The sequence below is a fragment of the Phycodurus eques genome, chromosome 7, assembly GCF_024500275.1.
Source record: "Phycodurus eques isolate BA_2022a chromosome 7, UOR_Pequ_1.1, whole genome shotgun sequence".
In the NCBI taxonomy this organism is placed as follows: domain Eukaryota; kingdom Metazoa; phylum Chordata; class Actinopteri; order Syngnathiformes; family Syngnathidae; genus Phycodurus; species Phycodurus eques.
This window is the reverse complement of record NC_084531.1, coordinates 4,905,813-5,187,395: the sequence shown is the minus strand read 5'-3', so window position 1 is coordinate 5,187,395 and position 281,583 is coordinate 4,905,813. Positions and strand designations below refer to the sequence as shown.

Here is a 281,583-nt window from a genome sequence, read left to right as displayed (position 1 = left end):
GTTGTTGCAATAATTAACGTCCTTATTGTTACATTAAATGTCGTAGTCATGTCTGTGTATGTTGTTCTTTGAAAGTATACATTTATTTAGCTGTCACATTTATTGTTGATTTATGTTGGAGGTTTTTTGTTTTTTTTGAATGAAACCACTTTAGGTAGTGTGTGAAAGAATGACCTCTTGGTCAATTCCTCTACCTGTTACAAGATAAGAATCAATTACGAGCAATATTGGCGTGGGACATTTTGACCTAATATTTAATCATTCAGATCTTCAACATTTTGTTGGCATTTATTATATTTTCCTAGAGTAAAGTTGTAAGCAGTAAATTGCACATACAGCTGTCGATAGAGAAAGCTACGAAGTATTGGTTTTTCTGTGCTTTGGTCAGAGTAGCAAGTCTTTTCAAGTCAATGGGTTCAAGTCCACGTTCAGTCACGAGTCACTGCTGTTCAAGTCCAAGTCGTGTTGCAACTCTTTTAACATATTGTCGAGTCAAAAGTCAATATCATGACTTGAGTCCAAGTCATGTGACTTGAACCCACACCTCTGAGGGCAGGCTATACAGTAAGTCTTCTCGGCTCTGTTTTGAGATTTTAAATAAAGTTAATATAATTTAATAACAATTATACACAAGCATACGTATGTGTGTGTATATGTACATACACATTCATATATTATCCCCCATCTTCCACTAGTCTAATTAGCATTATTACATACTATATTATTGCTGAGGTACCGGTAGGCTTTTTTGATACTTTTGTTTCTGTTTTCATGTTTACAATAATTGGCAAACTCCACCAAATATAACAAAGAGGACTCTCATTCACAATGCAGTAATTTCAGTGCATGTATACCACTCAAAGTAAAGCTGCGTCGCTCACGAATTACTGTGTATTATGGTCTGTGAACACATCGTCCTTCAGTAAGTGAGCGTGTTATACAGGATTCCCTCTTCAGCTGAGGGGTGAATCATGAAACAAATGACGAAACACCGGACCGGTACGTGAACGATTCTTATGAAAGAAACATTTTAATAAACTGATTCAATTGTCAAAATAACTTCCATTCCCATTACTGTGGTAATTTGTACCCACTGATTATGCACCGGCGGCACAGTGGACAACTGGTTAGCACATCTGCCTCAGAGTTCTGAGGACCGGGGTTCAAATCCCAGCCCCGCCTATGTGGAGTTTTCATGTTCTCCCCGTGCCTGCATGGGTTTTCTCCGGGTACTCCGGTTCCCTCCCACATCCCAAAAACATGTGTGGTAGGTTTATTGAAGACTCTAAATTGCCCGTAGGTGTGAATGTGAATGGTTGTTTGTTTATCTGTGCCATGCGATTGGCTGGGGACCAGTTCAGGTTATACCCCGCCCCTCGCCTGAAGATAGCTGGTATAGGCTCCTAGTGAGGATAAGCGGTGCAGAAAATAGATGGATGGATGATTATGCACCTGGACACCAAAATCGTATTTTTAATAAGCTACTTAGTGTATGATGAGGTTGAGATTTTCTAGTTATGGATAGTAATGTGTCTCTGCGGTTAAAAGTAAATGTACACTTCACAAGAGAAGCAGTGTTTCACCAGTCCAGATTTGATTATTATTATTGTTTTTATGGCTTAAAACCATTCAGTTCCCTTAAAATCATGGTATATGATGTTCAACGCTATCACTCAAAAATATCTTGCATTAAAATAAATAAATAAATAAATACAATTATATGCTAATCAAAGCACACTTGAACAACAAATCTAATTATCTGTGAATCTATTGAGCCTTAATGCTTACGCTTTATAACCCTCTGTCAACTACTTGATCATCAGCAAAGCACATGCAACAATTGCACCTTTAGTTTTAAATTCAGATGTGTCAAAATGTTCTGTGAGCTATTTGCTAGCTAAATTACTAAAATAAAATTTTTGTTTTGTTTGTTTGCAAACATCTGTGATAGACCCTTGCGATTTATTCACACTTCAGAAGAGATAATATACAAGTAGAGCTGGATGAATCATTTTGCAAAACAAGAACAGCCATGTTGTCCTTTGGTTACTTGATAAAAAAAATGTTGAACGCTTTTGATGCTTATCTACGCTTAGGGCCAGCGTAGTCACAGCTTAGCCTTGAACAAATATTACGCAAACAGCATTTCCTTCACACACTAGAAGCTAGAGTCAAGTAGTTGTCGAACTGTCCCCCCTTCCTCAAATAAACAAATAAATAAATAAGGCATGGTAGACTGATAGTATGTCCTATCTCCCTATCTGCCATCAGAAAAAACATTTTAAAAAAACAATCACCAGCCACCTATGGAAAGAGTGTAATAAAATTACCAGAGTGAGGTCAATAACAGTTACAGATGCCCTTGAGTCACATTAAGACACATAAACAGTCGTATGCACGCACACACAAGGCTTATTAATTATTAATTTGCCATTGTTCTTTGCTGCATATTTTCTTGTGACTGCTGTTTAGTTCAAGAATAAAGTAATGCAAAAGCCGTAACTTTTTTTTTTGTATGAGATTAATTAAAATGCAAATGCACAGCATAAACATTCCCAAAGTCAGAAAGACCAATGACCATGACAATAAGAACATTAAATGTTATGGTTATATGACTTAGCAAAGTTGTGAGGCCTGCTTGGAACTAATTGAGAGGTATGACAACCAACTCATCCGTCAACCGAAATAGAATGTGGCCGAGGGAGATGAGACAAAACAAAACCCAAGTCTAAGTGAATATATCAACCAAGACAAAACGAGACATTTTTACGTATCTACCAAATAGTTAATAGAAGGGTGCTGATTTTCCTATCAGCACTTGACCAAACAATCCAGGTTTCGTGTGGACATGGCTCCAACACATCTATAACCACATGAAACCTCCATTTTGGTTAGGTATGCAGTATATGCTAGGTAAATCAAATGCACCTATTGTACCACCTAGTCACAAGTAACCCACTTCTAGGTATGCAGACCATCTAAGCCACTGGTGTCCAAAGTTTGTATTTCGCTGCTCATTTTTATTAGTTCAGGGCATATTCTTAAAATAAAATCAAACAAGGTCTGCATCAGAACATTACGCTTGTCCTTGTCTGTGCATTATGATGACTTTTGAGACAGTATGTTGCTGCTCTGACAAGGAAGGTCAAGAGGAAGTGTGACCATGTAAGGATTTTTCTGAAGTAATTAAGACAATAATGTTCGAATACACAACAGTTCACCATTGGTGTCAAGCTCTCTGGAAAAAAGAAAACAATTTGCATTCAAATGTTTTAAAATCATATGATTTAAAAGGTACTGCCACCTCCTGCCATTTCATTATTTTTTTAAGCAGCAGTAGGTTAAACATTGCTGACATATCAATGAGTGACAAGGAAATGTTATTCCCAGCCCTTGTATAGTGTCAAAGTGTTTAAAGGCCAGAACCTTTTATTACATGCAAAGCCTCTACGTTAAATGACACACGTCAACATTTGCCTCTTTTACACTGGGCAGCAAAGACGGTATTTTCACAGACTTTTTACTGGCTCGTTGTCCGGTGTATTAGGTACCGATGCTGGATTGAGGGTTAAAGCAGACCTAGGATTTGCCGGTTTATGACACCACGCATCTAATTAAGGACAGTCTAAATTTCCTAATGTAAAAAAAGCTTAACATCGCCTAATATCCAAAAACTGTGATCAATCATTAACGAAACGTACGTGGACAGCTCTACTTATCAGAACGATCACCCCAATATTTTGAATTTCAAGGACATCAAGAATTTTACTCTCCATATGCCCTCACTATACAGAAAAAAAGCTTAATTAGCTGAGCTCGTTTAATGAGGAAAATGCTTAAGGTCCATAAAATCCATAATATTAGGTGTAATATTAAGAGGTGTAAGGGGCATAAATAGAGATGTCCACATACATTTTGGTCTTTTTCTCTATAGTGAGCGACTCTGGAGAGGAAAATGCTTAACGTCCATAAAATCCAAAATATTGGGGTGATCGTTCTGATATTTTCAAAAGTTGAAGGGGCCATACATAGAGATGTCCACGTAAATTTTGGTGACAAGTGATCGCAGTTTTCTGACATTAAACGACGTTGAGATTTTTTACGGTTATGTTACACATTTAAGACAGTTCCTCTCAGCAGCAACTGCTGCGTGAACACATTTATCTACTTGTTTTCACAGGCCATGGTTTTATTTCTACTATACTATTTATACATTTCTGCGATTGGCTGGCGACCAGTTCAGGGTGTATCCCGCCTCCATCCCGAAGATAGCTGTGATAGGCTATAGCATGCCCGCGACCCTTGTGAGGATAAGCGGTACAGAAAATTTATGGATGAATGGATGAACATTTATACATTGCTCGCTGCTACAAAACTTTAACTTTCATAATTTATTTTTATCAGGATGAAAACTGAAACCGGATTTGTCAGTTTCCTACAAATGAGAGCCCAGCAGAACAAGTTTGGCTTTTATTCACCAACACTATTCTATTCACTCAACAAAATGCACAACACTAAAAAAAACATATTCCTTGAAGCCATTTGCAAATGTTTTACCACTTATTTTGCCCTGAGTTATTTGTTTACTGTGTATTTATAACATGGATCACTCAGTGAATTACTCTGCCCTGAGTGATTCGGTCACTGTTTTGATGAAGGCTTGTGAATGTACACCAAATGCTTTGGTTCAGCAGCATCAAGCCTGCAGGCTTGTTTACGGAGAGGCAATGTGTAATGTAAATTGAACACACTGCCCATTATGTTTACCACAGTCACACTACAAGCTATGGGTGTCCCGATCAGATCTTTGAGATCGGAAATCGGGCCAATGTCAGCAAAAAAGAAACAAGGATTGGATCAGACTGGTTTTAAAATCTCCGGTTTTACCACTCTAAAACAAGCAGTCATTCCACGCTCTGCTCCAGCACCTCTATTCAACAGTGCTCAGAGCCCATGTGATCACAACAACAGGTTGCTAAGGTGCCAACTAGGCTTTACACAACCAAGATTTTGGGAGCCGATCACTGATCAGCAAGTTTAAAAAAAGTGATAACCGATCACCGATCCGATCACAAGATGGAGCAATGTGTCTATTTACATGACTTGTTCATTTATTGTATATACTTGTGTACTGTATACTGTATCCATCCATCTATCCATTTTCTGTACAGCTTATCCTCACAAGGGTTGCGGGTGTGCTGGAGCCGTCCCAGCACAAATTATTCTCTAGCATTTTAGACAAACGTTAACACACCAATGACCTCTAGGGGGCATTCAAGGATTGGCCACTGACATAAATTTAGGTCAAATCAACATTACAACTGACAGAAATAATGGGTGCTAACTTACTGTAATTAAATTACTTTCATTGTAATTAAATTACTTTAATAAAAACAGTTAATGACATGCTTACTCTAACTTTCTCACTGTCCCAGCTCTATGGACGGGTGTTGTCCAGAGTTTGAGTCCGTTTGACACTTTTCTCCGATCAGCATAAAATGCTAATTATCAGCCGATACCGATAACGCCGATCAGATCGGTGTAAAGTCTAGTGCCAACATAGTAACAAGGAGTAAGAGGAAATGTTTCTTGCTTAAAGTCGTTTATTGACACTCTAGTTGAAGTTCACTGTAAAACTAAAACAGACATAACAAAAGAATGACTGAATGTTCAAATACATCGCAGACTTTCTCTGTTTTGTTCACAAAAATCCATCCATGTTCTGTACCGCTTATCTTCACTAGGGTCGCGGGTGTGCTGAAGCCTATCCCAGCTATCTTCGGACGAGAGTCAGGGTACACCCTGAACTGGTTGCCAGCCAATCGCAGGGCACCATTTGCACTCACATTCATACATACGGGCAATTCTGCGGGTTCAATCAGTCTACCACGTATGAGATGTGGGAGGAAACCGGAGTACCCGGAGAAAACCCACGCAGGCACGGGGAGAACATGCAAACTCCACACAGGCGGGGCCGGATTTGAACCCCAGTCCTCAGAACTGTGAGGCAGATGTGCTAACCAGTCGCCCACCATTCCACTGTTTACAAAAATTGCTTGCTCAAAAGTAACACCATCGAAGAGCCAACGATAAATACATCGAACTTGAGGCACTTATCTCTCATAATAATGAATATTGATCCACAAGCGCTTTACAAACAGGCAATATAACAATACTCTCTGGCATATATTCCTCAAACTTTGTGAAAAACGATTTATATAATAATATTTGACTGTGACTTCTTCTACCTTCTTTGTGATTGAAAGTGTGTATCTCCTTGCATGCACCACACTGCCCCTCAGAGGTCAAGACGTGCACAGCAGTTATTTTATGTAACCCATTGGTTAATAATAAATGGGTCAGTATTTCCTCATACCTACTGTTGCTGATTATTGTTCTCTGAGTAACATCACTTGATTGAGCCTTTTCTAACATTCCATACTACAAATAAGTAAATTATGTATGATTATTGCCGAAATCCAGCACGGTGGACGACTGGTTAGGAGCGTCTGCCTCACAGTTCTGAGGACCAGGGTTCAATTCCCGGCCCCGCCTCTGTGGAATTTGCATGTTCTCCCCGTGCCTGCGTGGGTTTTCTCCGGGCACTCCGGTTTCCTCCTACATCCCAAAAACATGCATGCGAAGTTAATTGAAAACTCTAAATTGCCCGTAGGTGTGAATGTGAGTGCGAATGGTTGTTTGTTTCTATGTGCCCTACGATTGGTTGGCAACCGGTTCAGGGTGTACCCCGCCTCCTGCCCGACGATAGCTGGGATAGGCTCCGGCACTCCCGCGACCCTTGTGAGGATAAGCGGCTCAGAAAATGGATGGATGGATCGATATTGTCGAAATCAGATTGGACTGATATCGGTATCATGCCCAAACTCAAGGCTGCAATATCGGTATTGGATCAGAAGTGAAAAAGATGGATGGGGACATGCCTACTACAAGGTAAGAGTAATAGGATTGCTGGCCATTCTACTAACAACTCAACAATGTCCTCAGTGTATTGCTATAATAGCTTCCACTCTTTTGTAAAGAGCTTTAACAAGATTTTGTAGGGCATCTAAGAGATTTTTCTGTCCATTCAACCAGAACAACATTTGCGTGGCTCAAGGTCACTGATATTTGAACTGAAAGAAGCTTCATTCATCCTGAAGGTGTTTGATAGGGTTGACATCAGGGCTCTCACCCTCAACACCAAACTCCTCCAACCATGCCTTTCTGGACCTTGCTTTGTGCAGTGGGGCATACTTGACCATAAAATGGCCCACAAAGAACAGAATAGTCCAAAATGGCTTGGTTCAGTGGATAATTAAGATTTAGGTGTAACTAAGTGTGGTCTACCCCAACCTCTTTGGTTTAAAAAAATAAATAAAATAAAAGACTTGCCACCCGCATGCAAGTATTGTACTAAGTGCTTCAATCTTCAAAAGGTTGTCAATACCAACGTCTCAGCAGGCAACCATACAGTACTTCTCACAGTCTAACTACAGTGGATTCTTTGACTCAGCTGCCCACAACAAACCCATAAACTGACAGTTTCATACAAATAAACCATGTTACTACAACCCACAGGGAGCTGATGACAGGCCTAGAAAGAGCCCATTTATAGTAAGAGGCTAATCTAGCAATGTATTTGTTTCAATTTAGATGCTTTGTTTATCTTGAAATTAAACAGAAAGGCTATGCAGATATTTTTTTTTGTTTTGTTTTTTGTAAGAGAAAGTTGCTTGTGCATGTTTCTCTGGTCGGAGCATGAGACCCCGCCAGGGTGACAGAGTGTCCAGTGCTGAATCAGCAGGTAGCACGTTGTGTAATCTCTCAAACACACATACACAGATTAAATGACACGCAGGGTGTGCGTGTGTTAGAGGGGCTTTTTACAAGGAAAGTAGTTCAAGAAAATGAAACAGAGGCCATAGAAGTGTTACAGTGGTGTCTCTTCATTTAAAGGCTTGGCTTACTGTTGCTGAATGGGTCCCATTGACCCATAAAACAAGTCTACTCAAATAGAAGATTCTTCGAACTTGACAGAGGTTTTGTCACAAAAAGCTCTATGAGACATTTACATGCAAGTGCACACATGCACACAGTCAGTGGACTCAACTACACCCTCTACCATTCTGAGGGGCCAATCCCTAGATCTAAAATGAAGATAAAGGTTGCAGGAGGTCAAATATAAAAAGGTACCATGATAACTAGGCATATGAAGTTTTCTGTAAATAACATTAAAGAAGATGACAAATAAAAGAACAAACGTCTCTTAATACTGCTGTCCCAATATGTATACAAAATGGTTCACCACTGAGGAAAAAAAATTCTCATTTAACATATCTGAAGCAATAAATTGAATAATATGCCCAAAAAAAATTCATTTAAAAAAAATAACCATACATTCACAACCTGTACAATACACTGTACATTATTTACTTTTAACGAACCATAGGTTCCAAGGCAATGTATGAACTTTTGTAGCCATCAAACAGCTTAAACAATGATTGTATATTGAAATATTTTATATAAAGTATTGGTTTATTCTAGACATTAACATGTGTTGTAAAGTTCAAATTTGGCCTTGGATGTTATCTCTTTTCAAAAGGGATATTTGATAACAGCGTCATTTTTCATAATACAATCGATGTGAAGGGGTCAAATCCAGATGTTTGTATTTAGCTTGCTACCTGCACCGTTATGCTAGTTATGCTTGTGTTTGTATATTTTTTTTAGTCTAGCAAAGAGTCACATGCCAAACGCCAGGGTAGACACAATGAGAAAGTACTGCAGCTCAAACTTCATCGCTTTCAATTCTTTATTCATTTGAAGCACCAGCGACATGCACACGCCAGTGAGTGGCGAACCGCATAGAAAGACAGTTCGATATTTATGTCGCTACTTATTTTTGAACTTCAAACTACCTTGATTTCAATGTTGTTGTCACTCGCTAGATTTAACGGTGTGTTCGGCAAAGTTCGGCTTGCCTCAACAGTATGTAAAAAGCGGTATTCGTGTGTGACCGGCGAGCTCGAGTTGAGGTGACAGCGGTGCAACTTACCAGAGTTTGTTCATACTGCAGCGCCCGCTGGTCGGAGCCTTCCCCGGCCATGGTGACCTCAGTGCTGCCGCCCGACCGGGTGAAAGCTTGGTGCTTGGGATTGAGAGAAAACAGACAGCGACGTCTCACTGTGCGCGCAGCGATGAGAGCATTTGACAAGCTTTACACTCTTTATATGCTCCTCCAGCTCAGCAATGCCTCCCGCACAGAGTTCCTTTATTTTATACCCTCAAATCCCGGCCGGGGGAGAGTCACTTGTGAGGCGGGACCTTGGCTCTCTGAGGTGGTTTCGACACTCCCAGCTGGAGTCAGCGCCAATTACCTGCTGCTATGAATATTTCTTTAAGAAATACATATATTTACACTGTATTACGTTTATATTATTATTATTATTTTTATCATTATTATTGGAAGTTGTAGTAGTAGTAGTAGTACTTAAAGGGATGTGGTGTGCAATAAAAAAAATAAATTCATATTTATTTAATCTGTCAGTCTAACCTGACAGTGGCACATGAGTAAAATGATTCGTGAAAAAAAAAAAAAAATCAGCCTTCCTGCCCTATCTTTTGCCAATATGTTTTAATTTAGAGTCTTCAATCAAACTACCATGCATGTTTGTGGAATGTGGGAGGAAACCGGAGTGCCCGGAGAAAACCCACGCAGGCACGAGGAGAACATGCAAACTCCACACAGGCGGGGCCGGGATTTGAACCTCGGTTCTCAGAACTGTGAGGCAGATGTGCTAACCAGTTAATATTGTTGAGTATTGCTCGCGCTTGCTATCTTGCTGAAGCTTCATATGTGTTTCCCGTGACTAGTTACCACCGCTACGCATTTTCATAATCCCATGTGCCAATATAATTGGCCATGTTCGTGAGGGGTGTGTGGCTTTGGTCAGAGACTTGAGGGAGGGCATGAGTGAAGTGAGGCTACATTCAAATCTTGCCAGCAGTTTCAACACTGCAAAAACCCATTTAATGCCAGCTATTAAAAATGAACTAGCTGTGATCAGGTGGAACGTTATTTCAGGTGGTGAGCCATCCGTGCCAGCAAGGCCTTCTCAACTGGCCTAAACGGAAGCACTGACCTACATTTACTACCTAAATTCTAATATTGTTTTCCTTGAAAGTGTATTATCCAAGCCAATCCAACTTTATTTGTTAAGCACTTTAAAAGCAAGCACAGTGCACCAAAGTGATAAATCTCAACACGCTTGTGTGTGTGTGTCTGTGTTTGTGTGAGTGCGCGCGCTCATGTGTGTGCATGTGCCTTGAATGTCCCTCTGTTGAGCCCTTAAACTGAACCCGCCTTGGTGCTTTTTCAGTTTGAGAGAGGCTTCTGGAGTTGCAGCTCATAAATTGAACACTCAAGTCTTTTGTGATCATGTACTGTCTGTAGGGTACTAATAAGTGTGCCGCCCCCATGAATTTGATGTGCCCCCCTTAAGACTGAGGTCTGTGGACGGGTCTGAAAATAAAAGTATACACAAATAGCAATAAAATTATCCATCCATCCATTTTCTGTACCGCTTAGCCTCACGAGGGTTGTAGGCGTGCTGGAGCCTTTCCCAGCTATCTTTGGGCGAGAGGCAGGGTATACTTGCCAGCCAATCACAGGGCACGTAGAAACAAACAACCATTCACACTCACATTCATACCTACGGGCAATTTAGAGTCTTCAATCAACCTACCAGAACTGTGAGGCAGATGTGCTAACCAGTTGTCCACCTTGCCGCTGCAATAAAATCCATCCCTCCATCCATTTTCTGAGCCGCTTCTCCTCACTAGGGTCGCGGGCGTGCTGGAGCCTATCCCAGCTATCATCGGGCAGGAGGCAGGGTACACCCCGAACTGGTTGCCAGCCAATCGCACGCAATAAAATAAATAGGAATAAAAGTACTAAAATGAAGAAATAACAATAAATAATGATAAATGAGTCAACGTTTCAATGGGTGTCAAAGGCCAATGAGATGAGACGTGTTTTAAAAAAGTGATTTAAAAACAGGAAAAAAGGAGGTCTGTCGAATGTGCTGAGGCAGTTTGTTCTTTAGTTTTGGAGCGTCAACAGCAAAGGCTTGCTCCCCTCTGAGCTTCAGCCTAGATTTCGGCACAGTCAGGAGCAACTGACCAGCTGTAAGGGTGCAGAAACTCAGAGAAGTAGGGCAGGGCAAGAGTATTTCATGATTTAAAAGCAAATAAAATAAAATTTTAAAATGAATCCGGAAGTGCACTGACAGCCAGTGCAGTGAGGCTAATATAGGGGATATGTGCTCAAATTTACGTGTAACAGTTAAAAGACATGCAGTGGCATTCTGTACCATATACAACCCCAATTCCAATGAAGTTGGGACGTTGTGTTGAACATAAATAAAAACAGAATACAATGATTTGCAAATCATGTTCAATGTCCCATTGAAAATGTGTGGCGGATTATGAAGCGTAAAATATACGACAACGGAGACCCCGGACTGTTGAACAGCTGAAGCTGTCCATCAAGCAAGAATGGGAAAGAATTCTACCGACAAAGGTTCAACAATTAGTGGCCTCAGTTCCCAAACGTTTATTGAATGTTGTTAAAAGAAAAGATGATGTAACACAGTGGTAAACATGACCCTGTCCCAGCTTTTTTGAAATGTGTTGCAGCCATAAAATTCTAAGTTAATGATTATTTGCTAAAAGCAATAAAGTTTATCAGTTTGAACATTAAATATCTTGTCTTTGTAGTGTATTCAATTAAATCATTGTTTTCTGTTTTTATTTATGTTTAACACGACATCCCAACTTCATTGCAATTGGGGTTGTAATAAACTGATAACAAAACATGATGAAATTTAAATAGATTATAAAAAATGTGTTTGTCGTATTATATGCGAACATCATGTGGAAAGCTACCATAAAATACCATAACACGTTGACCTGATGAAAAATTTCCACAATTTCATAATAGTGTAAATATTGCTTCATATGATAAACCATATAATTGAATGCTACATAAAAAAAATCAAAAATTTAAAAAGATGAAACTGTTTAAAAGTCAATGTTTTTTTTATGTTCAAAAGAATAACTAAGTCTAACCAGTGGCATCACTAGGGTTTATAGACAGGGGGGCTTAGTCCTCAGGAGATGTACAGGATATGAGCGAACGTGGTACGTGAGCACAAACTTGACAAACAGCTAAATATAAGATGAAAAAAATGTTTTTCAATGATTTTAAAAAAGATACAATGTGTGTAGAAATTTTACGCCACCTTTACATCCATCAATCCATACATTCTTTGCCCCGCCTGATGGGTCGCGGTTGTTCTGGCCCTTATCTCAGCTGACTTTGGGCACCCTGAACTGGTCGGCAGCCAATTGCAGGGCACATATACACACACAATCATTTACACACTCACATTCACACCTACATATGACAACATTAATTATATTCTGGCCACCTTATATTGACTTTGTCAATACTTTTTTGGTTAAAAAGGTTTTATATATATATATATATATATATATATATATATATATATATATATATATATATAGATAGATAGATAGATAGATAGATAGATAGATAGATAGATAGATAGATAGGTAGGTAGGTAGGTAGGTAGGTAGATAGATAGATAGATAGATAGATAGATAGATAGATAGATAGATAGATAGATAGATAGATAGATAGATAAAAGATAGACAGATAAAATCGTTGTCAAAATCTCAGCCAAATTAATAGCTTTCACCACAAGGTGGCGCTTTTAGGTCATATTTGGAAAAATATAGTGTGAGACACTGGAGAATTGCACAGAGAGAGCCAATCACAAGAGCCGGCTTTCGAAGGAGGAAGTCAATCCATCCATCCATCCATCTTCTTCCGCTTATCCCAGGTCGGGGAGCGGGGGCAGTAGCTTTAGCAGGGAAGCCCAGACTTCCCTCTCCCCAGCCACTTCATCCAGCTCTTCCGAAGGGATCCCGAGGCGTTCACAGGCAAGCCGAGAGACGTAGCCTCTCCAGCGTATACTGGGTCGTCCCCAGGGTCTCCTCGCGCTGGGACCTGCCCGGAACACCTCACCGGGGAGGCATCCTGAAGGCATTTTAAATAGATGCCCGAGCCACCTCGTCTGGAGGAGCAGCGTCTCGACTCTGAGCCCCTCCCGGATGACCAAGCTTCTCACCCTATCTCTAAGGGAGAGCCCAGACACCCTGCGGAGGAAACTAATTTCGGCCGCTTGTATCCGGGATCTTTCGTAGGTGAGGATAGGAACGAAGGTCGACCGGTAAATTGAGAGCTTCGGTTTTCGGCTTTGCTCCTTCTTCACCACAACGGACTGATACAAAGTCCACATCACTGCAGACGCTCCACCGATCCGCCTGTCGATCTCTCGTTCCATTCTTTCCTCACTCGTGAACAAGACCCCAAATATTTGAACTCCTCCACTTGGGGTAAGATCTCATCCCCGACATGGAGAGGGCACTCTACCTTTTTCCGACTGAGGACCATGGTCTCAGATTCAGAGGGACTGATTCTCATCCCAGCCGCTTCACACTCGGCTGCGAACCGCTCCAGTGAGAGTTGGTGATTATGGCCTGATGAAACCAACAGAAGCACATCATCTGCAAAAAGCAGAGATGCAATTCTGAGGCCACCATACCGGACACCCTCTACGCCTTGGCTGCGCCTAGAAATTCTGTCCATAAAAGTTAGTAACAGAATCGGTGACAAAGGGCAGCCTTGGGGGAGTCCAACCCTCACCGGAAACGAGACCGACCGGTTCGGTACCCCGTACTCCCGAAGCAATGTGTCCACAAAACACATCTAGACTGGTTGGACGAACTCCCATGCACCCTCGAGGACCCTACTCAGGGTGTAGAGCTAGTCCACTGTTCCACAGCCAGGACGAAAACCACACTGCTCCTCCTGAAGTGACTTCCTGATGGACCCTCCTCTCCAGCACCCCTGAATAGACCTTACCAGGGAGGCTGAGTAGTGTGATCCCCCTGTATTTGGAACACACCCACCCATCACCCCAGTCTGCCAATACAGAGGCACTGTCTCCGATGTGCACGCGATGTTGCAGAGGCGTGTCGAACAGGACAGCCCTACAACATCCAGAGCCTTTAGGAACTCCGGCCGAATCTCATCCACCAAGGAGCTTTTTAACCACCTTGGTGACCTCATCTCCAGAGATAGGAGAGCCCGCCTCAGAGACCCCAGTCTGCTTCCTCATGGGAAAGCGTGTCAGTGGAATTGAGGAGGTCTTCAAACTATTCATCCCACCGACTCACAACGTCCCGAGTCGAGCGTCGTCAACGTCCCCATCCCCACTATACAGAGTGTTGATGGTGCATTGCTTCCCACCTCCTGAGACGCCAGATGGTGAACCAGAATTTCCACGAAGCCGTCCGGAAGTCTTTTTCCTTGGCATCACCGAACTCCTCCCATGCCCAAGTTTTTGCTTCAGCGACCACCAGATCTGCATTCCGCTTGACCAGCCGGTGTCCATCAGCTGCCTCAGGAGTCCCACAGGCCAAAAAGGCCCGATAGGACTCCTTCTTCAGCTTGACGGCATCCCTCACCGCTGGTGTCCACCAACGGGTTCAGGAATTGCTGCCACGACAGGCACCGACGACCTTATGGTCACAGCTACGGTCGGCCGCCTCGGCAATAGAGGCGTGGAACATGGTCCACTCGGATTCAATGTCCCCGCCTCAGACAATGTCCCCCGCTTCAGACATGGCTGAAGTTCTGCCGGAGGTGGGAGTTGAAACTCCTTCTGACAGGGGATTCTGCCAGACATTCCCAGCAGACCCTCACAATACCTTTGGGCCTGCCAGTTCGGACCGGCTTCTTCCCCCACCATCGGAGCTAACTCACCACCAGGTGGTGATCAGCTGACAGCTCCGCCCCTCTCTTCACCAGTGTGTCCAAGACATGCGGCCGCAAGTCCGATGACATGACCACAATGTCGATCATCGAACTACGACCTAGGGTGTCCTGGTGCCAAGTGGACGTGTGGACACCTTTCTTCTTGAACATGGTGTTTTTTATGGACAATCCATGGTCAGCACAGAAGTCCAATAACAGAACACCACTCGGGTTCTGAACGGGGGGGGCGTTCCTCCCAATCACGCCCTTCCAGGTCTCACTATCATTGCCCACGTGAGCATTGAAGTCTCACAGCAGAACAATGGAGTCCCCAGCACCTCTTCCAAGGACTCCAAAATGGCTGGGTACTCTGAACTGCTGTTTGGTGCATCGGCACAAACAACATTTAGGACCTGTCCCACCACCCGAAGGTGGAGGGAGGCTACCCTCTCGTCCACCGGGGTGAACCCCAACGTACAGGCGCCGAGCCCGGGGGCAATAAGTATACCCACACCTGTTCGACGCCTCTCACCATGGGCAACTCCAAAGTGGAAAAGAGTCCAACCCCTCTCAAGAGGACTGGTACAAGAGCCAAAGCAGTGTGTGGCGGTGAGCCCGATTATATTTAGTCGGAACTTTGTTGTTTAAATGAATCCCAATATTTTAACCGAATTGTCACTCTTTGAACTCTTTAATTAATGATAAAGTTAAGATGGTTGGCTATACTGTATTAGAGGTGTTCCCTCTGGTCTGTTCGGTATTTAAATTTTCAAAAGATAACTTTTACAACATTCCTAGGAAATTTAAACTTCCCACCACTGGTGAGCTATTTTAAGAAAAGGCTCGCAGGTTAATAATTTTATCCATGGGGGTGACCTAGTGCCCACGGGCAGCATTTTGATGACCCCTGTTCTACAGACATACTGATAACACTGTGGAAGAGTCGTCATCAGAAGTATACTACAACCTGTGTTTGTTCTGGACTGCACAGATGTGGCCACCATTTCACTAGCATTTGCCTTAGGACTCTGGGCTAAGCAAACAACTATCCATCCATCCAATTTCAACACCGCTTATCCTGGTTAGGGTCGCGGGGCGCCGGAGCCTATCCCAGCTGACTTCGGGCGAAAGGCGGACTACACTCTGAACTGGTCACCAGTCAGTCGTAGGGCACGTATAGACACGGACAACCATTCACACTCACATTCACATCGGCACTGAGTGGGAACTGATCCCATGCTCCCCGCACCAAAGTGGGGCGAGTGCACCACTACACCATCAGTGACCAAACAAACAACTACTACACTTAAAAAAAAAACAACAACAATAAACTCCAGGGAAAATAGCTAATGTGACTGGAACAATACAACAAAATAATAGTGATTGTTTATTTTGTGAACAAAACTGTCTTGAAGGTGAAAGAGCATACAAGTATCCAACTGGCGAACATTAATCAAGAATTATGCTAAAAAAAAGCCTTCTTCCATCCACCATAGTAAGTAAAATTTTGATATGCTTGGAATATTTTGACCCATAGTGTGGCATGAGCAAAGAAATAGACCCCTGGCGACAAGTAAGACTATTAATAATCTCTATCATCGGGTGTAACAAACTAAATTAAAGAGCTCAAACACATGATTTGTTTGACCTTAGTAAATGTGATACTGAGAAACTGAAGTGTTTGATGTTCTTTTGCTGATCAAGGATTTTAAAAAAAAACATATCTATTCATAGCTGTCAGCAGGAGTGTCAACACGGGTTGGAAGACATCAGAAATACACACTTGAGTCTGCAAAGGTATTTTCCACTTAAACAATGTGCCTTGTGTAGAGAAGGTTAATCATTATAACAAACCTGTGTTGTGTGAATTGCATTTGAACATGGCAGCCTTTGTAGTTTAACCATCTTAATGTGAATTGCCGTATTCAATGTAAGACAGAGGGTTGCTTTCTAGAAAGCCGTAATAGCTTCACTTCAACATACTGGAAAACGACTGGGCGGCACTAAGAGGAATTTGGTTAGCGTATCTGCCTCACAGTGCTATCTCAACTCAGACATTTTTGTGTAGAGTTTACTCTGGTTTCCAATAACGCATGTTAGGTTCACTGAATGCTTTAACCTTCCCAGAGGTGTAAATGTGACTTGAATGGTTGCCCAAAGTAAGGTGGGTTAAGGCTTTGGCTCAGAATATGGATAGACAGATGGAAAATGACTGGAGGTAAATATTCAGCAAAAACTCCAGTTGTCAATGAAAAAAATAATGCATCCATTTTCCACCCCTTCTTTGAATCAGCCACTTTCATTGACTGGGGTTCTGAGGTATCCCCAGGTTACAAATTATTGCAACATGCTAGTTGTTTTCATATTAGTAAGGGGGGAAATGTCTGCTTTACTTGAACTTGGCATGACAATCATGATAAATTATCAATAGTGGTTAATGTTTTCAAAAGCTATAGAACAGGGGTTCTCACTTTAATGTTAAAAAGGTCCAGTTCAGGAATCTTTCTTCAATCACTCAAGTCATATTGTATCTACATAAGATATTCAGTCACAAATATTTAGGTGTCACCAATTTACAGTTAATTGTCAATTTCTACACTGCACTGAAAGGACATTTCTAAATGTGAAATAAAATATGAATGACAATGGAATACTAACAATAACATTAAATGTTAAAATTGTTGAAGAAAGGGGTTTTGAGTGTTTTGAGTTGCAGCATTGGTTATTGATAAATCACATTTTATAAATGTGTCAAGATTTGGACTTTTAAACATACAGTAATTTGATTTTCGGCATTCCCCTGTTTGGAAAAGTACGTAGTCAAACAATCCGTTAAAAAGTGTCTTACAATCTCCATTTACTGCCAGAAATGTCTGTCAAACAGGCACTTTAATTTTAGGACATGCCTCCTTCATTCATTTTCTATTGAAGGAAAATGTTGACACACAATATACAGTACATAAGCTAAAAGCAAGTGTCAATAAACTTTGATTATGACTGTAATGTTTCAAGCAGATGCTTGACAATAAAGACATACTTCCAATGATCCAAGTCTGATTCATGTGTGCGGATAAAGATTAGGCGGCTAAATTTTCCATGAAACTGTAAAGTACACTGATTTTAATACAAAAATTAAATGCAGTTGTGTTTCGTTTACCAGCTAAACACTCTTACAACCTGAGATAACATAAAGGTTGTAATTATACACTAAAAATCACAATTTACATTTTGTACAGTTAGACAATAAAATGCAAAACTAAAGATTCTTATCTTTTGTGAAAACAAAAAAAATCAATTGAAAATGAATCTACAGTTACCGATAAATTATCCAATAAATGAAAGATTCTCAAATAGACAAAACAATGTATCCAAGAACATACAAATATTTAATACTATACAGTACTGTATAACATACTGAATGTTTTTGTTTTGGAAAGTGCAATTTCAATAGTTGTCTTCTTTTATGGAAACGAACAATGCAAGTACAACAGTAACTGTTTCAGTCTAAATTATTGTACAACAAAAAACATGACATTTGTTATTGCTTCGATAGGTTTATTCTGAAGTGCCTGGAACTGGCTGTTTAAAGTTGTGTTTTGCACAATGCATTTTTTTCCTCCGTGCTGCTGTTTGCGTAATGCTATTTAAAACCGGTTAACAAGTTCGAAACACAGCCAAAAGCATATCACTTTCCATAACGTCTGCTATCCAGAGGTTGAGCTGCACTGCATTTGTTTACAGGGTAGTGTGGAGTTAAGACTTTTTGTCCCTTAGCCAGTGCTGTATGTTCTCTCCAGCAACTGCCCCATGCCAAAGTTGCATAGTGAAAAATCTGAATATGAATGAGTGTATCATTAAACCCCTATTAAATATACAGTACATGTACAAAATAAGTATACTCTACATATACCATGGCTCTCAAAACATTAGATAGATTTGAGTTTCTACTATTAAATCTCTCCATTTGTTGTGTGTTTTCATGAAAGCCATACGGTGGAAAGCATCGCGAGCAGACCATTAAAAAACAACGTTCCCAAGCTGCAGGACACCAACACCAAGCACTGGAGACTAAGAAGAATTGTTCGCAACCCCAACTATCCCAATAACAGACTTTTTTCCTTGCTGTCATCAGGGAAACATCCGGCCAGGCCATGAGGCTGCAGAAAAAGGGCTAGTGCCTCGCCTCCTTCCCCGAATGCCCCCTCAACCCAAGCACACACAACCAGATTGAACTGCAATGGGTGATGTCTGTGTGGCTATTGTTTTAAATGGGTGATGTTGTAATTGTTTATACAACGGAATGGTACTTAAGCATTTCACTACTGGTTATACCTGTATAATTGAGTATGTGACAAATAAACTTCAAAATTGTGTCACATAGGAGGAGAGTCATTCACTTGGTTTGTCTAGCTCATACATGCATACATTTACTTAAAATGGCTAGAAAAGACCAAAAGAAATCCCCAAAATAAAATGGTAGAGTTAGAAACAATAAGAGGCGTAATTCCATAGACTAAAGAGAAGATATATACTGTTTTTTTAATGTTGACCAAATCAAGTGGGACTGCATAGTATTTCAGAGCAAGAAAGCTACGAATGAAAATGATAATCCATTCAATCATTCTTATATTCTTGGTTAATCATCACCGCTCGCATACTTCTTGTTGTGTTCACAAATAAAATATAATAAAACTGAGCAGTCACAGCTCATCTGTCATAATCTGTGTTTTGTATATTTTATGGTTATTACTTTGCCATTCGTACAGATCATTTCAGTTTCCTATGTTGTGATTTAGTTTTGGTTTGTTTTCCTGCATGTGTCTCCGTTTTATGCCTTCCTGTCTGCTCATTATGTCTTCGTCTTCACCTTTTCTCCCTTTGTCTCCACCAATCAGCTCTGACCACCCACTGTGACGTATCCAGGTGTGCCTTTTTGTCTCGTTAGTCTGTTTGTATTTTGTTCCTTGTTTTCTATGCACTCCTCTTCTGACCATTGTCATACAGTATATCACGTCGTGTCTTGTTGCCAATTGTCTGTAGTGGTGAATTTTGTTCTCTGTCTCATAGAATCAGTTTTTTGTCTTGTAATTTTGCATTTTTTAAATCATGTATTTCAATTCCTTTGTTTTGCCCTTTCTATTAATATATGTTGCTGTTTTTTTAAATTCCTGTGCATTCTTACTTTTCCTTGCTTGCTTCTCAGCACTTTGGTTCACCTGCCTTCTTGGCAAACCTCCACCATGACGAAACCCCCAATTGTGACAACATCTTGACAGTGATCTTAATCTTGCTATATACTAGGTTATAAAGGTATCTAATCAGTTAAGAGTGTTTCTCGTGGTTTCTACTCACAACGAATACCTCCTAAGAGGTGTCTGCAAACATTTGGGAGTTTTTTATTTATCTTAAATTGACAATGCAACAGCGACACGGTGACTGACTAATTAGTCACAGTTCTGAGGACCCAGGTTCAAATCCGGCCTCGCCTGTGTGGAGTTTGCATGTTCTCCCCGTGACTGTGTGGGGTTTCTCCGGGCACTCCGGTTTCCTCCCACATCCCAAAAACATGTGTGGTAGGTTGATTGAATACTCTAAAATGCCCGTAGGTGTGAATGTGAGTGCGAATGGTTGTTGACAGGTGAGTCAAAGCAACCTCTGCAAAACGTGTGCGGATTGTAAGCCTATAGCCCTGTGTCAAAAATGCGGATAAATCATTGCTTTTGTTATGAATCAATGGGCACACCATTTGAAAATTACTCTGCTCATGTTATCTGTGTTTAAGCAAGTATTAAACACGGTACTTGTGACCGAAATCACCAAGTTGGCAACGCTGACTGAGCTTTTATAAACTAGCTCCTCTCTGTTGGCAGCCCTGTTGTCTCCATGGAGTTGACAAACCCAGTCCATCCATCCATCCATTTTCTGAGCCACTTCTCCTCACTAGGGTCGCGGGCGTGCTGGAGCCCATCCCAGCTGTCATCGGGCAGGAGGCAGGGTGCACCCCGAACTGGCTGCCAGCCAATCGCAGGGCACATACAAACAAACAACCATTTGCACTCACAGTCATACCTACGGGCAATTTAGAGTCTCCAATTAATGCATGTTTTTGGGATGTGGGAGGAAACCGGAGTGCCCGGAGAAAACCAACGCAGGCACGGGGAGAACATGCAAACTCCACACAGGCGGGGCCGGGGATTGAACCCGGGTCCTCAGAACTGCGAGGCTGACGCTCTAACCAGTCGCCCACCGTGCCGCCCAAACCCAGTCCATTGATTATAATTCAATTGAATTGACTTCCCCTCCTTGAGCTGTCACCTTATCGTGGTGGAGGGGTTTGTGTGTCCCAATGATCCTAGGAGCTGTGGAGGAGGAGTTGTCTGGGGCTTTATGCCCCTGGCAGGGTCACCCATGGCAAACGGGTCCTAGGTGAGGGACCAGACAAAGCACAGCTCCAAAAACCCCTATGATGACAAACAATTCAGGAAGACGTTTTCCCTTGCCCGGACGCGGGTCACCGGGGGCCCCCTCTGGAGCCAGGTCTGGAGGTGGGGCTCGAAGGCGAGCGCCTGGTGGCCAGGCCTGCACCCATGGGGCCCGGCCAGGCACAGCCCGAAAGGGTAACGTCCCATGGGCTCACCACTTGTGGGAGGGGCCATAGGGATCGGGTGTAGTGTGAGCTGGGCGGTGGCCGAAGGCAGGGACCTTGGCGATCCGATCCCCGGCTACAGAAGCTGGCTCTAGGGACGTGGAATGTCACCTCTCTGGCAGGGAAGGAGCCCGAGGTGGTGTGTGAGGTCGAGAAGTTCCGACTACATATAGTCGGGATCGCCTCCACACACACAGCTTGGGCTCTGGTACCAGTCCTCTCGAGAGGGGTCAGACTCTCTTCCACTCTGGAGTTGCCCCCAGGCGCCGAGCAGGTGTGGGTATAATTATTGTCCATGAGCATGGGAGGAGAGGCCATGGAAAAAGACTTCCAGACGGCTTCGAGGAAATTCTGGTCCACCATCCGGCATCTCTGGAGGGGAAATCAGTGCACCACCAACACTGTATATAGTGGGGATGTGGCGCTGCTGACCTCGGGACGTTGTGAGTCGGTGGGGAGAATACTTTGAAGACCGCCTCAACTCCACCGACACACCTTCCCATGAGGAAGCAGAGTCTGGGTTCACTGAGGCGGGCTCTCATATCTCTGGGGTTGAGGTCACCGAGGTGGTTAAAAAGCTCCTTGGTGGCAAGGCCCCGGGGGTGGATGAGAGTCACCCAGATTTCCTTAAGAAGGGGGACCGCAGGGTGTGCTGGATAATAGAGTCCGTCAGGAAGTCGAATCTCAGATTCAGGAGGAGCAGTGTGGTTTTCGTCCTGGCCGTGGAACAGTGGACCAGCTCTACACCCTCGGCAGGGTCCACTAGGGTGCATGGGAGTTCGCCCAACCAGTCGACATGTATTTGTGTCCGTGTCCCTCATGGAGAACTGTGGGTGGTGCTTCAGGAGTATGGGTTACCAAACCCCCTGATACGGGCTGTTCGGTCCCTGTACGACCGGTGTAGGAGCTTGGTCCGCATAGCCGGCAGTAAGTCGGACTCGTTTCCGGTGATAGTTGGAGTATCTTGGGGTCTTGTTCACGAGTGAGGGAAGAATGGAACAGGAGATCGACAGGCAGATCGGTCCAGCGTCTGCAGTGATGCGGAGTTTGTATCGGTCCCTTGTGGTAAAGAAGGAGCTAAGTCGAAAGGCGAAGCTCTCGATTTACCGGTTGATCTACGTTCCTACCCTCACCTATGGTCACGAGCTGTGTGTCGTGACCAAAAGAACAAGATCCCAGATACAAGCGGCCGAAATGAGTTTCCTCCGCAGGGTGTCCGGGCTCTCCCTTAGAGATAGGGTGTGAAGCTTGGTCATCCGGGAGGATCTCAGAGTTGAGCCGCTGCTCCTCCACATCGAGAGGAGCCAGATGAGTTGGCTGGGGCATCTGATTCGGATGCCTCCCGGACGCCTCCCTGGTGAGGTGTTCCGGGCACATCCCACCAGGAGGAGACCTCTGGGACAACAGGACATGCTGGAGAGACTACGTCTCTCGGCTGGCCTGGGAACGCCTCGGGATCCCCTCGGAAGAGCTGGAGGAAGTGGCTGGGGAGAGGGAAGTCAGGGCGTCCCTGCTAAAGCTACTGCCCCCGCGACCCGACCTCGGATAAGCGGTAGAAAATGAATGGATGGATGAATTACTTTCCTTTCTATTGAACAGGTCATAAATACTTAGGTAGAAATATTCAAAATAACAAATAATTCCCATGGCATTTAGGGATGCACATCATCGTTATATTAAATTGTTGTTTTTATCATTTAGACTATTTGGAAAAGTTTCTCCCCTTCGGGTCCCTGGAGCCAAAGCGTTTCAGAACCCCTGGTGCATCTTTGAGTCCACTGAAGGTGCTATAATTCAGTTATTATTATAAGTGGTAGTAACCAGTAAATAGAGGAGTTTAACGTAATATTTAATTTAATTTTCATTCATTTATAGAATATATATTTGAGAATGAACCATATCAATTGTAGGAAATACAAACAAGTTCATATTTCTTGCTGGGGGTGTAATTGGAGACAATTTTTGTTACTCAAGGTAGAATTTGCAATATATCCAAAGACTGAGTTACAGGATTCCAGTGTAACTATTTGTACCTTTCCCAGGGCAAGGTAAAGGTATTTCTAATCTGAGAAATAGTACGGGTAAATAAAAAAAAATTAAAAGTTAAAACCTTATAAGAATCTATTGGAGACAAATAGTAAACTAAAATATTGATTGTGAAAGAGAATGAGAAGAAAACGCAATCAATCATCAGCAAAGGATTTCTTATTTACAACTTGTTTGAATAGTTAAATACAAACTTCGACAGCTGACACCAAAGAAGCAGGATTGACTGATGATCATCCCTTAAAAGCATGTTATCTGCACGTTTGCCAGCACACTCAATGAGGGCGCAGTGTGTGTGCCTTTGTTCTGCAAGTTTGATAGGAACCAACTGCACTCTGAGTAGAGCAAAAGTAATGTATTCATAAAGTAGTCATTCTGACCAAAATGAAACGTCTCCAATCTTTACACAGACTAAATCAAGACATTAATCTACACAAACACTGATCAGTGGATACTTTATACCATAGTCTTGGACCCCCTTTAAAATGAGATGACTCATCCCAAGGGGCAATTCCATAACAAAGGTTTATACACTACCAGAAACAATGCACATTTTTAATTAGATGTTTTTACTTTATTTATTGGATTTTTTTTCTATGTTGCTGCATTGATTGGATGAATAAGATTTCAGTTACCAAAACGAGGTATACATTATTAAATAAACGTAAAACTAAAAGTTTACATAAATTTACAGTGAGTCCTAGTATGATCTTCAAATTGAAGGCCAAGTTCTATTAAACGCTGGGTTTTTGGGATTGGTCGAACTGGACCTCCATGGACCCAACAGTTCAAGGATCCATGGAAAATGGATGGATAGATGGATCTACATGAGCAGCCTTTCCCAAACCTTTTAGGCCACGCATACCCTTTGCCATGCCGAAAAAGTATTCAGGTGCTGAGCAAGTATCCCTGAACAGGTCCCCTAAAGCAACATGAACACATAGAAAGGTTCGTACCTCTTTCTTTACTAAAAAACACTTTCATAGGAAGGTACTGAACTATTCTGAGGAGATGTAAGTAAAACCAATTCTCAAAGTTGTAAATTAAAAGCTCTTCAGCTCTCTTAAGTACCTAAGTATTGTACAGTATATAAGCAAAATATCAAGTACCTTTGTGCCTGTCTTTCCATAACAGACACGTACTTTCCATAATAGAGACATGTACGCTGTGAACGAATGAATGTCACCATCTGGTTTATTTTTAGAATTAAAACAGACATTTATAATAACCTTTCCAACAATGACATGTCTATGTTTTTATTGAATTGGAGGGTGTGCGGGTTAGCCAAAAGCCTGCAACTGACTGGAGACATTGTTCTGGTCTAGTGCTCACTCAGTATTTATGAATAAACAAAAGTCTTTGAGATACAGTATGTGGGAGGAGGCCAAAAGTCCTGGCTCTCCTGTTGTGGAGTTTGCTCTACAGAGTCACGCTGGCCTGCAAGTGTGATTGTATTTTCTATGTCAGGGATTTTGACAGTTGGAAGAAGTGTTTGGTGAACCAGAGGTCGGCGAGGGGCGATCTCCACAAAGAGCCCTTGGGTTTGTCAGCTCCATTGAGACAACTGTTCCTCACCAGCATATCCTTGACCGACATGCAATCATGCCGGTTGCATGTCTGGCATGTTGTGTGCTCTGTGTCCAGCCTTAGTTTTGGTCTCTTTTTTGGCATGTCATTTTCAGGTTATCCATATCAGTCCATCCTGGGTTGAGCTAGGATGGCATGATGGGAACAAGGGTTTTGATTTTTCCATGAGAAGCCCAGTGAGGCTGTGTCGATTTACTAATCAAACAGCACCGTAAGTCATCAGGGAGAGATAAGGGTTATTGGCCTTCTTGAAGACTCTTCATTGTCTTCACATCACATCACATCCAGCCTCCATGTTGCAGTGTAGAAAATGAGGAGTTGATGTCACATGGCTGAAACCCCTTTCCCGAGCAAATACTGTAATCATTGTAATGCAAACTAAGGTCTTGTGATCCAACGTACCACTTCTAGCATGCTTCATTGTACGAAGATCGAATTCAAGTGCTCAATTAAAATTAAGAATGCTATCTGTAACAGAATCCATGCCCCCCATCCTTGATGTGAATGCAGTAGGTAATAGTGCCTCATTGAAATATGTTTGCTTATACCAGAATGCAGCGGTGTTGCTAGGTTTTAACGTTTGGGTTGGCTTTGACTCCCCCAAAAAATTTCATGGAGGGCGTGGTGGGGAGTGTGGGGGTTTGAAACATTTCCAACGTGAAAAGTGGACTGTCTTATGCAGTGAAGAAAACTTCGCCATAAACACAAACTACCAAATACTTTTGTGGGGGCTTGACAATTTTTTTGTGAGGCTTCGGCCTAAAATAGGCCTAGCAATGCCACTGAGTGCACGTGTCACAACTTTCCACCAGCTTTGCTAAGTCTCTGCTGCAGGCGGGGCACTGCGCCTAGGCACTCTTTTGCACTCTAACTGCATTTCATAATACCAAGGTGGCTCTCAAGCACCTTGGATAGAATGGTGATGGAACCACAATACAGACAAAAAGTAACATACAATTAATTATACTGTATACCGTGAAATCACCCGAGAATGCCAGTAAGGGCTTGAACATTTGACAGAAAACTTATGAGCAGTCACCAGCCTTTCTTCACTCTTTTGGACTAAAGCTTCATGATCAGCTCATCTTTGATGCTGCTATCAAACCTCTAGTACCACACATTTTATGCCGATATTTATTTATATTATTTATGCTGTAAACCTTTGTCAATAACTGTACTGCTCTCTGTTCCCTTAATTGCCTCGCAGGGATAAACTTATCTGGATCTGTAAGGCCTATTGTTGTCACCCCCACATAAACATGTTTGACTTCATCCGAAGGGATCTGATAGGATGTTTTTTTAACGAGGTGACGCCATAGCATTCACTTGTCCGGGCCCCTGACGCTTCAATTACTTGTTTTTGAGAAGTCACAATTGTCACTGCCTGCAGTTTTGACAGAACCTGTCGTAACCTGTCATCGGGTTTGCTGTGTTGTCATCCATCTAGCAATCGTCATCTTCCAATTGCTCTAGTGCTGATGATGATACCAGTGTGTGAGCTGGAGCCTTTTGAGCCTATCCGAGTTGACTTGGGGTGAGAGGTGAGGTATTCCCTGGAATGGTCACCGGCCATTTGCAGGGCATATATAAGCAAAGAATCCTCGACACTCATTTTGTGGAAGTGATTTTTCACATACACTATATTGACAATTTTTTTTTTGCTCACCTGCCTTGACTCAGATATGAATTTAAGTGACATCCCATTTTTAATCCTTAGGGTCTAATATGACATCACACCACTCTCTGCAGTCACAACAGTTTAAACTCTTCTGGGAAGGTTTTCCACGAGGTTTAGGAGTGTGTTTATGGGAATTTATGACCATTTTTCCACAAGCGCATTTGTGTGGTTACACAATGATGTTGGACGAGAAGGCCCGGCTCTCAGTCTCCACTCTAATTCAGCCAAAAATGTTCAATAGGGTTGTGGTCAGGATTGTGCAGGCCAGTCAAGTTCATCCACATCAAACTCTCATCCATGTATTTATGAACCTTTTGTGCACTGATACACAGTCATGTTGGTACAGGAAGGGGCAATCTCCAAACTGTTCCCACAAATTTGGAAATGTCCAAAATATTAGCCTCTGAGCTCCAGTGAAAGGAACTCTGAATGCTCCAGCATACCAAAAGATTTTGGACTGTCAAACAGTTTGGGAATTACCCCTTCCTCTTCCAACATATCTGAGCACCAGTGCACAAAGCAAGGTTCGTAAAGACAGATGAGAGAATTTAGTATGGATGAACTTGACTGGCCTGCACAGAGTTCTGCCCTCAACCCAATAGTACACCTTTGGGTTGATTTTGAGTGGACAGTGTGGCAGGTCTTCTCGTCCAACATCAGTGTGTGACCACAAAAATACACTCCTGTAAGAATGGGCAAACATTTCCATAAACTCATGACTAACCCCTTTTTACAAAGCGGATGTAAAACTGGGTCAAACAGAAGTAGCTGTCAGAGGGGCCTTTTCTGTTTTTTTGTTTGTTAAAATGAAATTGACACTTTTATACTTAGTCCATGTTAGAGAGTCCCTCTATGGAGGTGTGAATAGCCAAAATATGGGACCAGTATTCATATACAGTAATTCCATTGTGATATTTTTCCAATTTGTTTGGCAATTCTGCATCTTTGTTGTGACAGTATTACTGCAGTCATTGTTGTAGCTTCGTCATTCTGCGTTATTTGCATAACTGTTGTTTATCGGTATTACAACACTATGGCACACTTTAAACTGCTTGAGGACTCTGCATCATTTGGACAATTGTTGTTGTATCAGAATTACCATATTACTTTCTTTTTTGTTGTTGTTTTTTTTTTTTTTTTTGTCCTGTTCGGCTCTTAGTTAAACCAGAATGGAAAATCTGTATCTCTTTTATGCCGAAACAGTTTTACTGTGTCAGAGTGGAGTTTTAAGCTTCCGCTGTGGTATTATAATTGAGGTTTTTTGAGAGTCAGACTTGATCAGTCGAACAGAACAAAGTTTCTTGAAGGGAGAAAGAAACAAAGACAAAAGACAAAGCACTAATTGTAAACAGGATGAGAGAAGTAAATCATTACATTATCTACAACAATGAAACGTTAAATGTGAGTGTTGCATGGGGCCGCAGTGCTTCACCCTGTGAGGGAAGGACAGGACAAGATAGAACAGGACAAGGACAGGAGAAGAAGCATGCAGGACCAGGGTCGTGAACCTGGCTGTACAACTGAAGTGTGGTGGCATTAATTATGTAAATTATAAAAGTGTACAGGACGAGAGTATAAGTGAGGGGATACACAAGCGATTTGCATATTCATGAGTTATTTGTTGCAGTAAGTGCGTGACCCCACACCCAGTGAAAGAGTCCTAGGGGTGTGTGCCTGCGGATACATGCGGCGGCTGAGGACCCCACCCTATCAATCGAGGGGCGAGATCAGGCCCAGGGGTCCACCGAGAGCAGCCCGGCACGACTGCCTAACAGCCAACCCCCCCCCTAAGATAGGTGTATGTGGTGCATTAAAACATGGGGCGTGTGTGTGATGCATTTAAACTCCAGGGGGGCAGGCAGGGCGCAGGGGCAGGGCGCACGGAGCGGGAAACAGCACAGACGTACTGAAACGCAATCCGACACCCACACCCTCCCGATCCTATACCAGTCCCCCTGGAACCCTTTGATATGTTTATGTGACCAGATGTGATTAGTGAGAAATATATACAGTGAATGGTGTGAGTATGTGCTAAGTGAGTTATTAAGAGGTATGGCTCCCGCAGGTCGGGCCCATTAGGCCGGACAACCACTGACGAAGAGGGCCATCCCACCCAGACCTGCAGCACCAACCCTGGCCCCCCCCCATCCCCACCAGCAACCACTACCCGCCCTTGAGCGTGGGAGGTGGACCCCCTCCGCGCCCCCAAACCAGGCAGGGAAAATAACCCCACAGCAGGCCCCACAGCCCGCAGGGGACCGCCCGGCTCTTCCACGGGAAGAGGACGAGGCGACCGCAGTGGGAAGCAAGTAACGGAGAGAAGAGGAGGAAGCAGGCCCGAGGAGCGCCCCCACCAGCAGCCAGAGCGGGGGACCCGGGCAGGTGCCAGCCGGCACCACCCCAGCACCCACGGAACATGGGCGAGTCACCATCACACCGCCATTACTCTCCAGGAGGTCACCACAGTGGTTCCCCCCACCCCGAGATCAGGAATGAGTGAAAAATAGTCCCGGCCCCGCAGACTCCGCAACAGCAAACACAGTGACAAGAGGAGAAGATCCCCACAGCATGCATGTGTCTTTTCACCATGCAAACCGATCTAAAATGTGTGAAAATAAAAAGAAGTAAATAGAATAATAATAAAACAGCAACAACCTCGACAACAAAGAATATAAAATTCCATTATTTACGTTCACACTTATGAAAATAGTCTTGCTATTGTCAAATGTCAGATGGCACCCTACTCAGGCAAAGGAATCAAGAGTCTAGATTTAGCATGTTGAGGAAAGGTGACCGTATTACTGGTACCCTTATATTGGTCAATGATTCTACCTACTGTACAGTAGGTGTTCATGTCCTAAATGTTTATTTTTCTTGGTGGCTTCTTTTTTGGAGTACTAGAATGGCTCCAACTACAGGAGACAAATTCCTTGTATTTTTAACATACTCGGACAATAAGGATGATTCTGATTGTGATGATTAAATGTGCTAATTAAATAAACAGGGGGGGGGGTAGTTTTTTTCATGTTGACTTCTTTCTATGAAATGAAATAGAAATGAATATTAAAAGGAAGGCAAATCCACGTCTGGCTCAAGTAGGCACCAGTTGTTGGACAAAGCACCTCATATCCGGGCTGTTCTGTGTAAAACAAGACATATGGCCCCTGGACTGACATGTGCAAGCCCTATTTTCCAAAAGGTTAGACAGTTTGGTTGAGTTTATTTTGGTGCTGTCTTGCCAATTATAATTTTGTTTTTGTATTTTCTGATATTTTATGTTTCATTCAGTTGAATGCTAACTCTACACTATTAGATTGTATCATTTCCTGTTTAGACAGGATGCAGGTAGAAAACAGGTATAAAACTAGTTGTGAGTCATAGTAGGTAGCGGGCATTCTCTTGATTGTCACGCTAAAGAATTGCTTGTCAGGAGTGGAGGAGAAACCGAAGCTTCTGGACCAAAAACCACTTTGAGACAATTGCCTTGAAAATAATTCACTGCTTAATGCATTGAATCCACTCAATACAGCGCTATCTGCTGGCTGTCCCTGTGCATTGCATTTCAAGGGAAGCATTAACAAAGCTTTTGATATTTCATGGCTGTCATGGGCCTCGATTTCGCTATACAGTTATTCTGTAGTTAATATAAATATTGGAAAGACACAACTAAAATACGTTACACTGTAGTGTCTTGTAAATTCCAAAGGTTTGAGCCTAAATCTAAAACATTTAATTTATTTACATACACCCTGGAACTCCAATCCACAACAACATTGTTCTCAAGTCATTCCATATGGATACATTCATAAATTAATAGTTAAGTTACAAATAATTAATAGTAAAACCTTTTGCAGTTATATCTACTTCTGTGTGCACAAAGCAGCTAACACAAAAATAGCAGTAAAGGCTAACAAAAAAAAATATTGGAAGACTAATGTAAAATCCATCCATTTTCTATATCGCTTATCCTATTCAGGCAGCAGAGAGCCTATCGAAGCTGACTTTGGGTGACTACACTTCAAACTGGTTGCTTGTCAATGGCAGGACACATACAGAGACAAACATTCTTACTCACATTTACACCATCACTCAGCGTGAACTGAACCTATGCTGCCTGCACTGAAGTCAGGTGTGTGTACCACTACACTGTCAGCAATTAAAATTATTTTGATGATGAAATAAAGTCAAAACTTTGGGTGAAGAATGCATGCTATAATAACCATAAAATGTATTTCTATTTTGTGTGGGGGGTTTTTTCTCCATATTTTCTCTTTTGGAATAAATGGAAATAAAAGGTGTTGGTTGGCAAATTCCTGACGCCTGTGTGTTCATTTGGGGTGGTGGTCCAGCTGAAAGTTTTACATCTCACAGCCAGGATAGTGCAGAAACCGAGCAGCCTTCACAAAAGGAACTGGGAGATGAAAAAGAACACAACAAAAGCGTGTGACAAATGAGGATTGTCAAGCAAGCAAGCAAACACGGGGAAAAAATGAACAGAAATTCAACAGTGAAATCAACAGTTACACTTCAGTGACAATTTTATCCCAAACATTTTTAAAAGATATTTATTTTGTCAGTACATTATTTTATTTTATTACCTTTTGCATGTGTATTAACCCAAAACGAATTTTTTTCACTGCTGGGTGTTTAAAGCAATTGATGCTGTGTGGCAAATATTGCATACACCACACCAGACACACCTGAATTTATGTTGTGTCTGTTCTGTGAAAGTGCACACGGATATTGCAATGTCCTGCTTTTTTGGGAACAATACTGACATACTGTACCATAGACTGCATTGGGTGGCTGAATTCTTGTATGGCAAGACAAATGTAAAATCGTATTTCTCACACAGACTTTCATTTACTCTGAACACGGCCAACAGGGTGGAACACAAAATCGAACCTCCCTGTGATAATCCATCAATGCACGTTCTGTCCCAACCATTGTCAAACTGTCTGTTGAATAGTGACCTGTGAGGTAAACTCCATCACATGCCCTGGTTGGGAAATCCTTTAACTTCCAGCAAGATAAAGACCCCAAACACACTGTTGAAACAACAAAGGCAATTATCAGGGGTAAGAAGTAGATTATTTTTTTTTAGACAGACCAAGTCAATCTCTGGACTTTAACCCTTTAGAGCATGTATTTTACCTGCTAAAGAGGAGATTAGAGAAAGTAACCTCGCAAAAATAAACAACAAATCAAGTTGTACTGTTTTATTTAGTTCGGAGTAGTCTGAGGCAGCAAAAAAATTTAAGGCTGCAGAGAAGAGGATCCCGCAGCATAATAATGTACTATTAGAATCCAAAGCAAAGGCACAATAAAAGGGTAAGCTCACAGTGCATTTTTTGTTTGTTTGTTTTTTGGTCAGTTCTAGCTGTGTATCCTCAAAGGTTACCTTTTTACAATCCAGTTAATTGAGTTCATTTATCCATCCATTTTCAATACTGCTTGTTCAGGGTCACAGGAAGGTGGCCAGTGTACTACTATGTCATCAGTGATTTATTATTATTTCTGTACAAGTTGAGTGGTACCTCAGCTCATGCCCAAAGTTAACTGGGATTGGCTTCAGAGCCTAGAGAGGATAAATTGCTATAGAAAACGGATGGATGGATATTTTAATACACAATTGATAAAGAATTACAGCATGCATAGTTTACACTTGCTTTCATTACCATGACGACTGAGGGTGGAGCTGTGTCATTGCAATAAAGTGGGGGCTACTCAGTGTTATCAATTTGCCGGTTATGCCATGATATTTAAAGACTTTTCCATCACTCTAACAATTTTTTTTAAGTGACTAACATCAAATTGAGTGACTGATTGTGTTGATTGTTTGTACAAGTCATTCACCACAATAAAAAAAAACTAACAGGGAGGCTGACATTGGCCCATGCTGTATCAATGACACAGTGCTGCTTAACACTCTAACGACAAAGTGTCATTGTCGAGAAATTATTAGTTATTGCTGGCTGGTGGGCATCTTTGCTGATATTGGGCCATATCAACACAAATCTAACCAGAAACTGCAATGACACAGGCTTGTCGAAAATACAGTTACAGTTGAATAAAACGAAGTGCATTAATTATTCAGGGCATGCAAAAAGGAAGAAAAAAACATAGCGTGAAGAAAAGGAAAAAATGAGAGAGCGGCACGTGTGAATGTGTATCTGTTACACGAGAAAAGCAGTGATGCCAGTTTGTCCGAGTCCTATTTAGCATCAAAGAAGTTTACTGCACATTATTAGCTAACATTAGTTAAGCAGAGGTTTCACTAAAAAACAAGCTGAGACAAAACAATAGAGTGTACCGTATTTATCTTTGAATTTGTTTACAAAGCACAGGTATATGACATGATTTGCTATGTTGCAATCAGTTAGTTCTGTTGCCAATGCTAATTTCTCCTGTTAGCAAAATAAAGCATTAATTCTCAAACTTATTCCAACCTCAATTCTGCTCTAAGTTTGGTGTGTCTAAAATAACTAACTATTTGTGTTTGGAATAATAAAAGATTAAATATCTCATAAAATTTTCTGCTATAGGCTAAAAGTTACAATAAACTAAATGTTACTATGAACTAGACTTTATCGGGCTGATCGGTATCAGCCGATATTTAGCATTTTATGCTATCGGCTTTAATGTCATAATTCGCCGATCCGATCAATGACGTCATTGATCGGATCGGTTTTACTCCACGTCGCCATCGTGCACAGTATAGTTGAATCCAAAAGAGAGTTTATTTTTAGCCTTGTCTGACGGCCAATAAAGTTATTAAAAAAATAAAACATGTCGGTGGTGTGGAACATACAACACGTCTGAGTCAGACAACACGTAACCCGGATCAGGCTTCAAGAAAAATGTGCTCTTTCACGATTTCACTATGTCAGACTACTGCAATACAACATTGTATTCCGATAACACCGCATCCCGTTTTTTACGATCATTGGGCTTTATCTTGTCAACTCAAATGCGACCGGATACACTTGTTACCGTGGCGCCGACAACAAGAGTGGATCGCGCCGACTGTATTATAAGGACAAAATGGAGAAAAACGTGTGTTGGTGGTGCTCAGGACAGGAGAGAACGTTCGTTTAAGGCTTGCTTGAGCAGGCAACAAAACGTTATGTAGCCTAGGAAGCTCGTGGTATCACGAACGGTTGGACGTAAACATGCCGCGATTCATGCTCTAAAGTTTCTGTGTGGGTGAAGTCATTTAATTAAAAATAAAGTAATTTCATTACAGTAAGTTAGCACCCATTATTTCTGTCATGTAATGTGGTTTGACCTGACTGATTAGAATACACGTTCTGACTAGAGGAGTGATTTCCAACCTTATGGAGGCAAGGAACATCCATCCATCCATCCATCTTCTGCGCCGCTTCTCCTCACTAGGGTCGCGGACGTGCTGGAGCCTATCCCAGCTGTCATCGGGCAGGAGGCGGGGTACACCCTGAACTGGTTGCCAGCCAATCGCAGGGCACATACAAACAAACAACCATTCACACTCACACCTACGGGCAATTTAGAGTCTCCAATTAATGCATGTTTTTGGGATGTGGGAGGAAACCGGAGTGCCCGGAGAAAACCCACGCAGGCACAGGGAGAACATGCAAACTCCACACAGGCGGGACCGGGGATTGAACCCGGGTCCTCAGAACTGTGAGGCTGACGCTCTAACCAGTCGCCCACCGTGCCGCGCAAGGAACATATTTTACAATTTAAAAATCTCACAGAACACCAACAAGCAAAAATGTCACAAAAAGTGGATACATTACTGTATTTACTTCCTGCCATCTAATAGAAGACTATTTATCATTTGTTCTGTCTGTCAATATGCCTCACTCGCATAAATAGATGAACAAAGATACATTATGTATTGTAAATATATCTTTTTGAGCAATTAAGTACACAAGTATATACAGTAAATGAACAGGTCATTTAAATAGACATCTTGTGATCGGATCGGTGATCGGTTATCGTTTTTTTAAACTCGCGGATCGGTGATCGGCTCCAAAAATCCTGATTGTGTAAAGCCTACTATGAACCACTTCAGCCACAGACAATTCTATAATTGCCTGAACATTTTAAACAAAGCTAACCCAATATAGTTTGCTTGTTTGCTTTTGGTAGTTAATTGTTAGTTTTTTGTTAGTTTACATGTCATTTAATGAAACGTAACTTTGTGTATGTATCTTCCAGGGCGACCTACATGGTCTTTCTCTTCTCGAGCCCCGAGGGGGGTCTACAAACGCCCCTGGTTTAAATTGTGGCATGTGACTTAGGACAAGCGCCACTGGAGTGTCCTGCCTGCAGAAAGATATTTGTTTTGTCAATTTCCGAAAAAAATAAAAATAATAAATAGATATAAAATCACCCATTAATCAAAACACAGATCACTGTAAGATCAAAGAGCTGGTCTTGTGATTTTCAAGCCCACATCTGATGTGCAAAAATCAATCTTGCACCGTGACCGTGGTGCCCTAGTTGGGACACTTCCACATTGCGCACACCCCCAGCTCCAAGTTGCGAGGTGAGGAAGTCGTGCTGAGAGGCGGGTTCTCCCGCACATGCACGTGGACGCGCAATTCGCTGTAGACTCACCACGGCAAAAGTCCAGCAGGGGGTCCCGAAGGCGCGATCGGTCACCTGCAGTCCTCCATGTGCAAATCCTGCAAGTTCAAAAACAAACTTTCATCCATGGCGACACTCCCACGTGTCATGACATGGACAGACCTCAGCCTACTAACCTAATGTAGGTCTTGATGCCTCACTTGGAGATCCGAGCAGGGCTGGATCGAATTCTGATTGGTTGCGACGTCAACTTCCAATTTATTAAACAACGACACGCCCTCTCTGCGATCATATCAAACAACGACCAGTGCGCGCGCGCACACACACACACGCAATAATGCCCTCGCCGCACATGCACGATGTTGCAATTACTCTAATATTCAAATATTAAACGGACAATATGAGAGAACTACTCGGCATCGCTCCCATGCTGCAATGCGGACTGCGGACATCTTTGGTCCTCGTTGTTGTTCCAGATGTGCACTGCCGGGCAATGCTAGACAGGAGTGCGATGCAGGTACGGTGTTGAGAGGTGGTGGAGCAGGGCACACCCGCCGCAGACGCTTGGATCTGGCTGGGTGGCAACAGGCTATGGGTGGGAGCAGAATGAGGATTTCCTGTAATCCTAGATGATCAGTATGACATTGTATGACATTCTTTGCAAGTACCTAAAACTTGGCATTTTATATTAAAAAAAAAAAAAAAGTTGGACTCCTACATACAGTACTAGGAAAACTGAGGTCCTTTTTTATTATTTAAAGATAATTGTATTTAATTGCCTTGACCATGACTGCACTAAAACACATTTTAGTTTTGCTGAAGCACAACAATGACCACTGATAAAAGTAGCTCTGTACTATTGTTAAGAACAAAGAGACTATAAGATTCATTTAGTTCTATATTTCTTTTTAAGTAAAAGTGATTTTTTTTTTTATTATTCCACTTGATTTTGCGAATGTTAGATGCAGTAATAATAGCAATGTCAACTCTATATACTTTATTTGATTAAACATGTAGTGTTCATTGACATATACAAGTCAGGGGCAGTTACAGGTTCTATTGATCAATAACCATTCCATTGTGGTGGGAAGATTGTATTATGTTGTAAAAGACAGTGGGGGTCAGAGTGTTTTTTTTCTTTTTTTTTTTTGCATGAGCAGAGGATTAGGAAGGACCACTCATACAGGATGTGATGACGTCACCGGAAGACATGCATGTATGAAGAAATGGGACAGGACAAAAGAGGAACGCAAGAAGATGGTCTGCGGCCGAAATGGCCGCAGACGGCGTTCTCGAGACCGTTACTTTTGAACTTTTGCCATACTTCAATAAAACTTTGTATTGTTGTGGGAGTTAATACATCAAGGATGATAAATCCGAAATCTGATTGGGCGCCGGAGACATTATTGGACAACATGGGAGGGTGGCGGCCCTTCTGATTTGTATAAATGGTTACCCCCGTTTTCAGCCCACAACATTATAAAAACAAGGTCAACTTAATTTGGTTCTGGGGCTAGAACAAACAGCAATTACTCCTCCCTCCCTTAGCTATGAGCCATTTCTGATGTGATTGTGACGTCAATGAATCTGACAATTCCAGCTCCCTCACATTCTTTTCTCCTGTGAGTATAGTGAGGCAAGGTGATCTCGGCAAAATATTTGCGACTTGGACGCACATATCTGGTCTGTAGTGTTATGTGGAAAAGACCAGGAAACGTCAACTCGCTCAACTTTATTGTAGCTCTCAACATAACACCTTGAGGCTGAACAACTGGCTCCCTCTCACCAAGGCTCTACGCATTCTGATGACATCATAAATCCTTCTGCCTTGTGCTATACACATAATATAGTCTTTGACAATGTTCGGCTTTATTGACTCCATGAATGCCTTCCATCAGGCTGAGAATGCTAGCGTGTCAATATGTGCCCTGTGTTTTGCTGCCCTCCAGTCGAAGTTAGCTGGGATACGCTCCTGCTCCCCTGTGACCATAATGAAGACAATAGAACATGGATGAATGGATGGATCTTTCTCAACAGTCCATTTTGTAAATGATCTGCACTCCGCAGAAGTACCAGAATTCAGACAACAAAAATAATTTCCATCCATCTTCTATACCGGTTTTCCTCACTCGGGTTGCAGATGTGCTGAAGCCTGTCCCAGCTAACTGCAGGTGAGTGGCTGGGGTGGACCCTGGACAGGTTGCCACTTGCCAGCCAATCACAGGGCACATACAGAACTGTGAGGCAGATGAGCTAACCCCTTGTTCACCAAGCCGCCCTAAAAATAACTTTTGATCCATCCATCCATCCATCCATTTACTTCCGCTCGGGCCAGCATCTTAAGCAGTTTAAGCAGGGAAGCCCAGACTTCCCTCTCTCCCAGACACTTCCTCCAGCTCTTCCGGGGGATCCCTACGCATTCCCAGGCCAGCCGAGACACAAAGTTTCTCCAGCCTTTCCTGGGTCATCCACGGATCGTCCTCGTGCTGGAAAACCTCATCTGGCTCCTATCAACTGGCATCTTCCCCCACCTCCCTTAGAGATAGGGTGAGGAGCTTCGTCATCCAGGAAGGGCTCAGAGTAGAGCCGCTGCTCCTCCGCATTGAGTGGAGTCAGCTGAGGTGGCTCGGGCATCTGGTTAGGATGCCTCCTGGACGACTCCCTGGTGCGGTGTTCCGGGCACGTCCCACTGGGAGGAAGCCTCGGGAAAGACACAGGACACGCTGGAAAGACTATGTCTTCCATTTGCCCTGGGAATACTCCGGGATCCCCCAGGAAGAGCTGGATGTAGTCGCTGGGGAGGTGGAAGTATTGGATTCCATGCTTAAACTGCTGCCCCCGCAACCTGACCCCGGATAAGCAGAAGAAAAAGTTTGACTCCCAGTTTAAGAGGTTAAGTGTGTTAAGTGTTTATTGGTTAATGTGTTTATCATTGTGGTCACTGATGGTGTAGTGGTACACTCGCCTGACTTTGGTGCGGGTAGCATGGGTTCAGTTCCCACTCAGTGACAGTGTGAATGTGAGTGTGAAAGGTTGTCCGTGTCTATATGTGCTCTGCGATTGACTGGCGACCAGTTCAGGGTGTAGTCTGCCTTTCGCCCAAAGTCAGCCGGCATAGGCTCCAGCGCCCCGCGACCCTGAACAGGATAAGCAGTGTTGAGAATGGGATGGATGGATGAATGTTTATCATCATAGTAGTTTGTGGTGGTGGCAATTATAACCTTCCAGTAGGATTAGCTGTATTAGAGGTAGCACAACTGGTCTTAGTTCACCAATCGCACAACACTATTATTATTATTATTATTATTATAGTAGTAGTAGTAGTAGTATTACCAATTAGGGAATATAAATACACTAACAAAGAGCTCTTCTGCGGCTTCTAAGCCTTGCTTGTAAAATAAATGTAACTGTTTTGCTACAAACAGACACATCAATTAGTTCTGTCTTATAAAAAGGCAACCATAACTACACAACGTTGCTATGAGGAAACTTTAAGAGGAATCATGTCAATGGAAACAAAGAGCTTCTATACTGATTTATGGGACTAAAGGGTGACAAATTAGTGAAACACAAGAGCACTATTTCTGCTTTAAGTGAAAATAACTGATAGACTATGTCTGGCTGAATACTGTTAAAACTGTTGTTCTTTCAAGAATTTTTAGTTGGACTTTTTATGTTTTTGTAGGAAAACGTCGAAATAAATAATGTAAATATGGTAGTGTAACAACAAAATGTGAACATTTTACCGAAGCAAGCCCCACAGATTCACTGACAAGCTGTTGTCTCCAGTAAGATTTGATAATACTCATTGTTTCCTCAATATTCTGCAGGCAGAGGAACTATGAACATCTGCTCTTAAGGTCTTTGAACATCAATACATTTGCCAACATTGATATCATGTATCCATTTGCACCACTTACGCTCTTAAGGGTCATGGGTGAGCTTGAATCTATTCCAGCTGACTTCAGGCAAGAAACAGGGTACTTAATGAACTTTTCACCCATCACTTACAGAATCATACAGACAGACAATCATTAACACTGAAAAATGGGCAATTCAGTGTCTCCAACTAACTTAGCATCCAATGGGACTGTGGGAGGAAGCTGGAGTACCCAGAGAAATCACATGGAGAAAATGACAACTCCACAAGAAGGAGTCAGAGCTGAGATTCTATCACAGAGTATTCTTTCTGACCACACGCACCACCACTCACAAGCTGCCTGGCCTTGATAACCATACATCCATACATTTTCGACTGCTTATTCTGTTTAGGGCCACATGTCTATCAAAGCTGGTTGTGGGCAAAAGGCAGCGTCCACCCTGGATTGATTATTTTTAGTCCAAAATGTTAATAAGCATTTGTCTACACAATACTGAGGCTTTGTGATACATCAATGATGATATTGAGTCGTTCCAATGTCAAGCAAGAGGCCAACATTTTGGCCCATGAGTGCAACGCAAAGGATGTAGGGAACAGACACACTTCACGAGGCGTCTCTGGTGAGAACACAGCCGTGGCCTTTAGCACTCAGCAGGAATGGGGCGGGGACTGAAGTGCAGAGAAAACTACTGACACCTCGAGGGCATCACTGGAGATTAGAGTCTAGGTGGCGGAACTGAAGACTTAAGCGATGACAAGGGAGCATTGGGAGTGTGACTGTAGACGCCATGGATACAGACACACTTGGCTACAGGCTTGCACACTAAGGGCTTTTCTGCCAGATCTTTGCCATTTGACTTCAAATCATATTTCAACAATTTCACCATTGGTTGGACACTGTTTTTATGTATTCTTGCTGTGATAAAAGGAGACTCATGAAAGTAGTAATGAATTGTATTCACATCAGCCATCACCCAGCCGCGCCACCGACCACTATCGCACTTCTGACTTCTGCGTTGACCATTCATGAACAGAATGCGAGATGCAGCTTCAAACTACAAAAGATCAACAAAGCAGCGGGCCCAGACTTTGTGTCCCCATCCTGCCTCAAAGTCTGCACGGAACAGCTCGCTCCAGTCTTCACACAGATCTTCAATAGATCTCTGGAACTTTGTGAAGCACCATCCTGTTTCAAACGCTTCATCATCCCGGTCCCCCAGAAACATGCAATATCGGGTCTGAATGACTACAGCCCTACCGCCCTGACATATGTGGTCAGGAAATCCTTTGAATGCATCGTGCTGAACTACCATAATATTGTCACAGGACCCCTGCTGCACCCCTGCAGTTTGCCTACCGTGCAAACAGGTCTGTGGATGACACAGTCAGCATGAGACTGCACTTCATCCTAGAAAGGCGCAAGGACCTACGCGAGGATCCTGTTTGTGGACTTCAGGTCTGTGTTCAACACCATCATCCCTGAACTCCTTTCCTCCGACCTTCTCCAGCTCAGCTTCTCGCCAGCCATCTGCCAGTGGATTCACAGCTTCTTGACGGGCAGGACACAGCAGGTGAGGCTGGGGGAGGCCACCTCATCCACATGCACCATCAGCATCGGGGCGCCCAAAGGATGTGTCCTGACTGTGTATAACCAAGGGCGTTGAACAGGGGACAAAAAAGGAGGACAACTTTCCCAGGACCCTGAGGTTTATTTTGGGGGGGGCCTGGCTGTCTTAATAATATTATTTGAAAATTGTTATTTGAAATTGCAAGAAAGTGACAACATGATATACTTCTGTGTCTAATGTATACAAGTGTGTTTAGTGTTTTGCAAATCACTGTGGGTGTTGTTTTATAAAAAGTGTGAGGCTTATTGTGGTGCAACTCTGAGGCGATGTTTTTCTCCTTGAGTGTAAGGTTTTGATAATGGATAATTGTAATACTTTTGATTTTAGTCTTTATGGAGTCGGAGAAAAAATAATATTAAAGTCAAAGTGGTAGTGACGAGCTAACTGACAGGATTCTCATTACAATTTTAACTAGTATTAGGATACATAGAGAAAATGTTATATATTAGTATTCAAAGTACAGTATCCACAAAAGTAAAAAAAAATTTATTGGGTTGTACATGTTGTGCATTACATTTCATATAAAAGTTCAAGGTCCATTGTTTGTCACAGTAGTGGGCTGGTTTACTCCAGAAAACACCGATACAAAATGTTTGTTTTATGAATCCTATCCATACTCTTTTGCTGTGGTTCAACATTTAAATAAACTTTGTCAAGTAAAATGGTTTAGTCACAGACTTTCCCAAATGTTGCTTTGTCAAATTAGCCCGCCTATGAGTCAGTTGGTTAAACACAGCCATCAGTTGCCCAAACACGATTGGTTAATTGTAGATGCACGAATCAGGTTTCAGCACTGTAAAAATACAACAGGTGAGGTCACCTGTCTTCAACAAAAATAGAAGATACAATGTCTGGTATTTTCTTTACTGTACTTTTCAGTCCCCCCCCCCCCCCCCCAGATTTCCATTTCTTTTTACTTTAATTTTAACCTGTGCTGGAAAATGTATTTTATGTTTGAGCTCACAGTATTATGCACACTACCATAGTAGGCATTAAAAATGGGACAGGGTTCTGTTGTGGTTCTCCATGTTGACTGATTTGGGTTAATGCAGAGAAACAAATTCTAAAGTATAAAGTCTAAACTTAGTTAAAACGTTAACTTAGAGTTAAAAAGACTAAAAGACAATAGGACAGCATAAAAAAATAAAGGGAAATAAGAAATACAATAAAATAGGATGTATGTATGTGTGATGAATGTATAAATGAATAAATAGATAATCCATAAATGTTTAAATAAATGATTAAGAAAGCAGTCAAAAGCTAAACCAAACAGGTGAGCCTTGAGCAACCTTTTAAAATCATCAACAGTCTCTATCACACCAAAAAGACATAACATTTTCATCTGGCTCTTATTTTCAAAGCTGTAAAAAGGTCTTTTTTTTTTAACCACTTACTATAATCAAAGTGGTTGTGTTGTTCTCAATACATGACAGAGACAGGACAGCACAGACATTTTCAGGTAACGCTATGACCAACCATTAAAATCGTAGGGCACGTTTGAGGAGAGCGACCCCAGGGATCATACAAGGGAAAGTGTAGATTCGTGAGTAAAAAGAATGATGTTAATTATCCATCCATCCCTTTTCTGAGCCGCTTCTTCTCACTAGGGCCGCGGGCGTGCTGGAGCCTATCCCAGCTATCATCGGGCAGGAGGCGTGGTTCACCCTGAACTGGTTGCCAGTCAATCGCAGGGCACATAGAAACAAACATCCATTCGCACTTACATTCACACCTACGGGCAATTTAGAGTTGTCAATTAACCTACCATGCATGTTTTTTTTTCATTGTTAGATTCCACTGGGTTACAGTTTTTTTTGTGTTTTTTTTGTGTAAATTGTCTATGTTATTTCAACGGATTTAGGACATATTTGCATTGCTGAATTAAAAAATTACACCGGTTTTTCTTATTCAGGTCAGGTCTATATGCTAAGTTGTTAACAGTTTATTAATTAAATTACCAACTTTTCTTATTGTAAAATTTAATCGTACATATTGATGAAAGTAAGTACTAGACCTGTAAATTAAATCTTACATCGTCATTGTTAAAAATTTAGGGAATGAATCTCTGTTTATTTGAACTTCTAAAGCAAAAATACCTGCATATGTAAACAAAAACATGTGGCCATAGTTCAAAACGTTGCCCCGATTGAGCAAAACTAATGTGATATTTGGATTCATCCATCCATCCATTTTCTGAGCCGCTTCTCCTCACTAGGGTCGTGGGCATGCTGGAGCCTATCCCAGCTGTCATCGGGCAGGAGGCGGGGTACACCCTGAACCGGTTGCCAGCCAATCGCAGGGCACATAGAAACAAACAACCATTCGCACTCACAGTCACACCTACGGGCAATTTAGAGTCTCCAATTAATGCATGTTTTTGGGATGTGGGAGGAAACCGGAGTGCCCGGAGAAAACCCACGCAGGCACGGGGAGAACATGCAAACTCCACACAGCCGGGGCCGGGGTTAGAACCCGGGTCCTCAGAACTGTGAGGCTGACGCTCTAACCAGTCGGCCACCGTGCCGCCATATTTGGATTCAGCACATCAAAATTGTCCCAAATCAGGGAAAAAATCTTTGACAATCAATTTGTTGTTGACCATCTTTCGGCATTCATAACTGGCTTGTCAACATTTTACAGTCAGCTGACTGGCGTTAATTAAAGCATGTTCCAAACAAGTGGTTAGCGAGTCTGCCTCACAGTTCTAAGGTTTGGGGTTCGTATCTTGGCTCTTGTGTGGTGTTTGCATGTTCTCCCATTGCTCGTGTAGGTTTTCTCTGAGTGTCCTTGCATGCTCCAAAAACATGCATGTTAGCTTGATTGAAAACTCAAAATTCCATAAATTTGAATGTAAGTGTTAATGTTTGTCTGTATGCCACATTGTTTATAGTATCATGGAAAATATTTTAGTTATTTAGTTATTAGTTAGTTAGTTATTTTCTTTAAGTAACAATAATCATGTCCCACCTGGCTCCAAAAATAGATACACATATAAGAGTAAACTACGTCTACATGTAACTAAACAACCAGCTGATGCTTTACATGATCTCTGCATAATGAGATGGATTCTTGCTGGATAAAACTGTCTCAGACATCAAAAGAATGCAATGCATCATTATCCAGCAGAGAGCGCTGTTTTACTAGGGGGAAAAACTCTACGGGACGACTGTACTGCAATTCAGCTAGATAGTTACTAATAGTTAGTACTACTATCCTATATCCTATATATTTCTGATTTCCCAAGAATATTGTCAATGGTATAATTTGAAAATAGAAACACGAGCAGAAGTTTATAAATACAAAGTATTGCATATAGATATTTATGTATTTCCTTTTTTAATTATTATTTTTTCTTTTCTTTTATAAAAAAGATAGTTATGTCTCCTACCGTCTTGATTTTATATGATTGCTTAAACAAGATTTTAAAAACAGGCCTCATTTTGTCGAAACACTACATACTTGTTTATTTAAAAAAAACAAAACTCATTTTGTTATCATATGAATCACATACGTCTCATATGACTTCATTTTGTTTGGACCATTTACACACTGCCGTTGATGACCTGAAACACTTTTTGCAATTCTACATCAGTGATTAGAGTACTGTAAGTGAAGTACACAAAGAAAGTGCAAATACTTTACACACAATGTAAATTCACCAAACCCTAGACAAGACCAGTGATGCAGACTAATGAATATATAATTTATTTCTCCATATACCCAAATCAGTCAACATAGAGAATCACAACAAATCTTTCACAGTCCCAGGTTTCATGCTACTACAGTAGTGTGCACACTGTTAGACATTTCATCTGGTTTTTATAGTAAGTTACTGGAAACACTGTTACCAGTAAGTTTAAAGTAAGCTACTGTAAACTTGACTGCCGTACTCATTGACAACAGAGTCAAATCAATGTTTCTATTCATTGTGGTGTTAATAAGTTACACAGGGTAAAAAAGAACTCCTTTTGCTTACAGCAGAAACAGGTCAGGTAACGCTTATCTTTGGTTCACTTAACCTATAGCAGAACTGATCGGGATGTCAGTCTATTGCACACAACCCACAATCGGGGCAACATACGAGTGCATGTAATGCAAGAGTTAAATATTACTCACATTCAAAGAGCTACGGGTAACATAAACACATGATCAATGTTATCCATCCATCCATTTTCTGAACCGCTTCTCCTCACTAGGGTCACGGGCGTGCTGGAGCCTATCCCAGCTATTATCGGGCAGGAGGCGGGGTACACCCTGAACTGGTTGCCAGCCAATCGCAAGGCACATATAAAGAACAACCATTCGCACTCACATTCACACCTACGGGCAATTTAGAGTCTCCAATTAATGCATGTTTTTGGGATGTGGGAGGAAACCGAAGTGCCCGGAGAAAACCCAGGCAGGCACAGGGAGAACATGCAAACTCCACACAGGCGGGGCTGGGGATTGAACCCCGGTCCTCAGAACTGTGAGGCTGACGCTCTAACCAGTCGGCCACCGTTATTATTTTATTACAATTATTACGGCAACAGTTCTACATTTTATGGCACAATGCATTATCTCTTCATCTCGCAGGATCTGGCCACAGATTTACAGATTTCATTGTTTATCATATTTTTTATTTGATTCTCTTGTTCTTGCGTGAATATGGGCCAACTTTTGCCTTGTTGTTGTCAATGTCACGATACAACGGTGTTCATTTTAACTGGACCCAGAAGCAGCCGGAGGCTGAAGAAGTTTGTGGAGAATGGTTTATTGAGAAGAGATTCGAAGGTGGATCCTTAAGGCGTACTGGCGGGTGGTCGAGACAAGGAGCGTGCGGCGGGTGGTGGCGTGAGCAGGTGGATGACTTGTGGTGGAAGACGTCATCAAGGCGGGGAACACGGAAGGAGCACTGAGGACAAGGAAAAACATGGAGGTCAGAAATATTGCGAGGACTGGCGTAGCTGACATGTAAGTTGTGAGCCAGTGTACCACGGGTGAACGTTAATACTCTGGCAGTGGAGTCTTGGATCTCGCAGGCTTAAATGCAGGTGATGATGAAGGCTGGTTGACAGCAGGTGCGTGGCCGAGGGGGTGCTGATTACTGGGAAGAGAGAGAGAGAGAGAGAGAGGGCGAGAGGGGTGCAAAGCGCCACCCAAGCTCCAACAAGGGAACTGCAGGGTACAGCTCATGTACCCTCAATCTTATTTAGAAAAAAAAATACATGTAACCTACTGTAAAATGTCATAGGAAGGGGTATCAAAAGTGCTGATATGGTGCGTACAACACTGTAAGCAGCTGATTACTGTAACTTTAGACAGATATTTTCTTTTAAACTGCAAATAATTTTTGATATACTGCATATTGTGTGAAATCATTCAAATTATGAATCTCCATAGATGAATATAATCAATTATTACTCATCACATAATTAAAGGCAATTTGAGCAAATGTGTTATTTTACAACAAAAGTGCATATCAAACTTGTAGCCCTTCACATTTATTTGTACCCGCGAACTAGCTCTCATTTTCAAAAAGATATTTTTGACTTCTGGTATAAACATCTTTTTCTGCCCAATCTAATGTAAACTGTTTATACTGATGATGGTGTTGATGTGTCAATATTTGTTTGTGAAACTTGGACTGAGTAACTTGTCAAGATTCACAACAGTCCTCATGTTAACCCACTTACATATTTATGCTTGTTATATTACTATAATCCTTGTAAAAGAAAAACAGGTTTTGGCCAAAGACGTTTTCTTCATATTCACTTGCACAATGTTCCGAATTTTTTTCCCTAATATTGTGACTATTGTAGTAATGTTGCGATTCTACTGTCAAATGTATTCTTCAGTGAGGCCCGAACACTCCTTTGTATGCTACAATGAAAGCTGAGATAAAAAAAAAATTAATCTGAAATATCCCGCATTAAAATGACAAATGAATGAAACATGATGATAAATTCAGGGATTAGGGGCATCAATAACAAAACAACTGATTAGCATTTTACCATCATCTCGGTTTTATTTTGTCACCACACCATTCAATAAATACAAATACAAACCGGCTTCATGTTCTTAAGCAACAGTATTAAAAACGTCATACAGTTAGACACGTGACAAAATAGAAACAAGTGAAGCAGAGTAAAACTGAGATCAACAAGATGCTCAAGGTTAGCACAGAAACGAAGCAGCTCAGCATCTTGGAGATTCTCTGTGTGGTCTCAAAAAAAAAGGGGAAAAAATGGACTTGATCACTTGTGGAAATAATCTCAAAGTGGACATGAATCCTTTTAGAAACTGGCTGAAACCCCCATAAAACAAACAAAAACAAAAGTTGTCCATTTCCCTTTTCTTTTTTTTTTTTTTTAAAAGTTGAACTTCACCTCGTCACCCAGTGGGTTTAATGTCACGTCCATCTGTACAGCTGTTTCGCTGTAATTTAAAACACAACACATGCACACACAAACATACACATCTGGACTCACACAGATTCACACATTCATGTGTCTTTACGGTGTCCAGTGAGAGCACTTTGAAATAGCTATAGTACAGTAGCTAAGGTTATGCTCCAAAATAGAAGACCTGTCAGTGAGATTCAACTGAAATGCAAAGCTTCCATTCGTAAGCTGCCTTGTTAAGCTGCTGAATAAGTTTTCTTTTTAAAGCAAGCAAATATTTCCAGGAAAATTTCATGAAAGGAAGCAGAAGTCTGCAGGTTTGTAGTAGCTGTTTGGTCATCTCCAAGGTCACTAATCACGAGGAAAATGCTCTCATTTATTCAAGTTTTCATCTTCTAATTTTCCACCTCTGCTCCTCTTTGTCCTTTACAATCTTGAAGCTGACGACAAGGTGGGTGGGAGATGGCGGGGTGGGGACTAGGGGTGGGATTTATTTGGCCCAGAATGCAGTCCTGGGTTTGGGTGAAGGGTCCTCTTAAAAAGGTCGTCATCAGGGTTATTTGAGTGTTCTGTATTAGGTCAGTGTCTCCGGCTTGGTGGTTTGTCTACAGCCTTCATCTTGAGATCAACTTCGTCTCCCAAATCTATTGGAAAAAGAAATGATGACATTAGATTTAATTTCCAATTCAAATATGACGATAAACTGCGTTTGGCTGGCGTTTTGAACGGCGTCATGCATGAGGTCAGCATATTGCATGGCTGTTTAGCTCAAGTGCAAGCATTTTGTTATTAACCTTGTGTGTATGTTTTGCTTTTGCTCATTTCAAAAGTAAAAACGGCAAAAAGTGACAAGGAGACAAGTGAGCAAACCATGTCTGTGGAGTCAGATGTTGCTCTTTCATCCTTCTGCTGTGGCTCTCTGGTGAATTCAAAATTAAATAATGTGGTGTTCGTTGCTGAATAAAAGAAGAAGCTCTTTTGACTCCCAGAGGTAGCACTTGCAGGAAGAACACTATTGCAGCTTCATCGGCTGATAAGTCGCCAGGTAATGCTTGGCTTAACTTTGCTTAGCTAACTGTGGAACTGACTGGAATTTCATTGTATTGCACACCAAAACAAAAACAAAGTGCAACATACAGTAATTGCAACCTGACAATTAAATAACACACATTCGACAAACTACAGATAACATAAAATCACAGACGATAAGGATTTAACGCCCTTAGTTAGTAAAAGTTTAGCATTGCATGGCACAATGCATGCTGGGAACCGCGCAGCTTCATCATCCCAATAATACTCCGTTTTTTCCTTCAATTTTAAAATTTTAATTAATTTGATGTTATTTGATGTTTTGGTGGTCTTGTAATTGGCCTCTCACAGGTCAGTCTATGACCACTGGTTTGGGGGAGGAGATTCACGATTGTTATGCGATTGGGCCACACAATTACACGCCTTTTTCTCATCATGTGTGGGGTCTCTTACATTTTAATAATCTGTTTTTAAAAATACATAACTATGCGTGTACCGGGCTTGAGAGGTGTGTTTAGCACTTACCGATGCAGTCAGGACAGCACGAGCCCTCTCTGCGAGTGATGCTGGAGCAGGTCTGCACTGGACATTGCTTACGCTGACATTTCGTCACACCATGCTGTGGGAAATAATAGAGAGATATTGGTTGGACCTGTTAGTAGGGAAACAAAAGTACATTGCTTCATTTTTCACTTTTATTAAGTTATACCCAGAGGAACTGGCCATGGTTCCCAAATAAAACACTGACACGTTGTTATTCATTAAAGTTAATATAGCAAACACAAGCAAACCTTATCGACACATCTGGCAGAAGCAAAGCAAAAATCTTCTACTTTGGATAGCTGAAGAATCTAAGTGCAATATTTACTTTCCGATTAGTTCACTTTTGATGCTTAACAACTCTCAAGAGAAATTTCTGCCTATTAGATTATCTCATGCACCACACGTCTCTACTTTTGTGAAACACATACAGTAGGTCTTCTTTCCTATGACAGTGCGCAGGAAGAAACTATAGTTGTAAATCCTGTGCACTAACCTGGCTGATGGTAGGTGTTCATTTTCATTTTTCATTCATTCATTTTCATTCGTTCATTTTCTACACCATGTAGTGCAAAGTTCAGTTCACCGTTCCAAAAATGAACTAGTTCAGTTTATAGTTCATAATTAAAGAAAATGGAACTAAGTTCACCATTCCAAGAATGAACTACTTCAGAGTTCTTTTTTTTCCTACATTTTGTTGAAGGGCGAGTACCCTAAAATTATTGGCATTTCATTTCCCCCATTGTTGCCATCCATTCAGTTCACACAAATTAGCCAGCTGCAGCTTTCACCCTACAATCTCAAAAACATGGAGAAACTTGTTGTCTTTTTTAAAATGAAGAATTAAAACAGAAACATGACTTTTGTCCTTAATGTGCAAACAAAAACATGCAACAGTATGACAGGAACGATGGTGAAAGGATATTGATAACTGCATTCCTCGCAGCTCTGGCTGACTATATTCATAAAATCCATCCATTTTCTGTACCGCTTTATCCTCACTAGGGTCGCGGGCGTGCTAGAGCCTATCCCAGCTATCCTCGGGCGAGAGGCGGGGTACACACTGAACTGGTCGCCAGCCAATCGCAGGGCACATATAAACAGACAACCATTCGCACTCACATTCACACCTACGGGCAATTTAGAGTCTTCAATCAACCTACCACGCATGTTTTTGGGATGTGGGAGGAAACCGGAGTGCCCAAAGAAAAGTGCCCAGCTCCACACGGGTGGGGCCGGGATTTGAACCCCGGTCCTCAGAACTGTGAGGCAGATGTGCTAACCAGTCGTCCACCGTGCCGCTCTTATAGAACATTCCAAAACAAAATTAATTCCATATTCTAACAGTGTGACCATTGTTTTAACTAAAGCATTCTGATTCAAATAATATTTTTTCTCGTAATCCATTTTTACAATACAATACAAATACAATACTGTTTTACAAAGGAACATATTCAATCCCATCTACGCAGTGTCCCTGAACGCACCTCGCGTTCTCACGCAGCTGCAACATGGCAGCCATGAATGGCGGCCTTGGGCGCACCAAATCGGTTGCCAAATACGGTGTTTATCCCCCGACACATGAAGGCTCGCATAGTGTGTTCAGCCGTGTTGTCCTGGAAGTCCCTAACAAAACCTGGCACTCTTGAATGAAAATGAATGAGCCAGAATGAGCGCATTCTCAATAACATTAATCAGGCAGAAATGAACTGAGTTCAGTTCACGTTCACCCAAAATATGAACTAGTTCATGAACTTTCGTTCATTGAACTCGTTCAGGTACAACACTGTTGATGGCCTGAGTTGGAATTGAGTTCCTTACAGAATAAACCAAATGAAGGAGCACACAATATTGTGCCAATATTGCTTCATCTTTCACCCAAACCCATAGGTAATGGGAAATGTAAGACAGAGGCAAGAGTTGGATCGTAAAATGCTTTAAATACATAAGCGGGTTTAATTGTCTGTGGGGATGAAAAACAAAAGATCATGAGCATAACTTTGACATGGTACGTAATCTAGATCTTGGACAAACGACACTTGGCCATTGCAACCACGGGAAGTAAAAAGTTGGTCTAATCGTTTGTAATGTTAACAGCTTCTGCTGAATCCTAGAAAATGATTAAAGTCCTTTTAATTGACTTAATTCGAACATGTATATCGGTTGCGCATGATTAAAATGTGGTAAACTGACTGATATTATTTCAGTATTTTCGAGGAGAAAATTATGTCAGTTTACCACATTTCAAATCATGTGCAACGGACTGATGTACATGATAAAATGAAGGACTTTTTTTTTCAGTGTAAGTAAATACTTTTTGGGACAAGCTGCTCTACTTCCATAGGTTGGTACCATTATTTTGGTTCGTTCGTTTTGTTGACCCAAACTCATCGAAGCATGTGTTTATGGAACTTGCCTTGTGCCCCAAAGTGTTCCTACAAAGTTGGAAGCATAAAATTGTCCAATTGAATCACGATTCAGCGGGATCTAGTCAAACATCTGATGAGAAATGAGCAATTAAGTCTCTAAACGTTTGTCCATATTAACTGGGTTCACGATCGCTTAGCTTTGACAATACTTACATCACACCAGCAGTTGATGCACTTCATTTCTCCCACCAGGGGTACCCACGGATGCCAGTTATCGCTGTTCTGGTAATAGTTCTTGCCGAATTTGCAGTGTCTCGGCCCATCTGCCTGCATCATGTCAGCGTGTTCCAGGTCCCCGGGGGTCTCCTCTTCCTCAGGACACTCTTTACAGCAGTCCGAGGGATTTCGTCTCACCGGATGACTGCATGTCAACACTGGACACGTCACCTTCTCACAGTGTACCTCACCGGTTGAACCCTGCGAGAAGTGACAGGAATTATGAGCCACTTCACTAAATGCTGTGAATGAATCAAAGCTTGATACTCATATCGTGCCTTAAAATAGTGAGCATATTTGTTGTAGTTACGAAATACTGCACATTATTTTGATAGACGATTCAATATAACAGAACAATCGACACAAGCGCAAGATGGTGATGATTGCATTTTAGGACAATCAGAGCAATTACAGGGGGCCCTTGGTTTACAACAGACTTCCGTTCCTATGGCTGCAGCGTAAAGCAAATCAGAACAGTCAGAACACATCACATCTATCGCAAACCTACGCTAACGCAATCGTTATCTATATACTTTTGCCCTTCTGAAATGTATTCGATGTTAGTTATAACTCGCCTAAGGAGAAATAGCCAGACACTTGTTAGAAAGCAGCCATCAAGTTGCATTTGAACTGCCTCCTTGCGTGCAAGTTTTTACCACATTGCATCTCTCATTATTGCCAATGCGCTTGTCCTGTCTCTTGTCTTCGAATGAGTTAACGTTTTCCCCTTGACAGTTACAATTACTGTAAACATTTGCATGAAAAACACTTCTAGGCCATTAATATAAAACATTCAAATGAAACAGTATGTATGACGGTTACCGAGTGTGCCGCTGCGCAAAATAGTTCATTGCGTGTCGTTTGTCACCTCCAAACATCGTATAGCGGGACCTTCATAAAACGAGGAACTCCTATATTGAGCATACAATCGCAGCCCCACTGTGCATATTTTCTTGATATCTGGGCTTTACTATGATATGGCGCGTATTAACCGTAATTATAGTCCCCAGTTAATTTCTTTCTTCTGCATTTCAGCTCTCAGTCAGCCATTTCTGAGAAAATGTTCATTGTAATTCCACATTTGACTCAAATGAACGAGTGAGACATATTCATGCCTGTTTTTTTCGGAGCTAACGCAAGTTAAATGACCCATTAGGGGCCTTGCAAAGTAAAGCCAGATGTGAGTGCTGGTGCATGTATACCTTGCAAGTGCAAACGGCACATTTAATGTAACCAAAGGGAGGTACAAAAGGATGCCATGTCGTTCCTGGGGCGTGCATCTGCTGGTCTCCCTCAAAATAACAACCTAAGAGAAAGACATTGCATTGTTACGTTGCGTATTGCTGGCAGGAAAATCCCCAAATAATTTGCAGTGTACTTGCAAACAGACCAATGACACAAACAGATTCTAGACGAGAGAAAGAAAAACACCCACCTTCAGGATTTTCTTCCACTTTTTCTGGAACTTTTGTGTCCTTTGCTTCCTTCTTCTCTGAAAGGAACAAAGAAATGGAGACGTAATATATGATTGTTTAACAAAAGTGGCACACATAAAAACTAGAAATGCATGGACTAAGGTGACCACAGTGTAAACTGCATCTACTATAAGAGCGGTAAAACAAAACAATCCCGTTCCACAAACAAGGTTGACTCAATTTAAACTGTTAACAGTCTTTTAAATGGCATTGAATCGATGAGGAAATGTAATCCAAATTGAATTAAAAGATGCGATTTTTGCCCTTCTCAAGTACTGTCACTAACACATTTGAATGTGATCCAGCATGATAAAAAAGGTGACCTGTTTACGACCCCAAAAAAAACTATACATGGGATCTTTGAGTTTACGGCGAAACAAACATATCGCCATTTTGAGCTTAAGAATGGCGCACAATTAAATTGTTTGCACATGGCAAAAGACGACTTAAAGTATGGACAAATTTGAGTTACATCGCCCCGGTAGAAACGGAAGCCTGTTGTAAACAGAGGACGCACTGAATTAATGATGTAGTGAAAAAAAAAAAAAAAGTCTCACCATCACAGACTGGGCAGCATTTGTCGTCAGGCTGGATAGTTTGGGAACAGGTCAACACCGGGCAGATTATTGGATCACAGATCACAGTTCGCTTCTACAATGAAAGAAAAATAGGATTTCCCAATTAGAGACTTGAGTAAGAAGAAGAAACATTCTTCCTTATAGACTCAACTTTCAAAGTCACATCTCACTGTGTTGCTTTTCATTTACCTGGCAGCTGCAGGAGAAACATTTATCATAATTGGGAGTCCAGCGGGATGCGTGAGCGTGGTACTGGTTCTCAAAGAAGCAGGTATGAGGGTCTTTCTTCAGCGCCTCGGGATCTTTGACAAAAAGGTCGTCAAACTCGGCCTCGTCTAAGCCCCCTGTAGTCCCAAACTCGCAGTTGTTGGGCACATGGACCTGAACAAATGACATAATCGGAAAATGGAAAGAAAGGAAAGCGAGATGTTGACGGAAAAGTGCGAATTGTTTCTAAATAGAGTTTCTCCGCTCACAGATGGCGAGCTATTGTTGCACCTGTTTGATATTAAAACAGCTGGACTCAACTGGCGCCCTTATTAACAGGAGAAATCATTAAAGCTGCCAGTGGGCTTACAGTCAAAAGAGGTGTGTTTTTGTGTGTGTGTGTGTGTGTGTGTGCATACGTGCATGTGTGTGCATGTAGCCCCAATAATAACACTTTCCTACATCACCTGCTGTCAGTGAAGGTGTGTGTGTGTTGTGTGTGTGTGTGTGTGTGTGCGGGCTTGTGAGTGCTAAGTTAACGATCACACAGACACATAAACTTTTACAAGAGCCCACTAAGGACTACCACATCCGGGTCTTTTCTGGTGCTAAGACATTACACTTGTGAGGTATAAAATTTAGTAAATATTTATTTCGGTTTTATAGTAGATACTTGTCTCCCCCACCCATTTCATTAGGAACTATCATGTCAATTTCATTCATCAATGTATTATGTAGCAGTGGTTTAATGCAATTTGTTTTTTTTTTACAATGGTGCTTCTATGGTTCATTAACTACTGTGCATCCATAAACATAATAAACACAGTTGTGAAATAATGCCTCTAATAGTGTCAAGAAAAACTAAGATAACTACCATCTTTGTACTGTACGTGCTCATTTCTTTAGATGCTGTTGTAGAGAATGTCATTGGATTGTTCTGGTGAAAATTCCTTCCAATATTTTATCCATTCATACATCCATCCATCCCTTTTCTACATCTTTTGCCGTCATTAGGTTAGCTGGTGAGCTGGGGCCTATCCCAGCTGACTTTGGGCGAGATGTCAGGGTACACCCAGGACAGGTTGCCAAGTAACATTTCCTCAAGACGTTTATTGCAGTCAAAGGTTATCCATTGGCTCTTTGCTATGTTGTGTTGTGATCTAGGATGAGCTTGCGAGCATACATAACTGTAAAATATATAAAATAGTTGTTACAAGAGAACGTGCGTGGCTAAGGTCAACATACTGCAGCTATGCTTGTAGTAAAAAATAAAGGTGTCATGCTTTTCCAGTAGACTGTTTTACATTTCAATATACTTATGTATCCATGAGGCAAACACGGAGCATAAATGTTTGAGAAAATACAAAAAAATAATTCAATTCATATGTCAAGCTGACTAAGTAAGAAAACTTTTCTTCACATACCCGTCCACGAATTTCTCCCCTTGGATTGAGCTTGGTGCTGACCTGGATAAAGGCTGTTCCTCGGTCCAAGTGCTGCAGTAATTCAGCACTGATGTCCTTCAACACTCCATGAGCCTGGAGGAGACGAGAGCGAGGGGTTAAAACAGACTGAGATTGTGTTCTGGCTCTGCGTGTGCTTGTGGGCCTGTCGACCCAATGCTGCGTTTATCGACAGTGTTCGTGGTGATGTACCTGCGAGCCGTAGAAGCCAGTCAGCAGTCTCTTGTGATTGACACTGCTGTCATCCAGCTCCCCGATTTCAGCGAGGCCGTGCAGGTGGGCATTTACTGTAAGGTCGTCTGCCTTGTTGAGGCCCGCCACAACGATCTCATAATGAAGGTGACAATATTTGTCCACGGACACCCAGGCGTGGCCAGAAGCGCCGGTTCTAATTGGGGGCGACACAAAGTGGCCGGCAAGAGGGATGGGCAACTCTGGAGGAGGAAGTAAACAATTGAATGAGATGTATAGATGGATTTGTAAATGTGGAATGGCTAAAATTGCATCAACCAAGGATTCTTACCATGCCTTGGAGCCTCAAGGCCACTATAGGGCAGTGCTTTGATCTGGCCCCTCAATTCCCCATCCTGGTTTTGAGCTGTTGCCACATTGATGAAGAGTTCGTTCTGCAGCAGCATGTGAATGTTCCGGGCCTCCAAGCGACTCCAGCTGCCCACTGCCCTGCCTGTGGCCTTGTTGTACTCCGGCGTCAAGTCATAAAGTACTGAGCGCTTGTTTCGTCGCCGCGGCTTCAGCTCAATAGTGAGCCCGACCATGTCACCGGTGAGACCCGCAACTTGAAACTGAATTTGGGGAACAGGGTTGCAAATTTTGTTGAAATGCAGATATTGCTTCATTTTCAGTATCCATTAAACTAATTTATATTACTTCAGTACTGTGCGAAAATCTAAAGTTTTTAATGGGAACCGACTGATATGAATTTTTTGAGGCTGAAGCTTATTCCGATATTTGGCAGAGTAAAATTTGGATAACTTATTAATCGCCTGATTAATTAAAAATATATGTAATCAATACATCTTTTTTTTTGGACTCTTAACACTTTAAACAATAAAGATATGAATTACAGGCAGAAACTTTGACTGTTTAACAATACTTTGTATACATACATAGTATTTGTTTAACTTTAAAACAGGGAGAACTATCAGCATATTTGTTTGAATGAGTTTGTCTATGTTGTAATGTGGTAATGTGTAAAAATAAATAAATAAATAAATAAATAAAACATTTTTAAAAATTGCCGATTTGAAAAGGGCTGATATTGGCCGATTAAATAGGCTGGCCGATTAGTGGGTCTGGCCCTACTTTTTAAAATATTATTGTATCCAAAAGCTGTTGAAAATGTCATTGAAATAACCAATTTAGCGGTAGACTTTTTAAAATTGGCAATATGATAAATGTCTAATCTGAAAAATAACATTATTCATTAAAATCCCAGACATATCCATACCTGATAATCCAGTGTGCCGTTATCATGGAGGTTAAAGATAGCGGAGCCCATGCCTCCAGTCTTCCCAGGAGTCAGTGCATCACCGCTGGACAGCACACTTTGGATGGCTGAACCAGACACAAAGTGACGTTCATCAAAATCTTTTTAAGAGCATTTTTCCTCTCACATTACTGAGGTTCAACACACTCTCCCCACAGAGTAATCCTCACTTAAAACTGCTGCAGAGTCTGACAGCATGCAAAATGAGGCAATGATTACTGTCAAATTTATTTCTTAGTTGAGGGTAAAGAGGGTGTGCGATACTCAACATCGTGCTCGCACGAACATATCCAATGAAAAGTCAATCAGGGCACATATTCCTTTACATATGACCTACAACATCTGATTGTATGTGAAACGTTGCAGACCCATATGACGATAGAATATGTGGTCGCACAGTCTGGCGCATTCACAAAAACACACCCAAGGTAAAGTCTTGGTATGAGGTAACCCTTGCTGAATACAGCGAGTTTAAAAGGATTGAGAGGAATTAGGAGCAGAGGAGGGATAACACTGTATGAAAATGAAAAAAAAGGGGCAGAAAAATGTTGAAAGAAGAGGAACAAGAAAGACGAAGAAGAGGAGGAAAAGAGAAAAGTGGTGAAAAGACTGCGCTGGGTTCAAATTCTTCACACATTACATCACAGCACTAACATTAACAACCGACGCGGACCGTCAGGTGCAGCAGACTGTAACCTTAAGGAGCGGGAGTCAACTTTAGGTGTGCGTCTCTGTCTATTTTATGGGGGGTTGGGGTTTAAGGGGGCAAAGCACCGTTGCAAGTGCAACGTTCATATTGCATGTTATGATATGACCGTGTGTGTGCTTTAACAGTGACAGACAATCATGCTGTCCAAAATATTCTTGAAACTTTCGACCGTTCTGTCGATCTCTTCACACAAAATTTTGGTGGGACAGAAATTCGAGCATAACGTCGAAAATTATGTAACTGGAGAATGAATAGAGGAAGTCACCAATAGCAATGGCGAAAATTTCCATCCATTTTCTGGATTCAATTAACCGAACAAGAATGTTTTTTTTTAATGTGGGAGGAAACTCAACCATGTGGAAAACAAAACACACAAGCGTGGGGAGAATATGCAAATTCCAGGGATTCAAACCTTGCACCTCAGAACTGTGAGGAAGGCTAACTGCTAGACACGGAAGGCTAACTGCTAGACACGTGCTACCATCAAAACCTTTTTTTTTTTTTTTTTTATAAGCCAACAGTAGAATGGCACACTGAAGATCTTCACCGCAAAGACGACAAAGCATAGTTTTTGCAGGGTTTTTTTTTGGTTCAAAGCAGGGGTGACAAATGTGCAGCCCGGACAGTCAGGGGGTCCAATCAGGCCAGTGGGGACACAACACATTATCTGCAATTTTTCCATAAAATTAACTGTTGTCTCTAAATCTGTACACTGGAGGGCGCAGTGACGACCACTTACTGTAAATGACATTCTGCAATTGGCTGTTAATCAGAATTGTACACCTGATACTGATGCACTTGTGAAGGATACAAAAAATGCCAAGTTTCAGGAGCAAAGTAAGCCTTTTTTTAACTTTTTTTTTTCATGCACTGTCGCAACTTGTATGTATGTTTATGTATACATTTACAAGGCAGAGGGGCATTTGCATCCTCAGTCTGAAAAGTTGCCACTTTAATTTGTATGATGCGATAAGTCAGTTGAGGTTGCGAGATTTCTGGACGGATATGAAAATGTATGATAATTTAAAATGATTTCTAAATAAGTTGTTTTATAAAAGGTCCATACAATACTGTATGTGATCGGTAAGTTGTACAAGTGTAAATAAAAACACTGCTTCATAATATTGTTGAAATTGCACTAATTTCTGTTGAGAAATTTCAGATTGCTTATATGATTTGAAAAAAGACAACATTTTCGAAATGTACTTCTAATTCCAATTTGTAGGTATTTGCACTAAAAAAAGAGAAACAATTTGAATTCATTAAGTATAGCTTATTCGTCCACGAATAAACCGGTCCGGCCCACTTGAGATCAAATTGGGGTGAATGCGGGCCCTGATCGAAAATGGAATTGACACCTCTGGTTTAAACATGAGACATTTTCCAGAACCAAGTCTAGTTTCAACAGTAGCCATACAGTACATGCACTGTATCTTTGGTTACACTTACTGTCACATGATTTTCTGCCCGTAATGAATCCAGAGATCTGCAGGGGATTGTGACCCTGTGTTGCTACGGCGATCTCTAGCTGCCCAGCGAGACAGCCAGAAGAGTTCGCGGCTATTCAGGTCTGTCAGCACCTCTGCAAAGTCTGGATCCTGCACAGATTGGAACGGTAGGGCAGAAGCTAAGATGCTGATTCAACAAACAGTTGAAGTCATTCCTCCTGTTATACAACCACAGTCATCACTTACTTAATCAAAATATCAAATATCGACCAACTGTTTCCAACTTCAAAATGTTTCATAAAGATGAGCTGAGAACAGCCAAGCCAAGCAAAAGAGTGAGTGGACAACAAAATCTCTCGTGCAGAAATTCGGTAAACACCTGTGCTTTAATGCTTCAATAATATTGCTTGCATTGCAGTTGCATGTTCAGACAAATTGCTCACAGACGGACTACGCTCGAGGGTGAGAATGGGTGCGAACATTAATACGAAATGCTAGATTAAAATGGCAGATGTACATCGAAGTGTTGAAGAAATGTTAGTTTTATGACCCCGGGGCCTCAGTTCCGCATAAATATGCTGCAGTATAAATATACGTGTAGCATAAAGCCGTGCAGGGGGGAGCCAAAAGAATGTAATATGTACTGGACGGAATGGGCACCATAAGCATGACAGAAAATGGAGTGAATTATTGTTGTTCTTTCACGCACTTCACAAAGAACTATGGTGTCAACACTCATTGCAGCAGAAAGAAGGCTTGTGAGCAACATGTTTTTGGATTCCTTAGGTATTCAACTTGAGCCACAATGAGTCAGTGAATTGCATTTATGGCTGGAGCTCCAGGACACTAAAAAGAAGTCATGTGGCAGTGGCAGAACGCAAGCTTTTCACATGGTCACGCTCGCTGACAGGCCTGAAAGAGACACGTCTCTCCTTCACGCCATTCCAGGCACAATTCAAACCAGGCCCTCCTTTCATCGATTCTCCTCCCCCCTTTTCCTCTCTCCATCCATCTCTGCCCACAGACCACTAACCACTGGCATGTGTGAGAAGTGTGGATGCAGTCCATCGTCCGTCTTCCGTCTCTCATCCCGGCGTCGCATCTGTCTCCAGCAAAGAGACACTCTCCTTCACAAAAACACTTTCTCTTCTTTCCTGTTTCCCCTCACTCTTCCATCCATTTTCTTTCTCTTATCATGTCTCGGAGTAGTTAGCTTAGATCAGAGCGATGACGAGAAGAGCACTCGGATGTGGTGGTCAGACCACATCCATCTCGGAGGGAAAGGGAGGGCGTCTCACTGTATCTTTTGCTCTTTAACTACTCCACCCCCCCCTAATTTTAAAGCTGAGACTAAACCCTCAAACTACACCACTTCTTACATACTGCCAAGGAGGTTTATGTTTTGTGTCGGTGTTTATTTGTTAGTTGCGACTAGTATGCAAAATGTTGGTGGAACTGTAAGGCATAAGTCAAGGAAAGATCCATTACATTACAAAAATATGGATAAATTAATCTTTGTCCATCTGGAAGCAACCTTTAATTTACAGTGCATGAATACCAATGAGAAAAGCTCGGCACAAGCGGGAATCATGGCAGTCACGAAGGTGTGCAATGTTGGATTGGGATAGTTCTGCATTGCCTTTATGAAGCACCCTTGTAGTTTATTTATTTTTTGTGTTGTTTATTTGTCAAATGACTCATCATCAGCTGCTTTGACTATTACTCACATGAGATGTGATGTTGGCCTGGATCTCTCTCAGGGTGTGTTGCCTGTAAAGAAGTTGGACTCGAATGGGAACCAAAAGGGGTTCTGTGGAGGGAAAAAAACAGCTCAACTCACTTAGAAACGAAAATCGAGTAAGTGCGGTGACAGAATGAGTGATGGAGTGAAAATAACTACAGAAAAGTCTTTATTTTTCCAAACAAAATGAACAGGGTTTTCTCTTTAGTTATATACCGTATAGAGTATTTTAAACTCGATCGTCTTCCCCTACCTTTGTCTTTGTTTTTGATGAGGCCTTGAAGGATGAGGATGAAGTGGAGGTTGTTCTCAGTGTCACTTAGCGTCAACATGGCAATACCGCCCATGCCTGCGTTCTCCACCTCTGACGTCAGTGTGGAGCTAAATGTCTCTGTTCACAATGAATGAGAAACATAAACTCGCTATTTGTACTCTTTTACAGACCTTTGAAAATGTACAAACAATTCTGCCTTTTTCTAAATACTGAGATGACTGAGAACTACAGCGCAGAAACAAAAACAGCATGCTAACCCACGCATTGGTCACGTCGTTATGTACATTTGCAGAACGCAATGAGATCCAGTACAGCTCAATACAATACACTACTTAGAAATTCTGCTTATGAAGACATTAATTGTCCATTTTAATTGACATGTCAATTTAACAATCCAAGTATGTTTATTAGTGTGTTTGTAGTTTGCTGTGTTGTGGAACTATACTGTATCACACTGAGAAGCAGTTTGATTATTTTTGCTTTGATTGCTATGCAAACGTAGCCCACTGCAAACTACAATATATAATAAAAAAAACTTGCCATGCTCTGCGATGACAAAGATAGATGGCATAGGCCAAAAAAGCTTGCAATTTGACATTTGCCCTTTGATACCGGAGTCTGATCGGGGCGGATTTGGGCAAATTCGCTAGCCAGAATTCGACAACATACATATACACCCAAAATAGTAGCATCAAATCAAAACAGATAACTTTCTGTTCAATTTCAGGAATGTTTCCTTGAGACTTTTTGTGCGTTCTGTTATGATAAACATGTTCAGCAAATTTCAGAAATGGAGGTCTACTAATGTTGAGGCTGGTAAGTGTAAATCAACAATGAAATGATGTCCCAAAATGGCTCACCGGCGAACAGAGCCCTGTGTTTGATGATCTTCCCTTCCACTTCCTCTTGTCGGCCGCTTGACGTGCTCATGCTGATGCGCAACTGCTCATTGTGCAGCTGTCGCAGAAGAGGCTTGGCTACATTTTTCCATACACCACAAATCTATGCACCCAAAACAAGAACAAAACCAAAAAAAAGGAAAAGGTTAAAACTGGGATTATTCATTCTCTACACGGTACAGATTCAGGCCTACAGAGATGCATACAGTACAGACCCTTTCCAAAAAATTTCAATATCAGGGAAAGGTTTATTTATTTCCATAATTTAATTGAAAAAGTTAGACTTTCATAGTTTATAGATTCAGGGCTCACAATTTAAACAATTTCAAGTATTTATTTGTTTATATTTTACATAATTTGGGCTTCGAGCTCATAAAACCCACAAAATCAAGAATTCAAAAAACTTTAATACTGTGAAGAAATTACAATTCTCGGTTTTTGTAGAAAAAAAAGAAAGAAATTAGGGTCGCATTAAATCAATCAAAATATGGTACTTTCAAAACTTTTCAATACTTGGTTGGAATCCCTTTGCTTTAAATCACTGCCTCGATGCGCCGTGGCACTGAAGCAATCAGCCTGTGGCATTACCCGAGTTATGAAAGCCCAGATTTCCTTGATGCTTCCTGTCAGTTCTTCTTTGTTTTTGGGTCTGGTGCCCTTCATTTTCCTCTTGATAACACCCCATAGATTCTCAATGGGGTTTAGAGTTAGCTGGCCAGTCAAGTGCTATGATGGCATAGGCATCAAACCAGGTTTTGGTGCTTCTGGCGGTATGGGCAGGGGCCAGGTCCTGCTGGAAGATGAAATCTCCATCTCCATACAGATCCTCAGCAGAAGGAATTATGAAGTCCTCTAACACATTCTGGTAAACTGTTGCGGAGACCTTGGATTTAAGAAAGAGTTTACCAACACCTGCACTGGACATTGCACCCCAAATCATGACTGACTGGATATTTCACACTGGACATCAAGCAGCTTGGGTTCTGTTCTTCAGCCGTCTTCCTCCAAACCCTTGGACCTTGATTCCCGAATGAAAGGCACAGTTTACTTTCATCGGAAAAGAGGACCTGGGACAGTCCAGTCCTTCTTCTCCTTGGCCCAGTTGAGACCCTTTCTATGTTGATGTCTATGTCTTTTCTATGCAGAAGTGGCTTGACCCGAGTAACCCGACAGTTGTAGCCCATCTTCCGGATGCGTCGGAACATGGTGTTTTTTGAAGCTGTGACTCCCGCCTCATTGCACACTTTCTGGATCTCTGCTAGATTCTTGAATCTTCTCTGTCTGATAATCCGCTGAAGCCCACGGTCATCTCTTTTGCTGGTCCATCTTCTCCTGCCACATTTTGTCCTTCCACTAGACTTTCCATTGATATGCTTGGACACAGCACTCTGTGAACAGCCAGCCTCCTTAGCTATGAACTTTTGTGGCTTACACATCCTATGGAGGGTATCAATGATGGGCTTCTGGCCAGTTGTCAAGTCTGCAGTCTTCGCCATATTGAACCCAACTGAGACAACTGAACCAAACTGAAGCAATTGAATGACACCTGGGGAAACTTGTGCAGGTGCTTTGAGTTTAGTAGATGATTAGTGTGTGACACTCAGTTTAAAACATTTATGGCCTGCAAAATTTTGGGCTGATTTCTTCACAGTATTCTAAGTTTTTGAATTCCTGATTTCGTGGGTTGTATGAGCTGGGAGCCCAAATTATGTAAAAATAAACAAATAAATACTTGAAATTGTTAAAATTGTGGGCCCTTCATCTATAATCTATGCAAGTAACATTTTTGAATGGAATTATGGAAATAAATAAACTTTTCCATGATATTCAACATTTTTGGAAAGGGTCTGTATATCCAGTGTTGGGGAGTAATTAATTATAAATCATGAGATTATGTGCTTTAATTACAAAAAGTATGTAATTGTAATCCATTCAATTACTGGGAGAAAATGTGCGATTAAATTACATTTGGAAATGTGCATGATTCCAACTTTAGTTAAATTTGAACAATAGCCGCAAAAGCTTGGATTTCTTTTTCATATCACTTCCTCCTTCTAAAGGCGCTCAGTGGCAGTGCTGGCTTTAACGGTCCCGTGCAAAGCCCCAAGCTGCCGCCCCCTGATGAAATTTCTTCCCCGTTCAAATCCCTTGTGACTGGCTCTCTCTGGTCATGTGCTATTCTGCTGTCGTCTCAAACGTGACATATTTTTTTCAAATATTGCCTTGAAGCGTCACCTTATGGTGCAATATATTAGTTTGTCTGAGATTTTGAAAAGCTTAGACTCATAGTTGCACTTTTGAACATAAAAGAACATTGACATTTGAACAGTTTCATTTTTATAAACATAGACTTGGATTTAATTATCTGGTTTGTCACATGAAGCAATATTATCGAAATGATGCACATTTGTCATGAGGTCAACATAGTATGTGGTACACAAACATATATTGCAACAAACTAATTTTTTTGTGATGTATTTCCATTTCATCATGTTTTGTTTTCAGTTTATTATTTGTGGAAAGAATAAATATGCGGTTAATTCCAACATAATTATCTATGGTTTTAATCCACTATTATAAGAAGGGTCCTGTTGATGCATTCATTCAAATTTAAGAAAAGTCATCAAAATCTAGACAAATGTAATTAGTTATATTACTTTGAGAAAGTAATTGAAATAGTTACACTACTATTACTTACTCTCAACAGGATAACTTGTAATTGTAAACAACTACTTTTCCAAAGGAATCATCCCAACACTAAGCATATCCAATGAGACATGAATACAACGTATCAAACGAGTGACTCTTCTTTCAACCCCAGACTGCAAGTGAAGAAATGTGCGCGCGTGCCGGCGCCTCATAACTCAAGAGTTCAGGGGTAATCTCCATTTTGATTAGCGAAGGTGTTTGTCCCCTTCCTAGGCGGTGATGTAACATGTGAAAAATCCTCTGCTTCCCAAAAGTTTTGCCCTGGCGAACTCCCTCATCCCCTTTTACGCACCGGAGTGTTTTCTCTACGGCTGTCTGGTGTTTGACACTGACATTTATCTAAAAATAATAATAGGCCAATTTCTGGGACCTGTGTTTAAGGGGCTCCTGCCTTATGGAGCTGTGTGTTTAGCCTGAAATGTTACACGTATATAACAGTTGACTGATTTATGAGGATAGTCTCAGTCTTTTGAATACAACTCAATGTCAGACACTTGAGGCAGTTTCCCTGAGATGTTCCATTATCCACGTTTGTGCAAGTAATTGTTGATTGCAAACAAAATGGTTCATGTTGGAGGGATGTCATGAAACCAGAGACTATGTGTGCATGCTGCTGTTTATTGCTGCAGCGTGAGTTATGGCAGAAGAAGTCATGGAGTCAATGCACACACATCATGGGGGAACTACTTCTCTCTCTCAGGAAACACATAGACATCCATGCATACGTCACAAAAAAACACTGCTAAGATGATCTGCTTTTTCCAGATGAAGTCTTACCATGTCTGATTGTCCCATGGAGACTTTGTACTCAAAAGCAGTGGCACCATCTGTACCCAGGAAGATGATTTTACTGGGCTGGGCCATTCTGGAATCACAACGGATATTCATTATACAAGTGAAATTATTGCAATCATTTACGGTCTTGTTTTGCCGATTCTTAGCAACTGTTTACTTTTGGTATGTGATGGAGAAGGCCAGGCTGCTCCTGGTCAGAGAGAAACGAGCTCTGGCAACTGCACTGGAACTCGGCAGCCATGATTCCGTCGCTCCTGTCAACAGTGCTACAAAGTCTGCAGAGAGTGTGAGTAATTTAGTCAACGACACATGCTTGCTTAAATCGTCATACTGTTTTGTTTTGCTTCTCATAATGAATATGCCATGAGTGATGTCAGTTTTTAAGTAGTTTTTGTGTGAACCGGTGATCCGTTTCTGGGTATTCCTGCTCACCAGTGCGGCTCTCCTCCGGGCCCATGTCCTCTGAGCTCAGGTAGGATCTGTCATTGTAAGACTTGTGCAAGTCGTCCTCTTTCCCTTTGGCTTTCTCATGGAAATACTCAAAGCTGTCCAGCATTTGGCCGGTCTGTTTTTTCTCTTTCTCACCTGCACATAGAGAAGAAACAAATGCTGCATGAATTCATCTGAATTTCCCACAAGTCAAATTTCAAACAATTACAGTATACTTATGTCTCATTTGGGAATGGGAACACTGTTATTCTCTCTCTATTATCTGGCAAGCCCAAATAAACTTTTCAGAGCACATCCTGCTACATGTTCCCCAAAGTCTGGTGGACAGATGAGACTACAGTGTCAGCTGTGTGCCTTTGTTTCTAAATTTGCATTTGAGGATGAAATATGTGAACATGGGCAGCTAGAGAGGAAGTGTGGCAACACGTGAGAAAGAAGAAAAGCAAGCTATATTAAAACAATGTGCATCAAGAGAGTGAGGACATCAGACACCGCTTCTTTTACTTTTGCAAAGAGGATTAAGAATATAAGGCACCATGCATCCTGATGCCAGCTCACAACTTCATGACAATTTTCTCGCATCAAAACAGGAGTTCAGAACTTTCGGAAAGAGTCTCCAACCCCATTAAAAATACATCGGGTACTCTGGCTTCCTCACACATTTCAAACACATGCAGGACCCTATGTGAATGTATGACTGTGAGTGTGAATTGTTTGGCTGCATGTCCCCTGCGATTGGCTGACAAACAAGTCCAGGCACTTGGATCCTTAGTTTTAGTTTGGTTTATTTATTTAGCACAAATTAAAAAAACAGTGCAGAGGGAAAGAAGCCGAGAGGGCTTGTACAGGCTGATGTGCTAGCCAGTCGCCCACCGTGCCGCCTCAAGAAATCGTATCAAATGTAATTTACTGGTACCCCAGGAACAAGTAGAAAAACTAAAGAAAACAAATTAAAGAATGAAAAATCATATGAAGAACACATGAATGCAGAATATAGATTTCATGACAATGAGGGGGGGTGGGGGGTGGGGGGGGGTCAACCAATGTGAAGACTCAATGACAAGATTAGATGTGTTTTTAAAGACTTTTTAAAAGGCTAGGTAAAATGGGATAGATTTCAATGATACAGCCATGACATTCGGGTTTTGGACCTCTAAATGTAATATTAAACGAGTGCCAAGATGTCCGGCAGAAACTTAGATTAAAATTGGTACAATGTCTAGTTGGGTACAAATGAAAGTCAGATGAGAATGCAAAGAAACTTTGAAAAGGGTCAGGTAGATTATGCTGATTGTTGATATACTTACAGTATGCATGAAACGGCAGGAATGGAGTGTATTGAGCTTATGACAAGGTAACATTGAGTATTGTCTTAAAAGAGGTGCAGACGGTTCATGTCTGCCAAACTGAGAAATTGTTCTTAAGAATCTCTTCTGGCATATCAGTAATTTGTTCAGATTCGTTGGATACGTTGTAGCCCAGAAAATGTTACAATAGTTCATGAATGAAAAAAAAAAAAAAAAAATTACAATACATAATTAAGTGAGCAGAAGGATGGATCAGGGGACAAACCTTTTTCAGAGTATTTTCATTTATCTTTTTGTTACTAGATTAACATAATTATTCTAATTTAGACTTTCCTCCAAAACAACACCAAAAAACTTAGTATGAGACACTTGAGAAATTTCAGCTCCAGTAATTAATATTTTAATTTTTACCACAGAATATCATGTAATTACATTTTTTTACATTAAGAGTTACCTTATTAATCTGAAGCCAGTTAAAGACAGCTGAGAAGTCACTGTTTACACGTTATATAAGAGATTTAATATAATCACTAATAGCGAGTAGACAGGTATCATCAGCAAATAATAAGAGGAGAAGATTATTGCAAGACATAGGCAGGTCATTAATGGAAATTAAAAATAATAAAGGACTCAGAATTGATCCCAGTGGCACCCTTGAAAAAAATACTATTTTTGAGGTACCTGATTAACCACTTAAAGGCAATATCCTGTATTCCGTATCTATTAGGTTTAGAAATTAGAATTGCATGGTCAGCAGAATCAAATGCTTTACTTAGGTTATGAAAAACAACGAGGGCATGTTTTTCCCTATCTAATACTGAAGAGATGTGATTAACCAGTTGCAGTAAAGCATGCTTGGTGGAATATTTTGGAAGCCATATTGATGACCGTACAGGATGTTACAAGTAGCGTAGTGCTGTAAGAGTCTTACATAGACAAGTTTTCTAGGATCTTGGATAAACAGGAGAAAAAAAAAGATATTGGACGATAGTTGTCAAAGATCCTAATATTGCCAAATTTGAAAATGGGAACGACTTTAGCAATTTTGAGTTATTGAGGGACAATACCAGACTGTAATGATAAAGTGAAAATGTAACTTAGGGGACAAATGATATAAATAGTAGTTTGTTTGATAAGACCGCTTTTAATACCATCATAACATTGGGTGGAAATGTTCAAGTTCTTAATTATTTGATGCACTTCATCAGCACTAGGAGGATCAAACCCAGATAGAGCAGATACTGGACCTTTTGTAAGGCTACATGTGTTTACATCAGAATCCTGTATACTAGATGCCAGAGTAGGGCTGCTATTGACAAAAAAAATAAAGCACTCAGCTATGTCTCTTGGATCACAAAGAGCCCCTTCCTTTCCAATAATCTCAACAGGAGTAGCAACCGGAGTTTGCTTTCAATTTAGTAATTGATCGACAAGGTTCGAAGTTGATTAAATGCTCTTCTAAGCTTAGGTAAAGCTATTTGCGGAGTTTTTTTTTTGCCTTTCTTACTTATAGTCCATTCATTTTTATATTTTTTTTTATAGATTTCATCATTCTTAGAAGTTGGATTACTCATAGCTTTTCTAAAAAGTGTATTTTTCTTACGAGACATTTTCTTTTAAGATCATTTGTTATCCATGGTTTCCCTTTATATGAGTTATTCATATTTTTTGGGCTGATCATCGGAAAGCTAGTCTCAAAAACTGAACTAAAAATAACTACACAACTACTAAAGTAACTCTTACCCAAAGTCATCTTGGATAGGCTCTAGTGGACCCACGACTGAAAATGGATAGACCGATGGTAATTTTTGTTTAGAGGAATTACTGTGTATGAAAATAAAATAAAAATTCATTTAAAAAACTGCAATAGATGAAATCCTGGAAGTGTTGACCAATTATTTATAGCATTATTCACTCATTCATTTTCCGTACCGGTTTCCGCAAGAGGGTCGTGGGCGTACTGGAGCCTATCTCAGCTATCTTTGGGCGAGAGGCAGGGAACACTCTGAACTGCTCACCAGCCAATCGCAAGACACTTATAAACAAACAACCATTCGCACTCAGATTCCCAACTAAGGGCAATTTAGAGTCTTCAATCAACCTACCATGTATGTTTTTGGGATGTGGGGGGGATCTGGAGTACCCGGCGACAACCCACACAGGCACTGGGAGAATATGCAAACTCCACACAGGCGAGGCCGGATTAGAACCCGGGTCCTCAGAACTGGGAGGCCGATGTGCTAACGAGTCCGCCACCATGCCGCTCAATATAGTATTATTGATACAAATTTGAAACTTTCATACATGCAATTCAATGTCATTAAGTGATACTTTAGAGAGGTGCAGGTATTCCATTTGCCTTTAAAGGGCATGTGCTCTGCTTGAGGAATATGAACATCAACCCATGCGGACATGCGAATGACAGGCGATTTCTTTAAGCACTGTGCATCACACTGAGGGGCTCCACGATGTAGGCAGTGCAAAGAATTATGGGAAGTACTGCCGGCACATCCTGCTGCTTCCTAGAAATCTTTGCGGTACTCTTTTTAACTACAGTAGCGTACTTAACTGTACTGTCGAAAATTAAGCTAAACATTGCTCTTTACTTGTTTTTGTTCCTGTCAATATTGTTATGAGTGTGTGCATTAGCAATACGTCAGCCTAGGTTGCTATTTGTGAATTTATTTCACGAAACTCTGACTGGCTTGTGTGCTAAACAGTGGCATTCCTGCCATTTTCATGGCAATTTGGTGACTTACCAAATGTGTGAGTTGAAATTGCTCAGTAATCTTTCTTTTTCTGGAAAGTAAAAGAGCCCATTTATCCTTATGTGACTTAATGCTAATACATTATAGTCAAATAGTCAATAATGCTAAGTGTAACAAAGATCTGCAGCTGAGTAACTGCACCACACTGATCAATAAAAAAAAAACAATCCGCAATGCACTGACTCCGCAATAAGTGAATCGGGATATCGCGAGGGATTACTGTATACCTATATGTATTCATATCTACAAACATGAAGAAATGTAAATGCACTGACATTAAAATATTATTTTCCACAATTGTCACCTCAATTCTTGCTCTTTTTAAAGAAACTAAATGGACTTGCTGCTTTCTGTCTCGGTGTCTTATTTGCTCACGCACATGATCATTCCTCACTGCTTCACAGGGAGCACCTGTTGGCTTCTGTGTTTTATCACACTCAACTCATGTCTCCCTATCGTTGTACTGAATACTCAGGTGTATCAGCTACACACACACACACCTTTTCCATCACTTGCACAAACATACAAGCTGCCTTTATGCCAAAGCTAAGACAAACACACTCACCCTTGTCCTTAAAACATGACCACAACACACATACAAAGTCCTGATCCTGTCCTAATTTTGACATGGCACACACACACATATGCACACACACACACACACACACGCACACGCACACATACAGAACACAGTTTCCCCACTTATTGAGGCTGCAATGCTTTACCTTCACTTTCCATTCCATTACCAGACACACAACATAGAAAAAAAACACCCAATCTACTGAATAAGAGCAGCAGAAACACCCACGTAGTGTGTTTGTGTGTGTGTGTGTGTGGGGGGGGGGGGGGGTCGTCAAGGTAGGCAACGCCACGAGGCTGTTATTATGTAGGGTTGGATGAGAGAAGAGGAAATGAAGAAAGCTTTTAAAAGACAAACCACACATGTGGACTACCTTTTGGACAGGTCTTGCAACAATGTCCAGGCAGCAGAATGGGATCATCACAGTCCGGGTCCGGACAGTCCTGTTTAATGTTCTTGCAGTTGACTTTCCCAAATACCTTCCCACGCCGACTCTTTTGCTGCACAACATCATTGGAAGTCGATAAATTTAGCCACAGTACATTTGATTACAAATTGGCTTGATACAGCAAAAGAAGGATGGTATTGAGGACTTACAGGGTCACAGTGGCACTGGACACAATGCATTACACCAAAGGGCTCCCCCAGATCTGGATGCCATGCGTCCTCCAGGGAATAGAATCGACCCCCAAATGCGCATCCTGTAAAAGAAATATTCGTGAACAAACGCTATAACATGAACTATTTGACTCGACTTCACCACCACTTTCAACATGGTCCCTGATGTTTTTGAGCAAGAAATGTGTGACACACATAAACTAACCAACAACATCTTGCACAGCTCAATGCCCAGGCATGTTGGAAGGGATTGAAAGTCCCAGAATGCCTCACAGGTTTTGAGTCTCTCAGCCCTGTATCCACCCTCATCGCAATGATCCAAGATTGGGGTCAGTGCCCTGTAACACTGAGACTGCATGACCCTGTGACCGCCTCCTCTGTACAGTTACAATGCAGCACTGTCGTAAGATTTGGGTTACATTGCGTCAGTGTAACGGGGGCATCATGTGCTGACTTGAAATACTTAGTCTTAGTCCCTGGTCAGGCTTTAGACTACATAGAAAGAATATACTTAATACAGTAAAAAATAATATGAATAAATAAATAGAGTGAAGCGATTTAAGAAACATAGTGTGTGTGTGTGTGTGTGTGTGTGTGTGTGTGTGTGTGTGTGTGTTCAAAACTGTGCCCCTCTGACAAAACGCCTGGCTCAGCACGACCCCCCCCCCTCCCCCCATTAAAATTGGTCTAGAACCGCCACTGGATGGGAGCCATTCAACTTTCCACTCAGCGATTATCAGAGGTTCCCTGACATCTATGTATGCTCCAGTGTTGTCTTTCAAAAGAACATTATTTATATACAATATGGAGCTTCAAAGCAGTTTTTTTTTTTGTTTTAATGGGAGGTACTAATTAGTATCATCTTCTATGCATGGGTCGCTGTGACACATTGGATTTAAATAGAAAACAGGCAAAATTAAATTGAAAGAGGATTGTAGTCAAAAAACTGGTCGAGTTAGAGGACATAAGGTTTCGACTCAGTGCTATTGTGTTTTATTATTGGTATGTTGACATCTTGATTTAGTTTTGCGCATGCTGAGAATAAACAGGTTTCCATTGTCCCCTATTAAAATGATTGCACTCTTCAACTAGTCCAAACTGTGAGCCACTTCAGCCTGAAATGAATCATCTGCAAGGAACACGGGCTTGTAATGGAAAGACGACTGATTAGAGTTTCCATTGCAGAATTACACGTTGGGGAGCTCTCCCGGGTCGTTAGCTGCCTCGTAAAAAGCCGCAATAGGCTTTGAACGCGCGGGGATTTCACACACGCATCAAATGAGGTTATGACTCACATGTTTGCCTTTAGTTTACACATGCACGAAGCAAAGCAGAAGGGGGTTTAGCGACAAGGAAACTTGGACATCAACAGGCAAGAAACGCAAAGGCTTTTTGTTTTCTTTTTTCTTTTTGCAAAAGAAGCTTACTGTATAGTTCTCTCATGAGAACAGCAAAATAAAGTTGTAGTAGTCGAATAAGAGCTGCCGGCTTACCTGACAGGCCTTTAGAAGGCAGAGGTTCTCTCTCAGACTGGATGGGCAGCGAGTGAGGCTTGGGGCGCGAGGCGGCCTCCACGCACGCACACACGCAGCTGATCACGCACAGCACCGCGCGCAGCACGCGCGCACCAAGCAGCATCGCCGCGCTCCGTTTGCTCGATTCTCTCCGCGAAATTCTTCACCCCCCACCCTCCCTCCGCTCCGCAAAATAATAATAATAATAACAATCAAAATTTCTGCGAGTAGATATCAAGTTACCTTGAAGTCCAATTGGTGCTCTCCTTTTAGCAATAGTAATACTTTTTAAAACGTTGTGACACTTTCAGTGCAGTGTGCACCAGAACCCTCCAAAGCGCCGTCCCTCACACTTTTATAGCCTGCTTCCCTGACAGCTTGAAGCAGCCACCGGCTGGGATGAGGAGGAGGAGGAGGAGGAGGAGGAGGAGGAGGAGGAGGGGGGGGGGGCAGATCATAGGTGGGATGGGTGAAGGGTGGGGGTGGGTCAAAACTGGATTACCAATCGCAGCCCAGTCCACCACTAGGGGCCCCTAAAAGACAAATTTAGTTTAAGAAATGTTGTTAAGTGCCTTGAGTCATTGCGAATTTCATAGAAATATGCACTAATTTAACAGGCCCTCCGATCTTCCACACACACAGTTTTTTTTTTTTTTTTTTTTAAAGTATTTTGAATTGACTTCATTGGGACATGTTCATCGGTTGCACATGATTAAAATGTGTTAAACTAACATATATTATTTGTTTATTTTCTAGGAAAGGGTGTGTGTTACGTCAGTTTACCACATTTTAATCATGTGCAACCGAACATTAAGTACTTATGGTTTTAGTGTAGTCTATTCGGAGTTTTAAAACACAATCAGAATATTTGATTGACCCATTTATGACCCAATAAATAAACTATGAAACCAAGCGTTTTAGTCCACACAGTGGTTAACTTTGACTGGCTTACTTTCGTGTTGGTGTTAGAAAGCAAAGTGCAAAATGGGATTTATGTACACGTCTACGTCAACGGCTAAACCGTATGCTTGAAAACAGAAAACAATCCCACAGAAGTAGAATATGCGATAAGATCTTTTCCAGATAATGTACCGCATTGCGAAAAGTTGTCTGAAACCCCACACCTCCTTCAACGGCTCAGACCTGAGTGACTTCACAGAAACGGATGAAAATATTTGGAATAGCTCGAGACAACGCTTTTCAATCTGTACTGGCTCTCTGCGCAACTCTTTCCTCCAATTGTTTCTTTTGGCTTACCGGAGAGCTCAAACCCGGACACTTCCAAGTCCCATGTGCTATGATGTCATTCATTGGAGCGCGGGACGCAAGTGCCTATTTAAAGCGCAATTTAATCTGCAGGACATTTTATGACATGACAATTCATTGACATCTAACCCGAAATGTTCCTTTTTAAATGTGACCAAAAAAAGAAGAAGAGTGAACGATCGATCGCATCAATTCATATTTAACTAAACTCAATAAGCAACTCTTCCAGATGTGAGTGCGTTGACAGTCATATATCAACATTCCATATAGTCCCATTTTTCACGTACGTGAGGGATTGTGCGACAATTTTCCCATCAGCGACACCCGCCTCGGGTGTCTTTAAAACTGCAAGGCCGCGTAAACGTGCCACGTCCACTCAGCTTTTTGTGCGCCAAAAGCGCAGAGCGAGGTGTGAGCGCAAAAGTGTTATTTGAATGCATATGTCACTTAAAGACTCCCGTGGGAGCCACTTCCCACCGGGTGCGGGGATTCACGCTGCAAACCCCCCAGCACGCAATGACAGTCGATGATGGCCTGTTTGCACTTCATCATGGGGTGCTAAGCGACGCTTTTCTTCTGCACCGCGCAAAGTCATTCATTAGACAGACGGCCGCCGAAATTGTCCATTGGAGAGGTCAACAAAAAAAAAAAAAAAAAAAAACACAGCCAACTGGGAGCACTGGGGACAATGTTGTGTATTGGAGTCAACCCAGTTCAGGTTTCGAAACTATACGGAGGAAGGTTAACCCTTTATAGGCCTCTGATTAAAATACCCTTACATCGATAGATAGATTGATTGATATTGTAACAAACCTAATACTGCTCTATTTATCTATCTATCTATCTATCTACCTATCTATCTATCTATCTATCTATCTATCTATCTATCTATCTATCTATCTATCTATCTATCTATCTATCTATCTATCTATCTATCTATCTATCTATCTATCTATCTATCTATCTATCTATCTATCTATCTATCTATCTATCTATCTATCTATCTATCTATCTATCTATCTATCCATCGAAAAGCATTCCATTCAAGAAAGCAGCAGCAACAGATTTCCACGCGGAAATGCGAGGCCATGAAAAGGAGATTATGTAGCGCGTGGGCGGTCGCTCAACCGTAATGGTGCGTAATGGTGCCATTGGATGGATACACACTCTCAATCACCGCGCTGTGTATTTGCCGGTGTCTGACAGACGCTTGCGGGGCCGTTAATACGGATTGTTTAATGGTATCATCACCCCCCCCCCCCCCACCCCAAATGCTCGGCTTGCAGCGCCCACATGGGACCGCATCCTGTTTGCTGTTCGGTCTTGGAGGTGTGACTATTAAAGCAATGAGTTACGTATAATAGCCTGGCAGATGCGCGACCATGACCCCCCCCCCCCCCCTCCCCTCCCAGCCCATCCTCCAGATTCTGCTTGACACACACACCACCTGTTCCTGTTCCCTATCCCATGTAGCTGCATGGCTTGGTGCAATGTTTGTCTTCAAAAGAACGCAGAGGTGTTAATGTGATTTTAGAAGTCAAAAAGGGGGGGACGACAACAACAACAACAACAACAACAACAACAACAACAAAAACTTTAATCGCCGAATGCTTCATTTGAGGCACTAAAGAGACTGGCGCGCATGTTCGCTGCCTGGAATTCAATTTAATGTCATTATTTCTGACTCAGATTTGGATAAGATTATGGCGTAATGTCGCGTTTCCCGTTTTTAATACAAGCATGTTAAGATTAAGGCCATTCAACTAAATTGGCGCCCGGTTTGACCACAACAGGAGCCGCAGTTCTGACTCTAACGGCATCGTTGCATATCAGTCAAAAGCAGGATGCAGTGGGGGGCGCAAAAAGGACGCGGCAACCAAACAAGAGGCGCATGTTGCTTTCCAGCCACTGTTATGCTGATGGCAATAATGATGGTAATAAGAGGCGGACTGCTCACTTGTAAAGCTAATTTGCGCCGCTGCTCATGCGGCGGAAAGAAGCGAATGGGCCTTTCCTCTCTCAATATGCAAATGTTGGAAGTCTTGCCGAGGCGATGTTTATTCATACAAATGGCATCAATTTACAGACACAATCGAAACTGCGGGGCAAAAAAAGGCGGACTTTTGTTTGGCAAGATTTCTATAGGGTGCCCCCCCCCCCCCCCCAAAGCAAAGCTTAATGGGTCAAAAATCTGGTTCATTATTTTGTGATGCTGAAGTCAAAATTATTTCAACTCCATCGTAATTTGGTTTCCATTTATCTATTTGCAGACTGTCCAAACCTTCAATAAATGCTTGTATATTAATCGAGGTGAGCAATTTAATCCTTTTGTTTTGTCGAGTCATATGTAGGGTACATTCGTAGTCTTTGCAAGTACATAGAATTACATAGAGGAGGGGGGGAACTAAACAAATAAATAAATAAATATTTATTTATTTTAAATGAAATAGACAGACTAAAAACACCGTACATACATATGTGTACAGGATATAAACTTTGTCCCCTCGTTTCAATGTTTTTCTTTTTAAAGTGACAATGGTTGTTCCCTGCTCGTGCCCTGTGATGGACTGGCGACCAGTCCCGGGTGGAGTTTGCCTTTCGCTCGATGTCAGCTGGGACAGGCTCCAGCTCCCTTCCACCCTCAAAATACTAAGCAGTGTAGCAAAAATGGATAAATGGATGGATGGATGGAAGGAGGGATGGCTGGATGGATAGATGGATGGGGGCCCTTGCTCACCTGAAGTCACCGAATGGCTCCAGCCCACATAACCTGGTTGACGATGACACAATTTGAATTCAATACAAAGGAAAACAAAACAAAAGCAAAGCTTTCTCAGTTTATAATTTGTATTCAACAGTTGAAAAACTTGTTGGTGTATGATCTCAGGTGAAATTTGGTGTCAGTAGCAACTATTTTGGAGGGAATCAGCGATATTCAAATCAAATGTCTGTTGCTGTTTGGACCTGCTTGGTGTATTGTATTACCAGTGGGACAAGAGCTCCAATTTGGTAGAGAGGCAGAGCGACGGTAATGAGGCTACATTAAAATATTGCTAGCAGTTTGAAAACTTGCATATTGTACCTTTCAGGTCCACAGATAAATGCTTTAGATGCAGTGGCGTACATAAAGTTCAATTTGATTTCTCAAATAAATGGGTTAATGTATTTTATATCCATTCAGAATGACAACTTAAGTGCTAGGCGGCCTTTCAACTTGTATGGCACCAACCCCCGACCGCCCCACCCTGGCCCTGTGACACATACAGTTCTCCAGTTGGTCGCATTTCTGTTTACATGAGTGAAATTGCTTGCACACACTTGGTGCGCGTTTCGTAAGGCTGATAAAAGTGCATAATACCAAAAGCGGTCACGGCACACATACATTTTAGTAGGCTGAGCGTGAAACATCAACACACAGTCATGCTGATGAATGGTGGTCCAGGCGACAGTCTAATAAGAGCCGGTTTGACTCGTCGGCTATTATCCAGTCTGCTGGTGAGTGCGTAAACTGAATGATGTGCAGCTGATAACTGGCCAAAATCAACTTCTTATTTTTCAGCACCAACTTTTCATTTAAACCAAACATTTGTTCATCATAAAATAACGCTGTGATTTCATTTTAACAGCAAAAACTAAGCCAATGAAACCAAAAGGAGAAGGCAGGAGGGAATTGAGATCAGTGGAAAAAAATAAATAAAAATCATTTTTGAATATGAAAACTGTCCAAGTGTAAAAATACACACATTTACACGGTACCGGAAATTGGGTACTGAGCCTTTCAGCAGGAATAGTCAATTATGAACATTTATGTTTATTATAATCACTAAAACCCAACCAGCTGACTATGTGTTATTTGGAATCCTAAATAAAATTAACTTTACATTGAAATTATGAATATAAAGTACAGTATTATCTGACAAAGGTGACTACAGCCCTCATATTTGTGTAATTTATTGTATTATATAATTTAATGGGACAATACTGAAGAAATGAGACTCTGCTTCAAAGTAGCCAGGGTACACAGGGCCAATGTGGCGCCGAGGCGAGATTTTAAATACTTGTCAAGTTATTGCAAATATGTGCAGTTTCCCCAATTGAGATTGATTCAGTGACGGAAGATTTCATCTGAATTGTATTCAGTGACCAAGACATGTTTTCCTTTTGTCTCATTTTATTTTAGCACCAAGTAGGTTTCCTGTTCATCAAGAAGTATAAGTCCTTACATTTGTCTCTAGCAATGAGGGCTTTAACCGCATTGGCATCTGCATTTTAATTATATTTAGAATTTTGAGAAATATCTATAAAAATAACAAGAGAAAATATGTTATTGTAAATAAGTGTAAGTCGAGAAACACAATACACAAATTTGTAACTTCTATAATATCAAGCTCCAGCCTTAGATTTATTCTACTTTCAATTTTCTCCGCAACAAATGAGGCTGTCACTGTTGTTTTACATTTTTTGTTTAACATTAATTAATGTATTTACATGTTTTTAACGTCCTTCAATACTGTAACAAACTGTAACGTGCATTTATTGTTGTGTGTTTCTATTTGGGGGGGGGGGGCAAGAAGTGTCCTGTTGTGCTCAGCACTGTTAATTCCGAGGGGGTATGAATGCATCGCTCCACACATTGTGGAAAAAAATGGGAGAGAGCGCTTTGAAGTGAGGTTTTCGCCTCTTCTTTTATTTGTTTACATTAATTTCATTTTAATATAATTACATTGAAGGTGAACCCCCACCCAAAAATGTCCACCACATTTTTTTCACCCGATTTTTGGCAGCCCCTTGAGGGCGCAGCACCCTTAGCATTTGCTAACCCCGCCGGCCCCGGATATACCGCTTGTATAACAAAAGTCAATTCACTGTCCCCTCAAAATAAGTCAACATACAGCCATTAATATCTAAACCGTTGACAACAAAAGTGACTGCTGACACGCCCAGCTTGGTGTAGATGGGTCTACCAAATTGGCAAACAAGCGCAGCGAGTCTTGCGCTAGCATTAAAATCAAGATGGGGCAGTCTTTATGCTGAAGTGTAGCAGCAGCGCCGTTTACAAAAAAAATTACAAAAATTCAAAAAAAGAGTCCCTTGTGTTTGAGGATACCTCACAGTTGCTCATTAGGGTTTTGGTCTAGAGGATTGACCAGTCTATCACCTTAGCCCTCAGTCTATCAGCAAGGAACTGGTCATCTTCGAGGTGTGTTTGGGGTCATTACAGTCCCTTGTTGGAATACCGCCCCCCAGCCCACTTTCTGAAGGGAGGGGATCATCCTCTTATTCAGGATGCCATAGTAATGTTGACATTCATGGTTGCCTCAGTGAACTGTTGGGCCCCAGTGCCAGCAGCACTCATGCAGCCTCAGACCGTGACGCTTCCACCACCTTGCATGATGTACACAAGACACAGCAAAAAGTCACTTGTTTCGTCAAATGTAGGCTACAAGCTAATTTGATGCATGCAAATAGTTGGAGCGGGGTTGATAATTGTTTCTGCAGACTAATGCTAACCTCGTATTGATTCATTGTTTGTGTTTTCAGCTTTTCCTGGCAAGCTTATTGGGTGACTACTAAATAAGCAGCTAATTTAAGTTTCTATTTTGCACTGACTTTGGATATGTATGTCCTGAATAGACATAGCTAATATGTTTATTCCGGTTTCATTTTTTTTTTTACTTTCACTCTGTCAATCAGCCTGTATACATTCACAAGGCAGGAGGGTAACTGCACTTTCATTCCGAAAAGTTCCCACTTTTGCCTGTATGGTTGGATGAATCAGTTGAGCCTTTCAAGATTTCCAGATGGATACAGAAATGTATGTAAATTTGAAATTATTTCCAAATAAGTTGTTTTATAAAAGGTACATACAGTTTATAGATTTACTGTGATCTGTAAATTGCGACTGTAGATGAAATCTGATTCATAATATTGTTGAAAATGCACACATTTTTGTTCTGACATTTCAGATTGTTCATATGATTTAACATGATAATTGCAACAAGATAATAGATAAATGTGAATATTTCCCCAAATGTAGTTGTAATTATGTGCACCCAAAAAATGGTAAAAAACTGAATTGTCATTATTTATAGCTCATAAGGCCACAGACATGCTGGTCTGGCCCACTTCAGATTAAATTGGGGCGAATGTGGCCCACAAACTAAAACGAGTTTCACACCCCTGCTGGAGCCTATCCCAGCTGACTTTGAGCGAGAAGCGGAGCACACACTGGACTGGTTGGCAGACCATTCCAACCCAGTATGTCTATCTTGGACTCATCAGACCACAGGACATGGGTCTAGTAATCCATATCCTTAGTTAGTCTCCAGCTAACATTTGTGGGTTTTCTTGTGGATCACCTTTAGAAGAGGCTTCCTTCTGTGACGCCAGCCATGCAGACCAATTTGATGCAGTGGTCGTCGTATGGAGAGAGCATTGCCAGACTGACCACCCAGCCTCTAAAACCTAAAACTAACAATGCTGGCAACACTCCTATCTATTTTCCGAAGACAATCTGTGGATATGACGTCTGGGTGGAACCTGTCCTGTTAAAATACTGTAGGGTCTTAGCAATCTTTTTATAGCCTAGGCCATCTTTATGTAGAGCAAAGAAAAACTATTATCAGACATTTCTTTGCTATGAGGTGCCATGTTGAACTTTCAGTGATCAGTATAGGAGAGTGTGAGAGCGATAACACCAAATTTACCACACCCGCTCACCATTTACACCTGACGCAGGTAACTGTCTACATGGAAACAGGTTAGTGTATCTGCAATTTTTTTTTTTTTTTTTATTGTTTCAAGACTTCGTCCATACAGAGCCAACGTTTTGGGAGCTAAAACAATGATAATTGTTTTAAAAACCGAAACCCAGAGTGGATGGGTTACAAAACACCGCCCAAGCGTTTTTGTGTGCAAAACACATACACATTTTTCCTGGGACGATGACGTGGTTGTCTCAGTTCCGTCTGACCGAGCGCAAATACCGCCAACAACAACACAACAATTGTGGATCAGCGTGTCAGAGGTTCTTTACCTTGGCATTCATTTAGACTTTTGTTCCGAAGCAGAAGTTCCCCCGAAATTATTCAACTTTGGTTTCATCTGACCGAAGCACTCTCTTACTCATATATTCACCGTCAAACTTAATGGCGGGCCTGTACATGTGCCTTCTTGATCAGGGGGACCTTGCGGGAAATGCAAGATTTCAGTCGCATTATGGTGCAGTGTTACCAACTGTTTAGGTGGTGGCTGATCTCCTAATTGCCATTAGGTGGAGACTCGAGTCACATGACTTGGCTCGATGCAGATTCGTGTTGCCAATTGTTTTTAGGACATGCCACTTGCTTGGACCCGACTTGACTGACTTATTATTCACGAGAATTTGAAACATGACGTCTTTCCTGTTTACAGTTTTATATCAGCGTTTTCAACATAGTGTACCATCTGTTTTATTTTTGAAAGAAAAGCATCCTTGTCCCCGCCAAAAACAACAACACTAAATTTCTCTTTCTGCTCTAACTGTCTGCTGGACCCTAATACTCTTTCTCCTTCCACTCGCGCCCGGTCCCTGACTTAGCCGAGACACATTCAGGGCCTTAAACTTGTAGAACTCTTAAAACCATTTAAACACATAACTGTAGGGTCGTTAACAATTTTAAAAACACATTCCTTGTATGAACAAGTTAGGTTAACTGTTATAGCACCTACTCTACCGTAACTTGTTGTAACCAAGCTGGTTAGCCTACATTTTATTTTCGTAATATAATACTATGGACATGTAATAAAACGCACACAATTTTACAACATTTTCATTGTGTGTTTTATGCAGTTTTAACTGATATGCTGTCAATTATCAACATCAAGAACCAACCGTAAAAGTTGAAAAAGTGAGCAGCCTTTCAAGAGGGTCACCCAAGTATTCCCTCACATACAAATATTTGAAACCTCAATTACAACGGACAAATGAGTAGTTTAAACACTAATGTATAAATGCTGACAGCTCTGACCGCACTTCTAACGTAATTTAGCGGCCAACGCAACTCAGTGCTGGTTTTAAATTAATTCGCAGTCAAAGACATTTTGATCTTTTCAGGGATTCTTGGCTTGGAAGCGGTTGGGAAATCCTCTCTCAGCTCATTTTTTTTTTTTTTTACCGTCACCTGCTGTCTTTAATTCATGCATGCTGTTTTCTCTTTTCCCCCTCTCTGTTCTCTTGCGCTCTGCTGTCCCTTTTGAAGTATTTGGGAGTCCTGCGGCTTTCAAAGGGTCAAACAAGGGCAGCCTACTGTCCGATCGAAGGCAGAGCGTGGGATAAACATTTAGTACCACCTGTCCTTGTTGCTCTGAGTTGACACCACTGGTGTCACTGTACTCACACCTCTCTATATCACCTCTCACTGCTTACAAATTATTTCCACTTGTTTACACAGCAGCAATGTAGGAGTAAAGTGGCGAAAGCACACACTTTAGGTAGTAGAGCTCGTGGCCATGTACTCAGGGATGTGTTGCGAGTGTAAGGATCCCTACTGTCTGACAACCGTCACACTGAGACAAATTAAGAAGTCACACTGGTAAAAGCCCACCCTTCCCTTACACTCCACAATATTGAGGACTCATTCTGGCCCAAGCCCACAGCAGCGGGGGTGTTTGATTGAGGGAAAGAACTGTGTCCTGGGGAGAGAGTCAATTACAGGTCTGGGGTCAACAGAGAATGGAATGAGGCATCCGAAAGGCCTTCAAGATGGAACATTTGCCTTTCAAATAGCGCCCATAGATCAAACCTTTCTGAGGATTTGTGGGTCTGTCAGTGCATGTCTCCATTGTAGAGTAGGATTGTCTTCTTCAGCCCCAGTTTCCTGTCCGGTGTGCCCAGGAGGACGTGTTGCACAGAATCCTCAGGAGCAGGGTGAATCAAAACTGGGCTTCAAAGCACAGTTTGACGCAGACAACTCCTCAAACACCTGTATAACTTTACGCACTGACTGGAAAGGAATACGCTTGTGCCAGCTGCCTCTACTGGCTCCACCGGGGCCTCTATAGGCTGAGTTTTTACTGAGGAAAACATATAGAGGAGCGGGGAGGCCACAACGCAATCGAAGCCAACCCTGACCGAGGCCCAGAGTTGGCAAGACTCCCGACGGATTGAAGCGGGTAGGCAGAGTGACGAGGTGCTCCTGGGTCACAGGATTATGGAAGCTAAGCGCTCCCCCTCCAAAATTAAGAAACAGCCCAATAGCTTTGATTTGAGGAGGGACAGTGTTGAGCAACTCTCTTCTCCCATCACAAACTGTACAAAATGACAAACCCTGTCTTTCCAGCCACCAGCCTTTATGGCCATCCGGAGAGCTCACACCTAAAACAACAAAAGCGTGCAGTCAGTGATTGAAGCCTTAAAGCTATAATCCATAAATTCTGTTGCCCCCGACGCTTGAATTCAGTATTACATTAACAGAAAACGTCGCTTCAATGACGTAGAATCCCCTTGTATGTGATGATTCGACAACATATTTATTTTATTTTGAAGGACAGCCGGTATAGAAAAAAAGATGGCTTCTTCAGAAGAGGCATCCATCTATCCATTTTCTGTACCGCTTATCCTCACTAGGTTCGCGGGTGTGCTGGTGCCTATCACACCTAACTCTGGGTGAGAGGTGGGGTTCACCCCGAACTGGTCATCAGCCAATTGCCAGGCACATATAGACTAACAATCATTCACACCTACGGGCAATTTAGAGTCTTCAATTAACCTATCATGCATGTTTTTGGAATATGGGCGGAAACTGGAGTACCTGTAGAAAGCCCACGCAGGCACAGGGAGAACATGCAAGCTCCACACAGGGGAGGCCAGATTTGAACCTGGGACCTCAGAACTGTGAGGCAGATGTGCTAACCAGTCGTCCATCGTGCCGCCTCGGAAGAAGGAATTGTGGTGAATACACTATTATTGCTGTGTTTTGTATATGCACTGCTCGGACGTTGCTGAATTACTGAGTTGTTTTACATCAGGCACCTTGTTGGGTAGCTAAGGGGTCCTCGAGTTTGGTCACGGCAGATGTTTTTGTTTTGTTTTATCATAGAAGCCTGTCTACATTTGTGATGAAGATATCAAACAAAAATATTCCAGGAAGGACAATACAGACAAAGTGATTCATTCCCTATTGCGTTTGTGCATGCATTGTTTGGTGCATGCATTTTACGTCAGGCACCTTAGTGGGCAGCTAACGAGTCCTCGGAAAGAGATTTTGTTCATTCGCGGAAATTATTATTATTCCTTTTGTTGTTGTTTTAATTTACACAGTAATTATTGTATGATTATCTTTTTTTGCTACAGAAACGCAAAATAATATGTTTAGTGAGCTTTTTACAGTAAAATGTGTAATTTCCTAACGTCATTTTTGGTGCGGCACCAAGTGGGCTAGCACGGGAACTGAATCAGGCATTCACTCAATATATGTAAAAAAAACAAAACCTGAAAAATATAGCAAGATGTTACAGCAACTGATAGGCTTAATCAGCACTGCGTCATTGCCTCGAGTAGTGGCTTGCGTGAAAAATTACTTTTTTTTTTTTTTTTTTTTTTAAACAAAGGCAATAGTTACAGACTGCTGGTTTAACAAAACAAACATGCATTTTGCAATTCTTAAGAGGTTTTGTCACTGTCTACAAATGCTCAAATTGGTGTTCTGAATGATAACAACCCCCCCCCACACACACACACACACTTTGTACAATAGATATAACCAAATGTAGTCGAAATAAGCCCTAAAGTCAGGAAAGGTGCCGCAATGCAGTGTTGTACGTGCTGCCTTGAGATACGAGTTACCTGACTAACGAGTTAACACCATATACTATATATATATATATATATATATAATCCTTTAAGCAAAGTATATTTGAATAGAAAAGGTGCAGCAACCCATAAGGAAAAACAAAACTGGAACTCATAGTCATATACTGTATTCTTATCCTCTGCTAGAAGCTAGACTTTACTGTAGCCGTCTCGGTCTTAAAGCGTCTTTCTTACATTGTCCCCAGGTGGCCAGGGCAGGCACACCAGAAGGAGCAGCAAAATGGCTCTTCAATTGATGTAATATGTGACAAAAACTGATTAATTCTTTTTATTCTATTTAATTATGTCATTAAAGTGTGTTTTTATAAAGTACAATATTATAGAGAGCTGGAAAGGATGAATGGCATGTCCATTCATTTTAATGAGGAAAGATGATTTGCAATATAATGAATTTGAGTTAAAAGTGTGGTCGCAGAATTAATTAAACTCATATCTCAAGGAACCATCATTGTATAACGAGGTGATTGCGCACAAATGTTTGCTAAAATGTTAAAAATTGCAGCGAGTAGCACAGTAAAACAGCAAATATGTGAGTTTAAGTCAGGGGAAGTGAATTTGCAAATGCCAAACAGGGAATATGTGAGCGTTCACTGTACATCTTATATTGGCAAACATAAAAAGGTCAAATAATTATTTTTAAATAAATATACATGCTCATAACATAGATATAGATGAACAATTGGAACATTGTTTAAAATATCAAACAGAGAAACGTCTGGGTTTGCTGAGATACTGTAGTTAACCCTAACCCTAACCCTATTAATGACAAAACCTTCTTACCAATTTTGTAGACAGAACTGTTGCAGACCTCCACTTCCCAGTAATATTGCCCCTGTGCAATGACAACATCAGCGCAAACTTGAGGGAGGTAAACCATTACCCCAGGATCAGAGGTCCTCATTAGCTTCTTGATTTTGTTTGGAAGTGGACCAAAAGAGACCGCTTCTTGGTAAGTAACAGTGAGGAAGGAGTTGGAAAGAAGGAGCGAAGGGGGGGCTGTTGCTTGATCCAGAGCAAATTTTAAACCTTAAAAAAAGAGAGAATGACAGCAGGCTGAACATCCACATACATACATCTAGTCTACGTTTGGGAATCTCAATGATGATTACTTACCAAAAACAGACTGCTCCATCGCCTCCTCATGTAGTTCTATATTGCCCTCAGCTGGTGATACGGTGAAACTGCAAGCACTGGAGCCTGGATATATTATCAACAACACGAATTGTTTCCACAATCAATGGTAAAGTCATTCATTCATCCGTTTGTTTTCGACAGTGGTTGTCCTCATTAGGGTCACACGTGAGCTGGAGCCTATCCCAGCTAAGTGGGCAGAGGCAGGGTACACACCGTGGACTGGTCGCCAGCCAATCACATAGACACAAAGACCGGAGACAAATTCCTTGTGTGTTTTGGACATACTTGGCAAATAAAGATGATTTTCCATCCATTTTCTGAGCCGTTTCTCCTCACTAGGGTCGCGGGCGTGCTGGAGCCTATCCCAGCTGTCATCGGGCAGGAGGCGGGGTACACCCTGAACTGGTTGCCAGCCAATCACAGGGCACATAGAAACAAACAACCATTTGCACTCACAGTCACACCTACGGGCAATTTACAGTCTCCAATTAATGCATGTTTTTGGGATGTGGGAGGAAACCGGGGTGCCCCGAGAAAACCCACGCATGCACGGGAAGAACATGCAAACTCCACACAGGCGGGGACGGGGATTGAACCCCGCACCACAGAACTGTGAGGCTGACGCTCTAACCAGTCGTCCACCGTGCCGCCTAATTGTAAAACACTATGTATTCAAAAAAAAATAATCTGAATTTATAAGCATCGATAACCGATCTATCACATTCATTGTAACCACCAGCAGTAGTAACAATATTATAGTCTTGTTGATAGCTGTTAACTTACTGTCAATCCATTCTCTATAGCGCTCGTCCTCATTCAGGCCCCGGACAACTGGGGCCATCCGAGGTGACTGGGTGAGAGGCGGGGTACACCCCGGACTGGTCACCAGTCAATGACTTACATTACTTAAAACGTTTTTCTGCACTTCCGTTGATTTTACAACTGCTGAGGACATTCTGTTCTATCACATTCATCCTTCTATACAATTTTACATGTTGGTGCTGCTGCTTAAGCAAGACGTCTTGAAATAAAAACAAAAAAGAAAGACATTTTGATAGAGTTGAGTTGCCTCTGAGTTGCATCTTGCTAATGTTCTGTGGTCAATTTTTACGAAAAAATGGAAAACTACTCCTTCACTGTCTGAAGTATGGGTGTATTTTTTAGAATTTAAACAGAAATGTTCTAAATCACACAGACAACAAAAATTATTTGTGATTTATTAGAAAACCTGAACTGCACCCCTTTAATATAATTGAATAGCTAATATGTGTTAAAACGTCTAGAATACACATTGAAAAGAAAGAACAGAACCAGTACCACCTGCCCTACTCCTTCAATGCAAAGCTGGCACAACTTATTGGGACCTGTTACATCGCTTCAGTAAAATTAAATCTGGCTGATTGAACTGGAAAAAAAAGGGGAAAAAAAGAAAAGAAACTGTTGACTGTTACTGTTACACGGTTGTATAAAGAAGTTGACGACCGAATTGAAATTTGTGCATCTTTTGTGCAATTTTTAAAGGCATTTTCCTCAAAATTTTGGTTTGATTTACACAACTTCAGGGGCATTCAACTCCAGAGGTTCAATTGTAAATAAAAACATGGCCCTAAACCTATTCGGTATGAAAAGTGACACCCAGTGAATGTAAATGAGGCTGGGCTGTCTTTGTACAGTAAAGGCAGACTTTTTGAGGCAGCTCTTGCATTGGCTCTCATAAAATGAGATGCATACATGTAAATAAACTCACATTGTGCTCTCTCTTCATATGCAGTCACGGCGTAGGCGTCCACCTGAATTTGACAGTGGAACTGGAAGAATTTTTGACAGTAATTAATGCAGATACTATATTACATATGCTTAAACTAATTCATGACAGTGACATCTCTTACCTGCATACGTGGTGGTGGTTGGTGTGGTTCAGATGCTCCATCGCATCTGCCAGTCTCCTGGCTGACACATTCAGACTTAAGAGTAGGATATTTTGGGAGACAGGATAGCGCAGTGGACCATGTCCTACATGGCAGCTCCACATCATACAGACACAATGGACACAACACAGAGCAGACACGTGGGCTCGGACCACAGCGAGGAGATTGACCGGACCTCTTCTCCCCTTCCATTGATATACAGTGAATACACATGGTATGAGAACATGGCAGAATCAGGGTCTCGTCATTGTCTCTGTTACAAGCAGGACATCTGGAGAAGTCATGCAACCGCTCAGTGCATTTGTTTTTATCCCTGTCAATACATTTCTTTTCTCTGGGACAAAAGGTCAGTTCTGACATTTTGATGCTTCAACAAATGCTTTACCATTTCCTTTTGGACTCCCTAATTTCTTCTTCGGTCGAAAGCGCTAGGATGGAATTTTTTTTGTTCACATCTGATGTTTGTCATTTGAGTTGACTTTGAATTTATGAGAAAAAAGCAATAACATGAAATAAATACAATAATTCCATTTACTGTGTGAAAGCGTGACTGTCTGTATCCAATTATGCTCTTCAGAAAGCAAGGCCTCAGGCATCGGTAAACAGTTTCCCATCCTGTTGTTCAGAAGACATCTGCCTAAATGCAGATGCTGTGGTGTGTAGGGATATCCTGCGGCAGTAAAAATGACAAAATTCACTTTTCTCCAAAAGACTTAAATCACACTGACAGCTTGAAGCATATAAAGACGAAAGTCCCCATGTTGTGCCAACTCTGTTGTGTCCCAAATGACTGCTGCAGCTGCATTATGGAGAATGGTTTGAGAGCTGATAAAAGAGAAAAAAGGGGGTGTTCGTGACAGAGCGGCCCAGCCTTTGAAAAGGCACTTACTGCTTGGTGTTGCCACGGTAACGGCTCTTCCCATAGAAAAGCACAGCCATACAAGCTTGTGTTGCAAAGACCTCTTGCGTGAATAAAATGTTTGTGCGCATGTACTCATCTATTTAAATTGCAATGCAACTTTTTTTCACATTATACTAAAGAGGCCAGCCGTGTATTCAGTGTTCACACACAGATCATCCTACAAGACAACATGATATGAGTGGCATATACATTCTACAGTTAGGCCAAGCCAGGCAAGCCAAGCCAAGCCAAGCAAAGCCAAGGCAGGCCAAGCAAAGCCAAGCCAAGCCAAGGCAGGCCAAGCCAAGGTGGGCCAAGCGAATCCAGGCCAAGCCAAGACAAGGCTGGCAGAGCCAGGCCAGGCCAAGTCAGGCAAGCCAGGCAAACCCAGGCCAGGCCAAAGCAGGACAAGGCAGGCCCAGCCAAGCCAAGCCACGCCAAGGCAGGCTAAGCAAAGCAACGCCAAGCCAGGCCAAGCAAGTGCAAGGCAGGCCAGGCCAAGCAAGTGCAAGGCAGGCCAGGCCAAGGCAGGCCAGGCAAAGCCAGGGCAGGCCAAGCCAAGGCAGGCCAAGCTAAGCCACACCAAGTCAGGCCAGGCCAAGGCTGGCCAGGCCAAGGCTGGCCAGGACAAGTTAAGCCAGGCCAAGGCAAGGCAGGCCAAGCCAAGGCAGGCCAAGCGAAGCCAAGGCAGGCCAAGCCAAGACAGGCCAACCCGAGGCAGGCCAGGCCAGGCCAAGCTAAGCCAAGGCAGGCCAAGTCAAGCCAGGCCAGGCCAGGCCAAGCCAAGACAGGTCAAACCAAGGCAGGCCAAGCCAAGGCATGCCAGGCCAAGGCAGGCCAAGCCAAGGCAAGGCTGATTAGCCCAAGTTAAGCCAGGCCAATGCAGGACAGGCCAAGTCAAGCCACAGCAGGCCAAGCCAAGCCAAGGCAGGCCAGGCCAAATTAAGCCAGGCCAAGGCAAGGCAGGCCAAGCCAAGGCAGGCCAAGCGAAGCCAAGGCAGGCCAACCCGAGGCAGGCCAGGGCAGGCCAAGCCAAGTCAAGGCTGGCCAGGCCAAGTTAAGCCAGAGCAAGGCAGGCCAAGCCAAGTGAAGCCAAGGCAGGCCAAGCCAAGGCAGGCCAACCCGAGGCAGGCCAGGCCAAGGCAGGACAGGCCAAGTCAAGCCACGGCAGGACAAGCCAAGTCAGGCCAGGCCAAGGGAGGCCAAGTCAAGGCTGGCCAGGCCAAGTTAAGACAGGCCAAAGCAAGGCAGGCCAAGCGAAGCCAAGGCAGGCCAAGTGAAGCCAAGGCAGGCCAAGCGAAGCCAAGGCAGGCCAAGCCAAGCCAAGGCAGGCCAAGCCAAGGCAGGCCAACCCAAGGCAGGTCAGGCCAGGCCAAGCCAAGCCAAGAAAGGCCAAGCCAGGCCAAGCAAAGCCAGGCCAAGGCAGGTCAAGCCAAGCCAAGCCAGGCCAATGCAGGCCAGGCCAAATCAAACCAAGGCAGGCCAAGCCAAGCAAAGGCAGGCCAAGCCAAGGCAAGCCAGGCCAAGACAGGTCAGACAAAGGCAGGCCAAGCCAAGGCAGGCCAGGCCAGGCTAAGGCAAGGATGGCCAGCCCAAGTTAAGCCAGGCCAAGGCAAGCCAGGCCAAGACAGGCCAAGCCAAGCCAACCCAGGCCAAGCCAGGACAGGCCAGACCAAGGCAGGCCAAGCCAAGGCAGGTCAGGACAAGTTAAGCGAGGCCAAGGCAGGCAAAGCTTATCTTATTTATGCTAAAACATCTCAATAATTCCCAAGACATTTGGGAGGATATTATAGACTGACGAGATGAAAGTTGAGCTTTTCGGCGTGTGTGTGTCTCCTTACATATGGCATAAACGTAGAACAGCATTCCAGAAAAAGAACACCATACCACCAGTCAAACATGGTGGTGGTAGTGTGATGTCTTGGGCTGCTTTTCCCATTCAGGACCTGGACAACTTCCTGCGATTGATGGAATCATGAATTCTGGTCTTTAACAGAAAATTTAACACATCTGACAATAACAAAGATTTTGGGAGAATATTATGTGGACTGACGAGATGAAAGTTGAGCTTTTTGGAAGGTGTGTGTCTTGTTACTTTTGGCGTACATGTAGCACAGCATTTTAGAAAAAGAACATCATACCCATTCAAACATGGTGGTGGTAGTGCGACTGTCTTGGGCTACTTTGCTTGGTCCTTCAGGACCTGGACAACCTCCTGTGATTGATGGAAAAGTGAATTCTGCTCTTTAACAGATAATCCTGAAGGAGGATGTTCAGCCATCAGTTTGTAACCTCAAGCTCAAGCGCACTTGAATTCTGCAGCATGATAACGATCAAAAACACACCAGCAAGTTAACTTCTGAATGGCTTAAAAAAACAAAATGAAGGTCAAAGTCCAGACTTTAATCTGAAAATGCTGGATTTCAGTTATTGCTGCTGAGGATGGCCCAACCAGTTATTGGGTTAAGGGGGCAATTACTTTTCACCCAGGGCAAGGTAACTTGAATAGTTTTTTTCCTTAATCAATGAAATCACCATTTAAAAACAGCATTTTCAGTTCACTTGTGTCATATTTGTCTGATACAGTATCTACATTTGTTTGATGGCCGTAAAAATTAAAGTAGGGGAACTATGCGAAAATATAACAACGTATAAGAACTGAAAAACATATGTATAAAATATAAGAACTGTACATGGTTTTGGAAAGCGGGATGAAGCCGAAGCACATGGAATACAAATCCAAAACCCAACTGTAAAGCAAACGTGCTAACCACTTGCTCATCGTGCTGCAGATATAGATTGATCGACAGATGGATGGACCGAGGGACGGCTAGGCGGACGGACGGACAGACAGACAGACAGACAGACAGACAGACAGACAGATAGACAGATAGATAGATAGATAGATAGATAGATAGATAGATAGATAGATAGATAGATAGATAGATAGATAGATAGTAATAATTAATAATAATAATAATTTTGACTCCCCAAGACTGGGTAAGAATAATTAAATGGCATGTACTTAAATGGGAATCTTGCATTAGACATACCTAATGAACTTGTGGGAAAACGTCATCCAATTCAAATACTTAAAGTCGGTATTTTGGTTCGATCATTTATTTGTGTGTCGCCTACTGACTGTATACCCGTTGGAAAGAAAAGCTTTTTCTCCCCAGTGGCGCCTGGTGGATCTGATGGGTTACTACCCAAGTTTCCCCGAATGCAAAATCAGCAGAGGCATGGATTTACCCCAAAAACAAATGTTAGCGTTTTATTACAAATATCTTTTCTCTTATGTTTCTTACCAGGAAGCTGGTGCGTCTGGGCAAAATACAGTGTTGTGATTGGTCAGGACTCAGAACAGAAGAGCTCATGCGATTTTAATCAACGAGCTGCAGAAAGATTGAAACCCTCTCGTCAAGCGTTATACATATAGCGCAATCATAACGGAAATTGTGTTTTACTTGATTCTGTACAATTTGATTTACTAACCACGTTGTTAATGAAAGTACAGGAGTTTAAAAATTAGCAAACACAATAGTTTTACTGTTTCCTGCCACAATCACAATCAAGTTTAATGGTTATTACAGGATTAGTTTGTTTTTTAATTTGAATAGCAGACCCGGAAATACATGCGAATGGTGTGACTTGATGTTTGTGCGTCACATGATAGCTCACGCATGGATTTGCAGAGAAATTCACCATCATGGGGACCTTTATGCACTTATATCCGACTTTTAAAACTTTTTTAAACGTTCGCTCAACTTAGCGAACGCTCTCATTTGTATTTTTTTGCTCACATCAAACACTTATTTCCGGCGTTGCTATGTTTTTAGCCAGGAAACGTTTTTTCGATTCTGCGGTGACCAGGACGTGTCACTGATTAACTTTCCTAAGTTTATAGAGGTGCCATTCGTAAAAGAAAAAATAATTGGGATATCCAGAAGAAGAAAAAACGCGAAATAGCGACGCTTGTCTAGTTTCAAGATGACAGAACGGACCCCTCTTCTCCACTACCGCCTCTCCACCAGCGTCAATGAATCCGAGCAGTGGGCATCTCCGTCCGGCCAGGTGCCAGAGGAGCATCCGGTCACCCGGCGCCGGTTCTCCCACTCGAGTCAACCGAAAAAACTGTCCACCTTCTTCGGTGTGGTCATCCCAACCTTGCTGTCAATGTTCAGCGTGGTTGTATTTCTGAGAATCGGTGAGTCTCGATGGCTATCCAAGCATTGTTATTCGTGATTATATCTAATTGCGCATACTCTTATTTTGAAGTTCTAAACTACTTTTGATTCACGCGGTAGACCGCAACATATATATATATATATATATATATATATATATTCCAAAGTCCTTTTGAATAGATACAAACAATGAAATAAAAAATCAACACAAGATAGTCTATTGAGAAAATGACACAAATAAAAAAACAAAGCACCAATTCAAGGAGTGGGAAGAAGTAACGAATTTATCAGGCTACGCCCCTAATTCTGAGAACAGATCAGACTTGTATAATAGTAGTGATATAGGAAGCCAATGGTACACACACACACACACACACACACACACACACACACACACACACACACACACACACACACACACACACACACACATGCATATGAACATTCCGTATATATATTTATAACTTCATAAGTTGCAGGTGTTCACAAAATATCGTGAGGATCTGGATGGGAACTAACATTACACTTGTACTTCCTGTTACGAGTTGGGCCCTGTTAGTGTGTGTATCGTGTCTGGTTTAATACGGTAAAATTGTTCCTTTTTTTTCACGTTGTAGTACATTGGACGTGTACTTGATCTTTGGGAATATAAAAATAGACACACCCTTGTTATTTAATTCATCTATTGTCTGTATCACTTATGCTTATTAGGGTTGTGGGTGAGCTAGAGCCTATGTTGACTTGGGGGCGAGAGGCTTGGTGCACCCTGGACTGGTCACTACCCAATCGCAGGGCACACATAACAACCATTGACACTAACATTCACACCTCAGGAAAATTTAGTCTTCAGTGAACCTAAGATGCATGTTTTTGGAATGTGGGAGGAAGCTGTAGTACCCGGAGAAAACCCACACTAGCACAGGAGAACGTGCAAACTCCACAAAGGAAGGCCAGAGCCTGGATTCAAACAGTAAACCTCCGAACTGTGAGGCAGATGTGCTAACCACCCCATCAGTGTACCGCCTTTAGTATTTCATCCAAGTGAAAATATGACAGTGGGGTGGCCTTGTAGATTGCACGTCTGTCTCACAGTTTTGAATTTGAAAAAGCTCAGACAACCATGACACACTAGGACTGAGCTTCACGTTCATATCGGTTCTTTGAGTGTTGATATTCTGTGTTAAATCTCTTAGTTCCACCACCGGTATTTTTACCCACACCCAAGTCTCGTGAGACGTCAGCTGCTGTGGTGTACATACATATGCTTGAATCGGCACACGCACATAGAGAAACACACACACACGCACACACACACACACACACACACACAGTCACATTTGTGTGTGTACAAGTTGAGACTGTTCGCTCACACTAATATGCCGACTTCGATTAACAATAGTTTTATTGTTGAACTGAAAGTTAGGATATGTTTCAAACATCATCCTGCTGTGGAGCTTCTGTCTGTTATTATTATACTATGATGATGATTATTATTATTTTTATGATTATTATTTATTTTTCAATAATCACACTTGTTATTACCGCCACCAATAAAAAAAGCACAAAAGCGAGTGGTATTTATTTATTTATTTATTTTTTACAAAAAAATAAAAATAAAAAAAACTACCCTTGGAGACTTTATGGATATGTGTCATGTGGAGAGCAAGTTTTGGTGCACATAGGAATAAAAACATTTGAAAACGTTTTTCACTCAAACCAATAAATCTCCCCTCTCCATTATGCAAATGGTACAGTCTAATCCAGACTCTACTACACTATCCAGGATAGAATATAATTTCCGACTTTATTTAACTTTGTGGAGCTGCTTGAAGAAAGAATACTATGATAATTGTATTTAGCTGAGGAACTGTGTTATGTATTCTTTTTGAGTGATAAGGGCCATAAGCCCCCGTCCCAATGTTGGTACATTTCTGCCTGGTCGTTCACAGAGGACTTTATCATGCCCAACCCAATCATGTGGCATAAAGATGATATCCTTCCTCTCGTCAGTTGAATGATAAAGTTCAACTTGCACAATGCTAATAAAAAAATACTCAAAATAAGACACAAATCAGGAAAATTGAAGAAATGCAGTATTGTATTATAAACTAATTGTCACATGCAAATATGCTGAGGAGCTGCTGGTCATGAATACTCAAGATTTTCATCATGGACCAATACAATACAACACACTTGCTTTAGATTCAGTATCTACTTTGTGCATACCAACAGATATTTTGGGAAATTCTTAAAACTTCTAGATTCTTTGTTCAAGAATAATTTTGTCTTGGTGGAGGTCTGCTCTCTTCTGAGTACCTTTCTAAAATTTACAAATATAAAATAATAATGTGAACAAAGTAAATGCACACAGTAAATTTGAGAGCATTGACAATAGCATGTACTACAAGGTACTAGAAATAATGCATGACCAATTGGATTCTGCAGTTTTATACCCCACAGTCTCCACTTCGCTGTAGCAGCCCATTTTTGTGCTGCCCTTATGCTGTGCTCTAATAGGGTTACTTTGTTTTTCGTGAAATGACATTCAATTACATTCTCTAAAATATGCAATGTATCAGGCTTGCACTTTTGTCTCAATGGATAGTTTAATAATAGAACATTATTCCATGCCTCTATCTATCTATCGATCGATCGATCGATCGGTCTGTCTGTCGGTCTGTCTGTCTGTCTGTCTGTCTGTCTGTCTGTCTGTCTGTCTGTCTGTCTGTCTGTCTGTCTGTCTGTCTGTCTGTCTGTCTGTCTGTCTGTCTGTCTGTCTATCTATCTATCTATCTATCTATCTATCTATCTATCTATCTATCTATCTATCTATCTATCTATCTATCTATCTATTATATCTATTCATTCACACTGGCCAAACTGCCTTTCAGTTAAGTCAGTGATAAACCCTGATGGCCTTTAACATAATAATTTTTTTTCCTGCAGGTTTCTTGGTTGGCCAGTCTGGACTGTACCAAGGAATTGCCATGTTTATTGTGGCCTACTTCATAATCTGCATGACTGTTTTGTCAGTATGTGCCATCTCCACAAATGGAGCCCTAGATGCTGGGGGGGCCTATTGTATCCTCTTGGACAGATTAAATTTATGTGAAAACTGCACTTTACATCTTGTGAATTACAACCCCAATTCCAATGAAGTTGGGATGTTGTCTTAAACATAAATAAAAACAGAATACAATGATTTGCAAATTATGTTCAACCTATATTTAATTGAATACACAAAAGACAAGATATTTAATGTTCAAACTGATAAACCTTATTATCTTTAGCAAATAATCATTAACTTAGAATTTTATGGCTGCAACACGTTCCAAAAAAGCTGGGACAGTTGGCAAAAAAGACTGAGACAGTTGAGGAATGCTCATCAAACACCTGTTTGATGTACTGCTGAAGCTGTACATCAAGCAAGAATGGGAATGAATTCCAGCTACAAAGCTTCAACAATTAGTGTCCTAATTTCCCAAACGTTTAAATATCATGTCACATTAAATATCTTGTCTTTGTAGTGTATTCAATTACATATCGGTCAAACATGATTTGCAAATCATTGTATTCTGTTTGTATTTATGTTTAACACAACGTCCCAACTTCATTGGAATTGGGGTTGTATATTTAAGCGACTTAATTGCATGTCCACTTGCATTTATGTAACACCAAATCACAGTCAAAGGAATCTCAATAAACTTCATATGCAGCAGGATTGAGAGCACCCAGCAGTTCCCCTGCCCAAGACAAACACTTTGGCCACAGGGGTATGTGGAAAACCTCAGTTGGCTGTTTGATTTGTTTAAAATACATTTTTGTCTTTATCACTGTCAATTAGGGTTGGGCATCGAGAACCGATTAGAACCGGGACTAATGTTCTGGTTCTCCCGGAATCATTCAAATAAAAAAATGTCGGTTCCCAGTTTCGATGTCTGGTCTGCCAACCCCGAAGAAGAAGTGGTGAAAACCAACAAAGAAGCGGCAAAAACCAATGAAGAAGAACGCGCATGAAGACATGCTCATGCCCAACGGCGGCAACGGCGAACAAGAGTGTGTCTTAACTTTGTTAAAATGAATGGTCACTCGCCTCAGTGCAACACTTGGAGTAAGATTAGATTGTGCAGAGGAGGCTGTGGAGCATCTGACGCGCTCCGAGCCTCAACCTACACCGCGCAGAGCTTCAGTGAAGTCAACTCTCAGTCAGTTGAGTGAGTGAAACAATAAAATAGGTCTAAGCTAACCAGAGGTAGGTAGTAACACGCTACATTTACACCGTTACATTTACTCAAGTAACATTTTCCATAAACTGTACTTGTCAGAGTACTTTAAATGCACTGTACTTTTTACTTTTACTTGAGTATTTATTTATGTGAAGAAGGATCGATACTTTTTCCCCGTTACAATGATCAACATTCCCGTTCACTATTTTTATCTATCCATTCCTGCGTGTACGCGTCTATTTTTAGACTTCATCTTCGACTTTCGCCTAGGGTGCCCGTTGCGCCAATCAGACGACACTAGGCAGTCACATGACCGCGCGCATAGCCTTCGCGAGCCAATCAAAATGACAAATTTTAGGGGAAAAGAAAAACAGCCGCACAAGTGTGTTTACTTTCCAGACTCTAAAAAACAACAGCTTTGTCATGCAGCTCTTAAATTGTGACTGCCCAAACTTGGATATTTCAGCCCACTTCTAACTTGAGAAAAAACCTTGCGGTAAGTTGCAGATGTTTTTATTGTTGTTTTGGCAGTGACATGGCAAATTAGCCTTATCATATGGTGTCGCACACACAATCACTCAGTCTGGTCAGCAAGCAGCTTCTCCATGAAGTCATTTAAGTGAATAAACCAAATAATGTTTCTGTTGGGACTAATGCATGTGTTATTGTTTTTTGGGCAGTTTAAAATTGAAATGGTGGCAGATGTTATTTTTTTATTTTATTTGATGTTCATGCTCTGATGAAAAAAAAAAAAAAGAGAAGTTACTCCCAAGTTACTTTTTACTTGTAGTTTTTTCATTGAGTACTTTCCTACTCTTACTCAAGTACATTTTTGGATGACTACTTTTTACTTTTACTTGAGTCATATTATTCTAAACTAACAGTACTCCTACTTGAGTTCAATATTTGGCTATTCCACCTATCTCTGATGCTAACATTAAGGCAGCTAACAAGGTGAATGGTTGGTTGCACTTTTGCACTGATGGTTTTCAAACCAAGTGCTGATGACAGAAAAAAAAGCTTAACATTGAGCCAAAACTTCACCGTAGCAACTTTTCATCACAATGAATTGGGACAAAATTCACATAAAATTTGTCTCACAGTATCACAAACACTAATCTTGTGCCTCATCGGTGGGTAAGGAAAGGAATCAACGTTATATATTTTTTTTATTTAAAAAATTAAATAAAAAGAATCACCTGTGCCGTGTGAAGTTAATTTTAGTGCCAAAATGCCGAGTTCCGGTGCGTACCCTTCAAAATAAAAGGCTACAGTCTTAAAACAGGAAGTCAAGTTAAAACTTGCACATATAAACCATTTGACTGTGATAAAACAGTCCCAAATGACAATTTAACAATGCTATATTTAACTTTTAGCTGAAACATTAATTAATAGATATTAAGTCAATTGGGTTAGTTCCACACACATTGCCTTTTAGTTCATAGGTTTGATATTGATACTGGTTATAAAGAACCCAGAGTCAATTGTTTATTTTAGTCTATGCTGCTTCCCTAAAAGAATAAGAATCGAGAATCGTTTGGAACCGAAATCGAAATAAGGAACCAGAATTGGGACCAGAATTGCTAAAATTCAAACAATGCCCAACCCTACTGTCAGTGGGCTATACGTTTATTGGTGGCAATTTTTTAAATTGATTTTATCCTTTCCCAAGCTACCTTTCCTGAACATTCCTCAGATATGATCAGCCGAGCGTTGGGCCCAGAATTTGGTGGTAGTATCGGAATCATGTTCTTCTTGGCTAATGTGTGTGCTTGTGCTCTTTATGTGCTGGGTTTAGTTGAAGCTGTTATTGCCACCTTTGGAGTGCCAGAGGGTAAGTTTCACCTTAACTGGTCGAATACAGTCAAGTTGAAAAATACCAGGTTTCCTTAAATTGGTTTCTAAATGTTCTTTGTATTTATAATACTGAGAGTTCTAATGGATAACATGACACATGACATGAGTTGTCATTTTAGGATTTATTTGTGAAATGAAGCATTTGTCTGATCATGATTGTATTATTTTATAAACTATGTGCATTAATAATCACTGTGTCATGTAACCCCCTTCATTTTGTAAAACATGGTTTCTGATCCTCCCTTAGATGGGGCACTAGCCACATCTTCTTACCAGGTTCTGCAATCAGGCTATTGGTGGTCTATGCTCTACGCCACAGTCATCGCCCTTCTTTGTATGCTTGTGTGCATGGTCGGTGCTCACATCTATGCCAAGGCCACTTTCCTCACCTTCTTAGTGGTCATGTTTGTCCTCGGCACAATCTTCATCAGCTTCTTTGCTGTACATCCTCACACCATCGTTCTGCCCAGTTCTGCCGACTCCATCCCTACTGTAAATGGAACGGGTCCCACCACAGCAAACTTTACCGGCTTCAAGTTGGACACCCTTCTAGGGAACCTGTGGGGTAAGGCTGATTAAAAAAAAAAGTATGTTTTACCGCAGTCACATATTATGTTGTCAAATCAATCGTTTGAAAAAAATGTATTTCCATGTGCAAAAACCGTGAAGCAATTGTTTAATGGTTAGTTATTTGGAAGGGTTATGAAAATATAATTTCTGTCAAATCTGAAAAGCTTTACATTTTATTGGCGATTTGTATGCATGTTCAGCAGTATCGATGACTTGGACAGATTTCATCCAGACTGGGCATTTTGCAGCAGTTTTAAGGGGACATATTTTGCCAAACCAACTTTTTCTAGTATGTGGGATGTGTTATTGTCTCTATGGTGCCTCAGTAAACGTGAAAGATTAATTAAAATCGTCCAAGCATTACTGAGCTCCAGACGTTTTTCTACTGAAAGGCTTGAAATCAGGTCAATTGAATTTCTCGAGTTTATCTGCGTCACGAGCAGAGCTCTCCGCTTTCCCTTTCCACTCCTGAGCCAGTGCTGTCAACATAACAAATGTGTGGTCTCACAAGTGGGTCTTTTACACGGAGGCAACCAATCAGAGGAAAGGGGGGGCGGTCTTAGCCAAATATGGACAAGGCAGATACAAAACTGGGTCAAACAGAAGTAGGTGTCAGAGTGGCCTTTTCTGGACAAACGTATGACAAAACCAAGGTGTTTTTAAAAATAAATAAATTGACACTTATACTAATTCCATGTTAGAGAGTCACTCTATGGAAGTCTAAATAGCCTTAATACGGGACCTTTAAATTGACATGGAAAATCACATTTTAAACTTTTAGTTCCTTGTAACAAATCTGGTTTGAACTTAATTTTATGTACATACATGTTCAAAAGCTGTGACTGCTCTTTATGAAGCATTTTATTGCTTTTGGATCATCCCCAATTTCTCACTAAGAATGTGAATGACCATTGATGAAAGCGACCTGGTTGCCAAAATATTAATTTTACTCTTACATATCAAGTCATCAAGTTGTAAGTCTGAATACTGTTTAGTTGTCATAAATTCAAAGGAGGCTATGAGTTTCCATTTCACCTGTCTTTCACTTTAAATGTACAACCTGTATTGTGAAAATATGTCAACAGATATCATTGACCTTGCTGATTGAAGATGAATGCTTTAAGAACAACTTCAACAACTTACTACCTGTTCTTATCTCTTCACACAGCTGACTACACTGTGGACTACACGACAGGAAATTTGATGACCTTTGCCACTGTTTTTGCTGTGATGTTTAATGGTTGCACTGGCATCATGGCGGGGTCCAACATGTCAGGTATTTGAACTGCATGTGCACGGGTTTGTGTAAATGGACAGCCTGTATACAGACTGACCTAAGGAATGCACTTGACCCATCTCCAAGGTGACCTCAAGAATCCAAGCTACTCCATTCCACGTGGTACTATCACCGCCGTCATCTTCACATTCATCATCTACAACCTGCTCAGCCTCCTTGTGGCGTGCTCCTGTGACCGGTCAGTCACGCTCAACAGATTCACTCAAACACCACTCTTAACAAGTTAGTCAAACCCAAGGTTTGACAGATGCAAGGTAAACGTGTTATGTATTCAATTTCTTACAGTACATCCAAAGGGATAAAAACCGTACAACAATTTAACTGCTGAAGTAAAAGTGCTGGGTTTGCTTTCATCAGAAAAAAAATAATTACTTATTAGTTGTCACATGATGTTATGAAAATTGATTTTATGCTACACCAAACCTGGTTTACTGGTATCCTTAACTTGAGTTTCCTGTTTCTGACAAAGTCAATTTCTGTGGTTAAAGAACATCAAAATCTTACATTTTCCACTGTTTTATATATAACCTAGGTCAAAGTAAGTCTATGACCTGGTGTAAGTTTGAGATCTACTGTATGCTGTTGTCGATTGAATGCAGCCTTTGAATATCAAACCACTTGCTAGATGGGTGGATTTGAAATTGCCGACGTTGTGACATAGTTTCGCTCACTCAGTGGTTGCTCACGAAAACTGGTTGACCAACAACACATCTTATGCAAAGATGAAACTTTGCGTCACCTGAACAAAACTCAGAGGCGTTGAGGAATAAATAGCTTTATTGTGGGAGAAATTCCTAAACATTTCAGAACCAGAATTGTGATCTGTTCAGGCCCATTTTGTGGCAGATGACTTTGTAAACATAACCTTTGACACACTGCTGGAAGTGCATTTCTGGGTTTTGAGCGAGCGATCAGCCAGGCAGCCGCCGCCAAGCCACACAAATACAGTACATAAAAGCATACATGTGTTGTGGTTTACAACAATACTGAACTATATCTATAATTCGTAATGTAACTGAGGGTTAAATAGCGACGCTTGCGGTCATCGTGGCCAAAATGTGCACAGGCGATGAATGCCGCGAGCAGGTTACATTGAATTGATTGATTGGGTGCGCAGCACCATGCTCTCAAAATATCCTCCTCTCTTTTATTTCACCCACATCCCCTCCTCTGTGGGGTTGTGAGGAGCCGCTCACGTTCCTTATTAGTGGGCGAACAATCCAATTCTTGGTGAAGTGAATTCTTCTCCACAATGATAATAAGAACCCATATCGAAGAATCCCTTGCTATCCCTTGGCTGGCGAGATATCGCCAACGGCCAATCAGAGTGAAGTTGGTTTCCGTATTTAAATGGAGAAGATAAGTGATCCAATCAGAGCGAAGCTTATTTACATGTTGAATATTAATGAGATATCCATCTATTTCAACTGCAATAATAAGTAAAATAGCTTGAAAAACCATTCTCGACCCGAATTATCTAGCAAACCTGATAAAAGGATAATTTCAGAAAAAGTGGCAATGCAACAAATTTAAATTTGTGAAAAGTCATTTTGTGAGACTATGGTAAAGTAAATCAGGACCGAAACTTAAAGTTTGTATTCCACAACCATACAAATAATGAATAATAATTTTGTTTTGTGAAAAAAGAGACTCGCTCCTTAAATCAGTCCAAATTGGATTTGAATTGAAACCAGTTGCTTTGCATTGAAAAAAGTGTTGTGTAAATTCCCCTATTACCTTTTGTTTAGGCTTTTTTTTCCCTTGTGCTGTCTTTATACACCCTTTTTCTCCCTCCTATTTTTCTCTCTCTACATGTCTATTGCCGAGTGCCAGAGTTTGATATTGATTAGCTCCAAAGCAAGTGTTCCTGAGGTGCTAAATTGACATGACAAGGCTATTAAACATGCGCTGGAGATCAATGCAGCCATCATTCACTTTGCCACAGCAAGTTTCTGCCCACGTGCTACACACACTCACTGAATCGAGATCTAATCTTTCTTATCGGACCTTCTGGACCTCTCACAGGTTACTTATTTACATTTTTTATTTTGTATTTTGTTAATCTATACAACCCAGAGCAGTTCAGTTCTTGTGAAAGCTATCCTTTATATTATTTTCTATGTAGGGATGAAGTGGAAATATTTTTCAACAGGGCCCACTGTAGCTATTGGCTATATTCACATGACAACACAGCAGGCACTCTAGCACATGACGTCAGTACGTGTGCAAGGACTTGTTGGTATTTGGGTGTGTCTCTGTCAACGCATATGTTGTACAAATGTATTTCAAGAGAATATCAGACACCTTTGGGGCAATGATTAGATAGTGTCACAACACTTCCTACTTGAAGTGTCAGTTCACTGTTACATGTTCCTGAACTATGCAATCCTCAAGCCCTTTTTGGATCTAAACGCTAAACTTCCCCGGTAATACAGTAATAATAGTATAGTAGTATAATATAAAATATAGTGTCTTGCAATTAGTCAATGATTAAAATAATAGGGTAAACTAAAAAACAAAAAAGTGACTACGTGAATATGCTGCTTTAAAACATCCTTTGACCAGCGGAAAGGAACATTTAATTAGGTACACATTTAAAATCACTTTAAAAATCAACATAATTTTTATAGTACATTGTATTGTCTTAGAGTAAGTGTGAATAATCAAAGATTAAATTGAGCTATTTTAAACTGGACCCTATAGTAAACATTCAGAAGGCAGTCAACATTACACACTTTTAGGGATTATTTTAATGTTGAGACACGTGGTATTACTAATAACCTTTTAATTCACAACAAGTTTACTGGGTCTCTTAAAGCCCACTTGCTTACAGTAAATTGCTTACGGAACATAATATACAACCCCAATTCCAATGAAGTTGGGGCGTTGTGTTAAACATAAATAAAAACATTATACAATGATTTTCATATCATGTTCAACCTATATTTAAGGGAATACACTACAAAGACAAGATATTTCATGTTCAAACTAATAAACTTTATTGTTATTACCAAATAATCATTAACCTAGAATTTTATGGCTGCAACACGTTCCAAAAAAGCTCGAATAGGGTCATGTTTACCACTGTGATACATCACCTTTTCTTTTAACAACATTCAATAAACGTTTGGGAACTGAGGACACTAATTGTTGAAGCATTATAGCTAGAATTCATTCCCATTCTTGCTTGATGTACAGCTTCAGCTGTTCAACAGTCCGAGGTCTCCGTTGTCGTATTTTACGCTTCATAATGCCCCACACATTTTCAATGGGAGACAGGTCTGGACTGCAGGCAGGCCACTCTCGTACCCGCACTCTTTTACTACAAAGCCACGCTGTGGTAACACGTGCAGAATGTGGTTTGGCATTGTCTTGCTGAAATAAGAAGGGGCGTCCATGAAAAAGACATTGCTTGGATGCCAGCATTTGTTTCTCCAAAACATGTATGTACCAGCATTCAGCTGGTACATACATGTGTTCAGCATTAATGGTGGCTTCACAGATGTGTAAGTTACCCATTCCATTGGCATTAACACAGCCCCATACCATCAAAGACGCTGGCGTATGAACTTTGCGTCCATAACAGTACGACTGGTTCTTTTCCTCTTTGGCCCGGAGGACATGACGTCAACAATTTCCCAAAACAATTTGAAATGTGGACTCGTCGGACCACAGAACACTTTTCCACTTTGCATCAGTCCAACTTCGATGAGCTCAGGCCCAGAGAAGCCGGCGGCTTTTCTGGGTGTTGTTGATAAATGGCTTTTGCTTTGCATATTAGAGTTCAAGTTGCACTTATGGATGTAGCGCCGAACTGTATTTACTGACATTGGTTTTCTGAAGTGTTCCTGAGCCCATGTGGTGATATCCTTTACACATTGATGTCAGTTTTTGATGCAGTGCCGCCTGAGGGATCGAAGGTCACGGGCATGCAGTGATTTCTCCAGATTCTCTCAAACTTTTGATGATATTATGGATCTTAGATGAGAAAATCCCTAAATTCCTTGCAATTGTACGTTGAGGAACATTCTCCTGAAACTGTTCGACTATTTTGACATGCACTTGATCACAAAGAGGTGAAGCTCGCCCCGTCTTTGCTTGTGAATGACTGAGCAATTCAGGGAAGCTCCTTTTATACCCAATCATGGCACCCACCTGTTCCCAATTAGCCTGTTCACCTGTGGGATGCTCCAAACAGGTGTTTGATGAGCATTCCTCAACTTTCTCAGTCTTTTTTACCACCTGTTCCAGCTTTTTTTGGAATGTGTTAAAGCCATAAAATTCTAAGTTAATGATTATTTGCTAAAAACAATAAAGTTTATCAATTTGAACATTAAATAGCTTGTCTTTGTAGTGTATTCAATTAAATATAGGTTGAACATTATTTGCAAATCATTGTATTCTGTTTTTATTTATGTTTAACATAACGTCCAAATTTCATTGGAATTGGGGTTGTACATTGCTTAACAAATGTGTTAGTCCACGTGATAAAAATGAGAAAAGATCCGTCATTTAGTGCTTTAATACAAACTTCAATATCATCAATCCATTTTCCGAGCCACTTCTCCTCACTAGGGTCGGGGGCGTGCTGGAGCCTATCCCAGCTATCATCGAGCAGGAGGCGGGGTACACCCTGAACTGGTTGCCAGCCAATCGCAGGGCACATACAAACAAACCATTCGCACTCACATTCACACCTACGGGCAATTTAGAGACGTCAATTAACCATGCATGTTTTTGGGATGTGGGAGGAAACTGGAGTACCCGGAGAAAACCCACTCAGGCACGGGGAGAACATGCAAACTGAATTGCATGGGATTGACCATGCATGGGATCGAACCCCGGTCCTCAGAACTGTGAGACAGACCCTCTAACCAGTCGTCCACCGTGCCGCCAACTTTTTTTTCTCTTTTATTATTTTGAACAGGAAAGACGAATTTGTGAATAGCTTTTCATACCCAAATTTTAATTGGTTTACTGGGCTTTTCTGAAAAGTCAGAAATTAATTAAGCGTAACCACTGAAGCTTGTAAATAACTCTAATTTGACAATTTGATCAAGAAATAATGTACCATACAATTATTTTATTTTTGGGGGAAAACAGGAAATGTTTAAATTATTTGAGAGTGATAATCATATTTTAGCATTCATAACATTATCCCATTAAAGAGCTGTCTGGTGTTACCCAAGACAGAAAAACTATTTTGGTAATTTCCAATGCTGTTAATTTAGGGCAACTGTGGTTTAAACCTTATATTGGATGGTGGTGTGATGAATTTGTCAAGCACTGCAATAGCGTTTGTTTCAAATCTTATTCTTATAATTCTTATTCTTATTCTTATTCTTTACCAGTGATTACAACTTAAACTTGATTCATATTAGCTACTTGAGTGCTAATGAGTATGACTAGAGACCCAGCACGGTTCCTGGGGACGACAGCTACGGTTAGCTTTATTTATTTATTTATTTTTCCTTAATCTTTTCCTTAATCTGCAAATCATCTTGAACAGTTTACCACACATCTTTTTACGGCATCAACTGTACAGGAAGAAAGATGAGATGATTTTTTGTCAATGTCTTTATGTCCCCAAAGTGTTCTGTAAATTGACTGTTTGTTGTACTAGAGCGGCTCCAACTACCGGAGACAAATTCCTTGTGTGTTTTGGACATACTTGGCAAATAAAGATGATTCTGATTCTGATTCTGATTCTGATCTGTGCAGCAGACTAAAAATTTACAGGTAAAAAAAATAAAACACGTTTCTTTCGAAACCACCACTATCCAAAAGCATAAGGAAATTCCCTTTAGTCATAGTGCTTCTGTGAAATTCGTATGCATTTTAGCAGAACTGGCAATCTGGCCTCACTGTTCACCTGTAATTTCTACTATGATTATTACAGTATATCAGAGATGGGCAATTTAGGGTGGACTATTTTTAAGGGAATTTTTGGAATGGAAGCAGGAGGGAACATGGATTTGATTACATTTTTAGAAAAATACAATTCTTTTTTTAAAATGTAATTTCTTTTTGGTGGGGGAGGGGATTTTAAATATTTGGTTGTAGAAATGTGGCCAGCGCCCTCACTTGGAGTGGCCCCTAGATTAGGTTTTAAAAAATGTATACACATTTCCTCTCACGTAACAGAGCAGTTTTAAGTTGTAATAATACCATTCCCCACGAGATAGCAGACATTGCACTGCAGAGAGCTTTTCCACCATAGTAGATGAGATGTGGGGCGGCGTTAGGCCGGGATGAAAATCAGCAGGAAGAGAGATGCCGTGGCGAAAGGATGCGGTAAGAGAAAACTCGACTAAGAAAATCACTCTCCGATGTGGCCCCCTGGTTGCACTGACAAAAAACTGTGGTCCCTGCCATCATTTAAGTTGCCCATCCCCTGCAGTATATATAAAGCCATCTCACACACCAAAAAAACCCAAGACTACTCTTCCATCATAGGTAACGGCAAAGCAAAGCAAGGAGCCTTTTCTCCATTAAATGTGTACTTCTCCCCATTTCACTCATGTATTAGAATTAACACAATTTTGCCATAAAATGATAAAATGTTGCATGTATGTACTGTGGTCTCTCCTTCCTGGCAATCTAATTTTTCAGGTAATTGTGTGCTAAACATTATTACTTTAATGAACCTTGTCCGATTCTCAGCCTTCGCCTGCTTTTGGTTCCATATGCTTGCTTCCCACTTTAAAAATGTGACAAGTTGATGATAAAGTACAGACGACATATGCAAATAATAATAATACCCTGACCTGTTTTGTCCTCTGTTAAGCTTGGGATAGTTTATTGGAGCTGGCCTCACCTGAAGTGATAAACACCATCTCTGCAAATGTATACTAATTTTACAGAAGCACTTTTAGTGAAAGGGTATTTCCTTAAGCTTTCTACTGTTTATCCGCGCGTGTTATATACTGTATCTGTCTTGTGAAGTTGGACTTTTGAATAGTTGTTTTTCGTTTTGTTTGCTGGACTTTATTTGGGTGAAATTTGGTTCTCTGTGTTGCATGATGAGTCTCCATGTGAATGGCACTCCATGTGCATTGATGTTCGTTCCGCGTCTCAGACACACACAAATGACCAGGGACGCATAAAGTAAGATCAAACTGCCTCTGAGGACTCAATGCTATGGATTAAAGTATTCCGGTGTGGTGCTGGAAATCCGGCGTATAAATTTATTTTGACAAGACTAGACTTTACACCGATTTTTATCGGCCTTATCGGTATCGGACGATAAGTAGCATTTTATGCTGATCGACTAATCGGCTTTAATGTCATAATTTGCCAATCGGATCAATGACGTCATTGATCAGCTCTGCAAAAAACATTTACTCAGCGTCGCCATTGTACACAGTATATTTGAATCCAAAAGCTAGTTTATTTTTAGCCTTGTGGCATGTCTTTTGACGTAGACCTGCAAATATCTGACGGCCAATAAAGTTATTAAAAAAAAATAAAAATAAATAACCTCGTCGGTGTGGAACAGACAACACGTCTGAGACGACACATAATGCCTGGATCAGACTACAAGACACATTTGCTCTTTTACAATTACACTATGTCAGACTACTGTAATAAAATCTTGTATTCCGATACCACCGCCTCCCGTTTTTTACGATCAGTGGGCTTTATCTTGTCAACTCAAATGCGACCGGATACACTCGTTACCGTGGCGACGACAACAAGAGTGGTTCGCGCCGACTGTATTATAAGAACAAAATGGGGGAAAATGTGTGTTGGTGGTGCTCAGGACAGAAGAGGACGTTCCTTTAAGGCATGCTTGAGGTATGTTCCCGTACTTTTAATACGATACGGCTCGCAAGCAGGGAACAAAACGTTATGTAGCCTAGCAAGCTACTGCTAGCACGAACGTTTGGACGTAAACATGCTGCCGTTCTGCCGAATCATGCTCTAATTTTTCGGTGTGAGTGAAGTAATTTAATTAAAAATAAAGTAATTTAATTACAGTAAGTTAGCACCCATTATTTCTGTCATGTTGTAATGTTGGTTTGACCTGACTGATTAGAATACATGATCTGACTAGAGCAGTGATTTCCAACCTTATGGAGCCAAGGAACATATTTTACAATCGAAAAATCTCACGGCACACCAAGAAACAAAAATGTCACAAAAAGTGGACACATTAATTACTGTATGTACTTCTTGCCATCTAATAGAAAACCATTTATTTGTTGTATCTGTCACTATGCCTCACTGGCATAAATAGATGTACAAAGATACATTATTTATTGTAAATATATATTTTTAGAGCAATTAAGTACACAAGTACATAAAGTAAATGAACAGGTCATTTAAATAGACACATTGCTCCATCTTGTGATCCAATCGGTGATCGGTTATCGTTTTTTTAAACTCACTGATTGGTGATCGGCCCCAAAAATCCTGATCGTGTACAGCCTATTCATTATTATTAATACTACTACTATTATTATTAGTAGTAGGTTTAGTATTAAAAATTACCCCAGGAGCACTGAAACCACTCATCCAGGAGGTCAAAAAGAAACCCTTGACAACATCTAAAGAACAGCAGGGCCTCCCTTGCCTCAGTTATGGTCAGTGTTCATGAGTCAACAATAAGAAAGAGAATGGGGGAAAAATGGAATCTTTGGCAGAGTTCCAAGGTGAAAACCACTGCTGACCAAAAATAACATAAAGGCTTGTCTTACTTTTGAGACAATATTCTACGGACTGATGAGATGAAGGTTTAACTTTTTGGAAGGTGTGTGCCTCATTACATCTGGCAGAAATGTTTGTCAGATTTTCAAAAAGAGAACATCACACCAACAATTCCACATATGGTGGTGGTAGTGTGTTGGTCTGGGGCTGCTTTACTGCTTCAAAACCTGGACGACTTGCTGTAAGTGATGGAGTTATGAATTCTTCTTTTTACCAGAAAATCCTGAAGGATAATGTTCGGCCATCAGTTCATGATCTCAAGATGAAGTGCACTTGGGTTCTGCAGCAGGACAACAATTTAAAAAACTCCAGAAAGTCGTCACATCTGAATGGATTTTTTTAAAAACAAATAAACAAAATGAAAGTTTTGGAGTGGTGTAGTCAAAATCCGGACTCAAATCATATTGAAATGATGGCATGACCTTAAAAAAGCCGTTCATGCTCGAAAACCTACAAGTGTTGCTTCATAAAACAATTCTGTAATGAAGACTGGGCCAAAATATCACCACAGAAATTTAAAAGACACATTAGCAGTTATAGAAAACACTTGATTTCAGTTGTTGCTCCTGAGGATGGCGCAACCAGTTATTAGGTTTAATGGGCAATTTCACACAGGGCCAGGTAGCTTTGAATAGTTTTTTCCCCCTTTAATAAATCGAATCACCATTAAAAAAAAAGGCATTATATGTTTTTTTGGGTTATCTTTGTCTGATATTTCTATTTGTTTGATGATCTTAAGCAAAGTGGGGAAACTACGCAACAAAATGAGAATTTGATGCAGGGACAAATACTTTTTCACTGCACTGTGAGTGGATTCACCAGATAACAAGAAGTACTGTATTTACCAATGCAAGTCTTTATTGGCATCACCACCATCCTCCAACACTCCGGCTTGCGGTCCCTTCGGAAAAACTTGGAGGAACATCGACGCAACATCTCTGGTAGTGCTTCTTCTTCTTCATTTTTGTTAGATCCCGTTTGGTCATGTGAGATTTCTATCTTGGAGGACTGGATTCTAGCTCAGTAGTGGAAAATAATCTGTGTGGTATTCTGTGTGGAGATTATTGGAGCACAGCGCAACCAAAAGAATTAAATGCCTGTTTTGTTTTTTTTTAACGCAAGGAAAAACTCCTGCAAATGTATTGTCGTGAAATGTTAAATACAGTAGAACAGTTCTTAACAAATGTACAGTACTATACCGGATTAAAAAAAAAATTGAAGCCACTAGAACATTATGCACAGTTTGAACATTTAATTTACTGATTCGTTTGCATACCACTACCATGAGCGTGCGTACCACACTTTGAGAATCGCTGCACTATGGCATCCAAATAACAAATATACTATCCACCAAATCATCTGATTCAAATCAAGTTTCTAGTTATTGAATTGAAATGCAATTGGCTTAGGCATGTATAAAAACCACATCATCATGCCAGAGCGTATTGCTCTGAGATTACTCAGAAATATTTGCATATTGAATCAGTACAGCAAGTGCCCAATAGTGTTAGATAATCCGGAGGCAAATCTTAAATCATCTTCCTTTCATTTTATGCAACCAGTCATCCAGTTTCTTCCCACATCCCAAAAACATGCATGGTAGGTTAATTGAAGACTCTAAATTGCCCGTAGGTGTGAATGGGAGTGCGAATGGTTGTTTGTTTATACTGTATGTGCCCTGCGATTGGCTGGCGACCAGTTCAGGGTGACACTGCCTCTCGCCCGAAGGTAGCTGGATAAGCTTCAGCACGCCCGTGACCCTAGTGAGGATAGGCGGTAGGGAAAATAGAATGGAAATGATGCTTTAAGTACTTATTCAGGTAATTTCATCAGATATCATGGCCTCGGTCATCAGTGAATAGGCCTCGGTCATCAGTGAATAGAATGAATCATCATTCTATTTTTTTCTCACCAAGGATAGAAAAAAAATAAGACCAACTTCTTAGATCAAAATATTATAACAAATTATGTTTCATTAACATAAACTGTGAATTTTATTACTAACATTATTCGCAATGGACAAGTCTAAAACTGCAACTTCAGACTGCCATTCAAAACATGTTCTGTTGTTTATGCTTTAAACAATATAATTGAATAGAATACAATAAATAAAGGTCTACGGTATGACGTTTGAGCACCAATGTCTTTCAGGTGGGTGGCACAACGGCCGACTGGTTCGTACATCTGGCACACAGTTTTGAGGTCCCAGGTTCAAATCCGACCTTGCCTATGTGGTGTTTGCATGTTCTCCCCGTGCCCGCGTGGGCTTTCTCCTGGTCCTCTGGTTTCCTCCCACATTCTAGAAACATGCATGGTAGGTTAATTAAAAACTCTAAATTGCTCATAGGTGTGAATGTGAGTGTGAATGGTTGCTTGATTATATGTGCCTTGTGATTGGTTGGCGACCAGTTCAGGGTGTACCCCACCTCTCGGCCAGAGTTAGCTGGGAGAGGATTCAGCACGCCCGCGACCTTAGTGAGGGCAAGTGGTACGGAAAATGGATGGATGGATGTTTTTCAGGAGGCAGCATTCACTGCAATCGTACAAATTGTCCAAATGGTGGCAGTCATGCTTTCTAACAAATCTGCTCTGCTTCACTCAAGAGGAACCTTCAGTGACAAACCAGCCCTTGCACAAGGTCTCAATCCCAAATTGTTGTTCTGCATCAAATCTTTCAAATAAGTCAATAGTGCATTTAAGAGAATGTCAGGGAGCTTTGATAATAACAATGGAAGTTGATTATTGTGCATAATAATGGTACACTTCTTAAAAAATAATAGTAGTAGTGACTATCACAGCATCCATGGTAGCAGCAGGGATGAATAATGTCAGCGCTCACTGTAAGCACTGGGGTTTGCGGCAACAGCCGATAAAGACTCAATCTTTTGCACCATGCTATTATCTGAACCTCCCACTAATCTTTAAACTCCTTGGACATAAATTCATGTTTTTTGGCTTCTAATTGTTGGGAAAAGTTGTGCAAGCTGGTGCAAGTATTGACATGTTTTCATGTATTATCCATTTGTGTAGAATATTTAAACATTTATAAAAGAAATAAACAGCAAAATTAATAACTTTTTACTTTTTATTTGGTCATGGGTCCTCTTGGTGGAATACACTGAAAAGGCATTTTATATCAACATGAAATATCTTATTTCAACAAAAGAAAATAATCTAGTTGAATAATCTTATCACACTAAAAGGCACAAGCCAAGAGTAACAAAATAAAATAACAGCATTGCGCTGATTGTGAAATATGAGCATGTCAACCCATGAACACAGCCTAGTTACATTAAGTCCAACAACTGGAAGCAAACACTGCTAAAATGATGAATTGATGCTCTAGTTATGACAGCCAAAGATGCGTCATATGAATAACTTTCCATCAGTTTAGGTGAAATATTAGTTATTTTCTTTGTCCATTACTCCAACAAGCATCATCTCTCTTTCTGTAGTACCGTATTTTCACGACCACAAGGCGCACCATATTAAAAGACGCAGTCTCAGTTTCGGGGTCTATTTCTGTATTTAACACACATATAAGGCGCACCATATTATTGGGCGCAGGCATGGTAAAACATACGCTAGCTTAAAACATATGGTAGCATGCATGCACAATAAAACAATGTTTTTAAGAAGGCAGCGGGAGCAAAACTGAGTTCGGTTGTACTTTATTAAAGTATTTAACAATGTACTCACGTTATTTTTTGATCAATCCTCATCCACAAATCCATCAAAGTCCTCATCTTCTGTATCCGAAATGAACAGCTGGGCAAGTTCTCCATCAAACACGCCAGGTTCCCTCTCGTCATTGCCGGAGTCAGTCTCGTTGCCATGCGGCTCCTCAGAAATTATGCCGGCTTTTATGAAAGCTCGAACAACAGTGCAAGCAGACACGTTAGCCCAAGTATCCACAATCCATTCACAAATTGTGGTGTAACCCCCCCAGCGCTGCCTCCTAGTCTTAGTAAAGCTGTGTTCGCCATCTGTCATCCATCGCTCCCACGCCGCTCTCAACTTCACTTTGAACGCCCTGTTTACACGGATGTCCAGCGGTTGGAGTTCCTTCGTCAAGCCTCCCGGAATGATGGTAAGCTCCGAGTTATTGCACTCAGTCGAATGGTGACTGTAGAGACGCTTCTCCCGGCTTTGCTCATTAATCCATTGCTCGTGTTGGTCTTCCAACTCGGGCCACCTCGCCTTGTTTCCGCGAAAACTCAGCTTCGTCTTCTTGACTTGGCAAAGCTTGTTTTCCTGCTTCCTCCACTTGCGAACCATGGATTCGTTGATGTTGAATTATTTCGCGGCTGCTCGATTCCCATGTTCCTCCGCGTAACTAATAGCTTGCAGTTTAAACTGTGCTTCGTAAGTGTGTCTCTTCGTAGGTGCCATTTTCGGGGGTCTGTAGCCAAACCGATGTTGTTTTGCACAATGCACTTACCGTTGCTATATACCTACTGGGGGCGTGCGTTTAGCGTCCTCCTTCACGCGCACCCTTCCTCCTTTAACGGCTGCATGCTGTCCTCAGTCACGTCCGCCTTCCTCTATATAAGCAGCGTGTCGGCAGGAAATTCTCCCAGTCAGTCAAGCGGAGCGCTCATCACACAACAACATTTCTAGATTTTGCGCCGCATTATAAGGCGCCCCGTCCATTTTGGAGAAAATGTAAGACTTTTAAGTGCGCCTTATGGTCGTGAAAATACGGTAATAGGATTAGCATTGTCTATTTTGTACCACTACAGAACATGTAGTAGCAACTTTCATCTCTTTCAGTTGCTTTTCCAGCCTGTTTAGGCAGCAGGCCTGAATTCTACTGGTTTGGTCAACATAACCTTGATGATACAGACATTTAAATGACCAATGAAATTGCACATTATCAACCATTTCTTTTCAATCATCAAAATGGTTTTATCCTCCCCATCTCTATGAATACTTCACACAATAAGAACACATCTAAATGAAGCTCATTCACAACCCCGTACAATTGGTTTCCAGGTCACTTAATAGAATGTCCTCAAATTTTGTCATTTTTTTAGATAACCATACGTGATATGCCAGAATTGTGAAAGTGACAGTGATGGTGAAGATGAAGACTTTATATATGAGATGAAATATGAGATATGGAAATCTATTAACCTCCTGTGACCAGCTAGCCAGCCATGACAGATTGCCCTGTCCCATTTTATGAAACTTAATTGTGTGTCTGTCTGTGTGTGTTTGACCAGTCAAAGTAACAGTTGTGTTTCACAATTTTAATTGTATTACATATTATTATTTGATATATATTTTTATCTTCTAACATTATAAGCAAATATTATGCTGTGAAAGTCTTTGGCTGACAAATTTATTTAAAATCTTTTAATTTCTTTTTAAAATTTTGTCCTGTTGTTCCCCTCATGTTGTGCAAAGCGTGTATATAGCGAGTGCAAACAATATGCATAAGTATTTCCTTCCGCACAATGTTGTGCATCAGTGACCTGTGGGCTAATCCACCCTGTGCCACAGAAGCTTTTGTATTAATAAATTACTTGATAGTTATATTAGGTTGAATCTGCTGGGCTTTCTTTTGTTGCGCTATCTCTGACATGCAGCGTGTGTGGATGTTTGTTCAGCCCGCACATACCTTGAAATGTCTCTCATGTGCTAAAAATACGCACAGACCCACATTTTTTTTTTTTTTTTTTTACATTTCCACTATTTCTGTGGTCCTGGGGACATTTCATTGCATTCGTCACATTTCTTATAAGAGTTCAAGAAATCTCCCTTAAATCAAAAGAGGTAGAATTGTGTGACTTGTTGCAGAACTAAAAGCCATGATGAAGTATGCCAATGTGATTATTACAGTTTAATTGTGTTGTTAGTTGTCAGCGTACCGGTCCTCCACATTCAGTATTATTTCGTTATCAGTTGTGTAATGCTCTGGAGCTCGAGCATTTGCAATCCATTATTGTCTTTGGTTGAGTAACATCGGTTTAATATTTCAGTAACTTTTACATTTCATTCATTATTTTCAAAGATGTAACTTACCGTAAAACTCAGGATTGCTACAACCTGTTCAGTACCACATCACACTTGTTCTAAATATGAATTAGCATTCTGCATAGTAGATAACGGATGGAGTTTTGTTGTGTTGCATGCTCATATACCAGCCAAGTAAAGAAAGTACTATGCATAAGTAATCACCGTAATGTATTCTGACTGTATTAGCTATATTGGATGCATTTGAAAAAGAATGTTATTGATCATAATGTGGCATCTTGGCTCAGATATTAGAGGAGGGGTTGTGTCTTGTAAAGTTTGTGAGATATTGTGAATTGGCAAAATAAACTGACACAAAAATAGTTACAGTAAACGTGCTTTGATAAATTTATTTTGGTCTGTTCTGGCAAAGTAGATTCTAGATAGGTTCAAATGTGTGTTATTTTCACTCTCTTTTCTTTTCTTTCTGAATTTCACAGCCACCAAAATGTAATCATTTTCCATAATTTCCCTTTTCTCCTCGCATTATCACCAAACTGCAACATTCTTGACTCCTCTTTTTCTCGCCACTATCCTTCCTCATCCCATCTAAATTTTTCCCCCCGTCCATCTACTCAGTCCTCCTCCCGCCTTTTGTTATTCACCCCTTTCTCCCCACTACAGAATTCTGCCAATTATGCCTTCTTTTCTTTTTTTCTCATTTTCATTTTGATAAAAGGATGCCACCATGGCCCTTGCACTGGCCAAGTCTTCACTAACATGTCCTGTCTGAATTAAAAGCTTCGGGAGTCAGCGAATGAGACGGTGTGATTAAGTGCAGTGAACAGAAAGAAGAACAAGAAAGATTTGGGTGACAGTTTGAGATTGGCCTTTAAAAATGGTTTGCCACCTATTGGTCACGTGTTTTTCATGATAGGAACAATGCAGTTTATATGATTTATGTTCATAGTGATTGATGAGTACCTCATAATCCATCTATGGCAAGCACTAAATGTGAATTCTAATGAAACAATCTATCATATGGTTGGAAAAAGAATCCAGTATTTTCATTTACAGACAACAATTCATATTGTGGCATTTTTTCCTGAATATAATGTACATCTATATTTGAAATATTCTTCATTATATTAAGTCGCATAACATTTTGTTTCCTCATTTCTTGATCAAGTAATTAACATATGAATAAAAAGTAATTACTACAGTATACCTGCCCATATACTCTAATTCCTTATATTAAGGGTGTCACAATATTCACGATATTGCGATTATCGTGAAATGAAAAGTCCCTCAATATCTTTTTTGGTCCGGCTATACGAAGCCACCCTGCTTAGCCAGGGTGCTGGATCGCTTCTTTTCCTCATTTGAGTGCAAACACACCTGGTTGGATGCGTAACCCATGTGACTATGTGGGTACGTCACAAGAAATGTACTGATTGGCTGATTGGCTCAAGTGACCATGTGTGTCCGTCACAAGAAATACACTGATTGGCTGACTTCCCCGTGTGACCGAAAGGTCTCTTTGGAAAGGATGCAGTTTGCAGAAGCATTGCAACTTGCTACGCCTACTACGGCAGGTACAGCGTTGCGTCACTTCAAAATCGATTGGGCAAGAGGCACCTCGTTGTTTGCGCCTGCTTCTCTCCCAGCGAATGCAGCCCCACAGGGTGGGATTAGGCTGCCAACGGACTTCCGCTTTGCGCAACCCGCATCGCGCAGCCTGGATCCTGGCTTGCGGCGGCCACCACCGGGTAGCCACATTAGTCCGCTCTCCTTGTGTTCCTGCTGCCTCATCGCAGAGAAGATCTGGTGAAGCATTTTCTACAGTATCACTCTTTAGTGGTGTGCGAGTGAGTGTTTGTCTCAAATCGAAAGTCGTGGGTGAATTATCTTTTTATGGAGAACGATTCAAACTCCCATGACAACATATCCGTCCTCCAATCCATCCAGTAAATCCCCTCAAAAATGAAATAATAAAAAAGGTCCACTCCATAGAAATACAACTAAGATCAATGCAAAAATAAATAATTTTACATACTTCACTCTCTTCAAATGAAATGTCCACATCCATCCATCCATCCATTTTCTGAGCCGCTTCTCCTCACTAGGGTCGCGGGCGTGCTGGAGCCTATCGCGGCTGTCATCGGGCAGGAGGCGGGGTACACCCTGAACTGGTTGCCAGCTAATCGCAGGGCACATACAAACAAACATTCGCACTCACAGTCACACCTACGGGCAATTTAGATTCTCCAATTTATGCATGTTTTTGGGATGTGGGAGGAAACCGGAGTGCCCGGAGAAAACCCACGCAGGCACGGGGAGAACGTGCAAACTCCACACAGTCGGGGCCGGGGATTGAACCCGGGTCCTCAGAACTGTGAGGCTGACGCTCTAACCAGTCGGTCACCGTGCCGCCTGAAATGTCCACATTTCAAATAAAAACAATTACAATATCACTAAGAGGAGGAAAACAAAATAAGGATTCCCATTTGTTCCTGCATATGTGACTACTTGAATTTTTGGAATCAAGCAAAGAAATCACTGTTAGTAGTCAGTATCAAATTTCTTATGTGATACAAAAAATATGACAATAAATACTGTTAGATTAGTGAACAGACAATTTCTCAATGGACAAAGAAGGAAAACATTGGATAGACGGGGATAGAAGTGCACAGTAATACATGATTTGAAGATGTCGTTTTCACAAAAACCAGTAGGAAAACGTACAGAAACTATTAAAGCCTACCGAGAAGGACTCGGCCAGCAAGAAAAACAGAGGTTTTTCAGTTGCCCTGCATTCGCCTCTTGGCTCCACCTGTGCCGTGAATCTTCCTGCAATACCGTAAGTCTTACTGCAATAACGGGAGCTTTCCCACGATCGCGCAATAATTATCGTGCGGTGAGATTAATACCGTGAGAGATAAGATTATTATCTCTTATTAGATAATTTATTTCAGGAGTTCAATTCACGAAGTGAAAGTTGTATACAGATTCAGTTGACACATTTGACTGGAAAATACTTTTAAGGCTAATTACTACCTAATTTCTCTCGATGTATATTTTGAATTGTGTCATATATTCAATGGGTGGAACAGTGAAAGACTGGGTAGCGCATCTGACTCACAGTTCTGAGGAACCGGGTTCAAATCCCGGCCTCGCCTGTGTGGAGTTTGCATGTTCTCCCCGTGCCTATGTAGGTTTTCTCCGGTTACTACGTTTTCCTCCCAAATTCCAAAAACATGCATCGTAGGTTGATTGAAGACTCTAAATTGCGCATAAGTGTGAATGTACTAGAGCGAATGTACCTAGCGTACTAGAGCGGCTCCAACTACCAGAGACAAATTCCTTGTGTGTTTTTGGACATACTTGGCAAATAAAGATGATTATAATTCTGATTCTGATTCTGATGTGTGTGCGAATGATTGTTTGTTTATTTGTGCCCTGCGATTGGCTGGCGTCTAGTTCAGGCTGTACCCCGCCTCTCGCCCGAAGATAGCTGGGATAGGCTCCAGCACGCCCGCGACCCTAGTGTGGATAAGTGGTACAGAAAATGCATGGATGGATGGATGGATGGATGGATGGATGGTTGGATGGATAGTCAAAATACTGGCCATTCATGCCAGAGTACCATCTGCTCCATTTGCACACTGATTGAGGAGTATCTGCAACATTTGCACAATCAACATTGTCCCAAATTATCGCACTACTCGCTTAAAGTCTTGGCGCCCTTTGCACAATGGTCATTGCACCGGACTATTGCAATATGAGTCTTTCGAACTGCTCTAAGTGCTAGAAGACTGCATCTTTTTGCACAATTGTCAAAAAAATAAATAAATAAATGCACCGGCATTCCCAGATACCTAGCAACCCTTTATTGCTCAGTGACTGTTTCTTGTCAATGTTTTTGTGTCTCAAAAGTGTTCTCTGTCAATTGACTGTCTGTTGTCGTACTAGAGCAGCTCCAACTACCGGAGACAAATTCCTTGACTTGGCAAATAAAGATGATTCTGATTCTGATTCTGATATTGTTGAGGTTGAAGTGCTTAGTTTTCATTCGCTGTATGCTATAATTGTTACAATTACTAAAACATTTAGTTAATCTATGAAATAAATTTTACTTTTTTAAACAAACCTGAAGCAAATTTCGGTTTTCACATTATTCTAATTTATTGCGATAGACCTGTCGTGTTACCTGATTACTGGCTTCAATTTTTGTGAACAAATAATATATATGCACAATGCACACAATCATTTTTAATAATTTTCTAATCCACAAAATTAGTCATGCTTATTGGACAGCTGTATGGTCCAGATTTATTTGATTAACAAACAAATGAAACTTGCCAGGACAAAAATGACGGTACCCATAACTTAACATATTGTTACGCAACCTGAAGTGACAATCAGCAAATTACATCAGGAACTCTTAATGACTTATGCACGTGTCGATCAAGTATGTTGGTCCACTCTTTGCTATGGTGCTCTTGTTCTCTTTGGTATGAATGGTTCCTTCTCTTCATCGCATGCTTCAGCTTCTTCCATAGCTCTCCAATAAGATTAAATATTTTTTTTAGACTCTTAGATTTCAACATTCGTGTGTGTGTGTGTGTTTTTCTCGAGCGGAAGGGTACCTATAAATTTGTCCATACTTGTAGGAGACGTCGATATACATTGTCAAATGTGGAAAATCATCCAAACCGCAGTTAAAGTTTAAAAGTTTAATGTGAAGAGTGCATGTGAATGGTTTGGAAAGAGAAACCAAACAGAGAGAGGCATTAGTTGAATATGAAAATGTCTGCATGCTGATGTGTGTGCGCACGTGTGTACACACAGAGGCCTTGTTAGTTATTGATTCCATTTAATAATCCTTAACCACAGTCAATTCCCTTGAGAGCACTTATCTTTCATTCACTTTCCCTCTGTCCCTCTGCCTCCTACATTTCTCCCCTTGCCTCTCTTACACTGTGCCTCTAGTTTATCTGTCTGTATCTTTTTCTTGCTCCCGCTGTACCTCAGCTATACTCTTTAAGTACCTACAAGGTCATGGTAAAGAGGGGTTAAAGACAAACACTAAATCCCACCATTAAGGGATTTAGTGAGTAAGTTTGGTTCTAGTGCCTTTGTTTCCATGCAGTTAACTCAGTGGTGTCTTGAACGCCTGAGATAATAATATATGACACAGACCCATATACTAACTTTGAAAAATGTTTTTGTATCCCCTTTGCTGCCAATTGCTTCATGTAATAAGTAGTGTTGTCATCATAACAAACACTGCTTCAGATGATTAGCTCAAAATTAATATTTAAGATGTCTTGTGCTGTGTTGTAAAACTATCATCTTGACTGTGAGAAAAATGTCTGGATCAGATACTATTAACCTTAATTGTAGCTACTGTAACTTGGTTGTGTTGCTGCCATTTTTGGGGGGACAAATCTCAGATCAGTCTTATTTGAAACGTTCAGATATTTGCAGTTTATGTTCTTAAAATTTCAATCTAAAAAATGCTACATTCTTGAAAATTTGTTTATTTATTTATTTAATTAAACAACTTGTCCACAAGAAACAAAAACTTCAGTATACTGTATTCTGATTCTTCTTTAATACGCAGAGTAAAGGAATGCATGAAAAAAAAATAAAAAAATGTCTTGGTAGACACTTTATGGTAATATAAGATTATGCTTTTCTGTTCTGTACTGTAGGTGTATCTCATTTCACTGTTGGTTTCGCCATACTCCTTGAAAATATTGCTGTTCTAAAGGATTCCTCACCAGAGACGGGGATAACTACCATAATTAACAAGTTGACATGTTCTCCTCGTGCCTGCGCGGTTTTTCTCCGGGCACTCCGGTTTCCTCCCACACCCCAAAAACATGCATGGTAGGTTAATTGACAACTCTAAATTGCAGTGGGTGTGAATGTGAGTCCGAATGGTTGTTTGTTTGTATGTGCCCTGCGATTGGCTGGCAACCAGTTCAGGGTGTACCCCGCCTCCTGCCCAATGATAGCTGGGATAGGCTCCAGCACTCCCGCGACCATTGTGGGGATAAGCGGCTCAGATAATGGATGGATGGATGAATATTCATATGACTCAGTCTTTAAATGGGAAAAAAAGCTTTCACAGATGCTGCCATTTTGCCACTGATAAAGTGTTCTTTCTCATGGTTCCAAATGGACTGCTTGACTTGTGATGATAAATCAGGTTTGGCCCTAAATAGCAGGGAGACATTCACTACAGGTAGTAAACAGATGAAACCAGTGAGTCCCCTTAAAGTGAACGAGGCTACCGTGGTGTACCGTAACCTGCTATTGTTCTCATCTTGGTGGAATCGTCGCTTGTAATTGGTCAGCGATTGTAATGCATACCAGACTGATTTAGAATTGTTAGCGCTAAACTGTTTTTTCAACTTTGCTGCATGGTGGCAATGTTAATTTCTTTGGTCAGCTGGTTTCTAGTGCGACTATACAGGGCCCTGTCCCCGCTCTGATATGCGCCTTCCTTAGCTAGGCGAAGTTCCTTAAGTTTGGCAGTGAACCATGGCTTGTTGTTATTGAATGTGCGAAATGACTTTGTTGGTACACGCACCTTTTCACAGAAACTAAATATAGGATGTGATAGTGTACGTATATTCATCCAGGCTGCCAGCTGAATTACCAAAGACACTCCAGCCTTTGCACTCTAAACAGCTTTGAAGTTCTATCTTTGTTTCATTGGTCCACTTTTTCACTGTAGGCTTCGCACATTTAAGTTCTTTCCTGTATGTCGGTATTAAGTGAATTAAGCAGTGATCAGACGAGCTCAGTGCTGCACGAGGTTTGGCACGGTATGTGTCATTTAGCGTAGTATAGCAGTGGTCTAAAATGTTCTTTTCCCTGGTGGGACAGTCGATGTGCTGCTTGTATTTAGGGAGTTCGTGGTTGAGTTTAGCTTTGTTAAAGTCCCTGAGAATAATGAGGGGTGAGTCCGGGTGTTTTTTTCAAAGTACTTGTTCGGCGAGCATTAGCAGTGCGGCGTTCGTGTTAGCTTGAGGGGGAATGTAGACACCGGCGAGAATGATGTGAACTCGTGAGGCGAGTAGAATGGCTTACAGTTACAAAACAGCGACTCTAAATGCGGGCTGCAGTGTGTGCTGAGCTCCGTGATGTCCGTACACCATTTTCCGTTGATATAGAAGCATATCCCGCCGCCTTTTGTTTTCCCTGATGATTCCATGTCGCGGTCTGCCCGGTGAAGATGGAAGCCGGGAAGCATGACGCCGCCATCGGATACAGCCTCCCAAGCCAAGTGGCCATAAAGCACATGGCACAAGTCTTTACCAGAAGATGAAGCTCGTCCATTTTGTTGGGTAGGGAGCGTAGATTCGCGAGGTGGATCGACGGAAATGCCAATCTCTATCCTCTCTTGCGGAGTTTAACTTGGATGCCGGCTCGCTTCCCTCTGTGGCGTCGCCTCTGTCTCCAAGCCCCAAAGACCGCGGGCGCTGCTCCAGGTGAGTAACTCAGGGAAAAAACTGAGTGGATTTGGTGAAAGAAAGTTCGGAGTAGCCTCCTTGATAGTTAGCAAGTCTACCCTAAGTGAGTCATGTGATGTCTCCAAAGACAAACGAAAAACACAAAAACAATACTAGAGACCACGTAACCGAGGTGTCCACATGGGTAGGCGCCATCTTGGACTATCTTGAAAACTGAAAGACTTGGAAACTGATCCGTATTTATTTTCTATGTATAACGGAAATAAGTTAATATCAACATTTTGTACATTCACAATCCAGCTGCTTAGATGACTGCTAAAAGTTGACAGGGAATAGAGAAACTTAGTCTGCAGTGGCAAAGACATGATCATGTTGCACGGACATCAAGAAATGGGCAAATGAGAATAAATCTCAACATTGTAATCAATGTCAATTATATGTTGCCAAATATTGATTGACTAAACATTTTCCAGGTTAATATTTGGTACCCAGTCAAAATAATTATCTTAAAACAAGGGGAAAGGTTTTCCCTAAAAAAATAAAATATTTCAACTTATTGCTGGAGAGGAACTGAACTTCTTGAAAGCCACAATCTCTGTCTTTCCTCTACAAATGTTTTCTCCTTTCGCCAAATTGACGTCAGTGAAATGAGACTTTGTCCCTCCCACCTCTATAGATGCAGCCCGACACCACACATTAATTCACCATTATTTGATGTTTGCTGTCAGTCAAATTTCTATATTCACACACAAAGGATCGGAACATGATGCGTCAACTTCCAACTTGGAGGCCGCTGGCATATCTAGAGGTGTGTGACATCATGGGAAAACTATCTAAAGGTGTGAAGTCACCCTGAGACCTTTGTAAAAGAGATTTGCCCTTGCATATTACAGAAAATGGGTATATTGATTTACGGGACCATCATTTTCATTTTGTAGAGACACAATTGGTCCCATAATGAGCATTTCGGTTAGCCATAAGCTGGAGCCATCTCAGTAACAAGCTCCCATCTCATTTCAGCATTTATTGGAAATTCTGAAGCCTTTTCCCTCCATGTTCATTAAACTAGATGATTCGGTATCATTATGTTAGTTTTTCTGATGAATGGCCACACTCAATTGAGCTGAGACAACCGGAATTGCAGAAGCATTAGCATGGCTTATATTCTAATATACTTAAACACAATGTGAATAACCGCTACCCTAACTTGTCAATGCCTCATAAAAAGCACAAACATATTCAATGATAGATGAAAAATAAATTAAAAACACGACTGGGCAAATGAGGTTATGAAAATATATGGTAAACAAAAGAATTGAAGGCTGCAGCAGGCCACATGGAGTGAGTACAATCTCTGTGGCTCCTTTTGAGATGTTTTGCTTTATTTCCTCCCTACTCTAAGCAAGCTTCTTTAATCTGTCACTCTCTCCCCACGCCTAAATTCCACTCTTTATTTGAATGTCAGTGCTCATTTCATCCAGATGATTGGATCAATAATGACTATCCAAGCCCTCAAGCACACTCAATACCATTGGTAATGAATTTACACAAGATTATGAAACATACTGTAGCTACCATGCAAATATTTGTTTTTACTATTGTCACTGAACACACGGACCATATACTGTAACTCTAGCTTCCACCCTATTTTATCAAATCTGTCATTCACCTTAACATAGCATTTGTCGTCACTGTCACCCAGTATGCTGCAAGATTTTATTTGAAAGCCAGTTTGCAAATCTCAAGCTTGTTGAGATTCATTTGGTGCCGATTGCACATCCGATAAACCAATAATGAGCCCATCAGTTTTAACCCAAATATCACACCCTTGTGGGCCATTAACACAGACCCTTAATTCTTTATCACGGCTGACGTTTAAGCGGTCTTCACTTCGTTGGAGCTGTGGTCCGGACCAAACACTTTGAATCATTTGTTAGTTCTTTGTTCCCACTGTAATTTTGTATCGTGTCAGAGGATTCACACTAAAAAGCATCTGTATTAAGTCACACCCTGATTGGACAGTGTTTGTGTAATATCGTGTGATGAAACTCAAGCTTTTAAAGTAAAAATGCAATCTACTAGTTTAACATGTTTATGGTAGTAATTTTACCTGCTTACATGTCATGACTATATTTTAAAATGAGTCTGGAGATATGCCACATCAAGACTTTTCAGACTTGCCATGCCAAACTTTATTGTCATACATTTATGATTTGACGACACTGGTCAATGTCATCGGCCCACGCACACACACACACACGCACACACACACCACTCCCTTAACTGACTCGAATTGCAACAGAGTTTGCGACCACCTGTTGAATTGGTCTCAATTAGATTGTTGCCCACCAGGATTTGGATTATTGCATTCACATTTGATGAAAGGCACAACACTTATCTATTTATGTGACTCATTGTGTAACAACAAACAGTATATACAAGCCTTAAAACATGCTAAATCATCATAGCACAACTGTAAACATTTATGGGATGCTAAGAGTTGTAGACCGATATGTTTTTTTCAGGGCAGATACCAATTATTAGTAGTCAAGGAGGCTGATAATACCTTTAAGCATATGTTTATTTATAAAGCTTTTCAGATTTGTACCGTGTTAATTTTTTTATTTTATCCTTGAGAAGAGAAATCTTTGTTTTAAAATTATATCAAAAAGTGCAGGGATCTCCCAGGCTCAGCAGCATGTCTTATAAAGTTAAATGAAAAATTTAAACAAACAAAATAGCCCCCTAAAGTTTTCTACAGTAACTCAATCCATCCATTTTCGTCCGCTTATCCGAAGTCGGGTCGTGGGGGCAGGAGCTTTAGCAGGGAGGTCCAGACTTCCCTTTCGCCAGCCAATTCATCCAGCTCTTCCGAGGGGATCCCGAGGCGTTCCCAGGCCAGCCGAGAGACTTAGTCTCTCCAGCGTGGATCCTCTCAATGCAGAGGACCAGCGACTCTACTCTGAGATCCTCCCGGATGACCGAGCCTCTCACCCTATCTCTAAGAGAGAGCCCAGATACCCTGCGGAGGAAACTAATTTTGGCTGCTTGTAACCGGGATCTTGTTCTTTCAGTCACGACCCATAGCTCGTGACCATAGGTGAGGGTAGGAACGTAGATCGACCGGTAAATTGAGATCTTCACCACAACGGACCAATACAAAGTCCGCATCACTGCAGACGCTGCACCGAGTTGGAGATCACGGCTTGATGAAGCCAACAGAACCACGTCGTCTTCAAAAAGCAGAGATGCAAAACTGAGGTCGCCAAACCGGACCCCCTCCATGCCTCGGCTGTGCCTTGAAAGTCTGTCCATAAAAGTGATGAACAGAATCGGTGACAAAGGGCAGCCTTGGCAGAGTCCAACCCTCACTGGCAACAAGTCTGATTTACTGCCACCAGTGCAGACCAAACTCTGACACTGGTTGTACAGGGACCGAAGAGCCCGTATCAGGGGGTTCGGCACCCCATACACCCGAAGCACCACCCACAAGACTCCCCAAGGGACACGGTTGAGCGCCTTCAAAAGTGAAATGTTAATCTTTCACTTATCTTTGCTTTAAGTTTAAACAAAGACAAAACGTTGCAGGGAGTTCCCACTGTCAACAGCATCACTTCTAAAGTTAACTGAAAACTTCACTAAATAAGTAAATAGTTCCCTGAAGTTTACCCAGTTTTAAATGGGTCTTTTATCGTCTTTCTGATGATTTATTGTTTTAAAAGACAGATGCGGATAAGCGACAAAATGCAGAATATCGATGCTGATAGTTGGCGGAGTTACTCCTACTAAGAGCAAATGAACAGTCTTGGACAATTGCAATTGAACAGAAACTGAGACACATACGCAAACATACTTTGCTTTATGTACATACACACACACCAAAACAAACAATATACAATATTTTTGTTCTTTCGTTTTTAAAAAGATATTGAAAATGGCTGTGCAGTTTGACCCTGGATTATTTCTACAGTATCGCCATTCATTATTAAGGGGATTTTTTTTTCTAAAATCAAAACAAATCAACCAGTATCCAGCCGCCAACCTGCATCAAGCAACAGATTTTATTCAATCTTAGAGCTTCCACTTTGTAATGAATCTGTCAGAAGTTATTTTATTATTTATTTATTTTTATTTTTATTTTGACACTTGTTAAAATGATACGTGAAATGGCTGTACAGTTTTACTCTGGTTCATTTCTATTGTCAATAGTATTTTTCTGGGAAAAATGGTTTCTCAATCAGAGCAAATCAACCTGCATCCAGAAACAGATTGTACCAAAGATGAGAGGTTCCACTTTGGGACAATTAATCTCTATTCGTATCTACATACATTTTCTATTTCGGCCACAGTCGATGCACATGGTCGTGTAAGTGCGTGCGTGTGAATGTGTGTTTGCCACTTATAATGTGCTCAGATCTCTGAGTGGAGTGAACAGTACCTAATAGGGCCCTGATGGTAAGTATTAAAATCAGTGGACCTTAAACTTGACGTGATGAGCCTGTTAATTACCATAGCGAGGAGGCACGAAAGAACAAGAGATACAACTGACAATGCTTTAAGTGTACTCTACACATGAATTAAGAAAGGATTGAGAAAACGAGAAGTCAGAAAGCAACAACGAACACTTTTTTGAACCACCTTCATGAGTCAGGAGGAGATAATGTTGAAAGGAAATTGATTGTGTTTCTGAGTGTCTGCCAAGTTTTACACAAACATGCATACATTTTGGCTTAATTGGTGGAACAAATGCCCCATGATGAAAATCAGAATCAGAATCAGAATCATCTTTATTTGCCAAGTATGTCCAAAACACAGAAGGAATTTGTCTCCGGTAGTTGGAGCCGCTCTAGTACAACAAACAGTCAATTTACAGAACACTTTGGGGACATAAAGACATTGACAAAAAACAATTGTGCAAAAAGATGCAGAGTCCTCTAGCACTTAGAGCAGTTCGAACGACTAATATTGCAATAGTCCGGTGCAATGACCATTGTGCAAAGGGCGCTGAGACTTCAAGGAGTGTATGCGGTTTAAAGTGACGAGTAGTGCGATCATCTGGGACAATGTCGGTTGTGCAAATGTTACAGATACTCCTCAATCAGTGTGCAAATGGAGCAGATGCTACTCTGGCATGAGTGGCCAGTATATGCAAATAGTGCAGCATGGCGAGACAACTACAGTGAGTGCACGAGTAATACATAATTGGCCCCACAGAAATGTGACAACGAACTCAAGTCAAAAAATTGCCAGCATGTTGTAATGGAATTATAGGTTAGGTGTTTAAGAAGTTGATCGCAAGATGGAAGAAAATGACAGCATACAGGTTAAATCTGCGTGTTTGTGCGCTCGTGTGTGTTTGTGCCTGTGCACTTGCGCGTGCATGTTTTGAAACACCACAAGAGATTGAGAGGGATCAGGAGAGAGTCAGAAATGCTTCACACTGTAATTCCGCTCTCTGGCTGTGTTGCATTGGAAGGAGGTGGGGAGCCAGCGGTAATCATGCACACCCTGCTGTGTTTTTTCCATCTCTGATCTCACTGCATCCATGTTGACGACAGCATCTTGCACCCTAATAGACGCCTAATAGAAGCACAGTCGCCCACATGTACACTGACTCTGCAGTGAGTCCCTTCTTGGACCTCCTCATTAGGCACCTTGTCAGAGCAATCATCACTTTGCTCTCCACATTTTCATTGAAAACCATTTTGCCCTGACAATCAATGTTTAAAATGACACACCACCTTTTGGGTCTCTTGATTTTGATCTCTGATGTGAAAATAATAAGTTCTTAATGTCAGTTTATGGCTGAAACAAAAATTGGGTCTATGTCGAACCATTATGTGTGAGATAGTTCAATGCAGTATGGTAGCAGCAATTGAAGGTATAATTTTCATTTTCTCCCCTGCCAGTCCAACTGCTACTGTCGTTGACAAAGTGTTCCTGCCAGTCCACTAATGTTAAAAAATTATTAATCTACTCAAACCATATATAGTATCACGAACATAAACATAGTGATATTTGCCATTAAAAACGGCAGAACAAACACGATCAAATTGGCATTTATTTTTTTTACTGAAATGTGTCACAGATGAGAAAATGTGAATGTTGTTTTTTTTTTTAGCTAAGCAAACCCAACATAATTTGCACTTGGAATTTCAATTCACTGCTGGATTGCACCCTCTGTTCCAGTGTTGAGGCAGAATTGTTTTCAGAGATTGAAGACCTTGAAGTCATTGGCTGATGAATTATATATAAATTGCTGCGAAAAGGTATTTGCCCCCATCCTGATGCCAGATTTTTTTTGCATATTTATGCTGAGATTTATAATTTAGAAACTGCATTTTTATATTTACTTGGGTTGTCTTATAGCTGATCTGATATTGCTTTGATGATCATAAACATTTAAGTGTGATGCATTTCCAATGAATATCATAATACAGTCACAGAGGGAGTATTTCAAAATCCTGTGTCGCTCAGAAAAACGGTTCCACCATAAAAAGTCATACAGGTACACAGTTCTGCATGACCATGCAGTTGAACAGGACAGGTAAAAAAAACGTGTGCTGAATGTGCAAGGAGTAAATCTCACACACACACACACACGCACGCACACACACACGCACACACACACACACACGCACACACACAGACACACACACTCAGCGGCTGAAATAAGTATTTAACACATCACCATTTTTCTCACTTTATATACTTCCAAAGGTGGTATTGACCTGAAAATTTCACCTGATGATGGGAACAACCCTAGTAATCAATACATACAAAGAAAGTAGAACAAATAAGCTCAAAAATTAAGTTGTGTGTAAAAATGTGAAATGACTCAGGGAAAAATTATTGAACACATGAAGAATGCAAAACATGCAAAAAGGCATGGAAAAACAAAATAACACCTAATAATCAATAATCAATTTGGAGGAGAAATGGCACTGCACATCACCCTAAAATCACCATACCAACAGTGAAGTACGGAGGTGAAGTAACATGATGGTGTGGAGTTGCTTTTCAGCTAATGGTACTGGTAAACTTCACGATTGAAGGAAGGATGAATGGGCAAATGTATCGAGACATTCTTGACAAAAATGTGATGCCATCTACGAGGATGATGAAAATGAAACAAGGGTGGACATTTCAGCAAGATCATGATCCAGAACATACTGCCAAGGAATTCTCAATTGGTTTTAAAGAATAAGAAAAAATAAAGCTGCTAGAATGGCCTATAATAACTTGACTTGAATCCAATTGAAAATCTATGGCAAGAACTGAAACTCAAGGTCCACAAAAGAAGTCCACGGAACCTTCAAGATTTGAAGACTGCTTGTGTGGCGGAATGGGCCAAAATCACACCAGAGCAATGCATGTGACTAGTTTCTGCATAAAGGAGGGCTCTTGAACCTGTCATTGCTAATAAATTCTTTTGTACAAAGTATTAAATAAATACCACTTGGCGTGGTCAATACTTTTTCCCTGTGTCATTTCACATTATTACACACAACTTAATTTCTGAGCTTATTTGTACACACACACACATACATACATATATATATATATATATATATATATATATATATATATATATACACACACACACACACACACACACACACACACACACACACACAAGGCCGGGTTCAAATCTGGTCTCGCCTGTGTGGAGTTTGCATGTTCTTCCCTTGCCTGCGTTGGTTTTCTCCGTCTACTCTGGTTTCCTCCCACATCCCAAAAACATGCATGGTAGGTTAATTAAAAACTCTAAATTGCCCGTAGGTGTGAATGTGTGTGCAAATGGTTGTTTGTTTATTTATATGTCCCCTGCGATTGGCTGGCGACCAGTTCAGGGTGTACCTCACCCAGAGTCAGCTAGGATAGGCTCCAGCACGCCCGCAACCCTAGTGAGGATATGCGGTATGGTAAATTAATGAATAAACTTTGCAAAAATACTTTTTCTGAGTATACAGTCTTAGAATTGATTTAGAATTAATTGCCATTTGTTTTTCTTCCAGGGTGCTCCTTCAAAAGGATTACAGTTTTCTGAGAGACATCAACATCTGGAACCCCTTTGTCACCATCGGAGTTTACTCCTCCACACTTTCGGCAGCCATGAGCAACCTCATTGGGGCCTCACGCATCCTCTATGCATTGGCCAGGGATGACTTGTTTGGTACGTAGTGCATTAACTTTCTGAAGAAATGTTTTATGTATTTTCACACATGATATAAGAACTTAACCATGAAGCACTGTCAATTCATAACACATCACAGTTCTATGATTTGCATTTAGTTTTAAATCTGTACAATGCAAAGTAAATGATAGGGGCACCCATTAATTATATATGTATTATTTTCTTCCTTCAGGTAAGGTGTTGTCTCCTGCTAAGAAGACATCCAGAAGTGGCAACCCATGGGTTTCTGTGCTTATTTCCTGGTTCCTTGTTCAAGTAAGTGAAGAAAAAGATTGTAGTATAATCCATAAATTCCAGTTAATAAATTGAAAATTGGAAAATGGTGTACTTTCCTTCTGCTGAAATTGCACCTTTCTGAAGGTATAGGAAAAATAAGGCCAATTCCTTTATTTTTGCTGTAAACTTTTGAGTTTGTTGTCATCAGATTAATATGAGTTGAGAGATCAATATTTCAGCTTTCATATCCAGATACACAATTTAGAAGGTAGCCCCTGTTAAAACACACTGATTTTGTCATGTGAGTAAAGATTTTGTAACTTGTGATGGATGTGTTTTGTTGTGCAGTTGTGTACCATTACATTGATTATTCAAACAACAAATCGCGCTGAATGTCTCCAATCAGATTTGATTTTTGCCTGTAAAGAAATTCTGGAGAAATTGTGTGTCAATGTTGAAATGCTGAATGAAATCATGTGGAATGGTATTGAATCATATTGAATGATATAGAATGATGTTGAATAATATAAAAGGAGGATAAGCAGTACGGAAAATGAATGAATGATATGGAATAATGTGGAATAATATTCAATGATGTGGAATGAAGTGAAATGAGCTGAACAGTTTGAAGTTACAATGGCCAAGAAAAGTGGAAGCAGGAGGGAATAATGTAGAATTTGTCTAATGTGGGATAAATATGGGCATTTTAATCCGAATCAAAATAATCTATTTGACAAGTATGTCAAAAACACACAAGGAATTTGTCCCCGGTAGTTGGAGCCGCTCTCGTACGACAAAACTTTTGAGACATAAAAACACAGTACAGAGAGTCGCTGAACAACAAAAGGTTACCAGTAATGTGGTAACCAAATAATTTATTTTATTTTTTTAACAATTGTGCAAATGATGCAGACTCCTCCAGCAATTTAGAGCAGTTTGAAATGACTAATAGAGCAATAGTCTGGTAAAGTGACTATTGTGCAAATGGCGCAGAGATTTTAAGACGTTTAAGCAGTTTAAAGTGACGAGCAGTGCAATAATCTGGAACATTGTCAATTGTGCAAATGGTGCAGATGCTTCTCAAGCACATGAGTAGCCAGTATTGACCAACAATAGATATGCAAATAGTGCAGGGTGGTGTGACTACTACAGTGAGTCCACGAATAATGTATAATTGGCCCGACAGAGATGTGACAACAATCTCAAGACAAAATAGGCAGCATGTTACAATGGAATTGTAAATTAACTGTTTAAGAAGTTAATGTCAAGAAGGAAGAAGCTGTTGGAATGTCTGCTAGTTTTAGTTTGCATTGTACGATAGCGCCTACATGAGGGAAGGAGCTGGAAGAGCTGGTGACCAGGATGTGGAGGGCCCAAGAGGATTTGGCATGCTCTTGTCTTAGTTTTGGCAGTGTGCAAGTCCTCAAGGGTAGATAGGGTCATCCCAACAATTTCTTCAGCAGTCCTGATTGTCCATTGCAGTCGGAGTTTGTCATTTTTTGTGGCAGCACCAAACCAGACTGTGATGGACTTATTTGATGACTGCTGTGTATAACTGCCTCAACAGCTCCTGTGGCAGGCCGTGCTTCCTCAGAAGCCGCAGGAAGTACAACCTCTGCTGGGCCTTTTTGAGGATGGAGTTGATGTTGGTCTCCCACTTCAGGTCCTGAGAGACTGTAATTCCCAGGAACTTGAAGGTTTCACCGGTTGACACAGGGCAATTGGACAGCTTGAGGGCCACAATCATCTCTACAGTCTTGAGCATGTTCAGCTCCAGTTTGTATCGGCCGCACCACAGCTCCAGCTGCTCCACCTCCTGTCAATACGCAGACTCGTCACCATCTTTAATGAGGCCGATGACTGTGGTGTTGTCTTCAGGAGATTGACAGCCGGGTGCGTTGAGGTGCAGTCGTTCTTGTAGAGAGAGAAGAGCAGCGGTGAGAGGACACATCCTTGGGGCGCCCCGGTGCTGATGGTGCATGTGGATGAGGTGGTGTCCCCCTCACTTGCTGTGTTCTGCCTGTCAGGAAGCTGTAAATTCACTGGCAGATGGCAGGCAAGACACTGAGCTGGAGATGCTTGGAGGAGAGGAGTTTGGGGATGATGGTGTTGAACACAGAGCTAAAGTCCACAAACAGGATTGTCGCGTAGGTCCCCGCGCCATGGAGGTGTTCTAGGATGACGTGCAGTCCCATGTTGACCGCATCATCCACAGACCTGTTTATATGTAGTTGGCATGGTTTGAATCAGTAAAGAAATGTTGAAGCAGGAGGGAATAATGTCGAATTTGTCTTAATGTCAGAAAAATGTGGGTATTTTAATGTGGAAAAGTGCAGAATTTGGGTAACATGGGAGTATGGGGAATGTGGAAAATATTTTGTTGTTAAACTGGTTTGAATCGGTCAAGAAATGTGGAAGGTGGGGAAAATGTAGAATTCGTCTTAATGTGGGAAAAATGGGGTAATTTAAAGTGGGAAATTAGAAATATGAGTGAAAACTAAAATTTGTATAATGTGAGAATTTGGGGAATGTGGAAATTTTGGGGTTGGAACGGTTCGAATGGGGCAAGAAATGTTGGAGGAGGAAAGAATAATGTAGAATTTGTCTTAATGTGGGGAAAATGTGAAATGTGGGTAAGAAATTTGGAATTTGTGTCATGCGGGTGAAGCGAATATGCCCTATTGCACAGTTGTCAACAGCAACCCCCATGAGCTGATATACTTTGCATTCCTGCCCTCTGATCTAAACAAGCCGGTCAGTTTTCACAAGACACAGGACACCTGGTTTGTATCATCTGAAGCCATAAACGTGTTGCGGGTCTCCTCATGACTTGCCCAGCATGATTGGGGGAACGAAGTGATTGATCAGTGTTGAACAATGAAACATGGTCACCCCCTAGTGGTGATTAGAGACACTGCCTGTCGACAATAAAAATTACATTGAAAAAAATCCCACGTTTGTAACAAACAAAACAAACCATTCTAAATGTATGCCTTGATGTCTGTGTCATTAATGTGTTAGTTTTACAGGTCTGGCTACGAGACTTTGAGAACTGTTCCTCTTGATTTGAAGCCAAACAGTATGAAATTATGTTGTATTGAGCAATAAGTACAATAGTTGATTTGCCAAGACTAAAGTTTAAACAATAATTTCTTCCATCCTTAAACAATTATTTTATATGCTTGACCTATGCATGAGACAGTTTGGGAATCGTTTTTTTTTTTAATATATGTTGAGTCTCATCCCGGACTTAGGGCGCGACTCGCGCAGATACAGCAAAATTTAACATGAAGACACAAGTCGATGGGTGTGTTCCCCCCCCCCCCCCCCCCCCCCACCCCCGCCTCAGTTGGCACAAAAAGCCTCAACATCCCTTCTTCTCGCGCCCTGATGCTTTCTCTGCTCCTGGCTAACATCTCTCCAGTTACAGAGCTTGGCTTCGGCCAACCCCTCCCCCCTTCCTTCCTCCTTCTCCTTTTGTTGTGTCACCACGGGGCGCGAGCAACCCCGGACCATGACGGCGGCACTGTCTGAAGCCTGCCATGCGGCTTTGATCTGTTTTCCCAGCTTTGATCTGTTCGCGGGGCCACCAGGAAGTCACTCCTGGCATTCTTACGAGTTGAGAGCAAGAGCGGGGCCCGCAACAAGTTCAAACGGCAGGAAAAGTTATGAGCGCACCCCAATGGGACAACAACTTTCTTTTTGCATCTCTTTTGTTTTTACTTTTTGTGCATCTTCTTCTTCAACTAAACCTGCCTCCGTTCCTCCTGAGATGACTGAGAAAGACCAGACCTGGTGATCTACGTTCGTGAGTAAAACATTGCAGTGATTACTAGAAAGTACAAATTGGTGCATAGTAATTTGGGGTTAAGTTAGCAAACTCCCATGAGTCCCAACTTTACTCTACCTTCACTATGATTCATTTCATGTCATTCACCCTATATCTTCTTTTATACATATGTTTTTCTGTAATTTTTTTAGTAAAGTCCCTCTGCATTTTCCTCCAAACTCCCCTGTAGTGATTAAAATGTTCTCTAAAATTCCACTTCCTGTGTGTACTGTGTGATTGAGTCCAAACTTTTAACTGAACTTTTATTTTTATTAATGTAGCGAGCCTTCTAAAGTACAGCGATTGATCGAGGTTTTTCGTCCCTTTTCCCCAAATTTACGAATATAAAAAGAGGTGTGGTGCCCTATACGAGACAAAGATAGTTTGATTGTAACCGTCAACGTACGTGGAATTACACCAGACGTAAATGCATACATGCATGCGTACATTTTTATTTAAGCCCAATATATGCTACACGGGAATTTTTGTAATGTGGAAAATATTTTGCAGTTGGAATGGTTTGAATCGATCAATAAATGTTGACGGAGGAAGGAATAATTTAGAATTTGTATTAATGTGGCAAAAATGTAGGTATTTGAATGTAGAATTTTGGGAATGTGGAAAATATATTGTTGTTGGAACGGTTTGAATCAATCAAGAAATGTGGAAGAAGGAGGGAAAAAATTTAGTTTCTTATAAAGTGGGGGAAATGTGGGTATTTAAAAGTGGGAAAATGTGAAATGTGGATGAAAAAAGTGGAATTTGTGTAATGTGGAAAATATTTTCTAGTTGGAATGGTTTGAATCGGTCAAGAAATGTTGGCGGAAGGAATAATGTGGAATGTCTGAATGTGGGAAAAATGTGGGTATTTGAATGTGGAAATATGTAGAATTTTGGGTAATGTGGGGAAAATATTTTGTCATTGGAAAGGTTTGAATCGGTCAAGAATTGTAGAAGCAAGAGGGAGTAAGGTAGAATAAGGTGGAATGTGGGAAAATGTAGATATTTTAATGTGTGAAAATGTGAAATGTGGGTGAAAAATGTGAGTAATGTTGGGAATGTGGGAGTGTGTTTTGAAGAGGATCTAAATGAGCTGAATGTTTTTAATGTGGAATGGTAATCATGTGGAACCATTTTGTTGAATGTGACTGGAAATTAATGTGATTTTTTTGGGCTGTAAAATGTGGAATTTTGGGAAATGTGGGTTATATTTTTAATGAGAAAAATACAAGCACCCCACGCATGAATTTTTGGAATGTGTTGAAGTTGGAATGTGGAAGTAGTTAATGGACAAAAAACGGCAGAATAATAATAATCATAATAAAACATTTGGGTTGGTTTGGCTTTCAGCATTTACACAAATAATTTTGGTGTAGAACAACAATGTGTGAATAAGGTGTGACCAACATGAACACCATAGAGCTGTCTACGGGTGGAAAAATAAGCAACTGTGAAACTGAGAGAAGATACAAATACAGCCATCTGGAATGACCCGAAGAAGAAAGAAAACTGGTGTACTAAATAATGGACGCCAAACAGGTAGACCACGGATGACCGTTGATGACAGGAACAATTTGAGAGCTGCAAAAGGATTTCTTAAAATGCTTTGTAATTGACATCAGCAACAACCTCCAGAGGATGGAAAATCATAAACAAAAGTACAGATGCTTCACTAGAAATACAGAGACAAGACTAAAAAATGCCGGGGCAAAAGTTAGACTGAGACTGGCTGAGACGAGTATGAACCTTGACCAAAGTCACATAAGTGCTAAAATCTGCTCATGATCCCAAGCATACAAGCTCTTCTGTAAAACTTAGTGGAGGTAATCTACTCCAACTAATTGACCTGGGCTTACATGGATTCCTCTGGTATGGCCTTACTTATCTTAATTGATGAATAACACGAGGGCAGCAACAAAATTATCTCAGAAGTCTACAGAAATATTCTGTCTGCCAATTAAAAAAAAAAAAAAAAGATGCAACCAAACATTGGGAGATCCTTCATCATGCAACAAAAAAATTACCAAAAACACTACCAAATCAACAAGAATTCATCAGGGGGAAGAAACTCCAAACTTACACTCAATAGACTGAAAAAGAGGAGACTGAAGGAAGTAACCCTCAATACAAACAAATAAAGAAGCTACAGTGGAAGTCTAGAAAAGCATCACAAAAGGGACTGCAGAAATTTTGGGATTTCAATGGATCACAGGCTTGCTGGAGTTATAGCGTAAGATTTGCAACTAAATATTCAGTATTATTCAGTTCTATTTGAAGTCGATCTGTTCTGTTACTTTGATGTGCTAAAAATGCAGTGTTTTTTTTTTACACGTAATGCTAGTTACGTTATTTATCACATCCAGATGTAGACAGCTGGAAATAAAAAGCTTGAATGTTGATCTCCTGCTGATTTTAATGCTTTCAGTCTGTGGCAAAAATAGTCTCCAACCAAAGCATCTGAATTACCGTACTTTGCAAATGTTCCTTCACCTGTTAATTTACTGTCGCTAATTGACTGTAATTCAGAGATGAAAAATCGTTTTCTTCTTTTCTGTGTCTTATAAGCGGTTTAAAGAAGTCCGTTTTGACTGACATTGAGGAGAATATTGGAAAAGTGGAGGGAGAAAGTATAGAGAAAGAGGAGAAGGTTTTTGGAGTTTAGAGACCTGACAGAACCATCATTATTCGAAGAAAGAGGTTTATCATTACTTGCACTCTTTTGTTTCTGTTTCTCTCTTTGTCCCACTTGTGTCCTTTTCACCCAACTCAACTGCCTGTGAGTAGAAGGGGCGCAATTAGATGGAAATCGTTAACTCCTCGGAGATCATTGACTCTCGTCTTCCTGCTCTATTCCACGACCATTTGAATGATTCACTGATGATAGAAGTCTGTCATCTTGCCTCTAACGCACACACATTGCAGGATCATGAAGAGCTCAGCACATTTTCAAAAAAATATTTATTTTCTTTTATGTAATGGTATATGGTGGGTAAAACATACAGTAAAAGTCATAAGACAATTCACATGATAATCCAGGGTATGCATAGTAGTCTAGTTTTAAATGTCCTTATCCAAGCACAATTTAGCAGTTATTAAAAACAGATCAAATACGGCAATTACATGGGACAATGTAATCTAATTAAATAAATATACGAATTTGGGTTTTGTATTATTTAATTATTCAATAAATTAATCATTTTCATTGTGCTTAGTTTTGTGATACTCAAACAAAATGCATCAGCATCACTGGCCTGCCAGCCCCACCCGAGCTGCAGCTATTTAATGCTTTTTTTGGGGAATCCAGTCAGAAGACCATTACAATAGTCAAGTCTACCCTAGAGGTATTCACAAAATCTTCACCCTTGCTAAAAAAAATAAATAATAATAATAATAATAAAGCCAATATTTGGATTACTTGCTTCTCTCACACACGTCTGATTCTTCATTTTTCTTACGTACTGTCCAAAAACCACATCAGCGTCAATAAAAGTAACATATAATTGCAATGGCTTAGCTGCTCAAGAGCGTTTTCACATCTAAGTCCAGAGTAAATATTGTATTAATAGAATACAGCAACTGAAATAAGTATTTAACACGTCACCATTCTTCTCACTAAATATATATCCAAAGGTGGTATTGACATGAAAATTTCACCAGATGTTGGGAACAACCCAAGTAATCCATACATACAAAGAAAGTACAACAAATAAACTCAGAAATTAAATTATGTGTAGTAATGTGAAATGATACAGGGAAAAAGTATTGAACACGCCAGCTGGTATTTATTTAATACTTTGTACAAAAGCATTTATTAGCAATGACAGGTTCAAGACGCCTCCTTTATGGAGAAACTAGTCACATGCATTGATCTGGTGTGATTTTGGCCCATTCCTCCACACAAGCAGTCTTCAAATCTTGAAGGTTCCGTGTGCTTCTTTTATGGACCTTGAGTTGCAGTTCTTTCCATAGACTTTTGATTGGATTCAAGTCAGGTGATTCGCTGGGCCATTCTAGCAGCTTTATTTTTTTTCTTCTTTCAAACCAATTAAGAGTTTCTTGGGCATTATGTTTTGGATCATTATCCTGCTGAAATGTCCACCCTTGTTTCATTTTCATCATCCTCGTAGTTGGCAGATTTTTGTCAAGAATGTCTCAGTAGATTTGCCCATTCATTCTTCCTTCAATAATGTTAAGTTTACCAGTACCATTTGCTGAAAAGCAACCCCACACCATCATGTTCCCACATCTGAACTTCACTGTTGGTATGGTGTTTTTAGGGTGATGTGCAATACCATTTCTCCTCCAAACGTGGTGTGCATTATGGGATCCAAATTTGCTCTCATCAGACCAGAGTATATTCCATCCATCCATCCATCCATTTTCTACCGCTTATCAGAGGTCGGGTCGCGGGGGCAGTAGCTTTAGCAGCCCAGACTACCCCCTCCCCAGCCACTTCATCCAGCTCTTTCGGGGGGATCCCGAGGCGTTCCCAGGCCAGCTGAAAGACGTAGTCTCTCCAGCGTGTCCTGGGTCGTCCCCGGGGTCTCCTCCCGGAACACCTCACCAGGGAGGCGTTCGGGAGGCATCCGAATCAGATGCCCCAGCCACCTCATCTGGCTCCTCTCGATGTGGAGGACCAGCGACTCTACTCTGAGATCCTCCCGGATGACCGAGCTTCTCACCCTATCTCTAAGAGAGAGCCCAGACACCCTGCGGAGGAAACTCATTTTGGCCGCTTGTATCCAGGACCTTGTTCTTTCTGTCACGACCCACAGCTCGTGACCATAGGTGAGGGTAGGAACGTAGATCAACTGGTAAATTGAGAGCTTCGCCTTTCGGCTAAGCTCCTTCTTTACCACAACGGACCGATACAAAGTCCGCCTTGAAATTCTGTACATAAAAGTTATGAACAGAATCGGTGACAAAGGGCAGCCTTGGCGGAGTCCAACCCTCACCGGGAACGAGTCCGACTTACTGCCAGATATGCGGACCAAACTCTGACTCCGGTCGTACAGGGACCGAACAGCCCGTATTAGGGGGTTCGGTACTCCATACTCCCGACGCACCCTCCACAGGACTCCCCGAGGGAAACGGTCGAACGCCTTCTCCAAGTCCACAAAACACATGTAGACTGGTTGGGCGAACTCCCATGCACCCTCGAGGACCCTGCTGAGGGTGTAGAGCTGGTCCACTGTTCCACGGCCAGGACGAAAACCACACTGCTCCTCCTGAATCTGAGATTCGACTTCCTGACGGACCCTCCTCTCCAGCACCCCTGAATAGAGCTTACCAGGGAGGCTGAGGAGTGGGATCCCCCTGTAGTTGGAGCACACCCTTCGGTCCCCCTTCTTAAAAAGGGGGAACACCACCCCATTCTGCCAATCCAGAGGTACTGTCCCCGATGTCCACGCGATGTTGCAGAGGCATGTCAACCAGGACAGCCCCACAACATCCAGAGCCTTTAGGAACTCCGGGCGAATCTCATCCACTCCCGGGGCCTTGCCAGCGTGGAGCTTTTTAACTACCTCGGTGACCTCAAACCCAGATATAGGAGAGCCCACCTCAGAGAACCCACACTCTGCTTTCTCATAGGAAGGCGTGTCGGTGGAATTGAGGAGGTCTTCGAAGTATTCTCCCCACCGACTCACAACGTCCCGAGTCGAAGGTCAGCAGCACCCCATCCCCACTATACACAGTGTTGGTGGTGCACTGCTTTCCTCTCCTGAGACGTCGGATGGTGGACCAGAATTTCCTCGAAGCCGTCCGGAAGTCTTTCTCCATAGCCTAACCGAACTCCTCCCATACCCGAGTTTTTGCTTCAGCGACCACCAAAGATGCATTCCGCTTGGCCAGCCGGTACCCATCAGCTGCCTCAGGAGTCCCACTGGCCAAAAAAGCCAGATAGGACTCCTTCTTCAGCTTGACGGCATCCCTCACCGTTGGTGTCCACCAACGGGTTCAGGGATTGCCGCCACGACAGGCACCGACCACCTTATGGCCACAGCTGCAGTCGGCTGCCTCAGCAATGGAGGCGCGGAACATGGTCCACTCGGACTCGATGTCCCCTGGCTCGCCCGGAACATGAGCAAAGTTCTGTTGGAGGTGGAAGTTGAAACAGGGGACAGGGTATTCTGCCAGACGTTCCCAGCAGACCCTCACAATACGTTTGGGCCTGCCACGTCGGACTGGCATCTTCCCCCACCATCGGAACCAACTCACCACCAAGTGGTGATCAGTTGACAGCTCCGCCCCTCTCGTCACCCGAGTGTCCAAGACATGCGGCCGCAAGTCCGATGACACGACCACAAAGTCAATCATCAAACTGCGACCTAGGGTGTCCTGGTCCCAAGTGCACGTGTGGACACCCTTATGCTTGAACATGGTGTTCGTTATGGACAATCCGTGATGAGCACAGAAGTCCAATAACAGAACACCGCTCGGGTTGTGATCGGGGGGGGGGTGCGTTCCTCCCAATCACGCCCTCCCAGGTCTCATTGTCATTGCCCACGTGAGCATTGAAGTCCCCCAGCAGAAGGATGGAGTCCCCAGCGGGAGTGCTCTCCAGCACCCCTTTCAAGGGCTCCAAAAAGGGTGGGTACTCTGAACTGCTGTTTGGTGCAAAATCACAAACAGCAGTCAAGACCCGTCCTCCCACCCGAAGGCGGAGGTTGGCTACCCTCTCGTCCACCGGGGTGAACCCCAACGTACAGGCCCCAAGCCGGGGGGCAATAAGTATACCCACACCTGCTCGGCGCCTCTCACCATGGGCAACTCCAGAGTGGAAGAGAGTCCAACCCCTCTCGAGAGGACTGGTACCAGAGCCCAAGCTGTGTGTGGAGGCGAGTCCGACTATATCTAGTCGGAACTTCTCAACCTCACACACCAGCTCGGGTTCCTTCCCTGCCAAAGAGGTGACATTCCACATCCCTAGAGCCACCTTCTGTAGCCGGGGATTGGATCGCCTTCGGCCACCGCCCAGCTCACACTGCACCCGACCCCAATGGCCGCTGGGAAACAGATTATATTATCCCAGTATTTAACTGGCTTGTCCAAATGTTGTTCAGCAAACTTAAAACGAGCTTTGACATGTTTTTCTTTTTCAGCAATGTGGTCTTGCGTGATGAGCGTGCATGTAGGCCATGGTGGCGGACTGCATTACTCATTGTTTTCCTTGTGATGACAGTACCTGCTAATTCCAGGTCTTTTTGAAGCTCTCCACAGCTGGTCCTTGGCTCTTGGACAACTCTTCTGATTATTCTTTGCACTCCTCTGTCAGAAATCTTGCGTGGAGCATCTGATCGAGGCAAATTTATGGTGGTATGATTGGCTTTGCACTTCCATATTATGGCCCCAGCCGTGCTCACTGGAACATTCAGAAGCTTAGAAATGCACCTGTAACCAATGCAATAGTTATGTTTTGCAACAATTACTTTGCAATGGTCTTGAGACAGCTCTTTGCCCTTACCCATCATGAGATGTGTCTTGACTCAGACTTTGGCAATGAGACCTTTTTGTAGGGAATCAGTTAGGACTGAACCATCTGATATTGATTTGCACTGACAAGGGGCTGGATTGCTGTTTGATTATTGATAGATTTTAGGTGTTGTCTTGGCTTTGCCTTTTTGCACCTCCCTTTCTTCATGTGTTTAATACTTTTTCCCTGTGTCATTGCACATTATTACACACAACTTAATTTCTGATCTCATTTGTTCTACTTTCTTTATTATGTATGGATTACTTGGGTTGTGAGAAAAATGGTGATGTGTTAAATACTTATTTCAACCGCTGTATACTGTACGAATGCAAATAGAAGCTGACAAACTGCTCGTCAACTAACATCTTGTATCCCCTGAAGAATGTGCCGGTGTAACTTGAGTACAATGCCAAACCAAAGTTCTGAAGCTACTGTTTTAATGTAAAATATCTAAAATGTCGGTCTATTTTTATACTATATACTAGAACGTCAGTTAGAAGAGCGCAAACCTCTGCCAAGGCTTAAACATGAACAAGGATGTAAGCAAGTACAGTCTACTGTAGATTCAAAAGGGATTTGAGTTTCTGACTTTATGCTGTTATTGTGTGTGCCATAGTTTAATTCACAGGAATGTATTGTCCTCTATAATTATTTGTGTATACGTCACATACAGCTTAAACATTTCTGAGCTGTGCAATACCTGTACAAATCAGTTCTTCTGTACGGCATTTTTGAAAATGAGGAGTTGTTTTTTTTCCAAAATAGAAAAAAATCTGCATGTACGCTATTACTTGCTGGCTTTTTCCTTCATCTACATGCTACTTGTTTTGGTTGAAGGACATTTGTGGTAAAGCATGCTGGAGTAATTGCCAAAGTGCATGGCTGTTTTCTCAGATATACTAAATTGCCCGTAGGTGTGAATGTGAGTGCGAATGGTTGTTTGTTTATATGTGCCTTGCGATTGGCTGGCGACCAGTTCAGGGTGTACCCTGCCTCTCGCCCTAAGATAGATGGGATAGGCTCCAGCACACCCGCAACCCTAGTGAGGATAAGCGGTACAGAAAATGGATGGATACTGTAGGTGGTGCCCAGAGTAGAAACTCTGCCAAACATCCATCCATCCATCCATCAATTTTGGTTATCCTCACCAGGGTCGCGGGCTGCTGGAGCCTATCCCAGCTATGTTCGGGCGAGAGGAGTGATACACCCTGAACTGGTCGCCAATCGCAGGGAACATATAAACACACAACCATTCACACTTATATTCACATCTACGGGCAATTTAGAGTCTTCAATCAACCTACCTCTCATGTTTTTGGGATGTGGGAGGAAACCGGAGTACCCGGAGAAAACCCATGCAGGCAGAGTGAGAACATCCAAACTCCACACAGGCGGGGCCGGGATTTGAATCCCGGTCCTCAGAATTGCGAGGCAGATATGTAGTCGGCAACCGTGCCGTCCCTTTGCGAAACAAATAAATAAAATAAATAATGATATACTGAGCCAGAAATGTTGATTATTTGATGTACAGATCCCTCCAAATCACACAGCTAGTAAAAGATATGACTTGACTTGGCAGTGATGGCACACGGGTCCCTTCATCACAATGCCATACTTTTTAAATGTAAACATTAGTGATCAATCAGTTTTAATGGAAACATTGTAATACCCAACAGTTTGTTTAATTCTATATGGTACCACCTCTCAGCCCCAATGAACTCCACGTCTGTAAATGTAGAGGTAATTGACACTAAGCTGTCATGTACAGTAAATAAAGCAAAATACTATCCAATTTAGAAATGTTTTCCCTATTATAAAATTCACCATTAAAAATCAAACATCTTTGACCCTATACTGTACATGCATGATTATTTAGCATTTTGTTGCCACTAGTGTTTGAAGTCGGATGAGTAGCCATCCTTAATTAAAAAAACATTTTTTTAAAAGAAATCTCTTCATACAGTATATATTTTGATCATTTCTTTCAGCCTCTCATTGTGAGTCAGACAAGAAGTAGGGCGTATGTACAATACAAAACAGATAGAATACTCCGTTATAGAGGGAGATTCTATAAAGAGCGTTTATCCTCTCATTTTCCTTAACTGCCTCAGGTGAATAGATATATGTGATAGTAGAATTTTGTTCAAAAAAGAGGATCCTGATTATTATTTCAAAGGTACGTGTTGTTTGAGAATTGTTCACAGTTACATCACTCTGATTCAGGTTCTGCATCTTAAGCAAGCAAGGATTGATCTTGGGACTCCATCTGTTCCATCTGCAGCGTCTTGTTGCCAAAGACATTGGGTCATACACTTTATGTAAAACATAATTGGTAATTTCACCACAAGGATTTGACAAAGGATGATCTGATAAAGAACACTGGTTAAACAGCAGAAAACCTAGCTGGACATTCTAAGGTACAAGGTGTATTGGGTGTTGGACCTGGTTTCCAAGATGGCGCCTACCAGTGTGGTCGCCTCGGTAACGCGCTCTCTAGTATTGTTTTTGTTTTTGTGTTTTTCATTTGTCTTTGGAGACATTACACGACTCACCTACACAAGGGGAGCAAAGTCTTTATGTCGCCAAAGTGTTCTCTGTCAATCTGTTGTCGTACTAGAGCGGCTCCAACTACCGGAGACAAATTCCTTGTGTGTTTTTGGACATACTTGGCAAATAAAGATGGTTCTAATTCTGATTTTGATTTTGATACCTTCTGTTTAGAATTGAGGCCATACAGTTTGGTTTTCAGGGAAGATTCTCTATCTTGATTCCTGCTATCTGGGGACCTTTGGGTGTTTTTAGTAGACTCGCTGAGGGCTTTCGTGTGTCTTGCAACTGAGGAGAGGCGAGGCATTAGAAGCAGTTACAGTGCTGTGTGTTGTTTCTGGTTATTACGGTACAAATGTCGTAGGCCACCATTAGACTTGTTGTGATAGCAATTCTGTAAAACCAGATGCAACAATGTCGCTCTATGTACCACCCTTTGACAGATTATTGTATATTTGGATAATCCTGCCAACTCTCTATGTCCTAATAAGAACTTTACACAGTGTTGTAGACAGTATGTAGCCTACAGTAGATTTAAGACATAAATTACTTTCAGGCAGATCCAGATCTTTACAAAGTAGTGGATTTTCCATTTTTTTAAATGTGATAATGGTAAAGTTGACTTTTTTCACGACTGACCTTTAAGTTGCAGTGTTCTTTCGAGGGTGCTCTTTAAACATTTTGCAGTAAATTTATGTGACGTTCAGGTTTTATAAAAAGGTTTGCGAACAGCATATATTTTCTTACTTGTTTTTGTGTATTTCATTTCATACTTAATTTTTATTTCCATTTATTTCTTTTCCCCCCTCTTTTGTTTGTTTGCTGTAGCTGGTGCTGTTTTCTGGGAAGCTCAACACCATTGCCAGTATTGTGACCATTTTCTTTCTGTTGGTTTATGCTGCTGTGGACTTGGCATGCCTCGCTCTGGAATGGGCCTCTGCACCCAATTTCAGGTAAGACAGTTATCCAAATATGCATGCAGCTTGAGTGTTATAGCCCACCACTTTCAAATATGCAGTTGTATGTCTTATCACACCCGCACACAGGTCACATGCTGATAATAAAGGTAATACATAAAACTCCATAAGATATATTATTTTGTTGCACATTTTCCCTTTTCCTCTCTAATCATACTCCCCTCTCTTCTCTACGGGTACCATTGTTTATGTGTGAAAGGGGTGCTTCTATTCCAGCTGGATGCTACTATGGCAACTGTGTACTAATTAAAAGACATAAACCTGGTCCCTGCTGATGGCCTCATGTTGGAGAGGGACCAGGAATAAAATTGTTTGTGTTTGAGGGTGTGCATGTGAGTTGGATGTTCAAGTACCTGGGATTGGAGATGTTAAGAGATTTAAATTTACAATGTTTGTATTTTGGCGTGTGACTTGTATTCCTTGGACACTAGCAATGATCCTGATTTATAAAAGCTCCCTAAAGCTGTGTTCACACTTGAGGTTGGAGTTAGTGTGTCTTTAGCTCAATGATTACATTGTGACACTGCTGGCATTTGGTATCACCTTTTATGAGTCATTTCATATTTTGGTTGCTGCTGCTGCATGCTGCTGCTACTGCTATCTGTCATTACAGATGCGCATCTCTAAATGCAATAACCAGGACTGCTTTCCTAAAGTCATACCTTCCAGGATAAAAACCTTACTTGGGCTGAGGGCTGTTACATTCTAAACATGATAAGTGCAACTGCTTTTAATTTGTCACACTGGAGAGAAGCTGTTTAGGCACAGTGCATCACTCCCTTGTTATGACATATCACCTCCGGTATTGCATTTTGTATTATGGATTCCCCTGCAGTAAAAACTGGATATTAGTCTTGAAATTTATGAGAATACTTGGAGCCTCCCAAGCACGTACAGCTTGAGTTTGGTTTTATTCAGGATACCAAAACACAAAAGAAAAAAAATTAAAACCTCTAAAAACAACAAAAAGCTTTAGCTCTATATGTTTCGCCAAATGTAAGAACCTTATATTACATTTTGCATTTGAAAGAGCTCTTTTACAAAACTATACAAATTGATTTTTCAAGTAAAAAAGGACAATTTATCCAAACCTGCAAATTTTGCAAAAATTACAGTGATACCTTGAACTTTTATTCGTGAGGTGAGCAAGCTCGTACCTCATATATGAAATACATTTTCCCCATTAAAATTATTTGAAATCTGAAATGCCATTCATCCATTTCAGCCCCTCAAAAAACACCACGTTTTTTCCATATTTTACATGTGTTTGTTTTTCTTTAAGGGGACATGGCCTAGTGTGTGACGTCAGGAGCTGTACTCACACAATTAGTTCAGTTTTAGCATCTTCTTCATGTTCCTTGCAAGTGTTTTCATTTTGTATTTGTGTGTTTGACTGTTTGGCCCATTCAACAAATGTATAGAATGAATGTGCTTCGGCGACTTTTTTTTTTTCCACTCGAGAGACTGTATCTGTTGGAGCTCTTGTAATTAAGAATTTGGCTCGCAACACAAAAATCGATCAAGCAACATCTCACACCTTTCAAAACTTGCTAAGTTGGCGCACTCGTTAAGTCAAGGTACTGTATTTTTATTCTTTTGAAACAATTCATTGCCTCAGTCAGACACGGGAAAACATGCAAACTCCACACAGGCGAGCCCGGATTTGAACCCTGGTCCTCAGAACTGTGAGGCAGCTACGCTAACCAGTCGCGCACCGTGCTGCGCCTGCAAAATATCGATAATTAAATGACAAAAGGTGGACCCCAGAATCTGCAAAAGCGAATGCGAACACATGAGCCCCCGCAAAGAACATTTATACAACCCCAATTCCAATGAAGTTGGGATGTTGTGTTAAACATTAATAAAAACAGAATACAATGATCTGTAAATCACGTTCAACTTATATTTAATTGAATACACTACAAAGACAAGATATTTAATGTTCAAACTGAACAGCAAATAAACATTAACTTTGAATTTTATGGCTGTAACACATTCCAAAAATGCTGGGACAGGTGGTAACAAAGACTGAGAATGTTGAGGAATGCTCATCAAACACCTGTTTGGAACATCCCACAGGTGAACAGGCTAATTGGGAACAGGTGGGTGCCATGATTGGGTATAAAAGGAGCTTCCTTGAATTGCTCAGTCATTCACAAGCGAAGATGGGGTGAGGTTCACCTCTTTGTGAACAAGTGCAGTGAGAAAATAGTCTTAAAACAGTTTAAGGACAATGTTCCTCAACGTACAATTGCAAGGAATTCAGGGATTTCATCATCTACGGTCCATAATATCATCAAAAGGTTCAGAGAATCTGGAGAAATCACTGCATGTAAGCGGCAAAGCCGAAAACCAATATTGAATGCCCATGACCTTTGATCTCTCAGGCGCCACTACATCAAAAACCGACATCAATGTGTAAAGGATATCACCACATGGGCTTAGGAACACTTCAGAAAACCAATGTTAGTAAAAACATTTCGGCGCTACATCCCTAAGTATAACTTGAAACTCTAGTATGCAAAGCAAAAGCCATTTATCAACAACACCCAGAATCGCCGCCGGCTTCTCTGGGGCCTAGCTCATCTAAGATGGACTGGTGAAAAGTGGAAAAGGTGTTCTGTGGTCCAACCAGTCCACATTTAAAATAGTTTTTGGAAATTGTGGATGTCGTGTCCTCCGGGCCAAAGAGGAAAAGAACCATCCGGACTGTTATGGACGCACAGTTCAAAAGCCAGCATCTGTAATGGTATGGGGCTATGTTAGTGCCAATGGCATGGGTAATCTGTGAAGGCACCATTAATGCTGAAAGGTACATACAGGTTTTGGAGAAACATATGCTGCCATCCAAGCAACGTCTTTTTCATGGACACCCCTGCTTATTTCAGCAAGACAATGCCAAATCACATTCTGCATGTGTTACAACAGCGTGGCTTCGTAGTAAAAGAGTTCGGGTACTAAAGTGGCCTGCCTGCAGTCCAGACCTGTCTCCCATTGAAAATGTGTGGCACATTATGAAGCGTAAAATACGACAATGGAGACCCCGGACTGTTGAACAGCTGAAGCTGTACATCAAGCAAGAATGTGAAAGAATTCCACCAACAAAGCTTCAACAATTAGTGTCCTAAGTTCCAAAATGTTTATTGAATGTTGTTAAAAGAAAAGGTGATGTAACACAGTGGTAAACATAACCCTGCCGCAGCTTTTTTGGAACGTGTTGCATCCATAAAATTCTAAGTTAATGATTATTTTCTAAAAGCAATAAAGTTTATCAGTTTGAACATTAAATATCTTGGCTTTGTAGTGTATTCAATTAAATATAGGTTGAACATGATTTGCAAATCATTGTATTCTGTTTTTATTTATGTTTAACACAATCAACATCCCAACTTCATTGGCTGTACTCTGAGCCGATGGAACGTGCCCGGAACACCTCGCCAGGGAGGCGTCCAGGAGGCATCTTAATCAGATGCCCGAGCCACCGCGTCTGTCTCCTCTCAATGCGGAGGAGCAGTGGCTGTACTCTGAGCCTCTCCCGGATGACCGAGCTTCTCATCCTATCTCTAAGGGAGAGCCCGGACACCCTGCGGAGGAAACGCTTGTTCTTTCGGTCATTACCCACGGCTCGTGACCATAGATGAGGGTAGGAACGTAGATCGACCGGTAAATCGAGAGCTTCGCTTTTCGGCTGAGCTCCTTCTTCACCACAACGGACCGATACAAAGTCTGCATCACTGCAGACGCTGCACCGATCCGCCTGTCGATCTCCCGTTCCATTCTTCCCTCACTCGTGAACAAGACCCCAAGATACTTGAACTCCTCCACTTGGGGCAGGATGCTGATTGTCATCCCAGCCGCTTCACACTCGGCTGCGAACCGCTCCAGTGAGAGTTGGAGAAACGGCTTGATGAAGCCAGCAGAACCACATCATCTGCAAAAAGCAGAGATGCAATAATGAGGTCACCAAACCGGACCCCCACTACGCCTCGGTTGCGCCTAGAAATTCTGTCCATAAACGTTATGAATAGAATCGGTGACAAAGGGCAGCCTTGGTGGAGTCCAACCCTTACCGATAACGCGTCCGGTCGTACAGGGACCAAACAGCCCGTATCAGGGGATTTGGCACCCCATACTCACGAAGCACCCACCCCACAGAACTCCCGAGGGACACGGTCGTACGACTTCTCCAAGTCCACAAAACACATGTAGACTGGTTGGGCGAGCTCCAATGCACCCTCGACGATTCTGCTGAGGGTGTAGAGCTGGTCCACTGTTCCACGGCCAGGACGAAAACCACACTGCTCCTCCTGAATCCGAGATTCGACTTCCCAACGGACCCTCCTCTCCAGCACCCCTGACTACACCTTACCAGGAAGCCTGAGGAGTGTGATCCCCCTGTAAAATCATTATTGAGGAAATGAATGTATTCGTTTGTCTTCGACATTAAAGTTGGATTGATAATCCAAAACATTTTGTGTAATGAATACCGGTATGCAAAAAAATAGTTCTGCACATTCAGATTTCAAGTACATTTACAAGATACTTTTAATTGACAGTATGAGATGATGGTTACAGTATATTAACTGTTTCATGTAATTTCAATTTCTGGAAATTGTGCCATGTTGACTTCTAGGATTTAAAAACAGAAACAAGACTTTACCTACTACTGATCTCCCAGTCGGCTGAGGGACCTGGAGTCCTCACAGCAGATAATGCGTCTTGTCTGCTAGCCGAACATTTTTTTTTTTTCACCTCTAGTGCTTTCCCGTATTTTCTGCTTCTTTCATTGCTTCACTCATTGTGCCCAGGCTCTCTCCCACATCTCTTTCCAGGCGAAAAGAATTAAAAGCCATTTAGCATCGTCTCTCCCCGGAGAGCTTCTCTGTAATTAGCATAACTAATTTAGCAGAAATATTTCACTTTCCCTTGAATTTGGCATTGTGTAGGGGTGGGTTTGAAATTATGATGTAGCGGAAAAGATATCTACTTGTTAAGTGTGTCTTTTTGCAAGTGTGTGTCTGTAGAAACAGTATACAATGGGAGCATAAAGGCATGCAATTTAGAGAGACTAGCTTTGTGTGAAGTCATGCTGGATTATTATTTTTTTGTTTGTTTCCGATCATCGATGTGTGAGTAAAGTTGCCTGGCACTAGTATTGTGTGTGCGTACGTGTGTGTCTGCGATTGTGTGGTAATGTATGTTTGTCTGCGTACGCGTGTATGTGCATGCATTCATGCGTGTGTATATTTCTGGTGTTATCTTTGAGTGTGACGAGGCCTCTGTATGGGCTACAGCTTTATCGGTAGTGGTTCCAGCAATGTGGACTATTCCTTAAGGCCAGCTGTGGTCACTCTGCAGGACTGTATAAACACACACAAGTGCGCACAGGAGCACACAATACAGCACATACATGCACCATTGCTTTGTCAAATGGCAAGATTCAAGGCAAAACTGCACTTCACATTGTTTTCATGTGAGTTGATGTTTATGTGACAGGTAATATAGTTTTCAGTTATACCCGCTTTACCAACCAAGTGGGATCTGCCATCCACATTATCTCGCAAAAAATGTGATTGTCTGTAATAACGTGTGAATTGACCATCTGAATGAATCGCCAAATGCTTTGTCCATCCATCCATCCATCCATCCATTTTCTGAGCCGCTTCTCTTCACTAGGGTCGCGGGCGTGCTGGAGCCTATCCCAGCTATCATCGGGCAAGAGGAATATAAACACCAAAAAAGAATATGAAATTTTAATGATGAAATAATTGAAATTATTGGATTGAAAAAGAAAATCAACATAAAGCACAGACCATAGAACTAAAATGGAACAATTTAATGTAATGTAATGTAACATTTTGGATAAATTGTACTTGTCAGAGTAGTTTGACTGCACTATACTTTTTACTTTATTTATGTTAGGAAGAATCAATACTTTTACTCCATTACAATCATCGACATGCCACTCGCTACTCTTATTCATCAGTTATTGTGTGCGCAATCTATTTTTAGACTTCATCTTTGACTTCCACACCGGGCGCCGTTGCACCAATCCAACGTAACCACTAGTGTCATTTGACTCCAATTCGCCAATCAGATGACACAAGGCAATTACATGACCGCACACAAAGCCTTCGCAGGCCAATCAAAGGGACTCATTTTGGGGAAGAAAAAAAACAGCCAGCACGAGTGTTTACTTAACAGACTCCGAAAAACAACAGTTTTATGATGCAGTGTAGTCTTGCGTCTGTCCAAACGTAGCTATTTCAGCCCATTTCCAACTTGAGAAAACACCTTGCGGTAAGTTGCAGATGTTTCTATTATTGCTTTGGCAGTGCATCGGGCACCAATAGCCCTTTTTTATGGTCATAAATCACTGTAAAAGATGCTTCTTTGGGGATACCTGCCTAACTAATTTTTCTTTGTCTCTCTCGCTCTCTTTCTCTCTCTCTCTCAGCATGAGCGCACACACACATACGCACACTATCAATAAGTCTGTTCAGCAAACAGCTTCTTCATTCAGTCATTTAAGTGAATAAAGCAAATAATGTTTCTATAGGGCCCAATGCATGTGTTATTGGTTTTTGGGCACTTGAACAATGAAATGGTGGCAGGTGTGTGTGGACTCCCATATATTGTACATTTTTATTTTATTTGACATTCATGCTCTGATTTAACAAAACAAAACTCAAAAAAAGTTTCTCTTCCTCTAGTAAATATTTGGACTACTTTTATTTGAGTCATATTATTCTAAAGTAACAGTATTTTTATTTGAGTACAATATTTGGCTACTCTACCCACCTTTGATAACAGATTTGCCATATTGAGTAATAGGGACAATATTCACAATATCGCAAAATTAAATGTCCCTCGATATTGTGGTGGTCTTGTCTGGGTATAAATAATGAACTATTGTGCTTAAAATTTTGGGAGTTTTGGGATGCCTATACGAAACCACGCCTGCTTAGCCAGGCTGTTGTGCTCTTCACTTCCTCCTTTGACTGTAAACGCACCCGATTACGTTGAAAGAGATGCAGAAGCATTGCAAATTGTTAGGCGTAGTACACCTGTCAGAGCGTCATTTCGCAATCGATTCGGCAAGAGGCGCCATGTTGTTCATGCCGGCCTCTGTCCCAGAAAATGCCGAACGACGGGCTGGGAGAAGGCTGCTAGTGAACATGCGCTTCACACAACCCGGATCCTGACTCATGGTGGCCGCCAATGGGACACAAACATATTACCGAGTTGCGATCCACTCAGCAGGGAAAGCCTCCCGACTTGTCAGCTGTTGTGTCACCACTTACAATATGGGTCGTATTTCAAGAAATTCATAAATTGAGTCATTCGTATCTCAAGGTACCACTGTATGAACAAATAAAAATAAAGCAAATAATTTTAGCAAATCTTGCATCACACGGGAAAAAACAAACTTAAGGGAACAAACCTTATTGCAATAATTTTCATATGAAACTGGATTGCACATGTAAATTAGCACGTTATGGAGGAATAGACTGTAAAACCGAGGGCCTATTTAAATGCACATTAAGTACTTTTACTGTTAACTTTTTCAACTACCACCGAAAATTTAAATCATACTTGTGATGTATTGTAATGTCAATTCCTTTAATTTAGAAAATTTATTACCTATAAAAACTGCTGAGCACATAGTGAAAAACATCAGGTCTAGCTACAACTCTCATGGTATACAGTGGACAATTTTGGCAGTTGAATGATTTGGAGACTGAGAAATCTTGGAAGGATTTGAAAATTGACATCTGGTAACGCTGGCCACCAAGTGCCAACTTTGTGTTCCTAGGTTTTTTTTCTTATTTTTTAGTCAGCACGGTGTTAGCACATCTGCCTCACAGTTCTGAGGGCTGGGGTTCAAATCCCGGCCTCGCCTGTGTGATATTTCCATGTTCTCCCTGTGCCAGCGTTGGTTTTCTCCGGGTACTCCGGTTTCCTCCCACATCCCAAAAACCTGCATGGTAGGTTGATTGAAGACTCTAAATTGCCCGTAGGTGTGAATGTGAGTGCAATTGGTCCTTAAATCAAAACGTGCTGTCGCCTATCACTAACATACGGTAATGGAGTAGTCAAGTCCTATTCAGTATTTACCATACATATTTGTATGAAAAACACTTTAGAAATGAAATGAAAAACGCTAAGTACAGTAGTAACTAAAGAATGTGGAAAAGGCATCTAAATCCTTTTAAAGATATATTAACTGATATCATTACTGACACTTAACTTTTAAGAAGAGTTCCTGCCCCTTACCCACTGATGTGCCACAGAGGTTCACAACTTCAAACTTTGCTTTTAAGTCTACCCTTTTCTTCATCCTATTGGAGAGGGGGTGTAATAATGATAAAAGCTCACCTTAACCGCCCCCCCGAATCCATCTCGTCTTTCTGTTTCATTATCAGCGACAATGATAGCTCTATACAATCACCTCTCTCTCACCCCCTTCACCTGTCTGTGGTTCTCCAGCAGCTGATGTCACTTTGCTGACACCACAAAAGTACCCTAAGAGAATCACTGCCAATCAGGGAATTAAAACAGGCGACAAGACTTGGACATTTGCCCAGAATCACGTCATAATTATGGTAAATCTAGGACAGAAACTTCAGCCTCGTGTGCACACACACAGTCACGCACCCAGAGAAAGTTAGTGTACCAGACATTACGTCAGTCAACAGAAGATACAAAATGACCTAAACAACATAAGAACTGACAGTTTCAATATCTTCCACTTAAAATAGCAGACTTGGCAGTCGAGCACTACAAACGAGTATGTTTATTGTATACAGGACATACATAATCTGTTCATGATTACTCAATAGAGATGTAATGGTATCTATACCTCACGGTTCGGTTTATATTAATCTCATGGTACGATAATTATTGCGATATCGTGGGAAAGCTAACGGTATTGCCTGAATTTTTACGCTACAGGTGGAGCCAAGAGGCTAACGCGGGGCAACCGAAAAACCTCTTTTTCTTGCTGACCACGTCCTCAATAGGCTTTGGTAGTTTCTGTGCGTTTTCCCACAGGTTTTTGTGAAAAAGACATCTTCAAATCTTATATTACTGTGCAATTCTATCCCTGTTCATTCAATGTTTACATTTTTATACTGTACCTCTAAAACACCATTATTGCTGCAACATTAATCATGCTATGGTCTCAATAACAAAACTGTCCCTTGAGAAAATGTTCACGAATTGAATTTTTTTTTTCATATTCTTCAAATTTCAAACATTAGAAATAAGATACTGCCTACCAACAGTGATTTATTTTCTTGAGTCTAAAATTTTAAGTCAAATCAGAAATGCAGGAACACTCTTAAAGGCAACCCAGGTTTATAAACAGCCAAGTAACAATAAATAAAATAATCATAGGACTCCTACTTAGTTTCTTTCCCTCCGCTTTTTTCCCTCCAGATTTTTTTTTCTTCTGAGCAGCCTCTGTAATGTTTTCATTTGAAATGTAAACATTTCATTTGAAGAAAGGGAAAATGTTCGATGATTTATTTTTGTATTGATTGTTGTATTTGTAATGAGTGCAGCTATTTTCTTATTTCATTTTTTGAGACTAATGGGACTGCCTTTACTGTCAAACTAAATATAAAATAAATAAATGTACATATTATGTATTTGAAACAACCACTTTGCTTCCGCTACATTAAGGCTAACATACAATGGGGAAACTCCATAGGCACACAGGCTAACAATTAGCATCTCTATGGCGGTGTTACCCTTCTAGCAACGGCTATCTGAACCCAAACAGTACACCAACACATGTAGACAGATAATATAACAGGACTCCCATCCACATATTCTTTATCTTCTACAAAGAATGACTAATATTACTGCCGTACTGAGAAGCCAAGGGAGGAGCAGATTCTACAGTACAGTACTTTATATCTTTATGTCTGTCTTATACTGACCCCAGATGGCCAACGCACGCACAACAGAATGAGCAGCAAACTATGCATTGCAGGATAGTGTCACACTTTTAGGGGCCTACTGTATTATTAGATCTTTAACTTTCGAAAACATTTTTTTTCCTCATTGTGTTGTACAGGTTGTCAGTCACATTAATGGTGGAAAAAGTTTTTAAATTATTTAATTTGGTTTAACTTTTTATATAGCAAAACCTGGCATTTGAGCAGGGGTATGTAGATTTTTTTTTTTTTCAATATCCACTAAGTTATACTGTCAAAAATTGTAAGTCAGAAAATTAGACTCCTATGTATGCTATATCAAGGCAAGTTATGTTTATTACAGAGGCATATTTAGTCAATTCAAAATGCTTCAACCCGAAGTCAACATACAATAGGCAAGAAACAAGAAGTTAGTAGCGACTCCATCAAATATGGAGCAGCCATTCAAGAGAAGGTGAGTTCTTGAGTGACACGCTTAAACTGTAGTCTAACTGGTAAATTAGGACAAATAGATTAAAGTATGTGCATTTAATGCGAATGTCTGTAACCCAGACCAGGAAGTCAATGTTGGCAAGGTTCAAACCTCCAGTGGTCAGGTGAGAGAACCCATCCTCATACAAATAAAATGGAAAAAAATGTCATATCTGTCCATCAACACTGAAATTAAAACAAGAGTTAGTAACAGTTGTCCCTCATTATAGAAGTACAACTCATGACAATATTAGGGTTTTGAATCATATTTAAGTTTTGGTTGCCCTAACCTAACCTACCTGTTCATGTAATTAAAACAGTTACTTTCAAAGGTTTTACATGTGGCATAACCAGACACTCGAGTATGTGGCCTTATGAGTCTAGAAGACACTACACAATAATTGATAAAACATCATAAAGGAAAAAAAAAAACAGCTCAATCAATAAAATAATGATTATGTAAGTAAATAATACAGAAAATATTGTGAATATCAGTACAGGAATATAGAGTGGGAGGGAAAAGTATGTAAACCCTTTGGAATTTCTTAAATTTCTGCATATATTGGTCATAAAATGTAGTCTGATCATCATTACATCACAAGAGTAAACAGGGTCTGCTTAAACTCATACCACACAAACAATTATGTTTTTATAGACCATAACATGTAAACATTCACATGACAGGAGGGGATAAAATAAGTGAACCCTTGGCTTTAATAAGTGGTTTACCCTCCTTTAGGAGAAATACCCTCATCCAAATATTTCCTGTATTTGCAGATCAGACGTGCACAACGACCAGGATGTATTTTCTGAATAACTCTCGATGTCATGTCACAGCATCTGAATCGGGTTGAGGTCAGGACTTTGGCTGGGACACTCAGTAACATGTATTTTCTTCTTCTGAAGCCATTCTGTTGTTGATTTTGGATCATTGTCCTGTTGCAACACCCATCCTCTTTTGAGCTTCAACTGCTGGAAAGATGATCTCAAGTTCTTCTGCAACATATCTTGTTAATTTTCCCATTTATGATAAGCTGTCCGTGCCCTGATGCGGCAAAGCACACCCATACCATGATGATCGCTCCGCCATGCTTCACAGTCGGGATAAGGTTATGATGTTGGTGTTGTGTTCCTCCCAAATAATTCAACTTTCAAATTCAAAATTCATCTGTCCACGCATTCTTCCAGTAGTGCTGTGGAACAAGTGTTCTTTAGCAAACTTCAAACGTGCAACAATTTTGTTGTTTTTAATTTTAATTAAAAAAAATTTTTTAGCAACAGCTTCCTCCTTGGTTTTCTCCCATGAACCACATTCTTGTTTAATGTTTTACATGTGGTACATATGTCAGAGAGGTTGGCATGTGCCAGTGATTTCTGTAAGTCTTCAGCTCACGTGCTAGGTATTTTTTTATTTTTTTTAATTTAAATTTACCTTCTTGAGCTTTCTGTGGTGTGCTCTTGCAGTTATCTTTACATGACGGCCACTCCATAGAAGAGCAGGAAAAGTGCTGAACTTTCTCCATTTACAGGCAATTTGTCTAACCGTGGACTGATGAACATCAAGACTTCCAGAAATACCTTTTTCAAGTTTTATATGTCATGTATAAGTCAACCATTCTTAACTGTAGGTCTTCTGAGAGGAGGCATGGTACACATCAGGCAATTCTTCATGAGACAATTATAACCTGGTGTGTGTTTTCTAGTGGCCAAACTTCCAATATTCTCAAAATGATTGGACTCGAGGTTGCCTCATACCTGACTCTGATTACCTCTTGGAGAATCCGTAGCCTAGAGATTCACTTACTTTTTCCTCCCTGTCTTGTGAATGTTTACATGTTATTTTCAATAAAAATATGAAATCTGTTAAAGCTGCGTGAAGCAAATAGTTGGACCCCAAAGCAACCCAACAGAAGATCCAGGTTTACAGACTTAATTCAACAAAGGGAGCACGCTAACGTGAAAAACGACTACTAACAGAAAGTGACGTGACAGAAGGTCAATGTGAAAACCATGTAGCGAACAGGTAGTTACATAAATAAGGACGGTGGACGGGAAGCCACAGATGGAAAACACTAAAGGTCACGAGGAGAACGAACTCCAACCTACACAACGAAGAGGGACAAGAAAAGCACAGTATAGTTCTTACTAGAAAATGGCTGACAAAAATAGCTACTGGCAAAGTTGGAACCCGCGAGAGTGTAACAAAATTGGCAAGGCAATGGCAACAAGCAATGTACAGTTTCTCAGTGTTTTCCTCCTGCGTCTCCCATGCTTAAATACACTGCTGATGACAAATCACCGGCAGCTGCATCACGGGAGACTCCGCCCAACGAACAGCACCCAGGGACTGCAACACAAAGGAAAATTCATCCATCCATCCATCCATCCATCCATCTATGCATTTACTGTATCGCTTATCCTCACTAGGGTCGCGGGCATGCTGGAGCCTATCCTAGCTATCTTTGGGCGAGATGCGGGGTACACCCAGAACTGATGGCCAGCCAATCGCAGACAAAGGAAAAGTCCACACAAGGAAACAAGCAAACAAAACAGGATATGATAGAAATCATATTGTTTGTGTGATATTAGTTGAACCAGATTCTGTTTGTTTAAGCATGTGATTTAGATGAAGATCAGACCACATTTCATGAGCAATTTATGCAGAAATTTAAGAAATTCCAAAGGGTTCACACAATTTTCCCTCCCACTGTACTTAAAAAATCAATTATGAAAACAGCTTCAATTACTGGAAACAATCTGTAATTAAGTGTAAAATAATGTATATTTTTTTCTTGTTGTTACTGACTTAATTCTTGATTAATTTTGAAAACAGGTAAGTTGATTGAGGAAGAAATATCATATTTAAACACAAAGAAAATTTAATATCTAAAGAAGCAATGATTTATGAAATGATAATTCTGATTAAACAAAGAAGGATTTTACTTTGTTGTAAAGCACATTGAGTTACCTTATGTATGAAATGCGCTATATAAATAAATTTGCTTTGCTTTGTTTCCTTCACAGGCCCACTTTTCGTTACTTCACCTGGCATACGTGTGTGTTTGGCATCGTGGGCTGTGCTGTCATGATGTTTCTCATCAACTCAATCTATGCCTCGGCCAGCATCGCTTTCATGTTGCTGCTGCTTCTGCTGATTCACTACCTCAGTCCAACCTCCAGCTGGGGCTACATCAGCCAGGCTCTCATTTTCCACCAGGTTAGAAACACACACCCACACACAGACACATACAAACAGTTACATGCAGCACTGCCTCGTCATTATTACAGCAATTAAAATCTCCCCCTCAAAAAAAATAAATAAATAGAAAAAACGTTCTTGCCAAACAGTTGATTTAAAATGTTTATTGAGACACCCAGACTATTGCCTCCCCAAGCCAAGTGCATGCAGCAAACAAAAACACTCACATCAAATTCGGTCTCTCAAAATCCATACCCATTCATTGTTGTGCAGCTATCTATCACTTTTACATCAGACCTATCTGACACACACTTCATATTTCTCCCTCAATGAAGTGCTGCACTTGCACAAGCGCACGCATACATAACTTTATATCATACATTTTGCTATGTCCTCTATAGGCGGGCCGGTTGCGCTCAAGGTGAGGGAGCTCTGTTGCCAACAAGGCTTGTTGCCAAGGCGATTCAGGGTGGTTGGGTTGGCGAGTGTTTGTCAAGAAGCAGAACATTATTACAACCACTCAACTTATTGCACTTTTCTTCCTTCCTCCTCCTCCCTTTCTTTTTCTTCCTTTCACACCTATCCTCCCTTCCTTTCATCTACCTCCGCTATATGAATGCATTCCATTTACTATTTCCTCCTCCCTTCTCTGCTTTTTTCCTCTCACACAGGGCAGTTCAGCAATTTAAATGATACTCAGGCACAGCAATAGAGGCTACGTTTGCGTCTGCAGCATACAAAAGTCAAAAGATTATTATGTTTCTTTTGTTGTAAAAATAAATACCAACAATTTCAGAATTTATTTTACAATTTCAATATAAGAAAAAATACCTGTGCTGTTTAGCAAGAAGAAAAGTGAGCTTTTCCTTACTGATGAATGAAAACATTTTCTTACACATCACCTCCTATATTTGGATATATGGGAGTAAATGGTTGGAGTCAATTACATTCAAGTACATGTTAAATAGTACTCATTAAAACCCTTTACGAAAAAATATTAAATGTGAATATGAAATATTGGGGACATAAAATCTTTTAATTAATTCTTATCTTTTTTTATATAAATGGGATATGTATTTTAAAATATACTAAGAAATGTGTTTGTGTTGATGTATTCAACTTCCCACAGCTAACACAATATATTCTTCTTTAGGCCGCAAACAAGTTAAAACTGATTCATTTCTCGTGTGTATTGTGGACCCATGTATAACACGCACCCCCAAATTTGACCTCAAAATTCTGGAAAACCCTTCTACCTATGTATAATGCATTTTCACAATGCATGATTTTGCTTCTACCCATATCATCAAAGCATGAAGTATTATCTATGTTTTTTTAGTTTTTTTTTTTCAAATTAATTATTCTGGTTAAGCACTTTAGTTGTAATACATTTTTTCATTTACCTGCTCTTATTCAGAAATTCACAGTCCTACTTTTATTTAGTAAATTAGAAAACGCACAGTTGTGCTCATATGTTTAATTATCCTGGCTGAATTTGCAAGATGGGTACAATTCTTTAAAGAAAACATGACCCTAGTGAAGATAAGCGGTATAGAAAATGGATGAATGAAGGACCAGGCGAAACACATTTAATTTTATTTTAATGGGATTCAAATGAAACGGTCAAACATTTCAGAAAAGCATTATCATTAAACAAAACAGAACCATGAAGAACTTAATGATGGTTGTTGTTTCGGTCATCAGTCATATTTAAAAAAAATAAAATAAAAATATTTCACAAATTCTTCCAGGGTATGTAAACTTATGAGCACAACTGTACATATATGCAGTCATACGTACCCCTGTCATATTGGAATGAAAGTGTAGGCTACACCTTTTTTAATTACCACTAGGTGGCGGTGGCATATTATAGTGAAAGTGTACACCTTTCTCGTAACCTCTCGGTGTCAGTGGCATTTTGGAATGAAAGTATACAGATTTTTCATAACCTCTAGATGGCGGCATACATTTATAAAATGTGAACGTTTTTTTTTTTCATTTGCCCCTATACCTATGTATAGCGCACACTATTGACTTTTGATTAAAAAAAAATTGGGGGGGGGAAATGTGCATTATACACGAGAAATTACAGCAGGTTATAACCTAAGTTCCCAGTGTCATCAAAATATTATAAAATACAGAAAAATCTTCACCGAGCAATCAAGTACATGCCTTATCTGAAGCTACTGCTAATCTGTGATTAAACAAACTCGTTTCAGTTTACTGTTTACTTTTTGGCTTTGAGAAAGTGTTTCAGACAGTGTTGCCCAGCCGTCGCCTGAAAGTGGCAGATCTTCGCCCAGCCTGGCTGCCAAGTAATGGGCAGAGAAACGTGGTGTGGGATTATGGAAATGTAAACTCGCTCAAAGACACATTTTCAGAATTAGGCTTTTAATTTTCTGGCCAAGAAGGGGAATGGCAGATAGAGAATTATTTACTTGGTTGTAATATGTCCCCTTTAAGACATGTTCAATCAACAATCAGTTTCACAATATTAACACAATTCCCAACGTTTAAGAAACTAATTGATTGTTTTCATTTAAGTGCACACTTAAAGAACTTACTCCTCTTACCCAGAAATTATTGAAATATATTTCTCAAATGAATTGCACATATACCTAATTATGATTTTTCTATCTTGGTCTCCAATTTTTAATTGCAAAAACAGCTAATTACATGGGTGTGTAGATCTGTACAATATGTCAAACTTCCAACAGCACCTGGTATGGCAGAGTGCCAGCTAGATGGCATTGCAGAAAGGAATGGAGACAGAAAGGGTTCACAACAAAAACACACTAGGAGATAACAAGCTGCTGACAACAGTGTTAAGGAAAGACAGGGACAAAAAAGGCAAACTGACGCTGATGGTATCAAGTAAAGAAATAGATGGAGACATAATATAAGCATGGTGAGAGGATGAGTGATTGAGCAAATGAAGTGATGGATGAGACTGAAAAGACAGAAATGATGATAGCCTGATGGATGGGAAGACAGAAGAAAATGGGAAGATAAAGAAGACAGATGCTTAGATGAGTGGAGGCAGTCGGTCTCCACCTCTGAGACTATTGTTGGTTAGTTGTTGATGCAAGCATGCAAACATGTAATTGCAAGTAATCTGAATCTTAAATTGGTCAGCTTTCAGTGAGATTGCTGATACCTGAAACCTTTTAGATCAGTCATTATCCGGAGCACGTTCATTTCGTTTTTAAATCCCAAACTTGATTTGCAATATATTCTTTACATTTTTTTCTATCTACCCTTTGTTCTCTAAAGTCTACTGTGAAAAGCATTTTAAAGTAAAAAATATTGATTGACTTTCTCACTGTTTAAGAAGTGATGGGCAATTGAAACAGCTTCCACCTGCTTAATCGATTTGTTATTGTTTTCAAAACGGTTATTTTAATGGGATGCGAGCATGTCTGTGAATAATCTGAAATAAACTGTTTCAATGCTAGTGTTGTAGTGAGTAGAATAATGTTGCCCAGAGAAGTTGCCATGATGTAAGTCTGCATAGATGTAGCTCAACTTCCCATAGCTGAGGCCATGTTTGCTTATTATTACGTAGTTGAGACTGAAATAACAGCTCCTTGAGTGATTGTGTCCAAGTTGTGCAATCCATTTGCATTAGAATTTTCATGACACAATTACGGTAAATGTGTTAAAGTTCCTACCAAATTCTAGGCAACTACATAGTTTATGGATTGATTGTTATGCCCATCTCTACCACTATCCCATATTGGGAATGTAATGAAATAACTGAGTTTTTCCCCCCTACATGAACTATATTAAATTTGTGGAGTTTGGCATGCATAATAACATCCAGTACTTCCATCTATCCATCCATCCATTTTCTGAGCCGCTTCTCCTCACTAGGGTCGCGGGCGTGCTGGAGCCTATCCCAGCTATCATCGGGCAGGAGGCGGGGTACACCCTGAACTGGTTGCCAGCCAATTGCAGGGCACGTACAAACAAACAACCATTCACACTCACATTCACACCTACGGGCAATTTAGAGTCTCCAAATCATGCATGTTTTTGGGATGTGGGAGGAAACCGGAGTGCCCGGAGAAAACCCACGCAGGCACGGGGAGAACATGCAAACTCCACACAGGCGGGGCTGGGGATTGAACCCGGGTCCTCGGAACTGTGAGGCTGACGCTCTAACCAGTCGGTCACCGTGCCGCTCATCCAGTACTTGTACATTGAAAATACTTTGTAATAGCCCTCACTCAAAACCCAATCCATTAGCTTCCTGATAGCCAAAAAGGGAAGCACTCCATAAAAGAAATGCTCCAAGGTAAGTAGAAAGTTCATAAAGCAATTGGACAGGGTGGTATTTGCCTTAATACGCAGTGTCAAGGTGTTCTTTTGCAAGACAATCTGCAATTGCTCCTTTTGAGCAGGTGATTATACCTTGGCTTGTGACTGTGAGCATGAGCTTAAATTTTCCTGCTGCTGTCTTGGCCAGAACACATAAAAAAGAGAGAGAGAGTTTTCATCGCAGCAAAGTTGAAGAAATTGATAAACATTTACATACATATGTATCAATTTAATTATTGTGATTTAATGTTTACATGCATATGAAAATAAAAATAAAAAATGCAAAATTTCAATTTGTTCCAGGTAACTGCTGAAACTGAAAATTAAAGTGGGCCCAACATAATTATTCAGTCTTGTTAGGTTGGGTAAATACTTTATTCAGTTAAAGGAAACTAAAAAATTGTAGTTAGTACTCTTGCACAGAGCCAAATGTTAACCACTACTCAAAGCCCCAATTTAAAATTCCCCAAACAACATTGGCATCCGGGGACTTAATAAACTCATTGACTGAGGGGATCTTGATTAAGGAACCGCAAACTCCCCAAACTGTTCCTCAAGCATGAGAAAGCTGTCCACTGCTCAAATTTATATATAAATATATATATATATATATAAGTATTGAACATGTCACCGGTTTTCTCACTAAATATGTTTCCAAAGGTGCTATTGACATGAACATTTCACCAGATGTTGGGAATGACCCAAGTAATCCATCCGTACAAAGAAAGTAGAACAAATAAGCTCAGAAAATAAGTTGTGTGTGACAATGGGAAATGACACAGGGAAAAGGTATTGAACGCGCCAACTGGCATTTATTTTGTACTTTGTACAAAAGCCTTTGTTTGCAATGACAGCCTTAAGACGCCTCCTGTCTGGAGAAACTAGTCGCATGCATTGGTGTGGTGTGATTTTGGACCATTGCTCCACACAAGCAGTCCTCAAGTCTTGAAGGTTCCGTGGGCTTCTTTTATGGACATTGAGTTTCAGTTATTTCCATAGATTTTCAATTGGATTCAAGACAAGTGATTGGCTGGCTGCCATCCAAGCAATGTCTTTTGCTAAAGTTGTATATCAAGCAAGAAAGGGAAAGAATTCCACCTTTAAAACTTCAGCAATTAGTGTCCTCACTTCCTAAACGCTTATTGAGTGTTGTAAAAAGGAAAGGTTTTGAAACACAGTGGTAAATATGGCCCTGTCACAGCTTTTTTGAACATTTTGCAGGCATCAAATTAAAAATGTGGGAATATATGCAAAAAACAATAATGTTTATCAGTTTGAACATCAAATATTTGTAGCATATTCAATTAAATATAGGTTGAAAAGGATTTGCAAATCATTGTACACAGTTTTTATTGACATTTTACACATGGATGTAATTGTAATTGTAATTGGGGGTTGGAAATACTATACAGTTGAATACTATTGTAAAACACACTTTATTTTCTGTATCTACAGTGGATCTCGCGGATCCCGGATAATTGACGCTGATTATAATTGCATTGGATTTTTTTTTTTTTACCAAAAAACTCTTAAATCAGTGGGGATAAAACACCAATAAGCATTTTTGGAGTTGCTTCCCCCTGCCAAAAAAAACAAACTAAATGTTTTGGGGGGTTTTATTAATAGGAAAAAACAGGAAAGAAATTGGAAAACTGTGCGGACAGGTGAATCCGCAGGTGCCGAACCAGAAGTATGCGGGGGTCCACTGTACCTTATTGGTACGCCTTGATGGGGGTCTTACTATATGCCAGGATAAGTGTATTTTTGTTGTGAAAGCTCATGTGATAGGACGTGGCATTTTTGAGTGGCAGTTACATCAGTCACCTGCGATTCAAATTTTTATTTGCGGGAAAACTGACGGCGGTCACTCATGAAATGTAGTTGCAGAACCCGGCCGGCACACTGCATGATGTTTCGTGCCCAGTTTCAGGTTTCTTAGGTCATTTAGGTATGGTGTTTTGACTAGTACTGTATGTGTGTGAGCTTGTATGTTTTATGTTATTACAAAGTCGTTTCACCTTATGTGTGTGCTTGCGAGTGAGTGAGTTCGTTCAGTCGGTCGTGCTTGATGTCAGTCTCAGGATGCTAGGGCGAGCAAAGAGCCACCAATATGGAATAACCCCTGCAGGTCTTCACATTCATCTTTTTAGACTTATTGTATATCAAAGGAATGTACTTAATGATGGACACAATTAGTCAATCTCTATACCATATTTTGAGTGAGAGAATGTAATGAATATCTATCAGATAAGCCACTGTAGAACCATTCCCAACTGTGACCCAGAATGTAGAATGAAGTGGCCAGTAAGCGTAGTGAGACGTTTCAAATGTAACTTCTCATTCAACTTTGGGGTATTTTATGTTATTATTATTGTTTATTTTCCTTGTTACTTCTAGGTACGCAAGTATTTGCTGATGCTGGATGTGAGAAAGGATCATGTCAAATTCTGGAGGCCTCAAGTCCTGCTGATGGTCTCCAACCCTCGCAGCAGTGTAGGCCTCATCACCTTCATCAACGATATTAAAAAGAGTGGACTCTACGTGCTGGGGCATGTCCAACTTGGAGATCTCAGTAAGAACACTGATATGGGTCACTATTCCATTTTGGCTTGATAAAATGTAATTGTCAGGAGCCTCTGCGAAGCTCTGCAAATTTAGTAGAAAATCAAATTCGACAAACACTTTGTTACATTTATTCAACATTTTTATGCAATGATAAAGCGGCACCATCGAAAAAGTAATTCCCAAACATACTCCACAAACATGGCAGAGACGCTGCGCTGAAAGCCTCTACTGTGCTGTGAACACACTTGCCACGGTTACTTCCCGTTCATGGATAAATGGGTATATTGTCTGTGTGCATTTGACTCAGTACTTTATGTATTGGTTTTTAGTTTTAGGCGTGCCGCACACTGTGGAATGGAGTCGAACCCGATTGGACCGGACAATCCCATAAAAATAAGAGTTGCAGACGCACCCCTGTACATTCAGCGATTGGATATACAGTATGGACGCCCTGAACAGCGAGCCTGTATAGGCGTTTGATGATGTATATACAGTACAGTTTATCGCATTTCTTACACTATAAAAAAAAAGATAGAATCATAGTTAAGGAACAAGCGAGTTGCAAAAGAGAGTGGTCAGGAATTAAAGTAAGCATGCGGATGTTTTAAAAGAGGCTTGCGGACTCCATTCATTTGAACGTACCTAGCGAGGTATGTATGGCGCGTGTACATTTTGGTCACAAGCTTAACTTTTTCATCCGGGACACAGGCCTGACCCTGAATGAATAGTTCATAATCAAAATCGCCTGAGTGTCGCCTGAGCACAATAGAGAAGAATTATAGTTCCATTAGCAGATGAAGAACCCTTCTCTAATTTGAGCAGGCACTCTGTGTTGAGATAAATGAGGCAGTGATTCACACACACGGAAGAGGATTATGATGTAATGATGTAACGTATATGTGCCCGGATTATTTTAAGGCCATTTGTGCTCTGTAGCTTTTAGGTGCTTCGTGTGCATTATGCTCTGATGATAGTGTATGTTGAGCTTTTTGACTGACGTATGTTTGTCTTCCCCTAACCACACACACAGACACATTACCCTCTGACCCTCTACAATCCCAGTATGCCTCTTGGCTGTCCCTGGTGGACTATCTCAATATCAAGGCCTTTGTCAACCTGACGCTGGCTGATTCAGTGCGCCATGGAATCCAACACCTTCTGTTCATCTCTGGACTAGGTCAGTGTCACCATCAATACAAATCCAACTTTTCTTTCGGTATCCACTCTGCTTATACACTTACCAAGTATACCTGAACATCTAATGAAATCCAATAGGACAATGTACCATGATGGTATGCGTTCGTTCCGGTGGCAAAAGCTAAAGTATTTGCCAATGGCACCACTAGTAAACAAACCCTTCCATGTCATTTGACCGAGGAAGAGCGATTGACAAAACAGGTTAAATGGCTTGAATGAATGATTTTCTTCTTGCACGTTTGTATGGGAAGTCTTCTTTTCTACCACTGTAGTATAAAATGTGTGACGTCAGTCAAAAAGATGATGTTAATAGCCGAAAAATAGTTAAAATGATCATTGACGGACTGGCTAGTCCGTCAATTCAGGGGAAAGCAATAAATTAAATGCCTTGAATTTGTTCGTCGTAGATGTAGCCTAAAGGCAGGCATATTACCATAATTTATAAATGCGCTCAGCCTCCCATTGAGTAGTTTTTTTAGTGATTTATTCATTCATTCATTCATTCATGAATGGATTTATTTATTTTTAAAAGGACAATGCACATTAATGAACACCAGTGCAATACTTTTGTAAATGTGCCGGTTAGTATACAGCTCATTTAAATTCTTAGTCCCTTGGCAGGTGACTTAAAACATAGACAAGACAGATCAACAAGTACATAAAATTATTCAATAAATCACCATTTCACATTAAAACATGGTCTAAGATGCCTAACTTATAAGTGCATAAGTGCATCACTCACTCGTTCATTCATACATATTATACACAGTTAAAGACTGAGGTCAAAAAGCTTACAGGATAAATATATCCAATGCATGCGTACATATATGTATGCATGCGCCGCTAAATAACATAATAGAAAATGACTGTTATTAGCACATGACACATACTCATATGTATCATGTGGCATGAGGTCTATACAGCTGTAATGAATGCAATATTGACTGGATTTAAGCTATAGATGTACAGTGGGTACGGAAAGTATTCAGACCCCCTTCAATTTTTCACTCTTTGTTATATTTTAGCCATTTGCTAAAATCATTTGAGTTAATTATTTTCGTCATTAATGTACACACAGCACCTCATATTGACAGAAAAAAACGGAATTGTTGAAATGTTTGCAGATTTATTAAAATAGAAAAACTGAAATTTCACACAGCCATAAGCATTCAGACCCTTTGCTGCGAAACTCATATTTAACTCGGGTGCTGTCCATTTCTTCTAATCATCCATGGAGTCCAGCTGTGTTTGATTATACTGATTAGACTTGATTAGGAAAGCCACACACCTGTCTATATAAGACCTTACAGCTCACAGTGCATGTCAGAGCAAATGAGAATCATGAAGTCAAAGGAACTGCCTGAAGAGCTCAGAGACGGAATTGTGGCAAGGTACACAGATCTGGCCAAGGTTACAAAAATATTTCTGCTGCACTTAAAGTTCCTAAAACCACAGTGGCCTCCATAATCCTTAAATGGAAGACGTTTGGGACGACCAAAACCCTTCCTAGAGCTGGCCGTCCGGCAAAACTGAGCAATCGGGGGAGAAGAGCCTTGGTGAGAGAGGTAAAGAAAAACCCAAAGATCACTGTGGCTGAGCTCCAGAGATGCAGTCGGGAGATGGGAGAAAGTTCAAGAAAGTCCACCATCACTGCAGCCCTCCACTATTCGGGGCTTTATGGCAGAGTGGCCCGACGGAAGCCTCTCCTCAGTGCAAAGCCTGCATGGAGTTTGCTAACAAACACCTGAAGCACTCCAAGATGGTGAGAAATAAGATTCTCTGGTCTGATGAGACCAAGATAGAACTTTTTGGCCTAAATTCTAAGCGGTACGTGTGGAGAAAACCAGGCACTGCTCATCACCTGTCTAATTCAGTCCCAACAGTGAATCATGGTGGTGGCAGCATCATGCTGTGGGGGTGTTTTTCAGCTGCCAGTGACAGGACGACTGGTTGCAATCGAAGGAAAGATAAATATATCCTGGACGAAAACCTTCTCCAGAGTGCTCAGGACCTCAGATTGGGCCGAAGGTTCACCTTCCAACAAGACAATGACCCTAAGCACACAGTTAAAATAACAAAGGAGTGGCTTCAGAACAACTCCGTGACTGTTCTTGAATGGCCCACCCAGAGCCCTGACTTAAACCCAATTGTGCATCTCTGGAAAGACCTGAAAATGGCTGTCTACCAACATTCACCATCCAACCTGACAGAACTGTAGAGGATCTGCAAGGAGGAATGGCAGAGGATCCCCAAATCCAGGTGTGAAAAACTTATTGCATCATTCCCAAAAAGACTCATGGCTGTATTAGCTCAAAAGGGTGCTTCTACTACCGTAAATACTCAGCAAAGGGTCTGCATACTTACGGCTGTGTGATATTTCAGTTTTTCTTTTTTGATAAATCTGTAAAAATGTCAACAATTCCGTTTTTTTTTATGGCAATATGGGGTGCTGTGTGTACATTAATGAGGAAAAAAATTATCTTCAATGATTTTAGCAAATGGCTGCAATATAACAAAGAGTGAAAAATTTAAGGGGGTATGAATACTTTCCGTGCCCACTGTAGTTTGACTTGTCATTTAGGCCAGTGATTCCCAACCAGTGTGCCGTGGCACATTAGTGTGCAGTGAGCGCTCTTCAGGTGTGCTGTGGAAAATTATCAATTTCACTTAATTGGTCCAAAAATTATAGTTACAATAAATAATGTATCGTTGTTCATCTATTTATGCCAGTGAGGCATAGTGACAGACAGAACAAATGAATGCTCTTCTATTAGATGGCAGGAAGTACATTCCTGCAATTAATGCAGTAATTAATGTATCCACTTTTTGTGACAATTTTGTCTGTTGGTGTGCCGTGAGATTTTTCAATTGTAAAATATGTGCATTGGCTCCGTAAAGGTTGGAAATCACTGATTTAGGCTATTGTAGATCAATCTGGTCATTTTTCCTGTTATCCAGTTGAGAAGGCTATGATCGCTTGACGTTGACTTTTCTGTTTCTCGGAGTAATGACACAGATATTGCTCTTTTGACGGTGAAATAGATAGACAGTGCGCTGTAGTCTACTTGGTTAAGCATTCACTCAAACTTGACTAGCTGTGATGATGAAATCAGTAACCACTATTGCTACTCCCTCACCAGGCAGTCTGGCTATCTTCTCTGTAGAGATATTTACGACATCCACTCACCTTATCTTCCTCACCCACAAGTTCTGCTGGGTTAATTTTGATATTTTTTGAAGGAAGTAAAAAAACCTTGGGATATTCCCAAACACAAGTTTTTATCATCACAGGATTTTTTTATATTGAAACAAATCATCTTGTCTTACTGACTTATTTATTTCATCTCTACATTCCAGGTGGAATGCGTCCCAACACCCTCATCCTGGGTTTTTATGATGACAGCCTCCCAAAGGACAGCCTCTCTAAAAATCAGTCCACAGATTTTTCATGCCCCTCTCAAGATCTTGAGCAGCGCCCAAAACCGTTCCATTTTGCTTCCCTTCGGTGCAGTAGCAGGGATGCAAATGATGACGTACACGATGGGAAGGTTTTGGGGCCCCGGGAGTATGTAGCGATCATTGCAGATGCCATGAAAATGTCGAAGAATGTGGTTTTGGCCCGTTATTTTAACAGTTTTGACCGAGCACAGGCTCTTTCAGCGGCCTCCTTCTCTCCAGGGAAGGGTTTTGTGTATGTCGACGTCTGGCCAGTCAACCTTCTGCGTCCAGACAGCACAAATTACGTGGATACTTGCTCGCTGTTCTTGCTGCAGCTAGCTTGCATCCTCAATATGGTGCGAGCCTGGCGCAAAGCTACATTACGTCTCTTCCTATGCGTGGAGGAGGGACGGAGCGTGAGAGGCTTAGAAGAGAAGCTTGGACAGCTGCTAAAAGAGCTAAGAATTAAAGCTCAAATCTACCCTGTGGCCTGGGACCAGCAAGTGGCGCTACACTGGCAGCGCCAAGGTGAATGGGACAAGAGGCAATCCTCACATTCCCCTGATACCATCAAGGAAGAGAAGAAACTGGGAAAAGACGAGGAGGAGGATGAAGATAATTACGCCAACAGCTTCCCGAGCAACACTACGCGGTTGTCTGATGACTACCTGTCAGCCGTCAATCAGCTGATTCTAGACCAGGCCCGGCCTCCACCTGCTGTGCGCTTCCTATACTTGCCGCACCCACCGGCTGACACTCGTCGCTACAAATCTTACTTGCACCAGCTGGAGCTGCTGACTCACGACCTGGGCCCCACTTTGCTCATTCACGGTGTGACGCCTGTCATCACCACTGATATTTGAACACTCCCCTCTATGCTTTGTGTGTTCTTGATGGCTGCTGAAACTGTTGTCTGATGCTGACTTCTCACTCAACTAGACTGGACAAACCATTCTTGAAATCCGACCAACAACTGAACATCTCAATATGGACCAAACCGTATTTTATGCTTTTTGACTGAACACTGCGACAGCCGGTGAGAGACTGTGGATAAGCCAGATGTGGCCCAGGGTCCGTACTATTCCCAGGTCTGTAATAGGATATAGTATTCATAGGAATTTTTTAAATAAAGTTAAAAAGTATTGATAATAATTTTCAATTGGCATGTGAAGGATGACACGAAAACACTATAATAAATATATTTAAATAACAGTGGAGAACAATGGGTCTGTATCATGAATATATAACCTGGCCAACCAGTATGAAATGAGCCAAGAGAAGTTACATGGGGATATATCCTCTCATCAAGATGGGCAACCCACACCTTTTCCCTCAAATCATTCCATCCCTTCACTAGTGAGAGGTTTCCCCTGGCCGATACAGTCTGAGCTGAATTTGAAGTGTCCTCTGGCTTCCCTTGGCCTGTTTTTCTTTTTTTTAACGATTTATTTTTTTATTTTTTGAGAGGGGTAGAGATGGGTTGCCCCTACATTTTCTTAAAATGATCATTCCATATGCCTTCAGATCAAAAAGTGTTGAGCATGTTAGCGATCTAATGTGTGGAACTAGTCCAGCCTGAAAATGAAGTCTGGCTCTTAATTTTCATAGCAGGTACACTCAAGATAGCTGCTTTCCATTTTATAGGCATGGGAATTATTTTATTTTTTTGCAGTTTTGTCCAGCAAACTGCACAGCTCACAATGTTTACAACTTTTGTGATTCTCTTCGTAAGTTTTAGAATTATTTTCCTACATTGGTACTGCCCGATCAGTTTGAATAATTATGTGTCAAAATAAAATGCAATATAATTATTTGCCTTTTACCACAGTTTTATCTCTGCAGTGTCATCACCGAGCAGCTCTTACTGAAGCACTATTTCTGAGATAATATTCAGTCTCTTTGTTAGCCAGTGGGCGGCACGGTGACTGGTTAGAGCGTCTGCCTCGCAGTTCTGAGGACCGGGATTCAATCCCCAGCCCCGCCTGTGTGGAGTTAGCATGTTCTCCCCGTTCCTGCGTGGGTTTTCTCCGAGCACTCCGGTTTCCTCCCACATCCCAAAAACATGAAAAACAATATTAAGTCAATTGGGTTATCTTAATTGAAGTCTCTAAATTGCCCCTTGGTGTGAATGTGAGTGCAAATGGTTGTTTGTTTGTGTGCCCTGTGACTAGCTGGCAACCAGTTCAGGGTGGACCCCGCCTCCTGCCCAAAGATAGCTGGGATAGGCTCCAGCACGCCCGCAACCCTTGTGTGGATAAGTAGCTTGGAAAATGGATGGATGGATGGATGTTAGCCAGTGTTAGCCATAGAAAACACTGCAAATTAAACGTAATTTATGTTTAATCAGTTGATCCTAAAATTCGTCATTGCATTGAATTGATATGCTTAATTGGGTGTTGACATATGAGTTGAGATATTTGGGGTACTTGGGGGCCATTTGGATCCTTTTGATTTCCATCGGTACGTCTCAACACTCCTCAGTATACAAATATGTTATACAACCCCAATTCCAATGAAGTTGGGATGTTGTGTTAAACAAATAAAAACAGAATACAATGATTTGCAAATCGTGTTCGACCTATATTTAATTGAATACACTACAAAGACAAGATATTTAATGTTCAAACTGATAAACTTGATTGTTTTTAGCAAATAATCATTGACTTAGAATTTTATGGCTGCAACACATTCCAAAAAAGCTGGGACATTGTCATGTTTACCACTATGTTACATCACCTTTTCTTTTAACAACATTCAATAAACGTTTGGGAACTGATGACACTAATTGTTGAAGCTTTGTAGGTGGAATTCTTTCCCATTCTTGCTTGATGTACAGCTTCAGCTGTTCAACACTCCGGGGTCTCCGTTGTCGTATTTTCGCTTCATAATGCCCCACACATTTTCAATGGGAGACAGGTCTGGACTGCAGGCAGGCCAGTCTAGTACCTGCACTCTTTTACTACGAAGCCACGCTGTTGTAACACGTGCAGAATGTGGTTTGGCATTGTCTTGCTGAAATAAGCAGGGGTGTCCATGAAAAAGACGTTGCTTGGATGGCAGCATATGTTTCTCCAAAACCTGTATGCACCTTTCAGCATTAATGGTGCCTTCACAGATGTGTAAGTTACCCATGCCATTGGCACTAACACAGCCCCATACCATCACAGATGCTGGCTTTTGAACTTTGCGTCCATAACAGTCCGGATGGTTCTTTTCCTCTTTGGTCCGGAGGACACGACGTCCACAATTTCCAAAAACAATTTGAAATGTGGACTCGTCTGACCACAGAACACTTTTCCACTTTTCACCAGTCCATCTTAGATGAGCTTGGGCCCAGAGAAGCCGGCGGCGTTTCTGGGTGTTGTTGATAAATGTCTTTTGCTTTGCATAGTAGAGTTTCAAGTTACACTTACGGATATAGCGCCGAACTATATTTGCTGACATTGGTTTTCTGAAGTGTTCCTGAGCCCATGTGGTGATATCCTTTTCACATTGATGTCGGTTTTTGATGCAGTGCCGCCTGAGGGATCGAAAGTCACTGGGCATTCAATGTTGGTTTTTGGACTTGCTGCTTAAATGCAGTGATTTCTCAAGATTCTCTGAACCTTTTGATGATATTATGGACCCTAGATGATGAAATCCCTAAATTCCTTGCAATTGTACGTTGAGGAACATTGTCCTTAAACTGTTCGACTATTTTCTCATGCACTTGTTCACAAAGAGCTGAACCTCGCCCCATCTTTGCTTGTGAATGAATTTATACGCAGTCATGGAACCCACCTGTTCCCAATTAGCCTGTTCACCTGTGGGATGTTCCAAACAGTTGTTTGATGAGCATTCCTCAACTTTTTCAATCTTTTTTGCCACGTGTCCCAGCTTTTTTGGAACGTGTTGCAGCCATAAAAATCTTAAGTTAATGATTATTTGCAACGTCCCAACTTCATTGGAATTGGGGTCGTACATTTCTTGATGTAACTGTACATGATGGTTCATGCTTATTTATGAATGTATTTAAACAAGTGGTATGATCAATGCGAATTTCTTGTTGAAAGGGTGCTCAAAGAAATGCAAAGTAAGCTGAATAATAAACACTTATTACGTCTCATTCCTTTCTTGCTTTATGGCGTTTACAAGAAATGACACCATTATCCCTCAAAATTAAGCCCACTGCTAATAGCTTTCTTCAAAATTGACACTTAGGCATGAGCAGGTTTCTTAAAATGTCTTACTTTGTGTTAAAATCAAGCAAGGGACACAAATAAATGCTTAATTCAAATCTGGCAAACCCTGGGCAGCATTAACTTCTCAACTAGGGACAGTTTCTTGCAAAACTGCTAATTGTGTTTACAATGCTGTTTGTTTTGACTGTAGTTTATTGTAATAACCCACAATGTCTGGACTTGACAAATTGTCTTATAGTGTGAACATAAAAAAACAAATACATCCCAGTCGGCAAACATACATCACACTGACGTCGGCCCGTCATCAAAAGTTACATCACCCTGATGTTGCAGGGAGAGCGTTTCCTCATTGGCAATATGTTGCCGAGACGTTAGGGTTGGGCATCGAGAATGGAGAACCAATTGAACCCGGGACTAACATTCCAGTCCTGCCGGAATCGTTCAAATTAAAAAAAATTGTTTCCCAGTTTCGAAGAAAAATAAAATATAAATTACCATACTGGAATGAAAGTAGATACAGTCGCATTACAAGCTTAACATTGAGCCAAAACTACACTAAAAATCAAACTAGCAACTTTACATCACAATGAATTCAGACAAAATTGATGAAAACGTCTCACAGTATCACAAACACTAACTGTCTCATCGGTGGGTAGGCAAAGGAATCAACATTTTACAGAACATTTGGTTCCATTCATCACTCTTTTTCTTGGGGTGTCGTGTGAAGTTACTTTTCGTGCCAAAATGCTAAGTTCCGGTGCATACCGGTCAAAATAAAAGGCTAAAAGCTTAAAACAGCATGTCAAGTTAAAACTTGCACATATAAACCATTTGACGTGATAAAACAGTCGCAAATAACTGTTTTAACAATGCTATATTTAACTTTTAGCTGAAACAATAATTAATGAATATTAAGTCAATTGGGTTAGTTCCACACACATTGCCTGTTAGTTCATATGTTTGATATTGATACTGGTTATAAAGAACCCAGAGTCAAATGTTAATTTTAGTTTATACTGCAGGCTGCTAAGAAAATTGATATTCATAATTTGGACATCCTTTATTTAAAGCCTGCAAACCTTTTTGACCCAGCCCCCTAAAAGAATCGGAATTGAGAATTGTTTGGAACCAGAATCGAAATGAAGAACTGGAATACAGGACCGCAATCACTCAAATTCAAACGATGCCCAATCGTCGTTATGAAGTCTGGACCAGTTCTAACTTTGCCTCTGTGTCTGGGTACGTTCAGAAATTCAGTCCGACGCTCTCACCATGCATCAGATTTGGGTACTCAGAGAGAGAGAGTGCGCTCCATTTTCGATACATTTACGAATTAACATGCTGGCCATTGGCAGGGATAAGTCAGTGCCTCCACCATATTGAATGTGTCAGTTCTGCCTGTACCGAATGAAGCACTCCAGCAACGCCCCGAGTTTCCAAACGTTCCGGGTCACAGAGAGCGCGCCCGGAGTGAACTTCCCAACATACCCTCTGTTGATCCTGTCGGGGCTGCAAATTCAGAAGCAGCAGGTGAGACTTAACACGAGGCCGGCCCTAATTTATGTTCTCCTTTGCCTTTATGACTGCATCAGTGAACAATAAACAGAACTACTGCATTTGAACCAGAGTGGCTCAAAATGCCTAACCCTAACCCTGTAGAGAGAGAAGAGCAGCGGAGAGAGGACATAACCTTGGGGTGACCCAGTGCTGATGCTCCGTGTGGATGAGGTGGTCTCTCCCAGCCTCACCTGCTGTGTCCTGCCCGTCAGGAACCTGTAAATCCAATGGCAGATGGCAGGCGAGATACTGAGCTGGAGAAGCTTGGAGGACCAGAGAATCTTATTTCTCACCATCTTGGAGTCCTTCAGGTGTTTTTTTTTAGCAAACTCCATGCAGGCGTTCATGTCTTGCACTGAGGAGAGGCTTCCGTTGGGCCACTCTGCCATAAAGCCCCGACGGGTGGAGGGCTGCAGTGATGGTTGACTTTCTAGAACTTTCTCTCATCTCCCGACTGCATCTCTGGAGCTCAACCACAGTGATCTTTGGGTTCTTCTTTCCCTCTCTCACCAAGGCTCTTCTCCCCCGATTGCTCAGTTTGGCCGGACGGCCAGCTCTAGGAAGGTTTCTGGTCGTCCCAAACGTCTTCCATTTAAGGATTATGGAGACCACAGGAACTTTACGTGCAGCAGAAATATTTTTGTAACCTTAGCCAGATCTGTGCCTTGCCACAATTGTCTCTGAGCTCTTCAGGCAGTTCCTTTGACCTTATGATTCTCATTTGCTCTGACATGCATTGTGAGCTGCAAGGTCTTATATAGACAGGTGTATGGCTTTCTTATTCAAGTCTAATCAGTATAATCAAACACAACTGGACTCCATTGAAGGTGTAGAACCATCTCAAGGATGATCAGAAGAAATGGACAGCACCCGAGTTAAATGAGTGTCACAGCAAAGGTTCTGAATACTTTGTGTGTGTGATATTTCAGTTTTTCTTTTTAATAAATCTGCAAAAATTTCAACAATTACATTTTTTTCTGTTAATATGAGGTGCTGTGTGTACATTATTGAGGAAAATATTAATTTAAATGATTTTAGCAAATGGCTGCAATATAAAAAATAGTGAAAAATTTCATGGGGTCTGAATACTTTCCGTACCCACTGTATGCGACAGCTCATTAAACCCACGAATTCAAGAATTCAAAGAATTAGAAAAACTGTGAAGAAATCATTTACTTCTCAGTTTTGGAGAGAAAAAAAGAAAAATAAGGGTCACATTATCCATCCATCCATTTTCTGTACCGCTCATCCTCACGAGGGCCGCAGGTGTGCTGGAGGCTATCCCAGCTATCTTTGGGCGAGAGGCGCGGTACACCCTGAACTGGTCACCAGCAAATCGCAGGACACATAAAAATAAACAACCATTCGCACTCACATTCACACCTACGGGCAATTTAGTCTTTAATTAACCTACCATGCATGTTTTTGGGATGTGGGAGGAAACCGGAGTACCCGGAGAAAACCCACGCAGGCACAGGGAGAACGTGCAAACTCCACACAGGCGAGGTCGGATTTGAACCCGGGTCCTCTGAACTGTGAGGGAGATGTGCTAACCAGTCGTCTGCTAGGTCACATTAAATCAATCAAAATATGGTACTTTCAAAACGATATCATCATCTTCAATAGTTGGTTGGGAATCCCTTTGCTTTAATCACTCCCTCGAAGCGCCGTGGCAATGAGGAAATCAGCCTGTGGCATTGCCTGGGAGTTATGGAAGCCCAGATTTCCTTGATGCTTGCTTTCAGTTCTTCTTTGTTATTGGGTCTGGTGTCTCTCATTTTCCTTATGAAAATACAGCATGGATTCTCAATGGGGTTTAGATCCGACGAGTTGGCTGGCCAGTCAAGCACTGTGATGGCATGGACATCAAACCAGGTTTTGGTGCTGGAAGATGAAATCTGCATCTCCATACAGATCCTCAGTAGAAAGAATCATATAAGTCATCTAACACATTCTGGTAGACTGTTGCAGTGACCTTGGATTTTTGAAAGCAGAGTTTGCCAACACCTGCACTGGACATTGCACCCCAAATCATGACTGACTGTAGAGATTTCACACTGGACCTCAACCATCTGGGATTCTGCTCTTCACCCGTCTTCCTCCAAACCCTTGGACCTTGACTCCCAAATGAAAAGCACACTTTACTTTCATCGAAAAAGAGGACCTGGGACCCTGGTCCTTCTTCTCCTTGGCCCAGTTGAGACGCTTCCTTCATTGACTCAAGCTTAGAAGTGGCTTTGACCTGAGGAACCCGACAGTTGTCGCCCATCTCCCGGATGCGTCTGAATGTGGTGGTTTTTTAAGCTGTGACCCCCGCCTCATTCCACTCTTTCTGGATCTCTGCTGTCTTTTTGATAATCCGCTGAAGCCCACGTTATCTCTTTTGCTGGTGCATCGTTTCCTTCCACTAGACTTTCCATTGATATTCTTGGACACAGCACTCTGTGAACAGCCAGCCTCCTCAGCTATGAACTTTTGTGGCTTACCCATCCTATGGATGGTATCAATGATGGTCTTATGGCCAGTTGTCTAGTCTGCAGTCTTCCCCATATTGAACCCAACTGAGACAATTGAACCAAACTGAAGCAATTTAATGACACCTGGGGAAACCTGTGCGTGTGCTTTGAGTTTAGAAGATGATTAGTGTGTGACACTCAGTTTAAAACATGTATGGCCTGCAAAATTTGGGCTGATTTCTTCACAGTATTCTAATTTTTTGAATTCCTGTTTTGGCGGCATGGTGGACGACTGGTTAGAGCGTCTGCCTCACAGTTCTGAGGACCCAGGTTCAATCCCCGGCCCCGCCTGTGTGGAGTTTGCATGTTCTCCCCGTGCCTGCGTGGGTTTTCTCCGGGCACTCCGGTTTCCTCCCACATCCCAAAAACATGCATGGTCGGTTAATTGACAACTCTAAATTGCCCGTAGGTGTGCATGTGAGTGCGAATGGTTGTTTGTTTGTCTGTGCCCTGCGATTGGCTGGCAACCTAGTTCAGGGTGTACCCCGCCTCCTGCCCGATGATAGCTGGGATAGGCTCCAGCATGCCCGCGACCCTGGTGAGGAGAAGCGGCTCAGAAAATGGATGGATGATGGATGGATGGATTTGGTTTGGTTTCATGAGCTGGAAGCCCAAATAATGTAAAAATAAACAAATAAATCCTTGAAATTGTTTAAATTGTGGGCCATAAATCTCTAATCTATGAAAGTTTAACTTTTGGAATAGAATTATGGAAATAAATAAACTTTTCCATGATATTCTATTTTTTTTTGGAAAGGGTCTGTAGATTGGCCAGACAGCAGTCCTGCGCAATGTCAGCAAATAATTCCTCCATCAAGCATTCGAAGGTGGCTTGGGCAATGGGAATCATTGAGCTATGGTGAATGCTGTAGGGTGTGCGTTCGGAGCTAACTCCACCTGCAAATAGCAGCTCTCCAGGCCCAGGGGTCTGAAACAACAGGACCAACCAAAAGTGTCATATCCTTGTGGTGTATGAGGCTGGATGTCTGCAGCATAGGTGCTCTCGGCTCATTTTCGTTGCTAGCTGAACAGCTTGTCTCTCGTGTCGTCAGCATGGGTGCAGTGGCTAAAAACATTGCTGCAGGGCTCCCTCTAGCCCTCCAGTCAAGACGCTCTTGTTGTTGGAGATCTGTGAGGATTTGCAGAGCTTTGCCTTCCACACCGAGGGTGAGTTTGATACTGTCTCCTTGGCCGACCAGCCATTGAACTCTGCCGCCCTCTGCAATTAGATCACGCAATCAATCAAACTTTATTTGTTAGCACTTTTCATACAAAGAAGTGAAACACAAAGCGCTTTAGATTAAGGTCGACTTCATGCGGCACTCAGGTGGTGGTTAGTGCTTTTCACCTTCTCAAGGTGCCTCTGGTGGCAGAAATTGTTCATTGCCTCTGGGAGGCGCTGTTGGAGGTGGGGCCGATGCATTCTCTTTGGCTCCCTGCTTCATCTTGGGCAAGCTTCTTCCACCATCTGCAAGCATGTGAAGTCCTTGATTTCCTCAGATGTGGTTGCCTTCCTGCAATCCCACTTCTGACACGAATGTGGCGATGTTGAGTTGCACAAGAAATAGTGACCTTAGTTTGCTTGAAGAAGAGGTTCATTTATTCAGCAAGCAGCAGCCAATAGCGAACTTGCAACTAGTTTGTCAACACATTGAAATGAATAGGGGAGGAGTCACTAAATTGAATCCAACTTTCGGGTACCATAAAATGTAAACACGTAAAACATACACGCAGCTACTATTAATTACAGGGAAACGAAAACAACTACGATTAATGTTAAAACACAAAGAGCTACAACTACTGTATTAACAAAATGCTGCTAAGCGTACTTGGAATTCCAGCGTGGACTCTTCCCAACACTATAATACTTTTCAGATGCACTGTATGCATGAAATATCTGTCATAAACAAATGGAGGTTGTCCAGTGGGATATATTTTGCTTTTCAACAAGCATGCATTTGTTATCATTGTAAAGAGGTGATGGATGGATATGCAGTAGTGAAGAGGATACACCAAAGATGTGTGTGTGTGTGTGTGTGTGTGTGTCAAAATCAAAGGTAGACAACATCCAGGCTCAGTGTGTTTGCCTCCAGGCAAAGCATTTTTAGCCCTGTCACGTCCACAACCCTGATCAGAGGAAACGTGTCACTCCCTCCATGCATCATAGCCTTAAAACCCCAGCAAAAGGATTCACACGCTCACTTATCACTTCACTTTTAATTTCAACCCTACTTTCCATTTCATCTGCCTCCCCGCATCTTCACATCCACTTTATTTTACAAGACACGCAGTTTTCCTGAGTCATCACATGGATCTCGGAAATCGAGAGAGGAAAAAAATTAAAAGATGCATGCAGGCTGGGATGTCAAGTGCAATCTGGTTATGCTGATATACAGATTCGATTACCAGTTAAGAATTTTGGAAGCCAAACAGACTCCTGGCGGTTGCTATGAGCCATAGATGCATTAAAATGTGTCAGTTGGCAACACAGTCCTAAAATATTTAAAGTTCAGCTTGGAAAGTCTGCCATTACCATAGCTGTGATAATGAATGTGTCAAGGGCTTTTCAGTGTGCTGATTGCATGGCCAATCACTAATCACTTGTTTCCCCCTTTTAAGTGATGTGGGGAACTCAGAAACAATCAAAAGTACTATTCAAAGCATATCCTGTATTTGTAAAAACAAAAACAAAAAAACTCCGGAGAAAACCCACACAGGCACTGGGAGAACATGCAAATTCCACAGAACCCATAAAAATTATTTAGGGTTGCTTGGGAAACCTCTGGGACTTTATTCATGAATCATTTGAAGTGAATATGCCCTAACCGAAAAAAATATGTGTATGGAATCTGTAAAACAGCATATAATAACAATATATTTCCTCATTTTAAAATGTAGATTTTACAGTTCTTGTTTGTCCTTCATTGTCTGCCATTTTCCTGCCTCATGAAGGCACATTATTTATTATTTTAATCTAATGCACACTTTTTTATATGGCATGGAAATATATTTGTTTACTTGAATGGACCTAACAACAATCAGAATATTGTATTAAATAGACATATCACAGTTTATCATGAAATTCAATTCTATTATAATAATGCTTGTTAGATGCATGTCAACATGAAAGCTAACCCACAGCCCAAAACAAGGACAAGCACGAAAGCGGATGGATGCCAAATGCATGTCAACAAAACTTGGCCTTTGATTGAGGTGTCAGTTCTTGGACCCCTCCTGTTCAGCCTCTATATGCTACCTGTGGGTCAAATTCTTCAGAACTTTAATTTTGACTATCATAGCTATCATAGTTATATCTAGCAGTGTCTCCAGATGACCACAGTTCAATGGAGGTGTTGTGTCATTGTCTAAAAAAGATAAATAACTGGATGAGCCAACATTTTCTTCAGTTAAACCACAACAAAACTGACATATTTGTTTTTGGCAATAAAGAAAAGAATATTGTTGTTATTAAATACCTGGAGTCACTCTCTTTAGAAACCAAAGGTTAAGTCTGAAACCTTGGTGTTCTGAGAGATTCCGACCTGACTTTCAACAGTCACATCAAATCAATTACTAAAACTGCCTTCTACCACCTGAAGAACATATGCAGAGTGAAGGCTTGCATCTGCCAAGGAGACCAGGAGAAGCTCATCCATGCTTTTATCTCAAGTAAACTTGACTATTGTAATGGTCTTCTCACTGGACTCCCAAAAAGAGCATTAAACAGCTGCAGCTCATTCAGAATGGTGCAGCTCGGGTTTTGACAAGAACAAAGAGGTCATAGCATATTACTACAATTCTAAAGTATTTACACTGGCTTCCAGTAAGCTTTAGAATATATTTTAAAGTTCTACTACTGGTCTATAAATCACTAAATGGTTTAGGTCCTGAATACATGAAAGAAATGCTAATGGGATATAAATCTAATAGGGCTCTGAGATCGACAGAGTCAGGTCAAATAGTGGACCACAGAGTCCAAAGCAAACATGGTGAAGCAGCATTTAGCTATTATGCTGTACACAAATGGAATACGTTGCCACCAGTGACATCAGCCCCAAGTGTGCATATTTTTAAGTCCAGGTTAAAAACTCCTCTTTTTTCCCCATGCTTTTTAGAGCATTTCCACTTTTAAATCATATTTCTTGCACTGTACGCTGTTTTAATTGTACTTTTATTTTTTTCCGATTTGTTTCAAATGTTTATCAGCTGTTTTGTTTTCTTTGTTTTTAAATGCTTTTAACCATGTAAAGCAAATTGAGTTACCTTGTGTATGAAATGCGCTATATAAATACATTTGCTTTGCTTTGCTTAAATGGCAAAAAACCACCAAATCTATTAATTTTAGATTATTTAAGTATTAGTTTTACTTTATGTAAGTACAGTTATTGTGCGCAACCGGGTTAGTGAAATAAAATATCACTTTGGCCGAAAACATTGCTGCAAAGTAGTCATGGGCACATCACTTTATTCCCCCCCCAAAACCCTGTACGACGTTTCTGTTCACAATGCTTGACAGCTTTTCGTAGCAACAGCTCACCACATAAAACAAAATTCTGCTTTATACGCTGATGTGTTCTTATTTCTATAAAATCATCCATTCTTGGAAAATGAATGAGCCAACCCTCTCAATATTGCCAGAGTATATAGATGGTTCACCCCTTTCCTCTGCTGTGGGTATAATCATCATAGTCATTATTTAGCATTGGTCATGAAATCTGATTCCCAATGGCTACCTTTCTGTCTGTCACCATTTTCCACGCTTATTCTCATCGCACACTGCCCTGTGATGAAAACGTACCTAGACCCTGTCCTTCACACACAGCTTTTTTCCATTTTCATCACTGAGCTGCGATGTTTTTTTCTCATCCTCAGAAACCTTGAAAGGTGACACTTTAAGTACTTTAATATCCAGTACTGATTAACGCTTAAATGAACACTTCCAATGAAAAACAGCATACAGTGTTTCTTGCAATAATATCATTGAGTGTAATTTGTAAAGAATTCCTTTTTACAATGGTTATTCTCTCAAATGATAGTTAGGAGACATTGTAAAGTACAGACATCATCGTGCAAGTAACAAAAACAAAACAGCATAAACATGATGTAGATACAGGATGAAGTTAATCTTGAACAACAGACCTTGTACGAGGTTTTCATGTTCACCGACAATATTTCTATATGACAAGGAACACAATCAGGCCTATCAACATACTCTAAATCCATTTTCTCTGTGTTTGATTTTGGACACTAATTTACATAGGTAGGAATGTAAATGCTTTTGGGAAAAATATCCATATGTGGAATGACAAGCTGTAATCCATCTGTAAAAGATCTGCAGTGCGTGCAAGGCGTGCCGCTGGGCACCACGCCGAGCCTCCCGTGGTGTGCTTGAATATTTATGCTGATTGTGCTTGCAGAGCTACAGGTGGAAAACTATTCCTTATTTCTTATTCAGTCTTATTTGCAGACTGCACTGTCCTACGAAAATCAATAATTGCCATGCTCAGGTAGGGCAACAGAAGGTTCATAAACATGGTGACACAGTGGATGAAGAACATTGCATTTGGTCCCTCTATTTCACCATGCAGCACAACACAATTCACTCTGTGTCTTCTACAGTGAGATGCGGGTGTGAGGAAGAAATGACAGCCAGTGGAACTATAAGATAGACGCCTCTAAATCTATCACAGTCAGTCACAGGAAAATGTGTGCCTGCCGCTTGTGCTATAATGACACAATACTTTGTGTGTTTTTGTGTGTGTTTTAATGAAGATTTAAAAGAAAACACTGATGTGTTGGCAACACGATAGTTCTTTAAAACCTCATATATATTGTTTGTAATCTGTTTTCAATCTTTCAACCTGAAAAAAATCTCCTTTCTCTCATTGGAGTACAAGTCCATTAAAAAGTATTCTAGATTTTGTGCAACCATTTGAACAACTCTTTCCTCTCAGTTGCATTTAATACGTGGTGCTACGTATACATTTTAAGCACCGATGAATCATTGCTGCATTGATTTGGGGGACCTGGTGCGAACACCTCAACAAATGAGTCTCTATAAAGTGTAGCAGGTCTTGCCAGGTTTAAACGATCCAACATTTATTTACTACTCTCTGAAATCCCTCTGCTTCATAGCTCACCCCAGTCCTTGATTGAATAAAGTGGAAACTTCAAAGACAAACACTACTAATACATCTCAACTTAAAATTTGTGATCATTTCAATTTACAATTGAATCATCTGTGCATCTATTTTCTATAGCGCTTGTCATCATTAGGCCTATCCCAGGTGACTTTGACCAGGAGGCGTGGTGCACCATGGACTGGTCACCAGCCAATCACAGCCATATGAATTAATACATAATACAATATTGTTAAACTTCAGCCAACATAAAACTTTCCTCACTTTTCCTAACTTTTTGTTGATCATAATGCCCACCTCCCTCATTTGAATGCCCCCCCCCCCCCAAGTTGCACGTCTAAGAACGGCAAATTCCAAATTTCACAGTTTTTTTTTAATTTTTTTTTTTAGGTTTGACTACATTTTTAAAGGTCCTGTATTTTGGCTGTTTAGACCAGAGTGACTCTCTAACATGGACTTAGTATAAAAGTGTCGATTTCATTCCAAAAATCACCTTGGTTTTGTCATAAGAGTGTCCAGAAAAGGTCCCTTTGACACCTACTTCTGTTTGATGTAGTTTTGTATCCACTTTGCTCATTTGGCTAAAACCGCCCACTTTCCTCTGATTGGTTGCCTCCGTGTAGAAGAGCCACTTCTGAGAGCACACGTTTATGTTGACAGTTCTGGCACAGGAGCGGAAAGGGAAGGCGGAGATCTTCGGTAGTGACGTTGATAAGCTCGAGAAATTTGAATGACGTGATTTCAGGCCTCTCGGCAAAAGAACTTCTGGAACTCAGAAATGCATGGACAATTTTAATTCATATTTCACGTTTACTGAGGCGCCATCGAGTCAATTTTGCATCCCAAATACTGGAAAAAGTTGGTTTGGCAAAATATGTCCTCTTTAAATACAGTTGACAATGAGAAATATGCTCCTTACTCAAAACAAAACTTACCCCTTACTCAAAACTTCTCTCGAATCATCTTTTCCCCATGATTGAATGGAAATGCCTTTAATCCGTTCCAGCCTCCTGAAAAACCCACCATACATTTTTAAAATGTTCCGTTTAATAATGAAAATGGAACACTAATAACATTGTATACTGCATTGTATATTGCAATATAATATTGTAATTTATAAAATCATACAGTAATAACAATTAAATTGAATGAAAGAGTTTGGGCTTCATGATTAATTCATCAGCGCTCCTTCTGGTGTTTGTGACTTGGCCATGGGAGCGCAATATAATGAAGTAATGTGAGGTTCACAATCACAGTAAGAGACTCAGTAAGCTGCAGTTAGTGGTTTTTAACAGAGGATAAAGAATATATACAGGGGTGCACATAAGTGGTGCACAGGTGCGCATGCGCACTGAAAATATTAAAAGCACAACCGATTTGATTGTATCAATGTACTTGTGCTTTCCATCAAGCAAGATTATTAAACAAACAAAACAGTTTATTTCCTGTATTTGCACAGAAAATAATTAAGTAACGAATATGACGTATGTCTACAAAAAGACATAAGTTCATCCAGCGAGGTCGGTAGGTCATGAAAAAAATGAGCACCAAGCAACAACATTTGGCGCTCATTTAAGAGCCAGACCAAAATGATGTGCACCCGTGAATATATACCTGCAAGTATCGTCTGTTGATGTACTGTTTTTGTTCCAATATCCGTTGCTTGAAGGGTTATAACACTGTGACACGGATGCGACTCGTTGGCCTATCCGTTTGTATAAGACAAAGTCATGTGGTTGTCGATACATTCTTAATAATTAATTCTTTTAGTTTTAGTTTGACAGTTAACTTCAACTAGGAGTGGATTTTTGAAAAACTGTTCACTATCTGCCACACTGCTGCTTGCTGTGAAGAGAGTTGAGTTCACTGCCACCATTCAGCGCTTATATCTCAAATTTTGGCTCACGAGTCAAAGCAAAACAAAAAAAACAGCCGAACGAAAGCTCGTAAAATGTCGTGTCACTCGTATCTCAAGGCACAACTGTATCATTGACATTTGGAGCGTTGTTATTGTTTTGTTTCGCTGGATATTGATGTCTAGTAGCAAGAGGAATTGTACAGTCAGGATGGTTTCATGGAAAAATATGCAGATTAAATGGTTTCATTAAAACTATTTGTTTATAGATGACATATAAATCATAGTTTGCAGACTATAATGATGGTTTGGTTTAGAGCGTAGCGACCACTCTTTTTTATTTGAGTGCCATCATGAAAGGGACACTCACCTTCACTTTCATTTCCAGCTATTTAAAAAAAAAAAACAAATTTCTGGCTCACTACACACAAGGTTTCAGTGTTCGTATGGTCCCATATTTCAGACATTTGCATTTTGGTGAATTGTGTCATTGTCGCCAATGTGCCACATGTGTTTGCTCCTGCTTCATCATCAAAACTACTCTCTCTTTGAATCATGCTGTAACGCAAGGGCACCACAAAACCCCATCACACACAGATGACGTTGTGTCTAATGTTCCTTATCGGGCTGCTTAAACTATATAAAGAAAAAAAACACTCGTACTCATTTGGTGTGCAGCAATCAGAGCGGTGACCCAAATGAAGAACAAAAGCGGATCTCATCTTCTCTGCTTTGCTTCAGTCCTGTTGCAAGTCATTATCATCCCGCCTCTTATTTCACTGGCTGTCACCTCCTGCTGCCCCCACAGATGTAATCACATATATTCCGTCATGAAGATTAAATTGCACCCACTCTACCTTCTCCTGCACCCAGTTCCTTTGCAAATAGAAGTCCGGTCATCTCTTTGTGCTTCAGAGAACAAACAGATAGTATGTCCTTTTCACACAGTCTGGACCGGCATGATCGCTCCAACAGAATCACTGTGCAGACCGCATGAAAATGGGTGATTGTGTCTCAGTGAAATTAGCAAGGCAAATTGTTATGACGGTTAGTTGTTGTGTGTGTTTACAGCTGTAATTGGTTCATGATGCTGAAGAGTAAAATGCTGAGGTTAGCCAAGCATAGTGCACTCCCAATGTTCATTTTACAATCAACACGAGTAGATGAGTACATTAAAGTGCAAGAGGAGCTCTTCACAACTTGTTACATTGAAATGATCACGGGTTAGTGAGGTTTGATCCAAATCTAAATCAATTTATGTATGGGTTCTTTAAATGCATAGAACAGTTCAATTGAAAAGCAGTTTTTAGTTTCAAACAAATGATGACTTTTGTAAATGTTTTTACAAAATGATTTTCTAAACAGCAGCGATTGGATGGCGACCAGTTCGGGGTGTACCCCGCCTCAAGCTCGAAGTTAGCTGAGATAGGCGCCAACACACCCGCGACCCTAGAGAAGATAAGGGCCTTAGAAAATGAATGGATGGAATTTTCTGAACACGAGTGCATCAACAGATACCCTGACTTGTCACAACATTTGGTACACTTAGGCAATCTTATGCTCTATAAGGAGCCGTGTCATAAATTCTTCCGTTGCAAAACTAAACAAAAATATTGAAATGCAATGAAGCAAGATCTCAAACACGACGCAATGTTTAACGGGCACATATGGAAAATTTTCATTGACATTACATTGCTTGGATAAAAATAGTTGGGTCTCTGCTGTGCCTTCCCACCTATCAAGAGAAATTAAACAACCAAGTAAATCACTTGTTAGTGTCACGATTTGGTTATTTGAAGGCGAGGAAGGCAAGGCAAAAAGGTGAAGGACCCAAGTGCAAGGAACCAGGGAGGCAAGGCCGGAGTTCAGGAGTCTCAAAAAATTATATTTAGTTTCCCCAAAAAGGGAATCAGGGAACATGGATAAAGTAAACTAAACAAAGTCCCACAACAAATAAACACTTGAATAAACCAAAAATGGAAACAAAACATCACTGGTAACGAAGATGTGGCACAGATGGAGACAATGTTACCTGACAATGACATACTATAATGACAATGAACCGACTAGAACTGAAAGAAACCAGGGAACTAAATACAAGCAGATTGAAGAGATACATAACTAACACCCTCCCGGCAAGTTTTTCCAGCCTTTGGAAGAAAACGGTCCACTTTCAAGCCACAGTCAGACTGTAGTGGCTGAACTGTTATTCATTCATTCATTCATCTTCACTAAGGTCGCGGGCGTGCTGGAGCCTATCCCAGCTACCTTTGGGCGAGAGGCGGGGTTACACCCTGAACTGGTCATCAGCCAATCGCAGGCCACATAGAAACAAACAACCATTCGCACTCACATTCATACCTATGGGAAATTTAGAAACTCCAATTTACCTAGCATGAATGTTTTTGGGATGCGGGAGGAAACCGGAGTACCCGGAGAAAGCCCACGCAGGCACAGGGAGAAGGCGAGGGCGGGATTTGAACCCCGGTCCTCAGAACTGTGAGGCGGATGTGCTAACCAGTCATCCACCGTGAACCGTTATGTCAAAGCCAAAACGTAAGCAGAGCTGCATTGAATTATGTTGAATGCATACATTACGGTTGACTAACACTGTTAGTTTCTGACAAGACACACTTAATTGTTCATTGAAGTTGTAAACACGTCCACACACTCATTGACGAACATAATTCAACAGCTTGGTGATGAAGTGCTGACTCTAGCACTTTTTCTTTAACTTCGGCCTTTGCTGTCACTGGTACCCTTCTCGAGTGGCATCACAAAAACCACAAAGAAGCCAGAGTAAAACAATTGGGGAGTAAACAACCTGAAATGTAAATTGCTGAATTGTTGCTTACAATGTGTTGAACTCCATGTTTTATTCGACTTGAAGGGCATATTTTTAAGAAAATGTTAGTTGAACTCCAAATTGTATGACTTAACTTTGGAGATTCCACTGTACCGTATTGTAAAAATATTACAGTGGTCAACTCTTGCTCAAGATCATGTTAAACTGTTTACGCAGTGTACCAGATAATATTTAATGTATTATGAGTCCAAAACTATATGAGATTGATAATGATAACAGTAAAGAAAGAAAGAAAGCGGGTTTCCACTAGAATTAAAAAAGGCAGCGATGCAAAAAAGCCATGTTTCCAGATGCGTCCTTTAGGAACGAACCATGACAATTCCCTCATCCAATGTAAACATCCTCTAAATCTGAAAAATCTGAGCAGTATGTCAATGTTAAACATACACTTGATAGTGAGGGAGAAATGCTGCAGCTTTAAAGTGCCATAAACAACATTCAATGTTTTAGTATCATCATAAAAACCGAGGCCTGCATAATGATCCCTGTAGCTGTGATTTGATTCACATCAGTACTGAAATGTACAAGTCATCGCCCTTCCTTAATAAATAAATAAGTATTTAGTCAGTCATCAATTGTGCAAGTTCTCCCACTTAAAAAGATGAGAGAGAACTTTAATTTCCATCATAGGTATACCTCACCTATGAGAGACAAAATGAGGGAAAAAAATCACATTGTCTGATTTTTTAAAAGACTTTCTTAGCAAATTATGGTGGAAAATAAGTATTTGGTCACTGACAAACATTCAAGATTTCTGGCTCTCACAAACCCATAACTTCTTCTTTAAGAGGCTCGTCTGTCCTCCACTCGTTACCTGAAATAATGGAACCTGTTTGAACTTGTTATCAGTATAAAAGACTCCTGTCTACAACCTCAACAGTCACACTCCAAACTCCACTATGGCCAAGACCAAAGAACTGTCAAAGGACACCAGAAATACATTTGTAGACCTGCACCAGGCTGGGAAGACTGAATCTGTAATAGGTAAGCAGCTTGGAGTGACGAAATAAACTGTGGGAGCAATTATTAGAAAATGGAAGAAATACAAGACCACTGATAATCTCCCGCGATCTGGACCTCCACGCAAGAGCTCACCCCGTGGGGTCAAAATGATCACAAGAATGGTGAGCAAAAATCTCAGAACCACACGGCGGGACCTAGTGAATGACCTGCAGAGTGCTGGGACCAAAGTAACAAAGGCTACCATCAGTAACACAATTTGTCGCCAGGGACTCAAATCCTGCAGTGCCAAACATGTACCCCTGCTTAAGCCAGTACATGTCCAGGCCTGTCTGAGGATTGGGAGAATGTCATATGGTCAGATGAAACCAACTAGAACTTTTGGGTAAAAACCTGTGTTTGGAGGAGAAACAATGCTGAGTTGCATCCAAAGAACACCATACCTACTGTGAACCATGGGGGTGGAAACATCATGCTTTGGGGCTGTTTTTCTGCAAAGGGACCAGGACGACTGATCTTTGTAAAGGAAATAAAGAATTGGGCCATGTATCGTGTCTACATCCATCAACTCTCTCTTTGGTCTTTCTCTAGCTCTCTTGCCTGGAAGCTCCATCCTCATCATCCTTCTACCAGTATACTCACTATCTCTCCTCTGGACGTGTCCAAATCATTGAAGTTTGCGCTCTCTAACTTTGTCTCTAAAACATCTAACCTTGGCTGTCCCGCTGATGAGCTAATTTCTAATCCTATCCCACCTAATCAGTCCTAAAGAGAACCTCAAGATCGTAATTTACGCCACACCAGCTCTGCTTCATGTTGTCTCTTCAGTGCCACTGTCTCTAATCCGTACATTATGGCTGGCTTATAAACTTTGGCCTTCATCCAAGCAGAGACTCTTCTGTCACATAACACACCTGACACCCTCCTCCACCCATTACAACCTGCTTGTACCCATTTCTTTACTTCCTTACCACACTCACCATTGCTCTGGACGGTTGAGTATTTCAAGTCCTCCACCCTTGCTATCTCTTCTCCCTGTAGCCTCACTCTTCCCCCACCACCCCTCTCATTCATGCGCATATATTCTGTTTTAGTTCAGCTAATCTTCACTCCTCTCCTTTCCAGTGCATGCCTCCATCTTTCTAATTGTTCCTCCACCTGCTCCCTGCTTTCACTGCAGATCACAATGTCCTCTGCGAACGGTATGGTCCATGGGGATTTCAGTCTAACCTCATCTGTCAGCCTATCCATCACCACTACAAACATGAAGGGGCTCAGGGCTGATCTGTGATCCAGTCCCATCTCCACCTTAAACTCTTCTGTCACACCTACAGCACACCTCACTGATTTCCGCATGCAGTACCACAGTTCCTCTCTGCCTACTCTGTCATAGGCTTTCTCTAGATCTACAAAAGTGTAGTTCCTTTTGACCTTCTCTGTACTTCTCCATCAACATCCTGTGGTACTCTTCCTATGTATGAAACCATACTGTTGCTCGCAAATACTCACTTCTGTCCTGAGTCTAGCCTGCACTACTCTTTTCCATTACTTCATTGTGTAGCTCATCATCTTAATTTCTAGTTAGTTCCCACAGCTCTGGACATCACCCTTTTTTCTTAAAAATGGGCACCAGCACACGTTTCCTCCATTCCTCAGGTATTTTCTCACCTGCTAGAATTGTGTCGAACAAGCTGGTCAAAATCTCCACACCTACCTCTCCTAGATGCTTCCATTCCTCCACAGTTGTCTCATCAGGACCAACTGCCTTTCCATTTTTCTTCTCTTCGCTGGTGCCTTTCTAACTTACTCCGCACTAATCATTGTTACTTCCTGGTCCACCACACTTTCCTCTTCTACTCTTCATTCTCTCTCATTTTCCTCATGCATCAACTCCTCAACGAATTTTTGCCATCTATCCAGTACACTACTGGCGCCAGTCAACATATTTCCATCTCTATCCTTAAGCACCCTAACCTGTTGCACATCCTCTATCTCTCTGTCTGGCCAACCTGTATCGATCTCTCTTTCCTTCTTTAGTGTCAAACCTGGCATACATGTCATCATATGCCTCTTGTTTTGTTGTTGTTCTTGTCTTCTCCTTCGCCACCTCTACCTTCGCCCAATGTCGCATTTCCATACATTCTTGTCTCTTCTCCTCGGCCCTCTCAGTGTCCCACTTATTCTTAGCTAACCTCTTTCCTTACATGATTTCCTGTACTTTGGGGTCCTTCTCCCCTTTTCCTACCAGAAGATACACCACTCTCCTGCCTGTCTCTCTGATTACCTTGGCTGAAGTGGTCTTCTGGAATCTCCCCTGTTCACCAAGAGCCTGTCTCACCTCTTCTCTAAAAGCCGCACAACACTCTTCCACCACATGCTTCTCTGGTCTGCCTGTGTCTTCTTAATCTTCCTCCCCACCACCAGTGTCACCTTACACACCACCATCCTATGCTGTCTCACTACACTCTTCCTTACCACTATCTTACAGTCAGTAACCTCCTTCAGAGTACATAGTCTGCACTAGATGTAATCCACATGCGTGCTACTACCTTAGCTCTTGTATTGTAGGTCACCCTCTTCTGGAAGTAACTGTTCACAACAGCCATTTCCATTCTTTTTGCAAAGTCTACCCTCATCTGTCCCTCCAAGTTCCTTTCCTGGATTCAACCCTACCCATCACTTCTTTATCCCCCTGTTTCACTTTCACCAACATGTTCATTACAATCTGCACCAATCACGACTCTCTCTCTGTCTAGGATGCTCAGAACTACTTTGTCTAGCTCCTTCCAGAATTTCTCTTTCACCTCTAGATCGCATCCTACCTGTGGGATATGGCCACTAATTACAGTATACATAACACCCTCAATTTCAAGTTTCAGCCTCATCACTCGATCTGATATTCTTTTCGCCTCCAAGACATTCTTAGCTAACTCTTCCTTTAAAATACCCTCTACGGCATTACTCTTCCCATCTACATCATTGTAGAATAATTTGAACCCTGCCCCTAAATTTCTAGCCTTACTGCCTTTCCACCTGCTCTTCTGGATACAGAATATATCAACCTTTCTCCTCATCATGTCAAACAACTCTTGAGCTTTTTTCTGTCATAGTCCCAACATTCAAAGTCCCCACATTCATTTCTAGGCTCTGTGCTTTCCTCTTCTCTTTCTGCCTCAGAACCCGCTTTCCACCTCTCCTTCATCTTCAACCCACAGTAGCTGAATTTCCACCTTCGTCCTGTAGGTTAACGCCGCCGGTGGCGGACGTTGTTAACCTGGGCCACAACTGATCCGGTATGGAATTATTTGGATGAATGCTCATATTTGTTGAACAAAGTTTGAAGACAGATGCCCTTCCTGACACAACCCTCTGCATTTATCCGGGCTTAGCACCGGCCCATGGTTTGCACTGGCTTGTGCCCCAGATAGGGCTGCATTGATTTTGAATGTAAGCTGTACTCCACGTGGTAACTATGTAAATTGGAAATGGTCTTCCATGTGCAGTGGGAAAGCAAAGTAAAGCAAATTTATTTATATTGCACATTTCATACACAAGGTAACTCAATGTACTTTATGTGATTAAAAGCATTTCATAACAATGAAAAAAACAGAAACATTTTAAACAAAACAAAATTAAAGTAAAATTAAAACAGTGTACAGTGCAAGAAATATCAATTAAATGTTGAAGTGCTCTAACAAGCATGAGAAAAAAGAACAGTTTTTAACCTGGACTTAAAAACATTCACATTTGGGGCTGATGTCACTTCTGTTGACAGCTTATTTCATTTGTGTGCAGCATAGTAGCTAAATGCTGCTTCACCATGTTTGCTTTTGGACTCTGTGCTCTGTGATAAAAGCATGGATGAGCTTCTCCTGGTCTGCTTTGCACATGCAAGCCTTCACTCCGGATATGTTCTTCAGATGGTAGTAGGCAGTTTTAGTAATTGATTTGATATGATGATATGTTGTGGTTTAATTGAAAAAAATGTTGTCTCATCCAGTTATTTATCTGTTTTAGACAGTGGCCAAATCCTCAACTGAACTGTAGTCATCTGGAGACACTGTTAGATATAACTCTGTATCATCTGCATAGCTATGATAGTCAAAATTAAAATTCTGAAAACTTTGGCCCAAGGGTAACATATACAAGCTGAACAGGAGGGGTGCAAGAGCTGACCCTTGAGGCACCCCATAGGTCATTGCCATTCGATGAGATTGAACACTTCCAATGGTTACAAAATAACTAATTTCCTCTCCAGGTAGGACCTGGACCATTTAAGGACTGTTCCATTTTGTCCTTCCCACATTTCCAACCTATTGAGCAGTATATTATGATCTACCATATCAAAAGCTGCACTGAGATGCAAACAGACCAGAATTGAAACCTTTCCCGAGTCAGTATTTAACCTTATATCATTTAGCACTTTGATAAGAGCAGATTCTGTACTGTGATGAGTTCGGAAACCTGATTGAAATTTGTCAAAAAGTTGAAAAATAACTTTCTCAACAATCTTGGCTATGAAAGGGAGATTTGAGATGGGTCTATAGCTTGCTAACATGGAAGCGTCCAGCATTCTATTTTTTTAGTAGAGGCTTAATGGAAGCTACTTGAAGAGCTTCAGGAAACTCGCCTGACCGAAGTGAGCAATTGATTATCCGCTGAAAATCTGCTAGCACAGACTTTGCAATAGCTTTGAAAAAGTCAGATGGTATTGAGTCAGGACAGCTCGTTAATGGTTTCAGCTGCTGAATCATTTTCTCTACAGTTTTTTTGGTCAATTGTATCAAAGTCTGACATGGTATTGGAGTTTTTCTTCGGTGGCTTCAGATGTAGCATCACTTTATCATTTTGCTGATATTTAACCTGATGGATTGTATTTTTTCACAAAAATAACAAGCAAATTCATGGCATTTATCTGCTGTTAGGAGTTCTGGAGCTACCTGATTCAGGGGGGTTGTGAGCTTGTCAACCCCAGCAAACAGAGGTGAGTATTCTTGAGGTTCTTACTGATGATTTCAGAAAAGTGTTGCTGTCAAGTCCTGACTAACTCTCGGTTAAAATTACAAAGACTTTGTCTGTAGGCGTCTTAGTAAATTTGGAGTTTAGTTTTTCTCCACTTACATTCTGTTTTCCTACACTTTGATTTAGAGGTCTTTAAAATCATTGTGCTCTCCACAGTTTTCTTTTTTCAAGATTGTCTTAGTTTTAATAGGAGCGACAGCATTCATGACATTTGAGATTTTGCAGGTGAAATTATACAAACCTTCATCTACTGTCTCAGCATTCACATTTTGTGGCACAGCAATGGTCTCCATAAACTTAGTGGCGGTACTCTCATATATGTACCTTTTCTTAATAGGCATAGAGGTTGTCTGAACCTTTGGAAGAATCTGTAATTCAAAGAATACACAAAAATGGCCAGAAATAGCCATTCCTTAATGTCAACTGACAGAATTTCAACATCCTTAGAGATGACCAGGTCTAAGATGTGACCTTGAGTGTGGGTTGGGCTCTTAATATGTTGAGAGGTCAAATGTGACTAGTATAGCAGCGAGTTCTTGAGATAATTTTTTCCATGTTATTGTCAACATGAATGTGACAAATGTCACAAAATAGTTTTAGTCAGCACAAATAACTGAGAGCAGTTCTGAAAAATACTCCATAAATTTTGTCTGGGGGGGTGGCATTGGGTCCCTGCGCCCCCCACTGGGTGGCCAGTTGTCGGGGCGCCTCGGTGGGGCCGGCGGACCGCCCTGGGTCTCTCGGTGTGGGACGTGTCCTGTCCGCCGGGCTGGTCTCAGGTGGACCCCTGGGCCTGATCCCGCCCCTCGATTGATTGGGTGGGGTCCTCAGCAGCCACAGCAATTACATGACACTTCTGTCAGTCTTTGTTCATGTAAAATGGTATCAATTCACTTGCATGTATCCGCAGGCACACACCCCTCCGACTCGTTCACTGGGTGTAGGCTCACGCACTTACTGCGACAAATAACTCATGGACATGCAAATCGCTTGTGTATCCCCTCACTTATACTCTCGTCCTGTAGACTTTTATAATTCAAATAATTAATGCCCCCCACACTTCAGTTGTACAGCCGGGTTCACGACCCTGGTCCTACAAGCTTCTTCTCCTGTCCTTGTCCTGTTCTATCTTGTCCTGTCCTTCCCTCACAGGGTGTAGCACGACAGCCCCATGCAACACTCATATTTAATGTTTCATTGTTGAAGATAATACAATGATTTACTTCTCTCATCCTGTTTACAATTGGTGCTTTGTCTTTTGTCTTTGTTTCTCTCGCCCTTCTAGAAACTTTGTTCTGTTCGACTGATCAAGTCTGATTCTCAATAAACCTCAATTATAATACCACAGCGGAAGCTTAAAAACTCCACTGTAACACAATAAAACTGTTACGGCATAAAAGGGATACAGATTTTCCATTCTGCTTGACCTAACAGCCGAACAGGACAAAAAAAAAAAAAAAAACGAAACAAAAAACAGATGCTGGCTTTTGAACTTTGCATCCGGATGGTTCTTTTCCTCTTTGGCCCGGAGGCCACGACGTCCGCAATTTCCAAAAACAATTTGAAATGTGGACTCGTCGGACCACAAAACACTTTTCCACACTTTTTGCATCAGTCCATCTTAGATGAGCTCCGGCCCAGAGAGGCTGGTGGCGTTTCTGGGTGTTGTTGATAAATGGCTTTTGCTTTGCATAGTAGAGTTTCAAGTTGCACTTACGGATGTAGCATCGAACTGTATTTACTGACATTGGTTTTCTGAAGTCTTCCTGAGCCCATGTGGTGATATCCTTTACACATTGATGTCAGTTTTTGATGCAGTGCCGCCTGAGGGATCGAAGGTCATGGGCATTCAATGTTGGTTTTCGGCCTTGCCGCTTACATGCAGTGATTTCTCCAGATTCTCTGAACCTTTTGATGATATTATGGACCGTAGATGATGAAATACCAAAATTTCTTGAAATTGTATGTTGAGGAACATTGTCCTTAAACTATTTGACTATTTTCTCACGCACTTGTTCACAAAGAGCTGAACCTCGCCCCTTCTTTGCTTGTGAATGACTGAGCAATTCAGGGACGCTCCTTTTATACCCAATCATGGCACCCACCTGTTCCCAATTAGCATGTTCACCTGTGGGATGTTCCAAACAGGTGTTTGATGAGCATGCCTCAACTTTCTCAATCTTTTTTGCCACCTGTCCCAGCTGAATCTAAGTTTGAAATCATAGGGTAGACAAAGATAAGTTTAGGGCTGGCCTTGCCACTTCTACGGCCTCTTAAGTGTGTAATGCCTAGATCAGACTACAGGATTTTAGGCCCAACATTGGCCCGATTAGCTATTGTGGGTGATTTCCCAGCCATTCTTTGACAATAACTTACTGTCGCCATGGTAACTGTTGTATCCGGTTGCAGTGAAAGGTGACACATTTTCTGGTCACACCTCCCCTACAGTGTTTGATTTGACAAGATAAAACACAGTGATTGTAAAAGACGGGGTACAGTGGTATCGGAATACATGTTGTGTAGAGTTGCCACTATCTGACAGAGACACAGCAAGATTTTATGGCAGTGGTCTGAAGTCGTGCAATCATGAAACACCAAATTTGTCTTGTAGTATGACCCATGCATAAGAGGAAAAGCTCTTAAATGAACAAAAGAATACACAGAAGACCAGATTAGACGTCCATATTTTAGGGTTGCTCCACCCAGAGCATGTATCTGGCTTGAAGGTATGTAAATGACAGATTTAGGTTGACGGGAGAATCTGTGCAGCCAGAAAAGCGTGCAATTGCTCGCCTTTCCCATCTTGCGCACATGGGAGAATATGGCCCACTGCAAGAACAGACTTTGCTTGGAGTATAAAACTGTCATTTGCTGATACATCTGTGGTCTATATGTAGAGTTAAAAAACAAACAAACAAACAAACAAAAACAGTTTTTTATTGTTGAGGTAACTGCAAAGGTAAATGCTCTCATACACTTTCACAGTTCTGTGTTCTTTAGCCTAAGTGCGAAATTGTATCGTAATTAAAAAAAAAGTCTCACACAGCAGAGTTTATGTTTGGAAGCGGAAGAAAAAAGAGGACAAACCAAAGAGGACAAAAAAACCAACGGAAGTTGTTGAGGAGCTGAGGGAGAGGAGGAAATAAGAGACGACATCCTCATTCCGACGGAACATCTGCCTAACTTGCCTATGTAATCCTGTTCTACACAGGCTGACAGCAGAAGGTTGAGCATTCAGTGCAAACAGATGGATTTAGACTTCCACTCAGACACTTGGCAATATTTGCTGCCTCAGGTGAGGTTTTAGAGGTTGGTATCAAATCGGTCGTAACAAACCACACTTGGGATAAGAAAGGTTTAAGCGTAAATGGGATTTTCTTTTTTAATTAGGCAATCCGCTGCCATGATCCAGGACCCCACCTGTAGGCTTCCTGCCTGGAGACTCTCAATTGTGTTTATTTGTCTTGGAACTGTCCTGAAACTATAAAGAGAGGAAAAATGGGGCACATAGTGGAAGGATGGCTACAGTTGATGGTTATATAAGGCTTAATTAGGATCCAGGTAAAATAATCCCTGGTTTTCATATGATGCTGCTTAAATGTCAATTGTATTTTACACTTTGGTTAATAATCAGTGTTTTAATAGCTTATTGAGTTCCAACCAGGGATGGTGCAATCTGAATTTGAACACAATAGAGTAGAGCTTCAATTGTGAAATTTTTGTGTTGAAATACATTTGTCTCATAAATCTTATACTGCTGTTTATGGAGTAATTTCTTGCCTGACTTCCAGCCTGGTGGGCGATGCTGACATGAAGAACCATTATATTTGAGCTTCATTAATTCGGCCTGTGTGTGGCCGAGCACACAAAATCTGGACAGGGGACAGAACCAGAGCAAGTCAAGAAATTAGTACTCATAAGTTCAGAATCGTGCTCCCTAGATATGTACAGTAAGTCACTTTAAAAAAACACATCAATCCTCTTCCTGATCCATCTTTGGTTATATCACACTGGAGATCATCATACATGGACAAGTAAAATATTAATCAAACCTGTTGCTCCTCTGTGCGGAACCTGGGAGATGACATGAACTTAATTTAAAAACATTTTTAGATTTTTTTTCTCTGGGCGGTGCGTTGACCGACTGGTTAGCACATCTGCCTCACAGTTCTGAGGACCGAATTTCAAATCTCGTCCCCACCTGTGTGGAGTTTGCATGTTCTCCCTATGCCTGCATGGGTTTTCTCCGGGTACTCCGGTTTCCTCCCACATCCCAAAAACATGCGTGGTAGGTTGATCGAAGACTCTAAAGTGTGATTTGGAATGCGAATGGTTGTTTGTTTATATGTGCCTTGCGATTGGCTGGCGAACAGTTCAGGATGTAGCACGCCTCTCGCCCGAAGATAGCTGGGATAGGCTCCAGCATGCCTGTGACCCGAGTGAGGATAATTAGCTACATCTACATCTAGACACACAAGTTAAAACACTACCATGCAAAGCGAAAGGCATAGACTGTATCAACAACACCCGGAAGCGCAGCCGGCTTCTCTGGGCACAGGCTTATCTGAGATAGACTGATGCAAAGTGGAAAAGTGCTGTGGTCTGACAAGTCCACATTTTAAATTGTTTTGGGAAATCATGGGCGTCGTGTCCTCCGAAGCAACAACCATCATATAGAGGATGATTACTTTATCTGTATTCTGTGATGATAAGTTGCAGGGGCTCATTGTTCCCAGTCATGTGCATCCTGGGACTAACATACCGTATTTTTACGATCATAAGGTGCACAAATGGTGCAAACATGGACGGGGCGCCTTATAGTGCGGCGCACCTTATGTGTGCACCGAGTTCCAAAATCTGTAAATGTTGTTCTGTGACTTTAATGAGAGCTCCGCTTGACTGACTGGGAGCACTCCCTGCCGACACGCTGCTTATATAGAGGAAGGCGGACGTGACTGAGGACAGCATGCGGACATAATAGGGGAAGGGTGCGCGTGACAGAGGAGGCACGCCCCCAGTCGGTATACAGTTCCGGTATGTGCATTGGTTTGGCTAAGGACCCCTGAAAATGGCACCTACGAAGAGACACGCCTACGAAGCACAGTTTAAACTGCAAGCTATTAGTTACACGGAGGAACATTGGAATCGAGCAGCCGCAGCCGCGAGAGAATTCAAGATCAACGAATCCATGGTTTGCAAGTGGAGGAAGCAGGAAAACGAGCTTCGCCAAGTCAAGAAGACGAAACTGAGTTTCCGCGGCAACAAGGGGAGGTGGGCCAAGTTGGAAGACCAAGTCGAGCAATGGATTAATGCGCAAAGAACATCCGTGTGAAGCGTCTCTACAGTCACCATTCGACTGAATGCAATAACTCTCAGCTTGCCATCATTCCGGGAGGCTTGACGAAGGAACTCCAACCGCTGGACATCCGTGTAAACAGGGCGTTGAAGGGCACTGAAGTTGCGAGCGGCGTGGGAGCGATGGATGACAGATGGTGAACGCAGACTAGGAGGCAGCACCGTGCGAGTTCCGCCACAATTTGTGAATGGATTGTGGATGCTTGGGCTAACGTGTCTGCTTGCACTGTTGTTCGAGCTTTCGTAAAAGTTTGTATCATTTCTGAGGAGCCGCACGGGAACGAGACTGACTCGGACGAGTACGAGAAGGAACCTGGCAAGTTTGATGGAGAACTTGCCCAGCTGTTCATTTCGGATACAGAAGATGAGGACTTTGATGGATTTGTGGATTTGTGACAAGGCCGTGACCTTCGATCCCTCAGGTGGCACTGTATCAAAAACCGACATCAATGTGTAAAGGATATCACCACATGGGCACAGGAACACTTCAGAAAACCAATGTCAGTAAATGCAGTTTGGTGCTACACCCATAAGTGCAACTTGAAACTCTACTATGAAAAGCAAAAGCCATTTATCAACAACACCCAGAAACGCCACCGGCTTCTCTGGGCCTGAGCTCATCTAAGATGGACTGATGTAAAGTGGAAAAGTGTTCTGTGGTCTGACGAGTCCACATTTAAAATTGTTTTTGGAAATCGTGGACGTCGTGTCCTCCGGGCCAAAGAGGAAAAGAACCATCCGGACTGTAATGGACACAAAGTTCAAAAGCCAGCATCTGTGACGGTATGGGGCAGTGTTAGTGCCAATGGCATGGGTAACCTATACATCTGTGAAGGCGCCATTAATCCTGAAAGGTACTTACAGGTTTTGGAGAAACATATGCTGCCATCCAAGCAACGTCTTTTTCATGGACCACCCTGCTTATTTCAGCAAGACAATGCCAAACCACATTCAGCACATGAGAGTGTGGGTACTAGACTGGCCAGACCTGTCTCCCATTGAAAATGTGTGGGGCATTATGAAGCGTAAAATACGACAACGGAGTCACCGGACTGTTGAACAGCTGAAGCTGTACATCAAGCAAGAATGGGAAAGAATTCCACCTACAAAGCTTCAACAATTAGCGTCCTCAGTTCCCAAACGTTTATTGAATGTTGTTAAAAGAAAAGGTGATGTAACACAGTGGTAAGCATGACCCTGTCCCAGCTTTTTTGGAACGTGTTGCAGCCATAAAATTCTAAGTTAATGATCATTTGCTAAAAACAATCAAGTTAATCAGTTTGAACATTAAATGTCTTGTCTTTGTAGTGTATTCAATTAAATATAGGTTGAACATGATTTGCAAATCATTGTATTCTGTTTTTGTTTGTTTAACACAACGTCCCAACTTCATTGGAATTGGGGTTGTATATAATAATTTATTATTTTATTTCTCTGACTTTTGCTCATATTGTCTCATTTCAGTGTAGCCTTATGGAATCAATTGAATAACATTTTGAAAAGGGGATTGTAGTAGAAGTGTGTAAGAGAGGATACTGTAGTATTAGTGTCACATTTGTTGCCCAGCATGTTTTCATTTAAAAATAACACTGAATTAAGGCTACTACATACTTCTTAATGGAACTATAACCACATGATATACAGTATTTAAATTAATGCAAGCTTTGATCAATATTTATTTGCTTCGGTGTAAAATCCTCAACATTATTCCGGAGCACATCTTTTTGGGAATGGACAAATCTTGCTTTTTGCGCTGACCAATGTTTGTACGTGGATGTCTGAAAGTTCTGTTGTTTGTGGTCAGTGAAAACAGAAATTAAAGATTGAGAGTGTGTGTTGTGTGTAAATACCTGACAGAGGCAGTCAAAGAGGGAGTACGAAAACAGGAGAGTAAAGAAAAATAAAACAACAGCCATACAAAAAGCTCAAGCTCCCTTCTGATTGAATTTGTTGAGGCGTGGCATTGAGATAGATCACAAACAGTGATTTGTGCGTGTAGTGTGTGTGAGTGTTTCCGACCATTGCCCAAAGTGGAAAAAGATGGAATTTCCCTTTGAGATGTGAGAGACCAGTGTGAGTGTGTGTGTGCGTGTGTGTGTGTGTGCGATAAGCACTTTTGTGTGAGCATCAGCATTCATGCAGTCCTGTGAGTGTGATTAGATATTTACTCTGTGCTGCAGTGTGTGATTAAGTGTGGTTTGAAGCAGTGGTTTTACGCTACACTGCGTCACTGACTGCAATAACAATACTCACATGGGTTAAAAAAAAAAAAAAAAAAAAGAAGGTAGGGGGGCGGCACCACAGTAGAGCACTTCATTTCATATCTGCTTTTAAAAACTGCATCCCATTCAAGAACAGGCTGCGAAAGTAACATCTCTCGTGTGTAAACAAACCAAATTGTAACAAATCTTAAATGTGCTGTGGATAAACATCATAACGGATTTGCATTTACCTCTGTGGTGTTAATGTGGCATATTTGCACTCTCTTTACTGTAAATTTAATCTTAGTGATTGTGGTAATAGCAATAGTTTTTTTGTATGTTTGTTTTTTTAGCTTTTTTTCTGGTGGGACTTGACAAAAAATGTCTGATTTGATTGCACTTTAATTAATCACATTTTTAATCAAATAAAAATATACTTCTCTCCAAAAGTATTGGAACAGCGATGCCAATTCCTTCATTTTTGCTGTAAACTCAAAAATGTGGGTCTAACATCAAAAGATTAGAGAAGAGATCAACATTTAAATATGTATACCACAGTGTTGGGGACTAACTAATTACATGTAACTTAACTCGATTATGTAATTGTAATTTACTACATTACTGGGAGAAAATATGGAATTAAATTACAGTTACTTTTGGAAATTTCCATGATCACTATTTTAGTTACATTTGGAAAAACAGCTGCCAAACCTCAGATTAAATTTTTTTTTTTTTCACATATCACATCTTCCTTCTAAAGCTGATACTTGTGATTGGGTCTCTCTGATCATGTGACATTAGTGTCAATCATGACATATTTTGCCAAATATGACCTCGCCACCTGAAATCTTTAAACTTGTCAGAGATTCTGAAAAGGTTCGACTCACAGTTACACTTTTCAACATATAAAAGAACATTGACTTTTGAACAGTTTCATCTTTATAATTTTGGACGTTTTATGAAACATTCACTTATCTGTGTTGTCATGTGAAGCGATATTGTCTAAATTGTGCACATTTGCCATTATGTCAACATGGAATGGTATGCTATGGTGGTTTTCCACATGCTGTGCACATATAATGCAACAAACACTTTTGGTAATTTTTAGTTTATTGTTATTGTAAAGAACATGTATCTCCTCAATTCCAAACTAATGATCTATGGTTTTAATCCACTTTTTTAGAGGAAACATCCAAGGGTCGTGTTGATGCATTCATTCAAAATTAACAACAGTAATCAACATGTAAACAAATGGAATTAGTTGCATTACTTTGAGAAAGTAATTGAAATAGTTTCACATCTATTACATTTTCAACGGGGTAACTTGTAATTTTGATCAACTAAATTTCCAAAGTAATCTTCCCACCACTGGTACAGCATGTATTTACGTCTGTAACTGATTACACACTTAAGAAGATAGCATTATTAGCATTATAAGCGCTATTTATTGTTTGAATATCCAATAACCTTGGACACACCTGGGCAACAAAACATAGCCGTCTGTCACACATTTCAATACTTTTGCTCTTGTGAAAAATTGGTGGGTTTAAAAAAAAAAGGAGGCTTGCAGGTCAAAATGTAAAAATGAACTCTCTTGGCTCAGTTACATCTTTTGAAGTTAAACCCAAATGTTTTCAGTCTAAAAATTAAGGAATTGAGACAATAACGTTTTTCAATAAAAATTGATTTTGGTCAACAACTAAATTCCATCAAAAATGTTCACCAGTTTACGACACACACAAACAGGTTAGCACCATTCTGACTGAGCTCTTCTCACCCTATCTCGATGGGAGACCCCGGACTCCCTGTGGAGGAAACTCATTTTGGCTGCTTCGATATCCACGATCTTGTTCTTTCAGTCACGACCCACAGCTCGTGACCATAGGTGAAGGTAGGAACGTAGTTGGACAGGTAAATCGGCTTAGGTCCTTCTTGACCACGACAGACCGACACAGAGTCTGCATCACTGCAGACGCTGCACCGATCTGCATGTCGATTTCCCGTTCCATCCTTCCCTCACTTGTGACCAATACCCTGAGATACTTGAACTCCTCCACTTGGGGCAGAATCTCATCCCCGACCTGAAGAAGGCACTCCACCCTTTTCCGACTGAGGACCATGGTCTCAGATTTGGAGATGCCGAGTTTCATCCCAGCCACTTTACACTCGGCTGCGAACCGCTCCAGTCAGAGTTGGAGATCACGGCTTGATGAAGCCATCAGAACAACATCATTTACAAAAAGCAGCTCCGAGAAATTCTGTCCATAAAGGTAATGGACAGACTCATAAATTGAATCTTACTTACTTACTTTTAATCCAGGTGTTAGCTGTTCCAGCTCAAGGTGCGAGACGGTAGTCCGGAGCTGTGGTCAATACGTTTCTCTCTCTTATTTTTTAAGAAGGGTCATACATACATACATACATACATGTAACTGATGGATGTATTTCAAATAATGGCTTGTGCAATAGGTTTCTCTTGAAGGCTCATTTATTTTCTTTATTATTAAAGAAGGGTCATAAATTGGGTTTCACACTTCATCGGCTCCTCTAGTTTAAATAGACTTGGTAAAAAAAAAAGTCACAATTCTGCATTTTCGACAACCAATTTATAAAGAAGCTGTGGGATTCATAAACTACATCATTTTAATAAGATCTATGCATGTAAAAAAGTCAGCTCAATTAAAATGAAGTCGTGGAGGATTACTGATGTTAAAACCAATGGTTTGATGATTTATATATTGTTGCTTTTATCAAGTCAGATTAGAAAAGTAAATTATTTGAGGCAAATTGAAATGTCTTCTCACTGCACTCAGCTAGTACAACATGAACTCCTGTGACTTTTGACTTCTTACTCATTGAGGTACACCAGATTTAACTGACGAACCCTTTTGACATCAAATTGAAAAATAAATCCTGGGAACATACTGTACACAGTTTTAATCATAATTCATTTACAGGTGGAACAATCAATACGTTTGCATACATTAGAAAGAAAACAACTCACGTTGAGTACATTAAATCTATTGATATCAGACTTTTTAAATTTAATGTTAGCATATTAATCTCACCGTGATCGACTCTTTGAAAGTTGGGTTAATTAATTCATCTTACACATACATGCTGCAATCAATCAAGTTGGATCTGATTTACTAGTCACGAGCCAGTGTTGGTCAACCACCAAATGTATGAACCTAATATCATTATTACCACGTTACGATTCATTTTACCATTGTAATAAACAAACAACATCTTTTGTGGACTTACTGAACATATAAAGTGTTTTTTGAAGTCATCTGCAACTCTATTAACTCAGACAAACAAAAAGATGGGGCGGAACCATGTGTGGTTGTCTGACAGTAGGGTCCTTAGCTGGCTTTTCAGTCACTGTCATAGATAATTATCTAATTTGGGCTCATTTCAAGTTTTTAAGATGTATAGCACTATTGTCCTGCTGCTGGCATTACCCTGATTTTCAGGTTTATGCACCTTAAAAAAGGGAATATGTGATTACGAATATGTACGACTGTACAAAGATTTCATTCAATATGTGAAGTATATTGCCTATTTGATGTTGCACTTTTATGTCTTTGTGTTGTGTTGTATGGTGTCTTTATGTGCTGAGGATCACAATGGAAATAACCTCTCAAGCTTTATTGTGTTTTTATCCTTGGTGATGATACTTGACTATATGCCGACTCGGGAAGTGCTAATGTGCTCTTTTCTGTGCTACCACCAAATAAATCAAATCAAATCAAAGTTGCATCATTGGATGAGTGGCTTGTCATTCATTATAACTGCACTACTGCTTAGTTGTGATGACAATCAGTGAATCTGTAAGTTATTTCAAGCACATGCAAGGATTATATTTGGGACCAGTTTAAGTAGCGCACAACACCATGCAAGTACATTTAATTTGTTGTTGTTTTGTTTGTTTATTTATTTATTTATTAGCTATTTTTATTTTACACCGAACGTTGGATGGAAAGAAATTCATTTACTTGACTGAGAGCATATAAGGACTGATGGTGAAAATAAGAAACAGACCCTTACATTTCCTCTACATTGTCATCAATTAACTTCCAATGCATGTTTTGGATTGTACCCATGTAAGCACAAGGAGAACATACAAACGCCACACAGCATGTTCAGAGCAGGGATTTCAACCTAGACAATTTTTGCTGTACATGCATTTGCCTTATATGCCTTTTAACTGTTTAATCAATTAGATCAACTGATGAGTGCATTTAAAGGTCCCGTATTTTGCCATACCAACTTTTACTAGGATTTGGTGCCGCCGTAAATAAAATATCCGAGTTCTCGGAGATCTCGAGCTTATCTACTGTACATCACTAGGAAAGATCTCTGCCTACCTCTCCGCTCCGAGCCAGCACTTTCAACATAACAATGACATGTGCTCTCACAAGTGTGTCTTCTCCACGGAAGAGATCCAATCAGAGGAAAGGGGGCGGTCTTAGCCAAATATGGACAAAGCAGGTACTAAACTGGGTCAAACAGAAGTAGCTGTCAAAACTGCCTTTTCTGGACACTCGTATGACAAAACCAAAGTGGTTTGGTCAAGGTTTTTTTTGTTTTAATTAAACTGACACTTTTATACTGAGACTATGTTAGCGAGTCACTCTATGGAGGTCTAAACAGCCAAAATATGGGACCATTAAAAATAATGGCCTGTGCAGCAGAATATTTGTTTTTGAATTTTCAATCAAAGCTAGAATATACATCAACCAATCTTTCCTACCAATCTTCTCCACATCCAACAATAGGACACAAACTGGAATATTGTTAGCCGACTGGTTAAATTCATTCCATTTGTGCAAAATGGACCTGCAAGCAACCCACATCTTCCTTATGTTGAAAAATCCCAAGCTAAAAAGGAAATGAAACAATCCATGTTGGTAACATATTTATTGTGTGCCTGCGTTAGCTTTTCATTCAAAGCAGTTTTTCCAGAATTTCACACATTTGAGTATAATTGATAAAGTGAGCATCCATCACAACAAAAAAATATATTTTTGGGGGTTCATACTTTAAAATCATCGACAGATTTGTGACATTATTATAATGGAAAGTTGTTTAACACAGATGTGTGTTTGGCAAGTTGTCTCACAAGCAGATATTTGAGAATAATCAAGAAGAACAACCAGAGGGCACGGTGTCTCTTATAAAACAACACTGTTTTGGAGATGGGCAACGTTTGAATATAGGTCATAAAGTGGAAGTTTAAAAAAGTAAAGTTATATGTAGAATGTTCTTTCACACAAAGCTGCAAAACCACCAAAATACACTGTCCTTTGCATAGTGTGCCAGTAACACACACACACACACACCAACTTTTCATCCTTTTGGTCTCAAGCAAAACCATATTTGTAATACTCAGCCCAAATATGGGTTAAGAATTTGTGTTACGATAGTAATCTGTGAGCGGCACGGTGGACGACTGGTTAGAGCACCAGCCTCACAGTTCTGAGGACCCGGGTTCAAATCCCGGCCCCGCCTGTGTGGAGTTTGCATGTTCTTCCCGTGCCTGCGTGGGTTTTCTCTGTGCACTCCGGTTTCCTCCCACATCCCAAAAACATGCATAAATTGGAGACTCTAAAGTGACTGTGAGTGCGAATGGTTGTTTGTTTGTATGTGCTCTGCGATTGGCTGGCAACCAGTTCAAGGTGTACCCCGCCTCCTGCCCGATGACAGCTGGGATAGGCTCCAGCACGCCCGCGACCCTAGTGAGGAGAAGCGGCTCAGAAAATGGATGGATGGATAATAATCCGTCTGCACTGGTGACACCTGGAAAAGTGTTATCAAGATCATCTCTAGTGAAATTGTGATGACTTTCATAAATAAATGGGACATACTCATGCACGCACACATTTTTTCAAAGGTGTCTTGACATAGTGAAGAAAGAGAAGATTATGCAGTGTTTAAAAAAATACACTGAGATCTGCTTTTAAAGGTTTTTTTGCTCCGTTTAAACGCGATCTAATGTAAACAGTCAGTTGCAGATAGTCACGTCTCACCTCTGCTCTGAAAGCGGATACACTTTTCCTGTCTTTTCACAGGTTATACTAACACACTCCTGTCATTAGATCGTTCAAACACACTTGAGCTTTTCCCTCTTATCAACTTTGAAGCTTTTCTGTCCTTGTGGGTGTGTGCGGTTACCTCTGAAGGCCACCTTAAATGCTTACTGTGTGTGTGTGTGTCTGCGTATGGGTGCGTGTTTAGCGGGACATCTGATGATAGATTTATAGGCCTCTCGCTATGCTGGGGCAATCAAGGAATCACCCCAACTCATATCCTCTCCTCTAATGAAAAAAGAAATATCCCAGAGAACACAGAAAGCCAACGAGGGACCAGAGGACAATGAATGAACTGGACTGATTGATGAAGCGGAAAAAGAAAACAGTAGAAGAAGAAAGAAGAAGAAAAGCCAGGATGTATAAGTGAGTCCAGAAGCAATGGGTGGGGAAAAGTTGATAAAATGGTTTTAGATTTGTGTCTCTGCTTGTGCTGAGTTTTCAAAGAGAGAGAGAGAGAGAGAGAGAGAGAGAGAGAGAGAGAGAGAGAGAGAGAGAGGGGAGAAGGAGGAAATAGACATGGAAATGTCCCTTGATGAAATGAGCATAAAAATGTTGACTATGATTTTTGTACAAACTGAACTCTGATCATTCTCTTCATAGTGTCATTTCATGAGACAGAAAGAGGAAGAGGAGAGAAGGAGGTTGTGGTCATTAATCAGGAAGGAATTGTGTCAAAAGAGTCTGGCCGGAATCAGTGGAGAGGCGCGTGCAGGTCGAGGGTTGGCTGGTGGGTCGCTGGTAAGGAGGCAGGCAGGCAAACAGGAAGATAGCAGGAGGGAAACAGCGGGGGAAAATGATTTGGTGTTTGCAGGTGAACAATCGTAGCCATCAAACAAAGGAAAACATAGGAAACAACTCAAATAACCGAGCTGGGTCTTCTTCACTAAGTGACGGTGTCAATGTAACACTTAGGGCTCTATTTTGGAAGACTGCTCATCTGTGCAAATGCTGTTGTATCTTGATTTTCGTACAAGCGAGAGGCTCACTGCGCGTGTTTGCCAATTTGGAAAAGCAGTCTATGCCAAGCTGGGCATCCAGAAGCAGCGTGGGTGCGTCCTTTGACATGCGCCCGGTGAAGAGACAATTTGGTCGCATAAAGTCAGTGTTGTACCTAAAGGTGTTCAATGAACGAAAGTTCATGAAATAATTCATATTTTGGGTGAACGTGAACTGAATTTAGTTAATTTATGCCTGAGGAACATTATTTAGAATGCACTTATTCTGGCGTCTGTGAACAGTTTTTGAATGAAAGTTATTTTTATTTTTTTTCTAGGTTTTGTTAGGGACTTCAAGGAAGAAGACTAGATAAGATGAAATAATTTTCTTCATATAGTTAGCCAGAGCTGCAAGGAATGTAAAGTTATCAATGTACTGTGTACGTAGTGTGTTTTTGAGATTGCAGGGTGAAAGCTGCAGCTGGCTACTAGTGTGGACTGAATGGGTGGCAACAATGGGAAAATGAAATGCCTGTCAGCAACATATTGGACAAAAAGCAGAACTATGAACAAGTTTGTTTTTGGATCGGTGAATTTAAATTAAAAATTTCGAATTATGAACTGAACTAGCTCTTTTTTTTAAAAGTTTGAACTAGTTCGTGGAGAAAATGAACTTTCCCAACACTGCAAAAAGTCGATCTAAATTTACGCCCGCTGAGACCACGTCTAATTCTTGGCACGGCTGGTCTAATGCAATCTTGGACAGTAATTAAGGACAGTTAGGACAATGACTATATTCAAGAGGAGAATCTGAACCACTGCAGCAAAAGCGGAGACTGTGGAGTATAATTATGTAGCGTCCAGCAACAGAGAAAGCTAATGTTAGCGTATGTGTTTATTCGTTGTAAAATCTATTTGTCTGTCCTCAAACATGGAGTAATCCCCAAAAGAAACTGCAAAAGAAAGTAGCACAAAACAAGAATGTTCGGTGATGTCAGTGGGACACAGGTTTGATGCAATTATTGGAAGCAAAGTAGCTGTACCGATGATTTTGTGAGCCTAAAAATTTGATGTTTCATGACAAATAATCTCTAACTCATGTATCAGAGCCACAATAATTTGTTCAATACATTGAAAGAAAAGCTTAAGCTTTACTCATCTTTTGATGTCCAACCCAAATATTTTCTGTCTACAGCAAAAATAAAGGAATCTGGCTTCTCTCTAGTGTAATGCAGATTGTGGTGAGCAGCCTCAACTGAGATACTTACAGTATGTGTTTGTTTATATGTGCCCTTGGCACATTGGGCACATATAAACCCCGAAGTGACAAGTTCAGGGTGTACCCCGCCTCTCGCCCAGAGTCAGCTGGGATAGCCTCCAGCCCGCTCGCGACCCTCGTGATGATAAGCGGTACGGAAAGTGGATGAATGGAGGTCTTCATGATGGCATCATGGTTCCCTAGTGTCAGGCTCAAAGTTCTGAGTTTCTGGGCAGGGTTTGAATCTCGGCTCCTGACTTTCAGTGCTTGCATGGGTTTTTCTCTTCCTCATTCCTAAATTTTCATTTCCATTTTAGGAAACGTAACCAAAATGTGGTAACGATTTATCCATCCTGTTTTTTAGTTATGGCAGCCTTGGCTGTGAGTGAGGATAGAAAAAGGCCATGTGCTTTTTCAGATAAGCAAGCCCGTCAAGTTCTCTCAGGAATAGCACATCCCAAATCACTCATGTGTCTTTTACAAAAAGCTCTCTCACACACACACACACACGCGCACACACGCACACACACACACACACACACACACGCTTGTAGGTTAACGGGTACAACTTGCGTATTAAACAGCTCTGCACTTATAGTCGCCAAATAAATGTGTTCCAACAAAAGTCATGGCAAAGATAAACTGCATACCTCCACAAGAGAGACATAGCTGTAAAAAATTGATAGACTGTTTGCCGGGAGGTTGTATTAGCTACAGTCGGTCATGTGAACATGGGCAGGAATACCGTAGCTGAGTAAAGAGTTGATTCATTCATTTTCTCTACCGCTTATCCTCACGTGCTGGAGCCTACCAACTATCTTACGGGCGCAAGGCAGGGTACACCCTGAACCAATCACAGGGCACAAATGAACAAACAACCATTCGCACTCACATTCACACCGACGGACAATTTACAGTCCTCAATTAACCTACCATGCATGTTTTTGGGCTGTGGGTGGAAACTGGAGTACCTGGCGAAAAACCACGCACGGGTAGAACATGCAAACTCCACACAGGTGAGGCCGGATTTGAACCTGGGTCCTCAGAACTGTGAGGTAGACGTGCAAACCAGTTGACCCCCGTGCCGTTCACAAACTTTTTTCACATCTGACCAATTTGTCAGCTAATTCGACAATTATTGTAGATGGAGACTTTCATATAGTATTTAATCCAACCGTAGACCGCTCAAATTAAAAACATTCCAAACAATCACAGTCGTCCCGAATATTAGACGAATATATGCACGATTTTGGACTCGCCGACATATGGAGAATAAAATAATTAATACAAAAAGGAATACACTTTCTTTTCTTCAGTTCACCTTCTCCTTCTCTAGAATTGACTACTTTTCTCACAAATAACTCAACTGCTCAAAACAGCACTTCCAAAATACATCCAATAATAATTTGCAATCATGCTCCAATTTCTCTATGTCTCAAACTTGAGTCAAACATGATACCTTCTCCAACCTGGCACTTTAATACTTACTCTACTGAAAGATCCAGGGTTCGATATATTTGTAAGGAAGTTATGGGAAGATTTTCTAGATATGAATGATTCCACAACTATATCCCCATCCTTACTTTGGATACAAATACATTTATGGTGTATACTAGGACCACTATTTTTCAGAATGGTGATAGAAGATAAAGGCCTATTTAGAAGCCATATGAATTCAGCCGCAATAAAAGTACTACTGAAACCAGAGAAAGACCCCACTTATCCAGCTAATTAACGACCGCTGTCACTAATTAATACCGACATCAAAATCATATCTAAGGCTTTAGCCAACAGAAGAGAAAAAATTATCCCGTCGTTAATACATTCTGACCAAACAGGTTTCATTAAAGGACAGAGCTCCGCCAACAATGACAGGATAATCCTAATGAGTACGTCTCAGTGTAATAATCTAAAAACGATTATCTTGTCAAGCTTTTGACAAAGTTAACTTGTCTTTTCTTTTTGATCTACTTCATAAATTTGGCTTCAGTGACCCATATAGTCATTGGATCACAACATTATACAACTCAGCCAAAGCAACTGTCACCACAAATGGAGTCACATCACAAAGTTTCACTTTACAAAGAAGAACTAGACAAGGATGCCCTCTCTCGCCCCTATTCGCAATATTTTTCGAACCACTGGCAATAGCAATACGGCAGAATACTAATATTAAACGTATCTGTACTCCTATGTCAGAACAAAATCAATCTTTATGCAGATGATATCCTTCTATATTTACAAGAACCCAAGGGATCACTTCAATAATTTTTAAACCTAATTAAGACATTTTCGCACTTATCAGAATATGCTATCAATTGGTCAAAATCAATAATACTCCCTATAACGACTAAGGCATGGAATCCTGTGGACCAAAATCCAAACTTTCCTCTTCCGACTGGGAATATCAAATATCTAGGCATTAATATCTCAGCAAAATTTCCAGAGTTAAGTAATTTAAATAACGTACCTCTGATGAAAAAAGAATTGTGATGATTTAAAACATTGGCGCAGCCTCCCTATCTCATTTTAGGGCAGATAGCTACAGTAAAAATTAAAACGTTACCACAAATTAACTATTTATTTTCAAGAAGGGCTCTGAGATCGACCGACTCAGGTCAAATAGTGCAGCACAGAGTCTAAAGCAAATATGGTGAAGCAGCATTTAGCTATTATGGTGCACACAAATGGAATAAGTTGCTAACAGTGTGAATGTTTTTAAGTCTAGGTTAAAAATTATTTTTCTCATGCTTTTTAGAGCATTTCCACTTTTAAATGATATTTCTTTCACTGTACGCTGTTTTAATTGTACCTTATTTTCACGACCATAAGGCGCACTTAAAAGTCTTAAATTTTCACCAATATGGACAGGGCGCCTTATAATGCGGCGCGCCTTATGTGTGCACCAAGTTCCAAAATCTGTAAATGTTGTTGTGTGACTTTAATGAGCGCGCCACTCGACTGACTGGGAGCATTTCCTGCCGACACGCTGCTTATATAGAGGAAGGCGGACGTGACTGTGGACGTAAAGGGGGAAGGGTGCGCGTGACAGAGGAGGCTAAAGACACGCCCCCAGTAGGTATATAGTTCCGGTATGTGCATCGGTTTGGCTGAGGACCCCCGAAAATGGAATCTACGAAGAGACACGCTTACGAAGCACATTTTAAACTGAAACCTATTAGTTACGCGGCGGAACATGGGAATCGAGCAGCCACAGCCGCGAGAGAATTCAAGATCAACAAATCCATGGTTCGCAAGTGGAGGAAGCAGGAAAACGAGCTTCGCCAAGTCAAGAAGAGGAAGCTGAGTTTCCGCGAAAACAAGGCGAGGTGGCCAAAGTTGGAAGACCAACTCGAGCAATGGATTAATGAGCAAAGAAAAGCCGGGAGAAGCGTCTCTACAGTCCCCATTCGACTGAGTTTGAGCGGGAGGCTTGACGAACCGCTGGACATCCGTGTAAACAGGTCGTTCAAAGTGAAGTTGTGAGCGGCGTGGGAGCCATGGATGACCGATGGCGAACACAGCTTTAGTAAGACGAGGAGGCAGCGCCGGGCAAGTTACGCCAGAATTTGTGAATGGATTGTGGATGCTTGTGCTAACGTGTCTGCTTGCAGTGTTGTTCGAGCTTTCGTAAAAGCCGGCATCATTTCTGAGGAGCCGCACGGCAACGAGACTGACTCCGACAATGACGAGAGGGAACCTGGCGTGTTTGATGGAGAACTTGCCCAGCTGTTCATTTCGGATACAGAAGGTGAGGACTTAGATGGATTTGTGGATGAGGATTGATCAAAAAGTAACATGAGTACATTGTTAAATACTTCAATAAAGTACAACCGAACTCAGTTTTGCTCCCGCTGCCTTTTTAAAAACATTGTTTTTGCGTGCATGCATGCTAACGTATGTTTTAAGCTAGCGTATGTTTTACCATGCCTGCGGCCAATAATACGGTGCGCCTTATGTATGTGTTAAATACAGAAATATACCCCGTAACTGAGACTGCGCCTTCTAATACGGTGCACCTTATGGTCGTGAAAATACGGTACTAATTTTTTTCCTCATTTTTTAAATGTTTATAAGCTGTTTTCTTCCCTTTGTTTTTAAATGCTTTTAATTATGTAAAGCACATTGAGTTACCGCGTGTATGAAATGCTCTATATAAATATATTTGCTTTGCATATACTTCTCAAATTGTTGAATGCAGTTTTCATGCTGTACCATATGCTTGAAATCACTTTCTGGAACAGCAAACAATAAGTTCCACTTTACTGACTCTGTAACAAGGTCATTGCATCACCATAGTCCATTTTCTCATGGCTCTGCTGTCAGTGTGTATGTGTGAATACATCGACGCGGGTTCAGTGAAAAGGGAGCACAGAAGCTTTCATCCAAAATCCTGCATCTGCCCTCTCTCGGCAATAAGGATTTTGTGGCATTTTCTGTGTTATTCAATAATATTAATACTAATGCATCTAATAACAATAATAATAATCTTCTTCTTTTCCCTTTGGCTTTTCCCGTTAGGGGTCGCCACAGCGTGTCATCCTTTTCCATGTAAGCCTATCTCCTGCATTCTCCTCTCTAACACCACCTGCCCTCATGTCTTCCCTCAGGATATCCATCAACCTTCTCTTTGGTCTTCATCTAGCTCTCTTGGATGGGAGCTCCATCCACATCATCCTTCCACCAATATACTCACTATTTCTCCTCTGGACATGTCCAAACCATTGAACTCTGCTCTCTCTAACTGTCTCCAAAACATCGAACCTTGGCTGTCCCTCTGATGAGCTCATTTACATATACTATACAACCTGGTCACTCCTAAAGAGAACCTAAACATCTTTGTTTCCGCCACCTCCAGCTCTGCTTCCTGTTGTCTCTTCAGGGCCACTTTCTCTAATCCGTACATCATGGCTGGCCTCAGCACTGTCTTATAAACGTTGCCCTTCATTCTAGCAGAGACTCTTCTGTCACATAACACACCTGACACCTTTCTCTACCCGTTCCAACCTGTTTGGATCCATTTCTTCACTTCCTGACCACACTCACCATCGCTCTGAACTGTTGACCCCAAGAATTTAAAGTCCTTCACCCTTGCTATCGCTTCTCCCTGTAGCCTCACTCTCCCCCCTCCACCCCTCTCATTCATGCACATATATTCTGTCTTACTTTGGCTAATCTTCATTCCTCTCCTTTCCACCTTTCTAACTGTTCCTCCACCTGCTCCCTGCTTTCACAATGTCATCTGCGAACATCATGCTCCATGGGGATTCCAGTTTAACCTCATCTGTCAGCCTATCCATCACCACTGCAAACGTAAAAGGGCTCAGGGCTGATCCCTGATGCAGTCTCACCTCCACCTTAAATTCGTCTGTCACACCTACAGCACACCTCACCACTGTTCTGCTGCCCTCGTGCATGTCCTGTATTATTCTAACATACTTCTCTGCCACTCCAGACTTCCGCATGCAGTACCACAGGTCTTCTCTGGGCACTCTCTCATAGGCTTTATCTAGGTCTACAAAGACACAATGTAGCTCCTTCTAACCTTCTCTGTAGTTTTCCATCAACACCCTCAAGGCAAATAATGCTCTAGTTCCTACAACTCTGCACATCACCATTTTTTCTTAAAAATGGGCACAAGCACACTTTTCCTCCATTCCGCAGGCATTTTTTCACCTGCTAGAATTCTGTCGAACAATTTGGTCAAAAACTGGACAGCCACCTCTCCTAGATGCTTCCATTCCTCCACAGGTATCTCATCAGGAACCAACTGCCTTTCCATTTTTCATCCTCTTGAGTGCCTTTCTAACTTCCCATTTACTAATCATTGCCACTTCCTGGTCCACCAAACTTGCCTCTCTACTCTTCTTTATTTCTCATTTTCCTCATTCATCAACTCCTCAAAGTATTCTTTCCTTCTATCCAGCACACGAATGGCACCAGTCAACATATTTCCATTTCTAGCTTTAATCACCCTAACCTGCTGCTCATCCTTCCCATCTCCACCCCTCTGTCTGGCCAACCTGCATTGATCATTTTCTCCTTCTTTAGTGTCCAACCTGGCAGACATGTCATCATATGCCTCTTGTTTAGCCTTTGCCACCTCTACCTTTGCCCTACGTCGCATCTCAATGTATTCCTTTGTCCTCTCCTCAGTCCTCTCAGTGTCCCACTTCTTCTTAGCTAACCGCTTTCATTGTATGATTTCCTGTACTTTGAGGTTCCATCACCAAGTCTCCTTCTCCCCTTTCCTACCAGAAGCTACACCAAGTACTCTCCTGCCTGTCTCTCTGATTACTGTGGCTGTAGTGGTCCTATCTTCTGGAAACTCCTCCTGTCCACCGAGAGCCTGTCTCACCTCTTCTCGAAAACCCACACAACACTCTTTTTTTTTCTCAGCTTCCAACACATGGTTCTCTACTCTGCCTTTTTCTTCTTAATCTTCCCCCCAACCACCAGAGTCACCTCACACACCACCATCCAGTGCTATCCACCCACACTCTCCCACCACCTTACAATCAGTAACCTCCTTCAGATTACATCGTCTGCGCAAAATGTAATCCACCTGCGTGCTCTTGTAGGTCACCCTATGTTCCTTCCTCTTCTGAAAGAAAATATTCGCTACAGCCATTTGCACCTTTTTTGCAAAGTCTACCAACATCTGTCCCTCCAAGTTCCTTTCCTGGATGCCAAACTTACCCATCACTTCTTCATCACCCCTGTTTCCTTCACCAACATGTCCATTCCAATCTGCACCAATCATGAGTTTCTCTCTGTCTGGAATGTTCAGAACTACTTTGTCTAGCTCTTTCCAGAATTTCTCTTTCACCTCAAGGTCACATCCTACCTGTGGGGCATAGCCAGTAATCACATTATACATAACACCCTCAATTTCAAGTTTCACCCTCATCACTCGATCTGATACTCTTTTCACGTCCAAGACATCCTTAGCTAACTCTTCCTTTAAAATAACCCCTCCTCCATTTCTCTTCTGACATGCTCTCCTATACACACAATACTACACAATACCTTTCTCCTAATCATCATGTCAACGAACTCCCAAGCTTTTCCTGTCATAGTCCCAACCTTCAAAGTCCCCACATTCAGTTATAGGATCTGTACTTTCCTCTTCTCTTTCTGCCCAAGAATCCGCCTCTCCTTTGTCTTCGGCCCAGAGTAGCTGAATTCCCACCGGCGCCCGGCGGACGTTGTTAACTCGGGCCACGACCAATCCGGTATGGAATTCTTTGGATTAACTCTCATACTTGTTTGGCAAAGTTTTAAATTGTATGCCCTTCCTGACGCAACCCTCTGCATTTTTCTGGGCTTGCACTGGATTGTGCCCCCCCAATAATAATAATAATAATAATAATAATAATAATAATAATAATAATAATAATAATAATAATAGTAGTAGTAGTAGTAGTAGTAGTAGTAGGCGGCACGGTGACCGACTGGTTAGAGCGTCAGCCTCACTGTTCTGAGGACCGGGGTTCAATCCCCGGCCCCGCCTGTGTGGAGTTTGCATGTTCTCCCCATGCCTGCGTGGCTTTCTCCGGGCACTCCGGTTTCCTCCCACATCCCAAACACATGCATGTATTGGTGACTCTAAATTGCCCGTAGGTGTGAATGTGAGTGCGAATGGTTGTTTGTTATGTGTCCTGTGATTGGCTGGCAACCCGTTCAGGGTGTAACCCGCCTCCTGCCCGATGATAGCTGGGATAGGCTCCAGCACGCCCGCGACCCTAGTGAAGAGAAGCGGCTCAGAAAATGGATGGATTGATGGATGTAAGTGCCTTTCAAGGCCCTCAAGGATGCTTTACATCAATCGTAGATTTAAAAACAGTATTTACAAAAGAAGTAAACATAAAAAAGTAGAGTATGACTGACCACAAGTATGACTATAATGTTAAGTTCCAAATTGTGTGATGTCATACTAGAAGCATTGATTCATTTGGACAAAGAATGATAGATGTCAAAAATGTTAAATGATTGACTTACCCGAGAGCCACCGTTAATTTTCGACACCATAGAATGATTTAGCTACAATTAAACGGCCCGATGGATTACACTCAAAGAACAGTTGGGTGAGTCTTGCATCATTTATAAGTATTTTCCAGTTATACTTTTAAAGCATTGAAAATGGGGCATTTAAGCATTTGACAAAGGAAACAAACAGCACCCCAATCAATTTGGTGACCTATATGGTGCTAATGTGATGCTGGTTGTCTCATGCTCAAACTTCTTGTGGGTTAAAAATTGAGATTCATGAATCCTTCTCAACTGTACTTCGATAGGAGAAGGCATGGATGCTTAATAAAAGTGGGGGGTGGAAAATGGTGTAGAGGTATGTGTATACATTGATCATTGTTATCTTTTATATTGTTTGTACAATATTTTTTCGTTATCCATTGCTCTTCCTCTATATTATATGGTATACCTGTTCCGATAGTAAGTTTTTTAGAATGATATATTTTCCTAAAAACCTTCACGATAAATGATAGTATCGTTGAAGTTTTTAAAAACAATTTTTTTTATTTTTATGCCTCTGATATAATGATATGAAAGGATAATAAAGAATTGTATGCATCTTAAAAATTCTGCCATGGTAATCTAACATACAGTATGAGCACAACTGTGTAATGTTTTCTCATTTACTTCTACTAAATAAAAGTAGGGCTGCATTTCACAATAAGAGCAAGTAAATAAAAAGAGAAAGTTATATGTGTTCAAGAAAATGCAGCCCTATGGGGAGCACAAGCTAGTGCAAACTGTAGGCCGGTCCCAAGCACGGATAAACGCAGAGGGTTGCGTCAGGAAGGGCATCCGTCTTAAAATCCGGCCAAACAAATATGAGTGTCCATCCAAACGAAGTAAGACGGAATATATCTGCATGAATGAGAGGGGTGGTGGGGGAAGAGTGAGGCTACAGGGAGAAGCGATAGCAAGGGTGGAGGACTTGAAATACTTGGGGTCAACCCTCCAGAGCAATGGTGACTGTGGTCAGGAAGTGAAGAAACAGGTCCAAGCAGATTGGAACGGGTGGAGGAAGGTGTCAGGTGTGTTATGTGACAGAAAGAGTCTCTGCTAGGATGAAGGGCAAAGTTTATAAAACAGTGGTGAGGCCAGCCATGATGTACGGATTAGAGACAGTGGCACTGAAAAGACAACAGGAAGAAGAGCTGGAGGTGGCCGAAATGAAGATGTTGAGGTTCGCTCTCAGAGTGACCAGGTTGGATAAAATTAGAAATGAGCTAATCAGAGGGACAGCCGAGGTTTGATGTTTTGGAGACAAAGTTAGAGAGAGCAGACTTCGATGGTTTGGACACGTCCAGAGGAGAAATAGTGAGTATATTGGTAGAAAGACGATGAGGATGGAGCTGCCAGGCAAGAGAGCTCGAGGAAGACCAAAGAGAAGGTTGATGGATGTCGTGAGGGAAGACATGAGGGCAGTTGGTGTTCGAGAGGAGGATGCAAGAGATTACATGGAAAAGGATGACGCGCTGTGGCGACCCCCAAAGGGACAAGCCGAAAGGAAAAGAAGAAGAAGAAGATACGTGTTCAAATAAAGTGCTTAACTTAACAAAAATATACTTTGAGTTTTAAATTTTTGGTGGGCATCTTGACACAACAGTGATGTCTGAAAGAATTTTGCATATTTTAATTCGACAAATATTAACAACTGAACTGTTTCAGAGGTTATGTATGTTCAAGAACTTTGTTTGAAATTAGCTTTTCACATATTTGGACTTTTGAGTGCTTCCAGTGGGAACTTCCCACTGAGAATTACAAACAAAAATGACACTGACTGTTGCATTTTAAGCACCGTTTATTCCTAACTCAACCTTACACGCTGAGTCTTTTTCTCTCTCCCCTGCTACGTTTCTCCTCGTCTGTCTTATCTGTGTGCAGTCAGTGATTACGGCCTGATATGCATATTTGATTGGTTGAAGGAGGTGACTGAACTATTCAGTACAGTTTATCACTATCGTAAAGCCTGTAATATGTTGCGCCGCTTAAATCATTCACTGCCAGCCTTCCCAGTTAACATGGATATTTGACTTCTAAATTTTTTTTCATTCTGTCAATGGCAGTGAATGTGTTAAAACAGAAACAGCCCATTTGTCTTTAATCATAACCTTTCTTTTTTGGCTATAGTGTGGGTATGTATGGGACTGCTTCTGGGTCAGGGTTACACAACTCACGCCTAGTCATTCAACACGCAGACTCACTAAACTGAACTAACATTGTCAACCTACCTCTTGCACGCGCTGATGTCCCACGCCACACACCAGGCCCTGCCTTTTTAAAGGCACACACACTGAAGTCACAGATATTACACTGCCTTCCTCAATCTGAAGGCCCTTGCCCCAAGGGGTCGAGGAAAGAAATCCCTTAACCTTGGCAGTCTACACCTCTCTCTCTGTGGCCGGATTTGGCCAGACTCATGTACGTGTCCAGGTGGCCCCAGTGGCTGAACAGGTAAAACACCGGTGGAATCCGGGGAAGTTGTATCCACTGCATGTCCCGAGCCAGATGCAAGCTAAATCTACCCATAGGGGGAACTGCCCCCCTATAAACTACCTTTCCCACCCACTCAAGCATACGTGGGCCATCCCAGTGACTTTCCAAGTTGGGGCAATGTCCCTTCTTTTGTTTGGGTGTGTATACACGAAGCAGCTCACCCGGCTCCGCACATTATAGTTCTTTGCTTCATACCAACCTTCTCTAACTAGTTTCAGATGAATGCATGCGCTGCCTCCAGCCGATCCTACAGCTTCAGCGATAATCCACTCCCAGTCAGTCCTCAGGGACACCTGGAGCTCTCCCAAACATCAACTCTGCTGGTGTAAGAATCTCTTGGCCCACTATAAACAGGGCTGCAGCTTGTGGAACTCTGGACCCTCCGCACCCCGCACCAGCTCTTCCAGCTCCTTCCCTCAGGTAGGCGCTACCGATCAATGCAATCTAGATCTAGTAGACATTCCAACAGCTTCTTCCTTTTTGCGATCAACTTCTTAAACACCTGACCTACAATTCCATTACAACATGCTGGCAATTTTTTGACTTGAGTTCGTTGTCACATTTCTGTGGGGCCAATTATGTATTACTCGTGCACTCACTGTAGTTGTCTCGCCATGCTGCACTATTTGCATATACTGGCCACTCATGCCAGAGTAGCATCTGCTCCATTTGCACACTGATTGAGGAGTATCTGTAACATTTGCACAACCAATATTGTCCCAGATTATCGCACTACTCGTCACTTTAAACCACATACACTCCTTGAAGTCTCGGCGCCCTTTGCACAATGGTCATTGCACCGGACTATTGCAATATTAGTCATTCGAACTGCTCTAAGTGCTAGAGGACTCTGCATCGTTTTGCACAATTGTCAAAAAAAATAAATAAAAATGTACCGGCATTACCAGATAACTAGCAACCCTTTACTGCTCAGTGACTGTTTTTTTGGTTTTTTTGTCAATGTCTTTCTGTCTCTAAGTGTTCTGTAAATTGACTGTCTGTTGTCGTACTAGAGCGGCTCCAACTACCGGAGACAAATTCCTTGTGTGTTTTTTGGACATACTACATACAAATAAAGATGATTCAGATTCAGATAAATGCTAAGCCATCAGCACCAGCAGAATGTGCCAGTCCCCCCAAAAAAACTGCACTGCTTCATCTTCGCTGTCTGAAGCAGCCACCAATTTAAATTGTACTCTACAAGCTTCCCAGGTCCCTTTTTCCGGGAATTTTGGCATCTTCATGGCAAACCACATGAGCTGATGGACGCCACCATGTTTGTTTCCATCCGGAGGCTAGCTCTCATTTTGGCACAATATCTTTTATGCAAACATCAGCTTCTTCCTTCACTTTCAATAGAGCATAAAGTTGCTTAACATCCTCTCCTACAATAGCGTTCAGGTAGCGGAGTCACAGTCTGCCTATTTATTCTCTCACGTCAGCCAATCATGTTCTGCTAGCTAGTCAATCTGTCAGCTAATCATGCGCTTCTACCCAGCATCAGTGACACCTCCCTATTTAAGACATGGTTGATGATGCAATCGTTGCCATAGTGTCACATGATATTTTGTGCAAGACAGGATAACGCTACCCCGTGAATCCACTCTGCTTCCTATCCACGACTGGCAGTGCTCAAGTTTGTCTGTTCCAATTGACTGGTTGGCCAGCCCTCTGACTTCCACCCACGACCGGGAATTCTGCCAGCTCAAGGTTGCCTGTTCCTGTGGCTGTCGGACCAGCCTTCTATTAAGACCTCGAGTCCTGCTAAGTCTGTTTCCTGGGCTTCGTTTTTCTGCTTGAGGTCAACTCTGTGTAAGTTTCCTGTTTTCCCTCTTCTGCTCTCTTCAAATCGTGGATTAAGACAACAGTGAAATCTGAGCATTTCCTGACCTGGTATCTGTGGATTACCCAACATTGCATTGTCTGCGCCAAGACCAAGCGATCTTCAAAGCCTGACCAGCTAGACTGCGATGTGTGAAATGACTGCCCTTAACTGCACTGAATGCTGGCTTTGATTTTACCTGTCACAGTTGATCTCGGATTGATTGTTCAAATATTTTCCAACTTTCCTGGTGTGCTGCATTTGGGTCCTAAGCCCCCCTCACCCTGTGACAAGCGCGTTAAAACGTGAACGTCTGACACCAATGTATTGCCATTGCATGTGGTCAAGGATGGATACAGCCACTGATGAACTTTCAGATGCTTTATCGAACAAGCAGCAACAAAACAAACAAGTAATATATATGAGGACAAAGAACACTCAAAGTCATAGATAATTCAATATTTAGCTTTCTTATGAATCACTGAACAAATATTTACTTGTACTATGACAGTATTTCTGAAAACTGCTTCTGTGTTTTGTGCAGTCAACCAATTTCTGCCACCTGAGAACGGGTATTCCAGTTTTGTTTTGATTTGGAATAGAATGCGCACAGTTTTTTTCAGTTTTGTTTTGATTTGGAATAGAATGTATTTACATGTATAAAAAGTAATATGGACTATGCTTTTTTTCAACACACTTCTGTTATTCTACATACATAACGCAACTGTACAAGAGCAAACATAGCCAATGTTTAGAGCTGCTTGCCCTCACCAAAGCAATTACCTCTGGTACTGATGATGACCAATCAACAAACAGTTAAACCACTAAGAGAGACAAAGAGAGAACTGACTCATGGATGGCATGAGACAAGAATGCATAGCCGACAAGACCAAGATAGCCAAAAGACCAAGATAGCCAAAAGACAGAGAAAAACATAAAAAACAACAAACTCAACTTAGAAAGGGCTGAGAAAAGACCGAGACATACAGGCCAATATTAACAACAGTCTCCAAGGGTAATCATTTCTATTTGCAAAATTTGTGTTTATAGTCTAAAAGTACTCTGATGAAAAATCAGCCCCATTCTGAATAAATTGAAAGTCTCGTCTAGATACATCTTTGGTATTCAAGAATGAAAGCGGTCTGCTCTGTCAATTGACTTTTTTTTTTTGTTGCTCTCAGTGTGTTCCAGGCGACATATGGTAAATATTGGGATTTTGACCTCTCTCCAGATCCATCGGTGTGAGTGTGGGGGTTTTGTGTGTATATGTACATATGTTTCCTTGTATATGTATAGTAAGTGAAACAGAGTAATGTCCAAATACAACGTGGTTCAAGTGACACCCAAGTCAAGTCTGAAAAAGCTTGTGTTGGATCTATCTCACCCAACACCTATAAAAAATAGACACAAAGGAATGAAGACGCTGGTTTCTTTTGCTCATGAGGAGGACGTATGGGAGATTGTTCAATTACAGTCTCCTATCACGCTCTAAACAATCTCCCCCGTTGCTCCTGTATTTATTTGAAATAGGGAGGTATCTAAGTTACAAGACATAACATACTAAGTTACAAGACATAAAACACTAAGGGGAGGGTTTCAAGGTGAAGACATGAGACCAACACCCGGCCACATGTGCTTGGTCAAGGCGCCCTTCTCTGACGATTCCCGCTGAGTCATCTTCCCGAAGGCGAGACATCTTCCTTTCCCCCATGGTCAGCAAGCAACCATCAAAATCGTCCATAATACTAATGCAAGCTAAGCAAATAAATGATAACTTCTACAATTTATTTAACAGCTTGGTATTCTGTGTCTATAGAGTTACAAGACTGTTAGATGTGGCAAAAAATGACATTATTGTGCTTAGTTGGTGCTGTGAATATTGTTTGACAGGTGTCATGTGAATATCAGAAATGTTAACCTTGTGGGAACTGGATATTGAGCTGCTCATATGTGCTGTCTTATTCAAGCCTGTAAGAAACCGCAAAACATCTGGAAATTCAATTCCATTATCCCAGACTAGATGTACAGCCCATATGTAAAAGCTATTAAAATACATGGTACTTAAAACCTTGAGAAACATTATTCTCAGGCAGATTCATAGCAGAAAGATCGGCTTAAGTGGCAAAACAACAACAACAAAAACTGATGCAATGTGAAGCTGTAAAGTGTCACCAGTGTTTATGTTTTCACGCTGCAGCTGTAATAAGAAAATTATTATTGTGTATGACAAAGTTTTGGAAGGTTCCATAACTGGGTGCAAGAGCTGTGGTGGTTGGCAGGTGATGACTGTGTGTCTGACTTCTAACCCTGGCATCTTTCCTTGCAATGCCTGCTTGTGTGTGATTTGATTCTCTGTATGGTGTGCAACAAAGATTTACAGAGGACTTTCCCCCCCCCTAACATTCCTGTTTTGTTTTGGTTCAGTGATTGAATTAAGAACATAAAGTACCGCTCTCAACTGTCATACGTATATACTGGAAGTATATACTGTATTCATGCAGTCATTTCTTAATTAGCAGATGACATGTTAGCTAATACATGTATGTAGTAATCATCATATTTATTGTAATAATATGTGTAATAATATGTGTATTGTAATACACAGTTTTTATCCAACCAACAGCAATGAACAACAATGCCAAAACCTGGCAATGTCACAAGTCAAACATGGCTAGTGATGACCAGGGAAACAGATTATAAACACATTTATAAACAATATATGTGAGAAAGAGTTTCACTATGTTGGGAAAATGATGGGGAGCCACAAATGGAATTTTCATTTGAGGGCAAGGGTACAGAGACAGAGCTAAAGGATGACACGGGCAGTGAGTAAATTAGTCATAGAATGGAGGAAGAATGGTGAAGGGAAGAGATAAATTTCATGTGCATTGGGCAATAGGCTATATGAAGTGTACAGATGGAGAAATTAAGGAACAAAAAAACAGCACTGCAACCTGAGGTAGAACATCCTGAGGAGACACTCTATGGGAAGAAAAAGATATAGCACACAGAAACAGTCCCAAAAAGAATTGACATACACAAACCTATGCATTCACAGTGTGTGGCACTTCCCCTGGAGGTAGCTCAGTCACTGTGGGGTCAGCCATTTATCCTGTCCCATTACTGCAGACACTGCTGTGAAATTGTCCAATAAATCAGTGTCTTTGAGCAGCACAGTTCCCTCTACAGGTGGCCCTGAAGTGCAAAACACAACCGCAAATAACGCAACACAACAGCAAATAACTAAACACAACAGCGAGTTAAAAAACACGACAGGAAATAACTAAACACAATGGCAAATTAAAAAAAACACAACAAATAACTACTCACAACAGCAAAGAATTAAACACACAACAGCAAGTAAAAACACAACAATAAATAACTAATCACAACAACAAATAACTAAACCCAACACGAAATAAAAAAAACACAACAGCAAATCAAAAATCACAGCAGAAAATAACTAAACACGATGGCAAATTAAAAAACACAACAGCAAATTAAAAAAAACTTATCACAACAACAAGTAACTAAACACAGCAGCAAATGAAAAAAACCATGACATCAAGCTCCTGGAAAGGTAGGTCCTGGTCGGGGATGAGACTCATCGCTGATTGGACGAACCTACAGTAAGAGGTCGGTACTGGGGAGGGAGATAAGAGTCATCTCTGATTGGACGAGAGGGACGACTTGATTGGATGAATTTGCTGCAAATTCCAATTCACTGTTGTATTTAATTATTTGTTGTTTTTTAATTTGCTGTTGTGTTATTTGTTGTTGTGATTAGTTATTTGCTGTGTTTTTTTTACTTGCCGCTGTGTTTAGTTATTTGCTTTTGTGTTTTTTTTATTTGCTGTTGTGTTTAGTTATTTGTTGTATATTTTAACTTACAGTTGTGTTTAGTTATTTGCTTTTGTGTTTTTTATTTGCTGTTGTGTTTAGTTATTTGTTTTTTTTACTTGCTGTTGTGTTAGTTATTTGTTGTATTTTTTAACTTACAGTTGTGTTGAGTTATTTGCTTTTGTGTTTTTTTATTTGCTGTTGTATTTAGTTATTTGTTTTTTTAATTTGCTGTTGTGTTTAGGCGGCATGTTGGCCGACTGGTTCGAGCGCCAGCCTCACAGTTCTGAGGTGCGGGGTTCAATCCCCGTCCCCGCCTGTGTGGAGTTTGCACGTTCTCCCTGTGCCTGCGTGGGTTTTCTCCGGGCACTCCGGTTTTCTCCCACATCCCAAAAACATGCATTAATTGGAGACTCTAAATTGCCCGTAGGCATGACTGTGAGTGCGCATGGTTGTTTGTGTCTATGTGCCCAGCGATTGGCTGGCAACCAGTTCAGGGTGTACCCCGTCTCCTGCCTGATGACAGCTGGGATAGGCTCCAGCACTCCCGCGACCCTAGTGAGGAGAAGCGGCTCAGAAAATGGATGGATGTTGTGTTTAGTTATTTGTTGTATTTTTTAACCTGCAGTTGTGTTTAGTTATTTGCTTTTGTGTTTTTTTATTTGCTGTTGTGTTTAGTTATTTGCTTTTGTGTTTTTTTTCATTTGTTTTTGTGTTTTTTTTATTTGCTGTTGTATTTAGTGATATTGTTTTTTTTTATTTGCTGTTGTGTTTTTTTGCTTGTGTGTTTTTTTTATTTGCTGTTGTATTTAGTTATTTGTTGTTTTTTAATTTGCTGTTGTGTTATTTGTTGTTGTGATTAGTTATTTGCTGTTTTTTTACTTGTCGCTGTGTTTAGTTATTTTCTTTTGTTTTTTTATTTGCTGTTGTATTTAGTTATTTGTTTTTTTTTATTTGCTGTTGTGTTTAGTTATTTGTTGTATTTTTTAACTTAGTTGTGTTTAGTTATTTGCTTTTATGTTTTTTTATTTGCTGTTGTATTTAGTTATTTGTTTTTTTAATTTGCTGTTGTATTTAGTTATTTGTTTTTTTAATTTGCTGTTGTGTTTAGTTATTTGCTGTATTTTTTAACCTGCAGTTGTGTTTAGTTATTTGCTTTTGTGTTTTTTTATTTGCTGTTGTGTTTAGTTATTTGCTTTTGTGTTTTTTTTTACTTGCCGTAGTGTCTAGTTATTTGCTTTTGTGTTTTTTTATTTGCTGTTGTATTTAGTTATTTGTTTTTTTAATTTGCTGTTGTATTTAGTTATTTGTTTTTTTTAATTTGCTGTTGTGTTTAGTTATTTGCTGTATTTTTTAACCTGCAGTTGTGTTTAGTTATTTGCTTTTGTGTTTTTTTATTTGCTGTTGTGTTTAGTTATTTGCTTTTGTGTTTTTTTTTACTTGCCGTAGTGTCTAGTTATTTGCTTTTGTGTTTTTTTATTTGCTGTTGTATTTAGTTATTTGTTGTTTTTTAATTTGCTGTTGTGTTTAGTTATTTGCTGTTATGATTAGTTATTTGCTGTTGTGTGTTTTGTTTACTTGCCGTTGTGTTTAGTTATTTGCTTTTGTGTTTTTTTTATTTGCTGTTGTATTGAGTTATTTGTTTTTTTTAATTTGCTGTTGTGTTAAATTATTTCTTGTTGTGATTAGTTATTTGCTGTTGTGTTTTTTTACTTGCTGTTGTATTTAGTTATTTGTTGTTTTTTAATTTGCTGCTCTGTTTAGTTATTTGTTGTTATGATTAGTTATTTGCTGTTGTATTTTTTTATTTGCCATTGTGTTTAATTATTTTCTGGAGTATTTTTTAACTTGCCGTTGTGTTTCATTCTTTGCTGTTGTGCCTTTTAACTTTCCGTTGTATTTAGTTATTTGCTGTTGTGTTTTGCACTTCAGGGCCACTGTATGCCTCTGCTGACCAGTCACTTGTTTTGTGTAACTCCAATTTTAGGCTCACACACGACAGACACCCGTAAATCCAATTTAGCTACCGCATTAGCAAGGGAACAATGTTACCATTATGTTGTTTGTTCACATTATTTTGGCTGATTATTGGAGGTATTGTGAAACAACTGGTGATAGGAGGGATACCAATTACATTTCAGTGGAATGTGCTACAGCTTTAAAGGGGACATATTATAGAAAAATGACATTGATGGCATGGTGTAAGCACCACTCTTTGCAGTCTGGGAAAGGAAGGGTGACACACTACATAAAACAAAAAGTTTTGTTGGACGCATAGATTAGCATTCACAAACCCCCTAAGCTTTTGTTAAGCTTACTGAATTGTACTGTGAAGTTGTCGATGCAGTGGGGGTGGATTTGTCATTGGCCATATGTCCGCTGCCAAATACACGCATGGTTCACACAGTAATTCTAGGCAAGTTTATTTGATTAGCACCAATCATACACAAGGCAAATGCATAGTGCAAGGGGCAAATAAATAATGGTTAAAAACAATCGTAAATTAAAAGATTAACATCAAGATAAATCCGAGCAGAAAAGCAGGAATAATTAAACGAGAAAAACTAAAATGACAAAACAGATTTAAAATCACAAAATAAAAGTACAATGGTGACATAATATTTTGGATTTATGAAAAAGTACCAGCAAAAAAAAAAGGTTTCTGGGTTGGATTTAAATGTACAGACAATTTGGGCAGGAATTTCAGGAAGTTTGTTGGACATGTTAAGAAGAATTTATAGTTCTGGTTATGGAAACACTCAATAAGTGTCATGTGTGTGTGTGTGTGTGTGTGTGTGCGTGCGTGTGTTCCAGGTTTTGTCTTCCTCTCTCTCGTTTCTCACACACCTGCTCCTGTGAGCATCTTCACCACCTGTGCCTCGTTCATACCTAATTACCGATTGTATTTAACCTCGTGTCTCATTCCCACTCGTTGCCAGTTCGTTGTACCTTGTCGTCACGTTCCAGCATTCCTTGTCACAGACTCACAGTAAGACTTTGACCCTGTTCCGATTATCGACCTTGCCTCTTTGCCTCATGTTCTTGGATACTGTTGCCCTTCTTGGATTGCCTGCCCGTGTACCGACCTATGCCCGTCTATTAAACCTCTCTTTTTGGAAGCTGTCCATTTGTTTTGGAGTCTTGCATTTTTGGGTCCTAGCCTCTGTTCCGTTCATAACAGAACGAACTGGCCATAACATGGACCCAGCAGACTCAGACCCGGTGCGCAAAGCCCTTCAAGCGCAGGGTCAACGCCTCTCGAAGCAGGATGAGCAGCTTGCTGCCCTCCACCTTCATCTAGAGGGACTGTCAAGGCATCAGGACAATATGATGAGACAGGTGGCCTCACAGTTTGAACTTCTTATGAAAATTATCCAAGAAAAGGAACCAGTTGGCACCACACCCAATACCGCCACGGTATTTCCATGTGAAACAGTCAACATGCAGCCACCTCCGCTGCTGTCTGCCCACAGCTCTCTCGACCGGAGAGGTTCTCGGGAAATTCTGGGAACATTAAGCCATTCATCACGCAGTGCGAACTCCACTTTGAGCTCCAGGCAGCTGCCTTCCCCACCGAGCGGGCAAAGATCGCTTTCGTCATTTCCCACCTGACTGGTCATGCGGAGGCGTGGGCTACTGCTGAATGGAGCCGCAATTCCGCCACGTGTCATTCATGGGCTTTTTTCGTAAAGACTATGGAGCAAATTTTTCAATTTTCCACTCCTGATCGTGAGGCAGCTCACTCCCTTGTCACCTTACGACAAGGCATGCGCAGGGTGTCCGATTACGCGATTGAGTTTCGCATTCTAGCAGCTGAGAGTCATTGGAATAATCAGGCGCTACTCGATGCCTTTTTTCAAGGACTATCCCCCGCCGTCAAGGATCATTTAGTGCCGCTAGACCTGCCGACCGACTTGGACACTCTCATCGCTCTCGCCGTAAAAATCGACGAGGCTTTTGGATCGCGAGCTGGATGGAGATCGGCGGAAGGCTGCGTCACCGCGCACTTTGAGGACAAGCCTCGGTGACCAGCCAAACCAAGGCAGATCCCCTGGTTCCGGTCTCAGCCCACTGGCTAACGTCCCCACGGAGGAACCCATGCAACTGGGCAGGTTCCGTCTCTCCCCTGAGGAACGTCAACGCCGGCTGAGGGAAGGGCGGTGCTTCTACTGCGGTCAGTTGGGTCATTCCGTGAGCAACTGTCACGTCAAAGTTGCCGGTGCCGGTAGCAAGGGCACGGGAGAGGTGAGTCTGAATTTGATGAAGGAAGACCCTACACGGGTTCTTCGTAAAGTGACACTATGCTCTCCTGATCAAGAAATTCATACACCTGTATTAATTGACTCTGGTTCTGACGCAAACTTACTCAACTCCATCCTCGTTAAACGTATGCACCTTAGAACCTTTGAAATAAAACTCCACCGCAACACCTATGCTGCAGACGGCAGTTTTATGGGCAAAATCACTCACCGCACTCAAACACTCACATTGACATTTCCCGATTCTCACTCGGAACGCATTAGTTTTCATGTTTTTGATGCCATGAATGGATCGCGAGCTGGATGGAGATCGGCGGAAGGCTCCTTATCTTAGGGAACCCATGGTTGAGATTACATAACCCCAAAATTGACTGGTCCTCTGGGCAGGTTATGTCATGGGGCAGCAATTGCGCCCGGAACTGTTTCAAGCCGCCATGTGATGTTCAGGGTCATGTTTCTAAGGACAATCCACAGACCCCATCTGGGGATCCTGATTTATCTCAAGTGCCCACCTGTTACCAGGATATTAAAGATGTTTTTTCCAAGGCCAAATCCCTTCCACCCCACAGACCTTATGACTGTGCTATTGACTTGCTGCCTGGAACCACACCCCCATGAGGCAGGTTGTTCTCTCTTTCAGGGCCGGAACACAAGGCCATGAAGGAGTACGTGGAGGAATCACTGGCAGCCGGGATCATTCACCCATCTTCATCCCCTGCGGGAGCAGGATTTTTCTTTGTGGACAAGAAAGACAAGACCCTGCGACCCTGTATCGATTACCGGGGTCTCAACGATATCACTGTAAAAAAACCGGTACCCTCTTCCTCTCATCTCCACCGCCTTTGAGTTCCTGGAGGGAGCCAAGGTTTTCACCAAACTGGACTTAAGAAATGCATATCATTTAGTCAGAATAAGGGAGGGGGATGAATGGAAAACAGCATTGAACATACCAACAGGACATTATGAATATTTGGTAATGCCTTTTGGGCTTACTAACGCTCCAGCTGTTTTCCAGAACCTCGTCAATGATGTCCTGCGTGACATGCTGAATGTTTGTTTTTGTTTATTTGGATGACATTTTGATTTTCTCCCCGGATGAGTAGACTCACATTATTCATGTCCGCTCTGTTTTGCAGCAGTTACTGCAGAACCAACTATGTTAAGGCTGAGAAATGTGAGTTCCACAAGGCGTCAGTTTCTTTTCTGGGTTTTGTCCTGGCTCAAGGTTAAGTCAAAATGGACCCTTGGAAAGTCGATGCAGTAATTAATTGGCCTACTCCCACGTCACGCAAAGATGTACAAAGGTTCTTAGGGTTCGCAAACCTCTACAGAAAATTCATCAGGAATTTCAGTTCTATAGCCTCTCCTTTGCATGATCTTACCTCGCCACACAAACCTTTTGCATGGAACCCGCTTTGTCAGGCAGCGTTTCAAAAACTTAAGTCAAGCTTTACCTCCGCTCCCATCCTTACTTTGCCAGATCTCCAACAGCAGTTTGTGGTAGAAGTTGATGCGTCTGATGCCGGAATAGGAGCAGTGCTCTCCCAGAAATCTCTCAAGGATGATAAATTACATCCTTGTGCTTTTCTCTCCAAAAAACTGACCCCAGCTGAGAAAAATTATGACATTGGTGACCGTGAACTGCTGGCAGTCAAGGTGGCCTTGATGGAGTGGAGGCACTGGCTAGAGGGGGCACAGACTCCGTTTTTAGTATGGACAGATCACAAGAACCTTGAGTATATTAAGACTGCTAAAAGATTAAATGCGAGGCAGGCTAGATGGGCTATGTTCTTTACTAGATTTAATTTCACGCTATCCTACCGACCCGGTTCTAAAAATGGTAAGCCAGATGCTTTGTCACGCATTTTCTCCGAAGAGAATTCTTTGTCCGACCCAAAGACTATTTTGCCCAAGTCATGTTTTATTTCCGCTTTTGTTTGGGACATTGAAACGGCGGTTAAAGGGGCTCTGAAAGACACTCCTAGCCCTGACGATTGCCCTGAAAACAGGCTTTATGTGGTTCCGACCTTAAGGGGAAGAGTCATCCACTGGGCTCACACGAACCGCACTGTATGTCACCCAGGCATTGCCAAGACTCAATCAGTGGTCGAACAGCGCTTTTGGTGGCCTAATGTTAGGAGGGATGTTATTGATTATGTCAATGCTTGCCAGGTATGTGCTGCCAACAAGCCCTCTCATCAACATCCTTCTGGGGAGTTGCGACCCCTGCCAATACCACAACGTCCTTGGTCAGACATTTCCGTAGACTTTGTGACAGGATTACCGGCCTCTAAAGGCAATACCACCGTTTTGACAGGTTCTCTAAGATGGCACACTTCATTGCACTTCCAAAACTCCCCTCAGCTAAAGACACTGCCGAGCTGATGATTAATCAGGTTTTCAAGTTCCATGGTTTCCCCAAGAATGTGGTGTCTGATAGGGGTTCCCAATTCATTTTGCAATTTTGGAAGGAGTTTTGCAATCTCATAGGTGCTACCGTCAGTCTGTCATCTGGGTTTCATCCTGAAACCAACGGCCAAACCGAGAGGCTGAACCAGGACCTGGAGACGGGGCTCCGATGTCTCGCTTCACAGGATCCGCGATCCTGGTCTCAGAAATTGGTTTGGGTCGAATTCTCCCACAATTCCCTCCCCTCTGCATCCACTGGTCTATCGCCTTTTCACGTTGTGCATGGTTACCAACCATCTCTGTTTCCTGCCATAGCCCCTGAGTCCACAGTTCCAGCGGCATTAACCTTGGTGAGACGCTGCAGGAGGACCTGGGACCGAGCCCGACAGATGCTGCTGCGCCAGGGACGGTCCTACAAAGCCGCTGCTGACCGTCGGAGGACACCGGCCCCGAACTACAAAGTGGGTCAGCGAGTTTGGCTCTCGACCAAACATATTCCACTCCGGGTGGAGTCTAAGAAGCTCGCTCCCAGGTTCGTTGGGCCCTTCCCCATCACAAAGATCATCAACCCTGTCACCGTGAAGCTGAGGCTCCCAAGGTCGATGCGGGTCCATCCTGCTTTTTATGTCAGCCTACTCAAACCAGCCCGGGAGTCCCCTCTGGTCCCGCCTTCCAGGCCCCCTCCTCCCCTACGGTTTGTGGATGGGGGGCCCGGTCTTCGCTGAGAAGCGGCTGTTGTCGTCTCGTCGGAGAGGGTTTCAATATCTGGTGGACTGGGAGGGCTATGGGCCTGAGGAACGTTCATGGGTACCGTCTGCGTTTATCATGGATGATTCGCTCATTCGGGACTTCCACGTTGCGCATCCAGGGGCCCCAGGGCCGTCTGGGGCCGGCCGTTAAGGGGGGGGTACTGTCGTGTGTGTGCGTGCGTGTGTTCCAGGTTTTGTCTTCCTCTCTCTCGTTTCTCACACACCTGCTCCTGTGAGCATCTTCACCACCTGTGCCTCGTTCATACCTAATTACCGATTGTATTTAACCTCTTGTCTCATTCCCACTCGTTGCCAGTTCGTTGTACCTTGTCGTCACGTTCCAGCATTCCTTGTCATAGACTCACAGTAAGACTTTGACCCTGTTCCGATTATCGACTTTGCCTCATGTTCTTGGATTGCCTTCCCGTGTACCGACCTATGCCCGTCTATTAAACCTCTCTTTTTGGAAACTGTCCATTTGTTTTGGAGTCTTGCATTTTTGGGTCCTAGCCTCTGTTCCATTCATGACAATAAGCCTGCAACTATTGACCTGAAGTTTCATAGGAAACTATAAGGGCTTATATATATTTAGGTCCAAGACCATTCAGCACTTTTTTGACCAACAGTACAATTTTAAAATGTATTCTTTGACTCACAGGAAGCAAGTTTAAAGATTTTAGAACAGGAGTGACATGGTCCAGTTAAGGAATCAAGAAACAGCAGTTTCAGCTGTCGGATAGATTTTTTTGTTTAGACCTGTAAAAATACCATTCCAATACTCCAATCTGCAGAAAATGCATGCATGTACTAGTGTCCTGTTATGATAGGAGTCCTGAACCTGTAATTGATAGGTGTAAACTAGTAGCTTGGTGCTCGCTGGAGGAAAATGACTGGCGGGATGAGGGGTGGCTAACTTGTATGATTTCAGCAAGATAAGAAATAGGGTGTGTCAGGGGTAATAATTCTTCATCCTGGGGTATTTTAATGAAAGCATGTCTCATACATGTTATGAAGACATTTGGACACTGTAGAAAAAATGTGCATAATACTGTGTTTCATTTCAAGATATATTGGCTCTACCATTGCAAAGTTCACCTCATATTAACAAGATGTTAAAAGATTGGGCTCATTTCCCCTCCCTACACTTGTTAGTTTGACATTTCTTCAAACTAGCCATCACAATGGCACACCGTTTCCGTTGCCACAGACTGTGTCGCTGTGGATAAACACTGCAGTTACATGTTCTGTTGAACACACCTTCATCTCACACTCTCCTCTGTTTTGTTGTGAGATTACCTTACTACTCATTATTTGACTCCGTAGCAGCTGAATCTCAAACACTAATCCCCAAATATCTCACTGCAAGGCATGGAGTCATATGATATCTCAGATGAGTGGGTTCGTGTGTTACTAGAGCAAAACGGTTTCAAACCAACATAATGGCTCAGACATGACATGCAGGTTTTATCAACAAACTTGGAGGGTGGGCATGGATTGCCTTTGTTAAACGGGAGATCAGAATGGTAGATATGATAGATGCTCATGAAGAATGAAAAAGCTTGTTTCATAGTGTTTGGAAACATGGTCTATCACAGTCTGCAATTTTTCCTTCATCGTGGAAGGATTCATGATGATAGCCCTAATTGCACTCTTTTGGCTATAATGTCATGTGACCTCAGTCCACGTCATCAGTCTCGCATCTTCTGTCTAACAAGTTCCATATAAAAATCATAGTTTATTTCGTTTTTTTGTTTTGTATATACAAAGATTGTCCTCTTGGAGGAGGTTCAATGTTGTTTTTTGTTTGTACATCTACTATTGCAAAACTATTTACATAACAATGACGTATGGAGAAACCATTGAATTGACAGATTTTTGCCATTGGAATGTAAGCAACTGAAACATCAGGTGAATCCAGTTACTACGAGGAACTCAGAAGCCAAGAGGTGTTAGAGAAACACCCATGGAGACATCAGTAGTATTATTAGTGCTGTTTCCAGCCCAACAGCACAATGTACTTTACAGAAGGCAAACAGATTTGAGCTGCAATTGAAATTAAATATTTCTGTCGTGTTATTTAGAATGTACCAGGGTAGTATTTGATGATTTTTTTTTTTTTTTTTACATAACTTTGTGGTTGCAAAGGTCATCAATTATTCCAACACTTGAAGAAATGACAAGCACTTTATCAGTCTTCTAAAGTCACAATAGAAAAGTCACAATCCATCATAAAAAACAATTATTTCGGCTATGCTTTTTTTTTTGCTTCTCTGTCAAGATTTTTTTGTAGGGAATGACATCAATAGAGAGGCTTTATTTTGAATTTTTTTTCGCAGTCTTTATAAGGCTTTGAATTATTTTATTTCTTTTTTATTTTGAATTTTTTTTTCGCATTCCGTCTGTATAAGGTGTATTCATGATCTGACCTTGAGTTTGTGCAGTGTTGAGATGTGTTTTAAACACTGCATTTTGAGGTAGTTTTGGCATTTTGAGCACCTCCTATGTGTTAGGGCTCAAAATGTTTTGGATGTCCTGTTGTGACAAGAGTGCAGGAGGTTTATGTTTAGGTTTAACACCAAGGTTTATGATGATAAGACAAATTGTCAATAGCCAACAGCTGAGTCTGAATGTCTCTTTCAGACAGGAAATCACAGGTGTTAAACTTCACACTCTGGTCATGGCTGGTGTTGTTCCACCTCTGTTATTTCTCCGATACTCAGAAAGTGGCAGATTCAACTTCAACCCCTTCATCTCACATCAGTCCATTATGCACTAGACAAGGATCTGGAAATAATCCATAAAAATGCTAGTTTCAATGGCCAATATAAGCATAAATTGTGATTTTAACACAGGCTGATAAAGGTTTTAAGCCACGATCGACAGCCAACTGCTCACTGTATCTGGAGCACCAGAGGGAAAAGATCAGTAAGAACTGTAACAAAAGATCTCTCACACTCACTCTCGCACAGTCCCTCTCACACACACACTCACACAGAGTCCACGCTGATGCAGGGTACACACGTACCGACTAACAGGCCAAATTTCAGCGTTTCCCTTCCCTTACTATAAACATCAGCAAATCAGATGTCTCTTAAAAATTATCCTGAGCCATTCATCGCAAGTTTTAAATGCAATGCAGAATGGGCACAAACTGTAAATTTACATCCGATTGCAACATACTCACACACAAATTAAATCAAACAAAACATGGCTCTCATGCCGTTGGTAGCTTCCCCAAAATTATAGGTCCAATCAAATTTTTTTGTGTAACTCAATGTTTGTTTACCTCTTCCACTAACACAATTCGATTACTTCTAACTTCATTTTGCACTACGGTGCTCTCCCAAATTTTCTGTGGTGAAAACCATTAGAGCAACCCAAGATGCAAAAACCTTTTTTAAATATGTTGGTCTTCACCACTTACGCACCTGTTGCAAAAAGTGCATGCAATCTGTTAGAGTGAGTGAACGATCAAGATTATTATTATATATTTTTTTATTTTTTTTTACAAACTTAAGTCATGTATGGCGCAACAATGTTCACATTAAACTTTTATAATTGCACAATTCGCTAATATGCCACCAACGATCACCATATTTACACTCATGAAGGTTATGACAAGACACTAACTATCATGGAGTGCCTGTGGTGCCGGTCTGATATTTATTATTAATAAATTAACTACATTAAAGTCAGTGAATACAAGTGAAACAAAACAATTTCAATTAGCTAACCTTTAACTGCTGCCACTTTGATTGTCATGCATAGCCATGCTTGCAGCAGAGGAATTTTATGCTTCAGTGGCTGCTATTCCTCGTCTCAAGTAGATGAATGGTTGTGTTCATGAGGCTTGACGGAGGTCACACAGTCAAAGTGCCAGTACGGAAAAGAAATACGATCTTCTCATACATTTCCCATCTCTCTTACCTTCTCCTCGTTCACCTGTTAACCTCCCTTTTGAAATCCAACAGTGTCTTTGTGCATCACTGACCACACATGAGTCTCCTAAAATGGGATACTATGATAGAGGCCTGCACATTTACAGAACCCAAAATGTGATATGATAGACGTGTGGGAGAACTTTCATAAGACACAACAAATTTCTCTCACTATAATTCATCTAATAAATGTCTATAATTTTTAAGACTATTGTAAAAGTTGAATCTTGTACAATTTGAGCATAGCCGTGCTGTGCTACAATCTTACATAATTTTACCATTGTCGCGTGCAGTGTGATCTGGGCGGTGGCTGAAGGCAGGGACCTTGGAGATCCGATCCCTGGCTACAAAAGCTGGCTCTAGGGACGTGGAACGTCACCTCACTGGCAGAGAAGGAGCCCGAGCTGGTGTGTGAGGTTAAGAAGTTCCGACTAGGGCTCACCTCCACACACAGCTTGGGCTCTGGTACCAGTCCTCTCGAGAGGGGTCTTCCACTCAGGAGTTACCCATGGTGAGAGGCGCCGAGCAGGTGTGGGTATAGTTATTGTCCCCCAGCTCGGCGCCTGTATATTAGGGTTCACCCTGGTGGACGAGAGGGTAGCTTCCCTCTGCGTTCGGGTGGGGGCACGGAACCTGACTATGAAACAGCAGTTCATAGTACCAACCCATTTTGGAGTCCTTGGAGGGGGTGCTGGAAAACTCTCCTGCTGAGGACTCCATTGTTCTGCTGCTCACGTGGGCAATGACAGTGATACCTGGACGGGCGTGATTGGAAGGCGCCCCCCCCCCCCCCCGATCACAACCCGAGCAGTGTTCTGTTGTTGGACTTCTGTGCTCATCACGGATTGTCCATAACAAACACCATGTTCAAGCATAAGAGTGTCCACATGTGCACTTGGCACCAGGACATCATTGACCGCAGTTTGATGAGCGTCTTTGTGGTCGTGTCATCGGAATTGTGGCCGCATGTATTGGACACTCGGGTGAAGAGAGGTGCGGAGCTGTCAACTGATCACCACCTGATGGTGTGCTGGCTCTGATGGTGGGGGAAGATGCTGGTCTGATTTGGCAGGCCCAAACGTATTGTGAGATTCTCCTGGGAACGTCTGCCAGAATCCCCTGGCAGAAGGAGTTTCAACTCCTACCTCTTACAGAACTTCACCCACGTCCCAGGGGAGACAGAGGACAATGAGTCCGAGTGGACCATGTGCCGCGCCTCCATTGCTGAGGCGGCCGACCGGAGCTGTGGCCGTAAGTTGGTCAGTGCCTGTTGTGGCGGCAACCCCCGCACCCGTTGGTAGACACCAGCAGTGAGGGATGCCATCAAGCTGAAGAAGGAGTCCTATCGGCGCTTTTTGGCCTGTGGGACTCCTGATGGGTACTGGCTGGACAAGTGGCATGCAGCTTTGGTGGTCGCTGAGGCAAAAACTCAGGCGTGGGAGTTTGGTGAGGCCATGGAGAATGACTTTCAGACGGCTGCTCTCGGGTGGATTCCTGGGCCCGATCCCACCTCTTGATTGATTGGGTGATTGATTGGGTGGGGTCCTCAGCCACCGTGGTGCAGGCACAGCAATTACAGGACACTTCTATCAGTCATTGTGCATGCGAAACGATGTTAGTTCACTTGCATGTGTCTGCAGCCACACACCCCTGGGACTTTTTCGCTGGATGCGGGGCCACTCACTTATTGCGACAAATAACTCATGAATATGCGAATTGCTTTGGTATCCCCTCACTCACACTGTCGCCCTATAGACTTTTATAATTTACATAGTCACTCCCACCACACTTCAGTTGTACAGCCGGGTTCACGACCCTTGTCCTGCATGCGTCTTCTCTTGTCCTTGTCCTGTCCTAGCTTGTCCTGTCCTTCCCTCATTGGGTGTAGCACTACTGCCCCATACAAAACTCATATATCTAGAAAAATTAAACATTAGATATAATGATTTTCTTTTCTCATCTTGTTTACAATTAGTGGTTTGTTTTTTATCTTCTTTTCTCATTCCCCTCTTGAAACTTTCTTCTGTTCGACTGATTGACTCTGATTAAAAACTCAACTGTGACACAATAAAACTGTCCCGGCATAAAAGGGATACAGAACCTCCATTCTGCTTGACCTAACAGCCAAACACGACAAAAAAAAAAAAAAAAAAAAGACTTACAGACGACTAAAGGAAATTCTGGTCCACCGTCCGGCGTCTCAGGAGGGGGAAGCAATGCACCATCAACACTGTGTATAGTGGGGATGGGGCGCTGCTGACCTCGACTTGGGACGTTGTGATTCGTTGGGAGAATACGTCGAAGACCTCCTCAATTCCACTCATTAGGAAGCAGAGTCTGGGATCTCTGAGGCGGGCTCACCTATCTCATTTTTTAACGGGGATGGGTATATTCAAGACCCGCGAGTCGAACGTCTTTCAGGATCACGATGAAGAAATTGTTTTTTTTGGTTTTTTTTTTTTTACCCTTGCAAAACACGTCATCAATAAAAAGTATTCTCTAGTAATCATATGTATTTTTTAAAACTTACATGTTATGCATCCAGCAAACGTTCGAGACCCATTCCATTGTAATAGTTATATTTCTAAACTGCACAGGTTGTGCTTCGAGTTGAAGTAGGTATTGGTTTCAGGAGGATGACAACCACACAAGATCCCTTTCACTGCCACAGAAGAATAAAATCCAGATGTGGATAAAACTTTGCTAGATTTTATGTCCAAGGTAATAAAAACCTAAACGATTGAGCAAACGGTAGAGGAGGAGAATTTGGAGGAAGAAAGTGTTGAATATTGAATATTGAATATTTGAGCTTGTCGGCCCGTCCCGTTTCGAACCCTATTATTGGGCCAAATTCAATTTTAACACACCTGAGACCAAAGGATAATCTACAGATTTTGCTAATTTCAAATTTCATATTGGGCAGGTTCCACAAATAACCTGCATTTGGCATATGCTACTGTTCACCCATTACTTTAGTTAGAGGAGAAAAGACAAGCAAGGGAACCTGATGTTAATGAACGTGCGAGTGTGTCTACTGCAACTGTTGCTGGTCCTGAATAGTTCAACATTACACAAAAATAGAACACCTTTTTTATAGTTGATTTTTTGTAGCACTCTATGTGAGTGAAAAAACAATATAAATAACACATATTCAACATAAGGTAGTTTGAAAATTAGTACAGTAATTGATTTTACACAAAATTTGGTAATGAATAAATAGAAGCAACAAAAAAACTGAGGATCCACTTGGAAGCTGAAAGAGCCTGCTCTTTCTAGGAGCTGAGCCGAAAGAACTGGCTATTGTAAAACAGCCAAAATTCCCATCACTCGTGGACCTGATCAAGACCCAGCTTCCTTCCTATGCAGACCAAGCCCTACAGCATTATTAGATCATTTTTAATGCACGGTTGTAATTTAGCAAACAACTTCCCCCCCCCCGTATTTGTGCTCAGTAAACTTTCCAACCACTGCAACGTTATTGTGTCCAGTGGCAAGACATTTCTTACTAAAGTCTTCATTCATATATCATTCATTACATCACATATCATCATCTCACATAAATAAATGCCAATGAAGGGTATGTAAAAGATGGGATGATGCATTGTTTATTAAAAGTGCTTAATAAAAAAAAAATATACTCATATTACAATGCATACATTTATATATAAACACATATTTATCATTCTTTATTGAATTTAGAAATAACAATTGAATCTTCCAACTTTTAAATGTGTTTGTCAGTGAGAAAATGTGAGCTCTTTGAGTCAAAAAGGTTTAAAGTCAGTACTTTAAAAACAAGACTGCATATGCTTTAGTTAAGCAATGGCAAATCTTGATACACTGTTATTATGTTAAATGTCAAACTGACTTTAATCTCAATTAATTTAAAAGTTTTGTTTTCCCCAAATCAACTTTTATGACCTTGAAGAAGGATGCTGGTTGTTAAGTGTTCTGCTTGATCCTGTTGTCATTTGCCATTACCTGCACATTAGTCCAGGAAGATTTGTGGACTGACCCATCATCAAATCATTTACTTCAGTGAATCAATTTAGCATGACACACAAAATGTATTAATCAGATGGCGTAGCTGGCTAAATGGCTCTATCAGAAGCAGAGCAAGGAGAGACTCAAGGAGAACACTTCTAAAGTAACTGGTTGTATGCGGCGCTCAAACACTCACATTGTCTTCCATTATAACCTGAATAATACATGATAAATGATTTAAAAAATGATCAATGATCATCAAGAATTAAGACAAAGCAGTAGTAAACACCCCTTTGCTCTTACTTTCCTTTTTTTTACAAAATTTCAACATAAGAAATTCTCGACCACGTGGCAATAAACTGTCGATAAGCATTTTTGGGGTTGGTTCCCCCGCAAAATAGAAAAAACAAAAAGAGGGTTTTTTTTAATTACAAAAAAAAGAAAAACATTTGAAAAAAAATTTGAGAAAAAATGAAAAAAAAAAATCTGCAACCACGTGAATCCACGGGTGCCAAACTGCGAATATGCATTGGTCCACTGTATTCCGGTTTCCTCCCACATTCCAAAAACATGCATGGTAGGTGTGAATGAGAGTGTAAATGTTTTTTTGTCTATATGTGCCCTGCAATTGGCTGGCGACCAGTTTGGGGTGTACCCCACCTCTCGCCTAAAGTCAGCTTGATTAGACTCCAGCTCACCCACAACCAAAGCGAAGATAATGTTCTTAATAACATATCTGCGACATCCACAAAGATCACGAATTATAGTATATTTTACAGACCTTATTTTTTCTTGGTAACATAAGCCCGTTTTGAGGGGGTGGCGTTGTTTCATGTAAGTGAGCCCGCCCTCATTCTCCTCAACAGATGCTGCGCCAATGATGAGTAGGGATTTTGTTACCATGATGACAAGGGCAGAGCTTGGGGTGGCAGCACTTAGTGTCCTGAATCTAAAATAGCGACTACAAACTGCAAAGCACACACGAGCACCTACAAGACAGCATGGATTCTTCCTCGTGGATGCGATGCAGCACTAACCCACCGATTACACGTGTCAATTACGGTTCGGATGTTCTGACCCGTGTATGTGGCGCAATGGTCATGTCACCTCACCAAACACAAATATGCCCCTGTCTCAACCTCCGCCCCACCACGTTGACACCGAGAAATGTGTCGCTTATCAGAAGCAAAGTCTGTTAGCGAATGATAATCTGTGCATCTAACACAACTCAGTGCAACTCTACTTCTGTTTTGGATTTGAGTTAACATTTCAGACAGTGTAGCCCGGCAACCAGACCATTGCTTGAAAGTGACTCTGGATAGGGAGATAAACTTATTTTGTAAATTAGTAAATTACGTGGGATGGAAATTCAGAAATGTCTCATTCAGACACATTTTCAGAAATAGGCAGATAACAAAAGATTAACCGGGTTGTTTAATTTTACATTTGATATGACCATCTGATTCTATAAAAGCAACTGATAATTGTGCATTGTATGTCCCCTTAGGGTTGAAAATTGTCAAGGTGAATGGTCAGTTTCTGAATTAACAGTATGCAGTATACAGTATGCGGGTACTTACTCCTGTGACTCACAAAACGAATTAAATTCAATTCACCTCCTCCTTTTTCTAGAGGTGAAAGAAAAAAACAGACTTTTCTTTCAACTCATCAAAAAGTGATACTTTGTCAATGACACCAAACCACAAACATTCCTCTCGGAACAAAATGAGAAAAAATTAGTTTCATCTCAAACTGAGAAGCCGTAAAGCACATCCATCTGTATAATTAGTCAATGTGCATCCTTTGTAAACCCAAATTATACTTTCTCTGAACACCTTTAAAACGACGGGGATCACCGGTGACACCGCGGCGCATGTGTATTTCAAATTACCGTAACTCCTCGCGTCTTTGTGCAATTGTAATCATTCAAACTGCCACTGAAATCTGTGAAACTAATAAATCTAGCTATTATTATGGTGCTAAAAGGGTTACATGTTTTTGTCTCTGAACCCAGCAACTTTGAACCTATTGACAGATTAATTCACACTATCACTGCTACCCAATTGTTTGCTCATTTAATAATCCATTTTCTATAACCGCTTACTTTGTTCAGAGTCGCAGGGAGCTGGAACCTGTTGGGCAAAAGTCAGACTACACTCAGTTTTGGTCGCCAGTCGATCACAGAGCATATTGAGCCAGGCAATCATTCACACTCAATTTCACACCATCAATGAGTGGGAACTGAACTCATTTTGCCTACAAGAAATTCAGGCCAATGAGCCACGACACCTTCAGTGACCCTCAATAAACATCCATCCATCCATTTTCTGAGCCGCTTCTCCTCACTAGGGTCGCGGGCGTGCTGGAGCCTATCCCAGCTGTCATCGGGCAGGAGGCGGGGTACACCCTGAACTGGTTGCCAGCCAATCGCAGGGCACATACAAACAAACGACCATTCGCACTCACAGTCACAACTACGGGCAATTTAGAGTCCCCAATTAATGCATGTTTTTGGGATGTGGGAGGAAACCGGAGTGCCCGGAGAAAACCCACGCAGGCACGGGGAGAACATGCAAACTCCACACAGGCGGGGCTGGGGATTGAACCCGGGTCCTCAGAACTTTGAGGCTGACACTCTAACCAGTCGCCCACCGTGCCGCTCCTCAATAAACAACCAATTAAAATGTGTTAAATACGACATGCATTTAAACCAAACCAGTATTATCTCATTAAAACACCACCATCCAATGAAGTGAAGGAAAAAATATATACGACAGACAAAAGCATCAATTGAAGAGACACTCTTTGAAATTCTGTGTTCATAAATCAACAAGTGACAATCGCAGATAATTGTCAATGGTGTTCATTTGAACTAGGCTGATTTTTAGGGAAAACAAAGAATGAATGAGACATTTCCAGACATACTGTACCATTGCTAGCTCTAATTAAAAGTTAAGAGAACCATTAACAAGAAGCTTGGCACGTGCAGGTATCAATTCATTAGAAATGAACAACACAAGTAACATTTGTATGTTCTCCCACCAATTCTTGCAAGTTTGCTTAAAACACAATGACAATAGCGCCGTTCGAAAAGATAAATGCACTCTAAAAAAAGTGAAAAACTTAAATGCACTGTATATTTCTGTTGCTGTACAGTTTATGATGTGATTTATAAAAATAATTTGCTGTGAAACAGATTTTTGCTCCTGACAAAAAAGTTTAGTGTGTACATTTATTCGTACTTTTTTGTAGATGTTGTAAAGCTATAACCCTTACAAAAAGCCATTACCAGTTCCAATTGTCTACTTATAAGCATTGCATCATAAAATGTGCTAAAAGTTGCAGCGTGAAAAAGGTGGGAAAAAATCCGTATTGATTATACCTTTGACATCTCCTACAATTCATATTGTCGGATACCCATTAGAATGAACGTACTGTAGTTTATTATTAGCCAGTAGTCAGAAAAGCAGAGAACAGAAACATGTTCTTCAAATTCCAACAGAGGCAGTAACACACAACCATGATGGAAATGGAGAGAAAATTTTTCTTCAAGAGAAAAAAAATAAAGAAAATTGAAAGACTGAAAGAATGGAGAAAAGTCCAGCATATGCAAGCCAATGATAATTTCAAACATTTTTAGCAAGGTTGATTATTGTGCCAATTATTATCTTGTTGTGCCTCTCTTCCCTCCTGATGTCTGCAGCATATCTGCCTCGACACAAACAAACAGAGTAGAGTGGCTTGCTGGCAGTGGTGGCTGACAAAGCGTTTAACAGACTGCTTTACATTCCGCCTCATCGCGGCATGTTAATTCTCTGACTGATGGTGTCGTTTTACACCATCCCTCTAACTGCCATTCATCCATGCGCTTTCAATTTGTTCTTACATCTCCTCTGTCCTGCTTTCCTTCACCTCATCCCAATGTGTGCTGTCTTTCAAAACTCCAAGACAATAACCCAGTGTTAATATCAAACAATTCAACCAGTCATATTTTCTTTCATCCTCTGTCATTACAAACACCCATTCTCGTACTGTACCAGATTAGATGATATTCCTTTCCTGACATTACACCAGTGGCACATATTCTCCATCCATTTTTGTTCCTGGCTGTGGGCCATCCATCACATAGACATCTGGAAAGTCACTTGTTCAGGCTTTTCGACAAGCCTGCGCCATGCTAATCTCTGGCTGCACGCCATCAGGGCCTGTTAACCACACATGCCTTTTTGCATGAGGCACCACAGTAAACTGGAGGCAACACTTGCATTAACACAGCAAGCAAATATGCTGAATGGCTGTTAGGTTTTCAGCAATTAGGAAGCACAACTAGAGTGTCTCTGTCCAACGATACAAACACATCAAATGCTTACACGTACACTTGCAAAATCGAATTAGATAATTAAAAGAGAGTCAATGTTGGTTGTCATGGTTTCCTTGCCAGACTTCAACACAGACAGTGTGCGTTCAACTCGTACTTAGTGATGGTGTGAATGTGAGTGTGAATGGTTGTCTCTCTCTATGTGGCCTATAACTGACTGGTGACCAGTCCAGGGTGTGGTCTTCCTTTTGCCAAACATCTGCTGGGATAGGGTCCAGCTCTCTGTTACTGATTAAGGTAACCACACCTTCTTCTTCTTCTTTTCCCATTCGGCTTGTCCCATTAGGGGTCGCCACATCGTGACATCCTTTTCCATGTGAGTGCATCTCCTGCATCCTCCTCTCTAACACCAACTGCCCTCATGTCTTCCCTCACGACATCTATCAACCTTCTCTTTGGTATTCCTCTAGTTCTCTTGCCTGGCAGCTCCATCCTCATCATCCTTCTATCAATGTACTCACTATCTCTCCTCTGGACGTGTCCAAACCATTGGAGTCTGCTCTCTCTAAATATGTCTCCAAAACATCCAACCTTGGCTGTCCCTCTGATAAGCTCATTTCTAATGCTTTTTTTTTTTTTTTTTAAATCTGTCCTGTTCAGATGCATGGCCTTGCAGAATGGTGGATCTGTATGCCTTTGTGCTGGAACAGTTTTGCTGTGCAAAATAAATACTCCCTCATCTTATTTTAATTTTTTAAAAATTATTATTCTGATGTTTATTGAAAATGCAGCTGGACAGGGTTTTATGGGACAGAAGGAGGGACAGAGTGTACAAGGACTGTACATTCTGTCTTACTTTGGGTAATCTGGTAAAAGATCACAATGTAATCTGGTAAAGATCACAATGTAATCTGGTAAAAGATCACAATGTCATCTGCGAAGATCATGGTCCAGGGGTATTCCAGTCTAACCTCATCTGTCAGCCTATCCATCACCACTAGAAACAGGAAGGGGCTCAGGGCTGATCGCTGATGCAGTCCCACCTCCACCTTAAATTCCTCTGTCACTCCTACAGCACACCTCACCAGTGTTCTGCTGTGAAACAAATTCCCCTTTGTTAACCTGTCTCGTATTGGTCACTCGGGCATCCGACAACAACCTTAATTTTCCCTTCTGTCCTTCTCACGTCTCCAGTGGTTGTACACGTTGTCCAGGTTGATGGCCTTGTCTGCTTGCATCTTTGACTTTATGCACATCAGCTGGTGCAAATGGTCCACTTCAAGACGATTTCTGGATGCTGTTTTGATACGATTCATTAAACTAGACTAACCCTCTTTCACAATCTGCACTGGCTGCTTGAAATGTAGCACAAATATCCACAAGCTGCGAGATGTGTTTTTGCTCCTCACATTTTAGTGTTGTAGCCACCATATCTGAGAATGTGCTGATTTACCCTTGTTTAAGTTTTTGCCTCATTATGTACTCCTCATTGTGTTGCCTCATAAGCAGCACTTAGCATCATTTGCGTGTCTTTCCTCCACATCGGCCACACCGCTTTGCTAGCTAAAATACCTGCGGCGGCAGATAAGGACACCAGAATGACGGCTGATTGTTACTTCAATATTTGTTTTTAACTGAAAATTGATGCTCTGATGTGTCCAATTGTTAATTAATAATAAAAGAAGGTAGCAAAATTAATATCAAGAGACAGACAGTAATTTTATTGCCATGTAACAAGAGCTCAGACATATCAGGAGCCACTTCTGTAAATCTAATGCAATCTTAATCCACAGTGGCACTTCTAATGGTTTTGGTGTTTGTGTTGTTCCACTACAAACAGCCTCACTAACCTTGTTAGGGCAGGACCATACATTACTGGACACTGTCGGCTCTGATTATTTATGCACACTGATACCGGAATGCGTCACTTCACTACAAGCAGACATCATTGGAATTGCAAATCAATGTGCTGCCACATGTTACCAAAACTCCCTCTGGAGCAATTCCTCCTTTTTCTGAACCCCACTTTTTTTTTTAATCCCCTTACACTTTGTACATGCATGCCGCTTTATCTCAGTCTGCTCCCAGCCGATATCATGCAGTTTGTCTTTTACGTAAGCAATGCCAGCTCAAATGTGGACCCTGGCACACAGCCAGCGACAGGACGGGCAGGAGTGGGGGTGAGCGAGATGAGAAGGGAATATGCAATAGAGGAAGTGGTACAATGGACCACCCTGCTTCTGCTTTCAGTAGAGTGCATTCTGAGGGTGCCTTCACACCTAAATGGTTTTCTCTAGCTCAAATCCATCCTTGGGTCATCATTATGCAGTGTATGGTCAAACCTAATTTGTTCATTTTCCAGGTTCATTGGAGTGAGGTTGATCTTTCTCACCATAACCGAACCATGACAGAGTCTATTTGGAACTCTACCGAGTGGCTTCAGTCTCCTCAAGGCCGTGTGACTATGGAGCACATGTTAATAGAAACACACTACAGACCAGTTGGCTCATTTTACAATTTTTTTTTCATTTTTTCTTTTTTTTGCTTTGTTTTTGTTCACTTATGCTAAAAATGTTGACTAATTGCTTTGAAGTCATTTGGAAACTGGTGTGCTGGTGATTATTAAAATATAAATCAGTGATGTATGGTCTCCTGTCAAAAATAAATAAATAAATGACTTTTTTTAATACAACACCTATACACTTTGTACACAAATCTTGACTGTTTCGATGTATTGTGGTGTGGTGTGCTATGATAATCTCAACACAGAACACCACACCCATAAAGATTATATTCCACAATCCAGTCGAGAATCCAGTCCCCCAAGACAGAAACTGACATGATAAAACGTGATCTAACAACAACGAAGAAAAAACACTACTGGATAGGCTGTGCCAATGTTTGATGGCAGAAGTGTAGTAGAATGGTCAGGATGATGAGACTTGCTTTGGAAAAGATTTCTTGGTGTCCTGTGAACCCACTTATACAAAACATGACATCGGGTAGAACATGTTTGGTCTTATTTATGGTATCATCCTTCTTCACTCATATCACTTCTTTGATTGGCTGCATTCCATTTCATGTCACAATTCACGGAGTCATGACTTCTGACTCGAGACAGCTTTCCCTACACACATCAAGATTTTTGATCAGAAATAATGAACATGTTTATTATTTAAGATTGTTGGCCCTGACTCGTCACGGTCCCTTTTATCAGGACAAACACACCTCAGACGACCGGATAATCTTCCATCCATCCATCCATTTTCTGAGCCGCTTCTCCTCAGTAGGGTCGCGGGCGTGCTGGAGCCTATCCCAGCTGTCATCGGGCAGGAGGCGGGGTACACCCTGAACTGGTTGCCAGCCAATCGCAGGGCACATACAAACAAACAAACAGTCGCACTCACAGTCACACCTACGGGCAATTTAGAGTCTCCAATTAATGCATGTTTTGGGGACGTGGGAGGAAACCGGAGTGCCCGGAGAAAACCCACGCAGGCACGGGGAGAACCGGGGAATGAACCCGGGTCCTCAGAACTGTGAGGCTGACGCTCTAACCAGTCGGCCACCGTGCCGCCCAGGATAATCTTATAAAACAAAATAGTCTGGCGTTTGTTGTCCTTGGTCGAAAATGGCAAAATCAGGACAAAAACGGTCCGATTATGTTTATGTGTGTACAAGGCCAAAGAAAGTGTAAGGCAAAAGAGGTAAAAAGAAAAGGGAAAGAGTAATGGAAGAAGGACATTTGAAAAAGTTGAAGTGTGAAAAGTTTGTCTCCCTTCAACCACTTGAAACTCTGGATCTCTGTCACCCTACCCACTTCCACTCATCTTTTCTTGCAAGTATGTTTCCTTCAGGCTTCTTTCCTCCGATCTCCTGGCCACCCGCTGTATTAGACGAACCTTTTACGGCTGGTTCGGCCAAATCAGTCACACTTGCATGCGCACAGCCACGCACACACAGACACACTTCTCCTCAGTCTTCTCTTTCCTAATACACTTTCTTCTCCCATTCTCCACTTCCTATCTTTTTTTCACACTATATTCTCTCCAATTCTTTCCACATAATTCCTTCCCCTACTTTTCTCTGGGACAAGAAACCTTTTCGTTCACCTATTTTCCACACAGTGTGCCACATCTCGTTGCCTGTCCTGAGAAAGAAGCCACTATATCCTTTCTTATACATCCTTCACCTCTATTTACACTTTCAATCCATCCAAGATGATGCTTCTCTTGTTATCACCCCCTTTCTTCCTCACTGACTCTTCTACCGCTTGCATTCATACTCCACCCCACTTACTCTCTGTCCTGAAAGTAAGAAATGGCCAACTTGCTGTTGCTCTGTAACCCTACTAATTTCTGGGGGAAGACAACGTATGTTGATACAGCAGCACCTCTCCATGCACATGAACAGTACGCATTTTTTCCAGAGTAAACCAGCCCCCTACAGTGAGTAAATATACCATAAATTGACTTGACTTTTATAAGAAATGCAACGCACAACATGGAACACATTACAAATTTTGACTTTTGTGAATACTTTGAACACTAATAAAGTGGTGCCTTGAGATATGAGTTGAATTTGTTCTGTGACTCAAAACACTCGTATCTCCAATCATCTTTTCCCCTTGAAATGAATTGGAAAGCCATTAATCTGTTCCAGCCACCCCCAAAACAACAAAATTTGTTGTTATGTGTATTTTAATGAGAAATAAATAGAATAATATTGTTGTTTATAAAAACATTAAAATGACATAATCAAAAAGAATTAAACACATTTGTCACACTGCATCAATTAAAGTGAGCCTCAAAGTCTGCGTGGACCAGCTCGCTCCAGTCTTCACACAGATCTTCAATAGTTCTCTGGAACTGTGTGAAGTACCATCCTGTTTCAAACGCTCCACCAATCATCCCAGTCCCCAAGAAACCTTGGGGGCAATCTTGCGTCTGAATGACCACAGGCCTGTCGCCCTGACATCTGAGGTCATGAAATCCGTTGAACGCCTCATGCTGGACCAACTCAAGAGTGTCACAGGACCCCTCATTGATCCCCTGGAGTTTGCCTACCGAGCAAACAGGTCTGTGGATAACGCAGTCAGTATGGGACTGCACTTCATCCAAGAATACCTCGACGGTGCGAGGACTTTCACGCTGCTAGAACTAAGACAAGAGCATGCAAAATCCTCTTGAACCCTCCACATCTTGGTCAACACCTCTTCCAGCTCCTTCCCTCAGGTAGGTACTATCGATCAATGCTAACTAAAACAAGCAGACTTCCCAACAGCTTCTTCCCTCTTGCCATTAAAATTGCTAGAGGACTGTGCATCATTTGCACAACAGTAATTGTATCAGCTTTACCACACTACCGGTAACCTCTTATCGCTCAGTGACGCTCCGTAGTGTGTTTGTATGTTTTTATGTCTGAAAAGTATTTTTTCTCAAAATCTATTGTCGTATGAGGCTCTCTCCCCACTTCGACAGGCATCCTCTTTAGCCTGCCGAAGTTGCTGAAGTTTGGCAGTGAACCACGGCTTGTTGTTATTGAATGTGCAAAATTTCTTTGTTGGTACACACACATCTTTACAGAAATTGATATAGGATGTGACGCTGTCCGTATATTAATCCAGGCTCCCAGTTGAAGTTTCAAAGACACTCCAGTCTGTGCAGTCTAAACAGCCTTGAAGTTCTATCTTTGCTTCATGAGTCCACCTTTTCACAGTTTTCACCATAGGCTTCACACATTTAAGTTTATGTCTGGATGTTGGTATTAAGTGACTTAAGCAGTGATCAGACCAGCTCAGAGCTGCATGGGGATAACACGGTATGCGTCATTTAGCGTAGTGTTGCAGTCGTCTAGAATGTTGTTTTGTCTAGTGGGACAGTCAATGTGCTGCTTGTATTTAGGGAGTTTGTGGTTGAGTTTAGCTTTGTTAAAGTCCCCAAGAGTAATGAGGGGTGAGCACATCTGTCTCACAGTTCTGAGGACCTGGGTTCAAATCCGGCGTCGCCTGTGAGGAGTTTGCATGTGTACCCCGTGCTTGCGTGGGTTTCTCCGGGTACTACGGTTTCCTCCCACGTCCCAAAAACATGCGTGGTAGGTTAATTGAAGACTCGAACCGCAGGTGTGAATGTGAGTGCGAATGGTTGTTTGTTTATATGTGCCCTGTGATTGGCTGGCGACTAGTTCAGGGTATACCCCGCCTCTCACCCAGAGTGAGCTGGGAAAGGTTCCAGCACACCCGTGACCCTAGTAAGGATAAGAGGTACAGAAAATGAATGCATGAATGAGTGAATCTGGGTGCTTTTTTCAAGTTTGTTTACTTTGTTCAGCGAGTGTTAGCAGTGTGGCGTTCGTGTTAACCTGAGGAGGAATGTCGACACCGGCGAGGCAGAAAAGAGGTGAACTTGCGCAGCAAGTAGAATGGCTTACAGTTCAAAAACAGCGACTCCAAATCCGTAGTGTCTTAAAAATCACTGACAGACGCTTCTCTGTCATTTTTTACAATGCTTTTCCGCTGGTCCAACAGTGTGTCCGTCTTAAACAAATGTCCAGGCAGTCAACACGGGCAGTGGCTAACTGGTTCAGGGTGGCCCAATTTGGTTCCGGGAAGCGCAATTATGCTTTTATTAATACTTTTTATTGCCTCGAGGCAGAAATGTTTGCGTCGACGAATTCTTGTTGTCGACTTCCCATAGCTGATTTTTTTTCTCACAGCCCTACACAATATAAACACCAAGCGCCCTTATTCCAGTGGCCATTCGGCCTTCATTATTTATTAAATTGACCCATTACTACCAGTATAGCGTGAAATTGGCCATCAAACAATGCCCACAACTTGAATTTGTAATGTGTTCTGCTATTTGGCTATTTGTAGCATTGTTAAAATCTTTATTTGGGACTTTTATCGTGTCAAATGGTATATATGTACAAGTTTTAACTTTAACTTCCTGTTTTAAGCTTGTCGCCTTTTATTTTGAAGGGTACGCACCGGAACTCAGCATTTTGGCACGAAAAGCAACTTCACACGGCACCAGTGTTTTTAATTAATTATTATTAATATTGTTTTTAAATGCATGGAACCAAATGCTATAAAACGTTGATTCCTTTCCTTACCCACCGATGAGGCACAAGGTTAGTGTTTGTGATACTGTGAGTCAAAGTTTATGTGAATTTTGTCCCAATTCATTGTGATGTACAATAGGTACAGAAATTATTCAGACCCTCTGAAATTTTTCCCTCTTTGTTATATTGCAGCCATTTGCTAAAATAATTTTCCTCATTAATGAACACACGACACCTCATATTGACAGAAAAAAATCTGAATTGTTGACATTTTTTCAGATTTATTAAAAAAGAAAAACTGAAATATCACACAGCCATAAGTATTCAGACCCTTTGCTCAGTATTTAGTAGAAGCAGCCTTTTAAACTAATACAGCCATGAGTCTTTTTGGCAATGATGTAACAAGTTTTTCACACCTAGATTTGGGGATCCTCTGCCAGATCCTCTCTAGTTCTGTCAGGTTGGATGGTGAACATTGGTGGACAGCCATTTTCAGGTCTCTCCAGAGATGCTCAATTGGGTTTAAGTCATGGCTCTGGCTGGGCCATTCAAGAACAGTCAAGGAGTTGTTCTGAAGCCACTCCTTCGTTATTTTAGCTGTGTGCTTAGGGTCATTGTCTTGTTCGAAGGTAAACCTTCGGCCCAGTCTGAGATCCTGAGTACTCTGAAGAAGGTTTTTGTCCAGGATATCCCTATACTTGGCCGCATTCATCTTTCCTTCCTCTGCAACCGGTCGTCCTGTCCCTGCAGCTGAAAATCACCCCCACACCATGATGCTGCCACCACCATGGTTCACTGTTGGGACTGTATTGGACAGGTGATGAGCACTGCCTGGTTTTCTCCGCACATGCCGCTTAGAATTAAGGCCAAAAAGTTCAATCTTGGTCTCATCAGCCCAGAGAATCTTATGTCTCACCATCTTGGAGTCCTTCAGGTGTTTTTTTTTTTTAGCAAACTCCATGCGGGCTTTCATGTGTCTTGCACTGAGGAGAGGCTTCCGTCGGGCCACTCTGCCATGAACCCCCGACTGGTGGAGGGCTGCAGTGATGGTTGACTTTCTAGAACTTTCTCCCATCTCCCGACTGCATCGCTGGAGCTCAGCCACAGTGATCTTTGGGTTCCAAAGCTCTTCACCCCCGATTGCGCTGTTTGGCTGGACGGCCAGCTCTAGGAACGGTTCTGGTTGTCCCAAACGTCTTCCATTTAAGGATTATTGAGGCCACTGTGCTCTTAGGAACCTTAAGTGCAGCAGAATTTTTTAGTAACCTTGGCCAGATCTGTGCTTTGCCACAATTCTGTCTCTGAGCTCTTCATGCAGTTCTTTTGACCTCATGATTCTCATTTGCGCTGACATGCACTGTGAGCTGTAAGGTCTTATATAGACAGTTGTATGGCCTTCCTAATCAAGTAAAATCAGTATAAACACAGCTGGACTCCAATGAAGGTGTAGAACCATTTTAAGGATGATCAGAAGAAATGGACAGCACCCGAGTTAAATATATGAGTGTCACAGCAAAGGTCAGAATACTTATGGCTGTGTGATATTTCAGTTTTTCTTTTAATACATCTGCAAAAATTTCAACAATTCTGTTTTTTTCTGTCAATATGAGGTGCTATGTGTACACTAATGAGGAAAAAAATGAACTTAAATGGTTTTAGCAAATGGCTGCAATATAACAAAGAGTGAACATTTTCAGGGGGTCTGAATACTTTTCGTACCCACTGTAAAGTTGCTAAGGTGAAGTTTCAGTTCAATGTTAAGCTTTTCCTATGGCATCGGCTCTTACATTGGTTTGAAGACTAAAATAAATGCTAAAAGCCATCAGTGCAAAAGTGCAACCAACTGTTTACCTTGTTAGCTGTCTCAATGATAGACGTATTTTATTGTTTCACTCACCCAATTGACTGAGAGTTGACTTCACTGAAACTCAGCGTGGTGTTGGCTGAGGCTCGGAGCGCGTCAGACGCTACATATCGTGAAAGCCTCCTTTGCACAATGTAGTCTTATTCCAAGTGTTGCACTGAGGCAACTGGTCATTAATTTGACACACTTTGGCTCGCTGTCGTTGGGCACAAGCACGTCTTTGTGCGCGTTCTTCTTCTTCGTTGGCTTATGCCGTCTTCTTCATTGGTTTTTGTCACTTCTTATTCTGGCTGGAGGACTAGGCATTGAAATTGGGAACCGCAATGTTTAAATTTGAACGATTCCGGGAGAACGGGAACATGAGTCCCGGTTCCAATCGGTTCTCGATTCTCGATGCCCAACCCTAGTACTAAGGCAGCTCAAACTCATCTTTATACTCTGGAACACTGCTCTACAAAAGACTGAATGGATGGTAAAGCTATCCACTGGGAGGCAAAAAGAGGAGGTTGGTAATCCAGGGAGCGCTGTAAAGATGATATGCCAAGAAAGGCGCGAAGCAGCGTGTTGTGAGCCTGCTTCCAGTTCATTGATTTAGGCTACTCATTTATGGCTGTTACATTGGCTTGGCCCATCTGCAGTTGAAGTTGAAGTTGTAGTTGATAAACATAGTCTTGGGAATGTGAAACTCATACTTCTCAACTTTCATGAAGAAGTTGTCTTCCAGGAGTCTCTGGAGTACCTGTCACACATACTACTATGCTTGAAGGAGGAATGTTTTAAAGCTTGCATACACTTCTGACAAAAAATATATAGTATAATATATATATCATATAGTCGGCTTAGGGTAGGTCCAGTCAATAACAGGTTTGTTGATCTTAAACCAGGCCATTACAAGGACCAAGTGAGTTTGGAACTCAAAGGTTCTGACAGGTTTAGTTTAGAAACTATAAAAGCATTCCACCACACCACTAATCAGTACCACTGCCTTGCTCATTTCCCCACATTCTGTCCGGCTGTATTTTCAATAAACAGAATAATTTGAAATAATAATAATAAACAGAAGGAGTATTTCAAACTCCCCTGTTGTACACCAACTGTTCGAGCACAAAGGGATGCAGATCCACCATTCTGCATGGCCATGCATCTGAACAGGACAGGTTAAAAAAAATAATAATAAAAAAATAAAAGATTACCTCATGCTGATCAACGGAGAGCTGACAAGAGACAAGCAACATGGCTATTTCTTCTTAGCAAACCTTTTGTTGACTCTCAGTCAATTGGATGAGTGAAACAATAAAATACATCTATGCCAACATTAAGACAGCTAACAAGGTAAACGGTTGGTAGCACTTTTGCACTGGTTTTTAGCGTTTATTTTAGTCTTCAAACCAACGTAAGAGCTGATGACAGAAAAAAAAAAGCTTAACAACGAGATTAAACGCTGGCACTAGTTAGCACATCTGTCTCACAGTTCTGAGGACCAGGGTTCAAATCCCAAGCCTGCCTGTGTGGAGTTTGCATGTTCTCCCCATGCTTGGGTGGGTTTTCATAATTTGGACACCCTTTATTTAAACCAAGCAATTTTTTTGACCCAGTCCCCTAAAAGAATCGGAATCGAGAATAGTTTGGAACCGGAATTGAAATAAGAAACCGGAATCGCTCAAATTCATACGATGCCCAATTCATCTCACAATTTGGGAAAGAGTTCTGCAATCAAATAGATGAAGTGGTCAGCCTGTCGTCTGGGGTTCACCTTGAAACCAATGGACAAACTGAGAGGTTCAACTAAGACCTGGAGACTGGGCTTCTATTTCTTGCCTCACACAACTCACAGTTATGGGCTCAAAAGCTGTTTTGGGTGAAATATTTCCATAATTCTCTCCCCTCTGCATCCACTGATCTGTCACCATTCCATGTTATGCATGGTTACCAACCTTCTCTGTTTCCCACGCTAGTCCCCAAGTCATCCATCTCATCTGTATTGGCCTTGGTGAGACACTGCAGGAGGACCTGGGAGCGAGCCCGTCTAATGCTGCTTTGTCAGGGAAAGACCTACAGGACAGCCGTCGATCATAAAAGAACACCAGCCGCAAACTGCAAGGTGGGACAGCGGATTTGACTTTCCTCCAAGCATCTTCCACTCCGGGTGGAGTCCAAGAAACTCACTCCCAGGTTTGTCAGACTCTTTCTCATCACCAAGGTCATCAACCCAGTCACGATTAAACTCAAGCTCCCAAGGTCAATGCGGGTCCACTCCATGTTCCACGTCAGCCTGCTCAATCCTGCCAAGGAATCCCCTGTGGTCCCTCCTTCAAGTGCCCTTAATCCCCCTGGTTTGTCTGTCTTCACAGTCAGAAGGCTGTTGACGTCTCATCGACAGGGGTGGGGGATGCAGTATCTGGTGGATTGGGAGGAACAAGTGCCTGAGGAGCGATCATGGATCCCTGCTAGGTTCATCGTTTGCGATTCTCTCATCCAGGACTTCCACAATGTGCATGCTGAGGCTCCCCGGGCTGTCATGTTTGAGTGTGTTGTGATTGTTAGCTTCCCCCAGCCTTGTTCCCACCTGCTCCAGAGTGTATCTTCCCCACCTGCTCCTCATTTGCCCCAATTGATTTTATTCACATATTCTTTTATCATTCTTACCTGCCACACAAGTTTAAAAAGACATGAACCAATGTGAAATATAAAACAACAAAACCCTTAACTTTGTCAATGAGCAAAGACAGTTGGATTTTGAATTTGCACTGCATAATGACAAGCTTTACAAAAACTAGTGACTAATGCCAATAGACTGTGGATTGTTGCAGCCAGTGTTAAATGTGTATATCTCTTTTTCATCATGTTTTTCTCTTTTTGGAGTCACATATGCAACCTCTTATTCTTTTCCAAATATATGGAAGAGATTGACAGCACTTACAATTTCATGGGAAAAAGGTGGACACACACTCCACCCACCCATCTCAATTCCTCCTGATTAGAGTTATCTCATCTCTGTGTATCTATCTGCTCAGTTCGACTTCTTCATGAAACCATGAAGAAAACACACTTCCTCGTCTTTCTCAGAAACTGCTTCAGCTAGTCTCTGAGTTTTTAATAGCACTCTGAAAAACGTATTTCCAGCATTGCCAAATACCTGACGCACACGAGCCCACAGACACAGATGTGAATGCAGAAGTTATTCAAAATCATGCAATTTCTTTTGAATAAGTGCACAATTTGCCCCTTCAAAATAATTCCTTCATACATTGAGGAGAATGCACGTGAAAATGGATAACAATTGTCCAACATAACCGCAGTAAGCTACCACAAAGGCCAACCCTCTTCTCTTCTTACAGTCGGTCGTGTTTACGAAAAAAGCAGTGCAATTATCCCTTTTTACAGCTGTGATTACCACCAGCAAGGACTTGGGGCTCTGATATTAGTACTTCTATTCCTTTCCTGTCCACTTTTCTCAAACTGTGTGCTCCTTTTCTTTCCACTATTGATTTTGTATGTGAAACAGTGTGGAATGCGACCTGGTGTGAAGCTATATCAACTAAATGACCAGCCTTTCTCTCTTGTACATTATCAAAGGCAATCCATGCTGTGTAAATTACCCAACACACACACACGCACTCACACATACGCGTACCCACAAACTACCCTGCAACACATGCGCTTGACTTGCTTTACTCACCGTAAACTGCATTTATACTCCATCCATCCATCCTTTTTTTTTACCGCTTATCCTCACGCGGGTCGCGGGCTGCTGGAGCCTATCCCAGCTAGCTTCGGGCGGGAGGCGGGGTACACCTTGAACCGGGCGCCAGCCAATCGCAGGGCACATAGAAACAAACAACCATGTGTTTGTTTTTAACCCAATGGTTAAGATCATCGCCTGCCACCGTGGGGGACCTAGGTTCAAGACCCCGACTGGACCATCCGCCCACATCCCCCGGACTCATGGCTGTGGTGTCCTTGAGCAAGACACTGATACCCCAAAATGCTCCCCAGGCGCTTCAGGTGCCCCCTGCTCCAGAGTGTTCCACTAACATGTGTATGTGTTCACTGTGATGGGTTAAATGCAGAGAACAAATTTCGTGTGCATGTATGCATGTTCATGACAATAAAAGATGATTCTTCTTCTTCTTCTTCAATTAAAATAATTACACAGATTATGTGTAATTCCGTTTATTTAATTGTCTCTGTTACGAAGTATTTCCCCTCATCATTTGAAGTACAGCCACCAATATTAAATGTACTTTGCCAAACAACTTTTAACATTTGGGGCATGTGAACAAAGAGCCTGGGGAATAGACTGGATGCTAATATACTCAAAATACCATGCCATTACTCCTCCCTTTACATGTAATATCATGTGCTTTATGTCTGAGCTGGGCAAGAAAAATGCACAGCGACCAACCATATATCCGCCAAAGACATTGTACTTTATTACATAAACCAACATTTTTGTGAAAAGTGTGTATCTTCTTCAGATTTCAATGATTACATTGCTGTCACATTCTGGCTCCATTGTCTGCCAAAACTTAAAAAAAAAAAAAAAAAAGTCTGCGTAGGATACATCTGTTCATCGTCTGCCAACAACTTGAAGATGCTTTCTCACCTTGTCCTTACTTTGTGGAGCTTACAATAATATAGACGTTACTAAACACAGAGTTGTGGACAGGGGTGCTGTTTGGAAGCCACACCGAGCATAGCAGTCTAATTAAATGCTCAAATATAGTAGAGGCAAGGTTTTGACTATATAGACACAAACAAGAAAAATACATAATTTTAGAGAAGTTATTTAAACTATAAAGCATGCATGCTGTACAATAATCCATACTTCATGTTGAAGTTAACTATCCTACTGCCTTAATATGTTGTGTTTTATGTCTTAAATATTCCCTCTGTTATCGTATTTTATTGGCTCTTTTCCTGTTCCAAGATGCATGTCAGCTTCTACAACCCTTGCCTTTATTTTCAGTATTATTATTATTGTTGTTGTTGTTGGTGTCAGCTATGTACTGTGCTTTGATGCAAACATTTGATGTGAAACACCTGTATTATTTAACAAGTGCTTAATTCTTCAGAGGTATCGCTAAGCAACATGCTGATAAAATTAGTTATCAAGTAACTGAAAAGCATCCTTTTGCACCACCATTGGATACATTGTGACATTATGAAGATGATCTTCTAGCAGGTCTGTTGTTCATGCCAAATAAAGTGCCATGTCAACCTAATTTGCCTGAAATGCCGCTATATGTGATGCCCATCATAGTGTGGAGGCTTCTTGAAATGAAATGCATTGTATGTGTCCTCTGTACCTCTGCAAAGGAGCAGTGTATGAACACAGCCTTCTGAAAGTGGTTTAAAATGAAGCAAACAGTTTATTGTTTGTCCATGGAATACACACCTGTCTGCTGCCACGCTGCAGTCTAAATCTTAATCTTAACATTTTCAATTTTTAGTTTGCCAGTGAAGTTTCATTAATATAGTAATAGCAAAACATGACACATTAGTCATCCGTGAGCAGTGAGCATTTCATAATGATTATCTGCAGACTTCTCACAGATGAAACAATACAGTTATTTTTCCTCATGTTCGGCTGATCCTGTAGGTCATTCAGACTGGTTGACAAGGCTTGTGTCTGTCCAACGGCCCATAGGGTGGCCTCGGGTAGGACCAGGGCAATATTTTAACGCAGGTCCAGTAACAAACAGTGCCATGAAAAAACATTTGCCTCCTTGTTTAAGATCATCAAACAAACACAAATATCAGACAAAGATAACCCAAGTAAACATTAAATACAGTTTTTAAATGAGGATTTTATTTATTAAGGGGGAAAAAAATAACTATTGAAGGAAATGTTATTTAAACTATAAAGCAGGCATGCTGACTGGACGGTGGCAAGTGCAGGGTATAGTTCGCTTTTCATCCAAAATCTGTTGGGATAGGCGCCCACCCTACAGAAAATTGATAGACGATGTTTTATCACACTTTATGTAGAAGAAATGTTCAGTATGTTCATTCAAGTAAATTAATTCAAAGAAACATCATGCAGATAATTTCCGCATGTAAAGATTAGAAAATGTCCCTATTCAAAGTCTTTATTAACATATGAACTGTAGAGAAACATTTGCCCTGAACAATGAAATTCTTACTTTGCTGTCCACATGGAGGCAAACATAATGTAAGATAAAATTTAAAAAAAATTGTCTGCAGAAACATTAAAATTAAAAGTATTACACAATTATCAAAACCTTACACTCAAGGAGCAAAACATCGGCTCAGATTTGTACCACTATAAGCTAGGCTTTACACCATCAGGACTTTTGGGGCCGATCACCGATCAGCGAGTTTAAAAAAACGATAACCGATCACCGATCCGATTACAAGATGGAGGAATGTGTCTATTTAAATGACCTGTTCATTTACTGTATATACTTGTGTACTTAATTGCTCAAAACAATTATATTTACAATAAATAATGTATCTTTGTCCTCTATTTATGCCAGTGAGGCATAGTGACAGACAGAACAAATGAATGGCCTTCTATTAGATGGCAGGAAGTAAATACAGTAATTAATGTATCCACTTTTTGTGACATTTTTGTTTGTTAGTGTGAGATTTCAATTGTAAAATATGTTCCTTGGCTCCATAAAGGTTGGAATTCATTGCTCTTGTCTGATCGTGTATTCGAATTAGTCAGGTCAAACCAACATTACATGACATAATGGGTGCTAACTTACTGTAATTAAACGACTTTATTTTAAATTAAATGACTTCACCCACACCGAACCTTTAGAGCATGAGTCGACAGAACGGCGGCATGTTTATGTACAACCGTTAGCGCTAGCAATAGCTTGCTAGGCTACATTGCCTGCTTGTGAGCCGTATTGTATTAAAAGTATGTGAACATATCTCAAGCAACCCTTAAACGAGCGTCCTCCCCTGTCCTGAGCACCGGTGACCACCAACACACATTGTTCCCCATTTTGTCCTTATAATACAGTTGGCACGCTCCACTCTTGTTGTCGTTGCCACGGTAACGAGTGTATCTGGTCGCACTTGAGTTAACAAGATAAAGCCCAATGATCATAAAAAAACGGGATGCGGTGGTATCGGAATGAGCTTTAAGTGTTATGCACACTACTGTGGTAGCATGAAAATTTACGGTTTGCTGTGATTCTCCATGTTGGCATGTTGGCTGACATGTTGACTTTTTATTTTGATTTTTTTTTATTAGTGTATAGTTTTTACAGGAGTGTTTCATTTTGCAATGAATTTGAAGTGTTCTGCTCCTTGTGTGTGTGGTTGTATGAATTTTGTGTAGTCTTTTGACAAAAAAGGCCCAGGTTTTCAAAATCATGTTTCCTGAAACTCATCAAAAACATATTTTGTTACCATATGAAACACACGTTTCATATGACTTAATTTTCCTTGAATCATTAACACACTGCTGTTGCTAACCTAAAAAAAAACTTGTGGGAATTCCACTTCTCAGTGATTAGTGAGCACTGTAAATGAAGTACACAGAGAAAGTGCAAATATACAAAATGTGTATTCACCAAACACTAGACAAGACCAATGCTGCAGACTGATGAAAATGTAATCTATTTCTCTGCCCACACCCAGATCAGTCAACACAATCACAATAAAACGTATACCAGTTTTCATGCTACTAGAGTAGTGTGCATAACACTGTATGCTCAGCGAATATCAGAAAAACATAGTACAGTTACAATTAGAGTAAAAAAAACAAACAAACAAAAAAAACTGGAAAAAACAGTACAGAAAATACTAGACTATCTCTTGCCTAGCTGGATCTGGCCAGAGAATTTCATCAACATCACAGGCGATATCCTCATTGGCAAGACAACTTGTCTTGAATGGGTGGAATCTCCCACTCATCCTCACTGTTCTTCTTCAGACTCATTCCATTTTGGTTGAAGAGCACACACAACACACACAACAACAGCACACGCGCACACATTCAACATTCCGCATTATAAAACAAGTATTCAACGGTGGAAGTTGGGTAAATTAAAAACATCTTAGCTTTAGAAGAGTTGAATCAGCGTACTCGGCATTGTTCTCTATGTGACAGACTGCCGATATTTTTTTTAACTGTCCTTCTACTCACTTGAGTCAAATCACATCCCTCAAACACAAGCTCAACCAACAAGGGCCTTTTACTTTATGAACTATCTGAAAATGTGTTTTTCAAAGTGGAGAATGAATCTGTCATTGGCTACTGCTGTGGGCTAGATTTGAAAGCAGTCAGCTCATTGATGATACTTGGACAGGAAGTGACCGTGCTTTATGATCAACACAGTTTTTCTCATTTTTATTTTGGTTTGATACTCTTTTATCTTTAGCTCACTGTTAGTGTTGGAAATAAATGAATTTAAGCTTTGATTAAATAATATAAATATTGGCATGAAAAGGTTACACTGCTGAGACCTGTGGCAGGGGACAACTCATTTGGGGTGGGGGGCACAGTAAGGCTATGTTCACACTGCAGGTCAATTCCGATTCTTTTTGCCCAATGTGACGTATCAGATTCTTTCATGTCAATGTGAACAGTACGATTCCGATTTTTTTCATATCCGACCCAGGCCTCTTTCATATGTGGATATAAATCACACAAATGTCTATGCGAGGGGTCATATTTACCTCCATCAACACATCGCCTCGTGGCTGTGGGCACGCGCAATCTGATGTCCTGATTTGTGCGCATGCGTGTGATGTCACATCCTCTGATGGCGCCATTCTGTGACAAGTTACACAATGCACACAGCTCCCCGTGACTAAGGTTACTTTCAGGTCACATCTAGTTTTAAGCAAGCAGTACTAAATAAAGATATATGGACAATATAACAGATGTCAAGTGCATATGTGAGTCAAGGCAGGTGAGCAAATACTTTTGGCAATATAGTGTGGCCAGACACAGTATTTCACAGACATGAGTACCTGTTCATGAACACACTGCTCAGAACTCCAATTTAGCATTTATTCAGCTCCGCCCTTGCAGACGCTCCCGAGTTGTCACAATCCTGTCCCTCCTCATTGCTGCCATTCCACCTGTTTTTCAGTCACAGATGATTTGGGCCTACTGTATAGGGAACCCAAAAGGTGATGGCGGCTGTGTTACAGATATATCAGGGATTTTTCTACAGGGATTAGGAAATTTGCCTTTTCGGAGGAGGCGGCATGGCACATACACACACACAAACCAACACAAACACACACACACTGTGTTTCTGCTTTTTCAAGACTCATTGCGCAGTGCACTGCTCGCTTGGCAAGGCAAATTGATCTGACATCAGTGTGTTTAAGTTTCTAAGCCATGTGATTGGGCCACCCAAGCGTCATTTACACTATAGACCAATGCCCTGCTGGTATGGGTGAGGGTTTTTCGCATGGACCTAGTGCTTGTACAGTCTCCGTTATTTACTGCATTACATTGTTTTTGGATGGTAAAAAAAAATAAAAAACTGCAGGGGACAAAAACATCTGTCTGAAAAAGTGCGGGAGATGTACCCCTCCTCGCCCCCGGAAATTACAGTGTTCCCTCGCCACTACACGATTCACGTTTTGCGGCTTCAGTGCTTTGCGGGTTTTTCCAAAATATTCATCAAAAAAATAAATAAAAATTCATCCAAAAATAAAAATGAAAAAATACTGCCATATCAACAGCCATATTGCAGAAAGACGCGTTGCTTCATGTTGATGCACGAGAGAGAAGGCTTCCCTGCATGCCAAACAAAGAGTTGAGTTGACTCAGAAGCTTTGTACATGCCTGTACTGTACTGTACATGCCACGGGCACTCATACAAGGCGCGTGATTGGTTCCTGGCGCGACATCGACCAATCCTACTTTGCGGTTTTTCACCTTTCGTAGGGGGTTCTTGTCCCCATTAACCGCGAAAAACGAAGGATCGCTGTACACCTATGCTTGGGTATTTATTTTTCTGGTGAGTTTTTACTTTTACTCCTTACTTTTTAAACAGAAACATGTACTTTCTACTCCTTACATTTTAAAAATTTTATCATTTCTTTTATAAAACCTAAGGTTAGCGACGATGTGACACAAAAAGCAGAACTCAAGAGAGAAAAAACAAGCATAAGCATCTGAAGCGCATTGATCATTGGCATCGTAGATACAACACTCCCCTTTGAGGACATGTGCCTACGGAAACGCTGTGCTAGTAGGGGAAAAGTGTCAGCGCATTCCATGTTTGTGGACGGACGGCATGGTTGGTAACCAAAATGACAAGCATGCCTGCACATTGAACTCTGAACTGGGAATAACCTTTCAAAGCTGCCAAAACAAAACCGTAAAAATCCCAAACTGAAAAAAGCCATAATTTGCTCATTTTTGACTAGTTTTAGTCAGCCCCTCATTTGGCAGTGAGCAATTAAATGTGTTGGAATCAAATCTAGCTTTTTTATTTATTAAGTTGCACTGTATATAACTTGATTTTAATAGTACAAATAAATGCTTTTCTATTAAGCCTACATGTTTTTATTTTTGTTGTTTTGTCCATTATTCCCCCAGATAATGCATGGCAATCATCTGGAGAGATTCAAAAACCTGTATTTTCTCACGCTGTTCAACTGCCCTGTGTCAACTGTTGAGACCTTTAAGTTACTGCGAATTACAGTCTCTCAGGACCTGAAGTGGGAGATCAACTCCATCCTCAAAAAGGCCCAGCAGAGGATGTACTTCCTGCGGCTTCTGAGGAAGCACGGTCTGCCAAAGGAGCTGTTGAGGCAGTTCTACACAGCAGTCATCGAATCATATTAAGCTGCAAATTCAACATTCAGGTCAATACGGAACAGCGTCTTGTCCCTATTAAAGCCTTCATTTCCAGGCATGGCAGGAGATGGTGAAGGGCTGAGGGTGCAGGCAGCATTCTCCTCCAAGCTCTGAACAACACATGAATAACTGTCTATTTCAAACATTGTATTGTAGACATCACTTTTGTTACTTTCATTATTCATTTCTAACCTGTTGTGATGTTACTGTATCCAGCGATTACCAGGTTTGCCCCAGTGGCCCAATGCAGTGGTACTGATGTAGTTGAAAACTGCATTATATTTTCTCTTGAACATAACTGCCAGGAAAGTCCTCTGTGTAGATCCAAATACAGGCCAGTATCGTATTCCTACCTAGACTGGAATGGGAAAACGTTTACATTACAACTATTTCCCTCAGTCAATTTTTGCATCACAAATATTTTGGAATAAAAACATTTGCTCTATCCAGATTACTAGGGATATGGTATGGTCATTGGTAAATGCTAATTTATCAGTTAAAACAATCTTCAGAATGTGCATCCGTAGTCCAGAGGTCATTCACTGGTACATAAACATTCTCCATATGAACAGGTCGTGAAAACATAAATGCGGCAAAATTTTTGATTCAACAACTCTCACTTGAACCCCTGGTTTGTTTCCCTTCTCAAATACATTAAAGTCTCATAGGTTTTGTCACTGCCATATGAGAATTTGATTCCAGTTGGTTCTCCCCGCCATTTGATTGGTGTGATACTTAGATGGAATAAATTTTTTACGAGCTGCAATTTGCGTAAGTTCAAATAACCTCTTCTCTGATGCTATCTGAAAGTGGTTTGTCTCATGCCTAACGGGTTGAACTTCCTCCTCCTGATTCCTGAAATGCTTTCTGACAAGAATTCCTCCCTTTGTTTGGCTGGAGTCACTAAGCCAATAGGATTATGAAGTCTAGCATTTTGGCTGAGGAGCTCTCTGCATGTTAAAGGGTTTGGGGATTTATCTTTGCACCTCCTCTTTTCTTCCATTCTCATTTTCTTTTTCCTTTTGGAGAAGTTCATAGCTGCCATTTTGTAGAGCATGCGATCTTCCACAAGATATCCTACACCTAAAGCTTTGTTGTCTACATCTTTCATCTGGTTTGAGAGAATGAATACCTCTTTTTCTCTCCACATTTGTTCTTGGAGATTCTCCGTCACATAGTTTTTTCTCACTTTGACCTGAAAGAACCCATGGTTTAATGATGTAACATCTAGCTTTCAGAATTCCTTCACCTCCTTGGGTAATTTTGTTAAGTTACTTAGTAGTAGGGGAGCCAAGTGTTAAAAAGTGGCTTATTTAAGGTTTTAGATGGCCATTCATGATACTTTTGTTCGATGAATTTTCGAGTAGGTATAGTGATTCTGCACTGGAAAAAAATGTTAGCCCTGCCGATCGTCTTCCGAATTGATGCTATGACCATATGTTTGACATTTCACCTCGGAGAAAAACGAGCAGAAATATTGGGGTAGGGGAAATGAAATGGCCTCTAATAGGTACTTGAAATGACTCTAAATTCCCCGTAGGACTCTAAATTCCCCGTAGGTGTGACTGTGAGTGCAAATGGTTGTTTGTTTGTATGTGCCCTGCGATTGGCTGGCAACCAGTTCAGGGTGTACCCCGCCTCCTGCCCGATGACAGCTGGGATAGGCTCCAGCACGCCCGCGACCCTAGTGAGGAGAAGCGGTTCAGAAAATGGATGGATGGAGGTACTTGAAATGAATAAAACCACAGGTATTTGGTATCAATGGAAAGTTATTGTTCCATGCTCATTATTGATATTATGCAAATTATCATTACATAATTGGTGATGTCACTAGAGGTCAAAAGATCACCAATTTTGAGAGCAGGTTAAAATCTGGGGTACCTCCACACATACTATTTTTTTCTTGGTTACATGTAAGGGGCTAGAAGGAAAAAAAAGAAATGCAAAATGTAAAGGAGCTAACAAGGAAGTTTTTACAAGTTATAAACTTTATGTTGTAGGTTACGTAGGTTATGTCGTAAACAGGTTTTCCCCAAAATGGGCCGAAATTGGCTGATTTCAAGTTTTTCTCTCTTAGTTGTTACAAGTCAAAATAAATACAAATAAATCATAGATGAGTTTAGTTTGTCATTTCTGTTTGAAATGTTCATAATTTACCATTATTTGCCAGTTTAATCCATTGGTTTGACTTTAATTGGCTCATCATACCTGTTTTGGAATCTGGATGCTTATCCTTCTGGGCTACCATACATTCCTAGTTCTTCAGTCATTGGAGTTCTAATTTCCCTTCTAAGTGCACATGGTGAACAATGTGTCTCTCTGATTTCAAAGTCACTATTTTATTAGGCCTGAAGTAGTGATGTATAGATTTATAATTCTGAAGAAGAAAAAGACAAGTCAGAGGTATGTTGTGAAATATGTAGACATAGGCCAAGGACATCCCTTTTGAAATGCATCACTTTAATCACATCTGAGCTTGATATAACTTTATGGCTATCATGTAGCCCTTACTGTCGATAACAGTGATGCACTGGTAATAAAATTATCCAGTGTCCTCATATAAGCTGCATACCTGGTCGTATGTTTATACAGGTATGTACTTTGATCCTTTTGTCAGCCCAGCTAAAAACTACAGAAGCCCATTAGGGTCAGTTGTCTGTGACCACAACATCAGCTCATTATGCCTACTGTCATTACTTTACTCACAGTAACTTAATCGAACCGCTCTAAGTGCTAGAGGACTCTACATATTTTTGCACAATTGTCAAAAAAAAGAAAATAAAAAAATGTACCGGCATTACCAGATAACTAGCAACCCTTTACTGCTCAGTGACGTTTTTTTTTTTTTTTTTTTTTTTTTTTTGTCAAGGTCTTTATGTCTCAAAAGTGTTCTCTGTCAATTGTCTGTTGTCGTACTAGAGCGGTTCCAACTACCGGAGACAAATTCCTTGTGTGTTTTTTGGACATACTTGGCAAATAAAGATGATTCTGATTCTGATTCTGATTCTGATAGTGTTTTTGTCATTTTATTTCTCCAGACCTACGATGAATATTGATGAGTAAGCTGCCATTGAAAATTGGTCCGAAAAAGAGATCTTGCTCAGATACCAATTTTGATGTGTGCATAATATATCAGAAGAAAACGTCTGAAAGACTGCAGTCTCTAAACGATGCTGACTACCCTAATATTCAGCAATCACTCCAAAGAAGAAATGATCATATCACAAGATGTCTTCTTCAAGATGCAGGCGACATAATCGTTTCTCAAGAAGGAGCCAAAATTGAATGGCTCGTGCCGATGCCTCTTCATCATGCCTCCAAAAAGGGCAAAGGTGGATGACACCAAGGTTGACCAGACATCCAAGGAGACACCAATGACACGGTCTCACCTTTCTTTGAAGCCAGAGTTAAAAAAGACATGCTTTGTTTATGCAAAAGAGAGAGACCGAAAAGTTGTTCAGAAGCTGATAAAAGTTGCAATGCTTGATAGACAGACTTCAATATGGAAGAAAGCAAAATAACTAAATGATGAAACAATGATGCATTGGATTCAAGGGAAGTGAAATGATTATGTGGACATGGTTGCAAACGATTTCCAGTATCACAGCATGATTCCACTGATGTGATGACTGACAGTGATAGTCCTTCCTTCCAAACTGAACTAAAATGGTTGTTTTCACAGGTAGATCAGAAACTGTTTAATGATGGTTGTGTGTACACTGTCATTTGTCTCAGAGATATGCTTTGTACGTGGTTAAAGGATAATGGTGCTTCAGAGCATGATGTTTAAACTGTAGGTACTACTAGAAGTGTCATTAGAGCTTTAGCAGAATCGCTATGGTAGTAAAATAAAAGTAGTTGCACAGGTTGGTAGGCCTAATATGATATGTTCTAAAATTATGGATCTTGGAAAATAATTTGGAGAAGCAGAGATTAACTGATTGCTTGGAGGAATTTGATTGCACAGAATTTGGGTTTCAGGGCTGTGAGAAGTCTCACGATGAAACTGCAAAGGTAGTTAAATGTCCCCAAGCTGAATCCTTTCACATTGCTAAATCTTGCAGCAGTCAGAATGACCAAAGAGCGACAGCCAACCATCTTGTAAATGTAAAAAAAAAAAAAAAAAAAAAAAGGCGCTGCCGGGTGAGGGATCAGTGTAAAGCAGCAGGGATTGCAAAGTGTACAATTTCTTGTGGCTGTCGTGGTGAGCCGTCGCTATGTGATCGACAGCCACCAGAATAAGTTTGAGTATTTGTAGTCGTTGAAAATAGTATTCGAGGGGACTTGTGTGATATTCTGGTCATTATTTTAGGAGTTATAACAAGCATTCAAATCGTTTATGTAGTAAACCCCAGAAACATTGGAATTTGCCAATTTTGGCCAATTCTGTGAAAATCCCGTTTTTGTCATAAGGGGTTAATGCGTAATCTACAACAGAAATATAAAGTTTAAAATGTGTAAAAACTTCCTTTACATTTTGCATTTCTTTTTTTTTCTTCCAGCCCATTGCATGTTGCCAGAAAAAAATAGCATGTGTGCAGGTACCCCAGATTTTCACCTGCCCTCAATATTGGTGACCTTTTGACCTTTACTGACCTCATCAACGATGTCATGATAATTTGCATAATCTCAATAACTAGCGTTATTCATTTCAAGTACCATTGAGGCCATTTTATTTCCCCTACCCAAATATTTCTGCAAATGTTTCTACGAGGAGAAATGTCAACCATATGGTCATAGCATCAATTGGCAAGATGATCGGAGGGCTAACATTTTTTTTTCCAGTGCAGTATCACTATACCTGCTCAAAAATACCTTTTGATCATATGGGTAGAAGCAAAATCATTCATTGTAAAAATGCATGAAGGTTTTTCCAGAATTTTGAGGTCAACTTTGGGGCTGCGTATTCTACATGGGTGCGCATTATACACGAGAAACCTTAGCAGCACAGCCCTGATAGGGTTCAAGACATGTTCCTTTAAATAAAATGTTATTTCAGCGGAGTCCTTTAAATTTTTGACTGCTCTTCCAAACGAGTTGAACAGGGGTTGTTACTGAATAAGGGTTTGGTGCTATCAGGTGACGATCAGTCCTTTCCAAGCTTGAAGTAGTTTGTTGCTGAGCTTTATAGCTGCTCTTTACTCCATTTGATTTGTGTCATGTAGACCCCTATCAATTGTGCCTCTTTGTTAAGTTGTTTTTCTGTTCAAAGGGAAATTGCTTTCACAGCTTCCCTATTATTTGGTAGTGAAGTGGGGGTTCTCGGTCCAAGGATATAGTACAGTCCTAGCATCCCAGTGTGGAGATGACATCTCTCTCTCTCGTCTTCTCTGACATACAGGAGGTGAGGCCCTCTTTCATCTATTTCAGTTCTCCATCCGCTGTCAAAGTAATTTCCTTTTGCCTGGTTGGTAGTTACCCCAGCGGCATCGCAAATAATTGGGATCGCATGCTGCTCCAATGTTATCTAATTTCCACAACTCCCAAAAACTGTGGTTTGTGCCAATGTTTGTTTAAAGTTCCCAATTGCATTAAGGCTCTGGAGCAGGGGTGCCCAAGCCTTTTTGCCACAAGATCTACTTTTCAAGCAGCCAACCTCCCGCGAGCTACCTTTTTTTTGCGGGGTGGGAGCCGCGAAACCATGTCTCTGGTTTGAGAGCGCAGAGCGCTACCAGTGAGCTAAAATTCTGGGCCGTCAACACAGCTCAGCACCAATGTATGTTGATGTACCTTGCATCACCGCATAAACCAATTTTGCACAACATAATTAACAATGTATTTTTTTTTGTCATTACCTGAGTTTACTACGATGACTTGCACTGAAGTGAATCAGCCAGGGATGCGTAATCAGTGTCGTATTTTCCATGCGCAGTCCTAAAATGCCGCTCCACGTTTCCGTTCTTTGGTAATGCGATGGCAGACTGGCAGATGAGGCATACGCATTTCGAAAATGTCATCGTGAAAAAATACTCCTAGTCCCATTCTGTATGAAAGTGTTTTTTGTCTTCTTACTTGGTCCATCTCCCCCACTCATTTTTATACCCTTTCTTAAGTTTAAGAAAAAACACCGAGAGATAAAAATTGGAGGTAACTCACTGACTAGCTTGTTAGTTTTGACAAACTTGGCGCCGTTGTTTGCGCATCTGCAGTTACATTTTAGCAGCATTGTTTGCACATGTGCGTGACCTAAGTGACAGAAAAATATCCCAGCTATCATGGGGCAGGAGGCGGTGTCCACCCTGAACTGGTTGCCAGCCAATCCCAGGGCACATAGAAACAAACAACCATTCGCACTCACATTCACACCTACGGGCAATTTAGAGTCTTCAATTAACCTACCCTGCATGTTTTTGGGATGTGGGAGGAAACCGTAGTGCCCGGAGAAAACCCACGCAGGCACAGGGAGAACATGCAAACTCCACACAGGCGGGGCCGGGATTTGAACCCCAGTCCTGAGAACTGTGAGTCAGATGCTCTAACCAGTCATCCACCGTGCCGCACCATCATCTTTATTTTCTTCAAATTCAACAGAAGTATGAGCTTTTTTCATAAAAAGTCTAACTTTTTTTTGTATCTTCAGGTAAGAATTCAGACAAACATTTTTCCTGGTGCTGACCGGTACTCCAGCTTCGCAAAAAAAAAAAAAAAAACAACAACAACAACAAAAAAACTGTTGATCTTGTGCTACCCAATACCAAATGGCCCATGGACTGGTACCTGGTGGACCGGTGGTTGCAGACTACTGCTATAGAGTAGGGATTTTACCTGTTCAAGAGGAGACTAAAGGCAGTAAACTCCCAAAACAAATTACTGAAAGAGGCTGCAGTGAAAGCCTGGAATAGCATCAGAAAAAGAAAATCCTTGGTGATGCCAGCACTATTAATCACGATCACTATTAATCCATAGCGTCCCCCTTGATTTCCCCCAGTGGGATACAATAAAGCTTGAAATCAACAATTATTCATGAAAATGCACGTAATTGTACATTCTCAGCAATTAATCAGGCCTTGAGAAAAATCTAAGATTTACAGTGCATATGTAACCCCACAACAGACCTGCAGTCAGTCAAAACTACAGCAAACGATTTGATGTTCGTCGACCATTAAATCAGCAAAGGTTGGTTGACGGCTGCCATTTGAGTGATGCCAAAGTTATCTCCAGGAGCGGCGTAAGTCAGAGTCAAATTGAATTTACTCATGTACTGTATTTACCTTTTAGGCATGTATGCATACGGGTTGCTTCTGGTCTTCAGTAAATACGAAAACAGTTACACTAGATGTGTTACTTGAAAGAAGATAAATTATGTAAAGTTTAATCTAGATACTCTACATGAGTTCAAAATCAATAGTCTAACCAATAAAACATCCAGCTATTTTCTGTACCATTTACAGTATGCTTTGAAGGGTCACGACAGGTACTCCACCCTCGACTAGTTGCTATTCAATGGGAGGGCAATTGAGTGGAAATTTACCTCATGCTATCTGCATTAAAGTCAGCTTTGGGAAACTTGACATCTTCTGACCCTGCGTGCGAAAAGTGAAATTCTCTTGAAAATGTGCTACCGTTTCAGATTTTTTTCCCTTTTTTTTTCTTATTAAATATTGGGGGAAATTCTTAAAAGGATACCCTGTGTAAAAGCTTATTATTTATTAAAACCCAAACAAATGAATTCACATCCAAACGGATATACAAATATAACCCACGTTGATTAGAAGAGCCTAATCAGAGGAAGTAATAAGATAAAAATACCTCTGCCATTTCTTTGACTAATTTACATTTTCGTTTCCATAAATGTATGTGCAATGTCAATGTGAAGTCTGCAAAAAAGAGCAGCACTTTACAGCTGAAAATTATTTTTGATTGCATTTATCATATGCTTGCACTTTCTAGTAAACACTGTTTGCTGGGATCCTGTCTCTCACTCTTTTTTTGGGAAACCAGAGAAACTGGAAAATTGAAAGTCTTCGAGGTGGCTTCTCATTATCACAAGGCAATTTCAATCCAAAATAATTAAGGCACGACAAAGCAATAACTGTCAGCTCATTACAGAGAATAATAAAATCCAGATCAGACTGTCATTCTCACAAATGCCAATGTCAGCCGCCAACTGTCATCAGGAAGCCAATCCCTTCCTCTTTAACGAAGAAATTACAAAGGGGCTTTGGGAAGACGCCCATCTGTTTTGATTTCTTATCTCCAAGTCATCTGTCACTCTTCAAGCATGAGGAAGGATAGATGGGTTACGTTGATACCTCAAATGTAATCAAAAATGCCAGAAAACATCTCTAAATAAAAGAACTTCAATCATGAATGTCTCTGCTCTGCTGGTTTTCTTTGCAAGAAAAGGCACTCGTATTTGGCTCTACCTTGTGTTTGCTTCCTATCGCCGTCATTACACTTACAGATTGGTTCTATAGCTTTGCTAGGGCACTGTTGTTTTGCTCAGAATAGCTGTTTTATAATAAAAAGGTACCAGTATGTTTGCGTCTGAAGAACCTGTAAACAAGTTAGCAGAGAACAACTGAAACATTACGGGTGCTGGAATTTGTTCTTTAAAATTTATGTAACGACACAAAGAAAAAGACTGCTTATCCTCGCAATGAGATCCCTAAAATATGTCTTACATAACAGGGATAAATATAATTTATTTTAAATAAATTAAAAAAATATATAGTATTTTGGATGGTGTTGTAAAATAACATGTTTCACATGAGCAAAAACAAAACAAAAAAGATCTAGCTGTTATTGAATAAGAATTGTTGACTGCAGTTTTGCTTGGATTTGTGAGTAACAAAAGCTACTGCCCCCGCGACCCGACCTCGGATAAGCGGTAGAAAATGGATGGATGGATGGAAAATGCCACTGTACATGTATGCAATTTGTTCATTGCCAAACAAAGAGATGAGTTGACTCAGAGGCTTTGTACATGTCTGTACTTTACTGTACATGCCACGGGCACTCATACAAGGCGCGTGATTGGTTCCCGGCGTGACATCGACCAATGAGAGCACGATTGGATTTATCCGTCAGCTGATTGGCTGCACATCATCGCAGCCTCACCCAGCACTTCCCTTGTTGTGTCTCGCCAGTCTCGTCCACGCTGTTGTCTGTCTCGCATTGTGTATCTTAGTGTTGTGTTCGTGATAACTTTTTCTGTTTAAGTGATAACTTTTTTTGATTAGTTAAGCTCTTACAATGCCGCCTAACCGCTGTGCCCCTACGAAAGCTTCCTCCGGGGCACCCAAGAGGAAGAAGAAGATGATGACCACCAGCGAAAAAGTGAAACTTTTAGATATGATCAAAGAGGGCAGAAGTTATGCATCTCTGGCACGCCATTATGGCGTGAATTAATGCGGTACAGTGCGGTACATCAAGAAAGATGAAGCAAACATCCACAAACCTGCTTCAATAAGGTAGTGAAACGTGTGGTAACTCCGTGTAATAAGAGACAGGGTTCTGTCCTTGTACAGGGGAATTTTGAAGCAAAAGAAAAAACAAAGACAACAGCTACCCATCATCATGTTTTTCTCCAAGGTAAAACCCAAGTGACACCATCAGCGCCTCCAGCAGAAGAGTCGCAGAGTGAACCTCAAGCCTCTTCGAGTCAAGTGAGAGCCTCTCCTCTGTCACCAACGCAAGCCTCTTCGCTTCTCTCAGAAGGCAATGTTGATGAATGTTAATTACTCTATAAGGTTTTATAATTAAAGATTTAAGTAAATATGTGTACTGTTGTAATCTTTGTCTCAAATATCCATCCATCCATCCATCCATTTTCTGAGCCGCTTCTCCTCACTAGGTGCTGGAGCCTATCATCGGGCAGAAGGCGGGTTTACCCTGAATTGGTTGCCAGCCAATCACAGGGCACATACAATCAAACAACCATTCGCACACACATTCACACCTATGGACAACTTAGAGTTAGCAATTAACCTACCATGTATGTTTTTGGTATGTGGGAGGAAACCGGAGTGCCCGGAGAAAACCCACGCAGGCACGGGGAGAACATGCAAACTCCACACAGGCGGGGCCGGGGATTGAACCCCGCTCCTCGGAACTGTGAGGCAGACGATCTAACCAGTCGTCCACCGTGCCACCTGTCGCAAATATGTATGTACATATTTTAAACATTCTGGTACCCACATACACATACACGAAAATTCCTAGGGGTGGGTGACAAATCCAACTTCGCGGTTTTTCCCCTTTCGCAGGGGGTCCTGGTCCCCATTAACCGTGGAAAATGAGGGATCACTGTTTTCTACTTTTGTTTAGAAATGCAAAACAAACAAAAAAATCAGTGCGTTGTATTAGTTGGATCAGGCTTTGATTGGCAGTGATGAATACATGACTGCCTCATTCATTTCCTCAGATCTTTCAAAACACACACACACACGCACACACACACACAGCAAAAATTGTATCATGTTCAACCACAAACATTTTCACGGTATGAATATAAATAGTATAGCTCTAAGGGCAGCGGCATGGTGGACGCAGTGGAACACGCAAACTTATTTACAACAATTATATGTTATGTTACATCAGCGACTGACTTCATCAGACTGATGTAATAGGAACCTGTTATTTATTGTTTTTATTTTTTTTATTAAAAAAAAAAAGTGTGGGGTGGATGTATGTACAGGTTACGACCCTGAACTAACTCTGCTCAGCCTCCCAGACGAGAGAAGAGAAGAGAGTGGATTAGAAGGGAGGATGGGAAGAAATAGTTATTAAATGGGTGACGGGAGAGAAAACAGACTGATGAGTAATAAACAAAGGGGGAACCAATCAGCAATTGAACGAGCGAGGTGAACAGGGTGAGCGTACGAGATGTCAATTAAACAGAGAGAGTAGGATTGCTTTGTTTTCGCTTTCCACTTCATGTTGGTCAATCAAATGAACGTGTGTACTGTATGTGTGTGAGTGTGATATTAAGAGGTCGTTACGAGCACGAAATTTCCCCGGGCAGTGGGCTGGAATAAAGTAATGTAATACTACGTCAATAGGAGCATCAAATGGGACTATTGGTGTGGTACAGCTGTAAAAGTAATAATGAAGACGCTGAGTGCACAAAGCCACGACAACCCTCAGTGTTACTATGTGTTTCAGTATATAAATATAAATAAATATGGCCTTTTTCATCACATTTTTTGTCAGTTTGGTTTATGTGCTTTGTTGATGAGGTCAACAGCTGAAAGCTGGAAAGTGTTCTCATGCCAGATTGTTTTCGTATTTATGGGTTACGGGCTCTTGCTAGACAATTCAGGATGGAATTCAACTCAGTCTTCAGGGTATTGAGGGCGTTCAGGTAGGAGCAAAGGAATGTAGCTAATCAACCTTTCTTTTGAAGTGAAGGTACAAACTCAACTGGCATGCTGGACCGTCGCCTCTGTGGCAGGAAGAACATCCATTTATTTATTTTTAATCAGGAAGCCTAGCTACCTTTGAGATCCTAAGAAGTGGATCTTATAAGGACAGACAAAGTTCTGTTCCTATGACGATGACCCAAATTTGTACATAAGTCAGAACACACCATAGTCTATCACTAACCTACGTTAATGCAGCAGCAACATTTTCAATCACAGTAAATATGTTTATTTACAAAACACTTCTGCCAGGTCAGACCGCCACCCTGGCCCACCGTTGCCACAGACACACCACCAGGTGGTGATCAGTTGACAGGTCCGCCCCTCTCCTCATCCTTCCAAGTCAGATTACAAGACCACGAAGTTGATCACCAAACTGAGGCCTCGGGTATCCAGGTGCCAGGTGCGCATATGGACACCCTTATGTCAAAATAAAGTGTTGTTATGGACAATTCAAGACCAGCACAGTCAAATAACGAAACATTACAAAGGTTCAGGACAGGGACCCATTCCTCCCAATCACGCCAATGTCATTGCATATGTAAGCATTTAAGTCCTCCAGAAAGAATGACAGAATCCCCAGCAGAACCACTCTCCAGCACCCCCCCTCAAGAATGTCACCAAAGAGGTTACATTCCCCGTCCCTAAAGCCAACTTCTCTAGCCAGGTACTGGACCATGAAGGTCCCTGCCATTGGCTGCCAGCCAGCTCATACTGCACCCAATTCCCTTGCCATGTACCACAGGTGGTGAACCAATCAGAACGGGACCCACGTTGTCTTTTCGGGCTGTGCCCAGCCTGGTGCAGACCCGGCTACCAGACCCTTGCCATCAAGTCCCAATTCCAGGCCTGGGGCCAGAAGATGACCAGTGTCCAGGTGAGAGGCGATAAAAATGTCCCAATTTTATAGGGGGTTCTGAAATGCCCACTGTCATGTTTTTTTTTTTGTTTTTTTTATATTTTTATTATTATTGATTACTAGACTGGACAGGAACATCACAAAATATCAACAAGACCAAGGAAATATTGTGACAGCATATTGTTTATATTCCAGTTACAGTATAAAAACATCCCAGGGAATCATCAGACTCCTACTAACCACTCTGGATGAAATCTTGGAACAGTCTCCCTCAACAAATCCAGCCATTTGGTAGACGCCACAGAGCCCCTAAAGCCTGCACTTTTAGGTTGACAACGTAGCTGTCCTAACATGTACAGCACCACCCACAAGCACCATTGTGGACAGCATTCATTTTAATTGTATAGTATTAGTGTGTCAAACTTATTATAGAGTATAAACAAATTGCAGTGCCAAGTACTCTTGTCTCTTCATTTATGTTGTGTTGACTGAACAAAAAAGTATTCAATTATATACTATAATAATTTATTTGAAATTATAGAATTAAATTGAAATGACATTTTTAATATTGCTTCATGTGAATAAAATTTGGCCACCTTTTCTTTTGGCTCGTGTGAAAGGGTTGTCATCCCCAAACATTAAGATTTGGTGCCCACTGTGCTCACAGCAACCGTGTACTGTCAAGAAGGGTCGTGAACCCACAGTTGTTCATGATCGTATGCCATCAATCTGTGAATAAGCTGTTTTATTGCTTACGTGGCAACATTTTCAGCCTTCATTAATCATGTGAATTATGTGACATGGTGCATCAAGTACTTTAATGGTAGAAAGGCGTTGTACAAGTCAAACCCATTTACAGTATCATCAGTTTGTGAAGGAATCGTGTTGCTACAGGGATACTTTAACAGAGGTATCTAGAATTTTTACTTGGATGAAAATCTTTTGAAGTCAATGTTTGCTTTAAACCTTGAGCCCATGGACATCAACACATTGCCAAGCTTTCATTGCAGCAACTTTCAGTCGCTGCTTGTTAGTGGGTCTCCCTGCTTTCAATTTTGTCTCCAGTAAATAAAAATTTACTGTTTGCTCTTTCATCTTGAGTCAGGTGGGGCCATTAAAGACTGTTTGCATTGTTTTTTTTTAAATTGGACTTTTTCATTTTAATATATATATATATATATATATATAGTGCGATTGGCTGGCAACCAGTTCAGGGTGTGCCCCGCCTCCTGCCCGATGATAGCTGGGATAGGCTCCAGCACACTCGTGACCCTAGTGAGGAGAAGCGGCTCAGAAAATGGATGGATGGATGGATATATATAAGTGGCGGCCCATACATTTGATACCTGGGCCTTTACTGAGGACTTTCCCCACTCTTTGCTCTTATTTCATAGTTCTGGACTTAAAAACGATGACTGCAGAAAAATTCCCACCAAAATGGACTCAATAGAACCAGACTTTTAGGCTTTGTTTTCTGATTACATATTTGATTTTCTGTTTTGCCAGATTTGGCCC

At 41.2% G+C, this 281,583-nt stretch overlaps 3 protein-coding genes across 4 annotated transcripts in view; 1 reads left to right on the top strand and 2 right to left on the bottom strand.

Moving 5' to 3' along the window:
* Nucleotides 1-9,251, bottom strand: part of clcn2c (chloride channel 2c) — a 138,608-nt gene extending 129,357 nt beyond the window's left edge. For both annotated transcript variants that reach the window (XM_061681625.1, XM_061681624.1), the window contains exon 1: nucleotides 9,056-9,251. In XM_061681625.1, the coding sequence (XP_061537609.1) occupies nucleotides 9,056-9,106 (51 nt within the window). In that variant the 5' untranslated portion in view covers nucleotides 9,107-9,251. The remainder of the gene's footprint in view (nucleotides 1-9,055) is intronic.
* Nucleotides 9,252-46,967: 37,716 nt separating this feature from the next.
* Nucleotides 46,968-72,734, bottom strand: chrd (chordin). The gene is given in 22 exon segments (XM_061681487.1): nucleotides 46,968-47,971; nucleotides 48,882-48,975; nucleotides 51,479-51,742; nucleotides 52,744-52,847; nucleotides 52,977-53,033; nucleotides 53,574-53,667; nucleotides 53,784-53,975; nucleotides 55,226-55,339; nucleotides 55,457-55,698; nucleotides 55,788-56,067; nucleotides 56,733-56,839; nucleotides 58,930-59,014; nucleotides 59,016-59,078; nucleotides 60,656-60,738; nucleotides 60,923-61,060; nucleotides 61,804-61,945; nucleotides 65,329-65,416; nucleotides 65,504-65,621; nucleotides 65,779-65,931; nucleotides 70,825-70,951; nucleotides 71,049-71,152; nucleotides 72,563-72,734. Coding segments are annotated over 22 exon segments (2,859 nt in total). The 5' UTR covers nucleotides 72,708-72,734; the 3' UTR covers nucleotides 46,968-47,906.
* Nucleotides 72,735-92,338: 19,604 nt separating this feature from the next.
* zgc:153039 (uncharacterized protein LOC767698 homolog) lies at nucleotides 92,339-172,530 on the top strand. Its single transcript, XM_061682036.1, has 13 exons — nucleotides 92,339-92,871; nucleotides 95,798-95,932; nucleotides 98,774-98,911; nucleotides 99,182-99,499; nucleotides 100,673-100,780; nucleotides 100,868-100,979; nucleotides 130,974-131,131; nucleotides 131,325-131,407; nucleotides 146,047-146,171; nucleotides 159,635-159,827; nucleotides 166,527-166,701; nucleotides 167,725-167,871; nucleotides 171,249-172,530. The coding sequence occupies exons 1-13, from the start codon at nucleotides 92,655-92,657 to the stop codon at nucleotides 172,190-172,192; spliced, it is 2,853 nt and encodes a 950-aa protein (XP_061538020.1). The 5' UTR covers nucleotides 92,339-92,654; the 3' UTR covers nucleotides 172,193-172,530.
* Nucleotides 172,531-281,583: the final 109,053 nt, after the last annotated feature.

Excerpts from the sequence above, each read along its gene's own strand:
- zgc:153039 (XM_061682036.1), top strand. The coding sequence starts at position 92,655 with ATGACAGAACGGACCCCTCTTCTCCACTACCGCCTCTCCACCAGCGTC. Across the intron at positions 98,912-99,181 it reads CACCTTTGGAGTGCCAGAGG|ATGGGGCACTAGCCACATCT; the intron begins GTAAGTTTCACC and ends ATCCTCCCTTAG. Across the intron at positions 100,980-130,973 it reads GTGGCGTGCTCCTGTGACCG|GGTGCTCCTTCAAAAGGATT; the intron begins GTCAGTCACGCT and ends TTTTTCTTCCAG.